At 49.0% G+C, this 288358-nt stretch overlaps 2 protein-coding genes across 2 annotated transcripts; one reads left to right on the top strand and one right to left on the bottom strand.

Annotated features, from left to right (window-relative positions):
- Nucleotides 1-33908: 33908 nt before the first annotated feature.
- Nucleotides 33909-89785, top strand: LOC146079877 (autophagy-related protein 9A-like). The gene is made up of 15 exons (XM_083186555.1): nucleotides 33909-34139; nucleotides 43284-43425; nucleotides 43539-43584; nucleotides 45434-45496; nucleotides 46012-46179; nucleotides 50432-50573; nucleotides 56229-56977; nucleotides 60285-60438; nucleotides 62744-62923; nucleotides 63042-63287; nucleotides 67422-67636; nucleotides 67743-67851; nucleotides 82779-82863; nucleotides 84678-84822; nucleotides 88567-89785. The coding sequence occupies exons 2-14, from the start codon at nucleotides 43317-43319 to the stop codon at nucleotides 84806-84808; spliced, it is 2397 nt and encodes a 798-aa protein (XP_083042681.1). The 5' UTR covers nucleotides 33909-34139; nucleotides 43284-43316; the 3' UTR covers nucleotides 84809-84822; nucleotides 88567-89785.
- Nucleotides 89786-91849: 2064 nt separating this feature from the next.
- NOS3 (nitric oxide synthase 3) lies at nucleotides 91850-211313 on the bottom strand. The gene is made up of 26 exons (XM_083186549.1): nucleotides 211129-211313; nucleotides 174698-174788; nucleotides 166752-166900; nucleotides 164844-165006; nucleotides 164265-164356; nucleotides 163090-163231; nucleotides 158336-158475; nucleotides 145133-145307; nucleotides 139184-139285; nucleotides 138911-139105; nucleotides 120772-120851; nucleotides 120455-120599; nucleotides 120038-120142; nucleotides 119891-119958; nucleotides 111282-111398; nucleotides 110929-111103; nucleotides 109143-109275; nucleotides 108577-108655; nucleotides 103096-103286; nucleotides 102824-103005; nucleotides 102069-102279; nucleotides 101885-101972; nucleotides 101165-101286; nucleotides 100180-100328; nucleotides 96800-96994; nucleotides 91850-92668 (listed from the first exon to the last, which is right to left on the bottom strand). The coding sequence occupies exons 1-26, from the start codon at nucleotides 211251-211253 to the stop codon at nucleotides 92558-92560; spliced, it is 3525 nt and encodes a 1174-aa protein (XP_083042675.1). The 5' UTR covers nucleotides 211254-211313; the 3' UTR covers nucleotides 91850-92557.
- Nucleotides 211314-288358: the final 77045 nt, after the last annotated feature.

Here is a 288358-nt window from a genome sequence, read left to right as displayed (position 1 = left end):
ATATTTTTGAAGATGCTGGCTTGCGAGCCTGGATCATCGTCTTAGCCACCTTGTCAGAAAAACCCTTGCTCTTTAATAAGGCAATTTCAAGAGCCACGCCGTCAAAGACAGGCGCTGAGGGTCTGGATGAAGACATGGCCCCTGACTCAACAGATCTTGACGAAGAGGCAATGGCCAGGGGGGCTGATGTGACAGTTGTTGTAGGTCCACGTACCAGTGTCTGCGTGGCCAGTCTGGCGCAATGAGAAGGAGGGTTCCTCCTTCTTGCCTGAACTTTCTGATCACCCTGGGGATCATGTTTATCGGAGGGAACACGTATGGGAGGTGAAACTTCCATGGTACGAACAGGGCATCCGTGAAGTAGGCCTGAGGGTCCCTGGTCCTTGCTCCGAAGCATGGAACTTTGAAGTTGTGTCTGGACGCCATGAGGTCTACGTCTGGCGTGCCCCAGACTTGCGTCAGACTGACAAACACCTCCGGGTGTAGGGACCACTCCCCCGGGTGGATATCCTGTCGGCTCAGGAAGTCCGCTTCCCAGTTCAGGACTCCTGGGATGAAGACTGCCGACAGGGCTAGGAGATGTTCCTCCGACCAGGTGAAGATCCTGGAGACCTCCCGGAGAGCGGCGACACTTCGTGTTCCTCCCTGGCGGTTTATGTATGCCACCGCCGTGGCGTTGTCCGACCTGATCTGAACAGGTTTTCCCTGTAACAGATCCTGAGACTGAAGTAGGGCATTGTAGGCTGCTCGAATCTCTAGAACATTGATGGATAAGCGAGACTCTGGTGCGGTCCACACGCCTTGCAAGGACCGGGATCCTACTACTGCCCCCCAGCCTCGCAGGCTGGCGTCTGAGGTTAGTACTATCCATTCCCTGAACCAGAATAGTCTCCCCTGGTTTAGGTGGTCCATCTGTTCCCACCACAGGAGTGAATCTTTGACCTCCTGTGTTAGAGAGAGAAACGTCGACTTGACGTGTTGTGGTAAGCCATCCCATTTCGCCAGGACAAGACCCTGGAGTGGACGGGAGTGGAACTGGGCCCACTCGACCATGTCGAATGTGGACACCATCCGTCCCAATATTTTCATGGCCCAGTGCACCGAGACTCTTGGTCTCTGCGCAAAGGTCTGAATTCTCTGTATTAGATCCCTGGCCTTGTCGTTTGGGAGAAACAGACGCAAGGCTCTGGTGTCCAGTAGTGCTCCCAGATGCAGCATTCTTTGGGAGGGGATCATGGAAGATTTCTCCCAGTTGAGGAGCCACCCGTGAGCCTGTAACATGGAGATCGTTGTCTGCAGGTGAGATGTTAGGACCTCTGGTGACTTGGCTACAAGCAACAGGTCGTCCAAGTAGGGGAAGACCCTGATTCCCTGCTTGTGTAGGAGTTCCGCCATTATTGCCATCACTTTTGTAAAAATCCTTGGCGCCGTTGCTAGGCCGAATGGAAGGGCCTGAAACTGGTAGTGGCTCTTCAGAATCGCAAAACGCAGATACTTCTGATGGGCCGGTAGGATGGGGATGTGGAGGTATGCGTCTCTGATATCTAGAGAGACCATGAAATCCCCCTCCTCTAGGGCCAAGATGATGGTCCTCAAGGTCTCCATCCTGAACTTTGTGACTTTTACCACCTTGTTCAGAGCTTTGAGGTTTAGAATGGGACGGAACGTACCATTTGGTTTTGGCACCAGAAACAAGGTTGAGTAGAAGCCAAGGCCTCTCTGGTGCCCTGGCACGGGAACAATGACCCGCGACCGAAGTAAGTTCTGTAGGATGATCCTCATATGTTCTGCTTTGCATGGGTCTTTTGGGAGACCTGTGCAGAAGAACCTTCTTGGGGGGGGGCTTTGAGAAGGATATGGCGTACCCCTGCGACACTACCTCCCTCACCCAGGCAGCAGGCAATCAGCTTCTAACTGTCATATTATAGGCTAGTGGGACAATGTTCTAAGCCTCACAGAGAGATAAAGTAGCAGGCAATCAGCTCCTAACTGTCATATTATAGGCTAGGGGGACAATGTTCTATGCCTCACAGAGAGATAAAGTAAGAGGCAATCAGCTCCTAACTGTCATATTACATGCTAAGGGGTCAATGTTCTAAGCCTCGCAGAGAGATAAAGTAGCAGGCAATCAGCTCCTAACTGTCATATTACAGGCTAAAGGTCAATGTTCTAAGCCTTGCAGAGAGATAAAGTAGCAGGCAATCAGCTCCTGGCATATTATAGGCTAAGTGGACAACTTTCTATGCCTTGCAGAGAGATAAAGTAGCGAGCAATAAGCTCCTAACTGTAATATTATAGGCTAAGGGGTCAATGTTCTAAGCCTCACAGAGAGATAAAGTAGCAGGCAATCAGCTCCTAACTGTCATATTATAGGCTAAGGGGTCAATGTTCTAAGCCTTGCAGAGAGATAACGTAGCAGGCAATCGGCTCCTAACTGTCACATTAAAGGCTATGTCTATATACTAACACCTGAAGAGATAAAGTATCAACCTCACAGCTGATTGGCTGGTGCTGCCCCTTCCTGCCACCCTCTGATACCGTTACCTGGGACTTTGCTGATCACGGACGTGGTACTAGCGAGTGTCTCGTTCCCTGTGCTATATATACAGCAGGCTGGCAATGCGTAGGGGCCCCGCATGCTACACACGTGTGACATGTCAGCAACATATAAATAGCTGCATGTAGCACAGACACGTCTATAAATGCTGAGATTTACACAAGGAATTTCCCAACAAATTGTTGTATTGTAAGTGGGCGCGTGGCACGTGGTACAGTACAGCGCTGTATACAAGGATTTATGCTGCCACGGATATAAAGTGTCTCATACTGATACAAAGTAGCGAGTGTTATCCTCTGATTGGCTCGCTGCTACGTCTGTCATAGTATTATCACATTAACGCTTCAGGGTCAGCAGAAATACATCACCCCAAACGTCTGCAGCTCTGACAAGTTACACAGAAGATCAGCCAGTGGGGTTATTCAGACCTGATCGCACGGCTGGTAACTTGTAGAGCGATTACCGGATCGCAGGCTTGCTCAGGTAGGGATGACCATTGTTGCCTTTGCCATTGGTTGCCATCGATAGTGTATTACTATTCACTCAGTGTGCAATTGGGATACAAAATGTTTTATAGCCAGAATTGCCCCTCCCTTTTGGCACCTGAGTGACATCACCTCTGATTGAGCAGCTTACCAACAATTGTGACGTGTAGCTGAGAGAGGCATAGATGGGTCAGCATTAGGAGGGATTGCTGACACCTGAGTGCCATTGGGGAAGCCAGGGGTATCTCCAGGTAAGCTGGCTCTCAGACGTTATACGCCAGGGGTATCTCCAGGTAAGCCGGCTCTCAGACGTTATATGCCAGGGGTATCTCCAGGTAAGCTGGCTCTCCGATGTTATACGCCAGGGGTATCTCCAGGTAAGCCGGCTCTCAGATGTTATACGCCAGGGGTATCTCCAGGTAAGCCGGCTCTCAGATGTTATACGCCAGGGGTATCTCCAGGTAAGCTGGCTCTCAGATGTTATACGCCAGGGGTATCTCCAGGTAAGCCGGCTCTCAGATGTTATACGCCAGGGGTATCTCCAGGTAAGCTGGCTCTCAGACGTTATACGCCAGGGGTATCTCCAGGTAAGCTGGCTCTCAGATGTTATACACCAGGGGTATCTCCAGGTAAGCCGGCTCTCAGACGTTATACGCCAGGGGTATCTCCAGGTAAGCCGGCTCTCAGATGTTATACGCCAGGGGTATCTCCAGGTAAGCCGGCTCTCAGACGTTATACGCCAGGGGTATCTCCAGGTAAGCCGGCTCTCAGATGTTATACGCCAGGGGTATCTCCAGGTGAGCCGGCTCTCAGATGTTATACGCCAGGGGTATCTCCAGGTAAGCTGGCTCTCAGATGTTCTACGCCAGGGGTATCTCCAGGTAAGCCGGCTCTCAGACGTTATACGCCAGGGGTATCCCCAGGTAAGCCGGCTCTCAGATGTTATACGCCAGGGGTATCTCCAGGTAAGCTGGCTCTCAGATGTTATACGCCAGGGGTATCTCCAGGTAAGCCGGCTCTCAGATGTTATACGCCAGGGGTATCTCCAGGTAAGCCGGCTCTCAGATGTTATACGCCAGGGGTATCTCCAGGTAAGCCGGCTCTCAGACGTTATACGCCAGGGGTATCTCCAGGTGAGCCGGCTCTCAGATGTTATACGCCAGGGGTATCTCCAGGTAAGCCGGCTCTCAGATGTTATACGCCAGGGGTATCTCCAGGTAAGCCGGCTCTCAGACGTTATACGCCAGGGGTATCTCCAGGTAAGCCGGCTCTCAGACGTTATACGCCACGGGTATCTCCAGGTAAGCCGGCTCTCAGACGTTATACGCCAGGGGTATCTCCAGGTGAGCCGGCTCTCAGATGTTATACGCCAGGGGTATCTCCAGGTGAGCCGGCTCTCAGATGTTATACGCCAGGGGTATCTCCAGGTGAGCCGGCTCTCAGACGTTATACGCCAGGGGTATCTCCAGGTAAGCCGGCTCTCAGATGTTATACGCCAGGGGTATCTCCAGGTAAGCATGCTCTCAGATGTTATACGCCAGGGGTATCTCCAGGTAAGCCGGCTCTCAGATGTTATACGCCAGGGGTATCTCCAGGTAAGCCGGCTCTCAGATGTTATACGCCAGGGGTATCTCCAGGTAAGCCGGCTCTCAGATGTTATACGCCAGGGGTATCTCCAGGTAAGCCGGCTCTCAGATGTTATACGCCAGGGGTATCTCCAGGTAAGCCGGCTCTCAGATGTTATACGCCAGGGGTATCTCCAGGTAAGCCGGCTCTCAGATGTTATACGCCAGGGGTATCTCCAGGTAAGCTGGCTCTCAGATGTTATACGCCAGGGGTATCTCCAGGTAAGCCGGCTCTCAGATGTTATACGCCAGGGGTATCTCCAGGTAAGCCGGCTCTCAGATGTTATACGCCAGGGGTATCTCCAGGTAAGCCGGCTCTCAGACGTTATACACCAGGGGTATCTCCAGGTAAGCCGGCTCTCAGATGTTATACGCCAGGGGTATCTCCAGGTAAGCTGGCTCTCCGATGTTATACGCAAGGGGTATCTCCAGGTAAGCTGTCTCTCAGACGTTATACGCCAGGGGTATCTCCAGGTAAGCCGGCTCTCAGATGTTATACGCCAGGGGTATCTCCAGGTAAGCCGGCTCTCAGACGTTATACGCCAGGGGTATCTCCAGGTAAGCCGGCTCTCAGATGTTATACGCCAGGGGTATCTCCAGGTAAGCCGGCTCTCAGATGTTATACGCCAGGGGTATCTCCAGGTAAGCTGGCTCTCACGTGTTATACGCCAGGGGTATCTCCAGGTAAGCTGGCTCTCACATGTTATAAGCCAGGGGTATCTCCAGGTAAGCTGGCTCTCAGATGTTATACGCCAGGGGTATCTCCAGGTAAGCCGGCTCTCAGATGTTATACGCCAGGGGTATCTCCAGGTAAGCTGGATCTCAGATGTTATACACCAGGGGTATCTCCAGGTAAGCCGGCTCTCAGATGGTATACGCCAGGGGTATCTCCAGGTAAGCCGGCTCTCAGATGTTATACGCCAGGGGTATCTCCAGGTAAGCCGGCTCTCAGATGTTATACGCCAGGGGTATCTCCAGGTAAGCTGGCTCTCGGATGTTATACGCCAGGGGTATCTCCAGGTAAGCCGGCTCTCAGAAGTTATACGCCAGGGGTATCTCCAGGTAAGCTGGCTCTCCGATGTTATACGCCAGGGGGTATCTCCAGGTAAGCCGGCTCTCAGACGTTATACGCCAGGGGTATCTCCAGGTAAGCTGGCTCTCAGACGTTATACGCCAGGGGTATCTCCAGGTAAGCCGGCTCTCAGATGTTATACGCCAGGGGTATCTCCAGGTAAGCTGGCTCTCAGATGATATACGCCAGGGGTATCTCCAGGTAAGCCGGCCCTCAGATGTTATACGCCAGGGGTATCTCCAGGTAAGCCGGCTCTCAGATGTTATACGCCAGGGGTATCTCCAGGTAAGCCGGCTCTCAGATGTTATACGCCAGAGGTATCTCCAGGTAAGCTGGCTCTCGGATGTTATACGCCAGGGGTATCTCCAGGTAAGCCGGCTCTCAGAAGTTATACGCCAGGGGTATCTCCAGGTAAGCTGGCTCTCCGATGTTATACGCCAGGGGGTATCTCCAGGTAAGCCGGCTCTCAGACGTTATACGCCAGGGGTATCTCCAGGTAAGCTGGCTCTCAGACGTTATACGCCAGGGGTATCTCCAGGTAAGCCGGCTCTCAGATGTTATACGCCAGGGGTATCTCCAGGTAAGATGGCTCTCAGGTGTTATACGCCAGGGGTATCTCCAGGTAAGCCGGCTCTCAGCTGTTATACGCCAGGGGCATCTCCAGGTAAGCCGGCTCTCACATGCTATATGCCAGGGGTATCTCCAGGTAAACCGGCTCTCAGATGTTATACGCCAGGGGTATCTCCAGGTAAGCCGGCTCTCAGACGTTATACGCCAGGGGTATCTCCAGGTAAGCCGTCTCTCAGATGTTATATGCCAGGGGTATCTCCAGGTAAGCCGGCTCTCAGATGTTATACGCCAGGGGTATCTCCAGGTAAGCCGGCTCTCAGATGTTATACGCCAGGGGTATCTCCAGGTAAGCTGGCTCTCAGATGTTATACGCCAGGGGTATCTCCAGGTAAGCCGGCTCTCAGATGTTATACGCCAGGGGGTATCTCCAGGTAAGCCGGCTCTCAGATGTTATACGCCAGGGGTATCTCCAGGTAAGCCGGCTCTCAGATGTTATACGCCAGGGGTATCTCCAGGTAAGATGGCTCTCAGGTGTTATACGCCAGGGGTATCTCCACGTAAGCCGGCTCTCAGGTGTTATACGCCAGGGGTATCTCCAGGTAAGATGGCTCTCGGATGTTATACGCCAGGGGTATCTCCAGGTAAGCCGGCTCTCGGATGTTATACGCCAGGGGGTATCTCCAGGTAAGCTGGCTCTCAGATGTTATACACCAGGGGTATCTCCAGGTAAGCCGGCTCTCAGATGTTATACGCCAGGGGTATCTCCAGGTAAGCCGGCTCTCAGATGTTATACGTCAGGGGTATCTCCAGGTAAGCTGGCTCTCAGATGTTATATGTCAGGGGTATCTCCAGGTAAGCTGGCTCTCAGGTGTTATACGCCAGGGGTATCTCCAGGTAAGCCGGCTCTCCGATGTTATATGTCAGGGGTATCTCCAGGTAAGCCGGCTCTCAGACGTTATACGCCAGGGGTATCTCCAGTTAAGCCGGCTCTCAGGTGTTATACGCCAGGGGTATCTCCAGGTAAGATGAGTTAAGCCGGCTCTCTGGTGTTATACGCCAGGGGTATCTCCAGGTAAGCCGTCTCTCAGATGTTATACGCCAGGGGTATCTCCAGGTAAGCCGGCTCTCAGACGTTATACGCCAGGGGTATCTCCAGGTAAGCCGGCTCTCAGATGTTATACGCCAGGGGTATCTCCTGGTAAGCCGGCTCTCAGATGTTATACGCCAGGGGTATCTCCAGGTAAGCCGGCTCTCAGACGTTATACGCCAGGGGTATCTCCAGGTAAGCCGGCTCTCAGGTGTTATACGCCAGGGGTATCTCCGGGTAAGCCGGCTCTCAGATGTTATACGCCAGGGGTATCTCCAGGTAAGCCGGCTCTCAGCTGTTATACGCCAGGGGCATCTCCAGGTAAGCCGGCTCTCACATGCTATATGCCAGGGGTATCTCCAGGTAAGCCGGCTCTCGGATGTTATACGCCAGGGGTATCTCCAGGTAAGCTGGCTCTCGGATGTTATACGCCAGGGGTATCTCCAGGTAAGCCGACTCTCGGATGTTATACGCCAGGGGTATCTCCAGGTAAGTCGGCTCTCAGATGTTATACGTCAGGGGTATCTCCAGGTAAGCCGGCTCTCAGATGTTATACGCCAGGGGTATCTCCAGGTAAGCCGGCTCTCAGATGTTATACGCCAGGGGTATCTCCAGGTAAGCTGGCTCTCAGATGTTATACGCCAGGGGTATCTCCAGGTAAGCCGGCTCTCGGATGTTATACGTCAGGGGTATCTCCAGGTAAGCCGGCTCTCAGATGTTATACGCCAGGGGTATCTCCAGGTAAGCCAACTCTCGGATGTTATACGCCAGGGGTATCTCCAGGTAAGCCGGCTCTCAGATGTTATACGCCAGGGGTATCTCCAGGTAAGCTGGCTCTCAGATGTTATACGTCAGGGATATCTCCAGGTAAGCTGGCTCTCAGATGTTATACGTCAGGGGTATCTCCAGGTAAGCTGGCTCTCCGATGTTATACGCCAGGGGTATCTCCAGGTAAGCTGGCTCTCAGATGTTATACGCCAGGGGTATCTCCAGGTAAGCTGGCTCTCAGATGTTATACGCCAGGGGTATCTCCAGGTAAGATGGCTCTCAGATGTTATACGCCAGGGGTATCTCCAGGTAAGCTGGCTCTCAGATGTTAAACGCCAGGGGTATCTCCAGGTAAGCTGGCTCTCGGATGTTATACGCCAGGGGTAGCTCCAGGTAAGCCGGCTCTCAGATGTTATACGTCAGGGGTATCTCCAGGTAAGCCGGCTCTCAGATGTTATACGCCAGGGGTATCTCCAGGTAAGCCGGCTCTCAGATGTTATACGTCAGGGGTATCTCCAGGTAAGCCGGCTCTCAGATGTTATACGCCAGGGGTATCTCCAGGTAAGCTGGCTCTCAGACGTTATACGCCAGGGGTATCTCCAGGTAAGCTGGCTCTCAGATGTATATACGCCAGGGGTATCTCCAGGTAAGCCGGCTCTCGGATGTTATACGCCAGGGGTATCTCCAGGTAAGTCGGCTCTCGGATGTTATACGCCAGGGGTATCTCCAGGTAAGCCGGCTCTCAGAAGTTATACGCCAGGGGTATCTCCAGGTAAGCTGGCTCTCCGATGTTATACGCCAGGGGGTATCTCCAGGTAAGCCGGCTCTCAGACGTTATACGCCAGGGGTATCTCCAGGTAAGCCGGCTCTCAGACGTTATACGCCAGGGGTATCTCCAGGTAAGCCGGCTCTCAGATGTTATACGCCAGGGGTATCTCCAGGTAAGCCGGCTCTCAGACGATATACGCCAGGGGTATCTCCAGGTAAGCCGGCTCTCAGATGTTATACGCCAGGGGTATCTCCAGGTAAGCCGGCTCTCAGATGTTATACGCCAGGGGTATCTCCAGGTAAGCCGGCTCTCAGATGTTATACGCCAGAGGTATCTCCAGGTAAGCAGGCTCTCAGATGTTATACGCCAGAGGTATCTCCAGGTAAGCCGGCTCTCGGATGTTATACGCCAGGGGTATCTCCAGGTAAGCCGGCTCTCAGAAGTTATACGCCAGGGGTATCTCCAGGTAAGCCGGCTCTCCGATGTTATACGCCAGGGGGTATCTCCAGGTAAGCCGGCTCTCAGACGTTATACGCCAGGGGTATCTCCAGGTAAGCTGGCTCTCAGACGTTATACGCCAGGGGTATCTCCAGGTAAGCCGGCTCTCAGATGTTATACGCCAGGGGTATCTCCAGGTAAGATGGCTCTCAGGTGTTATACGCCAGGGGTATCTCCAGGTAAGCCGGCTCTCAGATGTTATACGCCAGGGGTATCTCCAGGTAAGCTGGATCTCAGATGTTATACGCCAGGGGTATCTCCAGGTAAGCCGGCTCTCAGATGTTATACGCCAGGGGTATCTCCAGGTAAGCCGGCTCTCAGATGTTATACGCCAGGGGTATCTCCAGGTAAGCCGGCTCTCGGATGTTATACGCCAGGGGTATCTCCAGGTAAGCTGGCTCTCGGATGTTATACGCCAGGGGTATCTCCAGGTAAGCTGGCTCTCCGATGTTATACGCCAGGGGGTATCTCCAGGTAAGCCGGCTCTCAGACGTTATACGCCAGGGGTATCTCCAGGTAAGCTGGCTCTCAGACGTTATACGCCAGGGGTATCTCCAGGTAAGCCGGCTCTCAGATGTTATACGCCAGGGGTATCTCCAGGTAAGCTGGCTCTCAGATGATATACGCCAGGGGTATCTCCAGGTAAGCCGGCTCTCAGATGTTATACGCCAGGGGTATCTCCAGGTAAGCCGGCTCTCAGATGTTATACGCCAGAGGTATCTCCAGGTAAGCCGGCTCTCGGATGTTATACGCCAGGGGTATCTCCAGGTAAGCCGGCTCTCAGAAGTTATACGCCAGGGGTATCTCCAGGTAAGCTGGCTCTCCGATGTTATACGCCAGGGGGTATCTCCAGGTAAGCCGGCTCTCAGACGTTATACGCCAGGGGTATCTCCAGGTAAGCTGGCTCTCAGACGTTATACGCCAGGGGTATCTCCAGGTAAGCCGGCTCTCAGATGTTATACGCCAGGGGTATCTCCAGGTAAGATGGCTCTCAGGTGTTATACGCCAGGGGTATCTCCAGGTAAGCCGGCTCTCAGCTGTTATACGCCAGGGGCATCTCCAGGTAAGCCGGCTCTCAGATGTTATACGCCAGGGGTATCTCCAGGTAAGCTGGCTCTCAGATGTTATACGCCAGGGGTATCTCCAGGTAAGCCGGCTCTCAGATGTTATACGCCAGGGGGTATCTCCAGGTAAGCCGGCTCTCAGATGTTATACGCCAGGGGTATCTCCAGGTAAGCCGTCTCTCAGATGTTATACGCCAGGGGTATCTCCAGGTAAGATGGCTCTCAGGTGTTATACGCCAGGGGTATCTCCACGTAAGCCGGCTCTCAGGTGTTATACGCCAGGGGTATCTCCAGGTAAGATGGCTCTCAGATGTTATACGCCAGGGGTATCTCCAGGTAAGCCGGCTCTCGGATGTTATACGCCAGGGGGTATCTCCAGGTAAGCTGGCTCTCAGATGTTATACACCAGGGGTATCTCCAGGTAAGCCGGCTCTCAGATGTTATACGCCAGGGGTATCTCCAGGTAAGCCGGCTCTCAGATGTTATACGTCAGGGGTATCTCCAGGTAAGCTGGCTCTCAGATGTTATATGCCAGGGGTATCTCCAGGTAAGCTGGCTCTCAGGTGTTATACGCCAGGGGTATCTCCAGTTAAGCCGGCTCTCAGGTGTTATACGCCAGGGGTATCTCCAGGTAAGATGAGTTAAGCCGGCTCTCAGGTGTTATACGCCAGGGGTATCTCCAGGTAAGCCGTCTCTCAGATGTTATACGCCAGGGGTATCTCCAGGTAAGCCGGCTCTCAGACGTTATACGCCAGGGGTATCTCCAGGTAAGCCGGCTCTCAGATGTTATACGCCAGGGGTATCTCCAGGTAAGCCGGCTCTCAGATGTTATACGCCAGGGGTATCTCCAGGTAAGCCGGCTCTCAGATGTTATACGCCAGGGGTATCTCCAGGTAAGCCGGCTCTCAGATGTTATACGCCAGGGGTATCTCCAGGTAAGCCGGCTCTCAGATGTTATACGCCAGGGGTATCTCCAGGTAAGCCGGCTCTCAGATGTTATACGCCAGGGGTATTTTCAGGTAAGCCGGCTCTCAGGTGTTATACGCCAGGGGTATCTCCAGGTAAGCCGGCTCTCAGATGTTATACGCCAGGGGTATCTCCAGGTAAGCTGGCTCTCAGATGTTATACGCCAGGGGTATCTCCAGGTAAGATGGCTCTCAGATGTTATACGCCAGGGGTATCTCCAGGTAAGCTGGCTCTCAGATGTTAAACGCCAGGGGTATCTCCAGGTAAGCTGGCTCTCGGATGTTATACGCCAGGGGTAGCTCCAGGTAAGCCGGCTCTCAGATGTTATACGCCAGGGGTATCTCCAGGTAAGCCGGCTCTCAGATGTTATACGTCAGGGGTATCTCCAGGTAAGCTGGCTCTCAGATGTTATATGCCAGGGGTATCTCCAGGTAAGCTGGCTCTCAGGTGTTATACGCCAGGGGTATCTCCAGTTAAGCCGGCTCTCAGGTGTTATACGCCAGGGGTATCTCCAGGTAAGATGAGTTAAGCCGGCTCTCAGGTGTTATACGCCAGGGGTATCTCCAGGTAAGCCGTCTCTCAGATGTTATACGCCAGGGGTATCTCCAGGTAAGCCGGCTCTCAGACGTTATACGCCAGGGGTATCTCCAGGTAAGCCGGCTCTCAGATGTTATACGCCAGGGGTATCTCCAGGTAAGCCGGCTCTCAGATGTTATACGCCAGGGGTATCTCCAGGTAAGCCGGCTCTCAGATGTTATACGCCAGGGGTATCTCCAGGTAAGCCGGCTCTCAGATGTTATACGCCAGGGGTATCTCCAGGTAAGCCGGCTCTCAGATGTTATACGCCAGGGGTATCTCCAGGTAAGCCGGCTCTCAGATGTTATACGCCAGGGGTATCTCCAGGTAAGCCGGCTCTCAGGTGTTATACGCCAGGGGTATCTCCAGGTAAGCCGGCTCTCAGATGTTATACGCCAGGGGTATCTCCAGGTAAGCTGGCTCTCAGATGTTATACGCCAGGGGTATCTCCAGGTAAGATGGCTCTCAGATGTTATACGCCAGGGGTATCTCCAGGTAAGCTGGCTCTCAGATGTTAAACGCCAGGGGTATCTCCAGGTAAGCTGGCTCTCGGATGTTATACGCCAGGGGTAGCTCCAGGTAAGCCGGCTCTCAGATGTTATACGTCAGGGGTATCTCCAGGTAAGCCGGCTCTCAGATGTTATACGCCAGGGGTATCTCCAGGTAAGCCGGCTCTCAGATGTTATACGTCAGGGGTATCTCCAGGTAAGCCGGCTCTCAGATGTTAAACGCCAGGGGTATCTCCAGGTAAGCCGGCTCTCAGACGTTATACGCCAGGGGTATCTCCAGGTAAGCTGGCTCTCAGATGTATATACGCCAGGGGTATCTCCAGGTAAGCCGGCTCTCAGATGTTATACGCCAGGGGTATCTCCAGGTAAGTCGGCTCTCAGGTGTTATACGCCAGGGGTATCTCCAGGTAAGCCGGCTCTCAGATGTTATACGCCAGGGGCATCTCCAGGTAAGCCGGCTCTCAGATGTTATACGCCAGGGGTATCTCCAGGTAAGCCGGCTCTCAGATGTTATACGCCAGGGGTATCTCCAGGTAAGCCGGCTCTCAGATGTTATACGCCAGGGGGTATCTCCAGGTAAGCCGGCTCTCAGATGTTATACGCCAGGGGTATCTCCAGGTAAGCCGGCTCTCAGATGTTATACGCCAGGGGTATCTCCAGGTAAGATGGCTCTCAGGTGTTATACGCCAGGGGTATCTCCACGTAAGCCGGCTCTCAGGTGTTATACGCCAGGGGTATCTCCAGGTAAGATGGCTCTCAGATGTTATACGCCAGGGGTATCTCCAGGTAAGCCGGCTCTCGGATGTTATACGCCAGGGGGTATCTCCAGGTAAGCTGGCTCTCAGATGTTATACGCCAGGGGTATCTCCAGGTAAGCTGGCTCTCCGATGTTATACACCAGGGGCATCTCCAGGTAAGCCGGCTCTCAGACGTTATACGCCAGGGGTATCTCCAGGTAAGCTGGCTCTCAGATGTTATACGCCAGGGGTATCTCCAGGTAAGCCGGCTCTCAGATGTTATACGCCATTATCATGTGGCCTTACACTGGGCTATTAGACCCAGACATATATGTTATTGCTTATGGGATGGGTTTGGGAGTGTGGTGCCCCCTGTGTTGGTAGGGCTGGTCTGCTCCAGGTTAGCACACCCTAACACTTTATTAACACTTATTTTTCCTATCACATTGTATATATTTTGTATTTTAATCACACCTTCACTTCCCTACATAGCACTTTGTGCTTCTTATTAACCCCCACTAACTTTCATTTGGGTGCTGCCCTGGGGTACTCAGCCTGTGTCGGCATGTTGGGGGCCCACACCCCAGACCCATACCCAGTATTAGTGACCCCCAGTGACAGAGAGGCCTTGACGTTCGGCCTGGGGGCTTAGCCCTATATCTGCAGATACCAAGATCTCTGTATTATCTGATTATTATGTGTGTATTGTGCAAGTGGGATATAAATATTGTTTCCTAACCAGAATTACCCATCCCTTCTAGCACCTGAGTGACATCACCTCTGATTGAGCAGCTTGCAAATAAATGTATTCAATAAATGACCATCACTGTTTTTACATATCGATGGTCATCCATTTTCTTTGATTTGCCTGTGGGCGGAGCTTCACTGGTGTTGGGGGCGGAGTAGGGATGGCCATCGTTGCCATTACCACCAATGGTTGCCATCGGTCATTTAAAATCATCGATGGTCGATGGCCATCCCTAGGGTGGAGCTATGCTATTCATTTAAGCTTGATATCGATGGTGGGAAACCATCTGCCATCTGGTTCCCCCCCGAACCAATGGGAAAACTATTTGACATCGGACATAAATCATCGATGATTTCTAATCATCAATGGTCGATGGCCATCCCTATGCCCAGGTGGGGATTTCTCTCCGGACGGGTAAGCAGCATTCCGGGGTCTGGTCTGGTTCTTGGTTTTACCCATTCTTTAGGGCCGATGTGCTTTCTACCTGCAGCCCGCAGCGGGACCCATGTGCGTGTGATGTCACTGTGACCGCCAGGCGGACCAATATTACATAAAAAGTAACACGCGACCGCTGTAAATGTTTAATACAGCTATAAAGATGATATCCCGACAACTTATTATAATACAGTCACATGCCTAGCACACGTATAGTACATGGAATGCAGTGGCTCGGTGGCCTTGGGGGTCTGCAGGAGACAGGGCTGCCATCAGAAATTGTGGGGACCGGGACTGACAAAATAGGCAGGGCCCCCCCTCGATAATCTCCCATTCTGAATCAGGCCCAATATTCCAGTAGGCACAAAGCATTTAATACAGATAATAATAATAATACTCAAACAGGTAGACGCCCCGGGCTCCCTTCCCCTCTCTCTGATGTATTACAGTTACAAAGCTTTCCCCTACGCGCTCCTTCTCAGCATGGTGGCGCTTGCTCCTCAGACCCCTTAGTCTGGCGCGCTAGGTGTGACGTCATTAAGTCACATCGAGCACAAGATGTCATGCTGTGGGGGCTCCCGGCATTCCTGCTGCCCTCTGCACTGTCTGTTTAAACATCCTCAGGCAGCGGGCAGTAGGCGCTGTACAGGTCACTCACAATGCCGGGCTGTGCGGTGTGCTGCGAATGAGGGGGGAAGGACTCACAATGCCGGGCTGTTCTGTGGATGACCCGCGGCCCGCCGCTTATGAGGGGGAAGGACTCACAATGCCGGGCTGTGCTGTGGATAACCCGCGGCCCATTGCTTATGAGGGGGAAGGACTCACAATGCTGGACTGTGCTGTAGATGACCTGCGGCCCGCCACTTATGAGGGGGGAAGGACTCATAATGCCGGGCTGTGCTGTGGATGACCCGCGGCCCGCCGCTTATGAGGGGGGAAGGCGGACAGATGACTCTGGGTACGGGCAGCTGTAGTGAAGGAGGGTGCTGCGGGCATAGAGCTGGTCGGCCCTACCCTCTGTCAGGGAGGCCGGGTCCGGGACACTTGTGCCCATAGCAGGAGAAGTTGCTTGTAATCTGCTTACATCCCATCTCTCCGGCCATTTTGTAAGGGACATTTTTAATGGTGTCAGGGGAAACAGACCTATATATATATATATATATATATAATCTCACTAACAATGCTTCCCTCAGCACACACTGTATATCTTATCATCATAACATCCATTTGTCCCAATTCCTTGGAATATTTGGGCAGATCACTGGATTACTCTGCCAGAATGGCTGGGAGGCTTCCGGAAAACAACGTGGCGCTTCTGGCCCCCCCTCCCGTATCTGGCCACAAAGTGATCGGACTGGGATCCTGATAATGTGCTTCCCACTGTACAATGGCGGTAATATCCAGATTGTATAACAAGGGGTGTGGCCTTAATGATGCAATCATATAGCCACGCCCCCATATAGACTCTATGGTTGCGTCTTGTCACACATCATGCCCCCACACTGCCACCTACTGCCCGCACACTGCCACCTTTATGTAGCCTATTTGTGCAAGAAGAAAAGAAGACTTTGGGGGGGGGGGCACTATTATTTTTAGTTATTTTAGGGTTCTGGGATATGTTTTTGTAACCTGCTCTCAAAATAAAATAAAATATGACTTTTATTAATATCTGTTTAAAAGGTCAATATTGATAATGAGCAAAATATCCACAGAAACAGACAGAAAAATAGTTGGTAATAGACAAATAACAGGCAGCCATCCAGAGGTGCAACTTTGATCGCTCTGTTCAATACCAAGTACTAATTAAATATACGTCGTTATTCTGAAAAGTTTGCATGATACAGATTCCCCTATGGCTGAAATTGCCTCTGAACCTCGGATCCGGGCTGAGAGACAGAAGTTATATATACACATACAGTATATAGCATACATGATATCGGCATATACGTTTCTCACAGCAGAAAGATTCAGTCAGACACAGTCACACTGCAGATTAGTCAGTTCTGTACTATTCAAGTAAAGGGTAACAGACTCCCCCTTGGCTATCAGTGGAGGCTATTCAGGATATATTTTATATTGTAGCCTTATGTATCAGTAACAGTCATATGTGATAGTGAGAAATAATGAGAAAATAAACAGAAAAAGACTCTTGTGCTTTCCCTGTTAGGGTGGTTACGAGCCCTTGTTATCCTAGGACATTGCAGGGGGACATCCCACAATTCGGGGATGAGAGAGAGGGCGCATCTAAGGGGTGGTCTGGGGGTGCACCGGACCACCCATTAGACATACCGCCTATCTACAAAGTGCTGACAGCCGGGCAGAGAGCGGTGCGCTGCCCGGCTGTCAGACTTAGAGCAGGACAGTCCGAGGTCGGCACCGCGGCTATTTTGAAATGTCATGCTGCCCTGAGCCATTCAAAGCTTGCAGTCCGGCCACCTTTGCTACTCCTGATTGGCTGCCGGATCGTGAGCTTCTATTGACTCGCAGCAGCGTGGACTTGTCGGACTGAGTCTGACAGCCAAGCAGCGTACAGGATTTCAGACCCCCTTGGCAATGAGCATTTCAGTCACCCTTAGCAACGAGGAGTTCAGTCCCCCCTGACAACTAGCCTTTTTCTCCCCTGTGGCAACAAATATGCAAGCCCCCTTGGCAACGAGCATTGATTATGAAGCCCATTGCATCAAGTATTTAACCCCTGGCAATGAGGATGAACATAAGCGGCTCTTACAGTATGTGACACAATGTTTAATGGGCATCACGGTGTGTGGCATAATGTGTAATGGGCATCACGGTGTGTGGCATAATGTGTAATGGGCATCACGGTGTGCGACATAATGTGTAATGGGTATCACGGTGTGGCATGATGTGTAATAAGCATCATGTGTGTGGCATAATGTGTAATGGGCATCACGGTGTGTGGCCTTATGTGTAATGGGCATCATGTGTGTGGCATGATGTGTAATGGGCATCCTGGTGTATGGCCTTATGTGTAATGGGCATCATGTGTGTGGCATAATGTGTAATGGGCATCACGGTGTGTGGCATAATGTGTAATGGGCATCACGGTGTTTGGCATAATGTGTAATGGGCATCACGGTGTGGCATGATATGTAATGGGCATCATGTGTGTGGCATAATGTGTAATGGGCATCACGGTGTGTGGCCTTATGTGTAATGGGCATCATGTGTGTGGCATGATGTGTAATGGGCATCCTGGTGTATGGCCTTATGTGTAATGGGCATCATGTGTGTGGCATAATGTGAAATGGGCATCACGGTGTGTGGCATAATGTGTAATGGGCATCACGGTGTGTGGCATGATGTGTAATGGGCATCTCGATGTGTGGCCTTATGTGTAATGGGCATCATGTGTGTGGCATAATGTGTAATGGGCATCACGGTGTGTGGCATGATGTGTAATGGGCATCATGTGTGTGGCATGATGTGTAATGGGCATCCCGATGTATGGCCTTATGTGTAATGGGCATCATGTGTGTGGCATAATGTGTAATGGGCATCACGGTGTGTGGCATAATGTGTAATGGGCATCTCGTTGTGTGGCCTTATGTGTAATGGGCATCATGCGTGTGGCATAATGTGTAATGGGCATCATGTGTGTGGCATAATGTGTAATGGGCATCACGGTGTGTGGCAAAATGTGTAATGGGCATCACAGTGTGTGGCATAATGTGTAATGGGCATCACGGTGTGCGGCATAATGTGTAATGGGCATCTCGGTGTGTGGCCTTATGTGTAATGGGCATCGTGTGTGGCATAATGTGTAATAAGCATCACGGTGTGCGGCATAATGTGTAATGGGCATCTCGGTGTGTGGCCTTATTTGTAATGGGCATCATGTGTGTGGCATAATGTGTAATGGGCATCATGTGTGTGGCATAATGTGTAATGGGCATCATGTGTGTGGCATAATGTGTAATGGGCATCACGGTGTGTGGCATAATGTGTAATGGGCATCTCGGTGTGTCACGCAGAGGGAACTCATTTCTCTATGCCACCTAATTACCCCCCCCGGTAGGCAGACACAGGGCCGGTGTTATGGGTTTTTGGCATCCCCCTGCAAACTAGAACGCTTTTCTGTGAGAGTTACTGTGCAGGGCCAATGTGGAGGTTACAATGTTCCACCTCACCATTAGAGGTGGTGGAACTCAGTTCCACCTCGTTCCCCCTCACTTTAACCCCTGCTGCTGACCTAGCTGACCCCTCCCAGAGGACGTGTTCTGGTGCTTAATCAGGATCCAAACCCAGACTTCCCAGGTAAGTATTGCTGTACTGGCAGCATCATAACTACAACCAAATACCAGAGTGTCTCAGTCTATGCTGCCCCCTGCTGGTCACACAGGCTTGTGACTGGCTCAGCTTACTGTCACAGCACCATAGATGGAGCGTTATGCAGAGATTGGTGGTCTTCTCTGTCTTGTACAGGTGCAGACACTGTCCTCCTGCCCCCTAGCATCTCCCAAGCACACACTGGGCTCTGACTGCAGGAGCCTCCAGGGTGACTGACTCTCCAGCTGTGACCAATACCCTGAAAATAAGCCCTAGCTAAATCCCCATTTTGCCCAGTCCCTGCGCTAAACTTCCAGCTCCCCCCCCCCCCCCCATGAAATAGATGCTGCTGCTACCGCTGAAGCCTCTGCTGGTATTAGCAGTCCCAGGGATGTATCGCGCATGTGACATCACTGCGCATCTCAAGGACTTACCGGTGTCTGTACACAGGTGTTATGCTGTGTGGATTTTGGATAAAAAGGCACCAGTTTTGCCTGGAAAGTTGTACATCTGCCTGTATCTGAATGCTGTAACATTACCTGTATGCTGTACCTCCTAGGGACCTAGGAGAGGGTCTTTTAAGAGCTTCTACTTTAAGCAAATAAACCATCTATTGCCCAAGACGACTGCTTTCCTCTTGTGACCAACAGAATTACTGCAATAATTCTGTTCTCCGGCCGTTCTGGGTACAAGGATCCAGCGTCCTCCCAGTTCTGCTCTGCCAGCTACCGAAGCAGAGGTCTGGTCTGTGACCAGTGGGACGAACCAACCGATGTCAGTCAGGGGTGTGTCAGCAGCGTGTCGACACACACACTCCAGCTGGTAGTACTCAGGTGCCAGCGTTTTGGCCTGAGGAGGTATCCGTGGTTCCAGGCGTCACTTAAGTAGGAGCCTGGTGGTGGCAGCGATATCCCCGCTCACTGTGTGTGCCACACAGTATCCCCAGTACACATTGTGCCACACAGTATCCCCAGTACACATTGTGCCACACAGTATCCCCAGTGCACATTGTGCCACACAGTATCCCCAGTACACATTGTGCCACACAGTATCCCCAGTGCACGTTGGGCCACACAGTATCCCCAATACACATTGTGCAACACAGTATCCCCAGTACACATTGTGCCACACAGTATCCCCAATACACATTGTGCAGCACAGTATCCCCAGTGCACGTTGGGCCACACAGTATCCCCAATACACATTGTGCAACACGGTATCCCCAGTACACATTGTGCCACACAGTATCCCCAATGCACATTGTTCCACACAGTATCCCCAGTGCACAATATGCCACACGGTATCCCCAGTACACATTGTGCAACACAGTATCCCCAGTACACATTGTGCCACACAGTGGAGGTTATTCTGATCGTAGCGGCCAAACGTGCGTACGTTCGCTATTAACGTACGCTATCCGTACGCGGCCGTTGGGGTTAAGTCCACCCACAAATCAGCCGCATACGTACGGACAGAAACAACGTCGAAGGGGAGTGGCGTACAATTGAGCGTACGCCAACGTACACGGACGGACCAGCCCTTACACTCCGACAACTGGCGTACAATTGAGCGTACGCCACCGTTTACGGACGTCTCTCGTCCGTCTTCCCACCGACTTCTTGCGGCTATCTGAGCGTACGCCAGCTTGCACGGACGGGTCCCTATTGTTTTCAATAGAAAACTCCGCTTATGTCACCGCTCGTGAGAGTGAGCGTACGTCCGTGTACGCTGGCATACCCTTCACATATATGGACCTGCAAATCTTGCCTTTCAACTATAATTATGAAAATTAATTAATTGTTTGAATTAATTAATGTGCAAAATAGTGGCCATGGGCTTAAAACATTGCTGAAACATCCTTTGTAGGTGTTAGATGTGGTTTATGTTATTGTATCATAAATACAAAACCTATGTTTGTATTAGAGTGAACACGTTGACACATGTCGACTTGTGTAGATTGAGTGTGCTACTGTGTAAAGTCTATGAAAGCACGTAGTGAATGTGTCTAACTGTTTAACAAATACCTACCTTAGCATATATAAGCAGGTCTTAAAAAGATTCTTACTGTACCTTAAATTAAACAAACCTTTAAATGTAGAGAAGTATAGAAAGATAAGCTTCCAATGTGTTTGAGTGCTGTGTGTGGCTTGCAGGTAGTGAAATCATGGTTTGGACTTAATAGACTGCAGCATTGCTTATTACATTCAGGTGTATGTGTTTGGTAGTAATCAGCGTAAATTAGCAAACCCAGGCGCACGCTGGCATGCGGTATCTGTAGGGGTGGTTTGAGATGGCGGTTGGCGGCCGCCTGTTTTGTGTCCGAAATGAACGGTGCTTTAGTCGATCGTGCGGTAGTAGCACCGCTCATTTTTGGTGCACACCCCCGTGTACGCCCATATTTACGCCCATTTTCCCTCATTATTTCGGCCGCTCCCCTCATCACGCCCCTATGCCGCCCCCAATGCCCGTACACTCGCGTATAGGTTTTTTCGCACGTAGAGACCCGTCCGTAAGCGTTGTGGAGTGTTCGCGCCTGCGCATTAGCGAATGTACGCATGCGCAGATCATAAAAAACCCCGGGACGTACGCGTACGGCCCGGCCGCACCAACCAGAATAAGGCCCAGTATCTCCAGTGCACATTGTGCCACACAGTATCCCAGTGCACAATATGCCACACAGGATCCCCAGTGCACATTGTGCCACACAGTATCCCCAGTACACATTGTGCCACACAGTATCCTCAGTGCACATTGTGCCACACAGTATCCTCAGTGCACATTGTGCCACACAGTATCCTCAGTGCACATTGTGCCACACAGTATCTCCAGTGCACATTGTGCCACATTGGAAATCCTGCTGTCGGCCAGGACAACACACACCGATCCAGTTAGATTTATCGGAACTCCAGTCCTTCCCATCTGCCTGTATTTCTTTAGCAGCAATCATTTACAAAAGGCAAAACCACCCTGTAGGCTGAGACATGTACTGGAACCATCGAACACATCCATCGCTGCGAATAGTTCCTCGCAGCATCACTATTGTATGGTGTGGGATGCGCTGTCTGATTGTAATCAATAAATATCGGCATAGTGTACTCCTGCAAGCCCAGAGACGGAACCTTGTATCCTGGCTTCTTCTCTGATAAATCCCTGAGAGGTCGCTGAGGACAAGGAAAAGTGACATGTAAATATGGGAAACGTGGGATGTGACAGAAATATGGGAAACGTGGGATGTGACATAGAAATATGGGAAACGTGGGATGTGACAGAAATATGGGAAACGTGGGATGTGACATAAATATAGGAAAGGTGGGATGTGACATAGCAATATGGGAAACGTGGGATGTGACAGAAATATGGGAAACGTGGGATGTGACATAGAAATATGGGAAACGTGGGATGTGACAAAAATATGGGAAACGTGGGATGTGACAGATATATTGGAAACGTGGGATGTGACATAGAAATATGGGAAACGTGGGATGTGACATAAATATAGGAAACGTGGGATGTGACATAGAAATCTGGGAAACGTGGGATGTGACATAGAAATACAGGATACGGGGGATGTGACATAAATATAGGAAACGTTGGATGTGACATAAATATAGGAAACGTGGGATGTGACATAGAAATCTGGGAAACGTGGGATGTGACATAGCAATATGGGAAACGTGGGATGTGACATAGCAATATGGGAAACGTGGGATGTTACATAGAAATATGGGAAACGTGGGATGTGACAGAAATATAGGAAACATGGGATGTGACATAGAAATATGGGAAACGTGGGATGTGACATAGAAATATGGGAAACGTGGGATGTGACATAGCAATATGGGAAACGTGGGATGTGACATATAAATATAGGAAACGTGGGATGTGACATAGCAATATGGGAAACGTGGGATGTGACATATAAATATAGGAAACGTTGGATGTGACATAAATATAGGAAACGTGGGATGTGACATAGAAATCTGGGAAACGTGGGATGTGACAGAAATATAGGAAACGTGGGATGTGACATAAAAATATATGAAACGTGGGATGTGACATAAATATACGAAACGTGGGATGTGACAGAAATATAGGAAACATGGGATGTGACATAGAAATATGGGAAACGTGGGATGTGACATAGAAATATGGGAAACGTGGTATGTGACATAGAAATATGGGAAACGTGGTATGTGACATAGAAATGTGGGATGTGACATAGAAATATGGGAAACGTGGGATGTGACATAGAAATATGGGAAACGTGGGATGTGACATAGCAATATGGGAAACGTGGGATGTGACATATAAATATAGGAAACGTTGGATGTGACATAAATATAGGAAACCTGGGATGTGACATAGAAATCTGGGAAACGTGGGATGTGACATAGAAATATGGGAAACGTGGGATGTGACATATAAATATAGGAAACGTTGGATGTGACATAAATATAGGAAACGTGGGATGTGACATAGAAATCTGGGAAACATGGGATGTGACAGAAATATAGGAAACGTGGGATGTGACAAAGAAATATATGAAACGTGGGATGTGACATAAATATACGAAACGTGGGATGTGACAGAAATATAGGAAACATGGGATGTGACATAGAAATATGGGAAACGTGGGATGTGACATAGAAATATGGGAAACGTGGGATGTGACATAGAAAAATGGGAAACGTGGGATGTGACATAGAAAAATGGGAAACGTGGGATGTGACAGAAAAATGGGAAACGTGGGATGTGACATATAAAAATATGGGAAACGTGGGATGTGACATAGAAATATAGGAAACGTGGGATGTGACATAGAAATATAGGAAACGTGGGATGTGACATAGAAATATAGGAAACGTGAGATGTGACAGAAATATGGGAAATGTGGGATGTGACATAGAAATATAGGAAACGTGGGATGTGACAGAAATATAGGAAACATGGGATGTGACAGAAATATGGGAAACGTGGGATGTGACATAGAAATATAGGAAACGTGGGATGTGACATAGAAATATAGGAAACGTGGGATGTGACATAGAAATATGGGAAACGTGGGATGTGACATATAAATATAGGAAACGTGGGATGTGACATAGAAATATAGGAAACGTGGGATGTGAAATATAAATATAGGAAACGTGGGATGTGACATATAAATATAGGAAACGTGGGATGTGACATAGAAATATGGGAAACGTGGGATGTGAAATATAAATATAGGAAACGTGGGATGTGACAGAAATAAAGGAAACGTGGGATGTGACATAGAAATATGGGAAACGTGGGATGTGACATAGAAATATAGGAAACGTGGGATGTGACAGAAATATAGGAAACGTGGGATGTGAAATATAAATATAGGAAACGTGGGATGTGACAGAAATAAAGGAAACGTGGGATGTGACATAGAAATATGGGAAACGTGGGATGTGACATAGAAATATAGGAAACATGGGATGTGACATAGAAATATAGGAAACGTGGGATGTGACAGAAATATAGGAAACGTGGGATGTGACATAGAAATATGGGAAACGTGGGATGTGACATAGAAATATAGGAAATGTGGGATGTGACAGAAATATAGGAAACGTGAGATGTGACAAATATAGGAAACGTGGGATGTGACATAGAAATATGGGAAACGTGGGATGTGACATAGAAATATGGGAAACGTGGGATGTGACATAGAAATATGGGAAACGTGGGATGTGACATAGAAATATGGGAAACGTGGGATGTGACAGAGGGCAGTATTCAATGACAATATTCTCCGTGCATGGCGAGCATTTTTTTTAGCTCGCCATGCACTCGCCGTGTTTTTGCGGAGATTCTCCATGTTTGGAGACTCTCCATCACGGCACTTTATACACTATTAAATGTTACTGAAACTCGCCACCCCTCGCGGCGAGTCTCAGCCAATCCAGCGTATTAGGTGACGCTGTAGGGAGCCTGAGGACGGCGGTAGGCAGGGAGATGGAAGTCTCCCTGCCTGCCCCAGAACGTATGTGGGGGGGAGGTGGGCTCCCTGGGAGCCAGGCAGCACAGGCTGCCCCCCAGGAGAGCCAACCGGGGACTGTGTATTCACTGCACCCGATCGTGCATATGTAATGATCGGGTGCAGTGAATATATGAATATCTAATGAGCGGCTTGGCTCCCGGCCCCCTGCTGGCTGCTCTGTGTAAAAAAAAATAATAATAAAAAAAAAAAAATATATATATATATATATATTTTTTTTTATTAAATATATATTCATGTGCTTATAGCACATGAATAAAAATAGCATGCTCTTTCACAAAATAAAATTCCTGATTTTTTTTTACACCCAAATTAAAACAAAAAACCTTTTATTGTAAAAGTTCGCATTCCAGTTCTCCATGAAAAGATGGAGAATTGCTACACGGAGAGACACGGCGAAAATCACTCAGAAAGACGTTGAGAAGTGCACGTTGAATAGGGTTGCTCGCTTTTTGAGAGCAAAAGTCTCCGTCCAACGCGAGAAAAGCACAAACTCGCCATAAAACACTGAGAATTTTTCTCATTGAATACTGCCCATAGAAATAGTGGAAACGTGGCATGTGACATAGAAATATGTGAAACGTGGGATGTGACATAGAAATATATGAAACGTGGGATGTGACATAGAAATATAGGAAACGTGGGATGTGACATATAAATATAGGAAACGTGGGATGTGACATATAAATATAGGAAACGTGGGATGTGACATAGAAATATAGGAAACGTGGGATGTGACATATAAATATAGGAAACGTGGGATGTGACATAGAAATATGGGAAATGTGGGATGTGACATAGAAATATAGGAAATGTGGGATGTGACATAGAAATATAGGAAACGTGGGATGTGACATAGAAATATAGGAAACGTGGGATTTGACATAGAAATATAGGAAACGTGGGATGTGATATATAAATATGGGAAACGTGGGATGTGACATAGAAATATGGGAAACGTGGGATGTGACATAGAAATATGGGAAATGTGGGATGTGACATATAAATATGGGAAACGTGGGATGTGACACATAAATATGGGAAACGTGGGATGTGACATTTAAATATCGGAAACATGGGATGTGACATATAAATATGGGAAACGTGGGATGTGACACATAAATATGGGAAACGTGGGATGTGACATTTAAATATCGGAAACATGGGATGTGACATATAAATATATGAAACGTGGGATGTGACATGGGCCCTTATTCTGATCGGTGCGGCCGGAGCCGATTATGCGGCCAGGACCGTGCGTGCGAAACCCCGCCTTCCATACGGATTGCCAACTCCGTCCGTATGCGGTAAGAAGCTGTCCGAACGGACCGCACGTGTATTTTTCACGGAATACGCCTCCTCCATCTAAGGGAACCTCCCCCATCATTCGATGGTCGCAGACCATCGAATGCAGGACCGAGTGCTCCACCAGCACCCGCAACCTCAGACCACACGGACATTTTTCTGTGCAAAAGCAGGGATCAGGGCGGGCAGCTGACATCCGGCGATGTCATATGTCCGCCCCCTACACGTGCGTCACGGCCGCATTACCATACGTACGCCCAGCGTTTGCATGGGAACGCCCATGAAACGCGGGGCGTATGCATATGGTAATGAGCCCAAATAGCCCTTCACGCCCCTCTCCACCCCCTGTTCGGAGTGTTCACATATCATGCGGGATTTGGCCGTACGCCCCGCTCACACATGCGCAGACACAAAACATCGGCGGGCCGAACGCACGCGGATATATCCGCACCGATCAGAATAAGGGCCATGGAAATATAGGAAATGTGGGATGTGACATAGAAATATAGGAAATGTGGGATGTGACAGAAATATAGGAAACCTGGGATGTGAAAGAAATATAGGAAACGTGGGATGTGACATAGAAATATGGGAAACGTGGGATGTGACATAGAAATATGGGAAACGTGGGAAGTGACATAGAAATATGGGAAACGTGGGATGTGACATAGAAAATATGGGAAACATGGGATGTGAAATAGAAATATGGGAAACGTGGGATTTGACATAGAAATATGGGAAACGTGGGATTTGACATAGAAATATATGAAACGTGGGATGTGACATAGAAATATGGGAAACGTGGGATGTGACATAGAAATATAGGAAACGTGGGATGTGACATAGAAATATAGGAAACGTTGGATGTGACATAGAAATATGGGAAACGTGGGATGCGACATAGAAATATGGGAAAAGTGGGAAGTGACATAGAAATATGGGAAAAGTGGGATTTAACAGAAATATAGTAAACGTGGGATGTGACATATAAATATGGGAAACGTGAAATGTGACATATAAATATGGGAAACGTGAAATGTGACATATAAATATGGTAAACGTGGGATGTGACATAGCAATATGGGAAACATGGGATGTGACATATAAATATAGGAAACGTTGGATGTGACATAAATATAGGAAACGTGGGATGTGACATAGAAATCTGGGAAACGTGGGATGTGACAGAAATATAGGAAACGTGGGATGTGACAAAGAAATATATGAAACGTGGGATGTGACATAAATATACGAAACGTGGGATGTGACAGAAATATAGGAAACATGGGATGTGACATAGAAATATGGGAAACGTGGGATGTGACATAGAAATATGGGAAACGTGGGATGTGACATAGAAAAATGGGAAACGTGGGATGTGACAGAAAAATGGGAAACGTGGGATGTGACATATAAAAATATGGGAAACGTGGGATGTGACATATAAATATAGGAAACGTGGGATGTGACATAGAAATATAGGAAACGTGGGATGTGACATAGAAATATAGGAAACGTGGGATTTGACATAGAAATATAGGAAACGTGGGATGTGATATATAAATATGGGAAACGTGGGATGTGACATAGAAATATGGGAAACGTGGGATGTGACATAGAAATATGGGAAATGTGGGATGTGACATATAAATATGGGAAACGTGGGATGTGACACATAAATATGGGAAACGTGGGATGTGACATTTAAATATCGGAAACATGGGATGTGACATATAAATATGGGAAACGTGGGATGTGACACATAAATATGGGAAACGTGGGATGTGACATTTAAATATCGGAAACATGGGATGTGACATATAAATATATGAAACGTGGGATGTGACATGGGCCCTTATTCTGATCGGTGCGGCCGGAGCCGATTATGCGGCCAGGACCGTGCGTGCGAAACCCCGCCTTCCATACGGATTGCCAACTCCGTCCGTATGCGGTAAGAAGCTGTCCGAACGGACCGCACGTGTATTTTTCACGGAATACGCCTCCTCCATCTAAGGGAACCTCCCCCATCATTCGATGGTCGCAGACCATCGAATGCAGGACCGAGTGCTCCACCAGCACCCGCAACCTCAGACCACACGGACATTTTTCTGTGCAAAAGCAGGGATCAGGGCGGGCAGCTGACATCCGGCGATGTCATATGTCCGCCCCCTACACGTGCGTCACGGCCGCATTACCATACGTACGCCCAGCGTTTGCATGGGAACGCCCATGAAACGCGGGGCGTATGCATATGGTAATGAGCCCAAATAGCCCTTCACGCCCCTCTCCACCCCCTGTTCGGAGTGTTCACATATCATGCGGGATTTGGCCGTACGCCCCGCTCACACATGCGCAGACACAAAACATCGGCGGGCCGAACGCACGCGGATATATCCGCACCGATCAGAATAAGGGCCATGGAAATATAGGAAATGTGGGATGTGACAGAAATATAGGAAACCTGGGATGTGAAAGAAATATAGGAAACGTGGGATGTGACATAGAAATATGGGAAACGTGGGATGTGACATAGAAATATGGGAAACGTGGGAAGTGACATAGAAATATGGGAAACGTGGGATGTGACATAGAAAATATGGGAAACATGGGATGTGAAATAGAAATATGGGAAACGTGGGATTTGACATAGAAATATGGGAAACGTGGGATTTGACATAGAAATATATGAAACGTGGGATGTGACATAGAAATATGGGAAACGTGGGATGTGACATAGAAATATAGGAAACGTGGGATGTGACATAGAAATATAGGAAACGTTGGATGTGACATAGAAATATGGGAAACGTGGGATGCGACATAGAAATATGGGAAAAGTGGGAAGTGACATAGAAATATGGGAAAAGTGGGATTTAACAGAAATATAGTAAACGTGGGATGTGACATATAAATATGGGAAACGTGAAATGTGACATATAAATATGGTAAACGTGGGATGTGACATAGCAATATGGGAAACGTGGGATGTGACATATAAATATAGGAAACGTTGGATGTGACATAAATATAGGAAACGTGGGATGTGACATAGAAATCTGGGAAACGTGGGATGTGACAGAAATATAGGAAACGTGGGATGTGACAAAGAAATATATGAAACGTGGGATGTGACATAAATATACGAAACGTGGGATGTGACAGAAATATAGGAAACATGGGATGTGACATAGAAATATGGGAAACGTGGGATGTGACATAGAAATATGGGAAACGTGGGATGTGACATAGAAAAATGGGAAACGTGGGATGTGACAGAAAAATGGGAAACGTGGGATGTGACATATAAAAATATGGGAAACGTGGGATGTGACATATAAATATAGGAAACGTGGGATGTGACACATAAATATGGGAAACGTGGGATGTGACATTTAAATATCGGAAACATGGGATGTGACATATAACTATATGAAACGTGGGATGTGACATGGGCCCTTATTCTGATCGGTGCGGCCGGAGCCGATTATGCGGCCAGGACCGTGCGTGCGAAACCCCGCCTTCCATACGGATTGCCAACTCCGTCCGTATGCGGTAAGAAGCTGTCCGAACGGACCGCACGTGTATTTTTCACGGAATACGCCTCCTCCATCTAAGGGAACCTCCCCCATCATTCGATGGTCGCAGACCATCGAATGCAGGACCGAGTGCTCCACCAGCACCCGCAACCTCAGACCACACGGACATTTTTCTGTGCAAAAGCAGGGATCAGGGCGGGCAGCTGACATCCGGCGATGTCATATGTCCGCCCCCTACACGTGCGTCACGGCCGCATTACCATACGTACGCCCAGCGTTTGCATGGGAACGCCCATGAAACGCGGGGCGTATGCATATGGTAATGAGCCCAAATAGCCCTTCACGCCCCTCTCCACCCCCTGTTCGGAGTGTCCACATATCATGCGGGATTTGGCCGTACGCCTCGCTCGCACATGCGCAGACACAAAACATCGGCGGGCCGAACGCACGCGGATATATCCGCACCGATCAGAATAAGGGCCATGGAAATATAGGAAATGTGGGATGTGACATAGAAATATAGGAAATGTGGGATGTGACATAGAAATATTTAAAATGTGGGATGTGACATAGAAATATAGGAAACGTGGGATGTGACATAGAAATATAGGAAACGTGGGATGTGACATATAAATATGGGAAACGTGGGATGTGACATAGAAATATAGGAAACGTGGGATGTGACATATAAATATGGGAAACGTGGGATGTGACCTATAAATATGGGAAACGTGGGATGTGACCTATAAATATGGGAAACGTGGGATGTGACATAGAAATATGGGAAACGTGGGATGTGACATAGAAATATAGGAAACGTGGGATGTGACATAGAAATATAGGAAACATGGGATGTGACATATAAATATGGGAAGCGTGGGATGTGACATAGAAATATGGGAAACGTGGGATGTGACATAGAAATATGGGAAACGTGGGATGTGACAAAAATATGGGAAACGTGGGATGTGACATATAAATATGGGAAGCGTGGGATGTGACATAGAAATATGGGAAACGTGGGATGTGACATAGAAATATGGGAAACGTGGGATGTGACATAGAAATATTGGAAACGTGGGATTAGAAATATGGGTCACTGTGTGATGTCTCCTGTACCCCCATATGTGATAATGTAACATTGTGTGACGTCTCCTGTACCCCGATACTGATAATGTAACACTGTGTGACGTCTCCTGTACCCCGATACTGATAATGTAACACTGTGTGACGTCTCCTGTACCCCGATGTGATAATGTAACACTGTGTGATGTCTCCTGTACCCCGATATGTGATCATGTAACATTGTGTGACGTCTCCTGTACCCCGTTACTGATAATGTAACACTGTGTGATGTCTCCTGTACCCCGATATGTGATAATGTAACACTGTGTGACGTCTCCTGTACCCCGAAATGTGATAATGTAACACTGTGTGACGTCTCCTGTACCCCGATACTGATAATGTAACACTGTATGACATCTCCTGTACCCCGGTACTGATAATGTAACACTGTGTGACGTCTCCTGTACCCCGATACTGATAATGTAACACTGTGTGACGTCTCCTGTACCCCGATACTGATAATGTAACACTGTGTGATGTCTCCTGTACCCCGATACTGATAATGTAACACTGTGTGACGTCTCCTGTACCCCGATATGTGATAATGTAACACTGTGTGACGTCTCCTGTACCCGATACTGATAATGTAACACTGTGTGACGTCTCCTGTACCCTGATATGTGATAATGTAACACTGTGTGACATCTCCTGTACCCCGATATGTGATAATGTAACACTGTGTGACGTCTCCTGTATCCCGATACTGATAATGTAACACTGTGTAACGTCTCCTGTACCCCAATATGTGATAATGTAACACTGTGTGACGTCTCCTGCACCCCGATAATGATAATTTTACACTGTGTGACGTCTCTTGTACCCCGATACTGATAATGTAACACTTTGTGACGTCTCCTGTACCCTGATACTGATAATGTAACACTGTGTGACGTCTCCTGTACCCCGATATGTGATAATGTAACACTGTGTGACGTCTCCTGTACCCCGATACTGATAATGTAACACTGTGTGACGTCTCCTGTACCCCGATATGTGATAATGTAACACTGTGTGATGTCTCCTGTACCCCGATATGTGATAATATAACACTGTGTGACATCTCCTGTACCCCGATACTGATAATGTAACACTGTGTGACGTCTCCTGTACCCCGATACTGATAATGTAACACTGTGTGACGTCTCCTGCACCCCGTTACTGATAATGTAACACTGTGTGGCGTCTCCTGTACCCCGATACTGATAATGTAACACTGTGTGACGTCTCCTGTACCCCGATATGTGATAATGTAACACTGTGACGTCTCCTGTACCCCGATACTGATAATGTAACACTGTGTGAAGTCTCCTGTACCCCGATACTGATAATGTAACTGTGTGACGTCTCCTGTACCCCGATATGTGATAATGTAACACTGTGTGACGTCTCCTGTACCCCGATATGTGATAATGTAACACTGTGTGACGTCTCCTGTACCCCGATACTGATAATGTAACACTATGTGACGTCTCCTGTACCCCGATATGTGATAATGTAACTGTGTGACATCTCCTGTACCCCGATACTGATAATGTAACACTGTATGACATCTCCTGTACCCCGGTACTGATAATGTAACACTGTGTGACGTCTCCTGTACCCCGATACTGATAATGTAACACTGTGTGACGTCTCCTGTACCCCGATACTGATAATGTAACACTGTGTGACGTCTCCTGTACCCCGGTACTGATAATGTAACACTGTGTGACGTCTCCTGTACCCCCATATGTGATAATGTAACACTGTGTGACGTCTCCTGTACCCCGATATGTGATAATGTAACATTGTGTGACGTCTCCTGTACCCCGATATGTGATAATGTAACACTGTGTGACGTCTCCTGTACCCCGATACTGATAATGTAACACTGTGTGACTTCTCCTGTACCCCAATATATGATAATGTAACACTGTGTGATGTCTCCTGCACCCCGATACTGATAATGTAACACTGTGTGACGTCTCCTGTACCCCGATATGTGATAATGTAACACTGTGTGATGTCTCCTGTACCCCGATATGTGATAATATAACACTGTGTGATGTCTCCTGCACCCCGATACTGATAATGTAACACTGTGTGACATCTCCTTTACCCCCATATGTGATAATGTAACACTGTGTGACTTCTCCTGTACCCCAATATATGATAATGTAACACTGTGTGATGTCTCCTGCACCCCGATACTGATAATGTAACACTGTGTGACGTCTCCCGTACCCTGATAATGTAACACTGTGTGACGTCTCCTGCACCCCGATATGTGATAATGTAACACTGTGTGACGTCTCCTGTCCCCCGATATGTGATAATGTAACACTGTGTGACGTCTCCTGTCCCCCGATACTGATAATGTAACACTGTGTGACGTCTCCTGTACCCCGATACTGATAATGTAACACTGTGTGACGTCTCCTGTACCCCGATATGTGATAATGTAACACTGTGTGACTTCTCCTGTACCCCAATATATGATAATGTAACGCTGTGTGATGTCTCCTGCACCCCGATACTGATAATGTAACACTGTGTAACGTCTCCCGTACCCCGATACTGATAATGTAACACTGTGTGACGTCTCCTGTACCCCGATACTGATAATGTAACACTGTGTGACGTCTCCTGTCCCCCGATGTGATAATGTAACACTGTGTGACATCTCCTGTACCCCGATATGTGATAATGTAACACTGTGTGACGTCTCCTGTCCCCCGATACTGATAATGTAACACTGTGTGACGTCTCCTGTACCCCGATACTGATAATGTAACACTGTGTGACGTCTCCTGTACCCCGATATGTGATAATGTAACACTGTGTGACTTCTCCTGTACCCCAATATATGATAATGTAACGCTGTGTGATGTCTCCTGCACCCCGATACTGATAATGTAACACTGTGTAACGTCTCCCGTACCCCGATACTGATAATGTAACACTGTGTGACGTCTCCTGTACCCCGATACTGATAATGTAACACTGTGTGACGTCTCCTGTCCCCCGATGTGATAATGTAACACTACGTGACATCTCCTGTACCCCGATATGTGATAATGTAACACTGTGTGATGTCTCCTGCACCCCGATGCTGATAATGTAACACTGTGTGACGTCTCCTGTTCCCTGATAAGTGAGAACGTTGCTTGGTGTCACGAGCAGTCACCAGGGTAAAGGCTGCACACAGCACAGGGCCCCCGCTGTGCAGGCTTCAGGCCTAGTGACAGAGGGAGGGAAGGGTTACAGCTTGCGTAAGATGAGAACAGCCTCTGCCCTCCTCCTAATCCCCACACCAGGCAGCTGCTGGGACAATAGCACAGACACAGGGCCAGGAAGCGGCAGGGCCTGTGTCACTGAGGAGGATGTGAGGGGCCTGGAACTGGCTGATCACGGTGAGACCCCCACATTATACTGTCTATATGTGTGCATGGGGATACAGGGGGGTGGGGGGCTGGCTTATGGAGGGGAGGGGGGAGATCGACACTGCTCTGTACAGCTGCTGCCATTAAGCAGTGTTTACAGTGTCCCCACCGTTCCCCGTGCATTGTACCCACCATTCCCAGTGCAGTGCACCATTCCCAGTGCGGTGTCCCCACCGTTCCCAGTGCGGTGTCCCCACCGTTCCCAGTGCTGTGTCCCCACCGTTCCCAGTGCGGTGTCCCCACCGTTCCCAGTGAGGTGTCCCCACCGTTCCCAGTGAGGTGTCCCCACCGTTCCCAGTGAGGTGTCCCCACCGTTCCCAGTGCATTGTCCCCACCTTTCCCCGTGCGGTGCCCTCACCATTCCCAGTGCGGTGTCCCCACCATTCCCAGTGCGCTCTCCCCACCGTTCCCAGTGCTGTGTCCCCACCGTTCCCAGTGCTGTGTCCCCAACGTTCCCAGTATAGCTGCTGTGCCCTTTTCTTACCTTACAGGCAGAGATCTATTATTACTTAAAGAATAAGCCCCATCACAGCGCACAGAACCTGACCCTATAGTATCGTCCCCTCATTACACCTGTGTACGTTATATATACCCAGCACTGACCCCTGTCCTGGTGCTACACCCTCTGTATATGTTATATATACCTGGCAACGACCCCTGTCCCGGTGCTACACCCGCTGTATACGTTATATATACCCGGCACCGACCCCCGTCCTGGTGCTACACCCGCTGTGTATGTTATATATACCCGGTACCGACCCCCGTCCTGGTGCTACACCCGCTGTATACGTTATATATACCCGGTACCGACCCCTGTCCTGGTACTACACCCGCTGTATACGTTATATATACCCGGCACTGACCCCTGTCCTGGTACTACACCCGCTGTGTACGTTATATATACCTGGCACTGACCCCTGTCCCGGTGCTACACCCGCTGTATACGTTATATATAGCCGGCACTGACCGCTGTCCTGGTACTACACCCGCTGTATACGTTATATATACCCGGCACCGACCCCTGCCCCGGTGCTACACCCGCTGTATACGTTATATATACCCGGCACCGACCCCTGTCCCGGTGCTACACCCGCTGTATACGTTATATATACCCGGCACTGACCCCTGTCCCGGTACTACACCCGCTGTATACGTTATATATACCCGGCACTGACCCCAGTCCTGCTACTACACCCGCTGTGTACGTTATATATACCCGGCACCGACCCCTGTCCTGGTACTACACCCGCTGTATACGTTATATATACCCGGCACCAACCCCTGTCCTGGTACTACACCCGCTGTATACGTTATATATACCCGGCACCGACCCCTGTCCTGGTGCTACACCCGCTGTATACGTTAAATATACCCGGCACCGACCCCTGTCCTGGTACTACACCCGCTGTATATGTTATATATACCCGCACCGACCCCTGTCCTGGTGCTACACCCGCTGTATACGTTATATATACCCGGCACCGACCCCTGTCCTGGTACTACATCCGCTGTATACGTTATATATACCCGGCACCGACCCCTGTCCTGGTACTACACCCGCTGTGTACGTTATATATATACCCGGCACCGACCCCTGTCCCGGTACTACACCCGCTGTATACGTTATATATACCCGGCACTGACCCCTGTCCTGGTACAACATCCGCTGTATACGTTATATATACCCGGCACCGACCCCTGTCCTGGTACTACACCCGCTATATACGTTATATATACCCGGCACCGACCCCTGTCCTGGTACTACACCCGCTGTATACGTTATATATACCCGGCACTGACCCCTGTCCCGGGGCTACACCTGCTGTATACGTTATATATATACCCGGCACCGACCCCTGTCCCGGTGCTACACCCGCTGTATACGTTATATATACCCGGCACCGACCCCTGTCCTGGTACTACATCCGCTGTATACGTTATATATACCCGGCACTGACCTCTGTCCTGGTACTACACCCGCTGTATACGTTATATATACCCGGTACCGACCCCTGTCCCGGTACTACACCCGCTGTATACGTTATATATACCGGGTACCGACCCCTGTCCCGGTACTACACCCGCTGTATACGTTATATATACCGGGTACCGACCCCTGTCCCGGTACTACACCCGCTGTATACGTTATATATATACCCGGCACCGACCCCTGTCCTGGTACTACACCCGCTGTGTACGTTGTATATACCCGGCACCGACCTCTGTCCTGGTACTACATCCGCTGTATACGTTATATATACCCGGCACCGACCCCTGTCCCGGTACTACACCCGCTGTATATGTTATATATACCCGGCACTGACCCCTGTCCTGGTACTACACCCGCTGTATACGTTATATATACCCGGCACCGACCCCTGTCCTGGTACTACATCCGCTGTATACGTTATATATACCCGGCACCGACCCCTGTCCTGGTACTACACCCGCTGTATACGTTATATATACCCGGCACCGACCCCTGTCCTGGTACTACACCCGCTGTATACATTATATATACCCGGCACTGACCCCTGTCCCGGGGCTACACCCGCTGTATACGTTATATATATACCCGGCACCGACCCCTGTCCTGGTACTACACCCGCTGTATACGTTATATATACCCGGCACCGACCCCTGTCCTGGTACTACATCCGCTGTATACGTTATATATACCCGGCACCGACCCCTGTCCTGGTACTACATCCGCTGTATACGTTATATATACCCGGCACCGACCCCTGTCCTGGTACTACATCCGCTGTATACGTTATATATACCCGGCACCGACCCCTGACCTGGTACTACATCCGCTGTGTACGTTATATATACCCGCACTGACCCCTGTCCTGGTACTACACCCGCTGTGTACGTTATATATACCCGGCACTGACCCCTGTCCTGGTACTACACCCGCTGTATACGTTATATATACCCAGTACCGACCCCTGTCCCGGTACTACACCCGCTGTATACGTTATATATACCCGGTACCGACCCCTGTCCTGCTACTACATCCGCTGTGTACGTTGTATATACCCGGCACCGACCTCTGTCCTGGTACTACATCCGCTGTATACGTTATATATACCCGGCACCGACCCCTGTCCCGGTACTACACCCGCTGTATATGTTATATATACCCGGCACTGACCCCTGTCCTGGTACTACACGCGCTGTATACGTTATATATACCCGGCACCGACCCCTGTCCTGGTATTACATCCGCTGTATACGTTATATATACCCGGCACAGACCCCTGTCCCGGTACTACACCCGCTGTATATGTTATATATACCCGGCACTGACCCCTGTCCTGGTACTTCACCCGCTGTATACGTTATATATACCCGGCACCGACCCCTGCCTGGTACTAGACCTGTCTCCTGTCTCTGCCCCTTGCTCTGTCCCTTGTCCTTTCTCTGTCTCCTGTCTCTGTCCCTTGCTCTGTCTCCTGTCTCTGTCCCTTGTCCTGTCTCTGTTCCTTGCTCTGTCTCCTGTCTCTGCCCCTTGCTCTGTCCCTTGTCCTGTCTCTGTCTCCTGTCTCTGTTCCTTGCTCTGTCTCCTGTCTCTGCCCCTTGCTCTGTCCCTTGTCCTGTCTCTGTCTCCTGTCTCTGTCCCTTGCTCTGTCTCCTGTCTCTGCCCCTTGCTCTGTCCCTTGTCCTGTCTCTGTCTCCTGTCTCTGTCCCTTGTCCTGTCTCTGTCTCCTGTCTCTGTCCCTTGCTCTGTCTCCTGTCTCTGTCCCTTGCTCTGTCTCCTGTCTCTGTCCCTTGGTCTCTCTCTCCAGCCATCCTTCCATTCGCAGTGCCCTGGTGCCAGTCAGTGTGTTGCTGCCTAGGCTGGGGTACCTGGGGTGATGAGACATTTCCTGTGCACTCACCTGACTCACCTGTAATTACCTGTGATTTGCTCTGTGTGGTATGTGTGAATGCCGTCTCGCTGCATGCTACCGGGTTATGTCCCAGAGGACAGGAGGGAGGTCACGCGTGCTACATACACCTGCAGCAGGTATTAACCCCTGCAGCTGGTCTGTAGTGCTCAGAGCTGCTGTGAATGCCAGCGTGTGGTGTCTGACTGGTCCCCTTACGATGGGAGGTACAGAGTGTAGGACATTGGCACGGCTGTGCCTCAGGGATAATGAGACGGCTGTAATGTCCTGTGTCCTCAGGCAGCGTCTCCATGTAGTCATCTGAAGTCATCACAGCCAGGTAACTGCCCAGCTACAGGTGTTACAGGAGCATCCGACACTACAAGGTACACCTGATATCATTGTCACTAATCTGTGCATGACAGCTGGGACCTCTGCTAGTGTGTGTGACAGCTGGGACCTCTGCTAGTGTGTGTGACAGCTGGGACCTCTGCTAGTGTGTGACAGCTGCGACCTCTGCTAGTGTGAGTGACAGCTGCGACCTCTGCTAGTGTGTGTGTGACAGCAGCGACCTCTGCTAGTATGTGTGTGACAGCTGCGACCTCTGCTAGTGTGTGTGTGACAGCCGGGACCTCTGCTAGTGTGTGTGTGACAGCCGGGACCTCTGCTAGTGTGTGTGTGACAGCCGGGACCTCTGCTAGTGTGTGTGTGACAGCCGGGACCTCTGCTAGTGTGTGTGTGACAGCCGGGACCTCTGCTAGTGTGTGTGTGACAGCCGGGACCTCTGCTAGTGTGTGTGTGACAGCCGGGACCTCTGCTAGTGTGTGTGTGACAGCCGGGACCTCTGCTAGTGTGTGTGTGACAGCCGGGACCTCTGCTAGTGTGTGTGTGACAGTCGGGACCTCTGCTAGTGTGTGTGTGACAGCCGGGACCTCTGCTAGTGTGTGTGACAGCCGGGACCTCTGCTAGTGTGTGTGTGTGTGACAGCCAGGACCTCTGCTAGTATGTGTGTGACAGCCGGGACCTCTGCTAGTGTGTGTGTGACAGCCGGGACCTCTGCTAGTGTGTGTGTGACAGCCGGGACCTCTGCTAGTGTGTGTGTGACAGCCGGGACCTCTGCTATTGTGTGTGTGACAGCCGGGACCTCTGCTATTGTGTGTGTGACAGCCGAGACCTCTGCTAGTGTGTGTGTGACAGCCGGGACCTCTGCTATTGTGTGTGTGACAGCCGAGACCTCTGCTAGTGTGTGTGTGACAGCCGGGACCTCTGCTAGTGTGTGTGTGACAGCCGGGACCTCTGCTAGTGTGTGTGTGACAGCCGGGACCTCTGCTAGTATGTGTGTGACAGCCGAGACCTCTGCTACTGTGTTTGTGTGACAGCCGGGACCTCTGATAGTGTGTGAGGGACAGTCGGGACCTCTGCTAGTGTGTGTGTGACAGCCGGGACCTCTGCTAGTGTGTGTGTGACAGCCGAGACCTCTGCTAGTTTGTGTGAGTGACAGCCGGGACCTCTGCTAGTGTGAGTGACAGCCGGGACCTCTGCTAGTGTGAGTGACAGCCGGGACCTCTGCTAGTATGTGTGACAGCCGAGACCTCTGCTACTGTGTTTGTGTGACAGCCGGGACCTCTGCTAGTATGTGAGGGACAGCCGGGACCTCTGCTAGTATGTGAGGGACAGCCGGGACCTCTGCTAGTGTGAGTGACAGCCGGGACCTCTGCTAGTGTGAGTGACAGCCGGGACCTCTGCTAGTGTGAGTGACAGCCGGGACCTCTGCTAGTGTGAGTGACAGCCGGGACCTCTGCTAGTGTGAGTGACAGCCGGGACCTCTGCTAGTGTGAGTGACAGCCGGGACCTCTGCTAGTGTGAGTGACAGCCGGGACCTCTGCTAGTGTGAGTGACAGCCGGGACCTCTGCTAGTGTGAGTGACAGCCGGGACCTCTGCTACTGTGTGTGTGTGAATGCCGGGACCTCTGCTAGTGTGAGTGACAGCCGGGACCTTTGCTAGTGTGTGAGTGACAGCCGGGACCTCTGCTAGTGTGTGAGTGACAGCCGGGACCTCTGCTAGTATGTGTGACAGCCGAGACCTCTGCTACTGTGTGTGTGTGACAGCCGGGACCTCTGCTAGTGTGAGTGACAGCCGGGACCTCTGCTGGTGTGTGAGTGACAGCCGGGACCTCTGCTGGTGTGTGAGTGACAGCCGGGACCTCTGCTAGTGTGTGTGTGACAGCCGGGACCTCTGCTAGTGTGTGTGTGACAGCCGGGACCTCTGCTAGTGTGTGTGTGACAGCCGGGACCTCTGCTAGTGTGTGTGTGACAGCCGGGACCTCTGCTAGTGTGTGTGTGACAGCCGGGACCTCTGCTAGTGTGTGTGTGACAGCCGGGACCTCTGCTAGTGTGTGTGTGACAGCCGGGACCTCTGCTAGTGTGTGTGTGACAGCCGGGACCTCTGCTAGTGTGTGTGTGACAGCCGGGACCTCTGTAGTGTGATTGACAGCCGGGACCTCTGCAGTGTGATTGACAGCCGGGACCTCTGCTAGTGTGTGTGTGACAGCCGGGACCTCTGTAGTGTGATTGACAGCCGGGACCTCTGCTAGTGTGTGTGTGACAGCCGGGACCTCTGCTAGTGTGTGTGTGACAGCCGGGACCTCTGCTAGTGTGTGTGTGACAGCCGGGACCTCTGTAGTGTGATTGACAGCCGGGACCTCTGCTAGTGTGTGTGTGACAGCCGGGACCTCTGCTAGTGTGTGTGTGACAGCCGGGACCTCTGCTAGTGTGTGTGTGACAGCCGGGACCTCTGCTAGTGTGTGTGTGACAGCCGGGACCTCTGCTAGTATGTGAGGGACAGCCGGGACCTCTGGTAGTATGTGTGACAGCCGAGACCTCTGCTAGTATGTGTGTGACAGCAGGGACCTCTGCTAGTATGTGTGTGACAGCAGGGACCTCTGCTAGTATGTGTGTGACAGCCGGGACCTCTGCTACTGTGTGTGTGACAGCCGGGACCTCTGCTAGTCTGTGTGTGACAGCCGGGACCTCTGCTAGTCTGTGTGTGACAGCCGGGACCTCTGCTACTGTGTGTGTGACAGCCGGGACCTGTGCTAGGCCTATAATACAGTGGTTCTCAACCCTGGTCCTCAAGTACCCTCAACAGTGCACGTTTTCCAGGTCTCCACACAGGCTCACAAGTAACATAATTAGCTCCACCTGTGGATCTTTTAAATGTGTCTGAATAATGAGTGCACCTGCCGTGTGACCTGAAAAACGTGCACTGTTGGGGTTACTTGAGGACCAGGGTTGGGAACCACTGCTATAATCTCTTATATATTTAGCCAGATCTGTCACTCATCCCCTGTGTATATAACGTTCCCACCCAGCAGGATACACAATCCCGCCCCCCCCCAGGGAAAAGTGTTCTATGTGTATAACGTTCTACACATCCCACCCCCTTGACATCACCTCCCCCCGCCCAGCCAGGGCTACAGTACACTCCCACCATCCACCATTACTCCACAGGCACCATCCACCATTACTCCCGCAACCCCCCCTCCCCTCTGCCAGCAAACACCCCCCCCCCCCGGACACACACGACCCCCCTCCCGCGATTCGCGGCACCCCCCTTTCTGCAGTGGGAAAGCAGCATTAGGAATACAGAAACAAGCTTTAATTGTCAGCCAGTACCCAGTTATTTATATAGCGCACACATATTCCGCAGCGCTGTACAGAGAATATTATTACCAGTTATTATATAGCGCACACATATTCCGCAGCGCTGTACAGAGACTATTATTACCAGTTATTATATAGCGTACACATATTCCGCAGCGATGTACAGAGACTATTATTACCAGTTATTATATAGTGCACACATATTCCGCAGCGCTGTACAGAGAATATTATTACCAGTTATTATATAGTGCACACATATTCCACAGCGCTGTACAGAGAATATTATTACCAGTTATTATATAGCGCACACATATTCCACAGCACTGTACAGAGACTATTATTACCAGTTATTATATAGCGCACACATATTCCACAGCGCTGTACAGAGACTATTATTACCAGTTATTATATAGCGCACACATATTCCACAGCGCTGTACAGAGACTATTATTACCAGTTATTATATAGCACACACATATTCCGCAGCGCTGTACAGAGAGTATTACCAGTTATTATATAGCGCACACATATTCCGCAGCGCTGTACAGAGACTATTATTACCAGTTATTATATAGCGCACACATATTCCGCAGTGCTGTACAGAGATTATGTATTACCAGTTATTATATAGCGCACACATATTCCGCAGCGCTGTACAGAGAATATTATCACCAGTTATTATATAGCGCACACATATTCCGCAGCGCTGTACAGAGAATATAATTACCAGTTATTATATAGTGCACACATATTCCGCAGCGCTGTACAGAGACTATTATTACCAGTTTTTATATAGCGCACACATATTCCGCAGCGCTGTACAGAGACTATTATTACCAGTTATTGTATAGCGCACACATATTCCGCAGCGCTGTACAGAGAATATTATTACCAGTTATTATATAGCGCACACATATTCCGCAGCGCTGTACAGAGTATATTATTACCAGTTATTATATAGCGCACATATATTCCGCAGTGCTGTACAGACATTATTTATTACCAGTTATTATATAGCGCACACATATTCCGCAGCGCTGTACACAGAATATTTGTCCCTGCTGGTGCTGGGGGGTTTCCTCCTGGTGTAAGCCCTGTATGTGGGCCGGTGTCAGGAAGCCGGCAGGACACCTCCGTACGTCAGTGCTCACACTTGTTTATCTGTGGTAGCACGTGGCGTGTGTTATGTGTCAGCCAGGCGCTGTGCCAGTACACAGTGTGCCATTGCCAGGGAAAATCTCGGCTCGCACACATCCAGGAAAGCTAAGAATAGACCTGTTTATCGGACCATCTCCGTGACTCCACTGGTGTAATGATGTTATAGGGGATAGTGGTATTCTGCAGGCTGTGCCCCCCCCCCCACCCCACCCTCCGGGCCGCTAGCCATAGACACTGTCCTCTACCCGGGTGTGCACCGGGGGCCTATGATGCTATATAGAGACAATCTAAGTGCCCCCAGAGCAGGCCAATGATGTACCCCCAAATCTGTACAGAACCCTAATAATGAATGAGATGGACACAAATGGTACAGAGCCTGTGGCTCCGGGTGGTCTCATCCCATGTATTGTCCTCCATACAGGGTGGCTGAGGCTGAGGGAATGATGCCCTGAGAATGGAGGCCCAGGAGCAGTTCCGAGAGTATCAGAGGTTGGAGGACTTTGAGGAAGACTCGCCGGCTGGGGAGGACGACTTGCTGGTACATGTTCCGGAGGCGGTGAAAGGTAGGTAACATTGGTGGCCTGGATCACTGTGCCCCCAATACCAGGGATGGGTCTGAGTGCCCAGGGACAGCTTGTCAGGACCCACATTCTTCCCTTTCTGTGTCTCCTTACAGATTCCTGGCATCACATCAAGAACTTGGACAACTTCTTCACTAAGATATCCTTGTACATGTGCGGGAGTAGTGCGACCGGCCTACATTCCGTGTGCGGGAGTAGTGCGGCCGGCCTACATTCCGTGTGCGGGAGTAGTGCGACCGGCCTACATTGGGTGTGAGGGAGTAGTGCGACCGGCCTACATTCCGTGTGCGGGAGTAGTGCGGCCGGCCTACATTCCGTGTGCGGGAGTAGTGCGGCCGGCCTACATTCCGTGTGCGGGAGTAGTGCGGCCGGCCTACATTCCGTGTGCGGGAGTAGTGCGGCCGGCCTACATTCCGTGTGCGGGAGTAGTGCGGCCGGCCTACATTCCGTGTGCGGGAGTAGTGCGGCCGGCCTACATTCCGTGTGCGGGAGTAGTGCGGCCGGCCTACATTCCGTGTGCGGGAGTAGTGCGGCCGGCCTACATTCCGTGTGCGGGAGTAGTGCGGCCGGCCTACATTCCGTGTGCGGGAGTAGTGCGGCCGGCCTACATTCCGTGTGCGGGAGTAGTGCGACCGGCCTACATTCCGTGTGCGGGAGTAGTGCGGCCGGCCTACATTCCGTGTGCGGGAGTAGTGCGACCGGCCTACATTGGGTGTGAGGGAGTAGTGCGACCGGCCTACATTCCGTGTGCGGGAGTAGTGCGGCCGGCCTACATTCCGTGTGCGGGAGTAGTGCGGCCGGCCTACATTCCGTGTGCGGGAGTAGTGCGGCCGGCCTACATTCCGTGTGCGGGAGTAGTGCGGCCGGCCTACATTCCGTGTGCGGGAGTAGTGCGGCCGGCCTACATTCCGTGTGCGGGAGTAGTGCGGCCGGCCTACATTCCGTGTGCGGGAGTAGTGCGGCCGGCCTACATTCCGTGTGCGGGAGTAGTGCGGCCGGCCTACATTCCGTGTGCGGGAGTAGTGCGGCCGGCCTACATTCCGTGTGCGGGAGTAGTGCGGCCGGCCTACATTCCGTGTGCGGGAGTAGTGCGGCCGGCCTACATTCCGTGTGCGGGAGTAGTGCGGCCGCCTACATTCCGTGTGCGGGAGTAGTGCGACCGGCCTACATTCCGTGTGCGGGAATTGTGTGGCCGGCCTACATTCCGTGTGCGGGAGCAGTGTTCCCGCTAGTCTTTTTTAGCGGGGCCCTGCCTGATTTTTAAAGGGCAAAATGCGCCCTGCCCCTCTCACAGTGCCCCGCTAAAACAGCCTCATGGGGAATCCCAGCGTCGCCATAGACGGCGATGCCCAGCGCTTCCCCAGCATAGTGACTTCTGAGGGGCTTGGCCCACCCCCTTTGGTGACGGTGGTGGCCGGGCCTGCCCCCTTTCATGATGGTGGTGTTGGCACACCTCTCTTGTGACGTCGGCGGCCCGGGACCGCTGCCGTCACCGTCATTAAAGGGGGAGGGCCCGCCCGCCACCATCATGGCCCTTATATTCCTCCCGTCGGCGGGCCCGGACCGCCCCCGGCGCCCTGCCCAATGCAAAACCTAGAGTGAACTCTACGGGAGTAGTGCGGCCGGCCTACATTGCGTGTGCGTGAGTAGTGCGGCCGGCCTACATTCTGTGTGCGGGAATAGTGTGACCTCCCTGTATGACATGTGCTTATATACCTCTTGCCAGGGGTGCGGACCCATATGCCTCCCGCCAGGGGTGCAGCCCCTTACATACCTCCCACGCGGGGTGCGGCCCCGTATATACCTCCCACACGGGGTGCGCCCCTTACATACCTCCCACGCGGGGTGCGCCCCTTACATACCTCCCACGCGGGGTGCGCCCCTTACATACCTCCCACGCGGGGTGCGGCCCCGTATATACCTCCCACGCGGGGTGCGCCCCGTACATACCTCCCGCCTGTGATCCATTCCTTAACCCCGCCCTGCACATCTATCACTTCCACCAGAAGAATGGCTTCGCCTGCATGGTGCTGTCCGACTTCTTTGAACTCGTGTAAGTAGAAGCTGCGGATGTTCTACGTGACTCTGTACTGACTGATTCAGACCCAGGCGGGCGGGACGGATTTGGCCCCATGTCCAATGGTGCGCATGGGTGAATATGCTCATGTGTGAGGGAGGGAGGGAGTGGCAGCAGCCCGGGAATGTAGGCGTGTCATTGCCTGCGTGGGGCTGGCGGCTGACGTCTCATGGCGTCTTGACTGACTTTTATTTGCGAGCGGATGGGGGATATGTACCAAACAGTGGAGGCGTTACCCACAGGAGCCAATCGGATTCCACCTGTCATTTAATAAAATGTACTTGACCAATGCTACCTGGAAGCTGATTGGCTGGCACACCTCATCTCCCTGTGTATTACTGGACATCCTTCTGTCTCTGATGTACTGTATGTAATAAATGACTATTGATCTATAGATCACAGCTACAGTTAGATTGCTCCCACACTTACTTGTAGATTGCAAGCTCTTGGGATCACACAGCAGTGACACACAATGTTTTGCCTCTGTGCAGCCAGTTCCTTTTCGTGGTCACCTTCACCACCTTCCTGTTTCACTGTGTGGAATACGATGTCCTGTTCGCCAATAAGCCCATCAACCACACCCATTCTGGTGCCAACCCCGACCGCAACAAGGTGACACTGGCGGATGCCATCCTGCCGGCCCAGGAGTGTGCACTCAGGTATGTGCCCAATATCTACCCATCATATGACGCTGTATGCAAATGTCTATTAGACCGTCTACATTGTGTATATATGTCTATTAGACCGTCTACATTGTGTATATATTTCTATTAGACCGTCTGCATTGTGTATATATGTCTATTAGACCGTCTACATTGTGTATATATGTCTATTAGACCGTCTGCAATGTGTATATATTTCTATTAGACCGTCTGCATTGTGTATATGTCTATTAGACCGTCTACATTGTGTATATATGTCTATTAGACCGTCTACATTGTGTATATATTTCTATTAGACCGTATGGATTGTGTATATATGTCTATTAGACCGTCTACATTGTGTATATATGTCTATTAGACCGTCTACATTGTGTATATATTTCTATTAGACCGTCTACATTGTGTATATATGTCTATTAGACCGTCTACATTGTGTATATATTTCTATTAGACCGTCTACATTGTGTATATATTTCTATTAGACCGTCTGCATTGTGTATATATGTCTATTAGACCGTCTACATTGTGTATATATGTCTATTAGACCGTCTACATTGTGTATATATGTCTATTAGACCATCTACAATGTGTATATATGTCTATTAGACCGTCTACATTGTGTATATATGTCTATTAGACCGTCTACATTGTGTATATATTTCTATTAGACCGTCTGCATTGTGTATATATGTCTATTAGACAGTCTGCAATGTGTATATATTTCTATTAGACCGTCTGCATTGTGTATATATGTCTATTAGACCGTCTACATTGTGTATATATTTCTATTAGACCGTATGGATTGTGTATATATGTCTATTAGACCGTCTACATTGTGTATATATGTCTATTAGACCGTCTACATTGTGTATATATTTCTATTAGACCGTCTACATTGTGTATATATGTCTATTAGACCGTCTACATTGTGTATATATTTCTATTAGACCGTCTGCATTGTGTATATATGTCTATTAGACCGTCTACATTGTGTATATATGTCTATTAGACCGTCTACATTGTGTATATATGTCTATTAGACCATCTACAATGTGTATATATGTCTATTAGACAGTCTACATTGTGTATATATGTCTATTAGACCGATTACATTGTGTATATATGTCTATTAGACCGTCTACAATGTGTATATATGTCTATTAGACCATCTACATTGTGCATATATGTCTATTAGACGGGCTACATTGTACATAGTATGTCTATTAGACCGTCTGCATTGTACATAGTATGTCTATTAGACCTCCTGCATTGTACATAGTATGTCTATTAGACCGCCTGCATTGTACATAGTATGTCTATTAGACCGTCTACATTGTGTATATATGTCCATTAGACCGTCTACATTGTGTATATATGTCTATTAGACCGTCTACATTGTGTATATATGTCTATTAGACCATCTACATTGTGTATATATGTCTATTAGACCATCTACATTGTGTATATATGTCCATTAGACCATCTACATTGTGTATATATGTCTATTAGACCGTCTACATTGTGTGTATATATGTCTATTAGACCGTCTACATTGTGTGTATATGTCTATTAGACCGTCTACATTGTGTATATATGTCTATTAGACCGTCTACATTGTGTATATATGTCTATTAGACCGTCTACATTGTACATACTGGGTGACATTCTATGTATTGAGATAAATCCGCATTTTTTTTATCGCACCACTTCGCCCTTTTTAAAATCGCAAGATTGGCCCGTTTTTCGCATATTTAATGAGATGCGAAAAACGGGCCAAATAGTGCGAATAGGTGCGAGGTGGTGCGATGTCTTTAGTCCTGAATGTGCGATTTTCATGTCTGAAAATCGCACGTTTGCAGGAAAGCGCAAATTAAAATAAAAAAAAACGAGCGCGGGGTCCCCCGCCAGAGCATAACCAGCCCCGGGCTCATTGAGCCGGTGCTGGTGACATAAAATCAGGGTCCCCGACAAATAGGGGTCCCCTTGATTTAATGAAACCAGCACCAGGCTCAAGGTCCGGCGCTGGTTCCCAAAATACGGGGGACAAAATGACTAGGGGTCCCCCGTATTTTAAGAACCAGCACCGGACCCAACCAGCCAGCAGGGTAATGCCACAGCCGGGGGACACTTATTATATAAGGTCCCGCGGCCAAAGCCCACCTGGCTGGTGAGCATGGGCAGGGGTCCTGGGGAAGTGGGGACCCCCCCAATGAAGAGGTCCCCCCCCCTCCAGGACTTACCAGCCCATGCTGAAAGTCCGGGGACCGACCTACAGGCTCTAGGTAGGTAAGTATCAGTGTGTGTGTTATGTATGTATTAAACTTTTATTTTTCAGGGTGTCAGTGTGTTTTATTTCACTATTTTTTGTACTGTAGAACTACAAGTGCCAGCGGGCTCTTTAATGCCCCTTTATGCTGGGACTTGTGGTTCTCCAAGTCCAAGCATGCGGGGTAGGCTTGCTGGGACTCATAGTTCTACAGTAGAAAACAATAGTTTATATTCTTTTTTTACACTTTACATCAGCCCGATGCCCACCGCCCAGGGGCATCGGGGACTTTCAGCATGGGCTGGTAAGTCCTGGAGGGGGGGACCCCTTCTTTGGGGGGGTCCCCACTTCCCCAGGACCCCTGCCCATGCTGACCAGCCAGGGGGTTAATGCTTTGGCCGCGGGACCTTATATAATAAGTGTCCCCCGGCTGTGGCATTAATTTGCGCTTTCCTGCAAACGTGCGATTTTCAGACATGAAAATCGCACATTTTCAGGACTAAAGACATCGCACCACCTCGCACCTATTCGCACTATTTGGCCCGTTTTTCGCATCTCATTAAATATGCGAAAAACGGGCCAATCTTGCGATTTTAAAAAGGGCAAAGTGGTGCGATATAAAAAATGCGCATTTATCTCATCCCATAGAATGTCACCCAGTATGTCTATTAGACCGCCTGCATTGTACATAGTATGTCTATTAGACCGCCTGCATTGTACATAGTATGTCTAATTAGACCGTCTGCATTGCACATAGTATGTCTATTAGACCGCCTGCATTGTACATAGTATGTCTATTAGACCGTCTGCATTGTACATAGTATGTCTATTAGACCGCCTGCATTGTACATAGTATGTCTATTAGACCGTCTGCATTGTACATAGTATGTCTATTAGACCGCCTGCATTGTACACAATATGTCTATTAGACCGCCTGCGTTGTACACAGTATGTCTATTAGACCGCCTGCATTGTACATAGTATGTCTATTAGACCGCCTGCATTGTACATAGTATGTCTATTAGACCGCCTGCATGGTACATAGTATGTCTATTAGACCGCCTGCATTGTACACAGTATGTCTATTAGACCGCCTGCATTGTACACAGTATGTCTATTAGACCGCCTGCATTGTACACAGTATGTCTATTAGACCGTCTGCATTGTACATAGTATGTCTATTAGACCGCCTGCATTGTACACAGTATGTCTATTAGACCAGCTACATTGTACATAGTATGTCTATTAGACCGCCTGCGTTGTACACAGTATGTCTATTAGACCGCCTGCATTGTACATAGTATGTCTATTAGACCGCCTGCATTGTACACAGTATGTCTATTAGACCGCCTGCATTGTACACAGTATGTCTATTAGACCGCCTGCATTGTACATAGTATGTCTATTAGACCGCCTGCATTGTACATAGTATGTCTATTAGACCGCCTGCATTGTACATAGTATGTCTATTAGACCGTCTGCATTGTACACAGTATGTCTATTAGACCGCCTGCATTGTACATAGTATGTCTATTAGACCAGCTACATTGTACATAGTATGTCTATTAGACCGCCTGCATTGTACATAGTATGTCTATTAGACGCCTGCATTGTACACAGTATGTCTATTAGACCGTCTGCATTGTACATAGTATGTCTATTAGACCGCCTGCATTGTACATAGTATGTCTATTAGACCGCCTGCATTGTACATAGTATGTCTATTAGACCAGCTACATTGTACATAGTATGTCTATTAGACCGCCTGCATTGTACATAGTATGTCTATTAGACCGTCTGCATTGTACATAGTATGTCTATTAGACCGTCTACATTGTGTATATATGTCTATTAGACCGTCTACATTGTGTATATATGTCTATTAGACCGCCTGCATTGTACACAGTATGTCTATTAGACCGCCTGCATTGTACATAGTATGTCTATTAGACCGTCTGTGGTGATCCGTTCCTCTATGCGCAGGATCCAGGCCAGCGGATGGATTATCTTCTTGCTGGTTATGGCGGCCATCTTCTGGCTCTACCGTCTGGTAAAGATGTTCTGCAACCTGCTGAGTTACTGGGAGATCCGCAAGTTCTATGTCCGGGCCTTGAAGATCCCCTCGGTGAGTACATGTGACATGCTCTGCACTGTGTTGTGGGTGTATGTGACATGCTCTGCACTGTGTTGTGGGTGTATGTGACATGCTCTGCACTGTGTTGTGGGTGTATGTGACATGCTCTGCACTGTGTTGTGGGTGTATGTGACATGCTCTGCACTGTGTTGTGGGTGTATGTGACATGCTCTGCACTGTGTTGTGGGTGTATGTGACATGCTCTGCACTGTGTTGTGGGTGTATGTGACATGCTCTGCACTGTGTTGTGGGTGTATGTGACATGCTCTGCACTGTGTTGTGGGTGTATGTGACATGCTCTGCACTGTGTTGTGGGTGTATGTGACATGCTCTGCACTGTGTTGTGGGTGTATGTGACATGCTCTGCACTGTGTTGTGGGTGTATGTGACATGCTCTGCACTGTGTTGTGGGTGTATGTGACATGCTCTGCACTGTGTTGTGGGTGTATGTGACATGCTCTGCACTGTGTTGTGGGTGTATGTGACATGCTCTGCACTGTGTTGTGGGTGTTTGTGACATGCTCTGCACTGTGTTGTGGGTGTATGTGACATGCTCTGCACTGTGTTGTGGGTGTATGTGACATGCTCTGCACTGTGTTGTGGGTGTATGTGACATGCTCTGCACTGTGTTGTGGGTGTATGTGACATGCTCTGCACTGTGTTGTGGGTGTATGTGACATGCTCTGCACTGTGTTGTGGGTGTATGTGACATGCTCTGCACTGTGTTGTGGGTGTATGTGACATGCTCTGCACTGTGTTGTGGGTGTATGTGACATGCTCTGCACTGTGTTGTGGGTGTATGTGACATGCTCTGCACTGTGTTGTGGGTGTATGTGACATGCTCTGCACTGTGTTGTGGGTGTATGTGACATGCTCTGCACTGTGTTGTGGGTGTATGTGACATGCTCTGCACTGTGTTGTGGGTGTATGTGACATGCTCTGCACTGTGTTGTGGGTGTATGTGACATGCTCTGCACTGTGTTGTGGGTGTATGTGACATGCTCTGCACTGTGTTGTGGGTGTATGTGACATGCTCTGCACTGTGTTGTGGGTGTATGTGACATGCTCTGCACTGTGTTGTGGGTGTATGTGACATGCTCTGCACTGTGTTGTGGGTGTTTGTGACATGCTCTGCACTGTGTTGTGGGTGTATGTGACATGCTCTGCACTGTGTTGTGGGTGTATGTGACATGCTCTGCACTGTGTTGTGGGTGTATGTGACATGCTCTGCACTGTGTTGTGGGTGTATGTGACATGCTCTGCACTGTGTTGTGGGTGTATGTGACATGCTCTGCACTGTGTTGTGGGTGTATGTGACATGCTCTGCACTGTGTTGTGGGTGTATGTGACATGCTCTGCACTGTGTTGTGGGTGTTTGTGACATGCTCTGCACTGTGTTGTGGGTGTATGTGACATGCTCTGCACTGTGTTGTGGGTGTATGTGACATGCTCTGCACTGTGTTGTGGGCGTGTGACATGCTCTGCACTGTGTTGTGGGTGTATGTGACATGCTCTGCACTGTGTTGTGGGTGTATGTGACATGCTCTGCACTGTGTTGTGGGTGTATGTGACATGCTCTGCACTCGGTAGTAGGTGTATGTGACATGCTCTGCACTGTGTCGTGGGTGTATGTGACATGCTCTGCACTGTGTCGCGGGTGTATGTGACATGCTCTGCACTGTGTCGCGGGTGTATGTGACATGCTCTGCACTGTGTCGCGGGTGTATGTGACATGCTCTGCACTGTGTCGCGGGTGTATGTGACATGCTCTGCACTGTGTCGCGGGTGTATGTGACATGCTCTGCACTGTGTCGCGGGTGTATGTGACATGCTCTGCACTGTGTCGCGGGTGTATGTGACATGCTCTGCACTGTGTCGTGGGTGTATGTGACATGCTCTGCACTGTGTTGTGGGTGTATGTGACATGCTCTGTGTTGTGGGTGTATGTGACATGCTCTGTGTTGTGGGTGTATGTGACATGCTCTGCACTCGGTAGTAGGTGTATGTGACATGCTCTGCACTGTGTCGCGGGTGTATGTGACATGCTCTGCACTGTGTCGCGGGTGTATGTGACATGCTCTGCACTGTGTCGCGGGTGTATGTGACATGCTCTGCACTGTGTCGCGGGTGTATGTGACATGCTATGCACTGTGTTGTGGGTGTATGTGACATGTTCTGCACTCGGTAGTAGGTGTATGTGACATGCTCTGCACTGTGTTGTGGGTGTATGTGACATGCTCTGCACTCGGTAGTAGGTGTATGTGACATGCTCTGCACTGTGTTGTGGGTGTATGTGACATGCTCTGCACTGTGTTGTGGGTGTATGTGACATGCTCTGCACTGTGTTGTGGGTGTATGTGACATGCTCTGCACTGTGTTGTGGGTGTATGTGACATGCTCTGCACTGTTTTGTGGGTGTATGTGACATGCGCTGCACTGTGTTGTCGTATGTGACATGCTCTGCACTGTGTTGTGGGTGTATGTGACATGCTCTGCACTGTGTTGTAAGATGAGCTCTGCGCTGTGTAGTGGGGGGGGGGTGCAGTGGGTTTCATCTCTCTCCCACCCCTAACACTATCTCTCTCCTCCCCTCATGTCCCCCGCGGAGCAGGACGAGCTCTGCGCTGTGTAGTAGGGGGGTGCAGTGGGTCCCATCTCTCTCCCACCCCTAACACTATCTCTCTCTCCTCCCCTCATGTCCCCCGTGGAGCAAGACGAGCGATGTGTAGTTGGGGGGGGGGGCGGCAGTGGGTTCCATCTCTCTACCAGTCCTAACACTATCTCTCTCCTCCCCTTATGTCCCCCGCGGAGCAGGATGAGCTCTGCGCTGTGTAGTAGGGGGGGTGCAGTGGGTCCCATCTCTCTCCCACCCCTAACACTATCTCTCTCCTCCCCTCATGTCCCCCGCGGAGCAGGACGAGCTCTGCGCTGTGTAGTAGGGGGGGGGGGGGGGCAGTGGGTCCCATCTCTCTCCCACCCCTAACACTATCTCTCTCCTCCCCTCATGTCCCCCGCGGAGCAGGACGAGCTCTGCGCTGTGTAGTAGGGGGGTGCAGTTTTGTTACGTCTCTCTCTCCCACCCCTAACACTATCTCTCTCCTCCCCTCATGTCCCCCGCGGAGCAGGAAGAGCTCTGCGCTGTGTAGTAGGGGGGAGGGCAGTGGGTTCCGTCTCTCTCCCACCCCTAACACTATCTCTCTCCCCTCCCCTCATGTCCCCCGCGGAGCAGGATGAGCTCTGCGCTGTGTAGTAGGGGAGTGCAGTGGGTTACGTCTCTCTCCCACCCCTAACACTATCTCTCTCCCCTCATGTCCCCCGCGGAGCAGGACGAGCTCTGCGCTGTGTAGTAAGGGGGTGCAGCGGGTTCCGTCTCTCTCCCACCCCTAACACTATCTCTCTCCTCCCCTCATGTCCCCCGCGGAGCAGGATGAGCTCTGCGCTGTATAGTAGGGGGGTGCAGTGGGTCCCATCTCTCTCCCACCCCTAACACTATCTCTCTCCTCCCCTCATGTCCCCTGCGGAGCAGGATGAGCTCTGCGCTGTGTAGTAGGGGGGTGCAGTGGGTCCCGTCTCTCTCCCACCCCTAACACTATCTCTCTCCTCCCCTCATGTCCCCTGCAGAGCAGGATGAGCTCTGCGCTGTGTAGTAGGGGGGTGCAGTGGGTCCCATCTCTCTCCCACCCCTAACACTATCTCTCTCTCCTCCCCTCATGTCCCCCGTGGAGCAAGACGAGCGATGTGTAGTTGGGGGGGGGGCGGCAGTGGGTTCCATCTCTCTACCAGTCCTAACACTATCTCTCTCCTCCCCTCATGTCCCCCGCGGAGCAGGATGAGCTCTGCGCTGTGTAGTAGGGGGGGTGCAGTGGGTCCCATCTCTCTCCCACCCCTAACACTATCTCTCTCCTCCCCTCATGTCCCCCGCGGAGCAGGACGAGCTCTGCGCTGTGTAGTAGGGGGGGGGGGGGGGGCAGTGGGTCCCATCTCTCTCCCACCCCTAACACTATCTCTCTCCTCCCCTCATGTCCCCCGCGGAGCAGGACGAGCTCTGCGCTGTGTAGTAGGGGGGTGCAGTTTTGTTACGTCTCTCTCTCCCACCCCTAACACTATCTCTCTCCTCCCCTCATGTCCCCCGCGGAGCAGGAAGAGCTCTGCGCTGTGTAGTAGGGGGGAGGGCAGTGGGTTCCGTCTCTCTCCCACCCCTAACACTATCTCTCTCCCCTCCCCTCATGTCCCCCGCGGAGCAGGATGAGCTCTGCGCTGTGTAGTAGGGGAGTGCAGTGGGTTACGTCTCTCTCCCACCCCTAACACTATCTCTCTCCCCTCATGTCCCCCGCGGAGCAGGACGAGCTCTGCGCTGTGTAGTAAGGGGCTGCAGCGGGTTCCGTCTCTCTCCCACCCCTAACACTATCTCTCTCCTCCCCTCATGTCCCCCGCGGAGCAGGATGAGCTCTGCGCTGTATAGTAGGGGGGTGCAGTGGGTTCCATCTCTCTCCCACCCCTAACACTATCTCTCTCTCCTCCCCTCATGTCCCCCGCGGAGCAGGATGAGCTCTGCGCTGTGTAGTAGGGGGGTGCAGTGGGTTCCATCTCTCTCCCACCCCTAACACTATCTCTCTCCCCTCATGTCCCCCGCGGAGCAGGACGAGCTCTGCGCTGTGTAGTAAGGGGCTGCAGCGGGTTCCGTCTCTCTCCCACCCCTAACACTATCTCTCTCCTCCCCTCATGTCCCCCGCGGAGCAGGATGAGCTCTGCGCTGTATAGTAGGGGGGTGCAGTGGGTCCCATCTCTCTCCCACCCCTAACACTATCTCTCTCCTCCCCTCATGTCCCCTGCGGAGCAGGATGAGCTCTGCGCTGTGTAGTAGGGGGGTGCAGTGGGTCCCGTCTCTCTCCCACCCCTAACACTATCTCTCTCCTCCCCTCATGTCCCCTGCAGAGCAGGATGAGCTCTGCGCTGTGTAGTAGGGGGTGCAGTGGGTTCCATCTCTCTCCCACCCCTAACACTATCTCTCTCCTCCCCTCATGTCCCCCGCAGAGCAGGACGAGCTCAGCGCTATGTAGTAGGGGGGTGCAGTGGGTTCCATCTCTCTCCCACCCCTAACACTATCTCTCTCCTCCCCTCATGTCCCCCGCGGAGCAGGACGAGCTCTGCGCTATGTAGTAGGGGAGGGGGCAGTGGGTCCCATCTCTCTCCCACCCCTAACACTATCTCTCTCCTCCCCTCATGTCCCCCGCGGAGCAGGACGAGCTCAGCGCTATGTAGTAGGGGGGTGCAGTGGGTTCTATCTCTCTCCCACCCCTAACACTATCTCTCTCCCCTCCCCTCATGTCCCCCGCGGAGCAGGACGAGCTCAGCGCTATGTAGTAGGGGGGTGCAGTGGGTTCCATCTCTCTCCCACCCCTAACACTATCTCTCTCCCCTCATGTCCCCCGCGGAGCAGGATGAGCTCTGCGCTGTGTAGTAAGGGGGGGCAGTGGGTTCCGTCTCTCTCCCACCCCTAACACCATCTCTCTCTCCTCCCCTCATGTCCCCCGCGGAGCAGGACGAGCTCAGCGCTATGTAGTAGGGGGGGGTGCAGTGGGTTCCGTCTCTCTCCCACCCCTAACACCATCTCTCTCTCCTCCCCTCATGTCCCCCGCGGAGCAGGACGAGCTCTGTAACTTCAGCTGGCAGGAGGTGCAGGGGCGCCTGGTCTCGCTGCAGAGGGAGCAACCCATGTGCGTGCATAAAAAGGAGCTGACAGAACTGGACATCTACCATCGCATCCTGCGCTTTAAGAACTACATGGTGGCCATGGTGAACAAGAGCCTTCTTCCGGTGTGTTTCCGCCTGCCGATGGTCGGGGAGGTCACCTTCCTCAGCCAGGGCCTCAAGTACAACCTGGAGCTTCTCTTTTTCTGGGGTCCTGGTTCTCTCTTCCAGAACAAGTGGAACCTTCAGCCCAAGTACAAGCGCCCCGGCCAGAGACTGGAGCTAGCTGCGGAGCTGAGCCGGACCATTATCCTCCTGGGCCTGGCCAACCTGTTCCTCTGTCCCTTCATCCTAGTCTGGCAGATCCTCTACGCCTTCTTCAGTTACACCGAAGTGATTAAAAGGGAACCGGGAAGTCTGGGCGCCAGGCGCTGGTCGCTGTATGGCCGGCTCTATCTGCGCCACTTCAATGAGCTGACGCATGAGCTGCAGGCGCGGCTGAGTCGTGGCTATAAACCTGCTACTAAGTACATGAACTCCTTCGCCTCCCCATTGCTGGCCATCGCTGCCAAGAACATTGGCTTCTTCGCCGGGTCCCTGCTGGCTGTCCTCATCGCCCTGACGGTGTACGACGAAGACGTGCTCACTGTCCAACATATCCTGACCACCATCACTGTCCTCGGGGTGATGGTCACTATAGCCAGGTGGGTGACCCATGGGGGATAGCAGCATATCCTGACCACCATCACTGTCCTCGGGGTGATGGTCACAGTAGCAGGTGGGTGACCCATGGGGGATAACAGCATATCCTGACCACCATCACTGTCCTCGGGGTGATGGTCACAGTAGCAGGTGGGTGACCCATGGGGGATAGCAGCATATCCTGTCCACCACCACTGTCCTCGGGGTGATGGTCACTATAGCCAGGTGGGTGACCCATGGGGGATAACATCATATCGTGACCATTATCACTGTCCTCGGGGTGATGGTCACTATAGCCAGGTGGGTGACCCATGGGGGATAGCAGCATATCCTGTCCACCACCACTGTCCTCGGGGTGATGGTCACTATAGCCAGGTGGGTGACCCATGGGGGATAACAGCATATCCTGACCACCATCACTGTCCTCGGGGTGATGGTCACCGTAGCCAGGTGGGTGACCCATGGGGGATAGCAGCATATCCTGACCACCATCACGGTCCTCGGGGTGATGGTCACAGTAGCCAGGTGGGTGACCCATGGGGGATAGCAGCATATCCTGACCACCATCACTGTCCTCGGGGTGATGGTCACAGTAGCCAGGTGGGTGACCCATGGGGGATGGGATGGCATATCCTGACCACCATCACTGTCCTCAGGGTGATGGTCACAGTAGCCAGGTGGGTGACCCATGGGGGATCGCAGCATATCCTGACCACCATCACTGTCCTCGGGGTGATGGTCACAGTAGCCAGGTGGGTGACCCATGGGGGATAGCAGCATATCCTGACCACCATCACGGTCCTCGGGGTGATGGTCACAGTAGCCAGGTGGGTGACCCATGGGGGATAGCAGCATATCCTGACCACCATCACTGTCCTCGGGGTGATGGTCACAGTAGCCAGGTGGGTGACCCATGGGGGATGGGATGGCATATCCTGACCACCATCACTGTCCTCGGGGTGATGGTCACAGTAGCCAGGTGGGTGACCCATGGGGGATCGCAGCATATCCTGACCACCATCACTGTCCTCGGGGTGATGGTCACAGTAGCCAGGTGGGTGACCCATGGGGGATAGCAGCATATCCTGACCACCATCACTGTCCTCGGGGTGATGGTCACAGTAGCCAGGTGGGTGACCCATGGGGGATAACAGCATATCCTGACCACCATCACTGTCCTCAGGGTGATGGTCACCGTAGCCAGGTGGGTGACCCATGGGGGATAGCAGCATATCCTGACTACCATCACTGTCCTCGGGGTGATGGTCACAGTAGCCAGGTGGGTGACCCATGGGGGATAGCAGCATATCCTGTCCACCACCACTGTCCTCGGGGTGATGGTCACTATAGCCAGGTGGGTGACCCATGGGGGATAGCAGCATATCCTGACCACCATCACTGTCCTCGGGGTGATGGTCACAGTAGCCAGGTGGGTGACCCATGGGGGATAGCAGCATATCCTGACCACCATCACTGTCCTCAGGGTGATGGTCACCGTAGCCAGGTGGGTGACCCATGGGGGATAACAGCATATCCTGACCACCATCACTGTCCTCGGGGTGATGGTCACAGTAGCCAGGTGGGTGACCCATGGGGGATAGCAGCATATCCTGACCACCATCACTGTCCTCAGGGTGATGGTCACCGTAGCCAGGTGGGTGACCCATGGGGGATAGCAGCATATCCTGACCACCATCACGGTCCTCGGGGTGATGGTCACAGTAGCCAGGTGGGTGACCCATGGGGGATAGCAGCATATCCTGACCACCATCACTGTCCTCGGGGTGATGGTCACAGTAGCCAGGTGGGTGACCCATGGGGGATGGGATGGCATATCCTGACCACCATCACTGTCCTCAGGGTGATGGTCACAGTAGCCAGGTGGGTGACCCATGGGGGATCGCAGCATATCCTGACCACCATCACTGTCCTCGGGGTGATGGTCACAGTAGCCAGGTGGGTGACCCATGGGGGATAGCAGCATATCCTGACCACCATCACGGTCCTCGGGGTGATGGTCACAGTAGCCAGGTGGGTGACCCATGGGGGATAGCAGCATATCCTGACCACCATCACTGTCCTCGGGGTGATGGTCACAGTAGCCAGGTGGGTGACCCATGGGGGATGGGATGGCATATCCTGACCACCATCACTGTCCTCGGGGTGATGGTCACAGTAGCCAGGTGGGTGACCCATGGGGGATCGCAGCATATCCTGACCACCATCACTGTCCTCGGGGTGATGGTCACAGTAGCCAGGTGGGTGACCCATGGGGGATAGCAGCATATCCTGACCACCATCACTGTCCTCGGGGTGATGGTCACAGTAGCCAGGTGGGTGACCCATGGGGGATAACAGCATATCCTGACCACCATCACTGTCCTCAGGGTGATGGTCACCGTAGCCAGGTGGGTGACCCATGGGGGATAGCAGCATATCCTGACTACCATCACTGTCCTCGGGGTGATGGTCACAGTAGCCAGGTGGGTGACCCATGGGGGATAGCAGCATATCCTGTCCACCACCACTGTCCTCGGGGTGATGGTCACTATAGCCAGGTGGGTGACCCATGGGGGATAGCAGCATATCCTGACCACCATCACTGTCCTCGGGGTGATGGTCACAGTAGCCAGGTGGGTGACCCATGGGGGATAGCAGCATATCCTGACCACCATCACTGTCCTCAGGGTGATGGTCACCGTAGCCAGGTGGGTGACCCATGGGGGATAACAGCATATCCTGACCACCATCACTGTCCTCGGGGTGATGGTCACAGTAGCCAGGTGGGTGACCCATGGGTGATAGCAGCATATCCTGACCACCATCACTGTCCTCGGGTTGATGGTCACAGTAGCCAGGTGGGTGACCCATGGGGGATAGCAGCATATCCAGACCACCATCACGGTCCTCGGGTGATGGTCACAGTAGCCAGGTGGGTGACCCATGGGGGATAGCAGAGTATCCTGACCACCACCACTGTCCTTGGGGTGATGGTCACAGTAGCCAGGTGGGTGACCCATGGGGGATAGCAGAGTATCCTGACCACCACCACTGTCCTCGGGGTGATGGTCACAGTAGCCAGGTTGGTGATCCATGGGGGATAACAGCCAGGCAGTAGAAAGGGCATGCTGAGGTGTATGGAGTACAGTTACAGAAAGGTGTACACCCACACACACACCCCCACACATCCATAGAACATGCAAACTCCACACAGATGGGGTCCTAGTGGGAATCACTGCAGTGAGGCAGCAATGTTAGCCACTGTTCTACCATGTTACCTCTGGCACCGTTCTATCTCTCTTCCTGCAGGTCCTTCATACCAGATGAGCACATGGTGTGGTGCCCGGAGCAGCTGCTGCAGTGTGTCTTGGCACACATACACTACATGCCTGACCATTGGCAGGGACACGCTCATAAGTCAGAGACCCGTGATGAGCTGGCACAGCTATTCCAGTACAAGGCGGTAAGATGCCAGATGTACTGGGTGCTGCGGTGTGTTTGTATTGGATGGTTGGTGTATTGGGTGTTGTGGTGTGTTTGTATAGGATGGCTGGTGTATTGGGTGCTGCGGTGTGTTTGTATTGGATGGCTGGTGTATTGGGTGTTGGGGTGTGTTGTATTGGAAGGCTGGTGTATTGGGTGTTGGGGTGTGTTGTATTGGATGGCTGGTGTATTGGGTGTTGGGGTGTGTTGTATTGGATGGCGAGGGTATTGGGTGTTGTGGTGTGTTGTATTGGATGGCTGGGGTATTGGGTGCTGTGGTGTGTTGTATTGGATGGCTGGTGTATTGGGTGTTGTGGTGTGTAGTAATGGATGGTTGGTGTATTGGGTGCTGTGGTGTGTTGTATTGGATGGCTGGTGTATTGGGTGTTGTGGTGTGTTGTATTGGATGGCTGGGGTGTGTTGTATTGGATATCTAGTGTATTGGGTGTTGAGGTGTGTTGTATTGGATGGCTGGTGTATTGGGTGCTGTGGTGTGTTGTATTGGATGGCTGGTGTATTGGGTGCTGTGGTGTGTTGTGTTGTATTGGATGGCTGGTGTATTGGGTGCTGTGGTTTGTTGTATTGGATGGCTGGTGTATTGGGTGTTGGGGTGTGTTGTATTGGATGGCTGGTGTACTGGGTGCTGTGGTGTGTTGTATTGGATGGCTGGTGTACTGGGTGTTGGGGTGTGTTGTATTGGATGGCTGGTGTATTGGGTGCTGTGGTGTGTTGTATTGGATATCTAGTGTATTGGGTGTTGAGGTGTGTTGTATTGGCTGGCTAGTGTATTGGGTGCTGTGGTGTGTTTGTATAGGAAGGCTGGTGTATTGAATGTTGGGGTGTTTTGTGTTGTATTGGATGGCTGGTGTATTTGGTGTTGGGGTGTATTGGATGGTGGGTGTATTGGTTGTTGGGGTGTGTTTGTATAGGATGGCTGGTGTATTGAATGTTGGGGTGTGTTGTGTTGTATTGGATGGCTGGTGTATTGGGTGTTGGGGTGTGTTGTATTGGATGGCTGGTGTACTGGGTGTTGAGGTGTGTTGTATTGGATGGCTGGTGTACTGGATGTTGAGGTGTGTTGTATTGGATGGTTGGTGTACTGGTTGCTGTGGTGTGTTTGTATAGGATGGCTGGTGTATTGGGTGTTGAGGTGAGTTGTATTGGATCACTGGTGTATTGGGTGTTGGGGTGTGTTGTATTGAATGGCTGGTGTATTGGGTGTTGGGGTGTGTTGTATTGGATGGCTGGTGTATTGGTGTTGTTGTGTATTGTATTGGATGGCTGGTGTATTGGGTGTTGGGGTGTGTTGGTTTACTGGTGTATAAAGTGTTGGGATGTGTTGTATTGGATGCCTGGTGTATTGGGTGTTGGGGTGTGTTGTATTGGGTGCTGGGGTGTGTTGATTGACTGGTGTATTGGGTGTTGTATTGGATGCTGGTGTATTTAATGTTGTGTGTATCGGATGGTGTGTGCTGAGTGTATTGGGTGTTGTATATGATGGCTGTTGTATTGGGTGCATTGGATGGTGTGTGCTGGGGTGTTTTGGGTGTTTTATTGGGAGTTGTCAGTGTGTTGGGTGTATTGGATGGTGGGTGTATTGGGTGTTGAGGTGTGTTGTATTGGATGGCTGGTGTATTGGGTGCTGTGGTGTGTTGTATTGGATGGCTGGTGTATTGGTGTTGGGGTGTGTTGTATTGGATAGCTGGTGTATTGGGTGTTGGGGTGTGTTGGTTGACTGGTGTATTGGGTGTTGTATTGGATGCTGGTGTATTTAATGTTGTGTGTATTGGATGGTGTGCGCAGGGGTGTATTGGGTGTTGTATTGGGTGTTGTTAGTGTTGGGTGTATTGTATGGTGTGTGCTGGGGTGTATTGGGTGTTGTTAGTGTGTTGTGTGTATTGGATGGTGTGTGCAGGGGTGTATTGGGTGTTGTATTGGGTGTTGTTAGTGTTGGGTGTATTGGATGGTGTGTGCTGGGGTGTATTGGGTGTTGTTAGTGTTGGGTGTATTGGATGGTGTGTGCTGGGGTGTATTGGGGGTTGTTAGTGTTGGGTGTATCGGATGGTGTGTGCTGGGGTGTATTGGGTGTTGTTAGTGTTGGGTGTTGTATTGGGTGTTAGTGTTGGGTGTATTGGGTGTTGTTAGTGTTGGGTGTATTGGATGGTGTGTGCTGGGGTGTATTGGGTGTTGTTAGTTTGTTGGGTGTATTGGATGGTGGGGGTGTCAGGGTGCGTATTACGGATAGGGTGATTACTGTTGTACCATCTCTGCCACGTCCCCGGTAGGTCTTTATCATGGAAGAGCTTCTCAGTCCGATCATCACTCCGTTCATCCTGATCTTCTCTCTGCGCCACAAATCCTTGGAAATCATCGACTTCTTCAGAAACTTCTCAGTGGAGGTTGTGGGAGTCGGAGACATCTGCTCATTTGCTCAAATGGACATCAGGAAACATGGAAACCCTCAGGTAATGCAGATCCAGGTGTGGGGTAGAGGCAAGATCAGCTTAAATGGCAGAACTGTGCCATATCTATCATATTATACCCCTCCATGTTGTCAACCTGAGACCTCTGTCTTGTCCACAGTGGATGTCGGAGGGGCAGACCCATGCCTCTGTGTACCAGCAGGCGGAGAATGGAAAGACTGAGCTGTCTCTCATGCATTTTGCCATCACAAACCCGCACTGGCAGCCCCCACTGGAGAGCTCCGTCTTCATCGGTCATGTGAAGGAGAAGGTCCAGCAGGACGCGGCAAATGCTCCTCCAGCCCAGCACATTCTCTGTGATGCTCCGATCTGTAGCTCTATCCTGTCTAATGAGTCCGGAACTGCGGTCAGTATTGTCCTACCCCTGATATTAGCCAAGTACATAGTTACATAGTATTTAAGGCTGAATAAAGACTCATGTCCATCCAGTCCAACCTTGGTGTATTAGCTTCCTCCCTTGCTATACCTAGTACTGATCTATTCAAGGACAGACCATGATTATTGCTTGTACCAAAGGGCGTAACTACCATAGGTGCAAGAGGTGCAGGTGCTATGGGGCCCAGGGCTGAGGGGGGCCCAACTTTACTGTCTAAGTAATATGTTTTACATACATTTATCACCATCAGTTGGTAAATGGGGGGCCCTTACAAACTTTTGCTATGAGGCCTACTGATATCTAGTTACGCCCCTGCTTGTACCCCTGTATGTTTTTAACCAATAGAGGTTTATCCAACCTTATTTTAAACTTATTTATTGTGTCTGCCGACACCACATCTCCAGGAAGAGAGTTCCATAATTTGGCTGCCCTTACTGTAAAAAAATGTTTACTTCTAAGGGAACTAAACCTTCTTTCCTCTAATCTAAACTCATGTCCTGTTACCTTCAGTATCAACTGCTGTTACCCCAATATTCGCTAACTACAGCTGTCCTGTCCCCCCCCCCCCATATCAGTTGCTGTTATCCCCTTAGTTGACTTTCTAACTAATGTAGTTACTTCCCCAATGTCTGCTCCCTAAAAACATCAGATTCTTATCTCTCACCGTTATCCACTATATCATCTCCCTCACCCCTGCTGTTACTCCCCTCTATCATCTCTCTCACCCCTGCTGTTACTCGCCTCTATCATCTCTCTCACCCCTGCTGTAACTCCCCTATATCATCTATATCACTCCTGCTGTTACTCCCCTCTATCATCTCTCTCACCCCTGCTGTTACTCCCCTCTATCATCTCTCTCACCCCTGCTGTAACTCCCCTATATCATCTCTCTCACCCCTGCTGTTACTCCCCTATATCATCTCTCTCACTCCTGCTGTTACTCCCCTCTATCATCTCTCACCCCTGCTGTAACTCCCCTCCAGCGGCGTAGCTTTGTTTGGGGCGCCCCCCCCCCGCCGTTAATGGGGGGGGCCCCTCCGCGGCCGGCCCCCCGTGCCCCCTCCCCCCATTGCCGCATGCTTACCTGTCCACGCGTCCCGGCTCCCCTCCTGGCTTCAATAAATTCTATGCAGACGGACCACGATAAAATGGCCGCCCCCATACCGCAGACAGTTTCAGAGAACATTCTGCTTTATGGGGCGGCCATTTTATCGTGGTCCGTCTCCATAGCATTGATTGAAGGCATGAGGGGAGCCGGGACGCGCGGACAGGTAAGCATGCGGGGGATGGGGGCGGGGGGATTACTATAGCACTGGCGCCCCCCCGGCGCCCCCATATGCACAGCACCCCCCCGCGACCGCTATAGTTACGCCACTGCTCCCCTCTATCCTCTCTTTCACCCCTGCTGTTACTCCCCTATATTATCTCTCTTACTGTTTAATCTCTCTCAGTCCTGCTGTTACTCCCTAATATCATCTCTCTCACTCCTGCTGTTACTCCCCAATATCATCTCTCACACTCTTGCTGTTTCTCCCCAATATGATCTCTCACCCCTGCTGTTACTCCCCTATATTATCTCTCTCACTGTATAATCTCTCTTGGTCCTGCTGTTACTCCCCAATATCATCTATCTTACTCATGCTGTTACTCCCTAATATGATCTCTCACTCCTGCTGTTACTCCCCTATATCATCTCTCTCACTCCTGCTGTTATTCTCTTGTATCATCTCTCTCGCTCCTGCTGTTACTCCCCTCTATCATCTCTCTCACTCCTGCTGTAACACTCCTGTATCATCTCTTTCGGTCCTGCTGTTACTCTTCTGTATCATCTCTCTCACTCCTGCTGTAACTTCCCTACATCATCTCTTTCATTCCTTCTGTTACTCCCCTATATTATCTATCTCACTCCTGCTGTTACTATCCTGTATCATCTCTCTCACTCCTGCTGTTACTCCCCTCTATCATCTCTCACCCCTGCTGTAACTCCCCTCTATCCTCTCTTTCACCCCTGCTGTTACTCCCCTATATTATCTATCTCACTGTTTAATCTCTCTCGGTCCTGCTGTTACTCCCTAATATCATCTTTCTCACTCCTGCTGTTACTCCCCAATATCATCTCTCACCCCTGCTGTTACTCCCCTATATTATCTCTCTCACTGTATAATCTCTCTCGGTCCTGCTGTTACTCCCCAATATCATCTATCTTACTCATGCTGTTACTCCCTAATATGATCTCTCACTCCTGCTGTTACTCCCCTATACCATCTCTCTCACTCCTGCTGTTATTCTCTTGTATCATCTCTCTCGCTCCTGCTGTTACTCCCCTCTATCATCTCTCTCACTCCTGCTGTAACTCCCCTCTATCATCTCTTTCACTCCTTCTGTTACTCCCCTATATTATCTCTCTCACTCCTGCTGTTACTATCCTGTATCATCTCTCTCACTCCTGCTGTTACTCCCCTCTATCATCTCTCTCACTCACGCTGTTACTCCCCTCTATTATCTCTCACTCCTGCTGTTACTCCCAAATATCATCTCTCTCACTCCTGCTTTTACTCCTGTGTATCATCTCTCTCTCTCCTGCTGTTACTCCCTATATTATTTGTCACTCCTGCTGTAACTCCCCTATATCATCTCTCTTACTCCTGCTTTTACTCCCCTATATCATCTCTCACTCCTGCTGTAACTCTGCAATATGATATCTCACCCCTGCTGTACCTATCCCATCTCTCACTCCTGCTGTAACTCCCCTATATATCATCTCTTTCACTCCTGCTATTATTATCCTGTACCATCTCTCTCGCTCCTGCTGTTACTCCCCTATATTATCTCTCACTCCTGCTGTTACTCTACTATATCATCTCTCACGCTCCTGCTGTAACTCCCCTATATCATCTCTCTCACTCTTGCTGTTAATCCTATATATCATCTCTCTCACTCCTGCTGTTACTCCCGTATATCTTCGCTCTCACTCCCTATATCATATCTCCTGCTGTTTCTCCCCCCTATCATCTCTCTCACTCCTGTTGTAACTCCCCTATATCATCTCTCTCTCAATCCTGCTGTTACTCCCCTCTATCATCTCTCTCACTCCTGCTCTAACTCCCCTATTTCATCTCTTTCTTGCTCCTGCTGTTATTCCCCTTTATCATCTCTCTGGCTCTTGCTGTTACTCCCCTACATCATCTCTATCACTCCTGCTGTAACTCCCCTATATCATCTCTCTAACTCCTGATGTTACTCCCCTATATCATCTCCCTCACTCCTGCTGTAACTCCCCTATATCATCTAACGCCCTCCTGCTGTTACTCTCTGGTATAGTCTCTCTCGCTCCTGCTCTTACTCCCCTATATCATATCTCTCACTCCTGCTGTTAATCCCCTCTATTATCTCCCTCACTCCTGCTGTTACTCCCCTATATCATCTCTTTCACCCCTGCTGTCACTCTCCTATATCATCTCTCTCGCCACTGCTGTTATTCCCCTCTATCATCTCTCTCACTCCTGCTGTTACTCCCCTCTATTATCCCTCACTCCTACTGTTACTCCCCTATATCATCTCCTTCGCTCCTGCTGTTACTGCCCTCTATTATCTCTCTCACTCCTGCTGTTACTCCCCTATATCATCTCCCTCGCTCCTGCTGTTACTCCCCTCTATTATCTCTCTCACTCCTGCTGTTACTCCCCTATATCATCCCCCTTGCTCCTTCTGTTACTCCCCTCTATTATCTCTCTCACTCCTGCTGTAACTCCCCTATATTATCTCTCTTACTCCTGCTGTTACTATCCTGTATCATCTCTCTCACTCCTGCTGTAATTCCCCTATATCTTCGCTCTCACTCAAGCTGTTACTCCCTATATCATATCTGTCTCCTGCTGTTACTCCCCTACAGTATATCATCTCCCTTGCTCCTTCTGTTACTCCCCTCTATTATCTCTCTCACTCCTGCTGTTACTCCCCTATATGGGCTCTGTATCTCCCATTGTTACTCCCTGTTTTCCTGCATATTATCCCTCTGCTCCTCTCTGTGCTTTGCCATGTATAGTACATCTCTCTCTTCTCTTCTGGTCATTGCTGCTAACTCTTCCCCTTTGAACACTTTAGCCAGATAATTTGCTGGCCAGTGTTCTGGTGCACCCAATCCTAACAGCCAGTGGGTTACCGACACGGGACCGGCGCTTTGCACAACCCACTACTACAGCATCTGCCGCAGCCAGTGTCTTAGCGTCTCTCAGTGCATCGCAGATCTCCAGCCATCCACAGGGGGCACAATCCAGCACCACAATGTACAACAGCGATCGGACGGCCCTGCAGCAGAGGTCAGTGACTCTACTAGTGTTCTACCCCGCCCCCCCCCGTACCCTGTATGTGCCCCTTACTGACCAGTTACCTATATGTGTAATAACCTCTGTCTCTCTGTGTCAGCGCCATGTCCCCGAGTGACTCCCAGATTCAGAGCATCTCTCGCTCCTCATTACTGGCATCAGAGTTTGCGTCTGCGGAGATGAGTCTGCATGCCATATACATGCACGAGGTGAGCCGACATGATCTATAGTATACGCTGTATATAAGCACATGCCATATATACTTGTAGTCAGCATGTGGGTGTAGATACTTGCGTTTTCTCAGTAGTTATGGTCATTTTGAGGCCACACCTGCATCGGGTCCATATAGGAACACACTGTTTGATTTTTTTGGTTGGGACGACAAACGGGGCGATAATTTGGCAGACTGAATATCTATGCCACCTAATGCATTATTACAGGCTCCAGATTGTCCCCCATATCACACAACTTACATACGTGGTCCCACAAGGAGCGTGCGTACTGTCAGGGGTACAGGGGACACACAGGCAGATTATAGAATATACACGCACTGCTCGCTATCCGGTATCCCACAAGGAATGTGCGCACTGTCAGGGGTACAGAGGACACACAGGCAGATTATAGAGAATACACGCACTGCTCGCTATCCGGGGTCCCACAAGGTGCGTGCGTACTGTCAGGGGTATAGAGGACACACAGGCAGATTATAGAGAATACACGCACTGCTCGCTATCCGGTATCCCACAAGGAGCGTGCGCACTGTCAGGGGTACAGAGGACACACAGGCAGATTATAGAGAATACACGCGCTGCTCGCTATCCGGGGTCCCACAAGGAGCGTGTGTACTGTCAGGGGTACATAGGACACACAGGCAGATTATAGAGAATACACGCACTGCTCGCTATCCGGGGTCCCACAAGGAGCGTGCGTACTGTCAGGGGTACAGAGGACACACAGGCAGATTATAGAGAATAAACGCACTGCTCGCTATCCGGGGTCCCACAAGGAGCGTGCGTACTGTCAGGGGTACAGGGGACACACAGGCAGATTATAGAATATACACGCACTGCTCGCTATCCGGGGTCCCACAAGGAGCGTGCGTACTGTCAGGGGTACAGAGGACACACAGGCAGATTATAGAGAATACACGCACTGCTCGCTATCCGGGGTCCCACAAGGAGCGTGCGTACTGTCAGGGGTACATAGGACACACAGGCAGATTATAGAGAATACACACACTGCTCGCTATCCGGGGTCCCACAAGGAGCGTGCGTACTGTCAGGGGTACATAGGACACACAGGCAGATTATAGAGAATACACACACTGCTCGCTATCCGGGGTTCCACAAGGAGCGTGCGCACTGTCAGGGGTACAGAGGACACACAGGCAGATTATAGAGAATACACGCACTGCTCGCTATCCGGGGCCCACAAGGAACGTGCGTACTGTCAGGGGTACAGAGGACACACAGGCAGATTATAGAGAATACACGCACTGCTCGCTATCCGGTATCCCACAAGGAGCGTGCGCACTGTCAGGGGTACAGAGGACACACAGGCAGATTATAGAGAATACACGCACTGCTCGCTATCCGGGGTCCCACAAGGAGCGTGAGTACTGTCAGGGGTACATAGGACACAGGCAGATAATAGAGAATACACCCACTGCTCGCTATCCGGGGTCCCACAAGGAGCGTGCGTACTGTCAGGGGTAAAGAGGACACACAGGCAGATTATAGAGAATACACACACTGCTCGCTATCCGGGGCCCACAAGGAGCGTGCATACTGTCAGGGGTACATAGGACACACAGGCAGATTATAGAGAATACACACACACTGCTCGCTATCCGGGGTCCCACAAGGAGCGTGCGCACTGTCAGGGGTACAGAGGACACACAGGCAGATTATAGAGAATACACACACTGCTCGCTATCCGGGGTCCCACAAGGAGCGTGCGTACAACTGTCAGGGGTACATAGGACACACAGGCAGATTATAGAGAATACACGCACTGCTCGCTATCCGGGGCCCACAAGGAACGTGCGTACTGTCAGGGGTACAGAGGACACACAGGCAGATTATAGAGAATACACGCACTGCTCGCTATCCGGGGTCCCACAAGGAGCGTGCGTACTGTCAGGGGTACAGAGGACACACAGGCAGATTATAGAGAATAAACGCACTGCTCGCTATCCGGGGTCCCACAAGGAGCGTGCGTACTGTCAGGGGTACAGGGGACACACAGGCAGATTATAGAATATACACGCACTGCTCGCTATCCGGGGTCCCACAAGGAGCGTGCGTACTGTCAGGGGTACAGAGGACACACAGGCAGATTATAGAGAATACACGCACTGCTCGCTATCCGGGGTCCCACAAGGAGCGTGCGTACTGTCAGGGGTACATAGGACACACAGGCAGATTATAGAGAATACACACACTGCTCGCTATCCGGGGTCCCACAAGGAGCGTGCGTACTGTCAGGGGTACATAGGACACACAGGCAGATTATAGAGAATACACACACTGCTCGCTATCCGGGGTTCCACAAGGAGCGTGCGCACTGTCAGGGGTACAGAGGACACACAGGCAGATTATAGAGAATACACGCACTGCTCGCTATCCGGTATCCCACAAGGAGCGTGCGCACTGTCAGGGGTACAGAGGACACACAGGCAGATTATAGAGAATACACGCACTGCTCGCTATCCGGGGTCCCACAAGGAGCGTGAGTACTGTCAGGGGTACATAGGACACAGGCAGATAATAGAGAATACACCCACTGCTCGCTATCCGGGGTCCCACAAGGAGCGTGCGTACTGTCAGGGGTAAAGAGGACACACAGGCAGATTATAGAGAATACACACACTGCTCGCTATCCGGGGCCCACAAGGAGCGTGCATACTGTCAGGGGTACATAGGACACACAGGCAGATTATAGAGAATACACACACACTGCTCGCTATCCGGGGTCCCACAAGGAGCGTGCGCACTGTCAGGGGTACAGAGGACACACAGGCAGATTATAGAGAATACACACACTGCTCGCTATCCGGGGTCCCACAAGGAGCGTGCGTACAACTGTCAGGGGTACATAGGACACACAGGCAGATTATAGAGAATACACGCACTGCTCGCTATCCGGGGCCCACAAGGAACGTGCGTACTGTCAGGGGTACAGAGGACACACAGGCAGATTATAGAGAATACACGCACTGCTCGCTATCCGGGGTCCCACAGTGAGCGTGCAAACTGTCAGGGGTACATAGGACACACAGGCAGATTATAGAGAATACAAAACAAATGGATTCTCTGAGATTGATTCTTGCGCTATCTGCAGCCAAGGATCTAGTTGGTAATGTATGAATCACCTATCATACAAAATAGACATATAGTACAAAAGAGAATACCGACTTAATCCTGGGCGCTGATTGTCGTGATCCCCACAGTTTCTCCCCTCATTCAAGGTGTTATACCGAAAAATAAAACAGAGGGGGGGACACACAATAGCGTAATACTGTTTTAGATATACATAAATGATATTAACAAGATGTATGATGTTTCTGAGACAAATAGACTCGTACCCTTTAGAGTGGTCTGCTTCAAGTGGGCAGACAATAACGCTCAAGCAGGGGCGGTAACGTCACCGAATCGTCATCAAGGATGTCCAATTGCAATTAATCGTACATGCAAGAAAGTTTTAAAAGCTGGTATAGTGTAATACCACTTGGTTTATTTAACATATAAACATAAAAACAATGGTGTAAAACATCAGCCTCTCACCGGATGGAATGGTCTACAATAACAATGCAGACAAACAGGCACAGATTGAATTCCTAGGCGTCCCCGGAGCCCACTGTCCAAACCGGTCAGAGTCCAAAAAGTTTTCCACCTTCTCTCCACGGCCAACGCGTTTCTGAACCTAAATGGTTCCTTTATCAAGGCATGTGGAGTTGACATCCTAGTCCTAACTTTATACCCCTAGTGGGTATGACCTATTTCCAGACACGGATTAGCTGCCAGCTAAAACCCTATGCTAAAATAACATACATTACTGGAGTCCATTCCATGTTACATATACGGCTCCCGCCGCAATAAAACCACAGCTGCGATGATCGTTATCCACTCCTTTACTTCCGCATTTCGTCTTGCGGCGGAAGCGGAAGTGACGTTTTGCGTTCCATAGCGGGACAGGCGCTTCCTGTGTTTGCGTTCCACGTCTAACACCGAGCTCCCGTAAAGCGGAAGTGACATTTTCTTGCGTTTCATAGCGGAATGTTCACTTCCTATGTTTGCGCTCCATGCTATAACGATCGTTGTTCCTGAGCTTATGATATTTGTGTTCCGCTTTTTATTTATATCAGCTCTCAGTTCATCCGCCATTTTGTTGAAGTTAGTGGATATAAAGGCAAAAATAAAAAACAATTAATAATATGGAACTATACAAAGACAATATTTAGCAGCATTTTATGACAATGGCGGCACAAATCTTGTCTAATAGCAGCATAATAATTTTTTAGCAGCATACCATGGAAATTTCTTAGCAGCATCTTGATAATAGCAGCATATACAGATAGACTGTCATTCAGCATAATAAATTTTTTATAGCAGCATAATAAATTTTTAGCAGCATACCATGGAAATTTCTTAGCAGCATCATGAAAATAGCAGCACATACAGATAGGCTGTCATTCAATAACAATGATGAATTAAAATATTTAAAATATTTAAAAAGAGTGTAAAACCAGTAAAGTTTATATAACGTCAAATGAACCACTTGAGCTCAAAATCTTTATTCAGGCCCCCCGGAATTAACGTTTGATAATTAAAAATCATCGTCATCTCACTCTTAGCGAGTGTGGCGGCAATATCGCCTCCTCTACAGTTGCCTTTAATTTTTTTAAGAATATAAAAATTTTTAATAAAATCGGGGTTGCACTGATGTTCACTTTTAAAATGCATAGATAAGGCATGATTTTCTAAGCCTTTGCGAACATTTCTGATGTGTTCACCTATTCTTACTTTAAAAGGTCTACTGGTTCTTCCAATATAAAACTTATTGCAAGCACATTCAATTGCATAAATTATATTAAAAGAATGACAAGTTAAAAATTCCTTAATGACATGTTTTTTCTCATTGATGATAATTTCCGTTACTTTTTGTCCGATGTTGTTTTTCACGGTTTTACAGCCCATACATGTCCCACATCTATAAAAACCTACAGATGTGATTGTTGATGTTTTAGGTGACGTAGGACACAAACTTTTAACCAACTTATTCTTCAGGTTAGGGGCCCGCCTAAATATACATATAGGTTTCTCAGGAATTTCAGCACCTATTACAGGGTCTTTCCTAAGAAGGCCCCAATGTTTCTGAATAATTCTCTTTATATCATGATGTTGTGATGAATAGTTGGTGGTAAAGGACCATTTAAATTTTTCATTATCATTGGTCTTCTTCTCTTTTGGTATGAATAGAACTTCTCTATCCATACTTTGTATTTGGACCAATGATTCCTCCACTCTCTCCACATTGTACACACTCTGTAGGAACCGTTCCTTCATTTCTGTGGCTTGTTCACAGAAAATATCTTGATCAGTACAATTCCGCTTGAGGCGTTTAAATTGCCCCATCGGAATTGTGTCAAGCCATCGGTCCTGGTGACAGCTGTTCCTGTTTATGTAGGCCTGTGAGTCGGTGGGCTTAGTGTAATTCTTCGTTTTGAAAACACCGTCCTCTATGTATATAACAATGTCGAGAAAGTTCACTTCACTTGAACTTATATTATACGTAAATTTGATACCCTTATCGTTATTGTTGAGGTATTCACAAAACACTTCCAGACTTTCTCTGTCTCCACTCCAGATAAAGAGAACGTCATCAATGTAACGCCGCCAGGACACCAGGTTTGCCCCATATGGGTGGTGGGACCAGATGGTATCGGTCTCCCACTCACCCATAAAGATGTTAGCATAACTAGGGGCAAACCTGGTGCCCATGGCGGTGCCCCTCTTCTGGACAAAAAATTCTTCCTTAAATATGAAATAATTATTATAAAGGATAAGCTCAATTCCTTCCAATAAAAAATGTTGAAGTTTTACATTGATTTCCGACCTAGAGAGTGATCGTTTGACAGCTGCTATCCCCTGGTTGTGGCTAATGATTGTATATAGCGACGTCACGTCAGCAGTGACGAGGAACAGGTTTTCTTTCCATTCTAAAGTTTTGATAAACCTTAGGACATCTGTTGTGTCCTTTAGATGTGATTGATTTTTCACAACCAGGGGTTGCAGGTGTACATCAATAAACATTGAAAGGTTGGAGGTTATTGAATCCACCCCAGAGATTATAGGTCTTCCGGGGGGATGAATAGGGTCTTTGTGGACTTTTGGTAAAACGTAGATCGTCGGAATTATCGGACAGTCCACGTTTAAAAATTTGTTCTCGTCATCAGTTATAGTCCCTAATTTGTTGTATTTATTGGTTAAATCCTTCAGTAGGGTAACAACTTTTTGGGTGGGGTCTCCTCGCATCTTTTTATAAGTTATGGTATCGGAGAGTTGTTTGTAAATCTCCTCCTCATAATCTTTTTTATTGAGGAGGACTATCCCCCCCCCCCTTGTCTGTAGGTTTAATCACAAGGTTCTCATCCTCCATTAGTGATTTGAGACCTTTTCTTTCTTTAAAGGTAATATTTTGTTCCACTTTTTTGGACCCAAGTTTCCTAACGTCATCCATTACTAAAGTGTTAAAGGTGTCCAAAAAACACCCTTTAAGGTGGACTGGATTAAACGTTGACTTTTGTTTGAAGACAGGTACACTGAAATCATAATCTTCCTCTGGTTCTTTGTCATGAAAATATTTTTTTAGAGTTAATTTTCTCAAAATTTTTTGGATATCGATAAAAGTATCAAATTGATTGATAGGGATTGATGGACAGAATTTAAGTCCCTTTTCTAACAGAGTTCTCTCCTCTTGTAAGAGTAGATGGTCACTTAAATTGAATATTTTTATAGTTCCCTTTCCTTCTGTTTCAGATGGGGAATTTATGACTTCATTAGTAGTCCTATTTTTTCTTTTTGATCTTTTAGTTTTTCGTTTTAATTGTTTGGTTCTTTTCCCTCCCCTTGATCCTCTTTTGTTTTTATATTTCATTACCGGATGGTGTTGGTAGGGGGTCGTCTCTCTAAAAAAGAACGTTTAGGAGTTCTCATAGGGGAGTAATTTTCCTCCAAGTTTGAGAACCTATTAAATGTGGGTACATTAAAATCCCTTGTCCTATTGAAGTTTGTAGTTCTATCTCTATAATTGGTCCTTATATTTTGTCGGTCCTTGGATCTATCTCTCCAATTTTTTGTTTGTTCATCATTTCTGAATCTGTGATTCCTTGAGTTGTAACCTTTATTTGGGATATAATTCCATTTAGAGGAATGTCCCTGATCTTCCTCATATTGGGGTTGGTAGTTCCTATTGGGTTTAATAATAAAGTTTTTCCTATATGCCCCCTGTTTATTTTGTTGACTAGTAGATGGTTTTCTAAATTTGGGCTTAATTTTAGGTGTTTTAAATCCTATATGGTCATTGGTTACTTTAATCTCATCGTTTTCAATGCTCTTTGGGTCCCCCAAATCCCTCTGTAATTTTTTGAGCTTCCTATTTATTAAGGTGTTCTCTAGTTTTTCTAGTTTTTCACAAATTTTAATTTCTTTCTCTTTAAATTCTTTTTGCTCACTAAAAGGGGATGAAAGTTTTTTAAGTTCCTTAATCTCTTCTTCTAGTCCCCTCAGGTCGTTTTGTCTTTCTTGGATGATCAGCTGTGTTAATTCGTTTGAACATTTATAAAGGATTTCCTCCCATCTACTTTGGAAATCCTCATTAACAGAACTAAAGCTAGCTGTTTTAGTGACTCTTAGACCTTTTGGGACTATTTTTAAAGAGATATATTTCTCCAAGGTGGCGATTTCCCACCATAAATTGGTCTCTTTAATTAATGTTTTTTCCAATTTATTAAGGATACCTTCTAGACTTTCATCTGAGAGTATCACTTCTTTTAAGGGATCTTTAAATATATTCTGTTTTCTATTGATTCTTTCTTCCCTTAATTTAAACATATTGGTTGCAGCAAAAATCGCTCAGAGATAGGTGACTATGGAAGAAATTCTAAAACAAATGGATTCTCTGAGATTGATTCTTGCGCTATCTGCAGCCAAGGATCTAGTTGGTAATGTATGAATCACCTATCATACAAAATAGACATATAGTACAAAAGAGAATACCGACTTAATCCTGGGCGCTGATTGTCGTGATCCCCACAGTTTCTCCCCTCATTCAAGGTGTTATACCGAAAAATAAAACAGAGGGGGGGACACACAATAGCGTAATACTGTTTTAGATATACATAAATGATATTAACAAGATGTATGATGTTTCTGAGACAAATAGACTCGTACCCTTTAGAGTGGTCTGCTTCAAGTGGGCAGACAATAACGCTCAAGCAGGGGCGGTAACGTCACCGAATCGTCATCAAGGATGTCCAATTGCAATTAATCGTACATGCAAGAAAGTTTTAAAAGCTGGTATAGTGTAATACCACTTGGTTTATTTAACATATAAACATAAAAACAATGGTGTAAAACATCAGCCTCTCACCGGATGGAATGGTCTACAATAACAATGCAGACAAACAGGCACAGATTGAATTCCTAGGCGTCCCCGGAGCCCACTGTCCAAACCGGTCAGAGTCCAAAAAGTTTTCCACCTTCTCTCCACGGCCAACGCGTTTCTGAACCTAAATGGTTCCTTTATCAAGGCATGTGGAGTTGACATCCTAGTCCTAACTTTATACCCCTAGTGGGTATGACCTTTTTCCAGACACGGATTAGCTGCCAGCTAAAACCCTATGCTAAAATAACATACATTACTGGAGTCCATTCCATGTTACATATACGGCTCCCGCCGCAATAAAACCACAGCTGCGATGATCGTTATCCACTCCTTTACTTCCGCATTTCGTCTTGCGGCGGAAGCGGAAGTGACGTTTTGCGTTCCATAGCGGGACGGGCGCTTCCTGTGTTTGCGTTCCACGTCTAACACCGAGCTCCCGTAAAGCGGAAGTGACATTTTCTTGCGTTTCATAGCGGAATGTTCACTTCCTATGTTTGCGCTCCATGCTATAACGATCGTTGTTCCTGAGCTTATGATATTTGTGTTCCGCTTTTTATTTATATCAGCTCTCAGTTCATCCGCCATTTTGTTGAAGTTAGTGGATATAAAGGCAAAAATAAAAAACAATTAATAATATGGAACTATACAAAGACAATATTTAGCAGCATTTTATGACAATGGCGGCACAAATCTTGTCTAATAGCAGCATAATAATTTTTTAGCAGCATACCATGGATTATAGAGAATACATGCACTGCTCACTATCCGGGGTCCCACAAGGAGCGTGCGAACTGTCAGGGGTACAGAGGACACACAGGCAGATTATAGAGAATACACGCACTGCTCACTATCCGGGGTCCCACAAGGAGCGTGCGTACTGTCAGGGGTACATAGGACACACAGGCAGATTATAGAGAATACACGCACTGCTCGCTATCCGGGGCCCACAAGGAGCGTGCATACTGTCAGGGGTACAGAGGACACACAGGCAGATTATAGAGAATACACGCACTGCTCGCTATCCGGGGTCCCACAAGGAGCGTGCTTACTGTCAGGGGTACAGAGGACACACAGGCAGATTATAGAGAATACACGCACTGCTCGCTATCCGGTATCCCACAAGGAGCGTGCGTACTGTCAGGGGTACATAGGACACACAGGCAGATTATAGAGAATACACGAACTGCTCGCTATCCGGGGTCCCACAAGGAGCGTGTGTACTGTCAGGGGTACATAGGACACAGGCAGATAATAGAGAATACACCCGCTGCTCGCTATCCGGGTTCCCACAAGGAGCGTGCGTACTGTCAGGGGTACATAGGACACACAGGCAGATTATAGAGAATACATGCACTGCTCGCTATCCGGGGTCCCACAAGGAGCGTGCGCACTGTCAGGGGTACAGAGGACACACAGGCAGATTATAGAGAATACATGCACTGCTCGCTATCCGGGGTCCCACAAGGAGCGTGCGCACTGTCAGGGGTACAGAGGACACACAGGCAGATTATAGAGAATACACCCGCTGCTCGCTCTCCGGGGTCCCACAAGGAACGTGCGTACTGTCAGTGGTACATAGGACACACAGGCAGATTATAGAGAATACACAAACTACTCGCTATCCGGGGTCCCACAAGGAGCGTGTACACTGTCAGGGGTACAGAGGACACACAGGCAGATTATAGAGAATACACCCGCTGCTCGCTATCCGGGTTCCCACAAGGAGCGTGCGTACTGTCAGGGGTACATAGGACACACAGGCAGATTATAGAGAATACATGCACTGCTCGCTATCCGGGGTCCCACAAGGAGCGTGCGCACTGTCAGGGGTACAGAGGACACACAGGCAGATTATAGAGAATACACCCGCTGCTCGCTCTCCGGGGTCCCACAAGGAACGTGTGTACTGTCAGGGGTACATAGGACACACAGGCAGATTATAGAGAATACACAAACTACTCGCTATCCGGGGTCCCACAAGGAGCGTGTACACTGTCAGGGGTACAGAGGACACACAGGCAGATTATAGAGAATACACCTGCTGCTCGCTATCCGGTATCCCACAAGGAGCGTGCGTACTGTCAGGGGTACAGAGGACACACAGGCAGATTATAGAGAATACACGCACTGCTCGCCATCCGGGGGCCCACAAGGAGCGTGCGTACTGTCAGGGGTACATAGGACACATAGGCAGATTATACAGAATACACACACTGCTCGCTATCCGGGGGCCCTCAAGGAGCGTGCGTATTTTCAGGGGTACATAGGACACACAGGCAGATTATAGAGAATACACGCACTGCTCGCTATCCGGGGTCCCACAAGGAGCGTGCCTACTGTCAGGGGTACAGAGGACACACAGGCAGATTATAGAGAATACACACACTGCTCGCTATCCGGGGTCCCACAAGGAGCGTGCGCACTGTCAGGGGTACAGAGGACACACAGGCAGATTATAGAGAATACACACACTGCTCGCTATCCGGGGTCCCACAAGGAGCGTGCGTACTGTCAGGGGTACATAGGACACACAGGCAGATTATAGAGAATACATGCACTGCTAGCTATCCGGGGTCCCACAAGGAGCGTGCGTACTGTCAGGGGTACATAGGACACACAGGCAGATTATAGAGAATACACCTGCTGCTCGCTATCCGGTATCCCACAAGGAGCGTGCGTACTGTCAGGGGTACAGAGGACACACAGGCAGATTATAGAGAATACACGCACTGCTCGCCATCCGGGGGCCCACAAGGAGCGTGCGTACTGTCAGGGGTACATAGGACACATAGGCAGATTATACAGAGTACACACACTGCTCGCTATCCGGGGGCCCTCAAGGAGCGTGCGTATTTTCAGGGGTACATAGGACACACAGGCAGATTATAGAGAATACACGCACTGCTCGCTATCCGGGGTCCCACAAGGAGCGTGCCTACTGTCAGGGGTACAGAGGAGACACAGGCAGATTATAGAGAATACACACACTGCTCGCTATCCGGGGTCCCACAAGGAGCGTGCGTACTGTCAGGGGTACATAGGACACACAGGCAGATTATAGAGAATACATGCACTGCTAGCTATCCGGGGTCCCACAAGGAGCGTGCGTACTGTCAGGGGTACATAGGACACACAGGCAGATTATAGAGAATACATGCACTGCTCGCTATCCAGGGGCCCACAAGGAGCGTGCGTACTGTCAGGGGTACATAGGACACACAGGCAGATTATAGAGAATACACCTGCTGCTCGCTATCCGGTATCCCACAAGGAGCGTGCGTACTGTCAGGGGTACAGAGGACACACAGGCAGATTATAGAGAATACACGCACTGCTCGCTATCCGGGGGCCCACAAGGAGCGTGCGTACTGTCAGGGGTACATAGGACACATAGGCAGATTATACAGAATACACACACTGCTCGCTATCCGGGGGCCCTCAGGGAGCGTGCGTATTTTCAGGGGTACATAGGACACACAGGCAGATTATAGAGAATACACGCACTGCTCGCTATCCGGGGTCCCACAAGGAGCGTGCCTACTGTCAGGGGTACAGAGGACACACAGGCAGATTATAGAGAATACACACACTGCTCGCTATCCGGGGTCCCACAAGGAGCGTGCGCACTGTCAGGAGTACAGAGGACACACAGGCAGATTATAGAGAATACACCCACTGCTCGCTATCCGGGGTCCCACAAGGAGCGTGCGTACTGTCAGGGGTACATAGGACACAGAGGCAGATTATAGAGAATACACCCACTGCTCGCTTTTCGGGGTCCCACAAGGAGCGTGCGTACTGTCAGGGGTACATAGGACACACAGGCAGATTATAGAGAATACACGCACTGCTCGCTATCCGGGGTCCCACAAGGAACGTGTGTACTGTCAGGGGTACATAGGACACACAGGCAGATTATAGAGAATACACGCACTGCTCGCTATCCGGGGTTCCACAAGGAGCGTGCGTACTGTCAGGGGTACATAGGACACACAGGCAGATTATAGAGAATACACACACTGCTCGCTATCCGGGGTCCCACAAGGAGCGTGCGTACTGTCATGGGTACAGAGGACACACAGGCAGATTATAGAGAATACACCCACTGCTCGCTATCCGGGGTCGCACAAGGAGCGTGCGTACTATCAGGGGTACATAGGACACACAGGCAGATTGTAGAGAATACACGCACTGCTCGCTATCCGGGGTCCCACAAGGAGCATGCGTACTGTCAGGGGTACATAGGACACACAGGCAGATTAGAGAGAATACACGCACTGCTCGCTATCCGGGGTCCCACAAGGAGCGTGCGTACTGTCAGGGGTACATAGGACACACAGGCAGATTATAGAGAATACACACGCTGCTCGCTATCCGGGGTCCCACAAGGAGCGTGCGTACTGTCAGGGGTACATAGGACACACAGGCAGATTATAGAGAATACACCCACTGCTCGCTATCCGGGGTTCCACAAGGAGCGTGCGCACTGTCAGGGGTACATAGGACACACAGGCAGATTATAGAGAATACACGCACTGCTCGTTATCCGGGGTCCCACAAGGAGCGTGCGCACTGTCAGGGGTACATAGGACACACAGGCAGATTATAGAGAATACACGCACTACTCGCTATCCGGGGGCCCACAAGGAGCGTGCGTACTGTCAGGGGTACAGAGGACACACAGGCAGATTATAGAGAATACACGCACTGCTCGCTATCCGTGGTCCCACAAGGAGCGTGCGTACTGTCAGGGGTACAGAGGACACACAGGCAGATTATAGAGAATACACGCACTGCTCGCTATCCGAGGTACCACAAGGAGCGTGCGCACTGTCAGGGGTACAGAGGACACACAGGCAGATTATAGAGAATACACCCGCTGCTCGCTATCCGGGTTCCCACAAGGAGCGTGCGTACTGTCAGGGGTACATAGGACACACAGGCAGATTATAGAGAATACACGCACTGCTCGTTATCCGGGGTCCCACAAGGAGCGTGCGCACTGTCAGGGGTACATAGGACACACAGGCAGATTATAGAGAATACACGCACTACTCGCTATCCGGGGGCCCACAAGGAGCGTGCGTACTGTCAGGGGTACAGAGGACACACAGGCAGATTATAGAGAATACACGCACTGCTCGCTATCCGTGGTCCCACAAGGAGCGTGCGTACTGTCAGGGGTACAGAGGACACACAGGCAGATTATAGAGAATACACGCACTGCTCGTTATCCGGGGTCCCACAAGGAGCGTGCGCACTGTCAGGGGTACATAGGACACACAGGCAGATTATAGAGAATACACGCACTACTCGCTATCCGGGGGCCCACAAGGAGCGTGCGTACTGTCAGGGGTACAGAGTACACACAGGCAGATTATAGAGAATACACGCACTGCTCGCTATCCGTGGTCCCACAAGGAGCGTGCGTACTGTCAGGGGTACAGAGGACACACAGGCAGATTATAGAGAATACACGCACTGCTCGCTATCCGAGGTACCACAAGGAGCGTGCGTACTGTCAGGGGTACAGAGGACACACAGGCAGATTATAGAGAATACACGCACTGCTCGCTATCCGGGTTCCCACAAGGAGCGTGCGTACTGTCAGGGGTACATAGGACACACCGGCAGATTATCTAGAATACACGCACTGCTCGCTATCCGGGGTCCCACAATTAGCGTGCGTACTGTCAGGGGTACATAGGACACACAGGCAGATTATAGAGAATACACGCGCTGCTCGCTATCCGGGGTCCCACAGTTAGCGTGCGTACTGTCAGGGGTACATAGGACACACCGGCAGATTATCTAGAATACACGCACTGCTCGCTATCCGGGGTCCCACAAGGAGCGTGCGTACTGTTAGGGGTACATAGGACACACAGGCAGATTATAGAGAATACACACACTGCTCGCTATCCGGGGTCCCACAATTAGCGTGCGTACTGTCAGGGGTACATAGGACACACAGGCAGATTATAGAGAATACACCTGCTGCTCGCTATCCGGGGGCCGACCAATTGGATCATGGCAGGAACACGCTTGAGGATATCACGCCTACACGCTGGGGTTATTCTAATTCAATCAGTTCCCCGAGGGCTCGCACACAGAAGTCCGGGAGGCGGGCTGGGGAATTCGCCTATGGGAACTCCTAGTGTTTCATGGGCGTTCCCGTGGTAATTCCCTGATGGGTCAGGGGACATGCAGCTGATGTTAGGAGATGTCCGCTGCCCACCCTGTTATCGCACAGGGCGCCTGCAGGTCAGAGGCACCATAGAGGTATCTCAGATCTGCGAGCGCTGAGGAATGATTTCTTCCCTGCACCCATTATTATGCAAATCATCCACTCGCATGCCTGCAGGGTTTCGAGTCCGCCCGAATAAGGACCATTATACAATAACTGCATAGTATGTACTTAGCATTTGTGTGCAGCATCATGTCTGTAATCCCTGCTCTCATTCCCCAGGTGCATCAGAATCAGGGGTCATCACAGCGCCCCCTAGCGATGTGGCAGGCTGCAGACATGTCACCACATCAGAAACCTAACACAGGTAATGCAGCGCCTCCTTCTACGATGCTGAATAAGCTCCTCCCTCCTCCTTCTATGATGCTGTATAAGCTCCTCCCTCTTCCTTCTACGATGCTGTATAAGCTCCTCCCTCCTCCTTCTAAGGTGCTGTATAAGCTCCTCCCTCCTCCTTCGGTGCTATTTAAGCTTCTCCCTCCTCCTTCTACGGTGCTGTATAAGCTCCTCCCTCTCCCTTCTATGGTGCTGTATAAGCTCCTCCTCCCTCCTTCTACGGTGCTGTATAAGCTCCTCCCTCTCCCTTCTATGGTGCTGTATAAGCTCCTCCTCCCTCCTTCTACGGTGCTGTATAAGCTCCTCCCTCCTCCTTATACGGTGCTGTATAAGCTCCTCCCTCCTCCTTCTACGGTGCTGTATCCGCTCCTCCATCTCCCTTTTATGGTGCTGTATAAGCTTCTCCCTCCTCCCTCTCCATTATACTGTGCTGTATCAGCTCCTCCCTCTCCCTTATACTGTGCTGTATAAGTTCCTCCCTCCTCCTAATACTGTGCTGTATAAGCTCCTCCCTCTCCCTTATACTGTGCTGTATGAGTTCCTCCCTCCTCCTAATACTGGGCTGTATGAGCTCCTCCCTCTCCCTTATACTGTGCTGTATAAGTTCCTCCCTCCTCCTAATACTGTGCTGTATAAGCTCCTCCCTCTCAATTATACTGTGCTGTATGAGCTCCTCCCTCTCCCTTATACTGTGCTGTATGAGCTCCTCCCTCTCCCTTATACTGTGCTGTATAAGCTCCTCCCTCTCCCTTATACTGTGCTGTATAAGCTCCTCCCTCTCCATTATACTGTGCTGTATGAGCTCCTCCCTCTCCCTTATACTGTGCTGTATGAGCTCCTCCCTCTCCCTTATACTGTGCTGTATATGCTCCTCCCTCTCCCTTATACAGTGCTGTATGAGCTCCTCCCTCTTCCTTATACTGTGCTGTATGAGCTCCTCCCTCTCCCTTATACTGTGCTGTATATGCTCCTCCCTCTCCCTTATACGGTGCTGTATATGCTCCTCCCTCTCCCTTATACTGTGCTGTATGAGCTCCTCCCTCTCCCTTATACTGTGCTGTATGAGCTCCTCCCTCTCCCTTATACTGTGCTGTATGAGCTCCTCCCTTTTTCGTTTACGCCACATTCTGGGTCCATTTCTCACCTGTATGATGGATATACAGTATATGGGCTCTTCCCTCTCCTCTGTACCCTAATGTATGGGTCTCTCATTTTCATTTGCGCACCTCAAAGGACCCCTAACTCCTCTGGGCTGCTCTGTGTGGACTAATTCCGCTCCTGTCCTCTGGGTTCTGTAGAATGGCCCCTGTTATCCTCTACCACAGAAAAGGCCCCACCCTCTCATATGGGATCCAAATATGAGCCCCTCTGCTCCTGGTCAGCCCCTCCACCTCCTCTCTGCTCCACTCCTCTGCCTACGCCATCACTCCTTCCCTTCACCTCCACCTCGCCTCCTCTCTACCCTGCACCTCCACCTGCTCTGTGCTCCTCCCCTCTGCCTCCACTGCGCCCATCCGCTCCCCCCCTCCATTCTGCCTGCACCATCGCTCCTTCCCTCCACCTCCACCTCCCCAACGTCTCCTCTCTACCCCGCACCTCCACCTGCTCTATGCTCCTCCCTCTGCCTCCACCTCCTCTCTGCTCCTCCCCTCTGCCTCCACTGCACCCATCCGCTCCTCCCCTCTGCCTGCACCACCACTCCTTCCCTCCACTCCTCCCCTTTGCCTCACTGCTCCCCTCCGCCCCTCCACCTGCGCTCTGACTTCCGCTCTCTCCCTGCTGCAGGGACTAGGTCGGGTTCTCTGTCGGGATACCGTGGACTGCACCTTGGGGGCTGGGAAGAGGAAGAAGAGGAGCGCAGCCCACTGCAATCAGCCCCTGCGGGAGGAAGCAGCAGCAGTAGCGGAAGCAGTTAGCACATGTGATGCGTGTGAGTAATGGTGGACAGATGGAGAACGTTGGGAATGCTGAATGCGCCAATATTACATATAAGTGATGACTGTTATGGTTGCGGATCTGCAGTTACCTCACTTAGGCGGCAAGATCTGACGCTACTTGTAGTGTCCATATACAGAGGCTGAACTGCGACCAATAGGAAGTGAGCTCTGTGCAGCCAGTAAGATCACTGGATCGGTTGTGTTACTGATTGACGCGGGTGGATTGTAATTCCCGGTGGGTCTGTGGCATTTTAGAATCCGCCAGTTTCAGCACATGCAGAATATCAAACCCCATAAATGTTCTGGACCATGAAATATAATAGAAACCCCGGATTTACGAATGTAGTTTTGAAAGCCACCGTCACGCCGACAAAACAATCCGTCTCATTGGACCGGGTGGCTGTTATCACTACACACATCACTGTCACATCACACATCACTGTCCTCTGCGCAGGCTCCCGGGGGTCAATTTTATTCAACGGATACAAATATAGAATAAAAATGTTTGAGGTCCCCCCCACTAGTACCTAAACCACACCCACCACTCTGCAGCCTAATCCTAACCCCTCTCAGCCGCAGCCTAAGTCCCCCACTAGTACCTAACCCCCCTCACCCCGCAGCCTAAGTCCCCCCACTAGTACCTAACCCCCCTCACCCCGCAGCCTAAGTCCCCCACTAGTACCTAACCCCCCTCACCCCGCAGCCTAAGTCCCCCCACTAGTACCTAACCCCCCCTCACCCCGCAGCCTAAGTCCCCCCACTAGTACCTAACCCCCCCTCACCCCGCAGCCTAAGTCCCCCACTAGTACCTAACCCCCCCTCACCCCACAGCCTAAGTCCCCCCACTAGTACCTAACCCCCCCTCACCCCGCAGCCTAAGTCCCCCCACTAGTACCTAACCCCCCCTCACCCCGCAGCCTAAGTCCCCCCACTAGTACCTAACCCCCCCTCACCCCGCAGCCTAAGTCCCCCTACTAGTACCTAACCCCCCCTCACCCCGGAGCCTAAGTCCCCCCACTAGTACCTAACCCCCCCTCACCCCAAGTCCCCCCACTAGTACCTAACCCCCCTCACCCCGCAGCCTAAGTCCCCCCACTAGTACCTAACCCCCCTTACCCCGCAGCCTAAGTCCCCCCACTAGTACCTAACCCCCCTCACCCCGCAGCCTAAGTCCCCCACTAGTACCTAACCCCCCTCACCCCGCAGCCTAAGTCCCCCCACTAGTACCTAACCCCCCTCACCCCGCAGCCTAAGTCCCCCACTAGTACCTAACCCCCCCTCACCCCGCAGCCTAAGTCCCCCACTAGTACCTTACCCCCCTCACCCCGCAGCCTAAGTCCCCCCACTAGTACCTAACCCCCCCTCACCCCGCAGCCTAAGTGCCCCACTAGTACCTAACCCCCCTCACCCCGCAGCCCAAGTCCCCCCACTAGTACCTAACCCCCCTCACCCCGCAGCCTAAGTCCCCCACTAGTACCTAACCCCCCTCACCCCGCAGCCTAAGTCCCCCCACTAGTACCTAACCCCCCTCACCCCGCAGCCTAAGTCCCCCACTAGTACCTAACACCCCTCACCCCGCAGCCTAAGTCCCCCACTAGTACCTAACACCCCTCACCCCGCAGCCTAAGTCCCCCACTAGTACCTAACACCCCTCACCCCGCAGCCTAAGTCCCCCCACTAGTACCTAACCCCCCCTCACCCCGCAGCCTAAGTCCCCCACTAGTACCTAACCCCCCCTCACCCCGCAGCCTAAGTCCCCCCACTAGTACCTAACCCCCCTCACCCCGCAGCCTAAGTCCCCCCACTAGTACCTAACCCCCCTCACCCCGCAGCCTAAGTCCCCCACTAGTACCTAACCCCCCTCACCCCAAGTCCCCCCACTAGTACCTAACCCCCCTCACCCCGCGTCCCCCCACTAGTACCTAACCCCCCCTAACCCCGCAGCCTAAGTCCCCCCTCTAGTACCTAACCCCCCCTCACCCCGCAGCCCAAGTCCCCCACTAGTACCTAACCCCCCTCACCCCGCAGCCTAAGTCCCCCCACTAGTACCTAACCCCCCTCACCCCGCAGCCTAAGTCCCCCACTAGTACCTAACCCCCCCTCCCTCACCCCGCAGCCTAAGTCCCCCCACTAGTACCTAACCCCCCCTCACCCCGCAGCCTAAGTCCCCCCTCTAGTACCTAACCCCCCCCTCACCCTGCAGCCTAAGTCCCCCACTAGTACCTAACCCCCCCCCTCACCCCGCAGCCTAAGTCCCCCCACTAGTACCTAACCCCCCCCTCACCCTGCAGCCTAAGTCCCCCACAAGTACCTAACCCCCCTCACCCCGCAGCCTAAGTCCCCCCACTAGTACCTAACCCCCCCTCACCCCGCAGCCTAAGTCCCCCCACTAGTACCTAACCCCCCCTCACCCCGCAGCCTAAGTCCCCCACTAGTACCTAACCCCCCCTCACCCCGCAGCCTAAGTCCCCCCACTAGTACCTAACCCCCCCTCACCCCGCAGCCTAAGTCCCCCCACTAGTACCTAACCCCCCCTCACCCCGCAGCCTAAGTCCCCCCACTAGTACCTAACCCCCCTCACCCCGCAGCCTAAGTCCCCCTACTAGTACCTAACCCTCCTCACCCCGCAGCCTAAGTCCCCCCACTAGTACCTAACCCCCCCTCACCCCGCAGCCTAAGTCCCCCCACTAGTACCTAACCCCCCCTCACCCCGCAGCCTAAGTCCCCCCACTAGTACCTAACCGCCCTCACCCCGCAGCCTAAGTCCCCCCACTAGTACCTAACCCCCCCCTCACCCTGCAGCCTAAGTCCCCCCACTAGTACCTAACCCCCCCTCACCCCGCAGCCTAAGTCCCCCCACTAGTACCTAACCACCCTCACCCCGCAGCCTAAGTCCCCCACTAGTACCTAACCCCCCTCACCCCGCAGCCTAGGTCCCCCCTTCCCCGGCTGCATGTTAGCCCTCTGCGCAGGACTCCAGTGCCAGTCTCCCCGCAGTAGTTGGCATGCCGGCGTTGGTATTCTGACCGCCCCCCAATCTACGCTGTGCACTCCGGGCAGAACCAGCCAGGGAGGTGACGTTATAGCTGGAGGAACCAGTGCGACCTGCCCCAAATGGTCAGCCCAGAGCTGTTATCCCTCTGAAAGACACGACTCCCCCAAAATGGGGTCATCCCTCCGGGTGGAAAACCGCCCCCCTTGGCTTTGGGTGTAGGGTATTAAATAAATCGTAGAAAAATAATGGCCTCCTATAGAACCACAAGTGCCAGCATTCCCGGACATTAGGGGCCTGCTGGTATGTGTAGTGCACACCCCACACAGACCTCCCTCCCCAAACTAATGGGATGTTACCCATAGAAACCATTCTGATTATATCATTTTATAGGATGCAGTAGAGAAATGACAGAATATGCTTGGTTGCTATGGGCAACTTCAGCTCCCTTTCATTTTTATAAACTTTAGCAACTTTACCCCTAATCAGTCCTGAGTCCTGGAGGGAGGGGGGGGTTTGGTTCTGCCAATTGGCGGTGGCTTCCAGCGGGTTTGGGTAAGTACACTGAGCCCCGGCATCTCCCCGACACGGAGTCGCTGGTGAGGTTATCGATTCTCGCGGATTGTTGACTCCCACGCGCCATCTTGTTGCGTACCCCTGTTATGAGTGTACGATGTGACACGGCGCTGCGTTGGGCGGTCTGTCTACATTATCACTGACCGCGATTGTTTTTTTTCCCTGGCAGGTCCCTCCGCCAGATGATAAAAGCTCCAGCCCCCGCGGATGATCGTACATGGGATGGGACCCATCTGCTCCTGGCAGGAATCTAAGGACAGGCCTAGTTATTGCCTCAGACCTGCCGCGGGGTCCCATCTCCTCGCTCCATAAAGGGACCGCTCTTGGATAAGCTAACTCACGTTTGTAATAAGAGAATAGAGTATTTATTTACAGTGTTATTGTGTATTGCCTCAGAGAACCTCGTCCTTCTGGCTACGGAACGCTATGTCCATGCTATCCGCTGTTAGGGTGTGGACAGATCTGACGCCTCACCTGAGCGTCTACCCCACAATGGACTTTCCCAGAGACTCATGCTACACCTAACTGGCAGCGCTGTTATTGTCCAGGACTCCGCCGTGGAACGTTGTTGGGACCTGACAGCAGATACTAGGACACAGTGTCAGTACTGTAGAGAACGCAGGTTCGCATGTGCTTCAGAAGTGCCTTTGGGACTGGGACGGGGCTGCCTGTTCTGATTCATGGCACCGCTTCTTACGCTATCAAGGCTGCGCAACACATTTCATGTGCGGTTCTCATGATCGCCACCGGGGGGCGCTGCCTGCTGCTTTATCTCCCGGGGATGTGTCCCAGTTTTATATTCACTACAGCCGCAGTTACCGACGCTGAGCCTGCGACTAAGAAACGAGGCGACAGCCCCAGTCGGCGACTGCTGACCCCTCCGCTTCCCCCCAACGAGCATATTTTGTATTTCCCATAGTGAGAGGACGTTATTATTTGGTGACGTTTCCAGTGCAATAACACTAGTGTAACAGGCGCACAGGCGAGTGATCAGGGAGGATGGAGACGATAATATAACCGCTATCAGGAATGTTCTCAGCAAGTGCTTACGGATGGAGGCCGCTCTCCCGGTTCTCCGCCGCCCGAGTGGAGGAAAGGGGCTGCTGGCCCCCCTGTATCCCGGAGCCCCCCCCATCTGAGTATACAGCTCACGCGCCATCACGTGCATCAGTGATTAGTGGTATAGTGTTGTACGTGTGACATATCTGGTGCTTTCTGAGATATCATGTGAGTATACATCTATAGGTGCTCGCATCGTACATGCCCACAGAGTGACCACAGTGCCAAGCTGTGCCCATACAGAAGATGGCAGTGCCAGCTGTGTACACCGCACATGGGCTGTAGCCCACCTCACTCTGCAATAAATGTTTACATACTTGTACATAGAAGAGGCTTCTGTGTAATTACTGTATAAGTGTAAATGTGTATATCATCTGTGCCGTAATCACCGATGGCAACCGCAGATAATCCTTCTATCCCAGCTAATGCACGGACAGCACTACTGTGAGGCATAATGTGTATAAGGCGCACTACTATGCAGTGTTATCAAGAGGCACTACTATGCAGTGTTACTGTAAGGGGCACTACTATGCAGTGTTACTGTAAGGGGCACTACTATGCAGTGTTACTGTATGTAAGGGGCACTACTATGCAGTGTTACTGTAAGGGGCACTACTATGCAGTGTTACTGTAAGGGGCACTACTATGCAGTGTTACTGTAAGGGGCACTACTATGCAGTGTTACTGTATGTAAGGGGTACTACTATGCAGTGTTACTGTATGTAAGGGGTACTACTATGCAGTGTTACTGTATGTAAGGGGTACTACTATGCAGTGTTACTGTATGTAAGGGGCGCTACTATGCAGTGTTACTGTAAGGGGCACTACTATGCAGTGTTACTGTATGTAAGGGGTACTACTATGCAGTGTTACTGTATGTAAGGGGTACTACTATGCAGTGTTACTGTATGTAAGGGGTACTACTATGCAGTGTTACTGTATGTAAGGGGTACTACTATGCAGTGTTACTGTATGTAAGGGGCGCTACTATGCAGTGTTACTGTATGTAAGGGGCGCTACTATGCAGTGTTACTGTATGTAAGGGGCGCTACTATGCAGTGTTACTGTATGTAAGGGGCGCTACTATGCAGTGTTACTGTAAGGGGCGCTACTATGCAGTGTTACTGTAAGGGGCGCTACTATGCAGTGTTACTGTAAGGGGCGCTACTATGCAGTGTTACTGTAAGGGGCGCTACTATGCAGTGTTACTGTAAGGGGCGCTACTATGCAGTGTTACTGTAAGGGGCGCTACTATGCAGTGTTACTGTAAGGGGCGCTACTATGCAGTGTTACTGTAAGGGGCGCTACTATGCAGTGTTACTGTATGTAAGGGGCACTACTATGCAGTGTTACTGTATGTAAGGGGTACTACTATGCAGTGTTACTGTATGTAAGGGGTACTACTATGCAGTGTTACTGTAAGGGGCACTACTATGCAGTGTTACTGTAAGGTGCACTACTATGCAGTGTTACTGTATGTAAGGGGTACTACTATGCAGTGTTACTGTATGTAAGGGGCGCTACTATGCAGTGTTACTGTATGTAAGGGGCACTACTATGCAGTGTTACTGTATGTAAGGGGCGCTACTATGCAGTGTTACTGTATGTAAGGGGCGCTACTATGCAGTGTTACTGTAAGGGGCGCTACTATGCAGTGTTACTGTAAGGGGCGCTACTATGCAGTGTTACTGTAAGGGGCGCTACTATGCAGTGTTACTGTAAGGGGCGCTACTATGCAGTGTTACTGTAAGGGGCGCTACTATGCAGTGTTACTGTAAGGGGCGCTACTATGCAGTGTTACTGTAAGGGGCGCTACTATGCAGTGTTACTGTAAGGGGTTCTACTATGCAGTGTTACTGTATGTAAGGGGTTCTACTATGCAGTGTTACTGTATGTAAGGGGTACTACTATGCAGTGTTACTGTATGTAAGGGGCACTACTATGCAGTGTTACTGTATGTAAGGGGCACTACTATGCAGTGTTACTGTATGTAAGGGGTACTACTATGCAGTGTTACTGTATGTAAGGGGCACTACTATGCAGTGTTACTGTATGTAAGGGGTACTACTATGCAGTGTTACTGTATGTAAGGGGCACAAATATGCAGTGTTACTGTATGTAAGGGGCACTACTATGCAGTGTTATATGAATTAGGAGCACTACAATGTAGTGTAATGTGAATGAGGGGCACAACTGTGGCATCATTTGAATTGGGGTAAAAGGAGCAGATTGTAGCAGAGGCGTGGGGGCACCTGCCGCAGCCCCACTGTCTGCGATATCTATCCCAGCTAGCATTTCCAGTGACACTGCAGTATAATACATACAACACACACAGAGACGATAAAGCAACAGCAGGTGGAACATTGCAGTGACGAGGCATCAGAATGACCAAATTAATCAATATATTCTCTTTATTAATAAGTAACATATAATTAACCAGGATGAAAACGAATGTAATCTGCATCATTCAGATCCGTATTCCTCTGTAAAGTCTATGTGAGTGGAGGCGGCCATTAAGTGAGCGGAACCAATAATCTGCCACGGCTGGTGAGATCAGAGAGGTGCCACGTTACTCGTGTTTGCTGCTGCCAGTGTGTGTGTGTATGAGGGGATACTGACGGTCCATTATCACATGTGCACCAAAGAGATAAACCATCAGCCAATCAGCTCTTAACTGCCATTTCACAGGATGGGTAAAAATGACAGTTAGGGGCTCATTGGCTGCTTGTTTATCACATTATCACTTTTCGTAGCCCTGTGTGGTGCTATGTAACACACGTATGCTCACTCTCTGCAGGAGGTCGGACAGGAAACATACATGTGTGTGAGACAGATGTATGGATAACGTGTGTAAATAGCATGTACATGGTGCACACAGTACAAATAACACAATGTGCTTTGTCATGCCTCACAGCCAATCAGTGCTAGAGCACTACTGACAGCTGATTGGCTGGTGGGAGTTTTGGCACATGTGCTAGTCATACCTTGTGTTACTAGCTATATACCATGTGTATATATACATACGTGTGTACCTATGTTATGTATAATGTGTACAATGCCTTCCTCTCACAATAGCAACATGGTCGTCTTCTGCGCACAAATTACGTCTCTCGCTTATCTTGAAGGGACATGGACTGACAGCGAACACGAGAGGTCACCTCCTGCGTCCTCAGGGTGATGCCAAAAATATCCTCATGATATCTGTTCTGGTCCTGTAGAGGGTAGAGAAGAGAATATTTATACCTTTGTATAATCCCAAACACCCATCCATAACAGATTATACCACCCCCTCCGACATCCTGCAATCTGCTGCTACCAGATTCCATCATTCTCAACAGCTGCCACCAATATCCAACATTCCCACCAATATCCATCATTCCCACCAGCTGCCATAATCTCCAACATTCCCACTAGCTGCCACCAACATCCAACAGTCCAAACACGTCTCCCAACATCCAGCAATCTGCTGCTACCCGCTTCCGTCATTCCCACCAGCTGCCATAATCTCCAACATTCCCACCAATCTCCACCATTCCCACCAGCTGCCATAATCTCCAACATTCCCACCAGCTGCAACCAACATCCAATCTACTGCTACCAGCTTCCATCATTCCCAACAGCTGCCACCAATATCCATCATTCCCACCAGCTGCCATAATCTCCAACATTACCACCAGCTGCCACCAACATCCAACATCCAATCTGCTGCTACCAGCTTCCATCATTCCCAACAGCTGCCACCAATATCCACCATTCCCACCAGCTGCCATAATCTCCAACATTCCCACTAGCTGCCACCAACATCCAACAGTCCAAACACGTCTCCAACATCCAGCAATCTGCTGCTACCCGCTTCCATCATTCCCACCAATCTCCATCATTCCCACCAGCTGCCATAATCTCCAACATTCCCACTAGCTGCCACCAACATCCAACAGTCCAAAACACGTCTCCGACATCCTGCAATCTGCTGCTACCAGCTTCTATCATTCCCAACAGCTGCCAGCAATATCCATCATTCCCACCAGCTGCCATAATCTCCAACATTCCCACCAGCTGCCACCAACATCCAACAGTCCCACCAATCTCCACCAATCTCCACCATTCCCACCAGCTGCCACCAACATCCAATCTGCTGCTACCAGCTTCCATCATTCTCACCAGCTGCCACCAATCTGACACAATCTCCACCATTCTTACCAGCTGCCACCAATATCCACCATACCCACCAGCTGCCACCAATCTGACACAATCTACTACCAGCTTCCATCATTCCCACCAGCTGCCACCAACATCCAAAAGTCCAAACACACACATCTCCAACATCCAGCAATCTTCTGCTACTACCAGCTTCCATCATTCCCACCAGCTGCCACCAATCTGACACATTCCCACCAGCTGCCATAATCTCCAACATTCCCACTAGCTGCCACCAACATCCAACAGTCCAAACACGTCTCCAACATCCAGCAATCTGCTGCTACCCGCTTCCATCATTCCCACCAATCTCCATCATTCCCACCAGCTGCCATAATCTCCAACATTCCCACCAGCTGCCTCCAACATCCAACATCCAACCTGCTGCTACCAGCTTCCATCATTCTCACCAGCTGCCACCAATCTGACACAATCCCACCAGCTGCCACCAATCTCCACCATTCTCACCAGCTGCCACCAATATCCATCATTCCCACCAGCTGCCACCAATCTGACACAATCTACTACCAGCTTCCATCATTCCCACCAGCTGCCACCAACATCCAAAAGTCCAAACACACAAGTCTCCAACATCCAGCAATCTTCTGCTACTACCAGCTTCCATCATTCCCACCAGCTGCCACCAATCTGACACATTCCCACCAGCTGCCACCAATCTCCCACATTACCACCAGGAGCCACCAATATCCACCAGCTGCCACCAACATCCAACAGTCCAAACACACGTCCCCAACATTCAGCAACCTACTACTGCCAGATTCCATCATTCCCAACAGCTGCCACCAATCTCCACCATTCCCACCAGCTGCCACCTATCTCCCACATTCCCACAATCTGCCACATTCAAACCAGCTGCCACCAATATCCACCAGCTGCCACAATCTCCCACATTTCCACCAGCTGCCACCAATATCCGACCGATCAAACACAAGTCTCCAAAATCGAGCAGTCTGCTACTACCAGCTTCCCTCATTCCCGCAAGGTCCCACTTAGTGTATGGACCAGTGACTGGCTACATCTCATTAACCAGCTCCATCCTTCTTCCACCCAGCCAACCTCTATACAATGTCACCAGGCAGCAGAAACCCTTCACCTCTGAATTAAACCCATATTGTTGGACTCCAGTATATAACAAATATTAACGCGTGTAGAAGCAATCTTTCACCATGAGAGGTAATATAGCTACAGTATGATTACTCAGTGTCCAGGCAGCTGATATCACACCGAGCCTAACGCCATCCCCGGAATATCGCAGGTTCTCCTGTATCTGGCTGCGGCAATGTCACTTCTATCTCTGTATACAGATCCTAATTCATGTTTGTGTGGAAATGCAAAGCCGCAATAAGCAGATGCTGCAGGAGGTGTCTGATCAATGCCGCCTCCATGGTGCTGCGTACAGGAAGTCTGCGCTCAACGCAGGAACAGAGTGCCAACCCCAAACACACATACTACTGCCACATCTCCCTATACATTTATTCCAGTGGTATCTCATTTTGATAATGCCTCTCTTGCACTAATAATACAGGAGCATTCTGACTCCGAAGCATTAGAGGTCACTTGTACAACACCAGATCTATCCTCTTCATGGCTGCATCTATTCTAGTCTGTTGCCAGTGAACCCCACTCTCTCATTCCCCATCTACTCTCAGTTGGACAGGATGGTGAACAGCAGAAGTGATGGAAACGTGAAGCACAGCCGTCTCTCTCTCTCTCTCTACCTATTTGTACCTTTTTGTCACATTTATCTGCGCTAGCAATTGATGTGTCATTGAATGCAATATGCTATTTAGAGTGGTCATATACACCAGACTATACACTTGACCTCAGCGTACAAATTGCACTGACCCCAGGCACTACCATTAGGGACATTGCATATCAGCGATGGTGACCTATGATTACAACCTATGTGGACACAAACAGGGCCGGATTAAAGCAGGGGCAAAAGGGGTCAGTACCCCTGGGCCCCCCCTCTAGCAAGGGTCCCCCTGTGGTTGGCATGTATTTAAAAAAAATATATATATATATTTTTTGTAGCTAAATGTTTTGTGCATGGGAGTGGGGTAGTGCTGCCACTACACCTATCTGCTGATGTGAAAATGATTAATGGTGCTGAGCATGGGGTGCCAAGGCACACTGACTGCACAAGTGTGCAGTGCATTACTGGGAGGTGACTTAAGGTGCATACACATGGGCTATAGTTGCTGGCAATATGGTCTCTGAGCCGGGTGTGCGCTCCAGTTTTTAGCCCCATTATGATCGCTGATTCCTTCTGCGGCTCCCCTGGCAGAGGTTCCCTTTTATCAGCGACCATCTGAGCAATATATCGCCCTGTGTGTACACAGCTTAAGTCCCATGACACTTTGCACAAGAGGGCAGAGGCTGAGAGGTTTGTGCTGAGCTCTGATTGGTGGAGCTCATTACTTGGCTTCTCAGGCCCATGGAGGACAGCAGCAGCAGCAGCCTAGTCATGGGAGGGTTTTTAATCAGAGGCAGCACTAGGACTGTGAGGTCTCCTACAATCCTTCGGAGTAAGGTGCAGAGGGACAAACACAGGCTTTTCATGTGGTATGTATTTACAGTATGTATCTCCCCCCTGCAGTTACCCATTGACCAAGTTTATACTGCCTTTACTTTGTGTTTTGACAGTGTAATATTCTCCCATGCGGTTTGTGGCCAGTAATGACAAGTGCAAGCGGGCCCCTTGTCTAAAGTGCCCCGGGCCCCCTGAGGGCTTAATCTGGCACTGGACAGAATTCTGTCGTCAAACAGCAGCCGGAATATCATTAGAAGCCCATTATTGGGACACATCGGCAAGTCTACCAACATTAACCTTACATTTCCGCTACACTTACCATGAATCACATGAAAGGGCTGGTACAGTGCATTTATTTTCAGCTTATTGGGCATTGCTAGCCTCTGAGGTGTAAGATTGCACCCAGCAGTGGCACATGCAGGGGGGGTTCTGAGTACCCAGAGTGCTCTCTCCTCTCTCACTTGGAAATAGATATTTTTATAAGAGGAATATTTCTCAGCCAACCTTACCTCCAACGCGCCATCACCCGATAGCCTATTACCTGCCACATCACCATTGCTGACTACGACTTCTGGATATGCTGGGTACCTACCCTTAGCTCCCCGATGTAGTCTCCAGCCTCGACGATGCTCATATCTCCCTGAGACACTAGTATGAGCTGCACGGTCTGTAGGACATCAGTTGCCATAGTTACATCCCCGCATATATACATATGTCCGTTGTCATTATGCAGCACATCGTATACGTGACACGCGAGCTGCGTGCGCAAAATATCCTGTACATAGGTCTGAAAAACAAGAGGAACAGTGTGTTTTTTATTTTGATATCTGTGGACAAGCAGTGACCAGTACTGCGCGGGTGGGGCCAGTACTGCGCGGGTGGGGCCAGTACTGCATGGGTGTGGTTAGTATTGTATGGGTGTGACAGTACTATGTGGGTGTGACCAGTACTGCAATTGTGTGACCAGTACTGCACGGGTGCGGTAATTACTGCGTAGGTGTGACCAGTACTGCATGGGCGGGGCCAGAGCCATGGGGAATGTACACCCCCTGCACTGTCAGACCCAATTTCTGGTTACATACATACGAGTAGAAAAATTGTCAAATATTGTGAAAAAAACAGAAATACAATTTTAATACTTATAATGATGGGCCTTTTAATGTGAAGGCCTGGGGCTGGAACGTCATCTGCCACCTTGTTAATCAGACCTTTGAAATTTTGGGTATTGTCGCTCTATCCTTTGCAGTGGTTATCTATCTGTGGATTTGCTCTATTTTATTATGTGGGTATTGGTTCTTTATAACGGTATCTGGGTATTGGTTCTTTATAACGGTATCTGGGTATTGGTTCTTTAGAATGGAATCTGGGTATTGGTTCTTTAGAATGGAATCTGGGTATTGGTTCTTTGTAAATGGTATCTGGGTATTGGTTCTTTGTAAATGGTATCTGGGTATTGGTTCTTTGTAAATGGTATCTGGGTATTGGTTCTTTGTAAATGGTATCTGGGTATTGGTTCTTTGTAAATGGTATCTGGGTATTGGTTCTTTGTAAATGGTATCTGGGTATTGGTTCTTTGTAAATGGTATCTGGGTATTGGTTCTTTGTAAATGGTATCTGGGTATTGGTTCTTTGTAAATGGTATCTGGGTATTGGTTCTTTATAAATGGTATCTGGGTATTGGTTCTTTATAAATGGTACCCGGGTATTGGTTCTTTATAAATGGTACCCGGGTATTGGTTCTTTATAAATGGTACCCTGGTATTGGTTCTTTATAAATGGTACCCGGGTATTGGTTCTTTATAAATGGTACCCGGGTATTGGTTCTTTATAAATGGTACCCGGGTATTGGTTCTTTATAAATGGTACCCGGGTATTGGTTCTTTATAAATGGTACCCGGGTATTGGTTCTTTATAAATGGTACCCGGGTATTGGTTCTTTATAAATGGTATCTGGGTATTGGTTCTTTGTAAATGGTATCTGGGTATTGGTTCTTTGTAAATGGTATCTGGGTATTGGTTCTTTGTAAATGGTATCTGGGTATTGGTTCTTTATAAATGGTATCTGGGTATTGGTTCTTTATAAATGGTATCTGGGTATTGGTTCTTTGTAAATGGTATCTGGGTATTGGTTCTTTATAAATGGTATCTGGGTATTGGTTCTTTATAAATGGTATCTGGGTATTGGCTCTTTATAAATGGTATCTGGGTATTGGTTCTTTGTAAATGGTATCTGGGTATTGGTTCTTTGTAAATGGTATCTGGGTATTGGTTCTTTGTAAATGGTATCTGGGTATTGGTTCTTTATAAATGGTATCTGGGTATTGGTTCTTTATAAATGGTACCCGGGTATTGGTTCTTTATAAATGGTACCCGGGTATTGGTTCTTTATAAATGGTACCCGGGTATTGGTTCTTTATAAATGGTACCCAGGTATTGGTTCTTTATAAATGGTATCTGGGTATTGGTTCTTTATAAATGGTATCTGGGTATTGGTTCTTTATAAATGGTATCTGGGTATTGGTTCTTTATAAATGGTATCTGGATATTTGTTCTTTATAATGGCATCTGGGTATTGGTCCCTATATGTGTATATGGGTATCAGTACCCTGTCCTTGAACCTATGTGCTTTTACTCCATCAGGAATGGTCAGGATCCTGGTAGTTGGGATACCACATCCATTTCATAGTTTGAAACCATTGATGGCCAATTACCATCACACCATCGATGGTAAACACAACAAAGCCGTCTGTACTTCCAGGTTCACAGTAGTGTCCAAGGGCTTTACCATCTGCCCAGGCAGCCTCTAGCACAGAGAAAGGGAACACTCCCCTCTGTCCATCATAGTTGCTGAGGGCGTGTGGACATTGCTTGCATACAGATGGATTGGTTGAAGGGACAGGGGCTGTATACAGTAACTCTCTGTATTCTGTGACAGAACTCTGTATATATACAGGCTCTGTGATCCTCTTAACATCTATAGGAATGTAACATCAGACTTGGGAAGAATATCCAAAACCTAATAAATAAACATCACCATGCTTCAAGACACCTTCATAAAGTATCAAAGTCTTGGAATGGATGTTGGACTGACCAATATAGAGTAAAGGTGTTGGATAGACAGAGATGGAGAGGAGGTTTTGGAATGGGACAATATGTTGGACTGAGGGAGTAGAGGTGGTGGAATGGGAAGTTATGTTAGACCCATGGAGGTGGAGTAGAGGTGTTGGAATGGGAAGTCATGTTGGACAGACAGTGATAGAGTAGAGGTGGTGGAATGGGAAGTTATGTTAGACCCATGGAGGTGGAGTAGAGGTGTTGGAATGGAATGCTATGGTGCAGAGACGGTGATGGACGTAGGTATTGGAATAGGAAGTTATGGAGTAGTGGTGTTGGAACATGTAGTTATGTTGGACAGACAGAGACAGAGTAGAGGTGTTGGAATGGGAAGTTATATTAGACTCATGGAGATGAAGTAGAGGTGTTGGAATGATATGCTATGGTGCAGAGACAGAGATTGAACATAGGTGTTGGAATGGAAAGTCATGTTGGACAGACAGTGACAGAGTAGAGGTGTTGGAATGGGAAGTTATGTTAGACCCATGGAGGTGGAGTAGAGGTGGTGGAAGGGAATGCTATGGTGCAGTGATGGTGATATACGTAGGTATTGGAATAGGAAGTTATGGAGTAGTGGTGTTGGAATGGGAAGTTATGTTGGACAGACAGCGATGGAGTAGAGGTGTTGGAATGGGAAGTTATGTTAGACCCATGGAGATGGAGTAGAGGTGTTGGAATGGGAAGTTATGTTAGACCCATGGAGATGGAGTAGAGGTGTTGGAATGGGATGCTATGGTGCAGAGACGGAGATGGACATAGGTGTTGGAATGGGAAGTTATTTGGACAGATGGAGAAGAGGTATTGGTATGCAAAGACATATACTAATGTACTTCTATCTATAGATGGCTCAGTTCTCACCTTTGGAGAGTCTGGCTGCCGTGAGAAGGCTGTGTAGATTTGGCTGAGGGCTCCCTTCTTTTGGGCATCATAAGTTTCATCTTTGTAAATGTGATCAAGTTCAGCACATCTTGAGCCAAATACTAATGTCACCTCTCCTGGTACCAGACCTACAATTGGAAAGGTTCAGTGAAAACCATGGCAGACAAACTGTCCTGCATCTGAATCTACTTCTATCATGGTCTATGTTCAATTCCAAGGATTGTCTGGAACCTTTGTTTCTGCTGCTAAGTCTGACTCTAGGAGGATGCCACTGGGCAAGTGCAGTGGGGGCCAACCTGGCAGTGATGTCACTGGGCTGCACTGCCGCTCAAAGAGCTATCCTACCTCCAGAGGGGTCCTGAGTTCTGGAGGAAATCTGGATAGGTCATAGGGCCAGGGTATGGCAGGAAGAAGGGGGCCTGCTTGGATCGTCCCACAGGGGTACAGGGAAACCACTGCTGGGCCCCACTGCCTGGGGCTCATCTCCTCCTTAATGGATCAGGTTCCAGACTGCACTTGAATTATATATTATACTGTACATATGTTACATTATACTGCACAGGACTATGGTGTTTCTGCAGTGCATTGCTTTCTTTACCATACATGCACTAGCTATATTCACTGTATAAATATTTATCAAGAGGCCTAGACCATGACTAGCCAAGTCTCTGTGGCTGCTGGCCACTCCTCCTCAAGAGACGTTCAACAGCCATAACCATGGGCCCTAACCCCTGCATTCCCATGGTGGGCCAGTCATGTCCCAGTCTGACACTGGAGGAGGGGGACACATGGTTTGGCTTGGTTCTACCTCTGACAAGAGCTTTGTCCTATGGAACCGCCTCTCACTTATTATACTGTATTTAGCACTAGGATTTAACTTTCACCTTCATTAACACAGTGCTGTCCCACTGAATAATCCTGGATGCTTTCCCCAACATCAGAAAGGAAATAAAAACACTCTCACCTTTGGTTTCTATGTCATGGAGCCTCTGCTGCCAGAAGCCCCGGAACGGTGCAATACCAGTGCCAGGCCCCACCAGGATACAGGGAGCGGTTATGTCACAGGGTAGGCGGAAGGATGGTGCTCTGGAAGAGATATTCATTATTAGTGATCACATATCCCACCAATGACAGAGCTGTTCCCCAGGATATCCCATAAGTCGAGAGCCAAACTCTTATCTCTCCTCCAGCAAAACACATGAGAGTAATGTGTCCAAGTATCTGCAGCAATAACATCCTGGGATCAGCCTGAGACTGTGGGTTGTTTCCTGGAACCTCCAGAGAAGGTTGCCCACAATATAGAGGGTAACAGAGGGGGGAAGTGGCTCAGTGGTGTTGGGATTGGCATAGACAGGGATGGTAATGATGATTGGGGCTTGTCCATTTCTATGGTCAGGACATAACTACGTTGCTATTAGGCCCAAAAAAAAATTCCCTAAGTATCCACAGTGACATATTTAAGCCCTTACTATATTCAGGAATAGTTCCCAATACCTATGGTTTAGGAGGCACAGGCAAAGCATTACCAGGTGACACATGAATGGAGAGAGGCGGACGTCAATGTAAGTTGATGAGGAATTAAGAATTGGGTTCTATCAGCGTCCCCATTGAATGCATTTCCTGGTCTTTAACAGACTTTCTGGTGTTTGGAGTGTAATATATTTACAGTACCGGAAGAACTTACCCTCTTACAAAGCAAGGGACAGAGGACCCAGGAGACAGCTGATCCAGCCACGTGGAGCAAACCCCATAGTGGAGAGGACCTTTATTTTCTGTAAACGATATTTGGGAAGTGATCACAATATCTTTAAGCTACATAAAATGTATATAAGTAACAATGAGGCACAGACTGGAGTCCAAGGATTTACCCTGAGTGTGGTATGATACGACCGCCACTGTGAGGTGTATCTGGTTGGGGTTGGCGTCCAAGGATGAGCTTATGGAGTAGTAACGAGGCTGGAGGAGTGGCAGCTGGGTGAGGAGTAGAGAGCTCGGGACACAAACAGATGGAAATTCTTCCAGCACCTCCACCAGATTGGGACATCGGAACCATTTCCACTCCTCGTACTGACGGGCGTCCTGTAGGTGGCACAAACAGGAACTACAAGTCTAATTCTAGCATAAACCTCACTGGGACATAACTATCCTGCAGTTATATTTATAATTGACACATGGGGAAATGGGGACAGATCTTGGGGAAGTCTAGGAGATGCCATGGCCCAAGTTGGCATGGGTTTGGGTAGGAGGAAGCTCACATAAGCAAGCTGACCTATACTGTCCCATACCATGTTCTGCCATGCATGCCTTCAATGTGTCTTCATTATACCATGTTATGGCATGGGGTCAGGGACAATGTGGTCCTCTACACTCTCAAAACCAGTGATGCTTGTACAGGAACATGTATAAAAATAGAGAATACAAAGTGGAGTAAAACAAAGGAACCTCTATAATTAGGACTATAGAAACCTCTTTACTCCAAATAAATTATTCTTATAGAATCTTCTCTCAGTGATCAGTTGGGTTTTCAGAACTCGCTGGAAATAATAGTCAAGCAATGCGCTAAAAATTAATGTCCTATACTTATGTTCCAGGGTGGCCTCCTGGTCTGAGACCTCACTTATACCTGGCTGAGGATCTCCAGTCTCTGACGTTCATCTGGATCCTCACTTAGGGCGCTTAACAACTGCAGGAGTTGGGGTGTGGGGGGTGTTGTTATGTCCAGATAATTTGTAAGTGCCTGGCGTAATGTACAAGGAGGAATTCTGGTATCCGAGACCCAGGTAGTCTTCCGTGCAGACGCCATCCCTGAGGGATGAGACATTGGTGCACATATTTGAAGTGAGCTTACATAAGATGAACACAACAAAACATAGCCTGGGCTAAGAGAATGCTTACGCCAGTTGGAGTCCTTCTCCATCGTCTCTACTTGTACGGTGTCATTGGCAGGTGGAGGGTCTTCTACACGTTCCAGCAAAGCCAACACCAACTCCTCACGGTTACATGGATATACCCCCAGGTGATCTCCAGGGCAATAACTCAGCTCACTCAGCCCATCAGTGTCCAGCTTGATGAGGATAGTGGAGCGACTGAGATTACAGAAAAAGATATGGAGAAGCCAACTAGGATTACAAAGTGGATATGACACAAGGGAGTATATAAAACATCAGTATATAATTGCTGACAAACTGAACATCATTAAAGGACCGTGTGGGGTATTTAACAAAAAGAAGAAGATCATTAGAGATGCTGCAAAAGAGAGTTATCCCCAGGGCTTGTTGATGGGTCATTTTCTATACAAAGGGGATTTTCATCAAGCTTTATGTCATGGTACATGGTTCTTCAGGTAACCGTCCTGCTCTATAGTTTGTCATGGTACATGGCTCCTCAGGTAACCGTCCTGCTCTACAGTATGTCATGGTACATGGCTCCTCATGTAACCGTCCTGCCTTGTCATGGTACATGGCTCCTCAGGTAACCGTCCTGCTCTACAGTATGTCATGGTACATGGCTCCTCAGGTAACCATCCTGCTCTATAGTATGTCATGGTACATGGTTCTTCAGGTAACCGTCCTGCTCTATAGTATGTCATGGTACATGGCTCCTCAGGTAACCGTCCTGCTCTACAGTATGTCATGGTACATGGCTCCTCAGGTAACCATCCTGCTCTATAGTATGTCATGGTACATGGTTCTTCAGGTAACCGTCCTGCTCTATAGTATGTCATGGTACATGGCTCCTCATGTAACCGTCCTGCCTTGTCATGGTACATGGCTCGTCAGGTAACTGTCCTGCTTTACAGTATGTCAGGTAACCGTCCTGCTCTATAGTATGTCATGGTACATGGTTCCGCAGGTAACCATCCTGCCTTGTCATGGTACATGGTTCCTCGGGTAACCATCCTGCTCTACAGTATAGCATGGTATATGGTTCCTCTGGTAACCGTCCTGATCTGCAGTATGGTATGGTACATGGCTCATCAGGTAACCTTCCGGCTTTATGTCATGGTATATCATATACCATGACATAAAGCCGGAAGGTTACCTGAGGAGCCATGTACCATATATGGTTCCTCAGGTAACCGTCCTGCTCTACAGTATGTCATGGTACATGGCTCCTCAGGTAACCGTCCTGCTCTACAGTATGTCATGTCATTTTCTATACAAAGGGGATTTTCATCAAGCTTTATGTCATGGTACATGGCTCGTCATGTAACTGTCCTGCTCTACAGTATGTCATTATACATTGTTTCTCAGGTAACCGTCCTGCCTTGTCATGGTACATGGCTCATCAGGTAAATGTCCTGTTCTACAGTATGTCATTATACATGGTTCCTCGGGTAACCGTCCTGCTCTATAGTATGTCATGGTACATGGCTCCTCAGGTAACCGTCCTGCTCTACAGTATGTCATGGTACATGGCTCCTCAGGTAACCGTCCTGCTCTATAGTATGTCATGGTACATGGTTCTTCAGGTAACCGTCCTGCTCTATAGTATGTCATGGTACATGGCTCCTCAGGTAACCGTCCTGCTCTACAGTATGTCATGGTACATGGCTCCTCAGGTAACCGTCCTGCTCTATAGTATGTCATGGTACATGGTTCTTCAGGTAACCGTCCTGCTCTATAGTATGTCATGGTACATGGCTCCTCAGGTAACCGTCCTGCTCTACAGTATGTCATGGTACATGGCTCCTCAGGTAACCATCCTGCTCTATAGTATGTCATGGTACATGGTTCTTCAGGTAACCGTCCTGCTCTATAGTATGTCATGGTACATGGCTCCTCAGGTAACCGTCCTGCTCTACAGTATGTCATGGTACATGGCTCCTCAGGTAACCGTCCTGCTCTATAGTATGCCATTATACATGGTTCTTCAGGTAACCGTCCTGCTCTACAGTATGTCATGGTACATGGCTCGTCATGTAACCGTCCTGCTCTACAGTATGTCATGGTACATGGCTCCTCAGGTAACCGTCCTGCTCTATAGTATGTCATGGTACATGGTTCTTCAGGTAACCGTCCTGCTCTATAGTATGTCATGGTACATGGCTCCTCAGGTAACCGTCCTGCTCTACAGTATGTCATGGTACATGGCTCCTCAGGTAACCATCCTGCTCTATAGTATGTCATGGTACATGGTTCTTCAGGTAACCGTCCTGCTCTATAGTATGTCATGGTACATGGCTCCTCATGTAACCGTCCTGCCTTGTCATGGTACATGGCTCGTCAGGTAACTGTCCTGCTTTACAGTATGTCAGGTAACCGTCCTGCTCTATAGTATGTCATGGTACATGGTTCCGCAGGTAACCATCCTGCCTTGTCATGGTACATGGTTCCTCGGGTAACCATCCTGCTCTACAGTATAGCATGGTATATGGTTCCTCTGGTAACCGTCCTGATCTGCAGTATGGTATGGTACATGGCTCATCAGGTAACCTTCCGGCTTTATGTCATGGTATATCATATACCATGACATAAAGCCGGAAGGTTACCTGAGGAGCCATGTACCATATATGGTTCCTCAGGTAACCGTCCTGCTCTACAGTATGTCATGGTACATGGCTCCTCAGGTAACCGTCCTGCTCTACAGTATGTCATGTCATTTTCTATACAAAGGGGATTTTCATCAAGCTTTATGTCATGGTACATGGCTCGTCATGTAACTGTCCTGCTCTACAGTATGTCATTATACATTGTTTCTCAGGTAACCGTCCTGCCTTGTCATGGTACATGGCTCATCAGGTAAATGTCCTGTTCTACAGTATGTCATTATACATGGTTCTTCAGGTAACCGTCCTGCCTTGTCATGGTACATGGTTCCTCGGGTAACCATCCTGCTGTACAGTATAGCATGGTATATGGTTCCTCGGGTAACTGTCCTGCTCTGCAGTATGGTATGGTACACGGTTCCTCAGATAACCTTCCTGCTTTATGTCATGGTGCATGGATCCTCAGGTAACCTTCCTGCTCAACAGTATGTCATGGTACATGGTTCCTCAGGTAACTGTCCTGCTCTACAGTATGTCATGGTATATGGTTCCTCAGGTAACCGTCCTGCTCTACAGTTAGTCATGGTGCATGGCTCCTCAGGTAACCTTCCTGCTCAACAGTATGTCATGGTATATGGTTCCTCAGGTAACTGTCCTGCTCTACAGTATGTCATTGTACATGGTACCTCAGGTAACCTTCCTGCTCAACAGTATGTCATGATATATGGTTCCTCAGGTAACTGTCCTGCTCTACACTATGTCATGGTACATGGCTCCTCAGGTAACCATCCTGCTCTACACTATGTCATGGTATATGGTACCTCAGGTAACCTTCTTGCTCTACAGTATGTTGGGGTACATGGCTCCTCAGATAACCTTCCTGCTCTACAGTATGTCATGGTACATGGTTCCTCAGATAACCTTCCTGCTTTATGTCATGGTATATGGTTCCTCAGGTAATGTTCCTGCTCTACAGTATGTTAGGGTACATGGCTCCTCAGCTAACCGTCCTGCTCTACAGTAAGTGATGGTACATGGCTCCTCAGCTAACCTTCCTGCTCTACAGTATGTTATGGTACATGGCACCTCAGGTAATGTTCCTGCTCTACAGTATGTTAAGGTACATGGCTCCTCAGGTAACCTTCCTGCTCTACAGTATGTTATGGTACATGGCTCCTCAGGTAACCGTCCTGCTCTACAGTATGTTATGGTACATGGCACCTCAGGTAATGTTCCTGCTCTACAGTATGTTAGGGTACATGGCTCCTCAGGTAACCTTCCTGCTCTACAGTATTTCATGGTACATGGTTCCTCAGATAACCTTCCTGCTTTATGTCATGGTACATGGCTCCTCAGGTAATGTTCCTGCTCTACAGTATGTTAGGGTACATGGCTCCTCAGCTAACCATCCTGCTCTACAGTAAGTTATGGTACATGGCTCCTCAGGTAACCTTCCTGCTCTACAGTATTTCATGGTACATGGTTCCTCAGATAACCAGGGGATTTTCATCAAGCTTTATGTCATGGTACATGGCTCGTCATGTAACTGTCCTGCTCTACAGTATGTCATTATACATGGTTTCTCAGGTAACCGTCCTGCCTTGTCATGGTACATGGCTCATCAGGTAACTGTCCTGTTCTACAGTATGTCATTATACATGGTTCTTCAGGTAACCGTCCTGCCTTGTCATGGTACATGGTTCCTCGGGTAACCATCCTGCTGTACAGTATAGCATGGTATATGGTTTCTCGGGTAACTGTCCTGCTCTGCAGTATGGTATGGTACACGGTTCCTCAGATAACCTTCCTGCTTTATGTCATGGTGCATGGATCCTCAGGTAACCTTCCTGCTCTACAGTATGTCATGGTACATGGTTCCTCAGGTAACTGTCCTGCTCTACAGTATGTCATGGTATATGGTTCCTCAGGTAACCGTCCTGCTCTACAGTATGTCATGGTGCATGGCTCCTCAGGTAACCTTCCTGCTCAACAGTATGTCATGGTATATGGTTCCTCAGGTAACTGTCCTGCTCTACAGTATGTCATGGTACATGGTACCTCAGGTAACCTTCCTGCTCAACAGTATGTCATGGTATATGGTTCCTCAGGTAACTGTCCTGCTCTACACTATGTCATGGTACATGGCTCCTCAGGTAACCATCCAGCTCTACACTATGTCATGGTATATGGTACCTCAGGTAACCTTCTTTCTCTACAGTATGTTGGGGTACATGGCTCCTCAGATAACCTTCCTGCTCTACAGTATGTCATGGTACATGGACATGGTTCCTCAGATAACCTTCCTGCTTCATGTCATGGTATATGGTTCCTCAGGTAATGTTCCTGCTCTACAGTATGTTAGGGTACATGGCTCCTCAGCTAACCTTCCTGCTCTACAGTATGTTATGGTACATGGCACCTCAGGTAATGTTCCTGCTCTACAGTATGTTAGGGTACATGGCTCCTCAGGTAACCTTCCTGCTCTACAGTATGTTATGGTACATGGCTCCTCAGGTAACCGTCCTGCTCTACAGTATGTTATGGTACATGGCTCCTCAGGTAATGTTCCTGATCTACAGTATGTTAGGGTACATGGCTCCTCAGGTAACCTTCCTGCTCTACAGTATTTCATGGTACATGGTTCCTCAGATAACCTTACTGCTTTATGTTATGGTACATGGCTCCTCAGGTAATGTTCCTGCTCTACAGTATGTTAGGGTACATGGCTCCTCAGCTAACCATCCTGCTCTACAGTAAGTTATGGTACATGGCTCCTCAGGTAACCTTCCTGCTCTACAGTATGTTATGGTGCATGGCTCCTCAGGTAACCTTCCTACTCTACATGGTTCCTTAGGTAACTGTCCTGTTCCTCAGGTGAAGATGCTCACCTGGATTTTTCACTTTGTAGGTTCTCCTTGGAAATGAATGTTGTCTCATAGACTTTCCGTTTGTGCACTTGAGAAAGCCCTAAGAAAAGGTAACATTTAAATATTAAAATGAATATAAAATATTATACATGAATCAGGGATAGATGGGTTAAGGAAAGGCCAATCGTAGGTGGTAGCAGTAAGCCAGGCGAGAGATGTGAGACTGCAGATAAATGTTGTGGTAACTGTGTGTATGAGATTGGGAACATTCTAGTAAGTGAAGGAATCGTCAGGTTATAGGAAGTAATCCATAAGACGCCCATAAAGGAGATGTATGTAATTAGCTAATTCTTTTCATAAATGGTACCAGTGGCAGAGTTTACCTAGCAACCCCCTCCCCCAATAAAATCTGCCACCTGCCTCTTGAGGGAAATATTGCACTTACTAAACCTGTTGTGCTGCAGTCGGCTGCAGAACAACAGCTTTAGTAAGTGCAATATTTCCCACAAGAGGCAGCAGATAATAGTGATGTGGCGGGGCACGTTATGAAGCGGCATGATCTGATTGGATGTAGAGTTAGTGGATACCAGTAACGAGGTCAGGAGATGAGGCTTGGATGGACATCCTGTACATGGACCTCTGGTAGCTGCCTTTAGCTTTGAAGAAGTCGTGAATATTTAAGTCTGTGTCGTCTCCAACGCAGAAGGTGTCGCAGGCAGCCTGGGAGATGAGAGAACAATGAGCGACACGTGGTCGCAATCATTCTGGCAACGAAACAGTTAACGCTAATAAAAACAAACACATCCCAGAAAGTAGCATGAAAGTAACGGATTTAAGCCACAGGGAAACTCCTTTGCTTTCCTGCCTTTCTGTCGCCTTTGTGTTGGCAGTGACCGCGTTAATGACGCGGTGTGAGGGAGAGGTGGCAGGTGGCATTAGGGAGAGGACAAGCCCCCTCCCTTCTTATCAGCCTCCATTTCCCCCTCTCAGCAGCAGGAAAGGAAAGTGATTCCGATAGAGGGGCCAGGCCGTGTTTACCCGGCCAGGCCCGGCACAGACCCTCCCTGCTGTAAAGGCCACCGGCAAACGATCATCCACCGGTCAGACCGGGACCAGGGGTCCGATTCAGCAGCGATCGCAATCTGTGTGTGATGTCTAGCCACCGCTGCGCACCAAAACCTGGCGGGCCAGCACCTGCCCTCAGGAATGCGATGTGATCGCATGTCCGCATTGCTGCAATCGCGGGGAGCAACTTTACAGGGGTTTATTGAAGCTGAATTAGGTCTTATATGTCACGATTTTCCAGGACATCCCTTCTTTGTACATTGGGCCTGATTCATATACTGTATATATCGTATAACCGCTGCCTAGCCCCATGCCGAACGCCCCCCCCCCCTCGCCGACCGAATCCCCACACTAGCGTGAGATAGCTGTGTACGCCCGCGGCCGCCCAGAGGACGAATCAGTCGATGTTCCACTCATCTGCGTTCCCAGGGATACATCAGCCCATCCTCCAGCGAATGTCCCGGCGAGCGTTCCCTACCTGGGGTTGCCCAACAATCGGCCAAGGTAGCGAATTCGTCCCGCACTGAGCGCCTCTGAATCGCACCCATTGCCCGGTCCATACAATTAGAATGGTCGACAATGACAGAATGTCGACACAAGCTTACAGTTGACATGGGCATGGTTGACAGGCAAAAGGTCAACAAGTTTTGCTTTTATTAGGGGTTGATGTCGACATATGTCAACACAGACACCAAACTAACAGAAAAACTTGTGGACATGGACGTGTCGGCTTGAACCCTTTAAGTGTCAAGTGAGTTTGTTAAAATAGGTGTGAAAATTGCCCAAGTAAAACTTTTATTCCTCATAATGACCTGTGAGGTCACCGTAAGGACCTGTGAGGTCACCGTAAGGATCTGTGAGGTCACCGTAAGGATCTGTGAGGTCACCTTATAGAAGAAATATTTATTTTTAAACATAATCTTTTACATGACTTTATATAGCAAATGTGAGTGACGCTGGCATTGTTAGCAGATATCTTGAACATCTCTCACAGAGGCACTTAAAGGGTTAAGATTGTATCGACTTTGTCATTGTCGACCTAGGGCATATTTCGACCATTATTAGGTGACCTAGACATTGTTGAACCATAACCTCAGAACCAGCTCCCAGAATGCACGAATGAGATCAATAGCGCACGCAGGAGGCGTTTCCGAGTGCCCAGAAGCTGTTCACCACATGTATGTACATAAGACCAGGCGTAATTTCTCTGCACACAGCATAGAACCCACAACTGGCATTACCCCAACTATGAATGTTGGAACCAGACCTTGCTCCTGGATTGGGAGATGACGTTCTCTGAGTGCCCACCTTGAATACAGTCTTGGCCCAAGCACGGAATGAGTCCTCCTGACCACAGAGTTCGTCCCCTTCTCCCATTTCCAGGATACGTTCCCCTCCAAGTTCCTCCAGCCGCGTGTCCACTGCATGTCCAAAGGCGCAGAAATGAGGGTACGCTCGGGAGCCGAGGCCAAAGACAGAGAACCTGGAAGTGAGACAGGGTGACAACGGAGGGAGAAGAAGGCTTCCCACCCTGAGCTCTGGCCAGGACTCCGCTATATACTGGGTCTGACAGGAAAACATTGGATCAAATAATTCTGGTTCCCAGCAGCTGCAGAACCACAAAGTGTCGGCATAACCAGTGCCAATGGGCGGTACAGTACCTGAGTGTGCCCAGGGGCCCGGCGCTGTCCGTATTACTCGATTCCTTACGTTTATTCTTCCAGGTGGTGACGAGAAGGTCGGTCTGGGAAACACTATTGAAACGGGTCTTGTAGCTTCTACAATGGTGGAAGTGGGAACAATGGTCAGAGGAAAGCGATATACTGGTTGTATACATACAGAGGTTACGGGTACCTCATATCATACAATAAGTCGGCATTTATTCTCAATGTGTCCTAGTTTAATAACTAGTTACAAGCCCAATAAAACGATCATATTGTAATGTGCGCTCTGGAACCAAGCAACACTTGAAATGATCTGTGGGCTGCTATCTAATGGCTGCCCAAGAGCAATACAGTTAACTCCCCCCCCCCCCCCCATAGAGGTGAGGAGCACCTCCATGAGCGATATTAGGGCCGGTGCCGTCTCCATGAACGATATTAGGGCCGGTGCCGTCTCCATGAACGATATTAGGGCCGGTGCCGTCTCCATGAGCGATATTAGGGCCGGTGCCGTCTCCATGAGCGATATTAGGGCCGGTGCCGTCTCCATGAGCGATATTAGGGCCGGTGCCGTCTCCATGAGCGATATTAGGGCCGGTGCCGTCTCCATGAGCGATATTAGGGCCGGTGCCGTCTCCATGAGCGATATTAGGGCCGGTGCCGTCTCCATGAGCGATATTAGGGCCGGTGCCGTCTCCATGAGCGATATTAGGGCCGGTGCCGTCTCCATGAGCGATATTAGGGCCGGTGCCGTCTCCATGAGCGATATTAGGGCCGGTGCCGTCTCCATGAGCGATATTAGGGCCGGTGCCGTCTCCATGAGCGATATTAGGGCCGGTGCCGTCTCCATGAGCGATATTAGGGCCGGTGCTTTGTCCATGAGCGATATTAGGGCCGGTGCCGTCTCCATGAGCGATATTAGGGCCGATGCTGTGTCCATGAGCGATATTAGGGCCGGTGCTGTCTCCATGAGCGATATTAGGGCCGGTGCCGTCTCCATGAGCGATATTAGGGCAGGTGCCGTCTCCATGAGCGATATTAGGGCCGGTGCGGTCTCTAGGAGTGACCTTAGCGCTAGTGATTCTGCAATACACTGTATGACGATTGTGTGAGTAGTTGGAGGAAACAGCCATCCCCAGGAGGACACAGATTGTGACGTGGGCAGGGAGCATCTGTGACGAATATTAATGCTGCCGGTTAATCTCTCTTCTTTCCTATGGTCGGAGGCTTTGAAGTGTCAGACAATAGCGGGATGTCGGTAACATACAGAAACAAATACTACAGAAAATGTAAAAACCAGAAAGTGTTCATGGGAAATGTTGGGGTTATAGGAGACTAGAAAAGAGAGAAGTCGGGGAGCAATCTACCTAGGAGTATTTAGGGTGCACTTATATCATACAGGGAGCCGACACCGGCCCTAACATCATACAGGGTGCCGACACCGGCCCTAACATCATACAGGGTGCCGACACCGGCCCTAACATCATGCAAGGTGCCGACACCGGCCCTAACATCATGCAGGGTGCCGACACCAGCCCTAACATCATACAGGGAGCCGACACCGGCCCTCACATCATACAGGGAGCAGACACCGGCCCTCACATCATACAGGGAGCAGACACCGGCCCTAACATCCTACAGGGAGCAGACACCGGCCCTAACATCATACAGGGTGCCGACACCGGCCCTAACATCATACAGGGTGCCGACACCGGCCCTAACATCCTACAGGGAGCAGACACCGGCCCTAACATCATACAGGGAGCCGACACCGGCCCTAACATCATACAGGGAGCAGACACCGGCCCTAACATCCTACAGGGAGCAGACACCGGCCCTAACATCCTACAGGGAGCAGACACCGGCCCTAACATCATACAGGGAGCAGACACCGGCCCTCACATCATACAGTGAGCAGACACCGGCCCTAACATCATACAGGGAGCAGACACCGGCCCTAACATCATACAGGGAGCAGACACCGGCCCTAACATCATACAGGGAGCAGACACCGGCCCTAACATCGTACAGGGAGCAGACACCGGCCCTAACATCATACAGGGTGCAGACACCGGCCCTAACATCGTACACGGAGCAGACCCCGGCCCTAACATCGTACAGGGAGCAGACACCGGCCCTAACATCGTACAGGGAGCAGACACCGGCCCTAACATCGTACAGGGAGCAGACACCGGCCCTAACATCATACAGGGTGCAGACACCGGCCCTAACATCGTACACGGAGCAGACCCCGGCCCTAACATCGTACAGGGAGCAGACACCGGCCCTAACATCGTACAGGGAGCAGACACCGGCCCTAACATCGTACAGGGAGCCGACACCGGCCCTAACATCGTACAGGGAGCCGACACCGGCCCAATCATCGTACAGGGAGCCGACACCGGCCCTAACATCATACAGGGAGCCGACACCGGCCCTAACATAATACAGGTAGCAGACATCGGCCCTAACATCGTACAGGGAGCAGACACCGGCCCTAACATCGTACACGGAGCCGACACCGGCCCTAACATCGTACAGGGAGCCGACACCGGCCCTAACATCTTACAGGGAGCCGACACCGGCCCTAACATCATACAGGGAGCCGACACCGGCCCTAACATCATACAGGGTGCCGACACCGGCCCTAACATCATACAGGGAGCCGACACCGGCCCTAACATAATACAGGTAGCAGACATCGGCCCTAACATCATACAGGGAGCAGACACCGGCCCTAACATCGTACACGGAGCAGACCCCGGCCCTAACATCGTACACGGAGCAGACACCGGCCCTAACATCGTACAGGGAGCCGACACCGGCCCTAACATCGTACAGGGAGCCGACACCGGCCCTAACATCGTACAGGGAGCCGACACCGGCCCAATCATCGTACAGGGAGCCGACACCGGCCCAATCATCATACAGGGAGCCGACACCGGCCCTAACATCGTACACGGAGCAGACACCGGCCCTAACATCGTACAGGGAGCAGACACCGGCCCTAACATCATACAGGGAGCCGACACCGGCCCTAACATCGTACAGGGAGCCGACACCGGCCCTAACATCGTACAGGGAGCCGACACCGGCCCTAACATCATGCAGGGAGCCGACACCGGCCCAATCATCATACAGGGAGCCGACACCGGCCCAATCATCATACAGGGAGCCGACACCGGCCCTAACATCATACAGGGAGCAGACACCGGCCCTAACATCATACAGGGAGCCGACACCGGCCCTAACATCATACAGGGTGCCGACACCGGCCCTAACATCATACAGGGTGCCGACACCGGCCCTAACATCATACAGGGAGCAGACACCGGCCCTAACATCATACAGGGAGCAGACACCGGCCCTAACATCATACAGGGAGCCGACACCGGCCCTAACATCATACAGGGTGCCGACACCGGCCCTAACATCATACAGGGAGCAGACACCGGCCCTAACATCATACAGGGAGCAGACACCGGCCCTAACATCATACAGGGAGCAGACACCGGCCCTAACATCATACAGGGAGCAGACACCGGCCCTAACATCGTACAGGGAGCAGACACCGGCCCTAACATCATACAGGGAGCAGACACCGGCCCTAACATCGTACAGGGTGCCGACACCGGCCCTAACATCGTACAGGGTGCAGACACCGGCCCTAACATCGTACAGGGAGCCGACACCGGCCCTAACATCATACAGGGAGCAGACACCGGCCCTAACATCATACAGGGAGCCGACACCGGCCCTAACATCATACAGGGAGCAGACACCGGCCCTAACATTGTACACGGAGCAGACACCGGCCCTAACATCGTACAGGGAGCCGACACCGGCCCTAACATCATACAGGGAGCAGACACTGGCCCTAACATCGTACACGGAGCAGACACCGGCCCTAACATCGTACAGGGAGCAGACACCGGCCCTAACATCCTACAGGGAGCAGACACCGGCCCTAACATCCTACAGGGAGCAGACACCGGCCCTAACATCATACAGGGAGCAGACACCGGCCCTAACATCGTACAGGGAGCAGACACCGGCCCTAACATCATACAGGGTGCAGACACCGGCCCTAACATCGTACACGGAGCAGACCCCGGCCCTAACATCGTACAGGGAGCAGACACCGGCCCTAACATCGTACAGGGAGCAGACACCGGCCCTAACATCGTACAGGGAGCAGACACCGGCCCTAACATCATACAGGGTGCAGACACCGGCCCTAACATCGTACACGGAGCAGACCCCGGCCCTAACATCGTACAGGGAGCAGACACCGGCCCTAACATCGTACAGGGAGCAGACACCGGCCCTAACATCGTACAGGGAGCCGACACCGGCCCTAACATCGTACAGGGAGCCGACACCGGCCCAATCATCGTACAGGGAGCCGACACCGGCCCTAACATCATACAGGGAGCCGACACCGGCCCTAACATAATACAGGTAGCAGACATCGGCCCTAACATCGTACAGGGAGCAGACACCGGCCCTAACATCGTACACGGAGCCGACACCGGCCCTAACATCGTACAGGGAGCCGACACCGGCCCTAACATCTTACAGGGAGCCGACACCGGCCCTAACATCATACAGGGAGCCGACACCGGCCCTAACATCATACAGGGTGCCGACACCGGCCCTAACATCATACAGGGAGCCGACACCGGCCCTAACATAATACAGGTAGCAGACATCGGCCCTAACATCATACAGGGAGCAGACACCGGCCCTAACATCGTACACGGAGCAGACCCCGGCCCTAACATCATGCAAGGTGCCGACACCGGCCCTAACATCATGCAGGGTGCCGACACCAGCCCTAACATCATACAGGGAGCCGACACCGGCCCTCACATCATACAGGGAGCAGACACCGGCCCTCACATCATACAGGGAGCAGACACCGGCCCTAACATCCTACAGGGAGCAGACACCGGCCCTAACATCATACAGGGTGCCGACACCGGCCCTAACATCATACAGGGTGCCGACACCGGCCCTAACATCCTACAGGGAGCAGACACCGGCCCTAACATCATACAGGGAGCCGACACCGGCCCTAACATCATACAGGGAGCAGACACCGGCCCTAACATCCTACAGGGAGCAGACACCGGCCCTAACATCCTACAGGGAGCAGACACCGGCCCTAACATCATACAGGGAGCAGACACCGGCCCTCACATCATACAGTGAGCAGACACCGGCCCTAACATCATACAGGGAGCAGACACCGGCCCTAACATCATACAGGGAGCAGACACCGGCCCTAACATCATACAGGGAGCAGACACCGGCCCTAACATCGTACAGGGAGCAGACACCGGCCCTAACATCATACAGGGTGCAGACACCGGCCCTAACATCGTACACGGAGCAGACCCCGGCCCTAACATCGTACAGGGAGCAGACACCGGCCCTAACATCGTACAGGGAGCAGACACCGGCCCTAACATCGTACAGGGAGCAGACACCGGCCCTAACATCATACAGGGTGCAGACACCGGCCCTAACATCGTACACGGAGCAGACCCCGGCCCTAACATCGTACAGGGAGCAGACACCGGCCCTAACATCGTACAGGGAGCAGACACCGGCCCTAACATCGTACAGGGAGCCGACACCGGCCCTAACATCGTACAGGGAGCCGACACCGGCCCAATCATCGTACAGGGAGCCGACACCGGCCCTAACATCATACAGGGAGCCGACACCGGCCCTAACATAATACAGGTAGCAGACATCGGCCCTAACATCGTACAGGGAGCAGACACCGGCCCTAACATCGTACACGGAGCCGACACCGGCCCTAACATCGTACAGGGAGCCGACACCGGCCCTAACATCTTACAGGGAGCCGACACCGGCCCTAACATCATACAGGGAGCCGACACCGGCCCTAACATCATACAGGGTGCCGACACCGGCCCTAACATCATACAGGGAGCCGACACCGGCCCTAACATAATACAGGTAGCAGACATCGGCCCTAACATCATACAGGGAGCAGACACCGGCCCTAACATCGTACACGGAGCAGACCCCGGCCCTAACATCGTACACGGAGCAGACACCGGCCCTAACATCGTACAGGGAGCCGACACCGGCCCTAACATCGTACAGGGAGCCGACACCGGCCCTAACATCGTACAGGGAGCCGACACCGGCCCAATCATCGTACAGGGAGCCGACACCGGCCCAATCATCATACAGGGAGCCGACACCGGCCCTAACATCGTACACGGAGCAGACACCGGCCCTAACATCGTACAGGGAGCAGACACCGGCCCTAACATCATACAGGGAGCCGACACCGGCCCTAACATCGTACAGGGAGCCGACACCGGCCCTAACATCGTACAGGGAGCCGACACCGGCCCTAACATCATGCAGGGAGCCGACACCGGCCCAATCATCATACAGGGAGCCGACACCGGCCCAATCATCATACAGGGAGCCGACACCGGCCCTAACATCATACAGGGAGCAGACACCGGCCCTAACATCATACAGGGAGCCGACACCGGCCCTAACATCATACAGGGTGCCGACACCGGCCCTAACATCATACAGGGTGCCGACACCGGCCCTAACATCATACAGGGAGCAGACACCGGCCCTAACATCATACAGGGAGCAGACACCGGCCCTAACATCATACAGGGAGCCGACACCGGCCCTAACATCATACAGGGTGCCGACACCGGCCCTAACATCATACAGGGAGCAGACACCGGCCCTAACATCATACAGGGAGCAGACACCGGCCCTAACATCATACAGGGAGCAGACACCGGCCCTAACATCATACAGGGAGCAGACACCGGCCCTAACATCGTACAGGGAGCAGACACCGGCCCTAACATCATACAGGGAGCAGACACCGGCCCTAACATCGTACAGGGTGCCGACACCGGCCCTAACATCGTACAGGGTGCAGACACCGGCCCTAACATCGTACAGGGAGCCGACACCGGCCCTAACATCATACAGGGAGCAGACACCGGCCCTAACATCATACAGGGAGCCGACACCGGCCCTAACATCATACAGGGAGCAGACACCGGCCCTAACATTGTACACGGAGCAGACACCGGCCCTAACATCGTACAGGGAGCCGACACCGGCCCTAACATCATACAGGGAGCAGACACTGGCCCTAACATCGTACACGGAGCAGACACCGGCCCTAACATCGTACAGGGAGCAGACACCGGCCCTAACATCCTACAGGGAGCAGACACCGGCCCTAACATCCTACAGGGAGCAGACACCGGCCCTAACATCATACAGGGAGCAGACACCGGCCCTAACATCATACAGGGAGCAGACACCGGCCCTAACATCGTACAGGGTGCAGACAGCGGCCCTAACATCGTACAGGGTGCAGACAGCGGCCCTAACATCATACAGGGAGACGACACCAGCCCTAACATCATACAGGGAGCAGACACCGGCCCTAACATCGTACACGGAGCAGACACCGGCCCTAACATCGTACACGGAGCAGACACCGGCCCTAACATCGTACAGGGAGCCGACACCGGCCCTAACATCGTACAGGGAGCAGACACCGGCCCTAACATCATACAGGGAGCAGACACCGGCCCTAACATCGTACACGGAGCAGACACCGGCCCTAACATCGTACAGGGAGCAGACACCGGCCCTAACATCCTACAGGGAGCAGACACCGGCCCTAACATCCTACAGGGAGCAGACACCGGCCCTAACATCATACAGGGAGCAGACACCGGCCCTAACATCATACAGGGAGCAGACACCGGCCCTAACATCGTACAGGGTGCAGACAGCGGCCCTAACATCATACAGGGAGACGACACCAGCCCTAACATCATACAGGGAGACGACACCGGCCCTAACATCATACAGGGAGCAGACACCGGCCCTAACATCATACAGGGAGCAGACACCGGCCCTAACATCGTACAGGGAGCCGACACCGGCCCTAACATCATACAGGGAGCCGACACCGGCCCTAACATCATACAGGGAGCCGACACCGGCCCTAACATCATACAGGGAGCCGACACCGGCCCCAACATCATACAGGGAGCCGACACCGGCCCTAACATCGTACACGGAGCAGACACCGGCCCTAACATCGTACAGGGAGCCGACACCGGCCCTAACATTATACAGGGAGCCGACACCGGCCCTAACATCATACAGGGAGCAGACACCGGCCCTAACATCATACAGGGAGCAGACACCGGCCCTAACATCGTACAGGGAGCCGAAACCGGCCCTAACATCATACAGGGAGCAGACACCGGCCCTAACATCGTACAGGGAGCCGACACCGGCCCTAACATCATACAGGGAGCCGACATTGGCCCTCACAACATTCTATATCCAGTCCGGCCACCGGGATGTAGAGGGTAATAATGAGATGTAGACAGAATATAAATGACACCAGTAATAACCTATCAGCGCATCTGTTACTAGAACTGGTACAATAAAGAACAGGACAACAATGATGAGGTGTAATCCCACAATCACGGCCGTTACCGGGCTAATCCCTAGGGTGCAATATTCCTACATCCCTCGTCCTCCCGCTCACTACTCACTTCTGTTGTTCCGGCTGGAGAGCGCTGACATTAGGAGAGGTCATCTCCATCAGTTCCCGGGCAAAGGTCTGTGGAGAGAAAAGCAGACATCGGGCAGGGGTACAGCTCAGGGGGTGGCAGCAGCGTCAGGCTGGTAGCGCCACTTACCTCACCATTCTCTGGGGGATCCCCATTACCAAACGTGCTAGTAACCACCAACACCAGCGTCTCATGCTCCAGATTGACGGTATCATACTGGTCCATACAGATCACCTGCCAGAGAGCGGGGTCATTACTGTGGGGTGGTCACACTATATGCCAAGGATGGAAGAGCACTGGCGCAATTCTGCAATCCCTGACACAAGAGGGTAAGGTGTACTGTGCCCATGAGGGCCGACACAACACACGCTGCGTAAGACGTATACACTCCCTGTAACCCCATTACGGCAGCCGTGCCACGCTCCGTATGCATGAATAGTGAGGCCCATCTGCACTTGGCTGCAATAGCTCGCTCTGTCCGCTCTGACCTTTCTGTGACAGAACCAGCCCCACCACTCAGTCTCACCAGGTTCCCTAACTTCTTACCCTGGGGTCAAACGCATATGCGAATATGTGGCAGAGCTTCTGGGCATAGGTCTCAGAACGACCGGTTTCTGTAGCGTAGAGAATTGTAGCTTTTACCCTGCGGGCCATCGCTTGTCCCATCAGCTTCGCTGAGAACTTCACTGCACTGAAAGCAAAGCAGAATATGATGGTCACCCCAATGTGCATTTATGTCACAAAACCAGGAAAGGTAGGACTAGAAGATGCAGCATGTGCAGGTGATTACATACAAGACACGTATGCGTTACACAAGTTACAGTATGAACAGCACAAGTTCCAGCAACATACAACCTGCTTACTTTGCAACTTCTTTGAAGGTTCTCTTCCTGGTGATGGTGCTCTGAGATCCCTTCCAGATATGGTGCTTCCACGGGTCACTCTGAAATATCAACATAGTTATATTACAACAATAAGGAGTGAGCTGGAGGACATATATTATATTACGAAATCAGAGAAGACATCTATAGAGGATGAGTTGGAGGACATATCACATGAGAGGATATCAGAGAAGACATCCATAGAGGATGAGATGCAGGATATATCACATGAGAGGATATCAGAGAAGACATCCATAGAGGATGAGTTGGAGGACATATCACATGAGAGGATATCAGAGAAGACATCTATAGAGGATGAGCTGGAGGACATATCACATGAGAGGATATCAGAGAAGACATCCATAGAGGATGAGATGCAGGATATATCACATGAGAGGATATCAGAGAAGACATCCATAGAGGATAAGTTGGAGGATATATCACATGAGAGGATATCAGAGAAGACATCCATAGAGGATGAGTTGGAGGACATATCACATGAGAGGATATCAGAGAAGACATCCATAGAGGATGAGCTGGAGGACATATCACATGAGAGGATATCAGAGAAGACATCCATAGAGGATGAGCTGGAGGACATATCACATGAGAGGATATCAGAGAAGACATCCATAGAGGATGAGTTGGAGGACATATCACATGAGAGGATATCAGAGAAGACATCCATAGAGGATGAGCTGGAGGACATATCACATGAGAGGATATCAGAGAAGACATCTATAGAGGATGAGCTGGAGGACATATCACATGAGAGGATATCAGAGAAGTCATCCATAGAGGATGAGTTGCAGGATATAATCACATGAGAGGATATCAGAGAAGACCTCCATAAAGGATGAGATGCAGGATATATCACATGAGAGGATATCACAGAAGTAATTAATAGAGGATGAGCTGGAGGACATATCACATGAGAGGATATCAGAGAAGACATCCATAGAGGATGAGCTGGAGGACATATCACATGAGAGGATATCAGAGAAGACATCCATAGAGGAGGAGTTGGAGGACATATCACATGAGAGGATATCAGAGAAGACATCCATAGAGGATGAGATGCAGGACATATCACATGAGAGGATATCAGAGAAGACATCCATAGAGGATGAGATGCAGGACATATCACATGAGAGGATATCAGAGAAGACCTCCATAGAGGATGAATTGGAGGACATATCACATGAGAGGTTATCAGAAAAGTCACCCATATAGGATAAGTTGGAGGACATATCACATGAGAGGATATCAGAGAAGTCACCCATATAGGATGAGTTGGAGGACATATCACATGAGAGGATATCAGAGAAGACATCTATAGAGGATGAGTTGGAGGACATATTACATGAGAGGATATCAGAGAAGACATCTATAAAGGATGATTTGGAGGACATATCACATGAGAGGTTATCAGAGAAGACCTCCATAGAGGATGAATTGGAGGACATATCACATGAGAGGTTATTAGAGAAGACCTCCATAGAGGATGAATTGGAGGACATATCACATGAGAGGTTATTAGAGAAGACCTCCATAGAGGATGAATTGGAGGACATATCACATGAGAGGATATCAGAGAAGTCACCCATATAGGATAAGTTGGAGGACATATCACATGAGAGGATATCAGAGAAGACATCTATAAAGGATGAGTTGGAGGACATATCACATGAGAGGATATCAGAGAAGACATCTATAGAGGATGAGTTGGAGGACATATCACATGAGAGGATATCAGAGAAGACATCCATAGAGGATGAGTTGGATGACATATCACATGAGAGGATATCAGAGAAGACATCCATAGAGGATGAGTTGGATGACATATCACATGAGAGCATATCACAGAAGACATCCATAGAGGATGAGTTGCAGGATATAATCACATGAGAGGATATCAGAGAAGACCTCCATAGAGGATGAGTTGCAGGATATATCACTTGAGAGGATATCACAGAAGTCATTAATAGAGGATGAGCTGGAGGACATATCACATGAGAGGTTATCAGAGAAGACCTCCATAGAGGATGAATTGGAGGATATATCACATGAGAGGATATCACAGAAGTCATCCATAGAGGATGAGTTGCAGGATATATCACATGAGAGGATATCACAGAAGTCATCCATAGAGGATGAGTTGGAGGACATATCACATGAGAGGATATCAGAGAAGACATCCATAGAGGATGAGTTGCAGGATATATCACATGAGAGGATATCACAGAAGTCATCCATAGAGGATGAGTTGGAGGACATATCACATGAGAGGATATCAGAGAAGACATCCATAGAGGATGAGTTGCAGGATATATCACATGAGAGGATATCACAGAAGTAATCCATAGAGGATGAGTTGGAGGACATATCACATGAGAGGATATCAGAGAAGACATCCATAGAGGATGAGTTGGAGGACATATCACATGAGAGGATATCAGAGAAGACCTCCATAGAGGATGAATTGGAGGACATATCAGAGAAGTCATCAATAGAGGATGAGTTGGAGGACATATCACATGAGAGGATATCACAGAAGTCTTCCATAGAGGATGAGTTGGAGGACATATCACATGAGAGGATATCACAGAAGTCTTCCATAGAGGATGAGTTGGAGGACATATCACATGAGAGGATATCAGAGAAGACATCCATAGAGGATGAGTTGCAGGATATATCACATGAGAGGATATCACAGAAGTCATCCATAGAGGGTGAGTTGGAGGACATATAACATGAGAGGATATCAGAGAAGACCTCCATAGAAGATGAGCTGGAGGACATATCACATGAGAGGATATCAGAGAAGACATCTATAGAGGATGAGTTGGAGGACATATCACATGAGAGGATATCAGAGAAGACATCCATAGAGGAAGAGTTGCAGGACATATCACATGAGAGGATATCACAGAAGTCATCCATAGAGGATGAGTTGGAGGACATATCACATTAGAGGATATCAGAGAAGACATCTATAGAGGATGAGTTGGAGGACATATCACATGAGAGGCTATCAGAGAAGACATCCCTAGAGGATGAGTTGGAGGACATATCACATGAGAGGATATCAGAGAAGACATCTATAGAGGAAGAGTTGGATCACATATCACATGAGAGGATATCAGAGAAGACATCTATAGAGGATGATCTGGAGGACATACTGTATCACATGAGAGGATATCAGAGAGGACATGCACAGAGGATGAGTTGCAGGACATATCACATGAGAGGATATCAGAGAAGACATCTATAGAGGATGAGTTGCAGGATATATCACATGAGAGGCTATCAGAGAAGACATCCATAGAGGATGAGGTGGATGACATATCACATGAGTGGCTATCAGAGAAGACGATGAGCTGGAGGACATACTGTATTACATGAGAGGCTATCAGAGAAGTCATCCATAGAGGAATAGTTGCAGGATATATCACATGAGAGGATATCAGAGAAGACATCCATAGAGGAAGAGTTGCAGGACATATCACATGAGAGGATATCAGAGAAGACATCCATAGAGGATGAGTTGCAGGACATATCACATGAGAGGATATCAGAGAAGACCTCCATAGAGGATGAGTTGCATTATATATATATAACATGAGAGTATATCGGAGAAGACATCTATATAGGATGAGTTGCAGGACATATCACATGAGAGGATATCAGAGAAGTCATAAGAGTTGGATGACATATCACATGAGAGGATATCAGAGAAGACATCTATAAAGGATGAGTTGGAGGACATATCACATGAGAGGATATCAAAGAAGACATCCATAGAGGAAGAGTTGCAGGATATAATCACATGAGAGGATATCAGAGAAGACATCCATAGAGGAAGAGTTGCAGGACATATCACATGAGAGGATATCACAGAAGTCATCCATAGAGGATGAGTTGGAGGACATAGCACATGAGAGGATATCAGAGAAGACATCCATAGAGGATGATTTGGAGGACATATCACATGAGAGGATATCAGAGAAGACATCCATAGAGGATGAGGTAGATGACATATCACATGAGAGGATATCAGAGAAGACATCCATAGAGGATGAGGTAGATGACATATCACATGAGAGGATATCAGAGAAGACATCCATAGAGGATGAGGTAGATGACATATCACATGAGAGGATATCAGAGAAGACATCCATAGAGGATGAGGTAGATGACATATCACATGAGAGGATATCAGAGAAGACATCCATAGAGGATGAATTGGAGGACATATCACATGAGAGGATATCAGAGAAGTCACCCATATAGGATGAGTTGGAGGACATATCACATGAGAGGATATCAGAGAAGACATCTATAAAGGATGAGTTGGAGGACATATCACATGAGAGGATATCAGAGAAGACATCTATAGAGGATGAGTTGGAGGACATATCACATGAGAGGATATCAGAGAAGACATCCATAGAGGATGAGTTGGATGACATATCACATGAGAGCATATCACAGAAGACATCTATAGAGGATGAGTTGCAGGATATATCACATGAGAGGATATATCACAGAATATATGAGTTGCAGGATATATGAGTTGCAGGATATATCACAGAAGTCATTAATAGAGGATGAGCTGGAGGACATATCACATGAGAGGTTATCAGAGAAGACCTCCATAGAGGATGAATTGGAGGATATATCACATGAGAGGATATCACAGAAGTCATCCATAGAGGATGAGTTGCAGGATATATCACATGAGAGGATATCACAGAAGTCATCCATAGAGGATGAGTTGGAGGACATATCACATGAGAGGATATCAGAGAAGACATCCATAGAGGATGAGTTGCAGGATATATCACATGAGAGGATATCACAGAAGTCATCCATAGAGGATGAGTTGGTGGACATATCACATGAGAGGATATCAGAGAAGACATCCATAGAGGATGAGTTGCAGGATATATCACATGAGAGGATATCACAGAAGTAATCCATAGAGGATGAGTTGGAGGACATATCACATGAGAGGATATCAGAGAAGACATCCATAGAGGATGAGTTGGAGGACATATCACATGAGAGGATATCAGAGAAGACCTCCATAGAGGATGAATTGGAGGACATATCAGAGAAGTCATCAATAGAGGATGAGTTGGAGGACATATCACATGAGAGGATATCACAGAAGTCTTCCATAGAGGATGAGTTGGAGGACATATCACATGAGAGGATATCACAGAAGTCTTCCATAGAGGATGAGTTGGAGGACATATCACATGAGAGGATATCAGAGAAGACATCCATAGAGGATGAGTTGCAGGATATATCACATGAGAGGATATCACAGAAGTCATCCATAGAGGGTGAGTTGGAGGACATATCACATGAGAAGATATCAGAGAAGACCTCCATAGAAGATGAGCTGGAGGACATATCACATGAGAGGATATCAGAGAAGACATCTATAGAGGATGAGTTGGAGGACATATCACATGAGAGGATATCAGAGAAGACATCCATAGAGGAAGAGTTGCAGGACATATCACATGAGAGGATATCAGAGAAGACATCTATAGAGGATGAGTTGGAGGACATATCACATGAGAGGCTATCAGAAAAGACATCCCTAGAGGATGAGTTGGAGGACATATCACATGAGAGGATATCAGAGAAGACATCTATAGAGGAAGAGTTGGATCACATATCACATGAGAGGATATCAGAGAAGACATCTATAGAGGATGATCTGGAGGACATACTGTATCACATGAGAGGATATCAGAGAGGACATGCACAGAGGATGAGTTGCAGGACATATCACATGAGAGGATATCAGAGAAGACATCTATAGAGGATGAGTTGCAGGATATATCACATGAGAGGCTATCAGAGAAGACATCCATAGAGGATGAGGTGGATGACATATCACATGAGTGGCTATCAGAGAAGACGATGAGCTGGAGGACATACTGTATTACATGAGAGGCTATCAGAGAAGTCATCCATAGAGGAATAGTTGCAGGACATATCACATGAGAGGATATCAGAGAAGACATCCGTAGAGGAAGAGTTGCAGGACATATCACATGAGAGGATATCAGAGAAGACATCCATAGAGGATGAGTTGCAGGACATATCACATGAGAGGATATCAGAGAAGACCTCCATAGAGGATGAGTTGCATTATATATATAACATGAGAGTATATCGGAGAAGACATCTATATAGGATGAGTTGCAGGACATATCACATGAGAGGATATCAGAGAAGTCATAAGAGTTGGATGACATATCACATGAGAGGATATCAGAGAAGACATCTATAAAGGATGAGTTGGAGGACATATCACATGAGAGGATATCAAAGAAGACATCTATAGAGGATGAGTTGGAGGACATAGCACATGAGAGGATATCAGAGAAGACATCCATAGAGGATGATTTGGAGGACATATCACATGAGAGGATATCAGAGAAGACATCCATAGAGGATGAGGTAGATGACATATCACATGAGAGGATATCAGAGAAGACATCCATAGAGGATGAGGTAGATGACATATCACATGAGAGGATATCAGAGAAGACATCCATAGAGGATGAGGTAGATGACATATCACATGAGAGGATATCAGAGAAGACATCCATAGAGGATGAGGTAGATGACATATCACATGAGAGGATATCAGAGAAGACATCCATAGAGGATGAATTGGAGGACATATCACATGAGAGGATATCAGAGAAGTCACCCATATAGGATGAGTTGGAGGACATATCACATGAGAGGATATCAGAGAAGACATCTATAAAGGATGAGTTGGAGGACATATCACATGAGAGGATATCAGAGAAGACATCTATAGAGGATGAGTTGGAGGACATATCACATGAGAGGATATCAGAGAAGACATCCATAGAGGATGAGTTGGATGACATATCACATGAGAGCATATCACAGAAGACATCCATAGAGGATGAGTTGCAGGATATAATCACATGAGAGGATATCAGAGAAGACCTCCATAGAGGAAGAGTTGCAGGACATATCACATGAGAGGATATCAGAGAAGACATCCATAGAGGATGAGTTGCAGGACATATCACATGAGAGGATATCAGAGAAGACATCCATAGAGGAAGAGTTGCAGGACATATCACATGAGAGGATATCAGAGAAGACATCCATAGAGGATGAGTTGCAGGACATATCACATGAAAGGATATCAGAGAAGACCTCCATAGAGGATGAGTTGCATTATATATATAACATGAGAGTATATCGGAGAAGACATCTATATAGGATGAGTTGCAGGACATATCACATGAGAGGATATCAGAGAAGTCATAAGAGTTGGATGACATATCACATGAGAGGATATCAGAGAAGACATCTATAAAGGATGAGTTGGAGGACATATCACATGAGAGGATATCAAAGAAGACATCTATAGAGGATGAGTTGGAGGACATATCACATGAGAGGATATCAGAGAAGACATCCATAGAGGATGAGGTAGATGACATATCACATGAGAGGATATCAGAGAAGACATCCATAGAGGATGAGGTAGATGACATATCACATGAGAGGATATCAGAGAAGACATCCATAGAGGATGAGGTAGATGACATATCACATGAGAGGATATCAGAGAAGACATCCATAGAGGATGAGGTAGATGACATATCACATGAGAGGATATCAGAGAAGACATCCATAGAGGATGAGGTAGATGACATATCACATGAGAGGATATCAGAGAAGACATCCATAGAGGATGAATTGGAGGACATATCACATGAGAGGATATCAGAGAAGTCACCCATATAGGATGAGTTGGAGGACATATCACATGAGAGGATATCAGAGAAGACATCTATAGAGGATGAGTTGGAGGACATATCACATGAGAGGATATCAGAGAAGACATCCATAGAGGATGAGTTGGATGACATATCACATGAGAGGATATCACAGAAGTCATTAATAGAGGATGAGCTGGAGGACATATCACATGAGAGGTTATCAGAGAAGACCTCCATAGAGGATGAATTGGAGGATATATCACATGAGAGGATATCACAGAAGTCATCCATAGAGGATGAGTTGCAGGATATATCACATGAGAGGATATCACAGAAGTCATCCATAGAGGATGAGTTGGAGGACATATCACATGAGAGGATATCAGAGAAGACATCCATAGAGGATGAGTTGCAGGATATATCACATGAGAGGATATCACAGAAGTCATCCATAGAGGATGAGTTGGAGGACATATCACATGAGAGGATATCAGAGAAGACATCCATAGAGGATGAGTTGCAGGATATATCACATGAGAGGATATCACAGAAGTCATCCATAGAGGATGAGTTGGAGGACATATCACATGAGAGGATATCAGAGAAGACATCCATAGAGGATGAGTTGGAGGACATATCACATGAGAGGATATCAGAGAAGACCTCCATAGAGGATGAATTGGAGGACATATCAGAGAAGTCATCAATAGAGGATGAGTTGGAGGACATATCACATGAGAGGATATCACAGAAGTCTTCCATAGAGGATGAGTTGGAGGACATATCACATGAGAGGATATCACAGAAGTCTTCCATAGAGGATGAGTTGGAGGACATATCACATGAGAGGATATCAGAGAAGACATCCATAGAGGATGAGTTGCAGGATATATCACATGAGAGGATATCACAGAAGTCATCCATAGAGGGTGAGTTGGAGGACATATCACATGAGAGGATATCAGAGAAGACCTCCATAGAAGATGAGCTGGAGGACATATCACATGAGAGGATATCAGAGAAGACATCTATAGAGGATGAGTTGGAGGACATATCACATGAGAGGATATCAGAGAAGACATCCATAGAGGAAGAGTTGCAGGACATATCACATGAGAGGATATCACAGAAGTCATCCATAGAGGATGAGTTGGAGGACATATCACATGAGAGGATGAGTTGGAGGACATATCACATGAGAGGATATCAGAGAAGACATCTATAGAGGATGAGTTGGAGGACATATCACATGAGAGGCTATCAGAAAAGACATCCCTAGAGGATGAGTTGGAGGACATATCACATGAGAGGATATCAGAGAAGACATCTATAGAGGAAGAGTTGGATCACATATCACATGAGAGGATATCAGAGAAGACATCTATAGAGGATGATCTGGAGGACATACTGTATCACATGAGAGGATATCAGAGAGGACATGCACAGAGGATGAGTTGCAGGACATATCACATGAGAGGATATCAGAGAAGACATCTATAGAGGATGAGTTGCAGGATATAATCACATGAGAGGATATCAGAGAAGACCTCCATAGAGGAAGAGTTGCAGGACATATCACATGAGAGGATATCAGAGAAGACATCCATAGAGGATGAGTTGCAGGACATATCACATGAGAGGATATCAGAGAAGACATCCATAGAGGAAGAGTTGCAGGACATATCACATGAGAGGATATCAGAGAAGACATCCATAGAGGATGAGTTGCAGGACATATCACATGAGAGGATATCAGAGAAGACCTCCATAGAGGATGAGTTGCATTATATATATAACATGAGAGTATATCGGAGAAGACATCTATATAGGATGAGTTGCAGGACATATCACATGAGAGGATATCAGAGAAGTCATAAGAGTTGGATGACATATCACATGAGAGGATATCAGAGAAGACATCTATAAAGGATGAGTTGGAGGACATATCACATGAGAGGATATCAAAGAAGACATCTATAGAGGATGAGTTGGAGGACATATCACATGAGAGGATATCAGAGAAGACATCCATAGAGGATGAGGTAGATGACATATCACATGAGAGGATATCAGAGAAGACATCCATAGAGGATGAGGTAGATGACATATCACATGAGAGGATATCAGAGAAGACATCCATAGAGGATGAGGTAGATGACATATCACATGAGAGGATATCAGAGAAGACATCCATAGAGGATGAGGTAGATGACATATCACATGAGAGGATATCAGAGAAGACATCCATAGAGGATGAGGTAGATGACATATCACATGAGAGGATATCAGAGAAGACATCCATAGAGGATGAATTGGAGGACATATCACATGAGAGGATATCAGAGAAGTCACCCATATAGGATGAGTTGGAGGACATATCACATGAGAGGATATCAGAGAAGACATCTATAGAGGATGAGTTGGAGGACATATCACATGAGAGGATATCAGAGAAGACATCCATAGAGGATGAGTTGGATGACATATCACATGAGAGGATATCACAGAAGTCATTAATAGAGGATGAGCTGGAGGACATATCACATGAGAGGTTATCAGAGAAGACCTCCATAGAGGATGAATTGGAGGATATATCACATGAGAGGATATCACAGAAGTCATCCATAGAGGATGAGTTGCAGGATATATCACATGAGAGGATATCACAGAAGTCATCCATAGAGGATGAGTTGGAGGACATATCACATGAGAGGATATCAGAGAAGACATCCATAGAGGATGAGTTGCAGGATATATCACATGAGAGGATATCACAGAAGTCATCCATAGAGGATGAGTTGGAGGACATATCACATGAGAGGATATCAGAGAAGACATCCATAGAGGATGAGTTGCAGGATATATCACATGAGAGGATATCACAGAAGTCATCCATAGAGGATGAGTTGGAGGACATATCACATGAGAGGATATCAGAGAAGACATCCATAGAGGATGAGTTGGAGGACATATCACATGAGAGGATATCAGAGAAGACCTCCATAGAGGATGAATTGGAGGACATATCAGAGAAGTCATCAATAGAGGATGAGTTGGAGGACATATCACATGAGAGGATATCACAGAAGTCTTCCATAGAGGATGAGTTGGAGGACATATCACATGAGAGGATATCACAGAAGTCTTCCATAGAGGATGAGTTGGAGGACATATCACATGAGAGGATATCAGAGAAGACATCCATAGAGGATGAGTTGCAGGATATATCACATGAGAGGATATCACAGAAGTCATCCATAGAGGGTGAGTTGGAGGACATATCACATGAGAGGATATCAGAGAAGACCTCCATAGAAGATGAGCTGGAGGACATATCACATGAGAGGATATCAGAGAAGACATCTATAGAGGATGAGTTGGAGGACATATCACATGAGAGGATATCAGAGAAGACATCCATAGAGGAAGAGTTGCAGGACATATCACATGAGAGGATATCACAGAAGTCATCCATAGAGGATGAGTTGGAGGACATATCACATGAGAGGATATCAGAGAAGACATCTATAGAGGATGAGTTGGAGGACATATCACATGAGAGGCTATCAGAAAAGACATCCCTAGAGGATGAGTTGGAGGACATATCACATGAGAGGATATCAGAGAAGACATCTATAGAGGAAGAGTTGGATCACATATCACATGAGAGGATATCAGAGAAGACATCTATAGAGGATGAGTTGCAGGATATATCACATGAGAGGATATCAGAGAGGACATGCACAGAGGATGAGTTGCAGGACATATCACATGAGAGGATATCAGAGAAGACATCTATAGAGGATGAGTTGCAGGATATATCACATGAGAGGCTATCAGAGAAGACATCCATAGAGGATGAGGTGGATGACATATCACATGAGTGGCTATCAGAGAAGACGATGAGCTGGAGGACATACTGTATTACATGAGAGGCTATCAGAGAAGTCATCCATAGAGGAATAGTTGCAGGACATATCACATGAGAGGATATCAGAGAAGACATCCATAGAGGAAGAGTTGCAGGACATATCACATGAGAGGATATCAGAGAAGACATCCATAGAGGATGAGTTGCAGGACATATCACATGAGAGGATATCAGAGAAGACCTCCATAGAGGATGAGTTGCATTATATATATAACATGAGAGTATATCGGAGAAGACATCTATATAGGATGAGTTGCAGGACATATCACATGAGAGGATATCAGAGAAGTCATAAGAGTTGGATGACATATCACATGAGAGGATATCAGAGAAGACATCTATAAAGGATGAGTTGGAGGACATATCACATGAGAGGATATCAAAGAAGACATCTATAGAGGATGAGTTGGAGGACATAGCACATGAGAGGATATCAGAGAAGACATCCATAGAGGATGATTTGGAGGACATATCACATGAGAGGATATCAGAGAAGACATCCATAGAGGATGAGGTAGATGACATATCACATGAGAGGATATCAGAGAAGACATCCATAGAGGATGAGGTAGATGACATATCACATGAGAGGATATCAGAGAAGACATCCATAGAGGATGAGGTAGATGACATATCACATGAGAGGATATCAGAGAAGACATCCATAGAGGATGAGGTAGATGACATATCACATGAGAGGATATCAGAGAAGACATCCATAGAGGATGAATTGGAGGACATATCACATGAGAGGATATCAGAGAAGTCACCCATATAGGATGAGTTGGAGGACATATCACATGAGAGGATATCAGAGAAGACATCTATAAAGGATGAGTTGGAGGACATATCACATGAGAGGATATCAGAGAAGACATCTATAGAGGATGAGTTGGAGGACATATCACATGAGAGGATATCAGAGAAGACATCCATAGAGGATGAGTTGGATGACATATCACATGAGAGCATATCACAGAAGACATCCATAGAGGATGAGTTGCAGGATATAATCACATGAGAGGATATCAGAGAAGACCTCCATAGAGGAAGAGTTGCAGGACATATCACATGAGAGGATATCAGAGAAGACATCCATAGAGGATGAGTTGCAGGACATATCACATGAGAGGATATCAGAGAAGACATCCATAGAGGAAGAGTTGCAGGACATATCACATGAGAGGATATCAGAGAAGACATCCATAGAGGATAAGTTGCAGGACATATCACATGAGAGGATATCAGAGAAGACCTCCATAGAGGATGAGTTGCATTATATATATAACATGAGAGTATATCGGAGAAGACATCTATATAGGATGAGTTGCAGGACATATCACATGAGAGGATATCAGAGAAGACATCCATAGAGGATGAGTTGGATGACATATCACATGAGAGGATATCACAGAAGTCATTAATAGAGGATGAGCTGGAGGACATATCACATGAGAGGTTATCAGAGAAGACCTCCATAGAGGATGAATTGGAGGATATATCACATGATAGGATATCACAGAAGTCATCCATAGAGGATGAGTTGCAGGATATATCACATGAGAGGATATCACAGAAGTCATCCATAGAGGATGAGTTGGAGGACATATCACATGAGAGGATATCAGAGAAGACATCCATAGAGGATGAGTTGCAGGATATATCACATGAGAGGATATCACAGAAGTCATCCATAGAGGATGAGTTGGAGGACATATCACATGAGAGGATATCAGAGAAGACATCCATAGAGGATGAGTTGCAGGATATATCACATGAGAGGATATCACAGAAGTCATCCATAGAGGATGAGTTGGAGGACATATCACATGAGAGGATATCAGAGAAGACATCCATAGAGGATGAGTTGGAGGACATATCACATGGGAGGATATCAGAGAAGACCTCCATAGAGGATGAATTGGAGGACATATCAGAGAAGTCATCAATAGAGGATGAGTTGGAGGACATATCACATGAGAGGATATCACAGAAGTCTTCCATAGAGGATGAGTTGGAGGACATATCACATGAGAGGATATCACAGAAGTCTTCCATAGAGGAGGAGTTGGAGGACATATCACATGAGAGGATATCAGAGAAGACATCCATAGAGGATGAGTTGCAGGATATATCACATGAGAGGATATCACAGAAGTCATCCATAGAGGATGAGTTGGAGGACATATCACATGAGAGTATATCAGAGAAGACCTCCATAGAAGATGAGCTGGAGGACATATCACATGAGAGGATATCAGAGAAGACATCTATAGAGGATGAGTTGGAGGACATATCACATGAGAGGATATCAGAGAAGACATCCATAGAGGAAGAGTTGCAGGACATATCACATGAGAGGATATCACAGAAGTCATCCATAGAGGATGAGTTGGAGGACATATCACATGAGAGGATATCAGAGAAGACATCTATAGAGGATGAGTTGGAGGACATATCACATGAGAGGCTATCAGAGAAGACATCCCTAGAGGATGAGTTGGAGGACATATCACATGAGAGGATATCAGAGAAGACATCTATAGAGGAAGAGTTGGATCACATATCACATGAGAGGATATCAGAGAAGACATCTATAGAGGATGATCTGGAGGACATACTGTATCACATGAGAGAATATCAGAGAGGACATGCACAAAGGATGAGTTGCAGGACATATCACATGAGAGGATATCAGAGAAGACATCTATAGAGGATGAGTTGCAGGATATATCACATGAGAGGCTATCAGAGAAGACATCCATAGAGGATGAGGTGGATGACATATCACATGAGTGGCTATCAGAGAAGACGATGAGCTGGAGGACATACTGTATTACATGAGAGGCTATCAGAGAAGTCATCCATAGAGGAATAGTTGCAGGACATATCACATGAGAGGATATCAGAGAAGACATCCATAGAGGAAGAGTTGCAGGACATATCACATGAGAGGATATCAGAGAAGACATCCATAGAGGTTGAGTTGCAGAACATATCACATGAGAGGATATCAGAGAAGACCTCCATAGAGGATGAGTTGCAGGATATATCACATGAGAGAATATCAGAGAAGACATCTATAGAGGATGAGTTGCAGGACATATCACATTAGAGGATATCAGAGAAGTCATAAGAGTTGGATGACATATCACATGAGAGGATATCAGAGAAGACATCTATAAAGGATGAGTTGGAGGACATATCACATGAGAGGATATCAAAGAAGACATCTATAGAGGATGAGTTGGAGGACATAGCACATGAGAGGATATCAGAGAAGACATCCATAGAGGATGATTTGGAGGATATATCACATGAGAGGATATCAGAGAAGACATCCATAGAGGATGAGTTGGAGGACATATCACATGAGAGGATATCAGAGAAGACATCCATAGAGGATGAGTTGGATTACATATAACATGAGAGGATATCAGAGAAGACATCCATAGAGGATGATTTGGAGGACATATCACATGAGAGGATATCAGAGAAGACATCCATAGAGGATGAGTTGGAGGACATATCACATGAGAGGATATCAGAGAAGACATCCATAGAGGATGAGTTGGAGGACATATCACATGAGAGGATATCAGAGAAGACATCCATAGAGGATGAGGTAGATGACATATCACATGAGAGGATATCAGAGAAGACATCCATAGAGGATGATTTGGAGGACATATCACATGAGAGGATATCAGAGAAGACATCCATAGAGGATGAGTTGGAGGACATATCACATGAGAGGATATCAGAGAAGACATCCATAGAGGATGAGTTGGAGGACATATCACATGAGAGGATATCAGAGAAGTCATAAGAGTTGGATGACATATCACATGAGAGGATATCAGAGAAGACATCTATAGTAGTAGTAGTAGTAGTACGTTTATTTATAGGGCGCCGCAAAGTGTCCGCAGCGCCGTACATAGCAAACAAAAAAAAAAAATGACGAGGTAACGTACAGGGTGTGTTGAAAAATACAGTATAAATGGGGGTATAGCTGGTAGAACTAAAATCAGCATCAGTTCAGAAGTAGGTGTCAAAATTGTCAAGGAGACTAAAGATGAAGTAGAGGAAGGGAAGAACAGGACAGGAGCACAGGTGAGGTAAAGAGGTAGGGTGAGTACGTGAGGAAGGAGGGCCCTACTCATAAGAGTTAACATACTAAAAATAGGTGGGTGGACGAACGAAAAACAATAGGATAAGTAGGAACGGAGGGGGACGGAGGCAGGATAAGAGGATCAAAAGAGGTTAGGAGGAGGGATAGGCTAGTCGAAAAAAGTGGGTTTTGAGGGAGCGCTTGAAGGAGGTAAGGGAATCAGAAAGCCTGATGGGTGGCGGGAGGTTGTTCCAGTGCAGGGGGGCAGCGCGAGAGAAGTCTTGGACACGGGATCTATAAAGGATGAGTTGGAGGACATATCACATGAGAGGATATCAAAGAAGACATCTATAGAGGATGAGTTGGAGGACATAGCACATGAGAGGATATCAGAGAAGACATCCATAGAGGATGATTTGCAGGATATATCACATGAGAGGATATCAGAGAAGACATCCATAGAGGATGAGTTGGAGGACATATCACATGAGAGGATATCAGAGAAGACATCCATAGAGGATGAGTTGGATTACATATAACATGAGAGGATATCAGAGAAGACATCCATAGAGGATGATTTGGAGGACATATCACATGAGAGGATATCAGAGAAGACATCCATAGAGGATGAGTTGGAGGACATATCACATGAGAGGATATCAGAGAAGACATCCATAGAGGATGAGTTGGAGGACATATCACATGAGAGGATATCAGAGAAGACATCCATAGAGGATGAGGTAGATGACATATCACATGAGAGGATATCAGAGAAGACATCCATAGAGGATGATTTGGAGGACATATCACATGAGAGGATATCAGAGAAGACATCCATAGAGGATGAGTTGGAGGACATATCACATGAGAGGATATCAGAGAAGACATCCATAGAGGATGAGTTGGAGGACATATCACATGAGAGGATATCAGAGAAGACATCCATAGAGGATGAGTTGGATTACATATAACATGAGAGGATATCAGAGAAGACATCCATAGAGGATGATTTGGAGGACATATCACATGAGAGGATATCAGAGAAGAAATCCATATAGGATGAGTTGGAGGAACTATCACGAGAGGGTATCAGGTACCAGGTATAGGAAGGATGAAGAGAGTGTTAGTTGGGTACCTGGCATAGGAAGGAAGGGAAGAGGTGGTAGTTGGGTACATGGTATAGGAAGGAGAGGAGAGGTGGTAGTTTGATACCTGGTAATGGTATAGGAAGGAGGGGTGAGGTGGTAAGTGGGTAACTTGTATAGGAAGGAGGGAAGGTGATTTGGTAGTTGGGTACCTGATACAGGAAGGATGGGGAGATGTGGTAGTTTGGTACCTGGTATAGGAAGGATGGGGAGATGTGATAGTTTGGTACCTGGCATAGGAAGTAGGGGGGGGGTAGTTGTCTACCAGGTATAGGAAGAAGAGGGGAGGTGGTGGTAGTTCAGGGAAGGAGAGGGGATTTGGTAGTTGAGTACCTGATACAGGAATGATGGGGAGATGTGATAGTTGGGTACCTGGTATAGGAAGGATGGAGAGATGTGATAGTTTGGTACCTGGCATAGGAAGTAGGGGGGGGAAGTTGTCTACCAAGTATAGGAAGGAGAGGAGAGGTGGTGGTAGTTCAGGGAAGGAGAAGGGAGGAGGAGGTAGTTGGGTACCTGGCATAGGATAGAGGGGGTGGGGTAGTTGGGTACCTGGCATTGGAAGGAAAGGTATAGGTGGTAATTGGGTACTTGGCATTGGAAGGAAAGGTATAGGTGGTAGTTGGGTACCTGGTATAGGAAGGAGGGGTGGGGTGTTGATTGAGTACCTGGTATAGGAAGAAGGGGAGAGGTGCTAATTGGGTAACTTGTATAGGAAGGAGGGAGGGTGATGTGGTACATGGTATAGGAGGGATGGGGAGATGTGGAAGTTGGGTACCTGGCATAGGAAGTAGGGGAGGGGTAGTTGTCTACCAGGTATAGGAAGGAGAGGGGAGGAGGTGGTAGTTGGGTACCTGGCATAGGATAGAGGGGGGGGGGGGTGGTAGTTGGATACCTGGTATCGGAAGGAGGGGAGAGGTGTTAGTTGGGTACCTGGTTTAGGAAGAAGTGGAGGGGGAGGTGGTAGTTGGGTAACTGGTATAGGAAGAAGTGGAGGGGGAGGTGTTAGTTGGGTACCTTGTATAGGAAAGATGGAGAGGTGGTACTTGGGTACCTGGTATAGGAAGAAGTGGAGGGGGAGGTGGTAGTTGGGTACCTGGTATAGGAAGAAGTGGAGGGGGAGGTGGTAGTGGAGTACCTGGTATAGGAAGGATGGAGATAGATGGTAGTTGACCATTTCCTGGTGAAATACAGGCGTCAGGCTCCCAGACATTGGTGGTACAATCCAGACCCAGTCCGCTGGGCAACCTCCCCGCAATCGAGTCTCGTGCTCCAAGTGCTTCATGAATGACTCTGTAGCAGCGTGGTGGTCCACCACCGTGACCTTATCACTCTGCATTAGAGAGGACACTGAGCACGGGATACACATAGATCATTATGAATGATCTGATTGGCGGTGATGTCCTCTTACCTGGTAGCTGTATAGGACCGCAATGTTAATCTCTAAGGCTGCTCTGTCCTTCCACAGGGACGACATCTTCTTGATGTCCAGACCAAGGTGTTTGGCTACAACCTGTAATCATGGTGAGTGTCTATATGACGCAGCTAAACAACTAGCCCTATCATACAGACTCCCCTGTCCAGTTTATGGGCACCATCCTACCGTCTCCCATGCAATAAGGAGGACATAATATTTCATTATATTTTATTTCAATGCTGTTGAATTTAAAGTATATGCTATATGGTGATATATGCCCGATATGATTATTGTATGATTACCATATGGAGATAGATATTTGTTACCTATTAATTATTTCACATACATATTTATGATCCGCCATCTTTCCCTAGGGAAGTGGGTTAATCGACAACGCAATGTATGGTCAAACCACCGTGGTCATTGATGAGGCAGTGCATGGTACCCTGGTCACCGCATCTCGCACCCCCTGGCATCAGCTGGACAGCCCCACTAATATTTGCCCATGATGTCCCATGTCCTCTGTATCGTACAGTATGTCCTCTGTATCGCGCAGTGTAATATTTATAGTGTACGATACACATACATCTGATGGCAGCGATAGTCACAGACACAAGTGGGAGTCTAATAATACGAGCAGCTTCCGTCCTTGGCCAGCTGCTAGACGCGGTGTCCTGCGTATATATCCTGTGTGCTATTTCTGTACGTGTAGTATCCTGTACCTCTGTGGCCAGCACCGTGTATACCGCTAGCTGCCGGAGATTCCACATTTCCTCCTAATCTCCCTCAGTGACATTTATACCCCCCCCCCCTTATCTATATACGCCATATATAGAGAGCGAGGAGCAGCGCTAGGTCTGCTATGGAAGGTGTAAGCGCCAGACCGGTGCCCTCTGTAGTACCAGTAATGGCGGTATAGTCAGACCAGTGCCCTCTGTATGACACGTGAGCGGTACCAGTAATGGCGGTACAGTCAGAGCAGTGCCCCCTGTATGACACGTGCGCGGTACCAGTAATGGCAATATAGTCAGACCAGTGCCCTCTGTATGACACGTGAGCGGTACCAGTAATGGCGGTATAGTCAGACCAGTGCCCCCTGTATGACACGTGCGCGGTACCAGTAATGGCGGTATAGTCAGACCAGTGCCCTCTGTATGACACGTGCGCGGTACCAGTAATGGCGGTATAGTCAGACCAGTGCCCTCTGTATGACACGTGCGCGGTAACAGTAATGGCGGTATAGTCAGACCAGTGCCCCCTGTATGACACGTGCGCGGTACCAGTAATGGCGGTACAGTCAGACCAGTGCCCCCTGTATGACACGTGCGCGGTACCAGTAATGGCGGTACAGTCAGACCAGTGCCCTCTGTATGACACGTGCGCGGTACCAGTAATGGCGGTATAGTCAGACCAGCGCCCCCTGTATGACACGTGCGCGGTACCAGTAATGGCGGTATAGTCAGACCAGTGCCCTCTGTATGACACGTGCGTGGTACCAGTAATGGCGGTATAGTCAGACCAGTGCCCTCTGTATGACACGTGCGCGGTACCAGTAATGGCGGTATAGTCAGACCAGTGCCCCCTGTATGACACGTGCGCGGTACCAGTAATGGCGGTATAGTCAGACCAGTGCCCTCTGTATGACACGTGCGCGGTACCAGAAATGGCGGTATAGTCAGACCAGTGCCGCCTGTATGACGTGTGCGCGGTACCAGTAATGGCGGTATAGTCAGACCAGTGCCCCCTGTATGACACGTGCGCGGTACCAGTAATGGCGGTATAGTCAGACCAGGGCCCTCTGTATGACACGTGCGCGGTACCAGTAATGGCGGTATAGTCAGACCAGCGCCCCCTATATGACACGTGCGCGGTACCAGTAATGGCGGTATAGTCAGACCAGTGCCCTCTGTATGACACGTGCGCGGTACCAGTAATGGCGGTATAGTAAGACCAGCACCCTCTGTATGACACATGCGCGGTACCAGTAATGGCGGTATAGTCAGACCAGCGCCCTCTGTATGACACGTGCGCGGTACCAGTAATGGCGGTATAGTCAGACCAGTGCCCTCTGTATGACACGTGCGCGGTACCAGTAATGGCGGTATAGTCAGACCAGCGTCCCCTGTATGACACGTGCGTGGTACCAGTAATGGCGGTATAGTCAGACCAGCGCCCCCTGTATGACACGTGCGCGGTACCAGTAATGGCAGTACAGTCAGACCAGTGCCCTCTGTATGACACGTGCGCGGTACCAGTAATGGCGGTATAGTCAGACCAGTGCCCTCTGTATGACACGTGCGCGGTACCAGTAATGGCGGTATAGTCAGACCAGTGCCCTCTGTATGACACGTGCGCGGTAACAGTAATGGCGGTATAGTCAGACCAGTGCCCCCTGTATGACACGTGCGCGGTACCAGTAATGGCGGTATAGTCAGACCAGCGCCCTCTGTATGACACGTGCGCGGTACCAGTAATGGCGGTATAGTCAGACCAGTGCCCCCTGTATGACACGTGCGCGGTACCAGTAATGGCGGTATAGTCAGACCAGTGCCCCCTGTATGACACGTGCGCGGTACCAGTAATGGCGGTATAATCAGACCAGTGCCCTCTGTATGACACGTGCGCGGTACCAGTAATGGCGGTATAGTAAGACCAGCGCCCTCTGTATGACACGTGCGCGGTACCAGTAATGGCGGTATAGTCAGACCAGCGCCCTCTGTATGACACGTGCGCGGTACCAGTAATGGCGGTATAGTCAGACCAGTGCCCTCTGTATGACACGTGCGCGGTACCAGTAATGGCGGTATAGGCAGACCAGTGCCCCCTGTATGACACGTGCGCGGTACCAGTAATGGCGGTATAGTCAGACCAGTGCCCCCTGTATGACACGTGCGCGGTACCAGTAATGGCGGTATAGTCAGACCAGTGCCCCCTGTATGACACGTGCGCGGTACCAGTAATGGCGGTATAGTCAGACCGGTGCCCTCTGTAGTACCAATAATGGCGGTATATTCAGACCAGTGCCCCCTGTATGACACGTGCGCGGTACCAGTAATGGCGGTATAGTCAGACCAGTGCCCCCTGTATGACACGTGCGCGGTACCAGTAATGGCGGTATAGTCAGACCAGCGCCCCCTGTATGACACGTGCGCAGTACCAGTAATGGCGGTATAGTCAGAGCAGTGCCCCCTGTATGACACGTGCGCGGTACCAGTAATGGCGGTATAGTCAGACCAGCGCCCCCTGTATGACACGTGCGCAGTACCAATAATGGCGGTATAGTCAGACCAGTGCCCCCTGTATGACACGTGCGCGGTACTAGTAATGGCGGTATAGTCAGACCAGCGCCCCCTGTATGACACGTGCGCAGTACCAGTAATGGCGGTATAGTCAGAGCAGTGCCCCCTGTATGACACGTGCGCGGTACCAGTAATGGCGGTATAGTCAGACCAGCGCCCCCTGTATGACACGTGCGCAGTACCAATAATGGCGGTATAGTCAGACCAGTGCCCCCTGTATGACACGTGCGCGGTACTAGTAATGGCGGTATAGTCAGACCAGCGCCCCCTGTATGACACGTGCGCGGTACCAGTAATGGCGGTATAGTCAGACCAGGGCCCTCTGTATGACACGTGCGCGGTACCAGTAATGGCGGTATAGTCAGACCAGCGCCTTCTGTATGACACGTGCGCGGTACCAGTAATGGCGGTATAGTCAGACCAGCGCCCCCTGTATGACACGTGCGCGGTACCAGTAATGGCGGTACAGTCAGACCAGCGCCCCCTGTATGACACGTGCGCGGTACCAGTAATGGCGGTATAGTCAGACCAGGGCCCTCTGTATGACACGTGCGCGGTACCAGTAATGGCGGTATAGTCAGACCAGCGCCTTCTGTATGACACGTGCGCGGTACCAGTAATGGCGGTATAGTCAGACCAGCGCCCCCTGTATGACACGTGCGCGGTACCAGTAATGGCGGTACAGTCAGACCAGTGCCCTCTGTATGACATGTGCGCGGTACCAGTAATGGCGGTATAGTCAGACCAGCGCCCCCTGTATGACACGTGCACGGTACCAGTAATGGCGGTATAGTCAGATACAGAGAGAATGCAGGCGGACCCAGGCGTTGGGGGGGAAGGACCTCTAACGTACGCCCCAGCCCAGGAACAAGTTACAGGCTACTCAGCCGCTGGACACAAGGTGTGGGGGGGGGGGGGGAAAGACAAGCTTCGATAGTGCCATGATTGACAATGGATCTGCAGGTTTTCGCCTAGTTTCGATGCCATTCGCTGTCATGCACATGGGTGGGATTACACTTTGGCCGGGCGGTGACTGATCTCTGGCCTATGAAAAGTAGCATCCCAGCAATCAGGTGTGAATTACCCCCGATATAACAATGATTTGCTGCCTGGTTCACATTATGACATCTGCGGCCAGTACATTTATTCATGCATTGCAGGTATGACCATCGGTGTGGTTTTGACATCATGACGATATGACAAGTGACCATCGATGGTTGTCAGCACTGCAGTGGATAATCCCTTTTCTTTGTCGGACTGGCCCGTGGCCAATCAGAATCTTGGAGTAATACTTCAAAGGTGTTGGGGGTGGAGCCATTTCCAGCCTCACAGGTAAGATCTTCCTGACTCCGCCACATCCTCTGCCTGCCCCCCCCCCCGTATTCTCCCCAATATCGTATCTCTGGGGCCCCGACCTCACTGACATGGTATCTCTGGGGCCCAGACCTCACTTACATGGAATCTCTGGGGCCCGACCTCACTTACATGGAATCTCTGGGGCCCCGACCTCACTTACATCGTATCTCTGGGGCCCCGACCTCACTTACATCGTATCTCTGGGGCCCCGACCTCCCTTACATCGTATCTCTGGGGCCCCGACCTCCCTTACATCGTATCTCTGGGGCCCCAACCTCACTTACATCGTATCTCTGGGGCCCCGACCTCACTTACATCGTATCTCTGGGGCCCCGACCTCACTTATATCGTATCTCTGGGGCCCCGACCTTACTTACATCGTATCTCTGGGGCCCCGACCTCACTTACATGGTATCTCTGGGGCCCTGACCTCACTTACATGGTATCTCTGGGGCCCTGACCTCACTTACATCGTATCTCTGGGGCCCGACCTCACTTACATCGTATATCTGGGGCCTTGACCTCACTTACATCGTATCTCTGGGGCCCTGACCTCCTTTACATCGTATCTCTGGGGCCCCGACCTCACTTACATCGTATCTCCAGCACTGACCTCACTTACATCGTATCTCTGGGGCCCCGACCTCACTTACATCGTATCTCTGGGGTCCCGACCTCACTTACATCGTATCTCTGGGGCCCCGACCTCACTTATATCGTATCTCTGGGGCCCCGACCTTACTTACATCGTATCTCTGGGGCCCCGACCTCACTTACAAGGTATCTCTGGGGCCCTGACCTCACTTACATGGTATCTCTGGGGCCCTGACCTCACTTACATCGTATCTCTGGGGCCCGACCTCACTTACATCGTATATCTGGGGCCTTGACCTCACTTACATCGTATCTCTGGGGCCCTGACCTCCTTTACATCGTATCTCTGGGGCCCCGACCTCACTTACATCGTATCTCCAGCACTGACCTCACTTATATCGTATCTCTGGGGCCCCGACCTCACTTACATCGTATCTCTGTGGCCCCGACCTCACTTATATCGTATCTCTGGGGCCCTGACCTCCCTTACATCGTATCTCTGGGGCCCTGACCTCACTTACATGGTATCTCTGGGGCCCCGACCTCACTTACATGGTATCTCTGGGGCCCCGACCTCACTTACATCGTATCTCCAGCACTGGCCTCACTTATATCGTATCTCTGGGGCCCCGTCCTCACTTACATCGTATCTCTGGGGCCCCGACCTCACTTATATCGTATCTCCAGCACTGACCTCACTTATATTGTAACGATAGGAGTCACACAGGTTCCTCATCCCGATCTCCGTGCTCATGTACCAGCCATTAAAGGGCACCGCGGGAAACTCCAGCCCCCCGATCTCCAGGAGCAAGCTGCTGACTGCAGGCAAGGCATACCACTTCAGTCCCAGGGCTGCAAACCACTCATAGCTGGGGGGAGAGACAAGGTAATAGAGGAGGTTAGCGGCACCTCGTACCTCGTCACTGTCCTGCACATAATGCACCATACAGGTATATGTACAGGACTAGACACTGGATGATGGGGCACACACATTACAGTAAGTACAGGGTTATAGAGGAGGTTAGCGGCACCTCGTACCTCAGTACTGTCCTGCACAGTAAGCACCATACAGGTATATGTACAGGACTAGACACTGGATGATGGAGGCACACACATTACAGTAAGTACAGGGTTATAGAGGAGGTTAGCGGCACCTCGTACCTCAGTACTGTCCTGCACAGTAAGCACCATACAGGTATATGTACAGGACTAGACACTGGATGATGGGGGCACACATTACAGTAAGTACAGGGTTATAGAGGAGGTTAGCCGCACCTCGTACCTCATTACTGTCCTGCACAGTAAGCACCATACAGGTATATGTACAGGACTAGACACTGGATGATGGAGGCACACATTACAGTAAGTACAGGGTTATAGAGGAGGTTAGCGGCACCTTGTACCTCATCACTGTCCTGCACATAATGCACCATACAGGTATATGTACAGGACTAGACACTGGATGATGGAGGCACACATTACAGTAAGTACAGGGTTATAGAGGAGGTTAGCGGCACCTCGTACCTCATCACTGTCCTGCACATAATGCACCATACAGGTATATGTACAGGACTAGACACTGGATGATGGGAGCACACATTACAGTAAGTACAGGGTTATAGAGGAGGTTAGCAGCACCTCGTACCTCAGTACTGTCCTGCACAGTAAGCACCATACAGGTATATGTACAGGACTAGACACTGGATGATGGAGGCACACATTACAGTAAGTACAGGGTTATAGAGGAGGTTAGCGGCACCTCGTACCTCATCACTGTCCTGCACAGTAAGCACCATACAGGTTTATGTACAGGACTAGACACTGGATGATGGGAGCACACATTACAGTAAGTACAGGGTTATAGAGGAGGTTAGCAGCACCTCGTACCTCAGTACTGTCCTGCACAGTAAGCACCATACAGGTATATGTACAGGACTAGACACTGGATGATGGGGGCACACACATTACAGTAAGTACAGGGTTATAGAGGAGGTTAGCGGCACCTCGTACCTCAGTACTGTCCTGTACAGTAAGCACCATACAGGTATATGTACAGGACTAGACACTGGATGATGGGAGCACACATTACAGTAAGTACAGGGTTATAGAGGAGGTTAGCGGCACCTCGTACCTCAGTACTGTCCTGCAGGTATATGTACAGGACTAGACACTGGATGATGGAGGCACACATTACAGTAAGTACAGGGTTATAGAGGAGGTTAGCGGCACCTCGTACCTCAGTACTGTCCTGTACAGTAAGCACCATACAGGTATATGTACAGGACTAGACACTGGATGATGGAGGCACACACATTACAGTAAGTACAGGGTTATAGAGGAGGTTAGCGGCACCTCGTACCCCAGTACTGTCCTGCACAGTAAGCACCATACAGGTATATGTACAGGACTAGACACTGGATGATGGAGGCACACACATTACAGTAAGTACAGGGTTATAGAGGAGGTTAGCGGCACCTCGTACCTCAGTACTGTCCTGTACAGTAAGCACCATACAGGTATATGTACAGGACTAGACACTGGATGATGGAGGCACACACATTACAGTAAGTACAGGGTCATAGAGGAGGTTAGCGGCACCTTGTACCTCAGTACTGTCCTGCACAGTAAGCACCATACAGGTATATGTACAGGACTAGACACTGGATGATGGGGGCACACATTACAGTAAGTACAGGGTTATAGAGGAGGTTAGCGGCACCTCGTACCTCAGTACTGTCCTGCAGGTATATGTACAGGACTAGACACTGGATGATGGGAGCACACATTACAGTAAGTACAGGGTTATAGAGGAGGTTAGCGGCACCTCGTACCTCAGTACTGTCCTGCACAGTAAGCACCATACAGGTATATGTACAGGACTAGACACTGGATGATGGGGGCACACATTACAGTAAGTACAGGGTTATAGAGGAGGTTAGCGGCACCTCGTACCTCATTACTGTCCTGCACAGTAAGCACCATACAGGTTTATGTACAGGACTAGACACTGGATGATGGGAGCACACATTACAGTAAGTACAGGGTTATAGAGGAGGTTAGCAGCACCTCGTACCTCATCACTGTCCTGGTCATAATGCACCATACAGGTATATGTACAGGACTAGACACTGGATGATGGAGGCACACACATTACAGTAAGTACAGGGTTATAGAGGAGGTTAGCGGCACCTCGTACCTCATCACTGTCCTGCACATAATGCACCATACAGGTATATGTACAGGACTAGACACTGGATGATGGGAGCACACATTACAGTAAGTACAGGGTTATAGAGGAGGTTAGCAGAACCTCGTACCTCATTACTGTCCTGCACAGTAAGCACCATACAGGTATATGTACAGGACTAGACACTGGATGATGGGGGCGTACACATTACAGTAAGTACTGGGTTATAGAGGAGGTTAGCGGCACCTCGTACCTCAGTACTGTCCTGCACAGTAAGCACCATACAGGTATATGTACAGGACTAGACAATGGATGATGGAGGCACACACATTACAGTAAGTACAGGGTTATAGAGGAGGTTAGCGGCACCTCGTACCTCAGTACTGTCCTGCAGGTATATGTACAGGACTAGACACTGGATGATGGGGGCACACACATTACAGTAAGTACAGGGTTATAGAGGAGGTTAGCGGCACCTCGTACCTCATCACTGTCCTGCACATAATGCACCATACAGGTATATGTACAGGACTAGACACTGGATGATGGGAGCACACATTACAGTAAGTACAGGGTTATAGAGGAGGTTAGCGGCACCTCATACCTCAGTACTGTCCTGCACAGTAAGCACCATACAGGTATATGTACAGGACTAGACACTGGATGATAGAGGCACACATTACAGTAAGTACAGGGTTATAGAGGAGGTTAGCGGCACCTCGTACCTCAGTACTGTCCTGCACAGTAAGCACCATACAGGTATATGTACAGGACTAGACACTGGATGATGGGGCACACACATTACAGTAAGTACAGGGTTATAGAGGAGGTTAGCGGCACCTCGTACCTCAGTACTGTCCTGCACAGTAAGCACCATACAGGTATATGTACAGGACTAGACACTGGATGATGGGGGCACACATTACAGTAAGTACAGGGTTATAGAGGAGGTTAGCGGCACCTCGTACCTCAGTACTGTCCTGTACAGTAAGCACCATACAGGTATATGTACAGGACTAGACACTGGATGATGGGAGCACACATTACAGTAAGTACAGGGTTATAGAGGAGGTTAGCGGCACCTCGTACCTCAGTACTGTCCTGTACAGTAAGCACCATACAGGTATATGTACAGGACTAGACACTGGATGATGGGGGCACACACATTACAGTAAGTACAGGGTTATAGAGGAGGTTAGCGGCACCTCGTACCTCAGTACTGTCCTGTACAGTAAGCACCATACAGGTATATGTACAGGACTAGACACTGGATGATGGAGGCACACACATTACAGTAAGTACAGGGTTATAGAGGAGGTTAGCGGCACCTCGTACCTCAGTACTGTCCTGTACAGTAAGCACCATACAGGTATATGTACAGGACTAGACACTGGATGATGGAGGCACACACATTACAGTAAGTACAGGGTTATAGAGGAGGTTAGCGGCACCTCGTACCTCATCACTGTCCTGCACATAATGCACCATACAGGTATATGTACAGGACTAGACACTGGATGATGGAGGCGCACACATTACAGTAAGTACAGGGTTATAGAGGAGGTTAGCGGCACCTCGTACCTCATCACTGTCCTGCACATAATGCACCATACAGGTATATGTACAGGACTAGACACTGGATGATGGGGGCACACACATTACAGTAAGTACAGGGTTATAGAGGAGGTTAGCGGCACCTCGTACCTCAGTACTGTCCTGCACAGTAAGCACCATACAGGTATATGTACAGGACTAGACACTGGATGATGGGAGCACACACATTACAGTAAGTACAGGGTTATAGAGGAGGTTAGCGGCACCTCGTACCTCATCACTGTCCTGCACATAGTGCACCATACAGGTATATGTACAGGACTAGACACTGGATGATGGAGGCACACATTACAGTAAGTACAGGGTTATAGAAGAGGTTAGCCGCACCTCGTACCTCATCACTGTCCTGGACATAATGCACCATACAGGTATATGTACAGGACTAGACACTGGATGATGGAGGCACACACATTACAGTAAGTACAGGGTTATAGAGGAGGTTAGCGGCACCTCGTACCTCAGTACTGTCCTGCACAGTAAGCACCATACAGGTATATGTACAGGACTAGACACTGGATGATGGAGGCACACACATTACAGTAAGTACAGGGTTATAGAGGAGGTTAGCGGCACCTCGTACCTCAGTACTGTCCTCCACAGTAAGCACCATACAGGTATATGTATAGGACTAGACACTGGATGATGGGGGCACACATTACAGTAAGTACAGGGTTATAGAGGAGGTTAGCGGCACCTCGTACCTCATTACTGTCCTGCACAGTAAGCACCATACAGGTATATGTACAGGACTAGACACTGGATGATGGGAGCACACATTACAGTAAGTACAGGGTTATAGAGGAGGTTAGCGGCACCTCGTACCTCATTACTGTCCTGCACAGTAAGCACCATACAGGTTTATGTACAGGACTAGACACTGGATGATGGGAGCACACATTACAGTAAGTACAGGGTTATAGAGGAGGTTAGCGGGACACCTCGTACCTCAGTACTGTCCTGCACAGTAAGCACCATACAGGTATATGTATAGGACTAGACACTGGATGATGGGAGCACACATTACAGTAAGTACAGGGTTATAGAGGGAGGTTAGCGGCACCTCATACCTCAGTACTGTCCTGCACAGTAAGCACCATACAGGTATATGTACAGGACTAGACACTGGATGATGGGGGCACACATTACAGTAAGTACAGGGTTATAGAGGAGGTTAGCGGCACCTCGTACCTCAGTACTGTCCTGTACAGTAAGCACCATACAGGTATATGTACAGGACTAGACACTGGATGATGGAGCACACATTACAGTAAGTACAGGGTTATAGAGGAGGTTAGCGGCACCTCGTACCTCAGTACTGTCCTGTACAGTAAGCACCATACAGGTATATGTACAGGACTAGACACTGGATGATGGGGGCACACATTACAGTAAGTACAGGGTTATAGAGGAGGTTAGCGGCACCTCGTACCTCAGTACTGTCCTGTACAGTAAGCACCATACAGGTATATGTACAGGACTAGACACTGGATGATGGGAGCACACATTACAGTAAGTACAGGGTTATAGAGGAGGTTAGCGGCACCTCGTACCTCAGTACTGTCCTGCACAGTAAGCACCATCTCTTATATATTTAGCCAGATCTGTCACTCAACCCCTGTGGAGAACGTTCCTGTGTAGAACAGTTTCACTTTCATGTGTCTGACGTTCCACCCCCTTGACATCACCTCCCCCCGCCCAGCCAGGGCTACAGTACACGCCCACCATCCACCATTACTCCACAGCCACCATCCACCATTACTCCTGCACATCCCTACCCTCTGCCAGACCCCCGCGACCCCCCTCCCGCGATTCGCGGGCCCCCCCGCGACCCCCCCCTCCCGCGATTTGCGGGACCCCCCCGCGACCCCCCCTCCCGCGATTCGCGGGACCCCCCCTGACCCCCCTCCCACGAATCGCGGGACCCCCGGGACCCCCCCTCCCGCGATTTGCGGAACCCCTGTGACCCCCCCTCCCGCCATTCGCAGGACCCCGCACCCCCCCTCCCGCCATTCGCGGGACCCCCGCTTTCCACCCTCCCGCAAGTCGCGGGACCCCCGCGACCCCCCTCCCGTGATTCGCGGGACCCCCGCGAACCCCCCCTCCCGCGATTCGCGGGACCCCCGCGACCCCCCTCCCGCGATTCGCGGGACCCCCGCGACCCCCCTCCCGCGATTCGCGGGACCCCCGCGACCACCCCGGTATCCGGACTATTGTTAGACAGCACTTACATCGACAGCCATTACATCGACACCATTAGTTCGACACCTCAATAGGTCGACATGGTTTTAGGTCGATATACCATTAGGTCGACATGTCAATATGTCGACATGTCAATATGTCGACAGCTCATTAGGTCGACAGCTCATTAGGTCGACATGTTTTAGGTCGACACTGCCATTAGGTCGACAGTGTCTATGTCGACAGTCAAAAGGTCGACATGGGTTTTTTCACTGTTTATTGAGCCGACATGTGCCGACAGGCGGTATTTCATGCCCTACTATCCACTAGGGCGTGGCGGGAGAATAAAATAGTGTGCCGAGCGCAGCGAGGCACCGTGCCCGAAGCATAGCGAGCGGCTGCGGTACACTTCAAACTGTGTCCATGTCGACTGTGTCGACATTTCGGCGGAAAAAAAAAGTGAAAAAACCCATGTCGACCTTTTGACTGTCGACATAGACTCTGTCGACCTAATGGCAGTGTCGACCTAAAAACATGTCGACCTAATGAGCTGTCGACCTAATGAGCTGTCGACACAATGACATGTCGACCTAATGGTATGTCGACCTAAAACCATGTCGACCTATTGAGCTGTCGAACTAATGGTGTCGATGTAATGGCTGTCGATGTAAGTGCTGTCTAATATCCGTCCCAAACCCGACCACCCCCCTCCCGCGATTCGCTGGACCTCCGCAACCACCACCTCCCGCGAAACGCGGGACCCCCGCGACCCTCCCGCAAATCGCGGGACCCCAGCGACTTCTCCCTCCCGCGAGCCCCCTCCCGCGATTCGCAGGACCCCTGCATCCTCCCCTCCCGCGATTCGCGGGACCCCTGCGACCCCCCCTCCCAGCATTAAAAGGGCCCCCCGCGACCCCCCCTCCCGCGATTCACGGCAACCCCCCCCCCCCCTACTGTGATTTGCGACCCCCCTCCCGCAATTCTCGCCGCCCCCTCCCGCGATTCACGGAACCCCCCGTAGCGCCCCTCTCCCGCAATTTGCGGGCCCCCTCGGCACTTCTCGCGATTTGCGACCGCCCCCTAATTCACACATTCGGGGACCCCACCTCCCGCGATTCATGCCCCCCTCACGCAATTCACGGCACCCCCCACACCCCCCTTCCTGCGATTCGCAACCCCCCACGATCCCCCCTCCCGCGATTCACGAAACCCCCCGTAGCGCCCCCCTCCCGCGATTTGCGGGCCCCCTCGGCACCTCTCGCGATTTGCGACCGCCCCGTAATTCACACATTCGGGGACCCCCCTCCCGCGATTCATGCCCCCCTCATGCAATTCACGGCACCCCCCATACCCCCCTTCCTGCGATTCGGAACCCCCCCACGACCCCCCCTCCCGCGATTCATGCCCCCTCCCGCGATTCACGGACCCCCGCACCACCCCCCTGCGCCCACCCTCCCTTGATTCACGCCCCCCTCATGCAATTCACGGCAACCCCCCACACCCCCCCTCCTGCGATTCGCAGCCCCCCCACGACCCCCGCCTCCTGTGATTCATGACCCCTCCCGTGATTCACGGACCCCCGCACCACCCCCCCTTGACTCACGGCACCTCACGCGCCCCTCCCGCAATTCACGGACCTCCGCAACCCCCCCTCCCGCAATTCACTAACCCCGACAACCCCCCTCCCGCAATTTGCGGACCCCCCTTCCCACGATTCAAGCCCCCCCGAACCCCCGCCCTCGATTTGCGGACCCCCGCCCCCTCCCGCTAACCGCGGATCCCCACACACCACCCCCCCTCCCGCAATTTGCAGACCCCCCAGACCCCCTTCCGGCAATTCAACCCCCCAGCGGACCACCGCGGCCCCCGCTCCTGCATTTCACGTACCCCCCTGACAATGGGGGATCCTGTACCACCACAAGCAGGTACCGCCCCTAGGTGGGAAATCCGGCCCTGGCTGCCGCACTGCAGGTTTCCCCACTGCCCTCTGCACCAGCGCCACAACTTTTATCAATGTCTTGCCCACATACCACTATTATACAGCCTCCTGCTCTCATGCACGCTCACTCCCTCCCAGTGGGAGGAGACGCTCACCCACTGCCGGGAGCTGCATACTGTCCCCCACCCTCCTCCAGTTCTAGGGATGCCCATCGACCATCAATGATTTTCAAATAATCGATGGTTTATGGCCGATGTTGAATACTTTTGCCATCAATGTGGGAGGACACTGCCCTGCCTCCTGTTCTCCTGCCCCGTAACTTCCGCCAGTGGAGACCCGCTCACCCTGTGTTGCCCACATTCCCCTATCATGCTTTACCGCCCAGCCTCCTGCTCTCATGCACCCTAACTCCCACCCAGTCGGAGGAGACACTGACTCCTGTATTTCTGTGCTGCCACGCTGGACCCTCACCCACTGGCAGAAGCTGCACAGTGTTCACCACCCTCTTTAGTCCCCCGTATGCCCACACACCCCTATCACTACCCAGCTTCCTGCTCTCCTGAACCGGAACTTCCACCACTGGGTAATCGCTGACGCTGTGTTGCCCACATACCCCTATCATGCCTCATAGCCCAGCCTCCTGCTCTCATGCACCCTAACTCCCACCCAGTAGGAGGAGACACTGACTCAGGGCCACCGTCCGGTACTCCTGTGCTGCCACGCTGGACCCTCACCCACTGCCAGAAGCTGCAATACAGGGCATCTTTCATACAATTCTAACCATATTTCTCACAATACAAATGTTCACAAATTAAGGGGCGTAGCCCCTTACGCCGGTGTGAAGAGCGCCCGTAGGGTGCGATGAATCACCTAGTACAGGTATATGTACAGGACTAGACACTGGATGATGGGCGCACACATTACAGTAAGTACAGGGTTATAGAGGAGGTTAGCCGCACCTCGTACCTCAGTACTGTCCTGCACATAATGCACCATACAGGTATATGTACAGGACTAGACACTGGATGATGGAGGCACACACATTACAGTAAGTACAGGGTTATAGAGGAGGTTAGCGGCACCTCGTACCTCAGTACTGTCCTGCACAGTAAGAACCATACAGGTATATGTACAGGACTAGACACTGGATGATGGGGGCACACACATTACAGTAAGTACAGGGTTATAGAGGAGGTTAGCGGCACCTTGTACCTCAGTACTGTCCTGCACAGTAAGCACCATACAGGTATATGTACAGGACTAGACACTAGATGATGGAGGCACACACATTACAGTAAGTACAGGGTTATAGAGGAGGTTAGCGGCACCTCGTACCTCAGTACTGTCCTGCACAGTAAGCACCATACAGGTATATGTACAGGACTAGACACTGGATGATGGGGGCACACATTACAGTAAGTACAGGGTTATAGAGGAGGTTAGCGGCACCTCGTACCTCAGTACTGTCCTGCAGGTATATGTACAGGACTAGACACTGGATGATGGAGGCACACATTACAGTAAGTACAGGGTTATAGAGGAGGTTAGCGGCACCTCGTACCTCAGTACTGTCCTGTACAGTAAGCACCATACAGGTATAGGTACTCTTTACCTAGAACGGCGCCCATCGCGGTGATCGCGACATCGCGGGCAGCACATAAACGGCCGCGACGCGATGCCCGCGATCACCGCGATTTTCCCATAGGGAACAATGTTAAAAAGCCTAATTGACCGCGATTTTGCATTCAATGCCTCAATGCCCGCGATTTTCCCATAGGAATCAATGTTAAATGGGCTACAGAGCCCAAATAGCCCCAATTAACCCTTAAATGTCCCCCCAATTTTTGTACGCCACCCCACGATCCACGCCAACCCGAAGCGTGGCGAGCGCAGCGACGCGGACACCTGTGAAGCCCGCGAAGGGACGCGTTTACCTGTGAAGGTATCCGCGTCCCCTCGCGGGGCTCGCTGCGCTCGCCACGCTTCGGGCTCGGTGGCTCGCTGCGCTCGCCACACTATTCTATTCTCAACTCCACGCCGACGTGGATAGTAGGGCATGAAAAGGTCGGAGGACGCGTACCGCCGCCCCTCGCGGGCTCGCTGCGCTCGCCACGCTTCGGGTTGGCGTGGATCGTGGGGTGGCGTACAAAAATTGGGGGGACATTTAAGGGTTAATTGGGGCTATTTGGGCTCTGTAGCCCATTTAACATTGATTCCTATGGGAAAATCGCGGGCATTGAGGCATTTTACAGTAAAATCGCGGTCAATCAGGCTTTTTAACATTGTTCCCTATGGGAAAATCGCGGTAATCGCGGGTACCCGATTTTGATGTACCCGCGATTTACCCGCGATGCCCGCGATTACCGCGATTTTTTACCCCCGACGCCCGCGATTCTGATCGCGGGCGCCGTTCTAGGTAAAGAGTACCCAGGTATATGTACAGGACTAGACACTGGATGATGGAGGCACACACATTACAGTAAGTACAGGGTTATAGAGGAGGTTAGCGGCACCTTGTACCTCAGTACTGTCCTGCAGGTATATGTACAGGACTAGACACTGGATGATGGGGGCACACATTACAGTAAGTACAGGGTTATAGAGGAGGTTAGCGGCACCTCGTACCTCAGTACTGTCCTGCACAGTAAGCACCATACAGGTATATGTACAGGACTAGACACTGGATGATGGAGGCACACACATTACAGTAAGTACAGGGTTATAGAGGAGGTTAGCGGCACCTCGTACCTCAGTACTGTCCTGCAGGTATATGTACAGGACTAGACACTGGATGATGGGGGCACACATTACAGTAAGTACAGGGTTATAGAGGAGGTTAGCAGAACCTCGTACCTCAGTACTGTCCTGCAGGTATATGTACAGGACTAGACACTGGATGATGGGGCGCACACATTACAGTAAGTACTGGGTTATAGAGGAGGTTAGCGGCACCTCGTACCTCAGTACTGTCCTGCAGGTATATGTACAGGACTAGACACTGGATGATGGGGGAGCACACATTACAGTAAGTACAGGGTTGTAGAGGAGGTTAGCAGAACCTCGTACCTCAGTACTGTCCTGCAGGTATATGTACAGGACTAGACACTGGATGATGGGAGCACACATTACAGTAAGTACAGGGTTATAGAGGAGGTTAGCGGCACCTCGTACCTCAGTACTGTCCTGCACAGTAAGCACCATACAGGTATATGTACAGGACTAGACACTGGATGATGGAGGCACACACATTACAGTAAGTACAGGGTTATAGAGGAGGTTAGCGGCACCTCGTACCTCAGTACTGTCCTGCAGGTATATGTACAGGACTAGACACTGGATGATGGGGGCACACATTACAGTAAGTACAGGGTTATAGAGGAGGTTAGCAGAACCTCGTACCTCAGTACTGTCCTGCAGGTATATGTACAGGACTAGACACTGGATGATGGGGCGCACACATTACAGTAAGTACTGGGTTATAGAGGAGGTTAGCGGCACCTCGTACCTCAGTACTGTCCTGCAGGTATATGTACAGGACTAGACACTGGATGATGGGGGAGCACACATTACAGTAAGTACAGGGTTGTAGAGGAGGTTAGCAGAACCTCGTACCTCAGTACTGTCCTGCAGGTATATGTACAGGACTAGACACTGGATGATGGGAGCACACATTACAGTAAGTACAGGGTTATAGAGAAGGTTAGCGGCACCTTGTACCTCAGTACTGTCCTGCACAGTAAGCACCATACAGGTATATGTACAGGACTAGACACTGGATGATGGAGGCACACATTACAGTAAGTACAGGGTTATAGAGGAGGTTAGCCGCACCTCGTACCTCAGTACTGTCCTGCACAGTAAGCACCATACAGGTATATGTACAGGACTAGACACTGGATGATGGGGGCACACATTACAGTAAGTACAGGGTTATAGAGAAGGTTAGCGGCACCTTGTACCTCAGTACTGTCCTGCACAGTAAGCACCATACAGGTTTATGTACAGGACTAGACACTGGATGATGGGGGCACACACATTACAGTAAGTACAGGGTTATAGAGGAGGTTAGCGGCACCTCGTACCTCAGTACTGTCCTGCAGGTATATGTACAGGACTAGACACTGGATGATGGGAGCACACATTACAGTAAGTACAGGGTTATAGAGGAGGTTAGCGGCACCTCGTACCTCAGTACTGTCCTGCAGGTATATGTACAGGACTAGACACTGGATGATGGGGGCACACATTACAGTAAGTACAGGGTTATAGAGGAGGTTAGCCGCACCTCGTACCTCAGTACTGTCCTGCACAGTAAGCACCATACAGGTATATGTACAGGACTAGACACTGGATGATGGAGGCACACACATTACAGTAAGTACAGGGTTATAGAGGAGGTTAGCGGCACCTCGTACCTCAGTACTGTCCTGCACAGTAAGCACCATACAGGTATATGTACAGGACTAGACACTGGATGATGGAGGCACACACATTACAGTAAGTACAGGGTTATAGAGGAGGTTAGCGGCACCTCGTACCTCAGTACTGTCCTGCACAGTAAGCACCATACAGGTATATGTACAGGACTAGACACTGGATGATGGAGGCACACACATTACAGTAAGTACAGGGTTATAGAGAAGGTTAGCGGCACCTTGTACCTCAGTACTGTCCTGCACAGTAAGCACCATACAGGTATATGTACAGGACTAGACACTGGATGATGGGGGCACACATTACAGTAAGTACAGGGTTATAGAGGAGGTCAGCGGCACCTCGTACCTCAGTACTGTCCTGCAGGTATATGTACAGGACTAGACACTGGATGATGGGAGCACACATTACAGTAAGTACAGGGTTATAGAGGAGGTTAGCGGCACCTCGTACCTCAGTACTGTCCTGCAGGTATATGTACAGGACTAGACACTGGATGATGGGGGCACACACATTACAGTAAGTACAGGGGTTCACGGACTCACTTTGGGTGTCGCAGGGACACTTCTAGGACCAGTTCGGGAGGAATTTCGAACAATTTGGGATCGTCTCCATTAGCCTGTAGCAGCAGCGGCAGCACGTCAAATCTCCCACCCTTCGGTTTCCAGCCCAGCTGGACACAGAGCTGTAGTGAGACAGGAGAGGAACAATAGACAGCGAGAATATGGCGAGCACCTGCTCTAACCATGCTGGGGGGCACATGTATTATGTTTGAATGGAGGGTAAATAATGGCTGCATTCTGCATGTAGCCCATATTACATCTGCCCCCTGCAGTGCAGCATGGTGTTACCCAGGTGCCCAGTTACTGGCTGCTTCTGCATGTAGCCCACACATGCTGGGCACTGGGCAGCTTTATTCTCACACTGCAATGTAGCTCTTAGCTAGGACACGCCCCTCCCACACCTAACTCTCTGCACAGGTTACATCTGTCCCCCTGCAGTGCAGCATGTTGTTACCCAGGTGCCCAGTTACCGGCTGCTTCTGCATGTAGCCCACACATGCTGGACAGCTTCATTTTCACACTGCAATGTAGCTCTGAGCTAGAATAAAGTAATCAGAGGGTGAGGCGGCAGGGGGAGAGTTAGCAGGGTAAGGGAGGGAGGGGGGAGCCGCCGCTACCCGCTGTGCATCGCATCGCTGACTCACCGCAAAGGACAGCTCTTAAAGCAAGAGCTGTCCTTTGCCATAATTATCACATGTGTTACAGCATCCTGCCCATGGAGAGTGAGGCTACAGGAGGAGGAGAGTGAGTGGAGTAACAGATGATATGGAGGGTGAGGTTACAGGTGGAGAGTGAGTGGAGGAACAGATGATATGGAGAGTGAGGTTACAAGAGGAGGATAGTGAGTGGAGGAACAGATGATATGGAGGGTGAGGCTACAGGAGGAGGAGAGTGAGTGGAGGAACAGATGATATGGACGGTGAGGTTACAGGAGGAGGAGAGCGAGTGGAGGAACAGATGATATGGGGGTGAGGCTACAGGAGGAGGAGAGTGAGTGGAGGAACAGATGATATGGAGGGTGAGGTTACAGGTGGAGAGTGAGTGGAGGAACAGATGATATGGAGAGTGAGGTTACAAGAGGAGGATAGTGAGTGGAGGAACAGATGATATGGAGGGTGAGGCTACAGGAGGAGGAGAGTGAGTGGAGGAACAGATGATATGGACGGTGAGGTTACAGGAGGAGGAGAGCGAGTGGAGGAACAGATGATATGGGGGTGAGGCTACAGGAGGAGGAGAGTGAGTGGAGGAACAGATGATATGGAGGGTGAGGTTACAGGTGGAGAGTGAGTGGAGGAACAGATGATATGGAGAGTGAGGTTACAGGAGGAGGATAGTGAGTGGAGGAACAGATGATATGGAGGGTGAGGCTACAGGAGGAGGATAGTGAGTGGAGGAACAGATGATATGGAGGGTGAGGCTACAGGAGGAGGAGAGTGAGTGGAGGAACAGATGATATGGACGGTGAGGTTACAGGTGGAGAGTGAGTGGAGGAACAGATGATATGGGGGTGAGGCTACAGGAGGAGGAGAGTGAGTGGAGGAACAGATGATATGGAGAGTGAGGTTACAGGAGGAGGATAGTGAGTGGAGGAACAGATGATATGGAGGGTGAGGCTACAGGAGGAGGAGAGTGAGTGGAGGAACAGATGATATGGAGGGTGAGGTTACAGGAGGAGGAGAGTGAGTGGAGGAACAGATGATATGGAGGGTGAGGTTACAGGTGGAGAGTGAGTGGAGGAACAGATGATATGGAGGGTGAGGCTACAGGAGGAGGAGAGTGAGTGGAGGAACAGATGATATGGAGAGTGAGGTTACAGGAGGAGGATAGTGAGTGGAGGAACAGATGATATGGAGAGTGAGGCTACAGGAGGAGGAGAGCGAGTGGAGGAACAGATGATATGGAGGGTGAGGTTACAGGAGGATGATAGTGAGTGGAGGAACAGATGATATGGAGAGTGAGGCTTCAGGAAGAGGAGAGCAAGTGGAGTAACAGATGATATGGAGGGTGAGGTTACAGGAAGAGAGTGAGTGGAGGAACAGATGATATGGAGGGTGAGGCTACAGGAGGAGGAGAGGGAGTGGAGGAACAGATGATATGGAGAGTGAGGTTACAGGAGGAGGAGAGCGAGTGGAGGAACAGATGATATGGAGAGTGAGGTTACAGGAGGAGGAGAGCGAGTGGAGGAACAGATGATATGGAGAGTGAGGTTACAGGAAGAGAGTGAGTGGAGGAACAGATGATATGGAGGGTGAGGTTACAGTAGGAGCAGAGCGAGTGGAGGAACAGATTATATGGAGAGTGAGGTTACAGGAGGAGGAGAGCGAGTGGAGGAACAGATGATATGGAGAGTGAGGTTACAGGAAGAGAGTGAGTGGAGGAACAGATGATATGGAGGGTGAGGTTACAGGAGGAGGAGAGTGAGTGGAGGAACAGATGATATGGAGGGTGAGGTTACAGGAGGAGGAGAGCGAATGGAGGAACAGATGATATGAAGGGTGAGGTTACAGGAGGAGGAGAGCGAGTGGAGGAACAGATGATATGGAGAGTGAGGTTACAGGAGGAGGAGAGCGAGTGGAGGAACAGATGATATGGAGAGTGAGGTTACAGGAAGAGGAGAGCGAGTGGAGTAACAGATGATATGGAGGGTGAGGCTACAGGAGGAGGAGAGCGAGTGGAGGAACAGATGATATGGAGGGTGAGGCTACAGGAGGAGGAGAGTGAGTGGAGGAACAGATGATATGGAGTGTGAGGCTACAGGAGGAGGAGAGTGAGTGGAGGAACAGATGATATGGAGGGTGAGGTTACAGGAGGAGGAGAGTGAGTGGAGTAACAGATGATATGGAGGGTGAGGTTACAGGAGGAGGAGAGTGAGTGGAGTAACAGATGATATGGAGGGTGAGGTTACAGGAGGAGCAGAGCGAGTGGATTAACAGATGATATGGAGGGTGAGGCTACAGGAGGAGGAGAGCGAGTGGAGGAACTGATGATATGGAGGGTGAGGTTACAGGAGGAGCAGAGCGAGTGGATTAACAGATGATATGGAGGGTGAGGCTACAGGAGGAGGAGAGTGAGTGGAGGAACAGATGATATGGAGAGTGAGGTTACAGGAGGAGGATAGTGAGTGGAGGAACAGATGATATGGAGAGTGAGGCTACAGGAGGAGGAGAGCGAGTGGAGGAACAGATGATATGGAGGGTGAGGTTACAGGAGGATGATAGTGAGTGGAGGAACAGATGATATGGAGAGTGAGGCTTCAGGAAGAGGAGAGCAAGTGGAGTAACAGATGATATGGAGGGTGAGGTTACAGGAAGAGAGTGAGTGGAGGAACAGATGATATGGAGGGTGAGGCTACAGGAGGAGGAGAGGGAGTGGAGGAACAGATGATATGGAGAGTGAGGTTACAGGAGGAGGAGAGCGAGTGGAGGAACAGATGATATGGAGAGTGAGGTTACAGGAGGAGGAGAGCGAGTGGAGGAACAGATGATATGGAGAGTGAGGTTACAGGAAGAGAGTGAGTGGAGGAACAGATGATATGGAGGGTGAGGTTACAGGAGGAGCAGAGCGAGTGGAGGAACAGATTATATGGAGAGTGAGGTTACAGGAGGAGGAGAGCGAGTGGAGGAACAGATGATATGGAGAGTGAGGTTACAGGAAGAGAGTGAGTGGAGGAACAGATGATATGGAGGGTGAGGTTACAGGAGGAGGAGAGTGAGTGGAGTAACAGATGATATGGAGGGTGAGGTTACAGGAGGAGGAGAGCGAATGGAGGAACAGATGATATGAAGGGTGAGGTTACAGGAGGAGGAGAGCGAGTGGAGGAACAGATGATATGGAGAGTGAGGTTACAGGAGGAGGAGAGCGAGTGGAGGAACAGATGATATGGAGAGTGAGGTTACAGGAAGAGGAGAGCGAGTGGAGTAACAGATGATATGGAGGGTGAGGCTACAGGAGGAGAAGAGCGAGTGGAGGAACAGATGATATGGAGGGTGAGGCTACAGGAGGAGGAGAGTGAGTGGAGGAACAGATGATATGGAGTGTGAGGCTACAGGAGGAGGAGAGTGAGTGGAGGAACAGATTATATGGAGGTTGAGGTTACAGGAGGAGGAGAGTGAGTGGAGTAACAGATGATATGGAGGGTGAGGTTACAGGAGGAGCAGAGCGAGTGGAGGAACAGATGATATGGAGGTTGAGGTTACAGGAAGAGGAGAGCGAGTGGATTAACAGATGATATGGAGGGTGAGGCTACAGGAGGAGGAGAGCGAGTGGAGGAACTGATGATATGGAGGGTGAGGTTACAGGAGGAGCAGAGCGAGTGGAGGAACAGATGATATGAAGGGTGAGGTTACAGGAGGAGGAGAGCGAGTGGATTAACAGATGATATGGAGGGTGAGGTTACAGGAGGAGGAGAGTGAGTGGAGGAACAGATGATATGGAGGGTGAGGTTACAGGAGGAGGAGAGTGAGGCTGCAAAAAAAGAGTGATAAGAAATAAGAGTGTGAGTAGAGGACGATGATGGTGATGATAATATAAGAGTGACGGTTACGATGGTAACATGAGTGTGAGTGGAGGACACTGATGACGATGATGATCACGATGGTAATATGAGTGTGAGTGGAGAACACTGGCACATTAGGATAATTATGGTAAGGGAGACATACCCAGCAGATACAGGGGACAGTAGGGACGTATTGGTTGGTATATACTGCTAAGTGACTGGCAGCAGGAAGGTGACCCACCTCCGTCAGCTCCACGTTGATAGGATCCCCGATGACCGTGTCATCCTCCTGTCTGTATCCCGCATACCGAATTAGCTGACTGTTCCAGATCCTGAAATCTGAGGTTCCATCTTTTCTCTGAGGGAAGATGGTGATGGCCGACCTGTGGACAGAACGCAGAGGAGTGACAGAACGCTACGGCTGGAGGTCAGAGTCACCTGTATTTGGTGGCATGTGGATGTCAGCGCTGTACACAGAGCCAATCTTATCTGGGGGAACATCAGGGTAACCCTCCTAGCTGTGACGATCAGGTGACTACGATATAAAGAGACTCTCATCGCAGAAAGTAGTTATTAAGTTCACACCAAGAGATACTCTGTTACTCTGGAGGTACTAATAGTAAGAGGTAACAATACTAAATACATATATGATCATAACTATTTGAAGACCCCTAAGTCTAGGAAAAATGCCTTATTCTGTTATTGCCAGCCTGATTCAAGTAATATAGGCCGCCCCATGTCATCGCTGGTGGAACCCTCATGATATATAGGGTGAAGCCCTACTTCTGTAAAAGAGGCCTCTCTAACGAGAAGGCTTTTATTAACCTCAGTGTTCTCTCTGATCACAGTACTCACCACTCTTCATCAGGACTCACTCAGATGGTCAACCACTCCAGAGACCTGGTCCATTCACTGATGCCAACAGGACCTTAACTAGAGGTCAGAGTGAGCCACCAAGCTAGCCGGCCTGATAATAGTTGTCATGGCCTACACAATCACAATATTGGTCCTACAATATCTCTAAGGACTACAGGATCCTGGTAGGAACAATAGTGTTAGTGACATGACCACGAAGGACATTTATAGACACCAACACCATGGTCCACCTCGAAGGCTTGATTCTGGCTCATAACATTTGGTGGCGGAGTGTCCCAGACCATTAGTAATGGCAGCGGTCACCACAATGAGGAGAACAACCATTCTGTTTTCAGCAAGAAGAATGACTAACAAAAAATACCAGGCAGACAGCTGCCCCAAACTAGCGGGTAACCATAGCAGCACAAAAGCAGGACCAGGATGGAACCTCCGCTATGATAAATGGTGATTCCTACAGTTTATGTACACCAGCTGACTCCATGAATGATAAAATATCATTACTCCAGATGAAGGCCACAGTGACCTGCACTCATTCCATACCTGATGTTCCCTTTATTCGTGGCATATTTGATGTGGTTACAAATGTAGGTGAACATCTCATGCGTGGTTCTACAGTCCCTGGCATCAAACACCTGCAGAGAGAAGCAGACCTTCAGGTCACTGGACAGGACATGGAAAGACCCTATTCACAGAGACATTGGGGGTTATTTTGGTTCACTCTTTCTGACAAATTCCTTCTTCGATGGACAAAACCATGTGCACTGCAGGTGGGGCAGATGTAAAATGGACAAAACCATGTGCACTGCAGGTGGGGCAGATGTAAAATGTGCAGAGAGAATTAGATTTGGCGTGGGGTTTTACTTCAATATTATCATCTATATTGCAGTGTACAAATAAAGCAGCCAGTATTTACCCCGCACAGAAACAAAATAACTCACCCAAATCTAATTCTCTCTGCACAAGTTACATCTGCCCCCTGCAGTGCACATGGTTTTGTCCATCTAAGATAGAATTTGTCAGAAAGAGTGAACCAGAATGACCCCCATTGTAACTATCCACAGATGTACAAACTAGGAGCTCCCCACTTTTATCCTCCAAACTTCACCAGTGGCAACGTACCTGAAGCTTTGACCACTGAATCCTGCCCACACATCGGGCGGCGTTCCTCCAAGCCTGCTTGGCCCCGAAGATCAGCTCAGTCTCCTTAAGTTGATAGGTTCCTGTGTTATGAATCTCCTGTTCCACCTCCTTCAGGCGCTCCACGTGAGACTTCGACTGCGATCTGGTGGAACAATGGAAATTAAATCTTTGCAAATTCTCGGACCACTGGTGTCAGGAAAGACCTATACATTTTTTTTAAAGAAAACTTTATTAAATAAATGAGAGGTGAGATGAGGACCATGACTTAAGCTCAAGATTCTGGGGGAAATGTCATATTTAGGGAAATGGATGGGAAGAGGTGGCCTGGGATACTGTGATGTTATACTGTGTAATAAATACAGTTCATGCTCATTTCATTTAAGTGAGACGCCTCTCTGCAGCAGTTATTAGATGTCATCATCAGCAGGGAATTTCTTCCTCGTCACACTGTACATATGAAGTTGTTATTTAAAAAAAACGTTATATTATATCAGATAAAGCCAAGGATGAGCCACCAAACCAGGAACAAGCATTCCAGCCAGGGACGAGCCACCAAACCAGGAACAAGCATTCCAGCCAGGGATGAGCCACCAAGCCAGGGATGAGCCACCAAACCAGGAACAAGCATTCCAGCCAGGGATGAGCCACCAAACCAGGAACAAGCATTCCAGCCAGGGATGAGCCACCAAGCCAGGGATGAGCCACCAAACCAGGAACAAGCATTCCAGCCAGGGATGAGCCACCAAGCCAGGGATGAGCCACCAACTCAGGGACGAGCCACCAAGCCATTGACAAACGACCAAGCCAGGGATGAACAATCCAGCCAGGGATGAACAATCCAGCCAGTGACAAGCCACCAAGCCAGGGACGAGCCACCAAGGCAGGGACAAGGAATCCAGCCAGGGATGAGCCAGCAAACCAGGGACAAGTAATCCAGCCAGGGATGAGCCACCAATCCAGGGATGAGCAATCCAGCCAGGGACGAGCCACCAAGCCATTGACAAACGACCAAGCCAGGGATGAACAATCCAGCCAGGGACTAGCAATCCAACCAGTGACAAACCACCAAGCCATGGATGAGCCACCAAGCCAGGGACGAGCCACCAAACCAGGGACAGGCAATCCAGCCAGGGATGATTAATCCAGCCAGGGACAAGCCACCAAGCCAGGGATGAGCCACCAAGCCAGGGATGAGTAATCCAGCCAGGGATGAGTAATCCAGCCAGGGATAAACCACCAAGCCAGGAATGAGCAATCCAGCCAGTGATGAGAAACCAAGGCAGGGATGAGCAATCCAGCAATGGATAAGTAAACTGGCCAGGGACGAGCCACCAAGGCAGGGATAAGTCACCAGAAATGGCTCAGTGGTATTCGGCAGCTGGTCCGGTCAACTCTAGAAGATGCAGGTTTGTTCCACTGTCCACCTAGAGCCCCCGGCCAGATGCTGCATAGCACAAAGGTGATATAAACAGGGGCTCTCCGGTTATTTAAATTGTGGGTCAACAGTGTCTATTTCCACAGTCAATAGGTCAGCATCCAATGGTTGACATGCAATAGGTCGATATAGACATGCCTGGTGAACCATGGAGTGAACATGGATGTTAAATTATGAAGAAAAACTTAATGATGGACCTTTTCACTATATTAACCGTGTTTCAACGTTGAACATATGATGTTGACCTATTGACTGTCGACCATAGTTTTGGCCAGTTGATTGCGTTACTGGATTGAACCAGGCCCTTTGCTGGTAATCTGAACGAGGTTTCTCCCTCCACCCACCGGTTATTCCATCACTTCTGTGGCTACGCATATTACATCTATTACCCCCCATGTGGCCATATATATTGGAGGCCCTATCCCGTGGGTCCATTGCTGTTGACCAATCACCGTTTGATGGAGGTATAGTACTGGTTGATGAAGTCCTTGGCCTTGGGGAGAAGTTCTTCTGCAACCTTTGGTTCTTGCGGTTGAGGACATGACATCTGGGGTGGAAACATCACGGAGCCCAGGCATCGGGCTCTGGTGCAGGCCACATCCTAAATGTAAGACATCAGAGACATTAGTGGCAGGAATATTATGTGGACTATGTTACCGCCCCCTGGGAAGCCTCCAGCAGTGTTACCTGCAGGGTATTATTACCGCCCCCTTGGAATCCTATAGCAGTGTTACGTGCAGGGTATTGTTACCGCCCCCTGGGAAGCCTCCAGCAGTGTTACGTGCAGGGTATTGTTACCGCCCCCTGGGAATCCTCCAGTAGTGTTACGTGTAGGGTATTGTTACCGCCTCCTGGGTAGCCTCCAGCAGTGTTACCTGCAGGGTATTGTTACCGCCCCCTGGGAAGCCTCCAGCAGTGTTACGTGCAGGGTATTGTTACCGCCCCCTAGGAATCCTCCAGCAGTGTTACGTGCAGGGTATTGTTACTGCCCCCTGGGTAGCCTCCAGCAATGTTACCTGCAGGGTATTGTTACCGCCCCCTGGGAAGCCTCCAGCAGTGTTACGTGTAGGGTATTGTTACCGCCCCCTGGGTAGCCTCCAGCAGTGTTACCTGCAGGTTATTGTTACCGCCCCCTGGGAAGCCTCCAGCAGCGTTACGTGCAGGGTATTGTTACCGCCCCCTGGGAAGCCTCCAGCAGCGTTACGTGCAGGGTATGGTTACCGCCCCCTGGGAAGCCTCCAGCAGCGTTACCTGCAGGGTATTGTTACCGCCCCCTGGGAAGCCTCCAGCAGCGTTACCTGCAGGGTATTGTTACCGCCCCCTGGGAAGCCTCCAGCAGCGTTACCTGCAGGGTATGGTTACCGCCCCCTGGGAAGCCTCCAGCAGCTTTACCTGCAGGGTATGGTTACCGCCCCCTGGGAAGCCTCCAGCAGCGTTACCTGCAGGGTATTGTTACCACCCCCTGGGAAGCCTCCAGCAGCGTTACCTGCAGGGTATGGTTACCGCCCCCTGGGAAGCCTCCAGCAGCGTTACCTGCAGGGTATTGTTACCGCCCCCTGGGAAGCCTCCAGCAGCGTTACCTGCAGGGTATTGTTACCACCCCCTGGGAAGCCTCCAGCAGCGTTACCTGCAGGGTATGGTTACCGCCCCCTGGGAAGCCTCCAGCAGCTTTACCTGCAGGGTATTGTTACCGCCCCTTGGGAAGCCTCCAGCAGCGTTACCTGCAGGGTATTGTTACCGCCCCCTGGGAAGCCTCCAGCAGTGTTACCTGCAGGGTATTGTTACCGCCCCCTGGGAAGCCTCCAGCAGTGTTACCTGCAGGGTATTGTTACCGCCCCCTGGGAAGCCTCCAGCAGCGTTACCTGCAGGGTATTGTTACTGCCTGAGTCTGCAACATGTTGGGGTCAATAAAGTAAAGCGTGAGTCAGCTTATGCCACCAGAAAGGCAGAGTGCCGCACTTACAGAAGCCTTTACTCCCAGTGGACGTCAATATGTGGCTGTAACCTGTACAGGAAGGTAGAACACAAGGCCACCCATCCTGTGTCTCTTCCCAATAAAACACACCCATATTTATTTCACAATAACCCACTTCTTAGACCCACAATCACTACTCTATTAGGATTCCTGAGGCAACTCAAGAAATTCAACATCCCGCAGGAGCTGCTGCTCATCTTCTACACTGCCATAGTAGAGTCTGTCCTTTGCTCCTCGATCACAATCTGGTTCGGAGGAGCAAACGAGAATGACAGACGAAGGTTGCAAAGAGTGGTGAGGATGGCAGAAAAGATCATTGGGGCGGAGCTCCCCACTGTCCAAGAACTATACCTAGCCAGGGTCAATAAGCGTGCAGGAAAGATCTTGGCGGACAAGCTACACCCTGGCCACAACCTGTTTGAACCCCTTCCGTCAGGCAGAAAAAATTCCAAGCATACGCAAGTATACCTGGCCAATAAAGATGATTCGGATTCTATTATTAAATAAAATATTCTCTTCTTTGTTGAACCACTGTTATTCCACAGGAAACTCTTCTGACTTTTCTTCTGTCCTCTGTATTCCTAAAGGGATTACATAAGAACCACCGCCACTGCATTCTCTGAGCGCCTGCAACTGAATGTCTGCTTGTGATTGGCTTAAAGAATTTTCAGTCAATTCAGGTCACCATCAGTAAGTGACGGGAGGTCTCGGTGATAGGATCAGTTTATCTAGGAATTTTGCTTCCTCCCATTGAATTACAGAAAGAAGGATTTCCCATCTAATCACAGGCAAAATAATTTCCCAATAAATAACAATAATTTCCTTTAAAATCACAGAAGACAGAAGATTCCCCAGTGAATTAGAGTAGAATTCCTCACTGAGGGCCTTATTTTGGTTCATTCTTTCTGACAAAATCCTTCTTAGATGGACAAAATCATGTGCACTGCAGGGGGGGCAGATGTAACATGTGCAGAGAGAATTAGATTTGGGTGAGTAATTTTGTTTCTGTGCAGGGAAAATACTGACTGCTTTATTTTTACACTGCAATATAGATCTCACTTTGAAGTAAAACCCCACCCAAATCTAATTCTCTCTGCACAAGTAACACCTGCCCCACCTGCAGTGCACATGGTTTTGCCCATCTAAGAAGGATTTTGTCAGAAAGAATGAACCAAAATAAGGCCCTGAATTACAAAAAAACCCTACTGAATAACAGAATATTTACACACCAAATAACAGAAGAAAATCCAACTGAATTACAGAATAATTACCCACTGAATTGCAAAACATTTATCCACTGAATTACAGAATAATTACCATTTGAATTGTAGAATATTTACCCACTGAATTACGTAATATTTACCCACTGATGTACAGAAGAAATTTGCTCTGAATTACAGAATATTTACCCACTGAATAACAGAAGAATTTCCCACTGAATTACAGAATATTTACCCACTGAATAACAGAAGAATTTCCATAGAATCACAGAAGAATTTCACACTGAATTACCGAAAAATTACCCTTTGAATTGTAGAATATTTACCCACTGAATTACAGAATATTTACCAACTGAATTACAGGATATTTACCCAAGGAATAACATAAAATATACCCACTGAATAACAGAAGAATGTCCCACTGATTTACTGAATAATAGAAGACATTTCCACTGAATAACATAATAATTAACCTTTGAATTTTAACAGTTTTATCCACTGAATTACAAAAAAATTCCCACTGAAAAAGAGAAGAAATTCCCACTGAATTACAGAATATTTACCCACTGAATTACAGAACAATTTCCCATAGAATCAAATAAGAAATTCCCACTGAATTACAGAACATTTACAGAAGAATTTCCCACTGAATTACAGAATAATTACCATTTGAATTGCAGAATATTTACCCACTGAATTATGTAATATTTATCTACCGATGTACAGAATACTTACATACTGAAATACAGAATATTTACCCACTGATTTACAGAAGATACTTGTTTCCTAGCACGGCCACACCGATTTGTATCGGGGTGGTCGTGTCGGAAAAATTGCGTCGGTCGCATCGCATGCGATCTGACTGACCCGATTTTTACATTGAATCAAATGTGAATAGGGTCCCTGGGACCCTATTTTACATTGGATTCAATGTAAAATATTCCCCAGACCCCCAATTTTAACCCCTCAACGCCACCCCACGATTGACGCCAACCCGAAGCGTGGCGAGCGCAGCGAGCCCGCGAGGGGCGGCGGTGCGCATCCTCCGACCTTTTCATACCCCTACTATCCACGTCGGCGTGGAGTTGAGAATATAAAGTGTGGCGAGCGCAGTGAGCCACCGAGCCCGAACCTTGGCGAGCGCAGCGAGCCCCGCGAGGGGATGCGTATAACTTCACAGGTATACGCGTGCGCTCGCCACGCTTCAGGCTCGGTGGCTCGCTGCGCTCGCCACACTTTATATTCTCAACTCCACACCGACGTGGACAGTAGGGGTATGAAAAGGTCGGAGGACCCGCACCGCCGCCCCTCGCGGGCTCGCTGCGCTCACCACGCTTCGGGTTGGCTCAATCGTGGGGTGACGACGGGGCCATATACAATGTGATATGGGTCATATTGGCCCATTTCACATTGTTTCCTATGTGAGATGGACTTAATCAAGTCCATCTCATCTTGTGCCATTATAATGGCACAAGACCGACGCGATGCTCCCGATTTCAATGTTAAAAATATTTTAACTTTGAAGCCTATGGCAAAATCGCGGGCATCGCGTCGGGGGCCATGTTAATGCACGCGACCAACGCGATGCCCGCGATTTCGCCTTTTGCCGGTAAAATGGACCTGATTTTTTAAAGGAAATCGGGTCCATCGCGGGCATTGTGTACCTTAACTTTAAAGGTACACGATGCCCGCGATTGTGGGAAGAAACCGTCTAGGAAACAAGTACCGAAATTCCCACTGAATTACAGAATATTTACCCATTGAATAACAGTAGAACTTCCCATAGAATCACAGAAGTTTTTCCTACTGAATTACAGAATATTTACCCACTGAATAACAGAAGAATGTCCCACTGAATTACAGAAGAATTTCCCATATAGTTACAGAAGAATTTCCCACTGAATTACAGAATATTTACCCACTGAATAACAGAAAAAATATTCATAGAATCTCAGAGTTTACCATGAAACCACAAGCAAATGAATGTCCTGTTGAATTGCAGACATTAGAATTCCTCACACAATTACAGAAGAATTTCCCATAGAAATCACAAACCTGAATTTCCTACTGAATTGAAGACAGAATTTGCTATTGGATTACAATACAGAAAGTCATGAAGGACATATTCCTGGAAGTGAAGCTTTGCTTTAAAATATAGTAGTTAAGGCTGAATAAAGACTTGCGTCCATCAAGTTCAACCTTCGTTATTAAAGCATGCACTTTAATAAGGAAGGTTGAACTTGATGGACACAAGTCTTTATTTAGCCGTAACTACAATGTAACTGTTGCGACTCTGGGGAACATCACCGAACCACAACCCTAACTCCGTTGCCTCTAGCCGTGGTCGGTGGACGCGTGCGGTGCTAGGCTTCACCTATAACAGCCGCGTTCCACAGAGCTGGTTATGCCGGCTCGGCCCTCGATGCCACCAGGTCTTACGTAGGACAACGCGTCCATCAAGGCGGCAAGATGACAAGAGGAAACGCTAACTAAAACAAAGACTGGAACGGGATACCCCAGTGACTAAGAGATGCGGACTGGAGTCTGGAGGCAAGCCCCATAAAACTATAATATATGTAACAATACACAAGGTGGAACCAGTGTTTAGTAAACTACAGAACCAGGAATGCAACTATGCAAAAGAGATGATACCAATAAATAACAATGGAGGGCAACTCCTGACTTATCTCTAAAGATGGCGAGTGGAGACCAGCGCAGGAGTTCCTCTGATCGGACGGACAGGATGGAAGCAAACACACGACTGGACTGGCACACAGGACACAGCAGGGTGACTTCACTGGAACCGGGAACACTCAGTATGCAAAACGGCAGATAGAACTATATGCTGGGCACCGGTTTTACATTTCAAGTTTGGCGCCCAGCGGCGTGTGACGTCAGCCGCTTGGATGACGCGGCCTGGAGCGTAAGTTCGGGTCGTTGCCTACCAACGCCTGACACTTCCGTCCTGAGCGCCCGGCTGCTGCTGGGGAAGATGGCGTCGCCCGCTGTGTCCTGAAGCCCCAGTGCTGCCGGAAGCAGAAGGACCGCGGCGGCATCTAACAGTAACTATGCACATACATCCATGTTGTGGTTCAATTATACTACCAATATATAAGGAGTACTGCGGGAGCTCCAGGTCCACCACCTGCTATTGCATCTGGAGCTACCGCATCAAGGACTGAACCCCAGGATCCAATAAAATCTGGATCAGGTCCCAAGAAAACTCCAGCAGGTTTATGGATACCCGCCATCCCAGTTTCCATTGATTGTCACACTCCACCCCAGGAGAGTACTCCTAGGAACAAGTGAGATACCCCCAATTGTATATATGTATGTATAAGTAATCCATGCATCCCAGATTAGGCTGTATACTTTTTATTTGTAATATGAAATACGCAATTGCTTTTTAAACCAATTTAATATTTTAATTTTTATTACTAGTAAATAAAATATTTGTGATAGCCAATTGGTCATAATTTTTATGTTAGCGCTCCACCACCAGTTTGTTTTCTTCCTTCTCTATTTTCTGGGGGCTGACCTCCCCACGGTGTGAGCAGCTTGCCGAACAACCTCCTTAAAGCGTCTGTATATACCGTTCCACCCAGGTGGTCCAGTATATATACTTTATACTAATAATATAGGTTTGGAGTGTGGAAGGAATTTGGAGTACTCAGAGTAAACCCACTCAAGCATGGTGAAAATCTATTTGCTTCATCCCTAATATACTGAAATCTGATTTAATTATATACAGGTTTTAATTGTTATTTGAACCCCTGGATGTTTTTGCCCAATAGATGATTGGACACCACCTCTCCAGGAAGAGAGACCCACAATTTTACTGCCCCGACCATAAAAAAAGATTGTCTCTTAAGGGTACGAAATCTCTTCTCTAACCTAAACTCATGCCCATGTGTCCTAGAGTCCTTCCTCAAAGCAAAGAGGGTGCCTGACAGTTCATTATATTGGTCTCTGAAGTATTTGTACATGTTAAGCATTTAACGTCTCTTTGTAGCATAAACTATCCCATTTTTTCCAATCGGTCTTCATAATTCAATGTCTCCAACCCCTTTATTTGTTGCTCTTCTTTGGACTTTTCCAGTTCTAGTACCATGTACTCCATATTCTAGCTGCGGTCTAAGCAATGCTTTATAAAGCGGAATAATTACCTCTGGGTCCCTAGACACCATGCCTCTTTATACAGGCTAGTATCAGATTAGCCTGTTTAGTAGCTACGTGACACTGAGCACTACACCCCAGTTTGTTGTCCTAGATCCTTTTCCAATTCTGATTTACCCAGTGCCACTCTGTTCAGGTTATAACTAGCACACTGGTTACGTCTCCCGAGATGCATCACCTTGTATTTATCCACATAGTGTACATATGGTAGGGTAGAGTGTAAGCCACTGGGTCGGGGACTGATGTGACTGGGCAGGATTGTGTGCGCTATTAAAGAAACTGGTAATAAATAAATAAATAAATAGGTGTCCCTTCCATGGAATTGCTGGCACGCTGAAACATGTAGTGCCGCAATAAGGTGCAGTAGTGCCCCAGCCATAATCGCTGAACTCTAGGGGTGCAAACAGGGCCATATTAAGGTGGGGTCTCAGTACCCCTGCGCCCCGTCTATCTTTAGCATAAATTTAGCTAAAGGTTTTGTGCATGGCAGTGGGGTAGTGCTGCAGCTTCACCTATCTGCCAATGTGACAGTGATTAATGGTGCTGAGCATCGGGAGCCAAGGCACACTGACTGCACAAGTGTGCCCTGCATTACTGGGAGCTGACCCATGAGACTGCACAAGAGGTCAGAGGCTGAGAGGCTTGTGCTGAGCTCTGCTTGGTGGAGCTCATATTATACGCTTCTCAGGTCCATGGAGGACAGCAACAGCAGCTACCTCATCATGGGAGGGTTTTTAATCAGAGGCAGCGCTGAGCCTGTCAGGGCTCCTACAGAGTAAGGTGCAGAGGGACAAATACAGGCTAGATAAATCTAGCTCTTGGCACAATTCTTATCAGCGGCCATCGCAAAGGGCAACCCTCCCATTACATGGCATGTTAGTACATGAGTGATCAGTGTGGTGGCGCTGGGTGGAGGGATATACCGCACCGGTCACTAATATCCTGCTCGCAGCACAGGATGTTCCCACCAGGAGGCGGCGTGGAGAACAGGTAATGCTGATCACATAATATGGCGCTGGGTCCCTACCTGAGCGGCCTGAACGTTCAGCGTATCGTACGACAGGGTCCGGTTCTCCCAGTTCTTGGTGCGGAGACATTTCTGGCTTCCATTGACCGGGCTGGAGGAGAAGACAGACGTGTTAGGAGGCTGTGATATAATAAGGCCTGAAGGAAGCCCACCGCCAACTGATAGCTCAGGGTCCCCCAGAGCTGCCCCGCACCCCTACATGTACCTGGGCAGCTGCAGGACTGTGCAGTCCCCCCAGTCTCCATGTCAGAAGGCCCCCCCCCCGCACAGATCCTCCTATTACCCCCTGTATGGGGTCCTCCATCTATCCTCTTATAGATCTGTATTATGACTAGAAGCATTTATATATGGGGGCCCTAGAGTTACACAGAGATGTGCGGAGGAAGAACACAGGGCGCAGAACGTACAGAGGGACCGGTGATGGTGGATTCCAGCGGGGGAGGATGAGGATGTACGTACTGAAGGGGATGAGGAGGACATCTTGCCTCTGTAGATCCAGTTTGTGTAGGGGGCTCATTAAGCAGCGGTCGATCGCTGGTTAGTGAGCCCTGTAATGTCGCTGGCCCGAACGCCTGCCCGCCACCACCACCACCGCCAAATCCCCTCGGTACCATGCATGGGGTTGAACGTGATCACATCCACTCGCCGACCACCGAATCATTTCTTTTCCCTTCGGAAATAAGTCAGTCTAAACTCCGCCGAAGAAGGGGCGGGTGCTGAGGTCATGTGACATCAGCCACCCACCAGGCATTGGCTCGCCCACATGCCCAGGGGAATGCCCAGCGTTGTCATGGGGACTCCCCTTAATCGTTCCCCGGATCCGGCCCCTGTCCGTTGGAGTGTGGAACTCGCCGAAGCCACTCGCTCCCGGGACATCCACACGTGCAAATACATGCTTAGACCCCCCCCCACCTACCATCAGAACGGAGCCAAATTTGTACACACACACACACACACACACACCTGAGGAAAATCACACACACACACACACACACCCCTGAGGAAAATCATACACACACACACACACACACCTGGGGAAAATCATACACACACACCTGAGGAGAAATCATACACACACACACACACCTGGGGAAAATCATACACACACACACACACACACACACCCCTGAGGAAAATCATACACACACACACACACACCTGGGGAAAATCATACACACACACCTGAGGAGAAATCATACACACACACACACACCTGGGGAAAATCATACACACACACACACACACACACCTGGGGAAAAATCACACACACACACACACACACACACACCTGAGGAAAATCACACACACACACACACACACACACACACACACACCCCCCTGAGGAAAATCATACACACACACACACACACCTGGGGAAAATCATACACACACACCTGAGGAGAAATCATACACACACACACACACACACCTGGGGAAAATCATACACACACACACCTGAGGAAAATCATACACACACACACACACACACACCTGGGGAAAAATCACACACACACACACACACAGACACACACCCCTGAGGAAAAATCACACACACACACCTGAGGAAAATCATACACATCACATGACCAGGGCCCCCGATACCACATGACCATAGAGCAGAGTAACCTGGTCACCGAGTGCAGACATATATATATCCACAAACAGTGCCGCAATGCTCTGCAGGATATAAATCACTATAGAAGCATCAGTTGGCAAACAAGAGCAATGCTCTGCAGGAAGCTCAGTGATTTAATAATTTGCAGGATGTATCACTATTTTTTATTTATTAACAGTTTCTTATATAGCGCACACATATTCCGCAGCGCTGTACAGAGTATAGTTGAACATTCACATCAGTCCCTGCCCCAGTGGAGCTTACAATCTATATTCCCTACCACATGTACACGCACACAGATATTCTAGGGTTAATTTTGTTGGAAGCCAATTGACCTACCTGTCAGGGGGTAGATGGGACAGAGCTACGTTCTGCAAATCACTAGAGAGGTCAGTAATGTAATAATCTGCAGGATATATCACTATGTAGCTGCCAGGGGGTAGATGGGACAGAGCGATGTTCTGCAGATCACTAGAGAAGTCAGTAATGTAATACTCTGCGGGATATATCACTATGTACCTGTCAGGGGGTAGATGGGACAGAGCGATGTTCTGCAGATCACTAGAGAGGTCAGTAATGTAATAATCTGCAGGATATATCACTATGTAGCTGCCAGGGGGTAGATGGGACAGAGCGATGTTCTGCAGATCACTAGAGAAGTCAGTAATGTAATACTCTGCAGGATATATCACTATGTACCTGTCAGGGGGTAGATGGGACAGAGCGATGTTCTGCAGATCACTAGAGAGGTCAGTAATGTAATAATCTGCAGGATATATCACTATGTAGCTGCCAGGGGGTAGATGGGACAGAGCGATGTTCTGCAGATCACTAGGTCAGTAATGTAATAATCCGCAGGGGGATGCGGTCATTTGGTCTACTGCATTATGGTAGAAAGTCATTAGGTCGAATCCATTAGGTCGACATGCTAAAAGGTCGACATGACTCTAGGTCGACATGGGAAAAGGTCGACATGATTCTAGGTCGAAAGGTCATTAGTTCGACAGGTCATTAGTTCGACAAGGTCATTAGTTCGACATTGTCTATGTCGACATTCACAAGGTCGACATGGGGTTTTTCACTGTTTTTTGAGCCAACATGTGCCGACAGGCGGTATTTCATGCCCTACCATCCACTAGGGCGTGGTGGGAGAATAAAATAGTGTGCCGAGCGTAGCGAGGCACCGTGCCCGACGCATAGCGAGCGCAGCGAGCGATGCGAGGGGATGCAGTGCACTTTAAACTGTGTCCATGTCGACTGTGTTGACATTCAGGTAAAAAAACAGTGAAAAACCCCATGTCGACCTTGTGAATGTCGACATAGACAATGTCGAACTAATGACCTTGTCGAACTAATGACCTGTCGAACTAATGACCTTTCGACCTAGAATCATGTCGACCTTTTCCCATGTCGACCTAGAGTCATGTCGACCTTTTACCATGTCGACCTTATGGATTCGACCTAATGACTTTCTACCATGATGCAGTAGACCAAATGATCCCAACCCTCTGCAGGATATATCACTATGAATAAGAAGCACTGCTGTGTGTTATAATGTGAATAAGGGGCTCCACCTTATTGGGGGAGGGGTGGCAGGGAAAGAACCACTTTTAGCCCTGTTATATATAAAGAAATGATAGCAGAAGTATGTTTACAATGATAGGATGGTGGCGATGCCAGTGGGTGACGAAGCTGGCACTATTACCTAGGGTGGGATGTACTAAAGAGAAATGCCAGAAAACCTCAGTTTGGCGACTCCCCTGTTATAACCCTGTATTTGCCCCTGGTAGGGGTGAGAGCTGGGCAGGCGGAGGCGGTGTGTAGATTCATACAGAAGTAGGAGCCAATAAATAGTCACAACCCTGTAACATCCCAGGTCTGTAGTGCGGTGATACTGGTCTAATAACTGTCAGGGTAGCACTGAACAGTGTAGTTACTTATGGCACCTAACTCCTCCCAGGACCGCTGGGACCTTGGGTGTGTGACAGTGTATGGGCATTTCTGATGCATATGCCAACTTGATCACACCAAGGGGCAGATGTATTAAGCCTTAACAAGAGATAAATGCAAGGGTGATAAGGAGAGATAAACATCCAGCCAATCACCTGCTAATACCCCTTTTACACCGCTGAAAAATCCGGGTCAGCGGCGGGTCAGACCCGGATCTTCGGCCGTGTAAATCCCTAACGCCGTGTCCCTTTACACGGGACTTCTACCCAGGTCCTGACCTGGGTAGAACACGGCTAGGACCTGGGTAGAGGGCGGTGTAAATGGAAACGCCGGGTCGGATGACCCGGCTCCCATTTACATGAATGGGGAACGTCCAACCTGCGGACCGCAGCGTCCGCAGGTTGGACGGATTGTCAGTCTGACACTGACAGCCGGCGTTGCTGTCTGCTATACTCTGCAGACAGCAGCGGCGGCGGGGGAGGGAGGTGAACGGATGCCTGTGTGCGGCATCCATTCACCTCCTGTCCAATGGCGGGGGGGTGCGCGCGGGGACTGGGGGACAGCCTAGCAGCTTACCTTAGTGCTGGGCTGCCCCCAGCAGCGTTCCGGGTACGGCGGCGTCGATCGGCGCTTGAAGATGACATCGCGCTGTCATCTTCAAGCGCCGGGAAGGGGCGGGAGGGGGGTGCGGGCGTTTAAGCCCATCCGGTGTAAATGCCCCTAAACGCCGGGTCGCACCCGGCTTCAACCAGGGTCCAAAAAGCCGGGTGCGACCCGGCGTTTTGGTTTAAAGGGGTATAACTGCCATGTTACAGGCTGTGTTTGAAAAAAGTCAGTTAGGAGGTGATTGGCTGGACGTTTATCTCTCCTTATCACCCTTGCATTTATCTCTTGTTAAGGCTTAATACATCTGCCCCCAAGGCCCATGCCGCGACCGCACTTCCCCATGCCGTGACCGCACTTCCGCACCTCGCCATGCCGTGACCGCACTTCCGCACCTCGCCATGCCGTGACCGCACTTCCCCATGCCGTGCCCCGCACTTCCCATGCTACTTCCTGTACTTGTATGTATAGTGATCATGCAGCACGCGTGTCCCGTACACGTCCTGCACCGTACAGTCACAATGGGGCGTATTTACCTGATCTTTCTCAGCCTGGGGGCTCCAGACATCCTGCGCAAGGATCACACTAGGTAACCGGAGGGCCGAGGGTCACCTGGGTGCAGGGAAGAGACATCGCAGGAATCCCCCCCAATCCATCAGTTATCCTGTTCACTCTCCATTACTCACCGGTACTCAGTGTACCTCATTACAGCATGTACACGTACTCACTGATACGCGGAGCACTTACTCACCAACACCTCATTACAGCATGTACACGTACTCACTGATACCCACTCACTGATACGCGGAGCACTTACTCACCAACACCTCATTACAGCATGTACACGTACTCACTGATACCCAGAGTACTCGGAGCACTTACTCACTAACTCCTCATTACAGCATGTACACGTACTCACTGATACCCAGAGTACGCGGAGCACTGACTCCTCATTACAGCATGTAAACGTACTCACTGATACCCACTCACTGATACGCAGAGCACTTACTCACTAACACCTCATTACAGCATGTACACGTACTCACTGATACCCACTCACTGATACGCGGAGCACTTACTCACTAACTCCTCATTACAGCATGTACACGTACTCAGTGATACCCACTCACTGATACGCGGAGCACTTACTCACCAACACCTCATTACAGCATGTACACCTACTCACTGATACCCACTCACTGATACGCGGAGCACTTACTCACCAACACCTCATTACAGCATGTACACGTACTCACTGATACGTGGAGCACTTACTCACTAACTCCTCATTACAGCATGTACACGTACTCACTGATACCCAGAGTACGCGGAGCACTTACTCACTGACTCCTCATTACAGCATGTAAACGTACTCACTGATACCCACTCACTGATACGCAGAGCACTTACTCACTAACACCTCATTACAGCATGTAAACGTACTCACTGATACCCAGAGTACTCGGAGCACTTACTCACTGACTCCTCATTGCAGCATGTACACGTACTCACTGATACCCAGAGTATGCGGAGCACTTACTCACTGACTCCTCATTACAGCATGTAAACGTACTCACTGATACCCACTCACTGATACGCAGAGCACTTACTCACTAACACCTCATTACAGCATGTACACGTACTCACTGATACCCACTCACTGATACGCAGAGCACTTACTCACTAACACCTCATTACAGCATGTAAACGTACTCACTGATACCCAGAGTACTCGGAGCACTTACTCACTGACTCCTCATTGCAGCATGTACACGTACTCACTGATACCCAGAGTATGCGGAGCACTTACTCACTGACTCCTCATTACAGCATGTACACGTACTCACTGATACCCAGAGTACGCGGAGCACTTACTCACTGACTCCTCATTACAGCATGTACACGTACTCACTGATACCCAGAGTACTCAGAGCACTTACTCACTGACTCCTCATTACAGCATTTACACGTACTCACTGATACCCAGAGCACTTACTCACTGACTCCTCATTACAGCATATACACGTACTCACCGGTACACAGAGTACTTACTCACATTAGGTATACAGCTTGCAATGCGGATGTGTGACCCCGAGTGATCTGAATAAATAGATGGTGCAGGCAGCCAATTGTCACTACATTGTGTACAATCATAAACATCTCCCCGTGTGTATGCACCAAAACACTAACATACAGATACCAGCCAATCAGCTCATAACGGACAATAACATATAGATACCAGCCAATCAGCTCATAACGGACAGTAACATACAGATACCAGCCAATCAGCTCATAACGGACAGTAACATACAGATACCAGCCAATCGGCTCATAGCGGACAGTAACATACAGATACCAGCCAATCCGCTCATAGCGAACAGTAACATACAGATATCAGCCAATCCGCTCATAGCGGACAGTAACATACAGATATCAGCCAATCGGCTCATAGCGGACAGTAACATACAGATATCAGCCAATCGGCTCATAGCGGACAGTAACATACAGATACCAGCCAATCGGTTCATAGCGGACAGTAACATACAGATACCAGGCAATCAACTCATAGCGGACAGTAACATACAGATACCAGGCAATCAGCTCATAGCAGACAGTAACATACAGATACCAGGCAATCAGCTCATAGCGGACTGTAACACACAGATACCAGGCAATCAGCTCATAGCGGACAGTAACACACAGATACCAGGCAATCAGCTCATAGCGGACAGTAACACACAGATACCAGACAATCAGCTCATAGCGGACAGTAACATACAGATACCAGCCAATCAGCTCATAGCGGACAGTAACATACAGATACCAGCCAATCAGCTCATAGCGGACAGTAACATACAGATACCAGCCAATCAGCTCATAGCGGACAGTAACACACAGACACCAGCCAATCAGCTCATAGCTGACAGTAACACACAGATACCAGCCAATCAGCTCATAGCGGACAGTAACATAACAGCTAGCATCTGATTTTCTGCTACTTTATCTCTCTCCATTCTTTGAAAAATCTCCATTATATATAGTACTGTCACCATTACACACACACAGGGCCTAATTCAGACCTGATCGGAGTCAAATTCGTCTCTGTTCCGATGGTGGAACTAGACAGTGAATATTCACTGCCTCGCAAGCAGGTCTGAATCAGGCTCACTGCCTCGCAAGCAGGTCTGAATCAGGCTCACTGGTTTCACACAACACTTAGGTGATGCAGTTCAGACACTCAATTACACATTAACACTACTCACTATTACACATTAACACTATTCACTAGCACACACTCACTATATTACACATTAACACTATTCAGTATCACACACTCACTAACACAATCACAATATTCACTGGTACACAATCACGATCACACATTATTACCACTCACTAGCAGACAATCACTATCACACATTACCAATCACTAGCACACATTATTACTTCACACTAGCACACAATCACCATCACACATTGGCCCTTATTCTGATCGGTGCGGCCGGAGCCGATTATGCGGCCAGGACCGTGCGTGCGAAACCCCGCCTTCCATACGGATCGCCAACTCCGTCCGTATGCGGTAAGAAGCTGTCCGAACGGACCGCACGTGTATTTTTCACGGAATACGCCTCCTCCATCTAAGGGAACCTCCCCCTTCATTCGATGGTCGCAGACCATCGAATGCAGGACCGAGTGCTCCACCAGCACCCGCAACCTCAGACCACACGGACATTTTTCCGTGCAAAAGCAGGGATCTGGGCGGGCAGCTGACATCCGGCGATGTCATATGTCCGCCCCCTACACGTGCGTCACGGCCGCATTACCATACGTACGCCCAGCGTTTGCACGGGAACGCCCATGAAACGCGGGGCTTATGCATATGGTAATGAGCCCAAACAGCCCTTCACGCCCCTCTCCACCCCCTGTTCGGAGTGTTCACATTTCATGCGGGATTTGGCCGTACGCCCCGCTCGCACATGCGCAGAGACAAAACATCGGCGGGCCGAACGCACGCGGATATATCCGCACCGATCAGAATAAGGGCCATTATTACTACTCACTATCAGACAATCACTATCACACCTTATTACCACTCACTAGCACACATTATTACCACTCACTAGCACACATTATTACCACTCACTAGCACACCTTATTACCACTCACTAGCACACAATCACTATCACACATTATTACCACTCACTATCACACAATAACTAGCACACATTATTACCACTCACTAGCACACATTATTACCACTCACTAGCACACATTATTACCACTCACTAGCACACATTATTACCACTCACTAGCACACATTATTACCACTCACTAGCACACATTATTACCACTCACTAGCACACATTATTACCACTCACTAGCACACATTATTACCACTCACTAGCACACATTATTACCACTCACTATCACACAATAACTAGCACACATTATTACCACTCACTAGCACACATTATTACCACTCACTAGCACACATTATTACCACTCACTAGCACACATTATTACTACTCACTATCAGACAATCACTAGCACACCTTATTACCACTCACTAGCACACATTATTACTTCACACTAGCACACAATCACTAGCACACATTATTACCACTCACTAGCACACATTACCACTCACTAGCACACATTATTACCACTCACTAGCACACATTATTACCACTCACTAGCACACATTATTACCACTCACTAGCACACATTATTACCACTCACTAGCACACATTATTACCACTCACTAGCACACATTATTACCACTCACTAGCACACATTACCACTCACTAGCACACATTATTACCACTCACTAGCACACATTATTACCACTCACTAGCACACATTATTACCACTCACTAGCACACAGTGGGGCAGTTGTATTAATCTGCCTATAACGTTTGGCGAATAACGAGTCCCGCTTCTTCAGCATAACGTGGGCAAACGTTATAGGCAGATGTATTAAGCAGATAAGGAGAGCCGTTATCCCCAGCGTGAACGGCTCTCCTTATCGGCTCCCTCGCCGCCCCGCACATGCACACTAGCACTCCCCCCCCCCCCGGCCGGCTTTCTGGGCATGCGCGAGATCTCGCTAAAACCGCGAGATCTCCAGCGCAGCCCAAGCCAGTCACAGGGCTAGCGTTGTCCCCACAGTGGGGGATAGGACAACACTAGCCCTGAGCTGGCGAAGCATCCGGGGTGAATTAACGCCTTGAAGGCTGTTAATACATCGCCCCGGCCGTTAATCCCTGGGGGGGATTGCAGGGGACAGCCCTGCCCAGCGTTACTCGGCAGGCTGTCACTAGCGCACGTTAGGTGCGCTAGTGATACATTAGGGAAATCGTTATTTCCCCCCCAGTAAACCAGCGTTAAGTGCATTTTTGCACTTAACGCTGGTTCATACATCTGCCCCATTATTACTACTCACTATCACACATTATTACTAATTCACTATCACACAATCACTATCACACATTATTACCACACACTAGCACACAATGACTATCACACATTATTACTACACACTAGCAGACAATCACTATCACACAATCACTCACACATTACCACACACTAGCACACAATGACTATCACACATTATTACCACACACTAGCACACAATGACTATCACACATTATTACTACACACTAGCAGACAATCACTATCACACAATGACTATCACACATTATTACCACACACTAGCAGACAATCACTATCACACAATCACTATCACACATTACCACACACTAGCACACAATGACTATCACACATTATTACCACACACTAGCACACAATGACTATCACACATTATAACCACACACTAGCAGACAATCACTATCACACAATCACTATCACACATTACCACACACTAGCACACAATGACTATCACACATTATTACCACACACTAGCACACAATGACTATCACACAATCACTATCACACATTATTACCACACACTAGCACACAATCACTATCACACATTATTACTACACACTAGCACACAATCACTATCACACATTATTACCACTCACTAGCACACAATCACTATCACACATATTACCACTCACTATCACACAATCACTATCACACAGTATTACCACTCACTATCACTATCACACCTTATTACCACTCACTAGCAGATGATCATAAATACTCACGCTTCATGACTGTTCTGAGCACCCCCCTAACCCTCCTACAGACGTGTCTCTGCCTCCTGTGTGCCCCTGTCTGGCAGCAGCCGTCCCCTATCCTGTCACAATGTCCCCTGACCTTTTTCATTAGTGGGCTATGTAAAGCTGGACACCTGATCTGGGGACATTGGAAGGCTGTGTCCTGTGCTATATCTAGTACTAGTGTGATCACACTTTACACGTTCACACTCACAGCACCAACATGTACATCGCAGTTAGGCAGTCTCACTGTGTACATACATAGGGCTCTGCCAGACATCTCACCTGTGTACACGGGGTCCCCGCCAGACGTCCCACCTGTGTACACGGGGTCCCCGCCAGACGTCCCACCTGTGCACACGGGGTCCCCGCCAGACGTCCCACCTGTGTACACGGGGTCCCCGCCAGACGTCCCACCTGTGTACACGGGGTCCCCGCCAGACGTCCCACCTCTGCACACGGGGCCCCCGCCAGACATCCCTCCCTTTGCACACGGGGCCCCCGCCAGACATCCCTCCCTATGCACACGGGGCCCCCGCCAGACATCCCTCCCTTTGCACACGGGGCCCCCGCCAGACATCCCTCCCTTTGCACACGGGGCCCCCGCCAGACATCCCTCCCTTTGCACACGGGGCCCCCGCCAGACATCCCTCCCTTTGCACACGGGGCCCCCGCCAGACATCCCTCCCTTTGCACACGGGGCCCCTGCCAGACATCCCTCCCTGTGTAACAGATTATATATGGATGTTTTCCCCGCTTCGGTTTAGGCTGCCACTGAAGTTAAAAGTGAAGGATATCCCAAATCCCTAAGGTAATAAAATATTATAGAACAAAAAAGGTTTTAACTTCAGACGGCGCACAAGTGAAGAAGACAAAGAAGTGTGATAAACAATGTTATCTGAAGGTGATCGTGAAAAATATGTAAAATTATACTTGCATGGTCACCTGTGTGGATACATCATATTTTCATATCGGCATCGTAGAGTCCACAATTGGATATGTTGTTCCAACACATGGAGGAGAAGAGGGCTTATCATAGTGAAGCCAGGTTTAATGCATAAAACAAATACACACATATAAATAAAAGGAATCCAGACAGGGGGGGGGGGGGGGGGGCAAAAGGAACAATTACCAATAGAAGTATCAGAACTGGTTTTTAAGCAGGTCATGCATATGTTTATCAATAGTCACCAGTCCAATGCCCGGGTGTCAGGTCTGGGACAATAGTAAATGGCAGCGATCCTTAAGTCCTCCTAGTCTGGTTGCTCTGTGCCACAAAAACTGCTCCATCGCATTTCGACCCTCCTTCCTTGGGGTCTTTATCTAGATAGCCTTGATAAAGACCCTAAGGAAGGAGGGTCGAAACGCGTTGGCGCAGTTTTTGGAGCTTAAAAACCAGTTCTGATACTTCTATTGGTAATTGTTCCTTTTGCCCCCCCTGTCTGGATTCCTTTTATTTATATGTGTGTATTTGTTTTATGCATTAAACCTGGCTTCACTATGATAAGCCCTCTTCTCTTCCATGTGTTGGAACAACATATTCAGTTGTGGACTCTACGATGCCGATATGAAAATATGATGTATCCACACAGGTGACCATGGAAGTATAATTTTACATATTTTTCACGATCACCTTCAGATAACATTGTTTATCACACTTATTTGTCTTCTTCACTTGTGCGCCGTCTGAAGTTAAAACCTTTTTGTTCTATAATATCCCTCCTTGTGTGTCCATCAGACACATGGCTTTTCTCAGGGGCCAGTTCCGAACTCAGCTTTCACTCACTGTCAGCAGGTAGAGATGGCTGTGAAGAGGTTACTGCAACCAGAGAGAAGCCTGGGTAATGCTATATGAGGATGGCGTTATTATCACAGGGCTTCCTCATATGTTTTTATTAGTAAATTCTCCTCCCTTGTGTAATGTTCTCTATTTCATTCTAATTCCCTACGAGGCCAATAAGACTAGGGGCCCAATTCAGACCCGTTCATTGGGCTGCATATTATGATGCGCACGGATCATACTGCGCATGCATCTACTTTTTCAATGGCCGTATACAAGGTGATTGAGGTGGCGGCGTTTGGGGGTGGCACCCGGCCTTTTCATGGGAGTGTCAGGGTGGAGGTGTGGAGACATGGTTTCAGGGAAGATCTACGATTGGGTCTGAATCAGGCCCTATACCTCACTTCCACCATACTGTCACAGTGGCACTAATTTCCCCGTTGCTACAGAGGCAGATTTTCCACAAGGGAACTTAGACCATCCAAAACATTCCCAGAGGAGCATAGCAGGTCTATCACGTGGCGCAATGACAGCACATGGACCCGCCCACACTACCAAATTCAGTACAGGCGGGGTTACAGGACAAGTCATTGCAGAACCACAGTCAAGGGCGGATTTAGGGGTGAGGGCGCCCGTAGGCACAACAATAATGGCCGCCCCCCTGCCTAATTGTATTATTTTTATTGATTAGTAATAAGCCCTCATTTAATGATTGCCCATTTAATATAATAATAAAAAAGCCAACAACTGTAACATTTTTTTATTATGTATACATATTTACTAAGTAGGACAACTTACAGGGGCAGTATCTGCATGTCCTATTCATTTACACTCTATTCTGGATGGAATATGGTACCGTACAGTGGATATTTTGCAGTTACTGGTACATTTCAGGCTGACAGTACTATCACATGTATCCAGGTGCCGCCCCCAAACATGTGCCGCCCCTAGGCACGTGACTCACGTGCCTAATGGGAAATTCGGCACTGACCACAGTGCGCTATATGTAATACACCATACGGCAGAGCTCACCGGGGAACCAGTGTTCGCGAAAACCCCACAAAAAAGTGGGTCCCGGGGACTCTTCATGTTTAAAAATTGGGGTCCTACCTGACCTTTTCTGGGTCCCAACATAAATGAAGGTTCTAATATCATCTGACAACTTAGAAATAAAAGGAAGGAAGGTAAACAGTTTTATAAAGCAGTAAGCTTTATTACAATAAACTTATAGATTACTCTGCATAGCCTCCTCCTCTACCCCTCCACACAGCATGATTAGCTAGAGCAGGGCCCAGCTGCCTAATAACACACACACACAGATGATGACACAGCCCTATAGCAGCCTCCTCTCCCCCACCCCCCAGCAGAATGTACTGTATATAGTGTTAGTGTGCCACCCCCCAGCAGAATGCACTGTATATAGTGTTAGTGTGCCACCCCCCAGCAGAATGCACTGTATATAGTGTTAGTGTGCCACCCCCCAGCAGAATGCCCAGTATATAGTGTTAGTGTGCCACCCCCCAGCAGAATGCCCAGTATATAGTGTTAGTGTGCCACCCCCCAGCAGAATGCCCAGTATATAGTGTTAGTGTGCCACCCCCCAGCAGAATGCCCAGTATATAGTGTTAGTGTGCCACCCCTCAGCAGAATGCCCAGTATATAGTGTTAGTGTGCCACCCCCCAGCAGAATGCCCAGTATATAGTGTTAGTGTGCCACCCCCCAGCAGAATGCCCAGTATATAGTGTTAGTGTGCCACCCCCCAGCAGAATGCCCAGTATATAGTGTTAGTGTGCCACCCCCCACAATGCCCAGTACGTAGTGTGCCACCCCCCACAATGCCCAGTACGTAGTGTGCCACCCCCCACAATGCCCAGTACGTAGTGTGCCACCCCCCACAATGCCCAGTACGTAGTGTGCCACCCCCCACAATGCCCAGTACGTAGTGTGCCACCCCCCACAATGCCCAGTACGTAGTGTGCCACCCCCCACAATGCCCAGAACGTAGTGTGCCACCCCCCACAATGCCCAGTACGTAGTGTGCCACCCCCCACAATGCCCAGTACGTAGTGTGCCACCCCCCACAAAGTGTGCCACCCACCACAATGCCCAGTACGTAGTGTGATACCCACCACAATGCCCAGTACGTAGTGTGCCACCCACCACAATGCCCAGTACGTAGTGTGCCACCCACCACAATGCCCAGTACGTAGTGTGCCACCCACCACGTAGTGTGCCACCCACCACAATGCCCAGTACGTAGTGTGCCACCCACCACAATGCCCAGTACGTAGTGTGCCACCCACCACAATGCCCAGTACGTAGTGTGCCACCCACCACAATGCCCAGTACGTAGTGTGCCACCCACCACAATGCCCAGTACGTAGTGTGCCACACACCACAATGCCCAGTACGTAATGTGCCACACACCACAATGCCCAGTACGTAAGGTGCCACACACCACAATGCCGTCAGTTGATAATGTCACACCATAATGCCCAACATTGTGTCACACACACAGTAATGTAATGCATTGCCTGCTTATAATACACATAATAGGTATAACAGTGTGTACATGATGTTGCTGGCATTGGATGCATGTGCAGTACTGCTTGTACCTACTGCGGGACTCAGCGCTGACTGTGGGAGAGCTGCCTGGCCTACACATAATACCCCAGCTGTCAGCCTGGACACAGGGAACGGTCACAGTCACCCAGTGCCCATGGTATAGGGAATGAACTACCTCTGCTGCAGAGGAGTGGGCACTGTGACTGTGCACAAAGTACTCACATGTTACATCCCCATGCGGCAGCCTTCTCCTCCTTGCAAGGCCAGTCAGCCAGCGCCCGACTGTGTGATGCGTGAGCAGTGCACGTTCCCTCCTCTGCGGCCGCATCACAGAGCGGGAAAACAGATCCCTCCGCCCTAGCCTAGCTACAATTACACAGCGTGCCGCGCATACCGATGCAACCAGACCGCGTCCCAGGGGACGCAGGCAGAAACAAAAACTGAGTCCCTGCTGCTCAAAAGCGGGTAAAATACTCGCTATAGCGAGTATTTGCGAACCCTGGGAACAGAAGCATCTTACGGACAGGACACCGTACGGCAGAGCTGACCGGGGAACAGAAGCATCTTACGGACAGGACACCGTACGGCAGAGCTCACCGGGGAACAGAAGCATCTTACGGACAGGACGCCGTACGGCAGAGCTCATGGGGGAACAGAAGCATCTTACGGACAGGACACCGTACGGCAGAGCTCACCGGGGAACAGAAGCATCTTACGGACAGGACACCGTACTGCAGAGCTCACGGGGGAACAGAAGCATCTTACGGACAGGACACCGTACGGCAGAGCCCAGGGGGGAACAGAAGCATCTTACGGACGTGACACCGTACGGCAAAGCCCACGGGGGAACAGAAGCATGTTACGGACGTGACACCGTACGGCAGAGCTCACAGGTGTACAGAAGCATCTTACGGATAGGACGCCGTATGGCAGAGCTCACCGGGGAACAGAAGCATCTTAGAGACAGGACACCATACGGCAGAGCTCACCGGGGAACAGAAGCATCTTACAGACATGACGCCGTACAGCAGAGCTCACCGGGGAACAGAAGCATCTTACGGATAGTACGCCGTATGGCAGAGCTCACCGGGGAACAGAAGCATCTTACGGACAGGGCACTGTACGGCAGAGCTCACCAGGGAACAGAAGCATCTTACGGACAGGACACCGTACGGCAGAGCTCACCGGGGAACAGAAGCATCTTACGGACAGGACACCGTACGGCAGAGCTCACCGGGGAACAGAAGCATCTTACGGACATGACGCCGTACGGCAGAGCTCACCGGGGAACAGAAGCATCTTACAGACATGACGCCGTACAGCAGAGCTCACCGGGGAACAGAAGCATCTTACAGACGTGACACCGTACAGCAGAGCTCACCGGGGAACAGAAGCATCTTAGAGACAGGACACCGTATGGCAGAGCTCACCGGGGAACAGACGCATCTTACGGACATGACGCCGTACGGCAGAGCTCACCGGGGAACAGAAGCATCTTACAGACATGACGCCGTACAGCAGAGCTCACCGGGGAACAGAAGCATCTTACAGATAGTACGCCGTATGGCAGAGCTCACCGGGGAACAGAAGCATCTTACGGACAGGGCACTGTACGGCAGAGCTCACCAGGGAACAGAAGCATCTTACGGACAGGACACCGTACGGCAGAGCTCACCGGGGAACAGAAGCATCTTACGGACAGGACACCGTACGGCAGAGCTCACCGGGGAACAGAAGCATCTTACGGACATGACGCCGTACGGCAGAGCTCACCGGGGAACAGAAGCATCTTACAGACATGACGCCGTACAGCAGAGCTCACCGGGGAACAGAAGCATCTTACAGACGTGACACCGTACAGCAGAGCTCACCGGGGAACAGAAGCATCTTAGAGACAGGACACCGTATGGCAGAGCTCACCGGGGAACAGACGCATCTTACGGACATGACGCCGTACGGCAGAGCTCACCGGGGAACAGAAGCATCTGACAGACAGGACACTGTACAGCAGAGCTCACTGGGGAACAGAAGCATCTTACAGACATGACGCCGTACGGCAGAGCTCACCGGGGAACAGAAGCATCTTACAGACATGACGCAGTACAGCAGAGCTCACTGGGGAACAGAAGCATCTTACGGACAGGACACCGTATGGCAGAGCTCACCGGGGAACAGAAGCATCTTACAGACATGACGCCGTACAGCAGAGCTCACCGGGGAACAGAAGCATCTTACAGACATGACGCCGTACAGCAGAGCTCACCGGGGAAAGAGGTATGTGCCAATACTGGACTGTGACATTTTTGCAGCAACCCTTCTGAGACGACAGATTAGACATTACACAGACACACAATAGGAGTGCACAGGAGACTCAGCGCTGGCAGGACGCCCTCATTGTGTGTGGGGCGAGTACTGATATTCACTAAGGTGACAGGTCACAGAGCGATGCCAGGTTCCCATGGTGATGTTCTCCTATCATCTCCGTCCCGTCCTGCAAGTCTCCATACTTTCCCCACTATGGGGCCTATTTATCAAAAGGATATTCCGCGAAAACACCCGATTTTGTTCAGCAACTCTGGAACAACACTAGCCTACGCTAGGAAGGACTCCCAGAGCCGGTGTCACCATTTGTGCCATCTTGGGCAACTCCTGGCAAAATCTGCACCTTATCCAATCTCCCTCTGGGTGACCATTTGGGGATCCAATTTACCCTCTATGGACCCATAAAACAGACTATCCAGGACACTTCATACTCTATGGTTGGTAGGGGGGCCGTGAAATTGGGATTTATTCATTTCATCGGTTTTATTTCTTAATGCTGGCGATCTGGCCACTTTTAGTGTTCTTAGTAAATGTATCTGGAATAGATTAATCAGTCTTTAATTGTTTTAGCGCTGATTATTTTCTGGCTTTTCATCTTACTATTCCGCCATTACCAATATAATTTTCAAGTACCCCTAACGGTCTGCAGAGTAACCCAAGAGGTAAATGTACCCCAGGATGGGAGGCACTGCCCTACGGGCAGTCAGTGGCACTGCCCGGGGCAAATACACATTGTATGCAAGCTAAGAGTGTCGGCTGTGATTAGTAGGCACACGGGTGTGCCTGGGCACGGTGCCAGCACCCACAAACAAGATCACATGGTGTGAACGCTCCCACAAACAGGTCATACTGTGCGTGTCAGAGTGTCCTGAATGCTGATTGGTGGTGTCTGTATGCTGTATGTAAGCCCCCTTACAATAACCCCTGGCAACGAATATGGCAAAGCCATAGCTGCTATGTATTGTTGGTAACTGTATGGCGAGAGGCCCCCCCTCCCGGTGCGGGCTGCCCTGTGTGTTCTGCAGGAGGAGCAGTGTAATGGAAGGTGTGGGAGGAGTTTGCTGTGCAGTATAGCGCTGTACACATACCCTCCAACCATAGGCGAATCTAGAATTATGGTAGACATAACAGCAGGGGGACCTTTGTGCGGTGTAGCCTCATGGGAAGGAGGCGTGTCATCACAAAAAGGGGTGTGGTATTACACTTTAGACCATACACAGTAATGCCCATTACACATTTTAGCAAACTCCGTAATACCCATTACACATAAAGCCACACACCATAATGCCAATTACACATAAGGCCACACACCATGATGCCCATTACACATTGTGCCACACATCATTGTTACCATATAGGCATATAGATATTGTTTTATACCATCATTAATGTAATGTGATTTTAACCATAGTATATTATATGTATGTGTATATAAACATAGGAATAGCTTAATAATTAGGATATCAGAGTTTAATGTTTAGACATCGTAGTATAGCTTTTGGGTTTACTAAATAATATAAATGAGCACTTTGTAACATATCAAATGCAACTGAATTCATTTAGGAGACAAAATGTCTTAGGCATACTGTTAAGCAGATAGAGTGTTGTTACCCTCCCCAGATAAATTGATAAATCATATAGTACTTTGTATGCCTGATAGAGAGGGTCAAGGCAGATGTGCATACAATTGGCTTCAGGATGTGTTTGGGAGTCACAAAACCCCCTGTGCCCAGGATTTAAGTTTTATGACAGGACAGGTCAAGGAAACAACCCTTTTGTTCACAGCCTGAGCAAACAGATCCTTGATTAACCTTAAGGAAGACTAGATTTTATGACACCTTGAGTCTTGGGAACCAAAATTATTCCATGGGAACAGGCAACTTCAATCAGTGAATCTGTGATATAAGGAAAGAGACAGATAGATCAGACACACACACACACTGACACACATACAGACGCACATGGACAGTCAGTGAGTTCAGATCAGAGGGACGGCTGTGAAGGAATGGGCTGGAGTGTTGGTTACAGGTAGCTATTGATATTCACTGGTCACTATGACCATGTAACTTGTAAGTATATAATTTATGTCAGTATCGTAGCAGTCTAAGTCTGTCAATTGTTTTAATGTCATTTTATGTAATATAAGCAAGGAGGCGTATATAAATATATATATAATAGCGTATACATCAATTACTGTGTTAATGTATTCTGTAATGGTTTGTTTTGCCTGTAAATAAATATCAGACTTTCTGAGCTAAAATTACAAGTCTTGAACTCTCATATTTGGGGAATCAAATTATGACAAGTACTCTGCATATTGTATTGTAAAGTCTATTAGAATATAATTGCAGACGTCAAATATATATGTTATTATATCAATACCAGATATAATAAATATATTTTATATAATATTTCAATCTCAATAATTATTATTGGGATAAGAGAGATATATGATTCCTAAAACTCAATATCATGATGCCCATTACATACTATATAACAAACCGTACCCATTACAAACAAACAAACAAACAAATGTGTACCCATTACACATGATGCCGCACACCATAGTACCCATTACACATGATGCCACACACCATAGTACCCATTACACATGATGCCGCACACCATAGTACCCGTTACACATGATGCCGCACACCATAGTACCCATTACACATGATGCCGCGCACCATAGTACCCATTACACATGATGCCGCGCACCATAGTACCCATTACACATGATGCCGCGCACCATAGTACCCATTACACATGATGCCGCGCACCATAGTACCCATTACACATGATGCCGCGCACCATAGTACCCATTACACATGATGCCGCGCACCATAGTACCCATTACACATGATGCCACGCACCATAGTACCCATTACACATGATGCCGCACACATAATGCCCCTTACACATGATCTTGCACACCGTAATGCCCCTTACACATGATGCTGCACACCGTAATGCCCCTTACACATGATGCTGCACACCGTAATGCCCCTTACACATAATGCCGCACACATAATGTCCCTTACACATGATGCTGCACACATAATGCCCCTTACACATGATGCTGCACACAGTAATGCCCCTTACACATTAAGCGACACATTATGCGTAATGCCCCCACATACCGCCACTTGTAGCGTCCCTTAAGCAATGCCCCCAAAAGTGCGACTTACTGTAAATTTTTATATGAGCCTTTGCTGCTGCTGCAGGGAGAGATGGAGAGCGGTGCAGCTGCTTCTATGGGGAGAGGAGCAGAGCAGAGCACGCTCCCACTCCCCTCCTGGTGTCCCCCCTGGTGTCCCCTCTAGCCAAGTGGACATTTGAAATTTTGTGCGCGCTGTTGTTGTGCGTGACGTTGGGGGAGCACGCCGGGCGCCGGCACCACATGATTAAAGGGGGGGTGGGCTGAGGTGAAAGCGGGGAGAAGAATTGGAGTGGAAGCTGCAGGGGTGACAGTCATTGACAGCTGGGCAGAGAGCAGGGGGCTGCCCGGCTTTATTCAGAGCACTGCAGGTCACGGCTGTTTGAAATAATACCCCTTTCACAACAGAAAATGCAGGGATTTACCCGGGAATATGGTCCTAGGATCATGGTGTGAGGGGGAGAGACAACCACTCCCCTCTCCCTACCCCCTTAACCAACCAGCTATATATTCGGAACCAACTGACCCATTTACATGAGACCAGTATCATGTGAAGAACTTTTGAGTTGGCTTTGAATGATTTTGGTCCCGTGAAACTGGGCTGTTTGGTTCCAGAGAAATCTGCCCTCAAAAAACATAAAAACAGTCATGAAATTACATTTAAGAAATCCAGTCTGGTATCAGGTTGAAGGCCCAGCGATTTGGGTTCAACTGAGATCAACCTTGAGCTTCAGTGATGCCGAAGGGGGAACTGGCAGCCGTTGAACTGGGTGGGGGTCAGAATTAGCAGGTCCCATGATATCCTATGGGGAAAACGTTCCAGCTTTGCCTGGCAGTATCTCCGGTTCCCAGGGGGCTAGAGACACGGGGCTGGGCTCGTTGGAAAGCCCCCATTTCTCAGCTACAAAATGGGCTAATGGGTGGTCCTGTGCACCCCCAGACCACCCCCTAGATTCGTCTATGCCACCAACATGACCCATTGCATTCGGTGCACAATGCTCTGCTCCTGGATTTTCCCTGTAATGTAATGGCCCCATACATCAGCAATCACAATTAATGGTTTTCCAGATCCAGGGATTTTTTCCCCAGATAAATGGTTTCTCCAATCTATCTGACTTTGCCCACACATTACAGATTTATTTCAGTGATCGCCAGATTTTTCCCATCTAAAGATTGCATCTTCATATCTGGAAATTGCCCATACATCGCCTCAATCGGTTGTCATTTCAGATGTTACTTCTTTTCATAATGTAAATAGAAGAAGACGATGAGACGGGAATGCCCACACATATAAAAAACAACCGCAGATAATACCAGATTAAACAGGTTTAAAAATCTGATTCAGCAATCGATTGGCCATCCCGATCAATTTGGTTTGGGGGCTCATCTACATTTGGATATAAGTCAATTCAAAAGATGTAGCAGTACACACCCACGCTTCTAGGTGCCATGTTAACAATCTCTTTTGACAATTTCTCCATATATGGAACTAGACACGCCCTTTGGGGGGAGCATGACACACCCTCTCAATGGGGCACTGTGCAAAATTCTGCTACCAACTATAATCTCCCTGAAACTAGTTTTCAAAAGTAGGCAAGTATGGATCACCATAAGGTTACTAATATGACATGCACTACACTCTGTGACATCACTTCCTGTCACTGGTGACCACCATAAGGTTACTTATATGACATGCACTACACTCTGTGACATCACTTCCTGCCACTGGTGACCACCATAAGGTTACTTAAATGACATGCACTACACTCCGTGACATCACTTCCTGCCACTGGTGACCACCATAAGGTTACTTATATGACATGCACTACACTCCGTGACATCACTTCCTGCCACTGGTGACCACCATAAGGTTACTTATATGACATGCACTACACTCTGTGACATCACTTCCTGTCACTGGTGACCACCATAAGGTTACTTATATGACATGCACTACACTCTGTGACATCACTTCCTGCCACTGGTGATCACCATAAGGTTACTTATATGACATGCACTACACTCTGTGACATCACTTCCTGTCACTGGTGACCACCATAAGGTTACTTATATGACATGCACTACACTCCGTGACATCACTTCCTGCCACTGGTGACCACCATAAGGTTACTTATATGACATGCACTACACTCCGTGACATCACTTCCTGCCACTGGTGACCACCATAAGGTTACTTATATGACATGCACTACACTCTGTGACATCACTTCCTGCCACTGGTGACCACCATAAGGTTACTTATATGACATGCACTACACTCCGTGACATCACTTCCTGTCACTGGTGATCACCATAAGGTTACTTATATGACATGCACTACACTCCGTGACATCACTTCCTGCCACTGGTGACCACATAAGGTTACTTATATGACATGCACTACACTCCGTGACATCACTTCCTGTCACTGGTGACCACCATAAGGTTACTTATATGACATGCACTACACTCCGTGACATCACTTCCTGCCACTGGTGACCACCATAAGGTTACTTATATGACATGCACTACACTCTGTATATGACATGCACTACACTCTGTGACATCACTTCCTGTCACTGGTGACCACCATAAGGTTACTTATATGACATGCACTACACTCCGTGACATCACTTCCTGTCACTGGTGACCACCATAAGGTTACTTATATGACATGCACTACACTGCGTGACATCACTTCCTGTCACTGGTGACCACCATAAGGTTACTTATATGACATGCACTACACTCCGTGACATCACTTCCTGCCACTGGTGACCACCATAAGGTTACTTATATGACATGCACTACACTCCGTGACATCACTTCCTGCCACTGGTGACCACCATAAGGTTACTTATATGACATGCACTACACTGCGTGACATCACTTCCTGTCACTGGTGACCACCATAAGGTTACTTATATGACATGCACTACACTGCGTGACATCACTTCCTGTCACTGGTGACCACCATAAGGTTACTTATATGACATGCACTACACTCCGTGACATCACTTCCTGCCACTGGTGACCACCATAAGGTTACTTATATGACATGCACTACACTCCGTGACATCACTTCCTGCCACTGGTGACCACCATAAGGTTACTTATATGACATGCACTACACTCCGTGACATCACTTCCTGCCACTGGTGATCACCATAAGGTTACTTATATGACATGCACAACACTCCGTGACATCACTTCCTGTCACTGGTGACCACCATAAGGTTACTTATATGACATGCACTACACTCCGTGACATCACTTCCTGTCACTGGTGACCACCATAAGGTTACTTATATGACATGCACAACACTCCGTGACATCACTTCCTGTCACTGGTGACCACCATAAGGTTACTTATATGACATGCACTACACTCCGTGACATCACTTCCTGCCACTGGTGACCACCATAAGGTTACTTATATGACATGCACTGCACTCCGTGACATCACTTCCTGCCACTGGTGACCACCATAAGGTTACTTATATGACATGCACTGCACTCCGTGACATCACTTCCTGCCACTGGTGACCACCATAAGGTTACTTATATGACATGCACTACACTCCGTGACATCACTTCTTGTCACTGGTGACCACCATAAGGTTACTTATATGACATGCACTACACTCCGTGACATCACTTCCTGTCACTGGTGACCACCATAAGGTTACTTATATGACATGCACTACACTCCGTGACATCACTTCCTGTCACTGGTGACCACCATAAGGTTACTTATATGACATGCACAACACTCTGTGACATCACTTCCTGTCACTGGTGACCACCATAAGGTTACTTATATGACATGCACTACACTCTGTGACATCACTTCCTGTCACTGGTGACCACCATAAGGTTACTTATATGACATGCACAACACTCTGTGACATCACTTCCTGCCACTGGTGACCACCATAAGGTTACTTATATGACATGCACTACACTCCGTGACATCACTTCCTGCCACTGGTGACCACCATAAGGTTACTTATATGACATGCACTACACTCCGTGACATCACTTCCTGCCACTGGTGACCACATAAGGTTACTTATATGACATGCACTACACTCCGTGACATCACTTCCTACCACTGGTGACCACCATAAGGTTACTTATATGACATGCACTACACTCCGTGACATCACTTCCTACCACTGGTGATCACCATAAGGTTACTTAGAGGATTTACAGAGGGAGAGGTGGTTATCCGCACAGGAACCTCATTATATTTGAGGAGGTTAGGACCCCCCCCTAGAGTTGAGTCGAAAGTGGCAACTGCCTTTTGTTCAACTTTTACGGGAGGTGTGCCACCACTGGACAAAAATGAGATACTTTTCTTTCTCTCTGAATAAAGCTATGTCCTTAACGGGTGCACCTAAATGGTCCTTACATAAATAAAATTTAACCTTTATTGTTTATTTTCTAAAACTCAGCGAAATATGACAAACACACACGCAACATTTAAACGTGAACACAGGGGAAGGATAGGTGTGTCGTCATGGATGTACTTAGAATGAATAAATGTGTTAGTATCGTGTCGCTGTATCTATCAGTGGAAGTATAGTGTCCACAGTGGTACAGCAGATTAGGTTTGTGTGTCACAGCACTACTGTCCTATAGGGGATATAGTCCCAGGGAATTCTTCTAGGTAATCTAGACGTCCAGAATTAACTCACATTGCAGAGGTCGTCTTTATGGTTTAGAAAATAAACAATAAAGGTTACATTTTATTTATGTAAGGCCCATTTAGGTGCACCCGTTAAGGACATACTTTTCTTTCTCTCTCAATAAAGCTACTTAGAGGATTTTACTTTGAGTCCCTGAAATTCAGTCCCAAGGACTTTGAGCGTACAGTAAATGAACAATGGCAGGGTAGTTATATTGTGATGTGTTACTAATGGATACTCAGTCCAGTAGCAGGTGAGTCGCTATATAGCAGACCATGCAGTGGCGAGACCGTTGCTAGTTACACTGGATGCAAACATAGTGAAGCTGGGTACACTAGGTTCATTAGATGCCGGGGTATCATAGGTATTGGATGCTGGGGTGTGGCTGCAGCCCTACTGGTTGAGGAGGGGGTTGGGTGAGGCCAGCAACGCAGGGGTGCAGGGTCCTGGCAGGTTCCATGGGATCTTCTAAAATGGTCCAACAAAAATGGCCTCCGCCCTGTTTGACACAGTGCTACCCAAAAAAAAAATGCAGAAATATGAGCAATGTTACAGCGATATATCACACACACACTGAACGATGTTACAGCGATATAGCGCACACACTGAGCGATGTTACAGCGATTTATTACACACACACTGAACAATGTTACAGCGATATATCACACACACTGAACGATGTTACAGCGATATAGCGCACACACTGAGCGATGTTACAGCGATATAGCGCAAGCACACTGAGCGATGTTACAGCGATATAGCGCAAGCACACTGATCGATGTTACAGCGATTTATTACACACACACTGAACGATGTTACAGCGATATAGCGTACACACTGAGCGATGTTACAGCGATATAGCGCAAGCACACTGATCGATGTTACAGCGATATAATGCACACACTGAGCGATGTTACAGCGATATATCACACACACTGAGTGATGTTACAGCGATATAGCGCAAGCACACTGAGCGATGTTACAGCGATATAGCGCAAGCACACTGAGCGATGTTCCAGCGATATAATGCACACACTGTGCGATGTTACAGCGATATAGCGCACACACTGAACGATGTTACAGCGATATAATGCACACACTGAGCGAGGTCACAGCGATATAGCGCACACACTGAACGATGTTACAGCGATATATCACACACACTGAGTGATGTTACAGCGATATAGCGCAAGCACACTGAGCGATGTTACAGCGATATAGCGCAAGCACACTGAGCGATGTTACAGCGATATAGCGCAAGCACACTGAACGATGTTACAGCGATATATCACACACACTGAGCGATGTTACAGCGATATAGCGCACACACTGAACGATGTTACAGCGATATAGCGCACACACTGAACGATGTTACAGCGATATAATGCACACACTGAGCGAGGTCACAGCGATATAGCGCACACACTGAACGATGTTACAGCGATATAGCGCACACACTGAACGATGTTACAGCGATATAGCGCACACACTGTGCGATGTTACAGCGATATAGCGCACACACTGAGCGATGTTACAGCGATATAGCGCAAGCACACTGAGCGATGTTACAGCGATATAGCGCAAGCACACTGAGCGATGTTACAGCGATATAATGCACACACTGAGCGATGTCACAGCGATATAATGCACACACTGAGCGAGGTCACAGCGATATAGCGCACACACTGAGTGATGTTCCAGCGATATAGCGCACACTGAGCGAGGTCACAGCGATATAGCGCACACACTGAGCGATGTTACAGCGATATAGCGCAAGCACACTGAGCGATGTTACAGTGATATAATGCACACACTGAGCGATGTTACAGCGATATAGCACACACACTGAGCGATGTTACAGCGATATAGCACACACACTGAGCGATGTTACAGCGATATAGAGCTCACACTGAGCGATGTTACAGCTATATAGCACACACACTGTGCGATGTTACAGCGATATAGCGCAAGCACACTGAGCGATGTTACAGCGATATAATGCACACACTGAGCGATGTTACAGCGATATAGCGCACACACTGAGCGAGGTCACAGCGATATAGCGCACACACTGTGCGATGTTACAGCGATATAGAGCACACACTGAGCGATGTTACAGCGATATATAGCACACACACTGAATGATGTTACAGCGATATAGAGCACACACTGAGCGATGTTACAGCGATATAGAGCACACACTGAACGATGTTACAGCAATATAGCGCACACACACTGAGCGATGTTACAGCGATATAGCGCACACTGAGCGATGTTACAGCGATATAGCGCACACACTGTGCGATGTTACAGCGATATAGCGCACACACTGTGCGATGTTACAGCGATATAGCGCAAGCACACTGAGCGATGTTCCAGCGATATAATGCACACACTGAGCGAGGTCACAGCGATATAGCGCACACACTGAACGATGTTACAGCGATATAGCGCACACACTGAACGATGTTACAGCGATATAGCGCACACTGAGCGATGTCACAGCGATATAGCGCACACACTGTGTGATGTTACAGCGATATAATGCACACACTGAGCGAGGTCACAGCGATATAGCGCACACACTGAGCGATGTTCCAGCGATATAGCGCACACTGAGCGAGGTCACAGCGATATAGCGCACACACTGTGCGATGTTACAGCGATATAGCGCACACACTGTGCGATGTTACAGCGATATAGCGCAAGCACACTGAGCGATGTTACAGCGATATAGCGCAAGCACACTGAGCGATGTTACAGCGATATAATGCACACACTGAGCGATGTTACAGCGATATAGCGCACACACTGAGCGAGGTCACAGCGATATAGCGCACACACTGTGCGATGTTACAGCGATATAGAGCACACACTGAGCGATGTTACAGCGATATATAGCACACACACTGAGTGATGTTACAGCGCTATAGCGCACAGAGCGATGTTACAGCGATATAGAGCACACACTGAACGATGTTACAGCAATATAGCGCACACACACTGAGCGATGTTACAGCGATATAGCGCACACTGAGCGATGTTACAGCGATATAGCGCACACTGAGCGATGTTACAGCGATATAGCACACACACTGAGCGATGTTACAGCGATATAGCGCACACTGAGCGATGTCACAGCGATATAGCGCACATACTGAGAGATGTCACAGCGATATATCACACACACTGAGCGATGTTACAGCGATATATCACACACAATGAGCGATGTTACAGCGATATAGCGCACACACTGAGCGATGTTACAGCGATATCGCTCAGTGGCCACATTGAGGAGTATTGCTGTTGCTGACGATACTGTAGTCAGAATTAAGCTGCATGTGCAGCCAATTGGAAGATCAGCAGTGTGTAGATAGGTCGACGCCAAAATGTGGTTCTCCAGGTGCAGCTCTACGTGTATTACTAAGCAGCTCCTCAGACTCCGCACCCAAGTGCCAGCGTCATTGTGTGGTAGCTGCTTTTCAGACTCAACAACAAGTCCAGGGTAAGGATATCCCACACCTCCCAACATGACCCATTCCAGGAGGACACAATGCTCCTCACCTCCCAGCATGACCCATTCCAGGAGGACACAATGCTCCACACCTCCCAGCATGACCTATTCCAGGAGGACACATTGCTCCACAGCTCCCAGCATGACCCATTCCAGGAGGACACATTGCTCCACACCTCCCAGCATGACCCATTCCAGGAGGACACAATGCTCCACACCTCCCAGCATGACCCATTCCAGGAGGACACAATGCTCCACACCTCCCAGCATTGCCCTCTCCAGGAGGTCACAATGTGCCACACCTCCCAACATGACCCATTCCAGGAGGACACAATGCTCCACACCTCCCAACATGCCCTCTCCAGGAGGACACAATGCTCCACACCTGCCAACATGCCCCTCTCCAGGAGGACACAATGCTCCACACCTCCCAGCATGCCCCTCTCCAGGAGGACACAATGCTCCACACCTCCCAGCATGTCCCTCTCCAGAAGGACACAATGTTCCACATCTCCCAGCATGCCCTCTCCAGGAGGACACAATGCTCCACACCTCCCAACATGCCCCTCTCCAGGAGGACACAATGCTCCACACCTGCCAACATGCCCCTCTCCAGGAGGACACAATGCTCCACACCTCCCAGCATGCCCCTCTCCATTAGGACACAATGCTCCACACCTCCCAGCATGCCCCTCTCCAGGAGGACACAATGCTCCACACCTCCCAGCATGCCCTCTCCAGGAGGACACAATGCTCCACACCTCCCAACATGCCCCTCTCCAGGAGGACACAATGCTCCACACCTCCCAACATGCCCCTCTCCAGGAGGACACAATGCTTCACACCTGCCAACATGCCCCTCTCCAGGAGGACACAATGCTCCACACCTCCCAGCATGCCCCTCTCCATTAGGACACAATGCTCCACACCTCCCAGCATGCCCCTCTCCAGGAGGACACAATGCTCCACACCTCCCAGCATGCCCTCTCCAGGAGGACACAATGCTCCACACCTCCCAACATGCCCCTCTCCAGGAGGACACAATGCTCCACACCTCCCAACATGCCCCTCTCCAGGAGGACACAATGCTCCACACCTCCCAGCATGCCCCTCTCCAGGAGGACACAATGCTCCACACCTGCCAACATGCCCCTCTCCAGGAGGACACAATGCTCCACACCTCCCAACATGCCCCTCTCCAGGAGGACACAATGCTCCACACCTGCCAACATGCCCCTCTCCAGGAGGACACAATGCTCCACACCTGCCAACATGACCCTCTCGAGGAGGACACAATGCTCCACACCTGCCAACATGACCCTCTCGAGGAGGACACAATGCTCCACACCTGCCAACATGACCCTCTCGAGGAGGACACAATGCTCCACACCTGCCAACATGATCCTCTCGAGGAGGACACAATGCTCCACACCTGCCAACATGCCCCTTTCCAGGAGGACACAATGCTCCACACCTGCCAACATGCCCCTTTCCAGGAGGACACAATGCTCCACACCTGCCAACATGCCCCTCTCCAGGAGGACACAATGCTCCACACCTCCCAGCATGCCCCTCTCCAGGAGGACACAATGCTCCACACCTGCCAACATGCCCCTCTCCAGGAGGACACAATGCTCCACACCTGCCAACATGCCCCTCTCCAGGAGGACACAATGCTCCACACCTGCCAACATGACCCGTTCCAGGAGGACACAATGCTCCACACCTGCCAACATGCCCCTTTCCAGGAGGACACAATACTTGTGTCTCTCCTGGGCCATGTGGGGCGATACATGTATGGGATATCCAGGCTGGCGTACAGGTGCTCTTATCAGACTCACTGAGGTATTAGAAAGTCATCTGTGCTAATAGTGTTCATTCTAGCACCCGCCAACTTTGAAAATCCATGCAGTTGCTCTTCCCTGCCTGGGGTGTCGCTGTCTGCTGTGGTGTTTCTAGCACTGGTCTGGTTTGCATATCAGTGTTGATATACAGACCACACTGTGCTAGAAGCACCACAGCAGACAGCGACACCCCAGGCAGGGAAGAGGAACTGCATTGGTTTTCAAAGTTGGCGGGTGCTAGAACGAACACTAGCTAAGACATGGAAATCCTTAAACCCTGCACTGTTACTGGGAAACACAGTAGGTGTTAGCAGGAGGTAAGGTCACACAAAGGATTCATTTTGGTTCTTGTACCCCGGACGTATCTGCTGCAGAGTATATACCAGTATACAGCGGATACAGGAGAAGGCGGCAGAGTATATACACCAGCATACAGCGGATACAGGAGAAGGCGGCAGAGTATATACACCAGTATACAGCGGATACAGGAGAAGGCAGCAGAGTATATACCAGTATACAGCGGATACAGGAGAAGGCGGCAGAGTATATACCAGTATACAGCGGATACAGGAGAAGGCGGCAGAGTATATACACCAGTATAAAGCGGATACAGGAGAAGGCGGCAGAGTATATACCAGTATACAGCGGATACAGGAGAAGGCGGCAGAGTATATACCAGTATACAGCGGATACAGGAGAAGGCGGCAGAGTATACACCAGTATACAGCGGATACAGGAGAAGGCGGCAGAGTATATACACCAGCATACAGCGGATACAGGAGAAGGCGGCAGAGTATATACCAGTATACAGCGGATACAGGAGAAGGCTGCAGAGTATATACCAGTATACAGCGGATACAGGAGAAGGCTGCAGAGTATATACCAGTATACAGCGGATACAGGAGAAGGCGGCAGAGTATATACCAGTATACAGCGGATACAGGAGAAGGCGGCAGAGTATATACCAGTATACAGCGGATACAGGAGAAGGCTGCAGAGTATATACCAGTATACAGCGGATACAGGAGAAGGCTGCAGAGTATATACAGCGGATACAGGAGAAGGCGGCATAGTATATACCAGTATACAGCGGATACAGGAGAAGGCGGCAGAGTATATACACCAGTATACAGCGGATACAGGAGAAGGCAGCAGAGTATATACCAGTATACAGCGGATACAGGAGAAGGCGGCAGAGTATATACACCAGTATAAAGCGGATACAGGAGAAGGCGGCAGAGTATATACCAGTATACAGCGGATACAGGAGAAGGCGGCAGAGTATACACCAGTATACAGCGGATACAGGAGAAGGCGGCAGAGTATACACCAGTATACAGCGGATACAGGAGAAGGCGGCAGAGTATATACACCAGCATACAGCGGATACAGGAGAAGGCGGCAGAGTATATACCAGTATACAGCGGATACAGGAGAAGGCTGCAGAGTATATACCAGTATACAGCGGATACAGGAGAAGGCTGCAGAGTATATACCAGTATACAGCGGATACAGGAGAAGGCTGCAGAGTATATACCAGTATACAGCGGATACAGGAGAAGGCGGCAGAGTATATACCAGTATACAGCGGATACAGGAGAAGGCTGCAGAGTATATACCAGTATACAGCGGATACAGGAGAAGGCTGCAGAGTATATACAGCGGATACAGGAGAAGGCGGCATAGTATATACCAGTATACAGCGGATACAGGAGAAGGCTGCAGAGTATATACCAGTATACAGCGGATACAGGAGAAGGCTGCAGAGTATATACCAGTATACAGCGGATACAGGAGAAGGCGGCAGAGTATATACACCAGTATAAAGCGGATACAGGAGAAGGCGGCATAGTATATACCAGTATACAGCGGATACAGGAGAAGGCTGCAGAGTATATACAGCGGATACAGGAGAAGGCGGCATAGTATATACCAGTATACAGCGGATAAAGGAGAAGGCGGCAGAGTATATACCAGTATACAGGAGAAGGCGGCAGAGTATATACCAGTATACAGCGGATACAGGAGAAGGCGGCAGAGTATACACACCAGTATACAGCGGATACAGGAGAAGGCGGCAGAGTATACACACCAGTATACAGCGGATACAGGAGAAGGCTGCAGAGTATATACACACCAGTATACAGCGGATACAGGAGAAGGCTGCAGAGTATATACACACCAGTATACAGCGGATACAGGAGAAGGCTGCAGAGTATATACACACCAGTATACAGCGGATACAGGAGAAGGCTGCAGAGTATATACACACCAGTATACAGCGGATACAGGAGAAGGCTGCAGAGTATATACACACCAGTATACAGCGGATACAGGAGAAGGCTGCAGAGTATATACACACCAGTATACAGCGGATACAGGAGAAGGCTGCAGAGTATATACACACCAGTATACAGCGGATACAGGAGAAGGCTGCAGAGTATATACACACCAGTATACAGCGGATACAGGAGAAGGCTGCAGAGTATATACACACCAGTATACAGCGGATACAGGAGAAGGCGGCAGAGTATACACACCAGTATACAGCGGATACAGGAGAAGGCTGCAGAGTATATACACACCAGTATACAGCGGATACAGGAGAAGGCTGCAGAGTATATACACACCAGTATACAGCGGATACAGGAGAAGGCTGCAGAGTATATACACACCAGTATACAGCGGATACAGGAGAAGGCTGCAGAGTATATACACACCAGTATACAGCGGATACAGGAGAAGGCTGCAGAGTATATACACACCAGTATACAGCGGATACAGGAGAAGGCTGCAGAGTATATACACACCAGTATACAGCGGATACAGGAGAAGGCTGCAGAGTATATACACACCAGTATACAGCGGATACAGGAGAAGGCTGCAGAGTATATACACACCAGTATACAGCGGACACAGGAGAAGGCTGCAGAGTATATACACACCAGTATACAGCGGATACAGGAGAAGGCGGCAGAGTATATACACACCAGTATACAGCAGATACAGGAGAAGGCTGCAGAGTATATACACACCAGTATACAGCGGATACAGTAGAAGGCGGCAGAGTATATACACACCAGTATACAGCGGATACAGGAGAAGGCGGCAGAGTATATACCAGTATACAGCGGATACAGGAGAAGGCGGCAGAGTATACACACCAGTATACAGCGGATACAGGAGAAGGCTGCAGAGTATATACCAGTATACAGCGGATATAGGAGAAGGCTGCATACTGTAGATGTATTATCGTCTCTCCAGGATAATGTTGTGTACAGCTCCCTAAGGTGCCACCGGTCAGTGACCACAGCTGGGGCTGATATCAGTGCCACCTATAGGTTGTGAGCAGGGCCCTCATACCTTTCATGGTCTGTAAATACCCAGTTTTTTGTATCACTGTCTCCTATTGTAAAGCGCAACAGAATCTGCTGCTCTATATGACACTGCTAATAAATATAGAAAATAAACCTGTATATATAGTTACCAATACAACACGTATACATACCTCCCAGCAGAGGCAGAACTCTGGGAGGCAATGGAGTCATCTGCCGCCGGGCTCCTGCTCTCAAGGGGGCACTTCTCCTCCCCTGCCAGTTTAAATCCATTAATTGAAAGCCATCAAATATGCTTCTGTGGCTGTGTTCTCCCTCTCTTTCTATATATACATACAGTATATAATATATATTTCATAATATAGACTATATATATTTTGAATAACTTTGTGTGTGTGTGTAACAATATTCATCTTGCCTCAGGGCAACTGGGACGAACTTACACCACTGCCTCCCAGCATGACCCTCTCCAGGAGGGACACAACACTCCTGAAGGTTTCCCTTAATTTAGGATTACTATCACCTGCGGTGACACCTTTCTTATCCATTAACCTGTTTAAAACAGGTGCTGGCAATCATACATTACCAGGAAAGCCCAGGAACAGAGCATTGTGTCCTCCTGGAGAGGGCCATGCTGGGAGGTATGGATAATGTATGATTGCCAGCACCTGTGGGGAGCTAGGTAACTGATAAGAAAGGTGTCACCACAGGTGCTGGCAATCATATATTACCAGGGAAGCCCAGGAGCAGAGCATTGTGTCCTCCTGGAGAGGGGCATGCTGGGAGGTATGGATAATGTATGATTGCCAGCACCTGTGGGGAGCTAGGTAACTGATAAGAAAGGTGTCACCACAGGTACTGACAATCATACATTACAGGGAAGCCCAGGAACAGAGCATTGTGTCCTCCTGGAGAGGGGCATGCTGGGAGGTATGGATAATGTAGGATTGCCAGCACATGTGGGGAGCTAGGTAACTGATAAGAAAGGTGTCACCACAGGTGCTGGCAATCATACATTACCAGGGAAGTCCAGGAGCAGAGCATTGTGTCCTCCTGGAGAGGGGCATGCTGGGAGGTTTGGATAATGTATGATTGTCAGCACCTGTGGGGAGCTAGGTAACTGATAAGAAAGGTGTCACCACAGGTGCTGGTAATCATACATTATCAGGGAAGCCCAGGAACAGAGCATTGTGTCCTCCTGGAGAGGGGCATGCTGGGAGGTATGGATAATGTAGGATTGCCAGCACCTGTGGGGAGCTAGGTAACTGATAAGAAAGGTGTCACCACAGGTGCTGGCAATCATACATTACCAGGGAAGCCCAGGAGCAGAGCATTGTGTCCTCCTGGAGAGGGGCATGCTGGGAGGTATGGATAATGTAGGATTGCCAGCACCTGTGGGGAGCTAGGTAACTGATAAGAAAGGTGTCACCACAGGTGCTGGCAATCATACATTACCAGGGAAGCCCAGGAGCAGAGCATTGTGTCCTCCTGGAGAGGGGCATGCTGGGAGGTATGGATAATGTAGGATTGCCAGCACCTGTGGGGAGCTAGGTAACTGATAAGAAAGGTGTCACCACAGGTGCTGGCAATCATACATTACCAGGGAAGTCCAGGAACAGAGCATTGTGTCCTCCGGGAGAGGGGCATGCTGGGAGGTATGGATAATGTATGATTGCCATCACCTGTGAGGAGCTGGGTAACTGATAAGAAAGGTGTCACCACAGGTGCTGGCAATCATACATTACCAGGGAAGTCCAGGAACAGAGCATTGTGTCCTCCGGGAGAGGGGCATGCTGGGAGGTATGGATAATGTATGATTGCCATCACCTGTGAGGAGCTAGGTAACTGATAAGAAAGGTGTCACCACAGGTGCTGGCAATCATACATTACCAGGGAATTCCAGGAACAGTGCATTGTGTCCTCCGGGAGAGGGGCATGCTGGGAGGTATGGATAATGTATGATTGCCATCACCTGTGAGGAGCTAGGTAACTGATAAGAACGGTGTCACCACAGGTGCTGGCAATCCTACATTACCAGGGAAGCCCAGGAACAGAGCATTGTGTCCTCCTGGAGAGGGGCATGCTGGGAGGTATGGATAATGTATGATTACCATCACCTGTGGGGAGCTAGGTAACTGATAAGAAAGGTGTCACCACAGGTGCTGGCAATCATACATTACCAGGGAAGCCCAGGAACAGAGCATTGTGTCCTCCTGGAGAGGGGCATGCTGGGAGGTATGGATAATGTATGATTGCCAGCACCTGTGGGGAGCTAGGTAACTGATAAGAAAGGTGTCACCACAGGTGCTGGCAATCATACATTACCAGGGAAGCCCAGGAGCAGAGCATTGTGTCCTCCTGGAGAGGGGCATGCTGGGAGGTATGGATAATGTAGGATTGCCAGCACCTGTGGGGAGCTAGGTAACTGATAAGAAAGGTGTCACCACAGGTGCTGGCAATCATACATTACCAGGGTAGCCCAGGAGCAGAGCATTGTGTCCTCCTGGAGAGGGGCATGCTGGGAGGTATGGATAATGTAGGATTGCCAGCACCTGTGGGGAGCTAGGTAACTGATAAGAAAGGTGTCACCACAGGTGCTGACAATCATATATTACCAGGGAAGCCCAGGAGCAGAGCATTGTGTCCTCCTGGAGAGGGGCATGCTGGGACGTATGGATAATGTATGATTGCCATCACCTGTGGGGAGCTGGGTAACTGATAAGAAATGTGTCACCACAGGTGCTGGCAATCATACATTACCAGGGAAGCCCAGGAGCAGAGCATTGTGTCCTCCTGGAGAGGGGCATGCTGGGAGGTACGCAGGGTATACTAACACAGACACCACATAGGTAGGGAGAACAGGTGCACTCACCTGAGGATAACCTTCTCTGCCAGAGCTGCCGCCTCCTCCTCCTCGCCCACATCCCCCTCCTTGCGGCAGAAACTTAAGGAGAACGGGGAGCCGAGGTCCTTGAGCCGGCTGGCGGAGTTCCCCATTTATCTTGGGTCTCTCACTCCAGAACTCTGCAGTCTCAGACAGGAAGTCACTCTTCCTTTTCCCCCAAATAACAATGCTAAGGAGTAGCCCTTCCCAAATGTGGGAGACCCCTGTCACTCTGCGCCCTTCCCCAGGGGTAGGTCATCCTGTGGCCCTGCTCTATAAGGGGGAGGGGGGGCACCTGTGTCATATCACACTTGTGCCATTCGCTGCTTTAGTCACCACACAGAGATTACAACACGTTACCGGTCTGTGCTGCGCGCACACTTAACCCATGATATGCCAGTGTCCGAGCAGAGATCACGCGGACGGATGTTGGCAGCAGTAGGTGAGGAGGAAGCGACTGCGTGAGGAAACCCCCTTCCTGCAGTCATAACACCTTCTGCCATATTGTGTCAGAGAAACGCCACAGGTGCGCGCGGCGACGGAGCAGGTGACAGGTGGGCGCGGCAACGGAGCAGGTGACAGGTGGGCGCGGCGACGGAGCAGGTGACAGGTGGGCGCGGCGACGGAGCAGGTGGCAGGTGCGTGTGGCGATGGAGCAGGTGACAGGTGGGCGTGGCGACGGAGGAGGCGGCAGGTGCGCGCGTCGACGGAGCAGGTGACAGGTGCGCGCGGCGACGGAGCAGGTGGCAGGGGCATGCGGCGATATGAAACACCTTCTTATAGTTACCAAATGTCAGATATAATAGTCTAACACTGATTGGCCACTGGATGGTGCCTGACACACACTCACACACCTCAGCATGACAGACACACACTCACACACTCAGCATGACAGAGCCCCATCTCACAGCAGCTCTGTCATGTCACAGAATGGTAAGCTTAGAATGTAACCTCTCACGAGCAGGGCCCTCTTCCCTCATGTGCTCTTGCTTCTCTTACATAATGGCACCAAACCCTGCAGTTTCCTGCCCCCCTGATGCTGATGTCAGTGTCCTCTGCAGCTGTGGTTACACACCTCCCAACATGATACTCTCCAGGAGGGACACAATGCTCTGTTCCTGGACTTCCCTCCTTAAAGTATTGATTACCCGTCACCTGTGGTGACTCCTTTCTTATCAATGAACCTGCAAAAAACAGGTGATGGCAATAATACATTAATGGGGTCTGCACAGGGTGCGATGTAGGGGCATTGTCTAAAGGTGTGTACACACAGTGCAATATGGTCGCTGAGCATTTTTGGCCTAATATCTCTCAGCAATATATTGCTCAGTGTATCGTTTTCATCAGCAACCAGAGATTTTGGCTGAAAATTGCAGCAATTCTGTCTCATTCTGGGCCAGATGCACTAAGCTTCAAAAGTGATAAAATGGAGAGTGAAACAGTCAACCAATCAGCTGCGGCCTGACATTTTTCAAACACAGTCTGTGACATGGCAGGTAGGAGCTGATTGGCTGGCTGTTTATCACTCTGCATTTTATCACTTTTGAAGCTTAGAGAATCTGGCCCACTGTCTCTACCTCGTTATGACTAGAAATTGCTGGTGCACAGGCGCCGCACAGGTGTAGTCTGGCATCGCACAGGTGTAGTCAGGCATCGCACAGGTGTAGCCTGGCATCGCACAGGTGTAGCCAGGCGCCGCCAGGCGTAGGGTGACCAACTCATCCCTTTAATCCGGGACACATTAATTACACAGGTTCTGTGGCAGTTTAAAACCAGGTGAAAGCCAGCCACAGAACCTGTGTAATTAATATGTGTCCCGGATTAAAGGGATGAGTTGGTCACCCTAGTTAGGCGCCGCACAGGTGTAGTCCGGTGCCGCACAGGTGTAGTTCGGCACCGCACATGAGTTTTTAGGAGCTGCACATGTGTAGTCAGGTGCAGCACAGATGTAGTTAGGTGCCGCACAGGAGTATTTAGGAGCTGTCAGGTGCAGCACAGATGTAGTCAGGCGCCACACAGGAGTATTTAGGAGCTGCACAGGTGTAGTCAGGTGCAGCACAGGTGTAGTCAGGTGCTGCACAGGTGTAGTCAGGTGCTGCACAGGTGTAATCAGGTGTAGTCAGGTGCTGCACAGGTGTAATCAGGCGCTGCACAGGTGTAATCAGGCGCTGCACAGGTGTAGTCAGGTGCTGCAATGGTGTAGTCAGGTGCTGCACAGCTGTAATCAGGCGCTGCACAGGTGTAGTCAGGCGCTGCACAGGTGTAGTCAGGCACCGCACATGAGTATTTAGGAGCTGCACAGGTGTAGTCAGGTGCAGCACAGATGTAGTCAGGCGCCGCACAAGAGTATTTAGGAGCTGCAAAGGTGTAGTCAGGCGCTGCACAGGAGAGTACTTGTTTCCTAGCAGGGCGCCAGCGAATTGCCGGAGGAGGGGGCGCAAGGAGGCTAGAATCGTGGGAGGGGGGAGGGGCGTGAATCGCGGGGGGGGGATGCCGCGAACCGCGGGAGGGGGGTGTGACTCGCATAAGGGGGGGTCGCGGGGGGCCGTGAATCGCGGGAGGGAGCGGGGGTCCGCAAATCGTGGGAGGGGGGCACCGTGAATCGCGGGAGGGGTGCAAATCATGGGGGGGGGGCACGAATCACGGGAGGGGGGTGTCTGGGGGGGGGGAGGGGGCGGGTGCTGGCAGAGACTGGGGTTGCGGGCAGACCTGCCGCTCACATGGATGGTGGGCGTGTACTGTAGCATACCCTCCAACATTCTCAACTAAAAAACCGGTACAGGGGTGTGGCCACGGGTAAATGGGGCGTGACCTCGACCATTTTACTTTTAACCACATTGCCAATTTCATCAAGCGTTCAATTTTAATATAAATATTGGGCTGGCTGTTCCTACCTTATGACGTCTTGCCGCCCTGGAGGTGGTGGCTTGTGCTGTAGCGGCCGGGACTTGTAGTCTCTGCACAGCCGAGACATCCCCAGTCTCTCCCTGAGCAGGGGGAGCTGAGCCTGACACAGCCCTCCGCCGTGCACCCTGGGAGATGTAGTCCCAGCTGGCTGCTCCTCCATGCTCCCTGGGGAGCAGTCGGCAGTATAATCAACTACATCTCCCAGAGTCCCCCAGTCAGCCAGAGCTGATATTAAAAAAACGGTACAATCGGTACAGTTTATTTTAGCCGGTACAGACCGTTAAAAAACGGTACTGTACCGGCTAAAACGGTACAGTTGGAGGGTATGCTGTAGCCCTGGCTGGGCGGGGGGGAGGTGATGTCAAGGGGGTGGTGGTGTGTATAACACTGGTCTTTTCCCTAGGGGGGGCGAGTTTGTGTATCCCGCTGGGCGGGAACGTTATATACACAAGGGATGAGTGACAGTTCTGGCTAAATATGTAAGAGATGTATGGATGTGTAGGTGCGTGTTTCTGTATATGTGACATGGTCAGTGATATATATGGTATGTGCGGTGTATAGGGGCGTGTCTCTGTATACAGTATATGATGTGGTCAGTGATATATACAGTATGTGCAGTGTATAGGTGCGTGTCTCTGTATACAGTATATGATGTCGTCAGTGATATATATATGGTATGTGCGGTGTATAGGTGCATGTCTCTGTATATGTGATGTGGTCAGTGATATATACGGTATGTGTGGTGTATAGGTGCGTGTCTCTGTATATATGACGTGGTCAGTGATATATATGGTATGTGTGGTGTATAGGTGCGTGTCTCTGTATATGTGACGTGGTCAGTGATATATACAGTATGTGCGGGTGTATAGGTGCGTGTCTCTGTATATGTGACGTGGTCAGTGATATATATGGTATGTGCGGTGTATAGGTGCGTGTCTCTGTATATGTGACGTGGTCAGTGATATATACGGTATGTGCGGGTGTATAGATGCGTGTCTCTGTATATGTGACATGGTCAGTGATATATATGGTATGTGTGGTGTATAGGTGCGTGTCTCTGTATATGTGACGTGGTCAGTGATATATACGGTATGTGCGGTGTATAGGTGCGTGTCTCTGTATACAGTATATGATGTGGTCAGTGATATATATACGGTATGTGTGGTGTGTAGCTGCGTGTCTCTGTATATGTGACATGGTCAGTGATATATATGGTATGTTCAGGTGTATAGGTGCGTGTCTCTGTATACAGTATATGATGTGGTCAGTGATATATATATGGTATGTGCGGTGTATAGGTGCGTGTCTCTGTATATGTGACATGGTCAGTGATATATATGGTATGTTCAGGTGTATAGGTGCGTGTCTCTGTATACAGTATATGATGTGGTCAGTGATATATATATGGTATGTGCGGTGTATAGGTGCGTGTCTCTGTATATGTGACATGGTCAGTGATATATATGGTATGTTCAGGTGTATAGGTGCGTGTCTCTGTATACAGTATATGATGTGGTCAGTGATATATATATGGTATGTGCGGTGTATAGGTGCGTGTCTCTGTATATGTGACGTGGTCAGTGATATATATACGGTATGTGTGGAGTATAGGTGAGAGTCACTGTATAGGTGACGTGGTCAGTGATATATACGGTATGTGCGGGTGTATAGGGGCGTGTCTCTGTATATGTGACGTGGTCAGTAAAATATATACGGTATGTGCAGGTGTATAGGTGCGTGTCTCTGTATATGTGACGTGGTCAGTGATATATATGGTATGTGCTGGTGTATAGGGGCGTGTCTCTGTATATGTGATGTGGTCAGTGATATATACAGCAGGTGTATAGGTGTGTGTCTCTGTATATGTGACGTGGTCAGTGATATATATGGTATGTGCGGTGTATAGGTGCGTGTCTCTGTATATGTGACGTGGTCAGTGATATATACGGTATGTGTGGGTGTATAGGTGCGTGTCTCTGTATATGTGACATGGTCAGTGATATATACGGTATGTACGGTATGTGCAGGTGTATAGGTGCGTTTCTCTGTATATATGACATGGTCAGTGATATATACGGTATGTGCAGTGTATAGGTGCGTGTCTCTGTATATGTGATGTGGTCAGTGATATATACGGTATGTGTAGGTGCGTGTCTCTGTATATGTGACGTGGTTAGTGATATATACGGTATGTGCGGGTGTATAGGTGCGTGTCTCTGTATATGTGACGTGGTCAGTGATATATATATACGGTATGTGTGGTGTATAGGTGCGTGTCTCTGTATATGTGATGTGGTCAGTGATATATACGGTATGTGCAGTGTATGGGTGCGTGTCTCTGTATATGTGACGTGGTCAGTGATATACGTGGTATGTGCGGTGTATAGGTGCGTGTCTCTGTATATGTGACGTGGTCAGTGATATATATATACGGTATGTGCAGGTGTATAGGTGCGTGTCTCTGTATATGTGACGTGGTCAGTGATATACATGGTATGTGCGGTGTATAGGTGTGTGTCTCTGTATATGTGACGTGGTCAGTGATATATATGGTATGTGCTGATGTGTAGGTAAGTGTCTCTGTATATGTGACGTGGTCAGTGATATATACAGTATGTGCAGGTGTATAGGTGCGTGTCTCTGTATATGTGACGTGGTCAGTGATATATACGGTATGTGTGGGTGTATAGGTGCGTGTCTCTGTATATGTGACATGGTCAGTGATATATACGGTATGTGCAGGTGTATAGGTGCGTTTCTCTGTATATATGACGTGGTCAGTGATATATACAGTATGTGCAGTGTATAGGTGCGTGTCTCTGTATATGTGATGTGGTCAGTGATATATACGGTATGTGTAGGTGCGTGTCTCTGTATATGTGACGTGGTTAGTGATATATACGGTATGTGCAGGTGTATAGGTGCGTGTCTCTGTATATGTGACGTGGTCAGTGATATATACGGTATGTGCGGGTGTATAGGTGTGTGTCTCTGTATATGTGACGTGGTCAGTGATATATATGGTATGTGCGGTGTATTGGTGTGTGTCTCTGTATAGGTGACGTGGTCAGTGATATATATACGGTATTTGAGGATGTGTAGGTGCGTGTCTCTGTATATGTGACGTGGTCAGTGATATATACAGTATGTGCAGGTGTATAGGTGCGTGTCACTGTATATGTGACGTGGTCAGTGATATATATGGTATGTGTAGGTGCGTGTCTCTGTATATGTGACGTGGTCAGTGATGTATACGGTATGTGCAGGTTTGTAGGTGCGTGTCTCTGTATATGTGACATGGTCAGTGATATATATGGTATGTGCAGGTGTATAGGTGCGTGTCTCTGTATATGTGACGTGGTCAGTGATATATACGGTATGTACAGGTGTATAGGTGCGTGTCTCTGTATATCTGACGTGGTCAGTGATATATATACGGTATGTGCGGGTGTATAGGTGCGTGTCTCTGTATATGTGACGTGGTCAGTGATATATACGGTATGTGCAGGTGTATAGGTGCGTGTCTCTGTATATGTGACATGGTCAGTGATATATGCGGTATGTGTGGGTGTATAGGTGCGTGTCTCTTGATATGTGACGTGGTCAGTGATATATAGGTGCAGGTGTATAGGTGCGTGTCTTTGTATATGTGATGTTATCGGGGATATATACCGCAAGTGTATAGGTGCGTGTCTCTGTATATGTGACGTGGTCAGTGATATATATGGTATGTGCAGGTGTATAGGTGCGTTTCTCTGTATATGTGACATGGTCAGTGATATATATATATATATGGTATGTGCGGATGTATAGGTGCGTGTCTCTGTATATGTGACGTGGTCAGTGATATATATGGTATGTGCAGTGTATAGGTGCGTGTCTCTGTATATGTGATGTGGTCAGTGATATATACGGTATGTGCGGTGTATAGGTGTGTGTCTCTGTATATGTGACGTGGTCAGTGATATATACGGTATGTGCAGGTGTATAGGTGCGTGTCTCTGTATATGTGACATGGTCAGTGATATATGCGGTATGTGTGGGTGTATAGGTGCGTGTCTCTTGATATGTGACGTGGTCAGTGATATATAGGTGCAGGTGTATAGGTGCGTGTCTTTGTATATGTGATGTTATCGGGGATATATACCGCAAGTGTATAGGTGCGTGTCTCTGTATATGTGACGTGGTCAGTGATATATATGGTATGTGCAGGTGTATAGGTGCGTTTCTCTGTATATGTGACATGGTCAGTGATATATATATATATATATGGTATGTGCGGATGTATAGGTGCGTGTCTCTGTATATGTGACGTGGTCAGTGATATATATGGTATGTGCAGTGTATAGGTGCGTGTCTCTGTATATGTGATGTGGTCAGTGATATATATGGTATGTGCGGTGTATAGGTGCGTGTCTCTGTATATGTGACGTGGTCAGTGATATATATGGTATGTTCAGGTGTATAGGTGCGTGTCACTGTATATGTGACGTGGTCAGTGATATATATATACGGTATGTGTGGTGTATAGGTGCGTGTCTCTGTATATGTGACGTGGTCAGTGATATATACGGTATGTGCAGGTGTATAGGTGCGTGTCTCTGTATATGTGACGTGGTCAGTGATATATACGGTATGTGCAGGTGTATAGGGGCGTGTGTCTGTATATGTGACGTGGTCAGTGATATATACGGTATGTGCAGGTGTATAGGTGCGTGTCTTTGTATATGTGACGTTATCGGGGATATATACCGTATGTGCAGGTGTATAGGTGTGTGTCTCTGTATATGTGATGTGGTCAGTGATATATATGGTATGTGCAGGTGTATAGGTGCGTTTCTCTGTATATGTGATGTGGTCAGTGATATATACGGTATGTGTAGGTGCGTGTCTGTATATGTGACGTGGTCAGTGATATATATACGGTATGTGTGGGTGTATAGGTGCGTGTCTCTGTATATGTGACGTGGTCAGTGATATATATGGTATGTGCGGTGTATAGGTGTGTGTCTCTGTATATGTGACGTGGTCAGTGATATATACGGTATGTGCGGGTGTATAGGTGCGTGTCTCTGTATATGTGACATGGTCAGTGATATATATGGTATGTGCAGGTGTATAGGTGCGTGTCTCTGTATATGTGACGTGGTCAGTGATATATACGGTATGTGCAGGTGTATAGGTGCGTGTCTCTGTATATGTGACGTGGTCAGTGATATATATACGGTAGGTGTATAGGTGCGTATCACTGTATATGTGACGTGGTCAGTGATATATACGGTATGTGCGGTGTATAGGGGCGTGTCTCTGTATATGTGACGTGGTCAGTGATATATTCGGTATGTGTGGGTGTATAGGTGCGTGTCTCTTGATATGTGACGTGGTCAGTGATATATAGGTGCAGGTGTATAGGTGCGTGTCTTTGTATATGTGACGTTATCGGGGATATATACCGTATGTGCAGGTGTATAGGTGCGTGTCTCTGTATATGTGACGTGGTCAGTGATATATATGGTATGTGCAGGTGTATAGGTGCGTTTCTCTGTATATGTGACATGGTCAGTGATATATATATATATATATATATACAGTATGTGCGGATGTATAGGTGCGTGTCTCTGTATATGTGATGTGGTCAGTGATATATTCGGTATGTGCGGGTGTATAGGTGCGTGTCTCTGTATATGTGACATAGTCAGTGATATATACGGTATGTGCGGGTGTGTAGGTGCGTGTCTCTGTATATGTGATGTGGTCAGTGATATATACGGTATGTGTGGTGTATAGGTGCGTGTCTCTGTATATGTGACGTGGTCAGTGATATGTACGGTATGTGCAAGTGTGTAGGTGTGTGTCTCTGTATATATGACGTGGTCAGTGATATATACGGTATGTGCGGGTGTGTAGGTGCGTATCACTGTATATGTGACGTGGTCAGTGATATATATGGTATGTGCAGGTGTATAGGTGCGTATCACTGTATAGGTGACATGGTCAGTGATATATACGGTATGTGCTGGTGTATAGGGGCGTTTCTCTGTATATGTGATGTGGTCAGTGATATATATACGGTATGTGCGGTTGTATAGGTGCGTGTCTCTGTATATGTGACATGGTCAGTGATATATACGGTATGTGCGGGTGTGTAGGTGCGTGTCTCTGTCTATGTGATGTGGTCAGTGATATACATGATATGTGCGGTGTATAGGTGCGTGTCTCTGTATATGTGACGTGGTCAGTGATATATACGGTATGTGTGGGTGTATAGGTGTGTGTCTCTGTGTATGTAACGTTATCGGGGATATATACGGTATGTGCAGGTGTATAGGTGCGTGTCTCTGTATATGTGATGTGGTCAGTGATATATACGGTATGTGTGGTGTATAGGTGCGTGTCTCTGTATATGTGATGTGGTCAGTGATATACATGGTATGTGTGGTGTGTAGGTGCGTGTCTCTGTATATGTGACGTGGTCAGTGATATATACGGTATGAGGAGGTGTATAGATGCGTGTCTCTGTATATGTGACGTGGTCAGTGATATATGCGGTATGTGCGGGTGTATAGGTGCGTGTCTCTGTATATGTGACGTGGTCAGTGATATATACGGTATGTGCGGTGTATAGGCGCGTGTCTCTGTATATGTGACGTGGTCAGTGATATATATGGTATGTGCGGTGTATAGGTGTGTGTCTCTGTATATGTGACGTGGTCAGTGATATATATATACGGTATTTGCGGATGTGTAGGTGCGTGTCTCTGTATATGTGACGTGGTCAGTGATATATACAATATGTGCAGGTGTATAGGTGCTTGTCACTGTATATGTGACGTGGTCAGTGATATATATGGTATGTGTAGGTGCGTGTCTCTGTATATGTGATGTGGTCAGTGATATATACGGTATGTGTGGTGTATAGGTACGTGTCTCTGTATATGTGACGTGGTCAGTGATATATACGGTATGTGCAAGTGTGTAGGTGTGTGTCTCTGTATATATGACGTGGTCAGTGATATATACGGTATGTGCGGGTGTGTAGGTGCGTATCACTGTATATGTGACGTGGTCAGTGATATATATGGTATGTGCGGGTGTATAGGTGCGTGTCTCTGTATATGTGACATGGTCAGTGATATATATGGTATGTGCAGGTGTATAGGTGCGTGTCTCTGTATATGTGACGTGGTCAGTGATATATACGGTATGTACAGGTGTATAGGTGCGTGTCTCTGTATATCTGACGTGGTCAGTGATATATATACGGTATGTGCGGGTGTATAGGTGCGTGTCTCTGTATATGTGACGTGGTCAGTGATATATACGGTATGTGCAGGTGTATAGGTGCGTGTCTCTGTATATGTGACATGGTCAGTGATATATGCGGTATGTGTGGGTGTGTAGGTGCGTGTCTCTTGATATGTGACGTGGTCAGTGATATATAGGTGCAGGTGTATAGGTGCGTGTCTTTGTATATGTGACGTTATCGGGGATATATACCGTATGTGCAGGTGTATAGGTGCGTGTCTCTGTATATGTGACGTGGTCAGTGATATATATGGTATGTGCAGGTGTATAGGTGCGTTTCTCTGTATATGTGACATGGTCAGTGATATATATATATACAGTATGTGCGGATGTATAGGTGCGTGTCTCTGTATATGTGATGTGGTCAGTGATATATACGGTATGTGCGGGTGTATAGGTGCGTGTCTCTGTATATGTGACATAGTCAGTGATATATACGGTATGTGCGGGTGTGTAGGTGCGTGTCTCTGTATATGTGATGTGGTCAGTGATATATACGGTATGTGTGGTGTATAGGTGCGTGTCTCTGTATATGTGACGTGGTCAGTGATATATACGGTATGTGCAAGTGTGTAGGTGTGTGTCTCTGTATATATGACGTGGTCAGTGATATATACGGTATGTGCGGGTGTGTAGGTGCGTATCACTGTATATGTGACGTGGTCAGTGATATATATGGTATGTGCAGGTGTATAGGTGCGTATTACTGTATAGGTGACATGGTCAGTGATATATACGGTATGTGCTGGTGTATAGGGGCGTGTCTCTGTATATGTGATGTGGTCAGTGATATATATACAGTATGTGCGGGTGTATAGGTGCGTGTCTCTGTATATGTGACATGGTCAGTGATATATACGGTATGTGCGGGTGTGTAGGTGCGTGTCTCTGTCTATGTGATGTGGTCAGTGATATACATGGTATGTGCGGTGTATAGGTGCGTGTCTCTGTATATGTGACGTGGTCAGTGATATATACGGTATGTGTGGGTGTATAGGTGTGTGTCTCTGTGTATGTAACGTTATCGGGGATATATACGGTATGTGCAGGTGTATAGGTGCGTGTCTCTGTATATGTGATGTGGTCAGTGATATATACGGTATGTGTGGTGTATAGGTGCGTGTCTCTGTATATGTGATGTGGTCAGTGATATACATGGTATGTGTGGTGTGTAGGTGCGTGTCTCTGTATATGTGACGTGGTCAGTGATATATACGGTATGAGGAGGTGTATAGATGCGTGTCTCTGTATATGTGACGTGGTCAGTGATATATGCGGTATGTGCGGGTGTATAGGTGCGTGTCTCTGTATATGTGACGTGGTCAGTGATATATACGGTATGTGCGGTGTATAGGTGCGTGTCTCTGTATATGTGACGTGGTCAGTGATATATATGGTATGTGCGGTGTATAGGTGTGTGTCTCTGTATATGTGACGTGGTCAGTGATATATATACGGTATTTGCGGATGTGTAGGTGCGTGTCTCTGTATATGTGACGTGGTCAGTGATATAAACAGTATGTGCAGGTGTATAGGTGCTTGTCACTGTATATGTGACGTGGTCAGTGATATATATGGTATGTGTAGGTGCGTGTCTCTGTATATGTGATGTGGTCAGTGATATATACGGTATGTGCGGGTGTATAGGTGCGTGTCTCTGTATATGTGACATAGTCAGTGATATATACGGTATGTGCGGGTGTGTAGGTGCGTGTCTCTGTATATGTGATGTGGTCAGTGATATATACGGTATGTGTGGTGTATAGGTACGTGTCTCTGTATATGTGACGTGGTCAGTGATATATACGGTATGTGCAAGTGTGTAGGTGTGTGTCTCTGTATATATGACGTGGTCAGTGATATATACGGTATGTGCGGGTGTGTAGGTGCGTATCACTGTATATGTGACGTGGTCAGTGATATATATGGTATGTGCGGGTGTATAGGTGCGTGTCTCTGTATATGTGACATGGTCAGTGATATATATGGTATGTGCAGGTGTATAGGTGCGTGTCTCTGTATATGTGACGTGGTCAGTGATATATACGGTATGTACAGGTGTATAGGTGCGTGTCTCTGTATATCTGACGTGGTCAGTGATATATATACGGTATGTGCGGGTGTATAGGTGCGTGTCTCTGTATATGTGACGTGGTCAGTGATATATACGGTATGTGCAGGTGTATAGGTGCGTGTCTCTGTATATGTGACATGGTCAGTGATATATGCGGTATGTGTGGGTGTGTAGGTGCGTGTCTCTTGATATGTGACGTGGTCAGTGATATATAGGTGCAGGTGTATAGGTGCGTGTCTTTGTATATGTGATGTTATCGGGGATATATACCGTATGTGCAGGTGTATAGGTGCGTGTCTCTGTATATGTGACGTGGTCAGTGATATATATGGTATGTGCAGGTGTATAGGTGCGTTTCTCTGTATATGTGACATGGTCAGTGATATATATATATATGGTATGTGCGGATGTATAGGTGCGTGTCTCTGTATATGTGACGAGGTCAGTAATATATATGGTATGTGCGGTGTATAGGTGCGTGTCTCTGTATATGTGATGTGGTCAGTGATATATACGGTATGTGCGGTGTATAGGTGTGTGTCTCTGTATATGTGACGTGGTCAGTGATATATACGGTATGTGCGGATGTATAGGTGCTTGTCTCTGTATACTGTATGTGACATGGTCAGTGATATATATGGTATGTTCAGGTGTATAGGTGCATGTCACTGTATATGTGACGTGGTCAGTGATATATATATATATACGGTATGTGTGGTGTATAGGTGCGTGTCTCTGTATATGTGACGTGGTCAGTGATATATACGGTATGTGCAGGTGTATAGGTGCGTGTCTCTGTATATGTGACGTGGTCAGTGATATATACGGTATGTGCAGGTGTGTAGGTGTGTGTCTCTGTATATATGACGTGGTCAGTGATATATACGGTATGTGCGGGTGTGTAGGTGCGTGTCTCTGTATATGTGATGTGGTCAGTGATATATACGGTATGTGCGGGTGTATAGGTGCGTGTCTCTGTATATGTGACGTGGTCAGTGATATATATGGTATGTGCGGATGTGTAGGTGCGTGTCTCTGTATATGTGACGTGGTCAGTGATATATACGGTATGTGCGGGTGTATAGGTGCGTGTCTCTGTATATGTGACGTGGTCAGTGATATATATATGGTATGTGCAGGTGTATAGGTGCGTGTCTCTGTATATGTGACGTGGTCAGTGATATATACAGTATGTGCAGGTGTATAGGTGCGTGTCTCTGTATATGTGATGTGGTCAGTGATATATACGGTATGTGCAGGTGTATAGGTGTGTGTCTCTGTATATGTGACGTGGTCAGTGATATATATGGTATGTGCAGGTGTGTAGGTGCGTGTCTCTGTATATGTGATGTGGTCAGGGATATATACAGTATGTGCCGGTGTGTAGCTGCGTGTCTCTGTATATGTGACGTGGTCAGTGATATATATGGTCTGTGCGGATGTGTAGGTGCATGTCTCTGTATATGTGACGTGGTCAGTGATATATATGGTATGTGCAGGTGTATAGGTGCGTGTCTCTGTATATGTGACGTGGTCAGTGATATATAGGTATGAGGAGGTGTATAGGTGCATGTCTCTGTATATGTGACGTGGTCAGTGATATATACGGTATGTGCGGGTGTATAGGTGCGTGTCTCTGTATATGTGATGTGGTCAGTGATATATACGGTATGTGTGGTGTATAGGTGCATGTCTCTGTATATGTGACGTGATCAGTGATATATATGGTATGTGCAGGTGTATAGGTGCGTGTCTCTGTATATGTGACGTGGTTAGTGATATATACGGTATGTGCAGGTGTATAGGTGCGTGTCTCTGTATATGTGACGTGGTCAGTGATATATACTGTATGTGCGGTGTATAGGTGTGTGTCTCTGTATATGTGACGTGGTCAGTGATATATACGGTATGTGCGGTGTATAGGTGCGTGTCTCTGTATATGTGACGTGGTCAGTGATATATACGGTATGTTCAGGTGTATAGGTGCGTGTCTCTGTATATGTGACGTGGTCAGTGATATATATGGTATGTGCGGTGTATAGGTGCATGTCTCTGTATATGTGACGTGGTCAGTGATATATATGGTATGTGCGGGTGTATAGGTGCGTGTCTCTGTATATGTGACGTGGTCAGTGATATATACGGTATGTGTAGGTGCGTGTCTCTGTATATGTGACGTGGTCAGTGATATATACGGTATGTGCAGGTGTATAGGTGCGTGTCTCTGTATATGCGATGTGGTCAGTGATATATACGGTATGAGGAGGTGTATAGATGCGTGTCTCTGTATATGTGACGTGGTCAGTGATATATATATATGGTATGTGCTGGTGTATAGGGGCGTGTCTCTGTATATGTGATGTGGTCAGTGATATATATATATGGTATGTGCGGTGTATAGGTGCGTGTCTCTGTATATGTGACGTGGTCAGTGATATATATGGTATGTGCAGGTGTATAGGTGCGTGTCTCTGTATATGTGACATGGTCAGTGATATATACGGTATGTGCGGGTGTGTAGGTGCGTGTCTCTGTCTATGTGATGTGGTCAGTGATATACATGGTATGTGTGGTGTGTAGGTGTGTGTCTCTGTATATGTGACGTGGTCAGTGATATATACGGTATGAGGAGGTGTATAGGTGCGTGTCTCTGTATATGTGACATGGTCAGTGATATATATGGTATGTGCGGTGTATAGGTGCGTGTCTCTGTATATGTGACGTGGTCAGTGATATATACGGTATGTGTGGGTGTATAGGTGTGTGTCTCTGTGTATGTAACGTTATCGGGGATATATACGGTATGTGCAGGTGTATAGGTGCGTGTCTCTGTATATGTGATGTGGTCAGTGATATATACGGTATGTGTGGTGTATAGGTGCGTGTCTCTGTATATGTGATGTGGTCAGTGATATACATGGTATGTGTGGTGTGTAGGTGCGTGTCTCTGTATATGTGACGTGGTCAGTGATATATACGGTATGAGGAGGTGTATAGATGCGTGTCTCTGTATATGTGACGTGGTCAGTGATATATGCGGTATGTGCGGGTGTATAGGTGCGTGTCTCTGTATATGTGACGTGGTCAGTGATATATACGGTATGTGCGGTGTATAGGTGCGTGTCTCTGTATATGTGACGTGGTCAGTGATATATATGGTATCTGCGGTGTATAGGTGTGTGTCTCTGTATATGTGACGTGGTCAGTGATATATATACGGTATTTGCGGATGTGTAGGTGCGTGTCTCTGTATATGTGACGTGGTCAGTGATATATACAGTATGTGCAGGTGTATAGGTGCTTGTCACTGTATATGTGACGTGGTCAGTGATATATATGGTATGTGTAGGTGCGTGTCTCTGTATATGTTATGTGGTCAGTGATATATACGGTATGTGCGGGTGTATAGGTGCGTGTCTCTGTATATGTGACATAGTCAGTGATATATACGGTATGTGCGGGTGTGTAGGTGCGTGTCTCTGTATATGTGATGTGGTCAGTGATATATACGGTATGTGTGGTGTATAGGTGCGTGTCTCTGTATATGTGACGTGGTCAGTGATATATACGGTATGTGCAAGTGTGTAGGTGTGTGTCTCTGTATATATGACGTGGTCAGTGATATATACGGTATGTGCGGGTGTGTAGGTGCGTATCACTGTATATGTGACGTGGTCAGTGATATATATGGTATGTGCGGGTGTATAGGTGCGTGTCTCTGTATATGTGACATGGTCAGTGATATATATGGTATGTGCAGGTGTATAGGTGCGTGTCTCTGTATATGTGACGTGGTCAGTGATATATACGGTATGTACAGGTGTATAGGTGCGTGTCTCTGTATATCTGACGTGGTCAGTGATATATATGCGGTATGTGCGGGTGTATAGGTGCGTGTCTCTGTATATGTGACGTGGTCAGTGATATATACGGTATGTGCAGGTGTATAGGTGCGTGTCTCTGTATATGTGACATGGTCAGTGATATATGCGGTATGTGTGGGTGTGTAGGTGCGTGTCTCTTGATATGTGACGTGGTCAGTGATATATAGGTGCAGGTGTATAGGTGCGTGTCTTTGTATATGTGATGTTATCGGGGATATATACCGTATGTGCAGGTGTATAGGTGCGTGTCTCTGTATATGTGACGTGGTCAGTGATATATATGGTATGTGCAGGTGTATAGGTGCGTTTCTCTGTATATGTGACATGGTCAGTGATATATATATATATATATATATATATATATATGGTATGTGCGGATGTATAGGTGCGTGTCTCTGTATATGTGACGTGGTCAGTGATATATATGGTATGTGCGGTGTATAGGTGCGTGTCTCTGTATATGTGACGTGATCAGTGATATATATGGTATGTGCAGGTGTATAGGTGCGTGTCTCTGTATATGTGATGTGGTCAGTGATATATACGGTATGTGCGGTGTATAGGTGTGTGTCTCTGTATATGTGACGTGGTCAGTGATATATACGGTATGTGCGGATGTATAGGTGCTTGTCTCTGTATACTGTATGTGACATGGTCAGTGATATATATGGTATGTTCAGGTGTATAGGTGCATGTCACTGTATATGTGACGTGATCAGTCATATATATATACGGTATGTGTGGTGTATAGGTGCGTGTCTCTGTATATGTGACGTGGTCAGTGATATATACGGTATGTGCAGGTGTATAGGTGCGTGTCTCTGTATATGTGACGTGGTCAGTGATATATACGGTATGTGCAGGTGTGTAGGTGTGTGTCTCTGTATATATGACGTGGTCAGTGATATATACGGTATGTGCGGGTGTGTAGGTGCGTGTCTCTGTATATGTGATGTGGTCAGTGATATATACGGTATGTGCCGGTGTATAGGTGCGTGTCTCTGTATATGTGACGTGGTCAGTGATATATATGGTATGTGCGGATGTGTAGGTGCGTGTCTCTGTATATGTGACGTGGTCAGTGATATATACGGTATGTGCGGGTGTATAGGTGCGTGTCTCTGTATATGTGACGTGGTCAGTGATATATATATGGTATGTGCAGGTGTATAGGTGCGTGTCTCTGTATATGTGACGTGGTCAGTGATATATACAGTATGTGCAGGTGTATAGGTGCGTGTCTCTGTATATGTGATGTGGTCAGTGATATATACGGTATGTGCAGGTGTATAGGTGCGTGTCTCTGTATATGTGACGTGGTCAGTGATATATATGGTATGTGCAGGTGTGTAGGTGCGTGTCTCTGTATATGTGATGTGGTCAGGGATATATATGGTATGTGCTGGTGTGTAGCTGCGTGTCTCTGTATATGTGACGTGGTCAGTGATATATATGGTCTGTGCGGATGTGTAGGTGCATGTCTCTGTATATGTGACGTGGTCAGTGATATATATGGTATGTGCAGGTGTATAGGTGCGTGTCTCTGTATATGTGACGTGGTCAGTGATATATAGGTATGAGGAGGTGTATAGGTGCATGTCTCTGTATATGTGACGTGGTCAGTGATATATACGGTATGTGCGGGTGTATAGGTGCGTGTCTCTGTATATGTGACGTGGTCAGTGATATATATGGTATGTGCCGGTGTGTAGCTGCGTGTCTCTGTATATGTGACGTGGTCAGTGATATATATGGTCTGTGCGGATGTGTAGGTGCATGTCTCTGTATATGTGACGTGGTCAGTGATATATATGGTATGTGCAGGTGTATAGGTGCGTGTCTCTGTATATGTGACGTGGTCAGTGATATATAGGTATGAGGAGGTGTATAGGTGCATGTCTCTGTATATGTGACGTGGTCAGTGATATATACGGTATGTGCGGGTGTATAGGTGCGTGTCTCTGTATATGTGATGTGGTCAGTGATATATACGGTATGTGTGGTGTATAGGTGCATGTCTCTGTATATGTGACGTGATCAGTGATATATATGGTATGTGCAGGTGTATAGGTGCGTGTCTCTGTATATGTGACGTGGTTAGTGATATATACGGTATGAGGAGGTGTATAGGTGCGTGTCACTGTATATGTGACGTGGTCAGTGATATATACGGTATGTGCAGGTATATAGGTGCGTGTCTCTGTATATGTGACGTGATCAGTGATATATATGGTATGTGCAGGTGTATAGGTGCGTGTCTCTGTATATGTGACGTGATTAGTGATATATACGGTATGAGGAGGTGTATAGGTGCGTGTCTCTGTATATGTGACATGGTCAGTGATATATATGGTATGTGCGGTGTATAGGTGCGTGTCTCTGTATATGTGACGTGGTCAGTGATATATATGGTATGTGCGGTGTATAGGTGTGTGTCTCTGTATATGTGACGTGGTCAGTGATATATACGGTATGTGTGGGTGTATACAGTAGGTGTGCGTCTCTCTGTATGTAACGTTATCGGGGATATATACGGTATGTGCAGGTGTATAGGTGCGTGTCTCTGTATATGTGACGTGGTCAGTGATATATACAGTATGTGCAGGTGTATAGGTGCGTGTCTCTGTATATGTGACGTGGTCAGTGATATATACGGTATGTGTGGGTGTATAGGTGCGTGTCTCTGTATATGTGACGTGGTCAGTGATATATACGGTATGTGCAGGTGTATAGGTGCGTGTCTCTGTATATGTGATGTGGTCAGTGATATATACGGTATGTTCAAGTGTATAGGTGCGTGTCTCTGTATATGTGATGTGATCAGTGATATATATGGTATGTGCAGGTGTATAGGTGCGTGTCTCTGTATATGTGATGTGGTCAGTGATATATACGGTATGTGCAGGTGTATAGGTGCGTGTCTCTGTATATGTGACGTGGTCAGTGATATATACGGTATGTGCAGGTGTATAGGTGCGTGTCTCTGTATATGTGACGTGGTCAGTGATATATACGGTATGTGCAGGTGTATAGGTGCGTGTCTCTGTATATGTGACGTGGTCAGTGATATATACGGTATGTTCAGGTGTATAGGTGCGTGTCTCTGTATATGTGACGTGGTCAGTGATATATATGGTATGTGCGGTGTATAGGTGCATGTCTCTGTATATGTGACGTGGTCAGTGATATATATGGTATGTGCGGGTGTATAGGTGCGTGTCTCTGTATATGTGACGTGGTCAGTGATATATACGGTATGTGTAGGTGCGTGTCTCTGTATATGTGACGTGGTCAGTGATATATACGGTATGTGCAGGTGTATAGGTGCGTGTCTCTGTATATGCGGTATGAGGAGGTGTATAGATGCGTGTCTCTGTATATGGGACGTGGTCAGTGATATATATATATGGTATGTGCTGGTGTATAGTGGCGTGTCTCTGTATATGTGATGTGGTCAGTGATATATATATGGTATGTGCGGTGTATAGGTGCGTGTCTCTGTATATGTGACGTGGTCAGTGATATATATGGTATGTGCAGGTGTATAGGTGCGTGTCTCTGTATATGTGATGTGGTCAGTGATATATATATGGTATGTGCGGTGTATAGGTGCGTGTCTCTGTATATGTGACGTGGTCAGTGATATATATGGTATGTGCGGTGTATAGGTGCGTGTCTCTGTATATGTGATGTGGTCAGTGATATATACAGTATGTGCGGTGTATAGGTGCGTGTCTCTGTATATGTGACGTGGTCAGTGATATATATGGTATGTGTGGTGTATAGGTGCGTGTCTCTGTATATGTGACGTGGTCAGTGATATATACGGTATGTGCGGTGTGTAGGTGCGTGTCTCTGTATATGTGATGTGGTCAGTGATATATACGGTATGTGCGGTGTGTAGGTGCGTGTCTCTGTATATGTGACGTGGTCAGTGATATATATGGTATGTGCGGTGTATAGGTGCGTGTCTCTGTATATGTGATGTGGTCAGTGATATATATACGGTATGTGTGGTGTATAGATGCGTGTCTCTGTATATGTGACGTGGTCAGTGATATACATGGTATGTGCAGTGTATAGGTGCGTGTGTCTGTGTATGTGACGTGGTCAGTGATATATACGGTATGTGCGGGTGTATAGGTGCGTGTCTCTGTATATGTGACGTGGTCAGTGATATATATGGTATGTGCGGTGTATAGGTGCGTGTCTCTGTATATGTGACGTGGTCAGTGATATATACGGTATGTGCGGGTGTATAGGTGCGTGTCTCTGTATATGTGACGTGGTCAGTGATATATACGGTATGTGCGGGTGTATAGGTGCGTGTCTCTGTATATGTGACGTGGTCAGTGATATATATGGTATGTGCGGTGTATAGGTGCGTGTCTCTGTATATGTGACGTGGTCAGTGATATATACGGTATGTGCGGGTGTATAGGTGCGTGTCTCTGTATATGTGACGTGGTCAGTGATATATATGGTATGTGCGGTGTATAGGTGCGTGTCTCTGTATATGTGACGTGGTCAGTGATATATATGGAATGTGCGGTGTATATGTGCGTGTGTCTGTATATGTGACGTGGTCAGTGATATATATGGTATGTGCGGTGTATAGGTGCGTGTCTCTGTATATGTGACGTGGTCAGTGATATATATGGAATGTGCGGTGTATATGTGCGTGTGTCTGTATATGTGACGTGGTCAGTGATATATATGGTATGTGCGGTGTATAGGTGCGTGTCTCTGTATATGTGACGTGGTCAGTGATATATATGGTATGTGCGGTGTATAGGTGCGTGTCTTTGTATATGTGACGTGGTCAGTGATATACATGGAATGTGCGGTGTATATGTGCGTGTGTCTGTATATGTGACGTGGTCAGTGATATATATGGTATGTGCGGTGTATAGGTGCGTGTCTCTGTATATGTGACGTGGTCAGTGATATATACGGTATGTGCGGTGTGTAGGTGCGTGTCTCTGTATATGTGACGTGGTCAGTGATATATACGGTATGTGCGGGTGTATAGGTGCGTGTCTCTGTATATGTGACGTGGTCAGTGATATATACGGTATGTGCGGTGTATAGGTGCGTGTCTCTGTATATGTGACATGGTCAGTGATATATATATATGGTATGTGCAGGTGTATAGGTGCGTGACTCTGTATATGTGACATGGTCAGTGATATATATATACGGTATGTGCGGGTGTATAGGTGCGTGTCTCTGTATATGTGACGTGGTCAGTGATATATACGGTATGTGCGGTGTATAGGTGCGTGTCTCTGTATATGTGACATGGTCAGTGATATATATATATGGTATGTGCTGGTTTATAGGTGCGTGTCACTGTATATGTGACGTGGTCAGTGATATATACGGTATGTGCAGGTGTATAGGTGCGTGTCTGTATATGTGACGTGGTCAGTGATATATATATATGGTATGTGCTGGTGTATAGGTGCGTGTCTCTGTATATGTGACTGATATAAGGCAGTAGTGTATTCACCTACCCGACCTCCAGGTGTGGCACGGAGCCCATCTCAGTCTCCTGTGTGGATCAGATGAGGGTCCCTGTGTCCTGTGCGGAACGGATCAGGGTCCCTGTGTCCTGTTCGGATAGGGTGAGGGTCTCTGTGTCCTGTGCGGATCAGATGAGGGTCCCTGTGTCCTGTGCGGATCGGATTATGGTCCCTGTGTCCTGTGTGGATCGGATGAGGGTCGCTGTGTCCTGTGCTGATCAGATGAGGGTCCCTGTGTCCTGTGTGGATCAGATTAGGGTCCCTGTGTCCTGTGTGGATCGGATGAGGGTCCCTGTGTCCTGTGTGGATCGGATTAAGGTCCCTGTGTCCTGTGTGGATCAGATTATGGTCCCTGTGTCCTGTGTGGATCGGATTATGGTCCCTGTGTCCTGTGTGGATCGGGTGAGGGTCCCTGTGTCCTGTGTGGATCGGATTAGGGTCCCTGTGTTCTGTGTCTCCAGCTCTCAGCGTCTGTTCTTACTCCACCTCTGTACCTGCTCCAGGTGTGGGGCGAGTGCCAAGCTGGGAGGTGTCAGCAAATTTTCATGCCAAGGACAAACCCAGGCTGAGGCACAGAGCTGCCGGCTACAGATAATTCCTCATGGACCTCATGCCCAGGTTCCGGTGACCCATGGAAGTATGCCAGCACCTCGGGCTACTGTATCGCCTGGCCAGGAGTGTAAGTCTGTCCCGTAGGTTAGAGAAATGTAGGTGCCCCCCACGCACACCGCCTTATGTGAACATTATGGGCGGTATTCAATGAGCCTGATTCGCCAGGTTTTTATGGCGAATTTGTGCTGTTTGGCGAATTTCTGTCAAAAACGGTGAATCACCCTATTCAATGACCACATGGCGAATACATTTGAAGGTTTTTTTCGCCATGATTCACCGAGTAGCAATCGCTATCTTTTTTATGGTATGTGAACTTTTAAAATAAAGTGTTTTGTTTTTTTACATTTGGTGTCAAAAAATCAGGAATTTTATTCTGAGGAGGGGCGTGCTACTTTTATTCATGTGCTGTAAGCACATGAATATATATTTAATTTTAAAAATTATATTTTTTTTTATTTTTTTTTTACACAGCATCCAGCAGGTGGCGCCAGAGCGGAGCCGCTCATTACATATTCATATATTCACTGCACGATCATTACGATCCTGTGTAGTGAATATACGCTCGCCTGCTGGCACCCCCGGGGGGGCAGCCTGTGCTGCCTGGCACCCGGGGAGCACACCTAACCCCCCACAAAGGTCTGGGCTAGGCAGAGAGACTACCATCTCTCTGCCTGGCACCGTCCTGAGGCTCCCTGCGGCAATCGCCGCAGGAGCTCATATTCGCCAGTCAGGGGCTCGCTGCCCCTGACTCGTTGAATACCGGAGCCCGCCGGCTCCGGAACGTGGCGAATGTGCAGCGAATCCAAAAAAGGATTCGCTGCACCTCGCAGGTATTCTCATTGAATACCGCCCTATATGTATGTGTGTGTGTGTGTGTGTGTGTGTGTATGTATATGTATATATATATATATATATATATATATATATATATATATATATATATATATATATATATATATATATCAAATTCAGAAGAAACCGGCACTCGATATAAATCATGAATAATCTCTTGCTGTGGTGCCCCCCGTAAGGATTGTGCAGAATCCAGTAACATAGGTACAGAGAAGGTGGCACTCAGCAGACTTTGCAAAACACAGGACAAGTTTTATTCTGACAGTCTCGGGGTTACCCCCCTTCGTCGGGGACAATAGGATATACACATAGCAGTGTGCAGAAACCATACCTCCCAACTTTTGCCGTTCAGCAGGCGGGACGCTGCTGCTGCTCGCCAAAATTTTCGGGGGTGGGGGGCGTGTCCTATACTTGTGGCTCTTCCGCGAGGCCACGCCCCCATTTTGCCGCTATGGGGCCATGACCCAGAGGCTCTGTGAGCCTCTAGCCATGCCCCCAGCCCCCTGGCTGCGGGAATAGATGCTGTGCGCATTCCCCGCTGCTTAGCAGCTGACAGAAGGGGACTCCCAACAGCCCCCCCACACCGCGGGACACTGCCGCCCGCGGGTGGGACAGCGGGACAGGCCCTGACAATCGGGACTGTCCCGATAAAATCGGGACTGTTGGGAGGTATGGAGAAACAGAATAAATACCATCCCATTGGTTCCCCCACCCACATGTAATCAGGACATTACAGGGCTCTCCTGTATGGCTCTACCACTCCTAATCGGTCAGGGCGCAATCTCCATCACGCCCACCATCGGAGCACAAACCAAACAGCAGGGAAGCTGCGTCAACCCGTCCCCTCGCACATTCCCCCGTTGGCAGGGTAGTGAATAATGCGAGATACCCGGAACTCAGGCGCAGGGGTTAGACGCATGGCAGGCCCATTCAATATGACAGCCATCAGTATGGAAGACCCGCTGATGTCATCACCCCGCGCCCGAGTCAGAACCCTGTACAACCTTGCCTAGGCAACATAAACAACAAATCAAATGGAATACGCACATTTACACAAGAACTGTTATGCCAGACTGTAATTAGCAATATTAAACATAATGCATACAGATAACAGAATAGTGGAATCAATAAACAATACACAACATCATGTGATAAAAGAACCAACAAATAAAGAGAGACAATTGTTAAGGAGATAGCGCACTGTTACAAAAAACACTGTAGGCCCAATGTCTCGCTTAACCCTTTAGGGGCCAAGGTGTTTAAGACAAAAATCCAGCAGCTTTCACGCTGGAGTAAAGCTTTATTACGGTTACCACTCCTTGCTGTCAGTGGGACATGCACCAGCCCCAGGCCCAACCAGCCAGCAGGGTAATGTCACAGCTGGGGGAACACTTTTTATATAAGGTCCTGCGGCCAAAACCTTACCCTCTGACTGGTCAGCCTGGGCAGGGATCCTGGGGTCCCCTCCAGAATTTCACTACCAAGGTTGAAGCCTGGGGCTGTCTCCAGTGGCCCTGCAGCGGTGGCCATTACATGGTGTAAAAAAAGGAATTAAACCATACCTCCCAACTGTCACGATTTTAGAGGGACAGTCCCGATTTTCGGGTCCTGTCCCGCTGTCCCACCCGCGGCAGGCATTGTCCCGCTGCGGGGGGTGGCAGTTGGGAGACCCCCCAATCTAGTAGAATAGACGCTGTGCGCATGCGCACAGCGTCTATTCTCGTATGAAAATGAGGTCACGGCTAATTAGCATAAGCCACGCCCTCATTTGCATACACCCTGCCCCCTTTTCGGGTGCTCGCGCGAGTGTCCCTATTTCTTCAGGTCAAAAGTTGGAAGGTATGATTAAACTATTCTATATTGATGTGGAACTATGAGTCCCAGCAAGCCTCCCCGAATGCAGGTCCTGAAGAAATCTTATGGAGAACCTGTGGAAGTGAATTATACTCACGGGGCTCCTCCGGCGTAGATCTGTTCTCTCCATTCCATGTAGGCTCCAGGGGGACTTGGCAAAACAAACAAACCGATAACGCGAACCACCGGACTGAGCAGGAGCCGCACGCTGTCTTTATTTACATCGTGCGGCTCCACACACCCCCCCCCCCCCCCCCCGAATAGCACTATTGGCCAGCTTGCAGCCTAGCAGCTTCTGATTGCCCGCTAGGCCGCTAGCCGGCCAATAGCGCAATTCGGAGGGGGGAGGTGGAGCTGCACGATGTAAACAAAGACAGCGTGCGGCTCCTGCTCAGTTCGTGAGGAGTCATCACAGGCAGAAGCTGTTAGCAGACAGAGCATTTGGGGATTGTATCTCAGGGGGTTATTCTGTTTGGTACGGTGGGAACGAATACGGGCGGATCGTTTTTTTTTTTCATCTGCGCATGCGTATCTTTAGCAATGCACATGTGCGGCGACCTCACACCGCTCACTGACGGGTCTCTACGTGCGAAAAAACCTGTCCGCAAGAGCACGGTCATTGTGGGCGGCATATGGGCGTTTTTATGGGAGTGGCCAGAATAATGAGGAAAACAGGGCGTAAACATGGGCGTACACGGGGGTGTGCACAAAAATGCACGGTGCCACAACCGCCTTGATCGGCGAACGCACTGTGCATTTTGGCCCAAAAACAGACGGACGCCAAAGATTGCTCCTGACCACCCCTAGAGATACCGCATGAGAGTGGACGCCTGGGTCTGCTAATTAACGCTGATTACTACTCAAACACATACACCTGAATGTAATAACAGGGCCGAAACTAGGGTTTCTGGTGCCCGGGGCAAGACATACATTTAGTGCCCCCCCCCCCCCCAAAAAATTATATATATATATATATATATATATATATATATATATATAAATATTTTTTTTATTTTTTTTCCAGAAGCAGGCACACATTTGGCATTTGGTTTTGCACAGAAAGAAAAACATTAATCAGAAGCCATTTATGTGTGCTTATAGACAGCAGAAGGGGGACAGTAAACAGGGACAGTGCGCTTTTTTGGGGGGGGGGGGGGGGGGGGAGTGGTGTGGTCACATAGTAGTATCAATTCACATTATAGAACACACCGTAATGCCCAGTACACATTAATCAGAAGCCATTTATGTGTGCTTATAGACAGCAGAAGGGGGACATTAAACTTGCCGTAATGCCCATTACAATTTATAGCACACACCGTAATGCCCATTACACATTTTAATTTGGGTAAAAGGTGTCACACACACACATATGGGGAAGAGGGGATCAGACACCAGGGAAATTGGGGCAGATAGGGTCACAGACACAGAGGAAGGGGGTAACAGGGGTCACACATGGGGGAAGGGAGTACAGGGGGGTCAATCCCTGGGCACTCACCAATTTGTGGGGGGAGCTGCAGGGTGTCCAGGTAGCCAGTGGATCCAGGGACAGGGCGAAGGGGGTGCCTGCTGCAGGAGGAGGGAGATGTAGTTTCCCCCATGAAGAGACAGGCAGGGCTTGTCCAGACTCCAGCCCCAGCGCGTATCGCTGGGCGCGCACTGTGTTTATCACAGACACTAGAGGTCAAGCGCACCTCTAGTGTCTGTCTGTTGTTTCATGGCGGCGGCCATCTTTGATGTGGCAGCGGCGCCACAGACATACATCTATGTCTGCGGCGCTAGCTCCCTGCTGCTGCCGCTGCTCACACCAGCGCCCCCCTGCCTCCAGCGCCCGGTGCGCGTGCCCCCCAGCCCCCCCCTAGTTACGGCCCTGGTAATAAGCAATGCTGCAGTCTATTAAGTGGAAACCATGATTTCACTACCTGCAAGCCACACACAGCACTCAAACACATTGGAAGCTTATCTTTCTATACTTCTCTACATGTCCCCCTTTCTCCCCCCACCCTTCTCTTTCTCCCCCCCCCCCTCACTCTCTCCTCCCCCTTATTTCTCCCCCTCTCTCCTCCCCCTTCTCTCTCCACCCCTTTCTCCCCCCTCTCTTTCTCTACCTCCCCTCTCTCTCCTCCCCCCTTCTCTCTCTCTCCTCCCCTTTCTCCCCCCCCCTCTCTCTCTCTCTCCTCCCCCTTTCTCCCCCCTCTCTCTCTCTCCTCCCCCCTTTCCCCCCCCCCCTCTCTCTCTCTCCTCCCCCCTTTCTCCCCCCTATCTCTCTCTCCTTCCCCCTTTCTCCCCCCCTCTCTCTCTCTCCTCCCCCTTCTCTCCCCCCCTCTCTCCCCCACCACCGCAGGCAGAAGCTGTTAGCAGACATCACAGAGCACATTTGTGGCTGGACAGGAAATTGATCATTAGCTGCTGTATGGCTGAGGTAACATCCTCTGTGTATTTCTCCATCTTCCTGCTGCAGCAGATCGTTCACACGGCGAGGTGTCAGAGGACAGGACGTGTCTGCGCTGATGGAGGCCGAGGCCTCGCTCTACCATCATTCCATAGCCTGTGTCTATTTACTAAAGCCACGGATATAAATCAGATTATGTCCATAACTTTTCTATTGCATCCTAGAAAATGACTTGGTTGCTATCAGCAACATCAACGTTTTTCATTGTAAAAGCTTTAATAAATATACTCCTAAGTGCGCAGATTTCTCGCTTCCAGACGGGTTCGCAGTGACTGGCTGTCTGTGCGCCATATGTAGCGAGACCTCCGCAGCTGTGCGTGTACCGGAGCCGCGGCCTGAGCAGGGACACAGTGACGGAGCAATCACAGCGCAGCACATCACACACAATGTCACACGTTACAGTGATCAGCGTAATCCGGCAGGCCAGTCCCCGTGCTCCCGGGTGCCTCATTGATGTCACTTAAGGGACATACACACGTAAAGATCTGTGCTAAGCAATTTTGCTAAGCAATTTTGCTGGTGTCAAGATCTCCCATGCAGAGCACATACACATGCAGAGATTTGTGCTAAACTATTTTGCTAAGCAATTTTTCTTAGCAAATATGCTTAAGCAAAAAAAGGCCGGGTAGTTGTTCAGAATGAGAGATAGCGATCAGTATCTCTCATTCTGTACACACAGAGAGATTTGCAGTCATTTGCTAAGCAATCTAACTAGATTGGGACTGACGGGTACAAACTAAGTAAATTTGTGCTATTTTCTAAGCAATCTTACTAGATTGCTTAGTAAGTAAGCACCGATCTCTCTGTGTGTTAAGGGGTGTACACACGGAGCAAATTTGTGCTATTTTCTAAGCAATCTGACTAGATTGCTTAGAAAGTAAGCACAGATCTCTCTGTGTGTATGCTCCGAGAGATTAAATATCTCTTGCTAACTAAGTCAGTGCATGCAGTCACAATCTAGTCAGATTGCTTAGCAAATGACTGCAAATCTGTCTGTGTGTACAGAATGAGAGATACTGATCGCAATCTCTCATTCTGCTCATTCTTGCTTAGAAAATAGCACAAATTTGCTCCGTGTGTACAACCCTTAAAACACACCATATAAGATAAGTATTTTCGGCAGGCTGCAATATAGGAAAATGCATAAAAACTGTGTTATGGGAATTACGGCCTTTCCATCGGTACTCGGCTCCAAATCCCTGCTCAGCGGCGGAGGGATAGGCCAGCTATGTGATACAGGACCTTCCCTATGGCTGTCACCTCAGGTCATCCTACCGAGCAGACCACTCCCGTACCGCTGGTCCATCCTCCACTTCCGCGGTCTGTGGGGTTCCCACTACCCCCTGCTGTCCCCACACTACACAGCTCAGCCTCTGGCCTCATCCGGACCCGCACAGGTCATGTTTTCTATGTCACCTGTGACGGGCAGCTGGCGATACATAGCGCTCCCTTCGGGTGACCTGGAAAACGTGCAGTGTGCGGGGTCTTGGGGACTGAGGGGCTTATTAAGCCTCTTGAAGTGATGAAGTGGCTGGTACTTTATCACTGGCCAATGGGCTCCTAACTGCCAAACTACCAGTGACTTGACAGTTAGGAGCTAATTGGCACACAGCTTTTAGTATTTAGTGAGAATACTAGGCTGACACAGCCTGGCTGACTTTTGAAAGCTGACTATTGATATTTTGTCAGCTTTTAAAGTAGGAAGATTTTTAAGTAGGGAGAAAAAAGTTACATAGCTTAAGGTGCCCAAACACTAGAACGATTTTTGGGCCGATTGGCCGATTTTCGATAAATTGGCCGATATATCGGCCGATATTTACCGATAATCGGTCGAAAATCGGCCGATGCTCACTCCCGTGGATCTTTTGCTAAATCTTCTGATCTTACGTGCTGCACAAAAGATCACAATATTTAACAAAAGATCTTAAGAAAAATCTTTGCCTGAAATCTTTTGTCCAGATCGATTTGAAGGCTAATTTATGCGCACATCTTAAGATCCCAGATCTTTCTAGTGTGTGGGCACCTAAAGTCTGGACTTAAGGTGCCCACACACTAGAACGATTTTTGGGCCGATTGGCCGATTTCCGATAAACGGCCGATATATCGTCCGATGTTTACCGATAATCGGTCAGAAATCGGCCGATTTTGGTCCGATGCGCGCTCCCGTGGATCTTTAGCTGAATCTTCTGATCTTACGTGCTGCACAAAAGATCAGAAGATCTAACAAAAGATCCATAGGAACGCACACGGGATCTTTGGTAAAGATGTGCGCGTGCCTGAAATCTTTTGTCCAGGGCGGAAAAAAGATTTCAAGGCTAATTTATGCGCACATCTTACGGTCGACTGGACAGAAACTGCCAACCAACTTGACATCTTGATATCAAAGTGATTCAGAAAAACAGAAACTACAGCAACTCAGAAAACCAAGGGACTGCTTTGAGTGAGTTCACTTCATCCTACTCCTGGCTATCTGACTGTTCATCCAGCTTATCTCCATTTCTGCAACTGCTAAAACTTTGAATATCACTGTTAATGCTGTATTTGCACTGTCTGTTTTGAAAATGCCCATCTGTACCTCTAATGCCTCCACCTGTCCTGCTCTTCCATTGATAGTAGGTGTCCCCCAACATTTTATTCTTGGTCCTCTTCTTCTCTATCTCTATACGTCCTCTCTGGGGGCGGGATTCTCTAAACTAAAAATGCTGTAAAAACTTCGTTATTGGGATGTTTAATCCACCCGCCGGGTTACCGCGGCGGGGGGCATCGCCAGAAAAATCTGGCGATGCCCCATAGAAGCCAATGGGCTTCTATCGCAACCCTCCACCGCCCCGCGCCGACCCCCCGCCGCCCCGCATCGCCCCCTCCCCCCTCACCTGTGTCCGGGCAGCACAGCGCAGTGCTGCCCGGACCTGTGACCTCCTCCCTGCACTGATCCTCTTCCGGGTGCAGGGAGGAGGAGAGTCCGGCGCAGCAGCAGCAGCAGCGCCGGGTGTGGAAGGGAGGGGAGAGCCGCCGGGACCTGCTGGGACCCGGCGACTCTCACCGCAAAGGACAGCTCTTAACGCAAGAGCTGTCCTTTGCCTTAATTATCGCATATGTTACAACATATGCGATAATTAAGTATGTGATGGGCGGCGAAGGGGGGCGGAGATTCTTAAGAATCTCCCCCTGGGTGAGCTTATTTGCTCACTCGACTTCCACTATCACCTCTATGCTGATAACACTGTAATCTACCGCTCCTCTCCTGATCTCTCTCCCTCTATCCTCACTCATATCTCCAACTGTCTCTCTGCTGTCTCCTCTTGGATGACCCAGCGCTTTTCTAGACTTAAAATATCAAAGACTAAAGCTGGCCATACATCAGAAAGATCGATCTTAAGATCGATTGTGCTCATGATTGTGTATAATTCCTCTTGAAATCCCCGGCAGTCCTTGGTGGTTTTTGGACACACAATCTACTCACGATCCATCATACAATCAGTCATACAAGCCATCTACTGCATGATTGTGTACACAAGATGTGCACACAATCTGCATACAATCCATCTTACAATCAATTGAGATTGTATGATTGGGTACAATATATTTCTGATGTATGGCCACCTTTAGCTAACCCCTTCCCACCCTTCTGCATAAAACCTGACCATCTCTCATCCTAACCCTCTGTTTATGCCCACTTCTTTCCCTTCTGTGTCACCCCTGTCTGTCTAACGCTCCCCTTCTGTGTCACCCCTGTCTGTCTAACCCTCCCCTTCTGTGTTACCCCTGTCTGTCTAACGCTCCCCTTCTGTGTCACCCCTGTCTGTCTAACCCTCCCCTTCTGTGTCACCCCTGTCTGTCTAACCCTCCCCTTCTGTGTCACCCCTGTCTGTCTAACCCTCCCCTTCTGTGTCACCCCTGTCTGTCTAACCCTCCCCTTCTGTGTCACCCCTGTCTGTCTAATGCTCCCCTTCTGTGTCACCCCTGTCTGTCTAACCCTCCCCTTCTGTGTTACCCCTGTCTGTCTAACCCTCCCCTTCTGTGTCACCCCTGTCTGTCTAACCCTCCATTTCTGTGTCACCCCTGTCTGTCTAACCCTCCCCTTCTGTGTCACCCCTGTCTGTCTAACGCTCCCCTTCTGTGTCACCCCTGTCTGTCTAACCCTCCCCTTCTGTGTCACCCCTGTCTGTCTAACCCTCCCCTTCTGTGTCACCCCTGTCTGTCTAACCCTCCCCTTCTGTGTCACCCCTGTCTGTCTAACCCTCCCCTTCAGTGTCACCCCTGTCTGTCTAACCCTCCCCTTCTGTGTCACCCCTGTCTGTCTAACGCTCCCCTTCTGTGTCACCCCTGTCTGTCTAACCCTCCCCTTCTGTGTTACCCCTGTCTGTCTAACCCTCCCCATTAGAATGTAAGCTCTCACGAGCAGGGCCCTCTCTCCTCATGTGCCTTTCTTAGAATATATAAAACAACGCCACCCTGATAATTGCTTCAGTGTCCTGTCCCCTGGTGCAACTATCCGTATTAACCATGTACTTGTCCTAAACTGTCTTGTCCTGTAAATTGTTATGTGTTTTTCATTATAACTATGCTCTGTACAGCGCGGCGTAATATGTGTGCGCTATATAAGAAACTGTTAATAAATAAATAAATGATTAAGTGCCAATGCCATATACCTGCCCCACAGCCAGACCACTTTCTACCTGAATTGCTCTGCGCCTATGCTGCTACCAGCGGCAGACTACAGGCGTATTGCGGTACTGCAGAACAGTCCTGAATAGCTCTGCGCCTATGCTGTTATCAGCGGCAGACTACAGGCGTATTGCGGTACTGCAGAACAGTCCTAAATAGCTCTGCGCTTATGCTGTTACCAGCGGCAGACTACAGGCGTATTGCGGTACTGCCGTACAGTCCTGAATAGCTCTGCGCCTATGCTGTTACCAGCGGCAGACTACAGGCGTATTGCGGTACCGCGGAACAGTCCTGAATAGCTCTGCGCCTATGCTGTTACCAGCGGCAGACTACAGGCATATTCCGGTACTGCAGAACAGTCCTGAATAGCTCTGCGCCTATGCTGTTACCAGCGGCAGACTACAGGCATATTCCGGTACTGCAGAACAGTCCTGAATAGCTCTGCGCCTATGCTGTTACCAGCGGCAGACTACAGGCGTATTGCGGTACTGCAGTACAGTCCTAAATAGCTCTGCGCCTATGCTGTTACCAGCAGCAGACTACAGGCGTATTGCGGTACTGCAGTACAGTCCTGAATAGCTCTGCGCCTATGCTGTTACCAACGGCAAACTACAGGCGTATTGCTGTACTGCAGAACAGTCCTGAATAGCTCCTAGCCTATGCTGTTACCAGCGGCAGACTACAGGCGTATTGCGGTACTGCCGTACAGTCCCGAATAGCTCTGCGCCTATGCTGTTACCAGCGGCAGACTACAGGCGTATTGCGGTACCGCGGAACAGTCCTGAATAGCTCTGCGACTATGCTGTTACCAGCGGCAGACTACAGGCGTATTGCGGTACTGCCGTACAGTCCCGAATAGCTCTGCGCCTATGCTGTTACCAGCGGCAGACTACAGGCGTATTGCGGTACCGCGGAACAGTCCTGAATAGCTCTGCGCCTATGCTATTACCAGCGGCAGACTACAGGCATATTGCGGTACCGCTGAACAGTCCTGAATAGCTCTGCGACTATGCTGTTACCAGCGGCAGACTACAGGCGTTTTGTGGGGGATGCAGTTAAAATCCCGGCGATCGGGATCCCGGCGTTCAGAATCCCGACGCCGGAATCCCGACCGCCGAAATGCCGACACATTCTCCCTCCTGGGGTGTCCACGACACCCCTGGAGGGAGAATAAATTAGTGTGCCGAGCGTAGCGAGGCACCGGGCCCGCTGCGTGGCGAGCGCAGCGAGCCCGCAAGGGGGGGCGATCCACGTCCCCCCCTTGTCAGCATTTCGGCTGTCGGGATTCCGGCGTCGGGATTCTGAACGCCGGGATCCCGACCGCCGGGATTCAATACTGAATCCGTTTTGTGGTACTGCAGTACAGTCCTGAATAGCTCTGCGCCTATGCTGTTACCAGCGGCAGACTACAGGCGTATTGCGGTACTGCAGAACAGTCCTGAATAGCTCTGCGCCTATGCTGTTACCAGCGGCAGACTACAGGCGTATTGCGGTACTGCAGAACAGTCCTGAATAGCTCTGCGCCTATGCTGTTACCAGCGGCAGACTACAGGCGTATTGCGGTACTGCAGTACAGTCCTGAATAGCTCTGCGCCTATGCTGTTACCAGCGGCAGACTACAGGTGTATTGCGGTACTGCAGTACAGTCCTGAATAGCTCTGCGCCTATGCTGTTACCAACGGCAGACTACAGGCGTATTGCGGTACTGCAGAACAGTCCTGAATAGCACTGCGCCTATGCTGTTACCAGCGGCAAACTACAGGCGTATTGCGGTACTGCCGTACAGTCCTGAATAGCTCTGCGCCTATGCTGTTACCAGCAGCAGACTACAGGCATATTGCGGTACCGCGGAACAGTCCTGAATAGCTCTGCGCCTATGCTGTTACCAGCGGTAGACTACAGGCATATTGCGGTACTGCAGAACAGTCCTGAATAGCTCTGCGCCTATGCTGTTACCAGCGGCAGACTACAGGCGTATTGCGGTACTGCAGAACAGTCCTGAATAACTCTGCGCCTATGCTGCTACCAGCGGCAGACTACAGGCGTATTGCGGTACCGCGGAACAGTCCTGACATCAGGATATGAGTATCAGGGATACTTGTACACTCCCGAAGCCCCATTCTCTGTCCCTCCAAAGGATCCAGAACTGATAATCCTGTGTGTGACCACAGCTGGGGGTCTGCTGCTTCTATCAGACCCCCGCCCTTTCCTCGCAGGAGGGAGGGGCCCCAGTGGCTTCCTCTGGAATCCTGCCGGACATTATTGGGAATCGGAGCAGGATCTGGCAGCGCAGCCGGGTTCAGCCACAGTGTACTAGAAGAAGATAACTTGCAATGTTCTCAGTGCTGCTCGTTACTGGCCCATGTTCACTAAGCAGCATTGCCAGTGTTCTACCCTAGGCACAGCCAGAGCATGCAGCACCTTAAAAGTCCACACAGCACTGTACACGCATTGCAGCACCTCATAGACCCGGCAGCATCTTACACACGCCATGCAGCACCTCATGCACCACCTTACACATGCCATGCAGCACCTCATGCAACCCGCAGCACCTTACACATGTCATGCAGCACCTCATGCACCATGCAGCACTTTACAAATGCCATGCAGCACCTCATGCACCACCTTACACACGCCATGCAGCACCTCATGCACCACGCAGCACCTTACACACGCCATGCAGCACCTCATGCACCATGCAGCACCTTACACACGCCATGCAGCACCTCATGCACCACGCAGCACCTTACACATGCCATGCAGCACCTCATGCACCAGGCAGCATGTTACACAAGCCATGCAGCACCTCAGCACCACGCATCACCTTACACATGCCATGCAGCACCTCATGCACCATGCAGCACCTTACACACTTTGCAGCACCACAAAGCACCGCACACACTAGGCAGCACCATGCAGCACCTTACACTTGCCATGCAGCACCTCATGCACAATGCAGCACCTTACACACTTTGCAGCACCACAAAGCACCGCACACACTAGGCAGCACCATGCAGCACCTTACACTTGCCATGCAGCACCTCATGCACAATGCAGCACCGTACACACTATGCAGCACCTCATGCACCATCTTACACACGCCACGCAGCACCTCATGCACCACGCAGTATTGTATACACTATGCAGCACCTTGCACAAGCCATGCATGTTGTAAGGGCTACTGCAGGCATGTTCAAATTACGGCCCTCCAGCTGTTGTGAAACTACAAGTCCCATCATGCCTTGCCACCGTTTGCTATTAGGGAATCCTAACACTATGGCAACACATGCTGGGATGTGTAGTTATTACAACAGCTGGAGGGCCGTAGTTTGTACATGTCTGGTCTATTGGATACCTAGATACTGTATGTGGAAAACTCCATATCCCGTGTGAGTGACCCCGTGAGAGTGATCCCATGTGAGTGGTCCGTGTGAGTGGTCCGTGTGAGTGATCCCATGTGACCGATCCCGTGTGAGTGATCCCATGTGAGTGATCCCATGTGAGTGACCCCGTGAGAGTGATCCCATGTGAGTGGTCCGTGTGAGTGATCCCATGTGACCGATCCCGTGTGAGTGATCCCATGTGAGTGATCCCATGTGAGTGATCCCATGTGAGTGACCCTGTGAGAGTGATCCCATGTGAGTGGTCCGTGTGAGTGATCCCATGTGACTGATCCCATGTGAGTTAGATTACACGGAACCCCCTCGGTATCCTCTTTGCACGGAAGTAGTCGGACAGTGAACTACCATGTAATGAGAAATCAATCTCACGGCGACGCAAGCGAAATAGCTGATTGTAAATCTCATCCATTGATATACTGGATTCCTGTGCAGAATCACTCTCCTTAAATAGAATGTTCTCAGTTTCAGCAGGAGTAAAGGTAAATGTCTCACATGATGGTACTGACAACACCTGACATCCTGGTGTATCTCCTGTGTTAGCAATCACAGGACTATCCATGATGGATGTTACAGGTATACAAATAATGTGATAAGTATAATCCAACGGCAGTTCAGAGTCCACAAAACAATCCCTCAGCGTTCAGTAGTCAGAGAGTAAATGCAGGTGCCCTGCAGCCGGTGTACAAGGTACTAGACCTTAGACTCAATGATATATTCCAATCCTGCCGGCACTCACTAATAAATGACAATTGCTTAGGTGCCAGATCCATCTGGTCACGGACGGCAGAGGAGTTGCCAAGCAACCCTCTGCTTGCGTTCCATCCACCAGCAGGACGTCACACACTGGCCGGGGAACCTGGACAGAAGCGCTCTCACGGGAACCGGGCGGCTAGATACAGTACAAACCACTGTATGCACCCGCGCCTGACTCCATATGCACACCTTGCGCTGGGCTGAAATCCCCAGTCAGCATTTTGTCTCATTAGCACCACAGCATATGCGGAGCACACAGAGACCATGCATGACAGGGCACATCCCCGCATCGGTTGCCATGGGTTACTCGGCGCAAGTAATTACAGGATAAAAATACAATTAATCACAAAGACAATAACAAAGAACATTATAATCAAAGAGAACCTCATATCGGAGCAATAGAGTTTCTGTAACAAATAGAATGGAACTAAATAAGCTATTCCAATTTGAGAGATATACTGTAGAGTACGTTACCGTTAGAATAGAAGTTAAATTAAACTAATCCAATTGAGCTGCTCATTGGATTAGATCCTAACCTGAAGAGCCATCTAGTCTCCAAAAGCAACAAGTGTTTCGCTCTGTTGCCACCATGCATGGATTCTGTAATGTGATCGATCATGAAATATTTAAGCGAACTAATAGAATGACCCATCTCTTTAAAATGGCATGCCACCAGCTGGTCTATTACTCTGCCACCAAAAGACAAATTGATGGCAGATCGGTGGAGCCCCATCCGTTAGCTGAACGATCTCGTGGTCTGTCCAACATAGTGTAGACCACATGGACACACTATGATGTCAATTACATGAGTAGTTTTGCAATATAACACATGTCTAATATCAAAGGACTTTTCTGAGTGTGGATGTTTAAAGGAACGACATGCTATCATATGCTTACAAGTTGCACATGAAAAGCAACTGTAACACCCAGGTGGCTTCAAAACTGTATTGGGAGGCCGTGGGATACCTCTGCCGGTAATATCGGTCTTCATCAGCTGATCTTTGAGGTTAGATCCTCTCCTGAACGCTGCCAGCGGTCTGAGGGACCGTAATCCCGGCAAATCATTATCACTTTTGATAATGGGCCACAGGGCATTAATGGCATGTCTGATCACAGGACTCGCCGTAGAATAAGTGCTAGTCCAAGGTAGAATCATAATTGAACTTCTGGATTTAGGCACAAACAACTGTGATCTAGGGAGGCTCAATACTGGAAGTTTCTGTTCTTTGAGGACATGAGGATTATATCCTCTCTGAATAAACTTCACAATCAGGGCATCAAGACGTTGCTCCACGGTTTCCCTATTGCTCATGATGCGGGCAATCCGCATCATCACGCTTCAGGGCTGTTGGATGATGGCTAGCCGCCATCAAAAATGTGTTGCGATCAGTATCTTTAAAATAAAGATCTGTACTGTTTCTACCAGCCTTGATCGTTATGGAAACGTCTAAGAAGTGTGTTAAACTGGGGCTCCATGTTGCTGTATATTTAATGGTGGATTCTTCTGAATTCACCAACTTAAGTAAATCCTCCAATCTCTCAATGCCTCCTGTCCACAAAAAGAAAATGTCGTCAATGTAACTAGTATATGTCAACAGGTATTCTTGTACTTCAGGACGATTCAAAAACAAAAACTCTTCCTGGGAAAACATGTATATATTTGCAAATGAAGGGGCCACAGCAGACCCCATGGCACCCCCCCCGTAATTACAAATAATATGACCCGTTGAATAAAAAGTAATTATGCTTCAGTGTCAAGCGTAATAAATCTATAAATAGATCATGGTCAAAGAGCAAAGGGTCAAGGTATTGATCAATGAAAATAGATACAGCCTCAAGACCCCCATCGTGTGGGATGGAGGTATATAGGCTGCAGACATCCAGACAAGCCATCAGAGTTAAGGGGCCTACATTATCCAACAATTGCAAAAAGCTGGTGGTGTCTTTGAGAAAAGATTTCTTCAGTAACAATAATGTTTTTTTATCAAAAAATCTAACAACTGGGCCACAGGTTGGTACAGCGATTCACGTGCTGCAATAATGGGCCTACCAGGTGGTAAAACAGGGTTCTTATGTCACTTAGGTAGTGAATATAGGCCACACTGAGTATATAGCATTGTATAATTTAGCAGAAATGTTATCCTCTTTAACGGCTACAGACAACAAATGTTTTAATTCTAATTGATATTGCTTAGTTGGATTATTACTGAGTTTCATATAAACATAAGACACTGCCAAATTGAGACTATAGTTCCACCCGATAATCATGGAGATCTTGAGCCTTTATCGGCGGGCCTGATGACAATATCTTCATATTTGCTTAACGCACTCAAAGCCATAGACTCAGCGGGGGATAGATTTCTCTTAATTTTGGCAGGAGCAGCAGAATATTTGTTGATCGATTCTTCTAGTAGTCTTCCAAAGGTACGTATTGAAGGATTCAAAGATATGGGGTCAAACTGACTTCTATCTACTCATGAGGAATTTATCTAAAGAACTGCTTGAATCAACTTGAGGGCGAGACTGGTAGTGTTCCTTTAATTGTAATTTTCGAAGGAATTTATGATGGTCCAGCTTCCAATCAAAAGGGTTTTGTAGATTTGTTGGACCATAACTCAGTCCTTTATTCAAGACTTGAATTTCAGTGACGCTCAGGACACGATGCGATAAATTAATTACAATGCTCTCCGGTTGGTCTCCAGACGAGGCAGATTTCACCTGATTTCTGAGGCCCCCCCCCCCGGCCTCTGTTTACAAGAGGTGGTAGGGGTGTACTGTGATCTAAAGGGGCGTCTTGTGAATTAGAGGCCTCATCTGACACCAAAACAACAAAGTCACTGTCGCTTGTGGCAACCATGCGATCTCCTTGTCCCTTTGGTTGCCAAGGACGCCTCTTTTTATCACTGCTTTGTTGACGCTGGTTCCCTCTGGATAACCAACCGTATACGGGGATCTCATCGTAATCTAAGTCGACTGTTCGCCTGTTATTTCTTTTAAATTTAATAAGACTGACACTGTGTCTCAAGTTTGTCCAACCAGTGTGCATTAGTTGTATCATTCAATTGCACATTGTTATCATTCACAAATGAACCGATCTTTGTTCTTGTTACTTGTAGTTCCCGATCCGGTTCCTCAACGACAAGAACCATTAGATCCTGGGAGTAATGGTTGAGAATCCTGACCCATTTCCTCACAAAGTCGGGATTATGTCTCCCAATTGTCGGGGTGTTGCGGACACAGAACCCCCTCGGTATCCTCTTTGCACGGAAGTAGTCGGAAAGTGAACTACCATGTAATGAGAAATCAATCTCACGGCGACGCAAGCGAAATAGCTGATTGTAAATCTCATCCATTGATATACTGGATTCCTGTGCAGAATGTTAATGGCGATTAAATATGACCAAAGAAACAATAAGTGAAAAGCGCAGGTTAAGTATTATGTCCGTAACCAGCGTACCCTTTATGCCTAGCTACGTGCGAACAAAACGTAGCGCAGCGTAGCGTACCTTTATCGTGAATTATACACCAAAGAACCAATACCTTAATAAGAGATCCTTTCGCAGTACTTTCTACTAGTCTAATCTGCGAATATACCTTTTAAGGACAGAGTCCGTAATAAACCTTTATCGCTAAATGCGAATAACAGACACAACCACTGTATAGAAGTAAGGAGATAGGAACTCCACAAAAAGATGTATTTAAGTCCCTAATGGACAAAAGGGGGTTACAGAAATAGAAAATACAGGTATAACAAGTTATGCAATAGTCTAACAATAAATATACTAAACAGGCTCTACTAAGGGAAGAAAAACAGATACAGGATACAATCAGCCAACAATACAATAAGAATAAGTACCGTGAATGCAACCGTTACCGTCTCATCTAATATGCGAAGCGCAGTCCGGTCAAGAAAGATGTGCCGGAGTGACCGTGGCTGTTCTGGGTCGCCTATCTTATAGGGTCAGAAAGGGGAGGTCAAAGGCCATTCCCATTGGTCAGAGATCGTATGTCAGGTCCACTGTGATTGGGGGGTAAGATGATACACCTGGTTTGACTAGGTGCAGGGGAGTGAACTTTAGGAGTCCTTTGTTCGTTAGTATCGTCGGCAGGGATTGTAAACAGCTGTAGAAACCGGTTACATCTAGATTCCTTTGTTATGTACTTTCAACCAAAACTGTCTTGAGAATATGGAATTATGTCCATAACTATCGGGCCGTGTCTATTGCGAAATATTCGCAATGACTGGAATACTACACATAAGAAACGGAACGGAACGGTACTAAACATGATACAGACAGATGTATGCAGGGCTAACTAAGCTATGTGTGGCGTTCTAAACCTTTAACTATATTTTATTTAGTGTAAGTATGTTATTATGAATTTATGTGTGATAGTATGGCTACTCTTCTGGTCCACTTTGTCACACATACTCGGGTATGGAAACTTTATTTGCGCAACTCTGCGAACCAAAATGGCGGCCATACTATCCTAAAATGGCGTGTGTGCAACTCGACTTCCACAGTCCACCCTTTAACAGTAATTATAAAACTGTTACAATACAAAACATTTTTACACAGCAATACAGAAATTCATAATCCTAACAGAGAAATTGGGATACATGAATTAAACATATAAGGGGAGTAAACCATCTGCTCTCGGCCGATCCAGGATCATGGATAAACGATGGGCCGCATTTATCGAACAATCTACTCAGGGTCACGAAGGATAATGTACAATTTGGGATAAAAATAAAAACAGGGGTGGTTACAACATATATACTTTCACAAATATGGTTTCTTTAAAGGGAGGTGGTTTCGATTTTAGGGTCATATACCAAACCCTGGTCTTCCTCTGTATCTCTCGTTCTTACACTCATGATTTCGGTACGTTTTGCCTTTCCCCGGGTCACCACCTTTAAACATTTGAACAATAACACAAAGACTAGGATGGCACCACCGATACAGAGAAGGAGTTTTCCTATGCTAGCTATGATCCCTTGCGCCCATTCTCCTAAACCAGAGAACCAGTGCATTGGATTCAACCAGGAGGTCCATTCGCTAACTTTGTTACCTATTTCTGCCAGGCTGATATTATGTTCCCTTCTAAATTCCCATTTAAGCTGAAGAATCTCATCCATCCGATGATCGATGATTTCTTCTGGGTCTTCAGTATTGTTGGTGATATATGTACAACATTTCACCCCAAACTGTGTAGAGAGGGTAACACAATATCCTCCTGTCATAGCTGTCAGATAGTTCAACACCATCCGATGTTGGTCTAGCTCTCTTTTATACGCTTGCAATTCCTTCCCAGTGTATCTAAAAGTGTCATCATAAATCTCAGTGATGTTATCTACCAAGCTGGCTAATGCTTGTATATATTTAAAATTTATGACTCCTCTGGCGGTATGGGTGATATCTAATGCAATGAGGAGTTGGATACCGAACGACTCGTGTATCATTTCAGAAGCTAGGGGTTCTTTCCTGATTGTTAAATCCCTTTTATGGATTTGGTCATAATGGGTATGAGTGTAAGGAGGAGGTATACCTCTGTGTATGCTCATCATCTCATCATGTGTGAGGGTCATCACTTCGGGTAATACTCTGCCTAAATAACAAATTCCAACGTAGTTCATGGAGAGCCATTTTGTACGCCCTCCTACCACAAATATAATAAACGTCGTCAGGGAGAAAATAAGGGACAGAGTATTTCATGATCTTGTCACACATTATCCATAAGAACATTCCCGTCCCCTGCTCCCTGACTTGTTCCTCACAAGTTTCTGGCTGTAGGGTCATATTACAGTAGCCGGCTGATACTCTGCCGGCCATCATCTTACTTTTCTTCACCGTGTAGACATATTTATAGTGTCTCCCACTGGTTCAGATTTTTAACAATAATTCCTTATCAATAGGCTCTGGACGCTGGGAGTAAGTTATTGTCTGGTTGTGCCATGTCACTTCCCAAGTACCAATCGTTCTGGAACTAGAGAAGTTCATACATACCAGGGATTTGTCCACTTGGTATGGGTGTAATCTAAGACTAGGGGACCTGGTATACAGGTATCTCTTATCCAATGGCCTCCCTTTATTTAGTACACTAATCTCAGAAATATTAAGCGGGTATGGGACTAGGCCTACACATCTCCTTTTATGTAGCACTTGTGAACACACCCAGCATTCTGTTTGGTTTAAGACCTTACCCACTAGTGAGTGGTAATCACTCAAAGGATGTCGGCCTGTAGTTGCCTTATTTGTCGACTGACATCGCTGGATGCATTCTTCTTCCATTTTAGGTTGACAATATCTACAGACACAGTACTCCCCAGACAATAACTCATCACATAGCCCTTGAACTACGTTCTCCTCATACCTTTTACCTTCTCCTGTCATGGGCAAAGTATCAAGCTGGTTTAGGGATTCTACCTCACCCATATCTGGGTCCATTATTACACTGTCAGAACTCCGCTCCGATCGCTCTAGAATGTGGCAGCCACCGAGTATCTTTGGATGAAGAAAAGAACACAGAAAGAAAACAAAGAAATATATGCATAACTGTGAACCTGTTGCTTGGAGTCCTTCCATCATCTCTACCAGGGGACTTTTATTTGCTCTGCTCTTGGACCTTTGCGCGCTCAGGTTGCTTGACCTTGGCTGCTTCTCAGTGTTCCCGAAACAATGCTTCTAGCGACACTTCTTCTCTTTCGCTCTCTGCACACTGGGACTCTGGGTTACTGGCTTTCTTGCAGTGGGACGAATGTATCCAAGTCTCTCTCTCTGCGACTTTAATTGATGTAGTGCTGGTCAACAAAACTTGGTACGGTCCTTCCCAACGGTCTATCAAACAACCTGAGCGTAAAAAATTTCGGATCATAACAAAGTCTCCTGGTTTAAGATTATGACAATTCTCGGTAGGCATATCAGGGTTCAGTAAATTCAGCTGCTTTTGTTGTTTCCTTAGCTGTTTGTTTAGCTTTAGGATATACTGTACAGTTAGCTCATTGTTACATTTGAGATCATCCTGTGGGTCTATCATGATGTGTGGCTGCCGACCAAACAGTATCTCGAAGGGGGACAAGTTGAGCGGAGTCCTGGGAGTGGTCCTAATGCTATACAACACAATAGGCAGTGCCTCTGGCCATAACAACCCTGTTTCAGCCATAACTTTACCCAATTTGTTCTTAATAGTACCATTCATTCTCTCAACTTTGGCGCTCGCCTGGGGACGATATGGAGTATGAAGTTTACTATTAATCCCCAGGAGTTTACACATGATTTGTAAGACCTCTCCTGTGAAATGAGTGCCTCTGTCACTCTCAATGACCTTTGGGATACCATATCTACAGACAAACTCCTGACATATTTTCTTTGCTGTAAAGGTAGCAGTGTTGGAGGCAGCGGGGAAAGCCTTCACCCAGCTGGAAAACATGTCAACACAAACTAATACATATTTCAAGTTTCTACAGGGTGGTAACTGTATGAAGTCGATTTGTATTACCTGGAAAGGGCCTTCTGTAGGAGGGATGTGGGATGGCTCTGTTGGGATGGCTTTTCCAACGTTCTTCCTCAAACAGGTGAGGCATGACATTGCCACTCTACCTGCTTGAGAAGCGAACCCTGGTGCACACCAGTAGGCCTTTACCAGCTTGCACATACCTTCCTTCCCAAGATGTGTCAGCCCATGGGCCGCCTCGGCTAGACTAGGAAGGTATGCCCTGGGGGCCACTGGTTTCCCGTGTCCATCTCTCCAAAGTCCGGTGGACTCTTGGCCACATCCCTTCGACTTCCATACTGCTCTTTCCTGTGGGGAACACAAATTCTGCATGTCTATCAGTTTGGATGTGGATACCATGTTCAGTGTACAAAGGTTGGTAGGATGGGTGAAAATATTTACAGGGCATGCGGCCCTTTTCGCTGCCTCATCAGCGCGGCTGTTACCAAGTGACACCGGGTCCTTCTCTGATGTGTGAGCTTTGCACTTGATAACAGCCACTCTGTCTGGAAGCTGGATAGCTCCCAGAAGTCTCCTAATGAATGTCGCATGCGCCACTGGTGTGCCAGCCGCCGTCATGAAATTTCGGAGGCGCCATAGGGCTCCAAAATCATGGACTACTCCGAAAGCATATCTGGAGTCGGTATATATGTTAACTGATTTTCTTTTGGCCAGTTCACATGCTCTGGTCAGTGCCACCAGTTCCGCTACTTGTGCTGAGTGAGGTGGCCCCAAGGGTTCAGCTTCCACAATACCTTCTCCATCTACTACCGCGTAGCCTGTGCACAGCTCTCCCGTGTCCGTCTGTCTATGACAGCTACCATCTGTGAATAAGGTTATGTCTACCTCACTTAATGGGCTGTCGCTTATGTCAGGACGTGCTGTAAAGGTCTGATTCAGGTAGGTCATGCAATCATGCTTATCCTCACCATCACTAAACTCTGCTTTACCATTTTCAGCAACATTCCCATCACCCTCCACCCTTTGTGCCTTGGAGGGCACATGAGGAAGGAATGTGGCTGGGTTTAGTGTGTTGCATCTTTTGATGGTAATATTTACTGGGGCCATCAGCGCCAGTTCCCACTTGGTGAACCGTGCTGAGGACACATGACGTGTTTGGGCAGAATTTAGGAGGGCAGAGACAGCATGGGGAGCATGAACAGTTAAATCGTGTCCCAACACCACGTCCTCACTCTTGCTTACTAGTTGTGCTATTGCGGCCACACTTCGTAAGCAAGTTGGGAGTGAGCGTGCTACTGTGTCCAGCTGGCCACTGTAGTACGCTACTGGTCGGTTGGCATCACCATGTTTTTGTACAAGTACTCCTGCCGCACACCCAGCTGATTCAGTTCCGTACAGTTCAAAGGGTTTCCCATAATCTGGCATTCCCAGTGCTGGGGCCTTTGTTAGGCTCACCTTTAATTCCTCGAAAGCCAGCTCAGATTCCTCAGTATGAGAGACCCGATCTGGCTTAGATGAGGAAACCATCTCTTGTAGTGGTAATGCCAGAATAGAGAATCCTGGGATCCAATTGCGACAGTATCCACACATGCCTAGGAACGTACGGATCTGGTGCTGGGTCTGTGGCAGTACCATGTTTTGAATCGCTTGGATTCGGTCGTCGGTGAGGTGTCTCAGCCCTTGGGTAAGGCAGTGGCCCAGATACTTAACCCTGGTCTGGCATAATTGAAGCTTATCCTTTGATACTTTATGTCCTGTCTCTGAGAGATGCATCAGCAGCTGTCTAGTGTCATCCACTGATGACTCCAGTGACTCAGAACACAACAATAAGTCATCGACATATTGTATTAGTATCGACCCACTCATGGGTTGAAAGGATTGCAAACAATCATGCAAGGCCTGGGAGAAGATGCTGGGGCTGTCTATGAATCCCTGGGGGAGTCGTGTCCAGGTGTACTGTACTCCTTTGTAGGTAAAGGTGAACAGGTACTGGCTGTCAGGGTGTAAAGGGACAGAGAAGAACGCTGAACACAAATCAATGACTGTGAAATGAGAACAGTGAGGTGGGATTTGCATTAGGATGACAGCTGGGTTCGGCACTACGGGGAATTGGCTCTCAACTACTTTGTTTACCCCTCTTAAATCCTGCACTAGTCTGTAGCCCCTCCCCCCGCTCTTTTTCACTGGAAAGATGGGACTATTGGCCGTGCTGGAAGTTCTAACTAGGATTTCCTGTTGGAGCAATCGTTGGATCACTGGGAATACTCCTAGCTCAACTTCAGGTTTTAAAGGGTATTGCGGTATTTTTGGGGCTATCCTGCCTTCTTTTAAGCGGATCTCTACTGGAGCTACATTTTCCATCAGCCCAGCATCCTGTCCATCTTTAGTCCAAAGGGAACCCGGTATTTGTGCTGTAATTTCAGCTACCCTAGATGGATTTGACTCTACAACAGTGGAATACAACATTAGCCTCTGAGGACTGTCCAGCATATCTTGCACTTCTTGTGTAAGATTTCTAGGAGTGTCTAGGAATACCCCATCGGGGGTGCAATAGATGACACATCCCATTTTACATAGTAAATCTCTACCCAAGAGGTTAGTCGGCGCCGCTGCAGCCAACAGGAAAGAATGTTTGGTATGCAGAGGCCCAATTGTAACCTCCGCTGGTTTCGTCAGTGGGTAATGTTGTATTTTTCCTGTTACCCCAATTGCCGCTACTGATTGGTCGGTGAAACCCAAGTGAAGAGGAGTGTTGAGAACAGATCTGGCCGCCCCTGTATCAACCAAGAAGGTTTGCCTTACTCCAGCTATATCAACCTTCACCTGAGGTTCCTCTCTAAGGTGTTGTGTTAGTCTAACTGGCTGTAGGATACAGGTATGACCTGTTTCCTATTGTCTTACCTGGGTAGCCCTTAGTACCGTGTCAGCCATCAGATGGGGAGGAGGCATGTTGCGTGACCTGTCTGTCTCCTCCCATTGTCTAGGGGTTGGGTATTTCCTTGTCTCACCCTGGTGAGGCTCCCATTCTCGCCTATGTGTTTTGTAACTCCTGGGGTTTCCTGACTTACAATGAGCTGAGTAGTGACCTTCCCTATTGCAGTTGTAACAGATAATTGGCTTTCTACCTGTGTCCCTGGTGTTTCGTTGGTATGCAGCTTTATTTGGGGCATTTGTAAGGGCTTGGATGCTAACCATCATCAGTTTGTCAGTTTGCAGTTCCCTGTGCTTCTTAATGTTGCGGTCGTGGTCCACAGCAGATTCCCGTAGGGCATCCACTGTCATTCCACGCCAATTTGGGAAAGAAGTTTGGACTCTGGCTCTCAGGTTTTCCCTAAGCCCTTCCACCAGCACAGAGACAATCATCTCCCTCAGGTGGGGGTCGTCCTTAGGCTCGGAGACACCAGTGTACTTTGATACCTCCAGTAAGGCCTTAGTGAAATAATCAGCAGAAGTTTCGTCATCCTTTTGTTTGATGGCGAAAATCTTGCTATATTCCACTGCCGCAGGAAAATATACTCCCAATTGTAAGTTGATTAGGCGTATATTTTCCTGGTTGATCTCATCATTTATCTCCTTGTCCACTTTCAATCCACTATCCTGAATGAATTTCGGGATGTCTATGTGAGTGGGGAGACAAGCCCTCAACATGATTCTCCAATCCTTGTTGGTGGGCTCATCAGAGTTTCCCAGATCCCTTACAAATTTCCGGCACAATGCCAGATCTTTCCTAGGATCAGGGAAATCTGCAATGATGGACCGCAGCTCTAACCGTGTCCATGGGTTTAGCATGGTCATTTTTCTGGTAGGTATCACACCCTCTCTGTCTGCCTTACCATAGGGAACCTCCAGTGTGCGTACAGGGTATGTTTGTACCACATCCGCATTACTGGGACCTGCTTGGGAGTCATCTGTGTCTGTGCTGTGTAGTGCTTTCTTACCTGGGTCCAAGACTATGCTGTTGGCATCAGCCGTCTCCTCTTCCTGTGCCGGAGCCCCAGCAGCAGGTTTAGCCGGTTCAGCTATTCCCTCAATCATGTTAATTGCATGGGAGACGGCCAGTGCCAACAGCTGCTCGTTTTCCTCTCGGGTTTCCTTATAAGGGGATAAGACAGGGTACAAGTTAGCAACGGATACATTATTACTCATGTCTTTCTTATGAGTCATTAACCCCTTCGGCACATATGGGGGTGGGGGAGCTGATTCTATTGCGGCAGCGGTTGCATTTTTATTGTGGCTGATTGTATCTGGTATTGCCAGACCTCTGATTCCCAATTGTTCCTGTCCTTCCTTCTGCCACAATTTAAGAATATCTATGTGCTTCACTCTCTCCTTACGACTGGAGAGTAGACATATTTCATCTTTTACTGCTGATAAGATTTCTGGATCAAAGCTATCAACAATGGGAAATTCTAACTTGCTGCCTTGTGTCATTTTTCTCCATTTATTTTGTTAAACAACTGCTCGTTCACCGTGCTTACAGCACATAATAAAAGCCGCCGATCCTTTTGGTCGGCTTGCTTCCTCCCTAACGTGCACGTTATCACAGCGTGACCCGTTATTACCCATAATTACAGGAATAAACGTTCACAGCTTAATAGATACCGGTGGGTTATTACTTGTCTGAGAGCTCCCCAAACACTCACTTCTACAGCTTCCTAGAACAGTCCCACAATCAAGCGGGTGCGAAGGATACGAGGTATGATACTCAATCACCAAGTCTTTCAACTAGCAGCGAACTTCTAGTCAACTTGCAAGGTGCGGCCTAATTTTTCCAGGGTACAACAAACTTGTTTTCTTGTACCCCCAAAAACTGGATTTTCTAAAGTAGCTAATCGGATCACTGGGTTCCGATGTATCTTCTTGTACCCTCCTAGCGGATCAGTTCCACTGAAGGGGCAGTTCCTATGGGCACGTCGTCACGTGAACCCTGTCCTAACTGGACTGTCCTACACTGGACTACACTGCGCTTGAGTCGTGCCGTCACACACCCGTTCGCCTCAGTTATTTTTCACACTGGGCGCTAGTTACACCTTGGTCTTATGCTTATTGTTGAAATATTTCTGTACAGAAAATCTTCCCAGGCTGGTAGCTTTTCACTAGATACTTATGCAGGTATAAATCCCTTATAATAAGCTATAGGAATCTATTAAAATAATGCTTGAGTTGCTTGTTTTTGAAAAATGAACAAAAAGAAAAAAAAACTTATTTTCTTTTATTAATCACCGCCTTATCCAGAGTATATTACTATACTGTTTAAATAAAGCTAGTGGTTCAATACTGTTCACCTTTGAGTTCCTATGTGTGCTGCATGTGCAGTACCAATGAACAGCCACGTGTGTACGTGCGTTGTTCACAGGCCGCCGATGAATCGGCCACCCACGTGTTCTATAGTGTATTTGCAAGGTTGCGCTCGAGTTTCGCTATACGCAGTAATTGCGCCTAAATGTGGAATAAATCCTTCAACCTTGCCCGAAAGTTACGTATCAAGATGCGAAATAAATCCCACACTTAATCCGTAAGTCACGTACAAAGATGCGAAAATTTCCCAATATGGGCACGTGCGCACGCACCTTGCGTAGTACACAATAGACGCTTTACGTTACTGTAAAAGGCCCGGAACTTATCGCCACGTGGCGGAGTCCCTGGTTTTGCAGTAACTAACAATAAAAGTTATAGTTTTGCACAGAGGGGATCCTCTATGTACTATAACACAGACTTTTGTTTCCACGTGTGCGAACTTTATCGCACGTGGCACATATACTGTAATAAACAAGCAACTCAAGACACTATACCCCGTTAAACTACTTGTGGCAGGCAGAAGTACAGTTTACTAAACACTTAGATATGATATGCTTTAAAACACGTGGCTTTCACTTATTGTACTTCGGATTCAACGCTAGCACTTCCCGAACCCCGCACCGCCGCGGACCCGGCCTATCCAGCAATGGATAATAAATACTTCCACCCTTTTGCTGGTATAGGTCGGGTCGCACGCCTGGTACTGAGTTCTGGAATGTGACGCGGCCGGACGATGCCCCCAATTGTTAATGGCGATTAAATATGACCAAAGAAACAATAAGTGAAAAGCGCAGGTTAAGTATTATGTCCGTAACCAGCGTACCCTTTATGCCTAGCTACGTGCGAACAAAACGTAGCGCAGCGTAGCGTACCTTTATCGTGTATTATACACCAAAGAACCAATACCTTAATAAGAGATCCTTTCGCAGTACTTTGACTCTAATCTGCGAATATACCTTTTAAGGACAGAGTCCGTAATAAACCTTTATCGCTAAATGCGAATAACAGACACAACCACTGTATAGAAGTAAGGAGATAGGAACTCCACAAAAAGATGTATTCAAGTCCCTAATGGACAAAAGGGGGTTACAGAAATAGAAAATACAGGTATAACAAGTTATGCAATAGTCTAACAATAAATATACTAAACAGGCTCTACTATGGGAAGAAAAACAGATACAGGATACAATCAGCCAACAATACAATAAGAATAAGTACCGTGAATGCAACCGTTACCGTCTCATCTAATATGCGAAGCGCAGTCCGGTCAGAGCTCGCTATCGTTCAGGGTTGAACTATAGCCCGGTTCAAGGTCAGGGAAAGAAAGATGTGCCGTAGTGACCGTGGCTGTTCTGGGTCGCCTATCTTATAGGGTCAGAAAGGGGAGGTCAAAGGCCATTCCCATTGGTCAGAGATCGTATGTCAGGTCCACTGTGATTGGGGGGTAAGATGATACACCTGGTTTGACTAGGTGCAGGGGAGTGAACTTTAGGAGTCCTTTGTTCGTTAGTATCGTCGGCAGGGATTGTAAACAGCTGTAGAAACCGGTTACATCTAGATTCCTTTGTTATGTACTTTCAACCGAAACTGTCTTGAGAATATGGAATTATGTCCATAACTATCGGGCCGTGTCTATTGCGAAATATTCGCAATGACCGGAATACTACGCATAAGAAACGGAACGGAACGGTACTAAACATGATACAGACAGATGTATGCAGGGCTAACTAAGCTATGTGTGGCGTTCTAAACCTTTAACTATATTTTATTTAGTGTAAGTATGTTATTATGAATTTATGTGTGATAGTATGGCTACGCTTCTGGTCCACTTTGTCACACATACTCGGGTATGGAAACTTTATTTGCGCAACTCTGCGAACCAAAATGGCGGCCATACTATCCTAAAATGGCGTGTGTGCAACTCGACTTCCACAAGAATCACTCTCCTCAAATAGAATGTTCTCAATTTCAGCAGGAGTAAAGGTAAATGTCTCACATGATGGTACTGACAACACCTGACATCCTGGTGTATCTCCTGTGTTAGCAATCACAGGACTATCCATGATGGATGTTACAGGTATACAAATAATGTGATAAGTATAATCCAACGGCAGTTCAGAGTCCACAAAGCAATTCTTCAGCGTTCAGTAGTCAAAGAGTAAATGCAGGTGTCCTGCAGCCGGTGTACAAAGTACTAGACCTTAGACTCAATGATATATTCCAATCCTGCCGGCACTCACTAATAAATGACAACTTGCTTAGGTGCCAGATCCACAAATACATAGATTCCAAATCCCCAATCCAGGCAAATATCATACTTGCCTACCTGACCCTCTCTGTGAGGGAGAACGTGCTCTGCTCCTGGACTTCCATGGTAATGTAGGATTGCCATCACCTGTGGGGAACTAGGTCATTGATAAGAATGGTGTCACCACAGGTGCTGGCAATCATACATTACCAGGAAAGTCCAGGAGCAGAGCATTGTGTCCTCCTGGAGAGGGGCATGCTGGGAGGTATGGATAATGTAGGATTACCAGCACCTGTGGGGAGCTAGGTAACTGATAAGAAAGGTGTCACCACAGGTGCTGGCAATCATACATTACCAGGGAAGCCCAGGAACAGAGCATTGTGGTCTCCTGGAGAGGGGCATGCTGGGAGGTATGGATAATGTATGATTGCCAGCACCTGTGGGGAGCTAGGTAACTGATAAGAAAGGTGTCCCCACAGGTGCTGGCAATCATACATTACCAGGGAAGCCCAGGAACAGAGCATTGTGTCCTCCTTGAGAGGAGCATGCTGGGAGGTATGGATAATGTATGATTGCCAGCACCTGTGGGGAGCTAGGTAACTGATAAGAAAGGTGTCCCCACAGGTGCTGGCAATCATACATTACCAGGGAAGCCCAGGAACAGAGCATTGTGTCCTCCTGGAGAGGGGCATGCTGGGAGATATGTAGGATTGCCAGCACCTGTGGGGAGCCAGGTAACTGATAAGAGAGGTGTCACCACAGGTGCTGGCAATCATACATTACCAGGGAAGCCCAGGAACAGAGCATTGTGTCATCCTGGAGAGGGGCATGCTGGGAGGTAAGGATAATGTATGATTGCCATCACCTGTGGGGAGCTGGGTAACTGATAAGAAAGGTGTCACCACAGTTGCTGGCAATCATACATTACCAGGAAAGTCCAGGAACAGAGCATTGTGTCCTCCTGGAGAGGGGCATGCTGGGAGGTATGGATAATGTATGATTGCCAGCACCTGTGGGGAGCTAGGTAACTGATAAGAATGGTGTCACCACAGGTGCTGGCAATCATACATTACCAGGGAAGCCCAGGAGCAGAGCATTGTGTCCTCCTGGAGAGGAGCATGCTGGGAGGTATGGATAATGTATGATTGCCAGCACCTGTGGGGAGCTAGGTAACTGATAAGAAAGGTGTCACCACAGGTGCTGGCAATCATACATTACCAGGAAAGTCCAGGAACAGAGCATTGTGTCCTCCTGGAGAGGGGCATGCTGGGAGGTATGGATAATGTATGATTGCCAGCACCTGTGGGGAGCTAGGTAACTGATAAGAAAGGTGTCACCACAGGTGCTGGCAATCATACATTACCAGGGAAGCCCAGGAACAGAGCATTGTGTCCTCCTGGAGAGGGGCATGCTGGGAGGTATGGATAATGTAGGATTGCCAGCACCTGTGGGGAGCTAGGTAACTGATAAGAAAGGTGTCACCACAGGTGATGGCAATCCTACATTACCAGGGAAGCCCAGGAGCAAAGCATTGTGTCCTCCTGGTGAGGGGCATGCTGGGAGGTATGGATAATGTATGATTACCAGCACCTGTGGGGAGCTAGGTAACTGATAAGAAAGGTGTCACCACAGGTGCTGGCAGGGCCGGTGCCACCACTAGGCAGCTCTAGGCATTTGCCTAGGGTGCCGGCCACTGGAGGGTAGCAGTTCGCCCCCTGCCCCCCGCATGGAGGTGAGCGGAGGTGCAGAGACTGGAGCTGGCAGGAGCGGGCAGGGGTGTCCGTGCCGCGGGGGTACCTGCGGCGCTGTGTATTAAGCTGGTGGCAGCGGCGGGGTCCCTGCAGTAATTTGGAAATAACTAGCGCTATGAGGCGGCGTGGGAAGCGCTGCTGGGTTTGAAAACACTTGCCGCACGCTGATTGGCTGAGATTCAGCCAATCAGCATGTGGCCAGTTTTTTCAAAATCAGTAGCGCTTCCCGCGCCGCCGCATAGCGCTAGTTATTTCCTATTCAGGAGGCGACTTTCTCGGCTCCTGATTGGCCGCTAGGCAGCCAATAGAATCATTCGGGTGAGAGGCGCGGAAGATGAAACATCTCTGCGCCTCTCAAAGTCCATCGGGTACCGGCGGCTGATGCGGTGGACTACGGCAGAGACGGAGAAGACGAAGAAGATGTCGGGATCTTCGCCAGAGGACTTGGTAAGTAGGATTTCCTTCCCAGGTCCCCGATGGATTTCTTCTGATCCCAGAAACCGGACTCTTCAGCCCTGGAGCCCCGGACCCGGACCAGCCCCGGAACCAAGCCACCGGACCTGACCCAGGGACCTACCGACGGGCTAAGGATAGGTAAGTATCAGTATGTGTGGGCTTTGTATGTATTAAAGTTTTATTTTTAATGGGTGTCAGTGTGTTTATTTAACTATTTCTTTTACTGTGGAACTACAAGTGCCATCGGGCCCTTTAATGCCCCACATGCTGGGACTTGTGGTTCTCAAAGTCCCAGCATGCGGGGGAGGCTTGCTGGGACTCATAGTTCCACGGTATAAGATAATAGTTTTTCATCTATTTTTTTTACACCATTTATCAGCTCGATGCCCAGCGCCCAGGGGCACCGAGGACAGCCCTGGGCTTCAGCATGGGCAGGTAAGTTCTGGAGGGGGGGGGGACCCCTTCTTTGGGGGGGTCCCCACTCCCACAGGACCCCTGCCCATGCTGACCGGTCAGGGGGGTGAATGCTTTGGCCGGAGGGACTTGTATAAAAAGTCTCCCCCCGGCTGTGGCATTACCATGCTGGCTGGTTGGGCCCGGTGCTGGTTCTTGAAATACGGGGGACCCCTACTAATTTTGTCCCCCGTATTTTGGGAACCAGGACTGGCCCTTGAACCTGGTGCTGGTTTTATGAAACCAGGACTGGCTCTTTGAGCCCGGGGCTGGTTATGCTCAAGAGGGGGACCCCACGCCGTTTTTTTTTTAAACTTTTTTAATTTAACTCTTTTTTTAACACCAGAACCATGCACAGATCGCATTGATCTGTGCATGTTTCTGACAAATTTGCCAGTCAGAACCTGGTCTATTTTTCTGGCGATTTTTGCCCTTTTTTTTGGGGGGGGGGGGGGGGGGGGTAAATTCCAAATTCGCATTCCATTAAATTTGCGAATTGTATGTTTTTCAATGGGAAAACATCTGGATGCGATTTGGGAAATCGCCACTTCAGGATGTGCGAATTCGCGGCAAAAAGTGGCCAAAAAATTTGCCGCAATTCGCATGTCATTAAGTTGGCGATTTCGGAAAAACGGCTGATTTCGGAAGTTTTTACGCTAAAAATCGCCAAAAAAACAAATCACTCCCTATTAAATGTCACCCAGTGTCTTATTATCGGGGAAACACACTATATATATACTGCTGGTCCGTATACCTGTATATATATATATATATAGAGGTGATACAGTACATCTGTTTTAGGGGGAATTGGATTTTATGAAGTATTTGCAGTAAACCATTTGGGACGTATTACATTCTTTCTCTTCTATACTTTATCATACAGTATGGGGGCCTTTCTAAAGGCAAAGATAAATTAAGAAAGGCCAGTATGTTATTAACCCTTTGCATGATTCACTGTCACTTTTTACCATTTGCGCAAAGTCCTATTTCCACTACTGTGGTTTACAACGATCCTTACCCCCACTGCCAATGTCATTGTCTCCCTCCACCAGGCGGCATGCCAGGAAGTGCGGCATGTGGGAAGCGGCTGGGCGTTGTCCTCACATCTATGTATAGATTTGCAGTGATATTATTAACAGGACCAGGATGTAGTAGTGATTCCTAGAGGCTGTAATCAGTGTGTTCCCTGGCCTGTACCCTCACCTGTTCCCTGGTCTGTAACCTCAGCTGTTCCCTAATGTGTTACCTGGCCGCTTACCTCACCTGTTCCCAGATGTGTTCCCTGGCCTGTACCCTCACCTGTTCCCTAATGTGTTACTTGGCCTGTTACCTCACCTGTTCCCTGGCCTGTAACCTCACCTGTTCCCAGATGTGTTACCTGCGTGCTTATCTCACCTGTTCCCTGGCCTGTAACCTCACCTGTTCCCAGATGTGTTACCTGCCCGCTTATCTCACCTGTTCCCTAATGTGTTACCTGGCCACTTATCTCACCTGTTCCCTAATGTGTTACCTGCCCGCTTATCTCACCTGTTCCCTGGCCTGTAACCTCACCTGTTCCCAGATGTGTTACCTGCCCGCTTATCTCACCTGTTCCCTGATGTGTTACCTGCCCGCTTATCTCACCTGTTCCCTGGCCTGTAACCTCACCTCTTCCCTAATGTGGTACCTGCCTGCTTATCTCACCTGTTCCCTGGCCTGTAACCTCACCTGTTCCCAGATGTGTTACCTGGCCGCTTATCTCACCTGTTCCCTGGCCTGTCACCTAACCTGTTCCCTAATGTGTTACCTGGCCGCTTATCTCACCTGTTCCCTGGCCTGTAACCTCACCTGTTCCCAGATGTGTTACCTGGCCGCTTATCTTACCTCTTCCATGGCCTGTAACCTCACCTCTTCCCTAATGTGTTACCTGCCCGTTTATCTCACCTGTTCCCTGGCCTGTAACCTCACCTGTTCCCAGATGTGTTACCTGGCCGCTTATCTCACCTGTTCCTTGGCCTGTCACCTCACCTGTTCCCAGATGTGTTACCTGCCCGCTTATCTCACCTGTTCCCTGGCCTTTAACCTCACCTGTTCCCAGATGTGTTACCTGCCCGCTTATCTCACCTGTTCCCTAATGTGTTACCTGGCCACTTATCTCACCTGTTCCCTAATGTGTTACCTGGCTGCTTATCTCACCTGTTCCCTGGCCTGTAACCTCACCTGTTCCCAGATGTGTTACCTGGCCGCTTATCTTACCTGTTCCATGGCCTGTAACCTCACCTCTTCCCTAATGTGTTACCTGCCCGTTTATCTCAACTGTTCCCTGGCCTGTAACCTCACATGTTCCCAGATGTGTTACCTGGCCGCTTATCTCACCTGTTCCCTGGCCTGTAACTTCACCTGTTCCCAGATGTGTTACCTGGCCGCTTATCTCACCTGTTCCCAGATGTGTTACCTGGCCGCTTATCTCACCTGTTCCCTAGCCTGTCACCTCACCTGTTCCCTAATGTGTTACCTGCCCGCTTATCTCACCTGTTCCCTGGCCTGTAACCTCACCTGTTCCCAGAGGTGTTACCTGGCCGCTTATCTCACCTGTTCCATGGCCTGTAACCTCACCTCTTCCCTAATGTGTTACCTGCCCGCTTATCTCACCTGTTCCCTGGTCTGTAACCTCACCTGTTCCCAGATGTTTTACCTGGCCGCTTATCTCACCTGTTCCCTGGCCTGTAACCTCACCTGTTCCCTGATGTGTTACCTGGCCACTTACCTCACCTGTTCCCAGATGTGTTACCTGCCCGCTTATCTCACCTGTTCCCAGATGTGTTACCTGCCCGCTTATCTCACCTGTTCCCTGGCCTGTAACCTCACCTGTTCCCAGATGTGTTACCTGGCCGCTTATCTCACCTGATCCCAGATGTGTTGCCTGCCCCCTTATCTCACGTGTTTCCAGATGTGTTACCTGCCCGCTTATCTCACCTGTTCCCTGGCCTGTAACCTCACCTGTTCCCCGATGTGTTACCTGCCCACTTATCTCACCTGTTCCCTGGCCTGTAACCCCACCTGTTCCCAGATGTGTTACCTGGCCACTTACCTCACCTGTTCCCAGATGTGTTACCTTGCTGCTTATCTCACCTGTTCCCTGGCCTGTAACCTCACCTGTTCCCTAATATGTTACCTGGCCGCTTATCTCACCTGTTCCCTGGTCTGTAACCTCACCTGTTCCCAGATGTGTTACCTGGCCACTTACCTCACCTGTTCCCAGATGTGTTACCTGGCCACTTACCTCACCTGTTCCCAGATGTGTTACCTGGCTGCTTATCTCACCTGTTCCCTGGCCTGTAACCTCACCTGTTCCCAGATGTGTTACCTGGCCACTTACCTCACCTGTTCCCAGATGTGTTACCTGGCCACTTACCTCACCTGTTCCCAGATGTGTTACCTGGCTGCTTATCTCACCTGTTCCCTGGCCTGTAACCTCACCTGTTCCCTAATGTGTTACCTGGCCGCTTATCTAACCTGTTCCCTGGCCTGTAACCTCACCTGTTCCCAGATGTGTTACCTGCCCGCTTATCTCACCTGTTCCCAGATGTGTTACCTGGCCTGTAACCTCACCTGTTCCCTAATGTGTTACCTGGCCGCTTATCTCACCTGTTCCCTGGCCTGTAACCTCACCTGTTCCCAGATGTGTTAACTGGCCGCTCATCTCACCTGTTCCCTGGCCTGTCCCCTCACCTGTTCCCTGATGTGTTACCTGGCCTGTCACCTCACCTGTTCCCTGATGTGTTACCTGGCCGCTCATCTCACCTGTTCCTTGGCCTGTCACCTCACCTGTTCCCTGATGTGTTACCTGCCCGCTTATCTCACCTGTTCCCTGATGTGTTACCTGGCCACTTATCTCACCTGTTCCCTAATGTGTTACCTGGCCGCTTATCTCACCTGTTTTTTCAGATGTGTTACCTGGCCGCTTATCTCACCTGTTCCCTGGCCTGTAACCTCACCTGTTCCCAGATGTGTTACCTGGCCGCTTATCTCACCTGTTCCCTGATGTGTTACCTGCCCGCTTATCTCACCTGTTCCCAGATGTGTTACCTGCCCGTTTATCTCACCTGTTCCCAGATGTGTTACTGGCCCGCTTATCTCGCCTGTTCCCAGATGTGTTACCTGCCCGCTTATCTCACCTGTTCCCAGATGTGTTACCTGCCCGCTTATCTCACCTGTTCCCAGATGTGTTACCTGCCCACTTATCTCACCTGTTCCCAGATGTGTTACCTGCCCGCTTATCTCACCTGTTCCCAGATGTGTTACCTGCCCGCTTATCTCACCTGTTCCCAGATGTGTTACCTGCCTGCTTATCTCACCTGTTCCCTGGCCTGTCACCTCACCTGTTCCCTGATGTGTTACCTGGCAGCTTATCTCACCTGTTCCCTGGCCTGTAACCTCACCTGTTCCCAGATGTGTTACCTGCCCGCTTATCTCACCTGTTCCCAGATGTGTTACCTGCCCGCTTATCTCACCTGTTCCAAGATGTGTTACCTGCCCGCTTATCTCACCTGTTCCCTGGCCTGTCACCTCACCTGTTTCCAGATGTGTTACCTGCCCGCTTATCTCACCTGTTCCCAGATGTGTTACCTGGCCGCTTACCTCACCTGTTCCCATATGTTTTACCTGGCTTCTTACCTCACCTGTTCCCAGATGTGTTACCTGCCCGCTTATCTCACCTGTTCCCTAATGTGTTACCTGCCCGCTTATCTCACCTGTTCCCTAATGTGTTACCTGCCCGCTTATCTCACCTGTTCCCTAATGTGTTACCTGCCTGCTTATCTCACCTGTTCCCTGGCCTGTAACCTCACCTGTTCCCTGATGTGTTACCTGCCCGCTTATCTCACCTGTTCCCTGGCCTGTCACCTCACCTGTTCCCTGATGTGTTACCTGGCCGCTTATCTCACCTGTTCCCTGGCCTGTAACCTCATCTGTTCCCTGTTGTGTGACCTAGCTGCTTACCTCACCTGTTCCCTGATGTGTTACTTATTTATTTATTTACAGTTTCTTATATAGTGCAGCAAATTCCGTTACAGCTTCTTATATAGCGCAGCAGATTCCGTTACAGTGACTTATATAGCGCAGCAGATTTCATTACAGCGTCTTATATAGCGCAGCAGATTCCGTTACAGTGTCTTATATAGCGCAGCAGATTCCGTTACAGTGTCTTATATAGCGCAGCAGATTCCGTTACAGTGTGTTATATAGCATAGCAGATTCCGTTACAGTGTCTTATATAGCGCAGCAGATTCCGTTACAGTGTCTTACATAGTGCAGCAGATTCCGTTACAGCGTCTTATATAGCACAGCAGATTCCGTTACAGTGTCTTATATAGTGCAGCAGATTCCGTTACAGCGTCTTATATAGCGCAGCAGATTCCGTTACAGTGTCTTATATAGCGCAGCAGATTCCGTTACAGCGTCTTATATAACGCAGCAGATTCCGTTACAGCATCTTATATAGCGCAGCAGATTCTGTTACAGGTTCTTATATAGCGCAGCAGATTCCGTTACAGCGTCTTATATAGCGCAGCAGATTCCGTTACAGGGTCTTATATAGCACAGAAGATTCCGTTACAGCGTCTTATATAGCGCAGCAGATTCCGTTACAGCGTCTTATATAGCGCAGCAGATTCCGTTACAGTCTCTTATATAGCGCAGCAGATTCCGTTACAGCGTCTTATATAGCGCAGCAGATTCCGTTACAGTGTCTTATATAGCGCAGCAGATTACGTTACAGCGTCTTATATAGCAAAGCAGATTCCGTTACAGCGTCTTATATAGCGCAGCAGATCCCGTTACAGTGTCTTATATAGTGCAGCAGATTCCGTTACAGTAACTTAAATAGCGCAGCAGATTCCGTTACAGTCTCTTATATAGCGCAGCATATTCCATTACAGCGTCTTATATAGCGCAGCAGATTCCATTAGTGTATTATATAGCGCAGCAGATCCCGTTAGTGTCTTATATAGCGCAGCAGATTCCGTTACAGCGTCTTATATAGCAAAGCAGATTACGTTACAGTGTCTTATATAGCGCAGCAGATTCCGTCACAGTGTCTTATATAGCGCAGCAGATTCGGTTACAGTGTCTTATATAGCGCAGCAGATTCCGTTACAGTGTCTTATATAGCAAAGCAGATTACGTTACAGTGTCTTATATAGCGCAGCAGATTCCGTCACAGTGTCTTATATAGCACAGCAGATTCGGTTACAGTGTCTTATATAGCGCAGCAGATTCCGTTACAGCGTCTTATATAGCGCATCATATTCCGTTACAGTGTCTTATATAGCGCAGCAGATTCCGTTGCGCTTTACAATAGAAGACAGTGATAAAACAAACTGGGTAACAGACAGACTTGGAGGTAGGAGGGCCCTGCTGCAAGCTTACAATCTATAGCAGGCATTCCCAACCACGTTCCTCAAGGCACACCAACAGTACAGGTTTTAGTGATATCCAGGCTTTAGCACAGGTGACTTAATTAGTACCTGAGTGATTCTGATTAAACCATCTGTGCTGAACCCTGGATATCACTAAAACCTGCACTGTTGGTGTGCCTTGAGGACCGTGGTTGGGAAAGCCTGATCTATCTATATAATAAGTTGAAGAGTCTGTGTGCGTGTGTGTGTGTGTGCGTGTCCGTCGCATTGCGGACACACCGTGGCACTCAGAGACACCAAATTTAGCAACAAGATACCTCTGGACCCGATGGTGTGCACCTCGAAGCCCTTTTTGGGAAATTTCACTTAGAAATTTAAAAAACACCAAGTTTTAATTTTCCTTCATTGATGTTCTGGGGAAAAGATCGATGATCTGGGAAACCGTTTGCGAAAGAACAACTCCACACCTGATTTCATTGCTGTCATTGAGTATGAATGACACATTCTAACATTATGGTGAAGGCTTTAAACAATTAGGAAATAATTGAGGATATACATAGACCACACAACACACGCACACACATACACATTGTACATGCACACACACACACACACAGTACACCACATACGCACACATAGCACACAACACACACATTTATATGTAGAGCACCTCACACACTTACACATTGGACAGATACACACACAACACACCACATGCAGTACAATACAAATCCATGCACACTACAACACACACCCAAAAACAGTACAACAAAGTGAACAAACACACACTTAAACATTGCCAGGCTACGCAAAGCACACTACACACACATATATACGTAGCACACCTCACAAACTTACACATTCGGCAGATACACACAACACTCACAGTACAACACACACCCACATTCACTACAACACACACCCAAAAACAGTACAATACACAGAACACACACACTTAAACATTGCACAGATACACACAGCACGCTACACACACACAGATTTATACATAGCACACCTTATGCACTCACACATAGGGCAGATACACACAACACACACATAACATACCTCTAACAGCACAACACACACCCACATTCACCACACACACCCAAAAAACAGTACAACACACACAAAACACACACTTAAACATTGCACATATACACAAAGACACAACACACACATACTGTATATACGTAGCACACCTCACACACTTACGCATTGGACAGATACATACAACACACACAACCACATACACTACAACACACACACAAAAACAGTACAACACACACAAACACACAGAACACATAAAAAATAATTTGCTGTTTATTTAACAGTCTGTACCGGCAAATAAAAACTGTACCTAATGTACCGTTTCTACTTTGTTCCCAATATCCGTCTCTCCAGTCCTCCAGTTGCACTGAGAAATCTTTGTCCTGGCCAATGCACCCATTGATCAATACAAAGTGGGTACACTGCACTCACCCTGTTAGTCAGTTGGATATCAGGCACTGCTCTGCCTTAAGGGTTTCCCAGACTCATTTGGTTCACAGATAATGTTTGGTCGATGGGCATGAGCGCTGCATGCATTTGTTTGAATGTTATGAGTGTAAGAAGTTGAAGAATAAGACTGAGATGAAGATTTGTCACGTTATAGTGTACAATTTACTCAATAAATCGTGAAAAAAATATGTGTACATAGAAGTACAATCAAGAAATGAATGTAGGGTTAAAAAATAAATTCTGATTCAAACTGATAATTGTTTGGATGGTGGTGGGTTGCAAAACAAATCTACAGGTGGAGGGGGTATGGATATTGTGGGCATAATTGGTGTTTGGTACACCTACAGGGGGTCCCCAGTTGATGAGAAATTTTCACTACAGTGTCACCGTAGGGGGATTTCCAATTGGGGTTCAGGTGGTCTTTTAGGGACCCCTTTACAATCCCGTTGGTCTCTTCTCCTGGAGCCTACGGTCTTCCTCAGTGATTGACTATCATTAAGGGAGACCGTAAGCTCAAGGAGAAGAGACGTACAAGATTGTAAAGGGTTCCTAAAAGACCACCTGGACCCCAATTGGGAATCCCCCTATGGTGACACTGTGACCGTGACACTGTAGTGAAAAACCCATCAATTGAGGGCCCCCTGTAGGTGTAACAAACACCAATTATGCCCACAATATCCATACCCCCACCTATAGATTTGTTCCACCCCATCCAAACAATTTTCAGTTTGAATCAGAACTTATTTTTTAATCCTACTTTCATTTCTTGATTGTACTTCCACTGTATGTACACTTACATTTTTTTTTTTCACGATTTATTGAGTAAATTGTACACTTTATAACATGGCAATTCTTTTTCTCAGTCTTATTCTTCAACTTCTTACACTCCAAACCTTATCAATGCATCCATTGATGATTGTGATGGCTGGATCAGTGGATTGGCCCGGCGGGTGAAGGGAAGAATTTGGCCCATTGCACCCATTCCCAGTGGTGCATTACATTACATTTTTAATTAATTATGGTGCGGTAAGTAACGCCCACCCCAGTCCCCACGCACTCAGCGCCTGTAATTACACACCCTACAAACTGTACCATTGAAAGTATAGAAATGGAGGTGTGGCCACGTCCCTTTCTGATTTTGTACCGATTTCTGACCCTCAGATGTTGGAGGATATGTCATACAGTAGGTGCTAAATCTCAGGAGTGGATGTGGAATTCATCAACACATACAATTATCAACTCAGGAGCGTTGTGTTTCAAACAACAACACCACACCTCATTGCCGTCATTGAGTATCAATGCAAACACATCTAACATTATGGTAAAATCGATAACAAATTACAATCTTAGGTCTTTGTCACAGTATACTGTAAGATGACATTTTTCAGCAATTTTGGAAATAAAGAAACCCCAAGGTTTTCCCGGGCAACGCCGGGCGGATCAGCTAGTAGGGATATATGTGTTACCTGGCTGTTTATCTCACCTGTTCCCTGGCCTGTAACCTCACCTGTTCCCTGATGTGTTACCTGGCCGCTTACCTCACCTGTTACCTGGCCGCTTACCTCACCTGTTACCTGGACTGTTCCCCTTGTGTTACCTGGTCGCTTACTTCACTTGTTCCCTGGTCTGTTCCCATATGTGTTACCTGGCCGCTTACCTCACCTGTTACCTGGTCTGTTCCCTGATGTGTTACCTGCCCGCTTACCTCACCTGTTACCTGGTCTGTTCCCTGATGTGTTACCTGGCCGCTTACCTCACCTGTTACCTGGTCTGTTCCCTGATGTGTTACCTGGCCGCTTACCTCACCTGTTACCTGGTCTGTTCCTCTATGTGTTACCTGCCCGCTTACCTCACCTGTTACCTGGTCTGTTCCCTGATGTGTTACCTGGCCGCTTACCTCACCTGTTACCTGGTCTGTTCCCATATGTGTTACCTGCCCGCTTACCTCACCTGTTACCTGGTCTGTTCCCTGATGTGTTACCTGGCCGCTTACCTCACCTGTTACCTGGTCTGTTCCCATATGTGTTACCTGCCCGCTTACCTCACCTGTTACCTGGTCTGTTCCCATATGTGTTACCTGCCCGCTTACCTCACCTGTTACCTGGACTGTTCCCTGATGTGTTACCTGGCCGCTTACCTCACCTGTTACCTGGTCTGTTCCTCTATGTGTTACCTGACCGCTTACCTCACCTGTTACCTGGTCTGTTCCTCTACGTGTTACCTGGCCGCTTACCTCACCTGTTACCTGGTCTGTTCCTCTATGTGTTACCTGGCCGCTTACCTCACCTGTTACCTGGTCTGTTCCCATATGTGTTACCTGGCCGCTTACCTCACCTGTTACCTGCTACCCCACGTGTTACCTGGCTTGTTACCTGCTACCCCACGTGTTACCTGGCTTGTTACCTGCTACCCCACGTGTTACCTGGCTTGTTACCTGCTACCCCACGTGTTACCTGGCTTGTTACCTGCTACCCCACGTGTTACCTGGCTTGTTACCTGCTACCCCACGTGGTACCTGGCTTGTTACATGCTACCCCACGTGGTACCTGGCTTGTTACCTGCTACCCCACGTGCAATGTTCCCTCTAATTTTACGAAGGCTGTGTGCGGCAAAAGATATTGGCTGTGCAACTTTGGAAGGAAATTTAAATTTTTGTGCGTCACATACCGTATAAAGGCCTAGGTTTTGAGTTCTGTTGAGCAATTTGAATGTTTACAGACTTCACACACCACACATATAGGCTATAGCAGTGATTTTCAACCTTGTGGCACACTAAACAAGATTTTAACCTTTGTGCGCTCAGTTGTAATGTCTGTGCGTGGGCTTGGCGAGTTGTGTGCGCGCGCACACGCGCACAGCTTAGAGGGAACACTGCCCACGTGGTACCTGGCTTGTTACCTGCTACCCTTTGTGGTACCTGGCTTGTTACCTGCTACCCCACGTGGTACCTGGCTTGTTACCTGCTACCCTTTGTGGTACTTTGCTTATTACCTGCTTCCCCACGTGGTACCTGGCTTGTTACCTGCTACCCCACGTGGTACCTGGCTTGTTACCTGCTTCCACGCATGGTACCTGGCTTGTTACCTGCTTCCCCACGTGGTACCTGGCTTGTTACCTGCTACCCCACGTGGTACCTGGCTTGTTACCTGCTACCCCACGTGGTACCTGGCTTGTTACCTGCTTCCACGCATGGTACCTGGCTTGTTACCTGCTTCCCCACGTGGTACCTGGCTTGTTACCTGCTACCCCACATGGTACCTGGCTTGTTACCTGCTTCCACGCATGGTACCTGGCTTGTTACCTGCTTCCCCACGTGGTACCTGGCTTGTTACCTGCTACCTCACGTGGTACCTGGCTTGTTACCTGCTACCCCACGTGGTACCTGGCTTGTTACCTGCTACCCTTTGTGGTACTTTGCTTGTTACCTGCTACCCCACGTGGTACCTGGCTTGTTACCTGCTACCCTTTGTGGTACTTTGCTTATTACCTGCTTCCCCACGTGGTACCTGGCTTGTTACCTGCTTCCACGCATGGTACCTGGCTTGTTACCTGCTTCCCCAAGTGGTACCTGGCTTGTTACCTGCTTCCCCAAGTGGTACCTGGCTTGTTACCTGCTACCTCACGTGGTACCTGCCTTGTTACCTGCTACCTCACGTGGTACCTGGCTTATTACCTGCTTCCCCACGTGGTACCTGGCTTATTACCTGCTTCCCCACGTGGTACCTGGCTTGTTACCTGCTACCCCGCGTGGTACCTGGCTTGTTACCTGCTTCCCCAAGTGGTACCTGGCTTGTTACCTGCTACCTCACGTGGTACCTGGCTTATTACCTGCTTCCCCACGTGGTACCTGGCTTGTTACCTGCTACCCTTTGTGGTACTTTGCTTATTACCTGCTTCCCCACGTGGTACCTGGCTTGTTACCTGCTACCCCACGTGGTACCTGGCTTGTTACCTGCTTCCACGCATGGTACCTGGCTTGTTACCTGCTACCCCACGTGGTACCTGGCTTGTTACCTGCTACCCCACGTGGTACCTGGCTTGTTACCTGCTTCCACGCATGGTACCTGGCTTGTTACCTGCTTCCCCACGTGGTACCTGGCTTGTTACCTGCTACCCCACGTGGTACCTGGCTTGTTACCTGCTTCCCCACGTGGTACCTGGCTTGTTACCTGCTACCCCACGTGGTACCTGGCTTGTTACCTGCTTCCCCACGTGGTACCTGGCTTGTTACCTGCTTCCACGCGTGGTACCTGGCTTGTTACCTGCTTCCACGCATGGTACCTGGCTTGTTACCTGCTACCCCACATGGTACCTGGCTTGTTACCTGCTACCCCACGTGGTACCTGGCTTGTTACCTGCTACCCCACGTGGTACCTGGCTTGTTACCTGCTACCTGGCGTGTGAGGTATAACATGGATGTGTCAGTCACAGGGGCGGCATGCTGGCCAGGATTACAGGATCCCCTGGGGATATGAGAAGAATCGGGAACACATCATTACGACAAACACAATATTTACCAGTAATACAATGTAACAACGCGGATGTCCTGGTGTGAGCGCGTGTCACTAAACAATCGTTACATTGTGACAGATAATTACAGCAGCTGGGATGTGTACAGCGGGATCCTATGGTGTCAGGACTCCAGGTATATAATATATATCGGGATACGGTCATTAGGTCAACAAGCATTGGGTCGACACCACTAGGTCGACATGGGGATAGGTGGCCATGGTTATAGGTCGACATGGGTTTAGGTTGACAGGTCATTAGGTCGACACAAGCATTAAGTCAGTGTCTAGGTCGATAGTCCAAAGGTCGACATGGGGTTTTCCACTGTTTTTTGAGCCGACATGTGCCGACAGGCGGTATTTCATGTCCTACCATCCGCTATGACGTGGTGGGAGAATAAAATAGTGTGCCGAGTGCAGCGAGGCACCGTGCCCGAAGCACAGCGAGCGCAGCCAGGGGGTGCAGTGCACTGGAAACTGTGTCCATGTCGATTGTGTCCACATTTGGGTAAAAAAACAGTGAAAAACCCCATGTGGATCTATTGACTGTCAACCTAGACACTGTCGACCCAATGCTTGTATCGACCCAATGTCCTGTTGACCTAGACCCATGTCGACCTTGACCCACGTCGACCTAGAACCATGTCGACCTTATCCCATGTTGACCTAATGCTTTGCGACCAACATACCGTAGACCATACGATCCCAGCCCATCCAGATTATCGGTTCCCGTTATTGTTTTGTGTTGGGAATAATTGCCCCTGTGTTTCAGTGTTGGGGGTCCATACAGTAACCCCTATTTCCCAGCATGCTATAGGGCATTTCTTTACCTCCTCTGGCAGAGATGGACCATGGCGTGCAACGGACCATTCGGGGGGGGGGTTCCCCAGGGGACACGGAAAATACCATGGGGCTTATTCATTGTCCGTGAAATGGCGCATTACGTACAGAAACACTTGTTCCACAATATGTATATATAATATTCAGCAAACTCTGAGAATGTCCACTGGTCCTCACAGGGCCGTTCTTCCTATAGAATGTAGAGAGGGATCTGGGCTGATCCCTCTGCTGCCTCCTCATTGTGTGTGCTGCTGGTGCTGGCCCATCCCGACTGACACCAGAATCCAGACAACAATGAGGATGCTGGTGGCGGAATCCTGACAGACAGGATGCTTGTATCAGCCTCGGGGGGGGGGTTACATTTATGCGGTAGGATATGGGGGTTGGGCTCCCGGGTTAGGACCAGTCTGCGGGAAGGGAGGGTTAGAGTAGGCAGGGGGAGGTAAATATACATCGGGGAGTCGGTATTCTGACCGCCAGTCATCCATATGTATCCCATGTCACCAGCAGCTTTGTGCATGCACCACGTCACACATGGGCAGGTGGGGATTCAGGACTAGGCAGGAATAAGGGTTAGGTTCAGGGGTAATTAAAAACCACATGGTCGACATACCGAAGTTGATATTCACAATGTCGACACTATGTTCTTGTCAGCATTTGTTACGTCAAACCCACTTCCATGTCGAAGCTCTCCAGCTGCTGACAAAGACGACAAGCAGCCTCCTCCCTGTCTGGGTAAGTGGCCAGCACCAGAGAGTTGCTGACACAGGTTCTGCCGACATAAGTACAGGGACGCACTGAGAACATGGCAGCCACAGGCGGCCTCAGCACCGTCTCCTCATATCACCTGTTCTCTGGGATTTATACGGTGACATTAATGCAGCGCTAATAACCCAGACACCGAGGAGGAGAACAGGACGGACGGGTTAATAACTCCGCTGGCGCCTCCGGTACTTGGAATATACCGTACATGTTACATACAAACAGGATATTAAAATGTGATAATTTATCGCCCAATATAATACAGGATACGAGATGTCCCGGAGACACAGAGCGCCCTTGTTCGGGGTGGGGGGGGGGGATGCCACTCTCCTGCCAGCTGTACATAGGCCTCCATGTGGCATCAGGCTGGTGTTAGAGGAGACTCAGGGGACCATTTATCATTTCATATTAGCACCCGGCGGGATAGCATTGCAACATGCGATTATAATGGCGGGATTCATCGTAGGTTACATGTAGGGACAGGGGCTCTGAAAAGAGCCCATCCCTGGGATGTGATAGTGGGCTACATGCAGGCACGTCCAGTAACTGAGCACCTGGGTAACACCATGCTGCGCTGCAGAGGGCAGATGTAACATGTGCAGAGAGTTAGGTGCGGGCTACATGCAGACACGTCCAAGAACTGAGCACCTGGGTAACACCATGCTGCGCTGCAGAGGGCAGATGTAACATGTGCAGAGAGTTAGGTGCGGGCTACATGCAGACACGTCCAGTAACTGAGCACCTGGGTAACACCATGATGCGCTGCAGGGGGCAGATGTAACATGTGCAGAGAGTTATGTGTGGGCTACATGCAGAAGCAGCCAGTAACTGAGCACCTGGGTAATACCATGCTGCACTGCAGGGGGCAGATGTAACACGTGTGGAGAGTTATGTGAGGGCTACGTGCAGAAGCAGCCAGTAACTGAGCACCTGGGTAACACCATGCTGCGCTGCAGGGGGCAGATGTAACATGTGCAGAGAGTTATGTGAGGGCTACGTGCAGAAGCAGCCAGTAACTGAGCATCAGGGTAACACCATGCTGCACTGCAGGGGGCAGATGTAACATGTGCAGAGAGTTATGTGAGGGCTACATGCAGAAGCAGCCAGTAACTGAGCACCTGGGTAACACCATGCTGCACTGCAGGGGGCAGATGTAACATGTGCAGAGAGTTATGTGTGGGCTACATGCAGAAGCAGCCAGTAACTGGGCACCTGGGTAACACCATGCTGCACTGCAGGGGCAGATGTAACATGTGCAGAGAGTTATGTGAGGGCTACATACAGAAGCAGCCAGTAACTGAGCACCTGGGTAACACCATGCTGCACTGCAGGGGGCAGATGTAACATGTGCAGAGAGTTATGTGAGGGCTACATGCAGAAGCAGCCAGTAACTGAGCACCTGGGTAACACCATGCTGCACTGCAGGGAGCAGATGTAACACGTGCAGAGAGTTATGTGTGGGCTACATACAGAAGCAGCCAGTAACTGGGCACCTGGGTAACACCATGCTGCACTGCAGGGGCAGATGTAACATGTGCAGAGAGTTATATGTAGGCTACATGCAGAAGCAGCCAGTAACTGGGCACCTGGGTAACACCATGCTGCACTGCAGGGGGCAGATGTAACATGTGCAGAGAGTTATGTGTGGACTACATACAGAAGCAGCCAGTAACTGAGCACCTGGGTAACACTATGCTGCGCTGCAAGGGGCAGATGTAACATGTGCAGAGAGTTAGGTGTGTGAGGGGCGTGTCCTAGCTCAGAGCTACATTGCAGTGTGAGAATAACACTGCCCAGCATGTGTGTAGGCTACATACAGAAGCAAGACATTGGTTCCCCCGGCACACTGAATAGTATTAGCAACCAATCTTGAACACTACATGATAATAGAATTCAGAGATATTGGTTACATATACCTGCGCAGGTGAATGATATGCCCATCATACAGGAACCCCAAATATACAGAGAAGCCTTGACGCGGCTTGGGGGCATGTCATACACCTGCGCAAGTATATGTAACCAATATCTCTGAATTCTATTATCATGTAGTGTTCAAGATTGGTTGCTAATACTATTCAGTGTGCCGGGGGAACCAATGTCTTGTTACTGACTAAGTATTAACCCCTCCCTCATGCACCTGAATGGTATTACTGAACTAATTTCAGCATCTACCACTATCTGTATGTATGTTGTGAGAGGCAGAGAGGAGCTTGCATTAGGCGGAGATGCAGGTCCTGATATGCCACAGGGAGTAGTCTGGGGTTGCTCCAAGGTAGGTAGCTCTTAGTTCAGATATACCAAGTAAGGAGCCATTATCATGTGGCTCCTTGCTGGCTAATCGTAGACCCAATTTAGGGTAACGGTGGTGTGGGGTGCGGTGCTCCTGGACTGGATGGGCTGGGTGGCATTAGTGTGGCATGCCCTTACATTCTATTAACACTTTTCCCTCACTAACACTATCTCTCTCTTTTATTTTAATTACATTTCATTTATCTCTTTGTTTATGTATAGCTTCGGCTTCCTATCACTAATTATTAACACTTAGTATCTCAGTGGCATGCCGCACTGGGCTTCCCAGCTTATGATAGTTTTTGGGGTGCCACACCCTGCACCTAGATATAGCGCTAGGGACCCCCAATATACAGAGAAGCCATGACGCGGCTTGGGGGCATGTCATACACCTGCGCAGGTATATGTAACCAATATCTCTGAATTCTATTATCATGTACTGTTCTAGATTGGTTGCTAAAACTATTCAGTGTGCCGGGGAACCAATGTCTTGTTACTTACTCAGTATTAACCCCTCCCTTGCATGCACCTGAAAAGTTTTACTGAACTAATTTGAGCATCTACCACTATCTGTATACATACAGAAGCAGCCAGTAACTGAGCACCTGGATAACACCATGCTGCACTGCAGGGGGCAGATGTAACATGTGCAGAGAGTTATGTGTAGGCTACATGCAGAAGCAGCCAGTAACTGAGCACCTGGGTAACACCATGCTGCACTGCAGGGGGCAGATGTAACATGTGCAGAGGGTTAGGTGTGGAAGGGGCGTGTCCTAGCTCAGAGCTACATTAGAGTGTGAGGATAAAGCTGCTCAGCAGGTGTGGGGGCTACATGTAAAAGCAGCCAGTAACTGAGCACCTGGGTAACAGCAAGCTGCACTGCAGGGGGCAGATGTAACATGTGCAGAGAGTTAGATGTGGGAGGGGCGTGTCCTAGCTCAGAGCTACATTCCAGTGTTAGAATAAAGCTGCCCAGCATGTGAGGGCTACATACAGAAGCAGCCAGTAACTGAGCACCTGGGTAACACCATGCTGCACTGCAGGGGGCAGATGTAACATGTGCAGAGAGTTAGGTGTGGGAGGGGCGTGTCCTAGCTCAGAGCTACATTACAGTGTGAGAATAAAGCTGCCCAGCATGTGTGTAGGCTACGTACAGCCAGTAACTGAGCACCTGGGTAACACCATGCTGCACTGTAGGGGGCAGATGTAACATGTGCAGAGGGTTAGGTGTGGGAGGGGCGTGTCCTAGCTCAGAGCTACATTACAGTGTGAGAATAAAGCTGCCCAGCATGTGTGTAGGCTACATACAGCCAGTAACTGAGCACCTGGGTAACACCATGCTGCACTGCAGGGGGCAGATGTAACATGTGCAGAGGGTTAGGTGTGGGAGGGGCGTGTCCTAGCTCAGAGCTACATTACAGTGTGAGAATAAAGCTGCCCAGCATGTGTGTAGGCTACATACAGCCAGTAACTGAGCACCTGGGTAACACCATGCTGTGCTGCAGGGGGCAGATGTAACATATGCAGAGAGTTATGTGTAGGCTACATGCAGAAGCAGCCAGTAACTGAGCACCTGGGTAACACCATGCTGCACTGCAGGGGGCAGATGTAACATGTGCAGAGGGTTAGGTGTGGGAGGGGCGTGTCCTAGCTCAGAGCTACATTACAGTGTGAGAATAAAGCTGCCCAGCATGTGTGTAGGCTACATACAGCCAGTAACTGAGCACCTGGGTAACACCATGCTGCACTGCAGGGGGCAGATGTAACATGTGCAGAGGGTTAGGTGTGGGAGAGGCGTGTCCTAGCTCAGAGCTACATTACAGTGTGAGAATAAAGCTGCCCAGCATGTGTGTAGGCTACATACAGCCAGTAACTGAGCACCTGGGTAACACCATGCTGCACTGCAGGGGGCAGATGTAACATGTGCAGAGGGTTAGGTGTGGGAGGGGCGTGTCCTAGCTCAGAGCTACATTACAGTGTGAGAATAAAGCTGCCCAGCATGTGTGTAGGCTACATACAGCCAGTAACTGAGCACCTGGGTAACACCATGCTGCACTGCAGGGGGCAGATGTAACATGTGCAGAGAGTCAGGCTGCCAGATGGCAGGTTAGGTTAAATCTTTTTGACCTTTTCACGCAGTGTAACTAATTTCATGTCGACTTTAACTGTTGACTGTTTCACTGTTGACCTTCTGTAGTCAACCTACTGTCTATCCTCTATACCCTGAAACTATATTGGAAATGCAGTGTCCGTTCTTGGAAGGTGGTTTAGTCATTCCCAGTATTTTATGAGCGTATTACACTGGTGGCGTGGGCGCGTCCACAGATATTTACACAGGAGGGTATACTCTGATGTGGTATTACAGCGTCTGTAGACCTCTCAGTCCTGGCACAGTCACACATACCCGGGGTACCCTGATACACCACAGTGCATGGCGTTTCTGTCTCGGAGGTGTAGGAGTGTGCCCCATGGTGAAAGTCTTGCATTCCGGGAAGCAGAGCAGATTACAGAGAATGGGGAGATTTCCTGTGATGTCCACACCCTCAGATAAACTGTGCGGAGAAATAAGACTAAAATTATTCATTCTCACAGGTCTGTTTCCTCCAGCGTCACAAACCTTCCCGAAATACAGACGTCTGTACATCCTGTGTGACCTCTCCTATCTTCATCCATCCCAGTAGGATGTGACTGGTGAGTCTGTCATGGCACATCCCGGACATGGTCACACCTCGTACCTCATACCTCCCCAGAGCCTCTGCCTGACCTCATGCAAATCCCAGTACTGTTCACACCTCTACCTCATACCTCCCAAAGCCTCTCTCTGACCTCATACACATCCCAGGCATGGTCACACCTCTACCTCATACCTCCCAGAGCCTCTGCTTGACCTCATGCAAATCCCAGGACTGGTCACACCTCTACCTCATACCTCCCAAAGCCTCTCCCTGACCTCATACACATCCCAACCTGGTCACACCTCTACCTCATACCTCCAGGAGCCTCTCCCTGACCTCATACACATCCCAGGCCTGGTCACACCTCTACCTCATACCTCCCAGAGCCTCTGCCTGACCTCATGCAAATCCCAGGCCTGTTCAAACCTTTACCTCATACCTCCCAAAGCCTCTCTCTGACCTCATACACATCCCAGGCCTGGTCACACCTCTACCTCATACCTCCAGGAGCCTCTCCCTGACCTCATACACATCCCAGGCCTGGTCACACCTCTACCCTCATACCTCCCAGAGCCTCTGCCTGACCTCATGCAAATCCCAGGCCTGTTCAAACCTTTACCTCATACCTCCCAAAGCCTCTCCCTGACCTCATACACATCCCAGGCCTGGTCACACCTCTATCTCATACCTCCCAAAGCCTCTCCCTGACCTCATACACATCCCAACCTGGTCACACCTCTACCTCATACCTCCTGGAGCCTCTCCCTGACCTCATACACATCCCAGGCCTGGTCACACCTCTACCTCATACCTCCCAGAGCCTCTGCCTGACCTCATGCAAATCTCAGGACTGTTTAAACCTCTACCTCATACCTCCCAAAGCCTCTCCCTGACCTCATACACATCCCAGGCCTGGTCACACCTTTACCTCATACCTCCTGGAGCCTCTCCCTGACCTCATACACATCCCAGGCCTGGTCACACCTTTACCTCATACCTCCTGGAGCCTCTCCCTGACCTCATACACATCCCAGGCCTGGTCACACCTCTACCTCATACCTCCTGGAGCCTCTCCCTGACCTCATACACATCCCAGGCCTGGTCACACCTCTACCTCATACCTCCAGGAGCCTCTCGCTGACCTCATACACATCCCAGGCCTGGTCACACCTCTACATCATACCTCCAGGAGCCTCTCCCTGACCTCATACACATCCCAGTTCTGGTCACACCTCTACCTCATACCTCCAAGAGCCTCTCCCTGACCTCATACACATCCCAGGCCTGGTCACACCTCTACCTCATACCTCCCAGAGCCTCTCCCTGACCTCATACACATCCCAGGCCTGGTCACACCTCTACCTCATACCTCCCAAAGCCTCTCCCTGACCTCATACACATCCCAGGCCTGGTCACACCTCTACCTCATACCTCCAGGAGCCTCTCCCTGACCTCATGCACATCCCAGGCCTGGTCACACCTCAACCTCATACCTCCGGGAGCCTCTCCCTGACCTCATGCACATCCCAGGCCTGGTCACACCTCAACCTCATACCTCAAGGAGCCTCTCCCTGACCTCATACACATCCCAGGCCTGATCACACCTCTACCTCATACCTCCAGGAGCCTCTCCCTGACCTCATACACATCCGAGGCCTGGTCACACCTCTCCCTCATACCTCCAGGAGCCTCTCCCTGACCTCATACATATCCCAGGCCTGATCACACCTCTACCTCATACCTCCAGGAGCCTCTCCCTGACCTCATACACATCCCAGGCCTGGTCACACCTCTCCCTCATACCTCCAGGAGCCTCTCCCTGACCTCATACATATCCCAGGCCTGATCACACCTCTACCTCATACCTCCAGGAGCCTCTCCCTGACCTCATACATATCCCAGGCCTGATCACACCTCTACCTCATACCTCCAGGAGCCTCTCCCTGACCTCATACACATCCCAGACCTGGTCACACCTCTACCTCATACCTCCAGGAGCCTCTCCCTGACCTCATACACATCCGAGGCCTGGTCACACCTCTCCCTCATACCTCCAGGAGCCTCTCCCTGACCTCATACATATCCCAGGCCTGATCACACCTCTACCTCATACCTCCAGGAGCCTCTCCCTGACCTCATACACATCCCAGACCTGGTCACACCTCTACCTCATACCTCCAGGAGCCTCTCGCTGACCTCATACACATCCCAGGCCTGGTCACACCTCTACATCATACCTCCAGGAGCCTCTCCCTGACCTCATACACATCCCAGTTCTGGTCACACCTCTACCTCATACCTCCAAGAGCCTCTCCCTGACCTCATACATATCCCAGGCCTGATCACACCTCTACCTCATACCTCCAGGAGCCTCTCCCTGACATACATATCCCAGGCTATACCTTATACACATAGACAAATCTAGAAATATGGTAAAGGATGGTCCCAGATCCAAATACTGAAACAGGCTGGACCTTTGCACGGCAAAGCCACGTGATCACAAAAAGGGGTGTGGTGTTACAGATTAGACCACACACCGTAATGCCCGTTACACATTTTAGCAAACTCCATAATGCCAATTACACATAAGGCCACACATCATCATGCCCATTACATACTATATAACAAACTGTAATGCCCATTACATACTATATAACAAACTGTAATGCCCATTACATACTTGACACATAAGTGCCGCTTACCTGCATGTTTATTGGCAGGGGCTTCATGCTCGATGCAAGGGGGCTTCATGCTCGTTGCCAAGGAGGAATACATGCTTGTTGCCACACAATATACATCCTGGCTGCAAGGGTTTCTTAGCCCTCTGCTGGCTGCACTGGGAGCAGTTTACCCCGGTCTTCTAGCCAGGCAGCCTGCATTCAGTTCCCTCTGCAGTGCTGATAGTCCCCACAATCCTTAGTACCCTATGTGCATACCTCCCAACTGTCCCGCTTTCCGCGGGATTGTCCCGATATTCGGGGACGTTCCCGCGTCCCGCCCGGGGCCGCCATTGTCCCGCGGTGGGGGGGACAGTTGGGAGCCCCCCCAGCTTGCCGAGAATAGATGCTGTGCGCATGCGCACAGCGTCTATTCAGCGCCAACGAGCGGCGAAAACGGGGCTTGGCCGGAGTTCGCTTCACCCCATGAAGCCACGCCCCCTTTTCTTGAGGCCGCGCGAACGTCCCGACCTCCCAACTTCAAAAGTTGGGAGGTATGCATGTGTCCCCCACCACATAGGGAGCCAGCTAGCCACAAGCGGCTCCCTTCTCTCTCCTGGCACCCGGAGGCTGCCCTCTAGCCCCCAGTGCACTGGCGTTACCAGAGGTCCGGGGGATGGTGCTGCCTCCAGTACTCGGCGCCATTCAGGCTGCTGAGGCGGAGGGGCGGCACTTTGAACTTCGCACCATTCAGGAGCCAATCCTGGCTCCCAAAGGTGCAACCAACAGGAGGCAGCTGTGGCGGGCCAATCAGCGCCCTCCATGCTGCCCTTCGCCCCTCCCCCAGCGTCTGACGTCAGACGCCGGCTGAGGTTAGAAGAGGAGAAGCCTGCCATGAGGAGAGGAGTTCAGCGGTGGTGAGGAGAAGGTGGGAGTTTGGCGCATCGATGCTGCCAGAGCCAGAATTGGCTTCAGAAGTCGGCAGAAGCGGCAGCAGCAGACGGTACCAGCGGACGCCAGGATCAAGACTACTGATCCCCAGTGGCAGAAGAAATAAGAAGCAGCGGAACGGAGATGCCTCCGGGAGCGGAAAGCAAAAGAGCTGGTGAAGCTCCCTCCCGGGGGGCTCTCCCAACAGAAGGTAGATGGTGTGGGCCACTTACCCCTAAATCAGGGGCACTAGGGGGGCCTACTCAGGCACCGTCAGCCTGTGGGGATGGCAGCTGGGCACTATTGGCCCGTAGCCCTGGTAATTTGGGCCTACCGGCCTTGTGTGCATTAGGCCTAGACCCCCCAGGTCTGAGGCCTCTCCGTAGGGGCAACAGGCCCGCGGCAGCATATACCCGGGCAGCAGGCCTGTGTATTCAGGTACCGCCATGGTGGAGGTAAACCCCCCCCCCCCCCTCCCTAGTGCTCTGTGCAGGTATAAGGCGCCTATTGAATTATTGTAATTAACCTTTTCTTTTAACTTAAACCTTGATTACCCTTAGAAGTAAATCACACGGACACATGACCTGAAATAACCACACGGACAACCACTGCGTAAGTTTAAAAGGTCAACGGTATTTATTGTGGTATGACCCTATTGAAAAGGCCTGGAGAGCGCTTGGAGACCAGCTAAGTCACAAACGTTAACAATGGCGACGACTA

The sequence above is a fragment of the Crinia signifera genome, chromosome 5, assembly GCF_055691185.1.
Source record: "Crinia signifera chromosome 5, ASM5569118v1, whole genome shotgun sequence".
NCBI classification, from domain to species: Eukaryota; Metazoa; Chordata; class Amphibia; order Anura; family Myobatrachidae; genus Crinia; species Crinia signifera.
Note: the sequence above shows the minus strand (reverse complement) of the source record. Positions and strands in the feature narration are given on the sequence as shown.

Excerpts from the sequence above, each read along its gene's own strand:
- LOC146079877 (XM_083186555.1), top strand. The coding sequence starts at position 43,317 with ATGGAGGCCCAGGAGCAGTTCCGAGAGTATCAGAGGTTGGAGGACTTT. Across the intron at positions 46,180-50,431 it reads GCCCAGGAGTGTGCACTCAG|GATCCAGGCCAGCGGATGGA; the intron begins GTATGTGCCCAA and ends CTCTATGCGCAG. Across the intron at positions 56,978-60,284 it reads GTGATGGTCACTATAGCCAG|GTCCTTCATACCAGATGAGC; the intron begins GTGGGTGACCCA and ends CTCTTCCTGCAG.
- NOS3 (XM_083186549.1), bottom strand. The coding sequence starts at position 211,253 with ATGGGGAACTCCGCCAGCCGGCTCAAGGACCTCGGCTCCCCGTTCTCC. Across the intron at positions 120,852-138,910 it reads CTCCATCCTTCCTATACCAG|AGTGACCCGTGGAAGCACCA; the intron begins GTACTCCACTAC and ends TTGATATTTCAG. Across the intron at positions 101,287-101,884 it reads GTCCCTTGCTTTGTAAGAGG|AGCACCATCCTTCCGCCTAC; the intron begins GTAAGTTCTTCC and ends TATCTCTTCCAG.